Source organism: Hyperoodon ampullatus, assembly GCF_949752795.1.
Source record: "Hyperoodon ampullatus genome assembly, chromosome: 12".
Taxonomy (NCBI): domain Eukaryota; kingdom Metazoa; phylum Chordata; class Mammalia; order Artiodactyla; family Ziphiidae; genus Hyperoodon; species Hyperoodon ampullatus.
Window position 1 is genome coordinate 20933816 of NC_136925.1, and position 288358 is coordinate 21222173.

Here is a 288358-nt window from a genome sequence, read left to right on the forward strand (position 1 = left end):
TTTTTTAAAATCTGGAAATTTTACATGGAATCTGGATTCTGGCCCCTTGAAAAGATCGGAATATCTAGCAGCACTCGGCCAGCATTCCTGTAACTAGTAGCTTTGCCCTTTATTAGGGCAGGTACTTCTGGTTTTAATTCTTGCTGCCTTACGGGTCTCCTACTTCACTCCTTTGACCTATTTGCCTGACTCCATAGGTTGTGTTTAGGGCCCCTGTCAATTACTGATAGCCAAATTTTAGAAATGTTGTTTTGTTGCTGCCTTACACACTCCCAATACCTAAGCATGGATAATGAAGTCTCTCAAGCGGAGGGCCTGTTAAAACTTGCCTTGGCAGCCTGGGGGCAGGGGGTGTCATTTATATTTAGCACATATTTTTGGCTTAGGTGACTCTTACTAAGGTGTTTGTATAATTTATTTTCTATGTAGGTTAAATGTTACTTATAATTTGATATGCCTCAAAATCCATTTTTCTCAGATACTATAAAGGTAAACTTCAAACAGATCTACTTCTAAGTTGTCATGATTTTCATACCTGTAGTTTAATTTTTTTATTGGAGTACAGTTGATTTACAATGTGTTAATTTCTGCTGTACAGCAAAGTGGTTCAGTTATCCATATATCTACATCCTTTTTTATATTCTTTTCCATTATGGTTTATCACAGGATATTGAATATTGTTCCCTGTGCTCTACAGTAGGACCTTGTTGTTTATCATACCTGTAGTTTAAAAATGAAGTTAAAGATGGGCTGGCTGGCTGTTGAGGCAAGGCCTGGGGGTGGGGGTGGAGTGGACGTGGGGTGGGGAGGGCTCTGTGCCTGAAGAGGGTGGTTACAGCTAATATTAAACTTTGCAAATTCAGGAATTTGATTTTACCTGTTCTAATCAACCCTCCTTTGATTCTGCAAGATTCCTAAACACAGAAAAGGATGGCTGATAAGCCGCAAGTTGGGGTTACCAAGTTAGGGCTGAAAGTAGAATTGCCAAGTGCTTAAAAATACCAAATACTATTTGAAAAGCTAAATATCAGAAAGTCCTCTGGTAAGTACAACAGGATGAGAATACAGGGAGCTATAGATCAAACTGCAAACTCTTCTCCTCCCAAGACCTCCACTGTCTACCCAGGCCCCATCACTCTCTAAAGATTTCCAACCATATGTTGGGCCCAGTGTCAGTTGGTTACCCCCATTCCAGCAGGTCACAGCCCGAACTCATTTCCTCTACCGAACTTGTTTCTCTCTCTCTATTTCCTTCTGTGGTCAAAGGCATCACTACCTACTCAGTAGCATAAATTAAAAACTTCTGGATTGTCTTTCTCACACAGCCCCCGCATTTAACTAGTCACCAAGCCCTGTTGATTTGGCTTCATCTGCCTTTGGGAACTGTGTCTTCCTATTCTCACTGCTATGGCCGTAGTTTAGGACTTAGTCCTATTGCCTGATTTATCGGCGTAATTTTTCTAACACACAAATTTGATCAGGTCACCTGGCTTCCTCCCCTATAACCTTCACTTCCCTTGTTTGAAAAGACACTTTTCCATTGTCTGGGGGATACAAACCCCTTGCCGTATTATATAAGACTTTTCATATATATCCATGTATCTTCCAGTTTCATTGTCTGCCCCCTCGTGTTCTCTGCACACACTACACATACAGGCACATGGAGCCCAAGCTCTTCGAGTATGTTACGGTCTTTGACACCATCCCTCTCCGTGCTTGCTTGTCACTCTGTCCCCTGGAATGTACTCCACAGACACCCTCAGGAAATCTGTTTGTCCCCATGAAATCTGTTGATCAGATTTTACTTTTTCAGTGAAGGTTTTCGCCGTCACCTTTGACAGAATTAATTGCTCTTCCTTTGGGTTTTCACTGGATTTTATTCATATTCTTATTATAACACTTGAAGTAAAAAGGTCTATATGTGTCCATCTGTATTCTCCCTGTTAGACTGTGCATTTCTTGAGATTTGAACTGAGTTTTAGTCATTCTTATATCCCTGGTATTGTTATAGTACCTTGTTGGATGAATGAATTTTAAAAGAAAAGGAATGAAAGAAAGGACAAACTGGAAGCAGAGTAATGGTTGAGTGATTATTCTAATAGTCAAGGTGGTAGTTCAGTCGCAAGGTAGTTTTTGGAAAAGAGGGAGAAAAACTGAGAGGAAAAGGAAGATCATCTATGGGGAAGGTGGTGGGAAATAAAGTTGGATAAGCAGGGTTGGTATAGATTTTGGAGCACTCTGAAAGCCTGGCAGAGGAATGTGTTGCCTTCCTGTAGTAGGATATTAGAAAACGGTGGCAGATTCTTGAACAGAAGACCCATTGTGGGAGAGAGATACTGGAATTGGGGAGACGGTGAGGAAGCTGTTACAAGAGTTAGGGCATTGGGCTTCCCTGGTGGCGCAGTGGTTGAGAGTCCACCTGCCGATGCAGGGGACACGGGTTCGTGCCCCGGTCCGGGAAGATCCCGCATGCCGCGGAGCGGCTGGGCCCGTGAGCCATGGCCGCTGAGCCTGCGCGTCCAGAGCCTGTGCTCCGCAGCGGGAGAGGCCACAGCAGTGAGAGGCCCGCGTACCGCAAAAAAAAAAAAAAAAAATAATAATAATAATAAAAAAAGAGTTAGGGCATTGCGGTAATGGAAGACATGAAGGCGCAAATGTGAGATTTAATGAAGGGAATCTAACATTCCAGGGAAGGGAAGGGAAAATCAAAGTCTCTACCCTAGGGTTTCTAGGAAACAAAGGATAATTGAGAAGAGGAACTGGTTGGTCAAAAAAGATAATGTGGGGCTTCCCTGGTGGCGCAGTGGTTGAGAGTCTGCCTGCCAGTGCAGGGGACACGGGTTCGTGCCCCGGTCCGGGAAGATCCCACATGCCGCGGGGCGGCTGGGCCCGTGAGCCATGGCCACTGAGCCTGCGCGTCCGGAGCCTGTGCTCCGCAATGGGAGAGACCACAACAGTGAGAGGCCCGCGTACCGCAAAAAAAAAAAAAAAAAAAAAAAAAGATAATGTGTTCATTACTGGAAATTTTGAGTTTAAGAAATGACAAAGATAGTAAAGCAGAGGTGACTGGAATTTGATCTGGAGAAAGATAATTTGGGGGATCATCCCCAACGAATGGGGATGCAATGAGGAGGAAGGGATGAGACAGAGGAACAGTCAGAAGAGTAGAAAAAGATGCAAAGAAATCTCTGTGATTATGGAAGTAAAGTCTAGGCCTACTACTTGTTAGCTGTGTTATTTAATCTCTCTCTGCTGCAGTTTCTTCATCATAAAAACTGGGGTAATAACATTTCCCAACTCGCTGGGTTGTTGAGAGGATTAAATGAGTTAGTTAACACGTGTAAACGTGTCATTGTTAACGTTAACACGTGTCATTGTTAGCCAGGAGAGAAGCCCCAGTGTTTCATTTCTGCTGCATTCCCACCTCATTTTCCCCGATTTCCATTTTCTAGCTCTTAGCGCCTAGACTAATGCTAGGCACATTAGGACTTTGAGTAAATGTCTGATGAACAAACACAAGAGAATGAGGAATGGAGTTGGCAGCTGCTAAGCTGTTTTAATAGAGTTGGCTTGAGTAGAAATAAGGTTGCAGCCAGCGAAGCAGAAAATTGTAGAACTAAGTACAGAATACTTACTAGTGACTGGCAGGAAAAGAGAAACGGGATTATGGGAACTAAAAATGGAAGCAGAGGCAAGGGAGAGTTAAGCTCAAATGAGAAATGTTTACTGATGATTTTTACTCATATTTAACTCTTCTAGTTCATACACTGAATTGTATGTTGTCTCTTTGTATTTTTAAACAAATTTTCTCAATTCTAAAACGCAACAATTCTTCTGGCTTATCTTTAGTAATTTTATACCATAGGAAAGAGTTGTTTTAAAATAATAACCTAGCAAATTGGTTTTGGATGTTTTCTTAATAGCAGCATGAGAGTAATATGCTTAATCTCATTCTGTCTACAGTTTGAGATTTGTCTACACAGTTCTTTATGGTTAATGGTTTACTATACTTTAAACCTTACCACTTTTAGTAATCTATTATACAGCGACCATAGTTGAACTACAGCCTCCTTAAGCCTTTTGGTATTTGCTTCCTGCACAGTCTTCTTGTTTAATGAATGAAGTTCACACTTTTATATGCTTTGTTACTAATGGAGACACAGTGGGCTTCCTTTCGCACAGTTCACTGGGACTAGGGTAGCTCTGATACCAGAGCAGGGATAGAAGTGAGCAGGGTATCGAGACAAATGCTGCAGTTTGATAGTGGCAATCAGGAATATCACTGGGGTCTCAAATGGAAATAGCAATAGCTGCTGTAAGGTTATTCCATCACCAGGCAAATGAGCTTATGGCTCACAGGTTGGAGATGGCTGCTCCTTGCCCTAACCAAGGTTTGTACAGAAAACTAGGCATACATAAAAGAAACACATTCAACTGACATTTGCCCTCGAAGACTTGGGATAATTAGAAATGAGAAAGTAAAAATTAGCTTCAACTAAGAATATAAATACCTGCTTGGCCATTCATTGGGTTGGGATAATGAACACAGAAATCCCAGCTGCAGAGTTAACAGGAAATAACATACCTCTCAAGGATATGCTACAGTTGTAAAATATAATAACAACCCCGTTTTGAGTGTCTGCTTTCTAATTCACTGAAGAATTTTGTTCTCTAAGATCGTACGCTACTAGGAACCTTGTTGTTGAAATTGTATCAGTAAGAATGAAACACTCCTTCCTTGCTTGAAGGATTTAAGTCACTTTGACACAAAGAAGCAGCCTCAGTTTCCAACCTAGGTGCAAAGCCTTCATTTAAGGGGCTCCTGAATACGGCAGTCCACATCTAGAGTAACCTCAGAGTTTCCAAGAAACAGGATCCTGAGACTATTCTGCAGTCCAGATCAGATGTTGAGTTTTTCACACACAGCCCTGCTTTGAAGCTATCAAAATATTGCTTCTTTTTATTTATTTATTATTTTTTTAAACATCTTTATTGGAGGATAATTGCTTTACAGTGTTGTGTTAGTTTCTGCTGTATAACAAAGTGAATCAGTTATACATATACATATATCCCTATATCTCCTCCCTCTTGCGTCTCCCTCCCACCCTCCCTATCCCACCCCTCTAGGTGGACACAAAGCACCGAGCTGATCTCCCTGTGCTATGCGGCTGCTTCCCACTAGCTATGTATTTTACATTTCATAGTGTATATTTGTCCATGCCACTCTCTCGCTTCGTTCCAGCTTACCCTTCCCCCTCCCCATATCCTCAAGTCCATTCTCTATGTCTGTGTCTTTATTCCTGTCCTGCCCCTAGGTTCTTCAGAACCATTTTTTTTTAAGATTCCATATATATGTGTTAGCATACGGTATTTGTTTTGCTCTTTCTGACTTACTTCACTCTGTATGACAGACTCTAGGTCCATCCACCTCACTACAAACAACTCAATTTTGTTTCTTTTTATGGCTGAGTAATATTCCATTGTGTATATGTGCCACATCTTCTTTATCCATTCATCCCTCGATGGACACTTAGGTTGTTTCCATGTCCTGGCTATTGTAAATAGAGCTGCAATGAACATTGTGGTACATGACTTTTTGAATTATGGTTTTCTCAGTGTATATGCCCTGTAGTGGGATTGCTGGGTCGTATGGTAGTTCTATTTTTAGTTTTTTAAGGAACCTCCACACTGTTCTCCATAGTGGCTGTATCAATTTACATTCCCACCAACAGTGCAAGAGGGTTCCCTTTTCTCCACACCCTCTCCAGCATTTATTGTTTGTAGATTTTTTGATGGATGGCCATTCTGACTGGTGTGAGGTGATACCTCAATGCAGTTTTTTTTTTTTTTTGCGGTACGCGGGCCTCTCACTGCTGTGGCCTCTCCCGTTGCGGAGCACAGGCTCTGGACACGCAGGCTCAGTGGCCATGGCTCACAGGCCCAGCCGCTCCGCGGCATGTGGGATCCTCCCGGACCGGGACATGAATCCGTGTCCCCTGCACTGGCAGGCGGACTCTCAACCACTGCGCCACCAGGGAAGCCCCTTCAATGTAGTTTTGATTTGCATTTCTCTAATGATTAGTGATATTGGGTATCCTTTCATGTGTTTGTTGGCAATCTATATATCTTCTTTTGAGAAATGTCTGTTTAGGTCTTCTGCCCATTTTTGGATTGGGTTGTTTTTTTGATATTGAGCTGCATGAGCTGCTTGTAAATTTTGGGATTAATCTTTTGTCAATTGCTTCATTTGCAAATATTTTCTCCCATTCTGAGGGTTGTCTTTTTGGCTTGTTTATGGTTTCCTTTGCTGTGCAAAAGCTTTGAAGTTTCATTAGGTCCCATTTGTTTATTTTTGTTTTTATTTCCATTTCTCTAGATGTAGGTCAAAAAGGGTCTTGCTCTGATTTATGTCATAGAGTGTTCTGCCTATGTTTTCCTCTAAGAGTTTTATAGTGTCTGACCTTACATTTAGGTCTTTAATCCATTTGGAGTTTATTTTTGTGTATGGTGTTAGGGAGTGTTCTAATTTCATTCTTTTACATGTAGCTGTCCAGTTTTCCCAGCACCACTTATTGAAGAGGCTGTCTTTTCTCCATTGTATATTCTTGACTCCTTTATCAAAAATAAGGTGACCATATGTATGTGGGTTTATCTCTGGGCTTTCTATCCTGTTCCATTGATCTATATTTCTGTTTTTGTGCCAGTACCATACTGTCTTGATTACTGTAGCATTGTGGTTTAGTCTGAAGTCCAGGAGCCTGATTCCTTCAGCTCCGTTTTTCTTTGTCAAGATTGCTTTGGCTATTCGGGGTCTTTTGTGTTTCCATACAAATTGTACAATTTTTTGTTCTAGTTCTGTGAAAAATGCCATTGGTAGTTTGATAGGGATTACATTGAATCTGTAGATTGCTTTGGGTAGTATAATCATTTTCACAATGTTGATTCTTCCAATCCAAGAACATGGTGTATCTCTCCATCTGTTTGTATCATCTTTAATTTCTTTCATCAGTGTCTTATAGTTTTCTGCATACAGGTCTTTTGTCTCCTTAGGTAGGGTTTATTCCTAGGTATTTTATTCTTTTTGTTGCAAAATATCACTTCTTTTTAAATTTCACCTAACTCCATTCTCCCCCCACATTCTATAACTCTGTCTTTTCCTTTGTTTCCTGAGACCTCCCACAGTTATTCTGGTGTGCAGTCTCTCTCACTGGAATGAGCCAAGAATCCTGACTCTGTCTGACTATAGGTTTGTCCCTGGTGGCTTTGGGCTGATCACGTTAGGACAAAGGGCATCAAAATCTAGTCAAGGCTTATGGCAATGGAGTAGAAAGTCTTCACAGGCAATGAAAATTTACAGGAAAGCTGGGATTCAGCAGCATGATATGTATGTGAACGAGAAATGCCACAAAACTGGCCCCAAAGCATTTTACCCACCACTCTCATTATGATCAGTGTGTGTGTGTGTGTGTGTGTGTGTGTGTGTGTGTGTAATACTGTTCTCCCCCAGAAGGAACCATAGTTTCTTGAAGTGTAGTTGATTCCATGGCCTAGGACAGGGAAGAATGAAGATTGGCCTGGAACCTGGAACCTGGAAATCAAAAATGCTTCAAAAAGCTTATGCAGATTTAAAGGAGTAGGCTTACAGGGACCATACTGGGACAATTTGAGTGTCTAGAGGAGAATAATTAGAGTTAATTGAAGTAAGTTGAGACTATAATGACACTCCAAAATGGGAAGAGATAAATAAACTGTACAGAGCAGTAGGTATAAAACAAAAGAAGAAATGTCTGATAGAATATTTTTAATTTTCACAATTAATTTCAAGTACACATGAATTTTTGTTTAAGTGTACGTATAAGAAGTACACAGCATGGAACTGAATAATTCCATAAGTGAGAACTGTACCAATTACAGGAAGAGGTGATCAGCACCAGTGAGCACACATACACCAGGCAGAGGGATGATCCAATACTGTTCCAAAGTGAGATTAATCAAATGTCTGACTATATAAACTGTGATCTCCTTCTGTGAGCCCCTTCTGATATTAATGTGATGCTAATAAGGAATGCAAAATATTCCAATAATGTTAATAGACTCTCTCTCTCTCTCTCTCTCTCTCTCTCTCTCTCTCTCTATATATATATATATATATATATAATGATAAGACAATGGTATATAACATTGTCCACCCAAACCTTTAAAAAATCATTTTGGAGAAAGATCATGCCACAGAAGGTGTAGGCTGCTGGGCGTCTCAGAATCTTGTACTCACGTTCCTGTAAGAACTGAGGTACTTACATAGTATTTTTAATCAATCCACATACCTTGAAGACCATTCATTTTGCCAGTGAATTATTTCTAACTTCGCTTATGCTAATTAATATGCTTCAGTGAACGTGGAGATCATAGCAGTTGAAGTAAATGCCTGTTGATATGTCTAATGTTTTCGAAGCCCTTTTGTTGTGCGAAGATCGTGCAGTTAGCATGTCTGGCTAGGTAAATATAATCAGTGATAATGCTGACGATGAGGACACAGGCACAAGACTTCTGAACAATATGTAATATAAACTATACAGTAAGTCCCCTACATACAAACGAGGTCTGTTCCGAGAACATGTTTGTAAGTCCAATTTGTTCGTAAGTCCAACAAAGTTAGCCCAGGTACCCAACTAACATAATCGGCTATAGAGTGCTGTAATAGGTTTATAATACTTTCACACAAATAATACATAAAAAACAAACAAAAACTAAAACATTTGAAACCTTATAGTACAGTATCTTGAAAAGTACAGTAGTACAGTACAACAGCTGGCATACAGGGGCTGGCATCGAGTGAACAGGCAAGAAGAGTTACTGACTGGAGGAGAGAGAGGAGGTGGGAGATGGTAGAGCTGAAGGATCGTCAGCAATAGGCGATGGAGGGCAAGCTGCAGTTTCACTCACGCCTGACGTTGATGGAATGCACGTTCGCATCTTTGAAAGTTCGCCACATGAAGGTTGGTATATAGGGGACTTACTGTAAGTTTAAATAAGAGGTAACAAAGGAGTTTAATGAAGGAGGAAGTTAAAGGAAGTTACAGAAGTTGCCAACGCTGTCGAAAGAAGTTTTTGTTACTTCACGAGTTCTTGGAGTTCTTGCTACAACAGCTTTGCCAGGCACGAATCCCTGTCTAAGCCCAATTCCTATTTGCCGCCCAGTCACCTGGTGAGGACTACAGCTCCCAGAAGGCAACGCTCCGCTCCCTTGACTCCGGCTTCCTTAGCCGGCCGGGAGTTGTAGTTTACAAGAGAGCGCCTTGGAACCGAGTTTTACGCACTCGTCAACATAGACTGGGCGGAACAGGCCTCTCCTCCATCCGGATCCTCCTGTTTTCCGCAGCCTTCCGATTCATTAGCCTAATCTTTGTGCTTGGCTGGCCGGGAATCCGTGGCTGGTCGGCCGGCGAGGCGCTCTAGGCCGAGCGGCTTTCGTCTCTATGACCCCAGGAGGCGGTCCCTGGTGTCCTGCGCAGCGCGCGCGAAGGGGGCGCGCGTCAGTTCCGCGCGGTGCTGTCGGGGAACCATGGCTCCCGTGAGAGGTGAGGCCGGGGGCTGCTGGGACTGGGGACTGGGGACCCCGCGGGGGGCAGTAGCGAGCGAGCGTCAGCGCTGGTCTGCACCTGTCGGCGGCCGGCCGTCCTCCGCGCCCGCGGGGCTCTGGGGCCCAGGGGCCAGGCCGGGGCGTCGGCAGCAGGAGTTTGTGTTGAGCCTCTCCCGGGCTTGAGCGTGCGCCGCCGCCGCTCGGGGCAGTCAGCCTCCCACTGCGGCTGCCTTCCCCGCGGCGTACTCCGCGCTGGACAGTTCGGCAGCCCGAAACTGCGCCTGCCTCGACGAGTTGGCAGTGGGTGGGAACCGAATTCAGACAGGCCCGGGCTGCGGCGGACCCGGAGAGGGGCCGGGGCGCAGGTGCGGGGCTGGAGACGCATCACCCAGCGGGAGGCAGGACCGGTCTCTGTCCCGGCCGGGATCACCGCGGCTGCAGTCTCCGCTAAGCCTCCTGCCCTAGGATGCTCAGAGGCATAAGGGCATGCTCCTAGTGCAGAGCCTAAGCAGCGGCTGGCCCACGTAACAGCCACTAAAAACATCATTGGGGCATTAAAATAGCATTGCAGCCGTAACGAGGTGGAGAAAGCAGTCGTTAACAGAGTTACTTCCAAGGAGAAGGTTGTATGTAGTTAGAAAGAATACTTGGATATTTTGCCGGAGGGGTGGGGCGAGATCCACTCCCCCCCCACCCCGCTTCCCCAGGGATAGCACATTAGAGTAATTCTGTTTGATGACTAATTGCCATTTCGTGAGGGTGAGTCTGATTAACTCCGTAGCACTTCTGCTTTGCTGAGTCCGGTAAGTAAGTAAGGACCAGAGCTGAATTTCTGGATGGTAGAGCAGTAGCTAGGAGAGGTTGGGCAACACCCGGATTCTTTCTCCACCCTTCTTTCATAGAGCTCTTGGCTTTACCTCTGAATAAACGTTGAGCAAGTATTTAAAGAATAGCTTTTTGCATGGGTGCCAAATTATTTTCCTGGTTGAAAATATTTCCTGGTTTATCATTCAGGCCCTGCCCAGGGGGTACTGTCTGTAGTTGCATATGCTTCTCTTATTTGCTTCTCAAATAAGCCCAACCTTAAGTCTTTTCGTAGCAACACAGGAAGTAAAGGGAAAAAAGTAGAATTGTTTTGATAACTGACATAAAATAGGAATAGCGAGATTAATGGTGAAGGCAAGTTCAGAGTTACATTAGTCGAATCATTATCTGAAATAGTTGCCACAATTTACAGATTTAGGCTTATTGCCAATACAGAGTTGCTGTGCCTGGGTCATGTTATAAATCTTATATGCTCACTAGAAATGTGTAATACAAAACTGCAGTTTCCTGAGCTTCCTTATATTCACAAAGGATTTATTTATCTGGGACTTACTGAATTTCCAAGTTCTCAGGTGTTACAAATAATGTCTCCTCTAAAATATAGTAAAATATAACTGAGGAAAAAATTTAAGTCCACACTGTAAATTTTGTTTGGGGGGCATTTTCCACACAAAAACAGATACTGCGTGGGAGCTAATGGGAACTTTGTGGGAAGGAGAAAACAGTGCTGATGTGCCAGTGTGCCCACTCAACAATGCAGTTGAGTTGTGGACTTTTTTTTTTTCTCGTGGCGGAGCCTCTGGGCACGCGGGGTGGAACCCACGCCCCCCTGCAGTGGAAACGTGAAGTCTTAACCACTGGCCCACCTGGGAAGTCCCTGTATGGACTTTTGATAGTACCCTGAAAAAAACCTGAAATTGCTAATAATTGAACTTTCATATTGGAGAATTAATGACTGGAGTGAAGAAGATATTTTGATCTAATGGTAAGCTGAAATTAGAGAAAATAATGCTTAAAAAAGCATTAAGTATTTTTTAAAAGTTTATTATATGTTTTAAAAGTGGTATTCTATACCAAAGCCCTATATGTTATACAAATATCTAAACTTATTTGCTTACTCTTCTATTTCCATCAGTAGTTATTTTCAAGAATATCATCTATATTCCCATTAATCACGATGCTAAGAGGTGTACTTTCAAAGTGTTAAACATTCACTATGTTGTTTTGGAATCAGGAACCTATATACGCTAAAATAAAGTAGTTTTTAGTTTGGCAATCCTAACAACTCTTATTTATGAAAGTATTGATAATCTGGGACATGGGCTGGTAAACTTTTTCTGTTAACAGCTGATGGTCTCAGTCATAACTACTCAGCCTGCTGTTGCCGGGCAAAAAAAGTAACCATAGATAGTTCAGAAACAAATGAGCATATCTGTGTTCCAGTAAAACTTTTTTTATGGACACTGAATCTGAATGGCATATAATTTTCATGCATACCAAAAGATTAACGAAAAACTTTTTTCCAACCGTTTAAAAATGTAAAACTATTCTCAACTTGCAGGTCATATAAAAATGAGAGGAAATGTAGGTTGCTCACCCCCGATCAAGAAGATGGGAAATGCTTTCTCTTGTACTGCTGTTTATTTTTTAAGTTTTACATTTTCTCCTGTGTACGAAAGTTTTAGAGCAAGCAAAGTATTATAGTAATCTCCTTCAATCCCTTTTACATTAACATTGCTTTTTGGGTCCTCAGATCTATTGGAAAGAAAGTTTAGGCAGAGAAGCTCTATTTCTTCTATTCTACCATATTACTTTTTAGTTAAGACCTAATGTAATTTAAAAAATCTGCCTGAAATTTACAAATAATTCTTTAATTCACCCAGGGAAAAATATTTATATTGAATAATCTGTTTCCTAGTGAGTTTCTACCTTACCGTATAATTTATTTGAAATTCCTATTTTTTTTCCTGTGCAAGTCACCTTTGCATTGTGGTTAGGCTCCCAAAGTGGTGAACAAAAGTGTACTTAGGTGTAATGTAGTTACAGTAGCAGCCCAGAGTTACCCCCCTGTCCCTCTGGTTCTTAACCCAGGTTGTCAAAGTATGGCCCATTGGTCAAACCCAGCCTATCACTTGTTTTTGTATGGCCTATCAGCTAAGAATGGTTTTTACAGGTGAATGTTTGCAATTAATCTGATGGAACCCTAATTTTGAAGACCAATGAAGCAAAATATTACCCACCCACCCCATAGAATTCCCTTCTTCTCAATACTGTAAAGCATTGCACTCAATTATTATTATATGTTGAATTTGTCCAATTAAATATAAATTAAATGTGAAAGTATATTTTCTCTCTTGTCACCTAAGTACCTACATGATATCCTTGATTTTGCCTTGTGGCCTAAAAAACCTAAAATATTTACTCTTGGCCCTTTACAGAAAAAAATTTGCTGATCCCTGTTTAACATGTGCCTGAAGATTTGAAAGAAGGTTACAGGTAGCTGGGGATGAGAGAGGTGTGAAGTGGGTAAAGAAAGTAGACATAGTTTGAGCATTAGGTGATGGTAGTCTCAGAGCAGGACTGGGAGTATGGAAGGAGCCCTGGTACCCCGGTGCTTGTGGTTTTATTGAAGGTGTTGGACCGGCCCTGGCACCTGAGTGTTGGCTGCTGCTCAGATAACTTGCAAGAAGTTCTTAAGTTGAGTGTTCATAAGTTGTGTATATTTCCTGGATTTCCAGTTTTATAGAACTTCATTCTTAATACTCTTTTTTATGGTGTTATGAATTATCTTTCTTATAATGCTATGAAATGAGAGGCTGGACATAATTTGTTTTTCATTATGATGAAGTTCTATATTATTTTATCACTCCGTTATTCCTTTTGTTTTTCTGCTGTCTCTCTATTTAGAACATACATTGCAGTAATCGTTTTCATCTTGCTTTTGTGTTTTCCTTTCACAAGTATGAATTATAAAGATATATAAAGTATGTGATTTATAACATCCTAAACTAGAGTTAGTTATGCCACATAACCTTGCACTTAAGCCCTCCCCAGGAACAAAATCTATGCCTAACCTGTTGATACTTAAAGTCAGCTGTGTTTTGTGTGTGTATGTTTGTTTCTGTTCATGTAGTTGGAAAATATTGTTTTGAAATAAATTTTTAAACGTATTTTTTGCTTGAAATTGGAAAGCATTTTGAGGTATAACACTGCTTAACTTTTATATACATAATATTGTCTACTAAATAATATCTTTGTTGCACGTATTTTCCAGAAAATGTCCATTTATTATTCAAGTTATACTGCTTGGCAGTGATGACCCTGGTGGCTGCAACTTACACCATAGCTTTAAGATACACAAGGACATCAGACAAAGAACTCTACTTTTCAACCACAGCCGTGTGTATCACAGAAGTTATAAAGTTATTGTTAAGTGTGGGAATTTTAGCTAAGTGAGTATAAATACTTTTTAGTGTGTTATTAATTTTTTACTCAGTTATGTTCTTTATCAGAAGATTCAAGCTACATCTTCGTATGTTTGATTGATTTCGAGCAGTCTTCCTCAACTCAGGACAGTTTTGCTCCCTCGGAGGTATTATTTTGGTTGACCCAACGTGGGGGATGCTACTGGCATCAAGTAGGTGGAGGCCAAGGGTGCTGATAAACATCCTACAATGTCCTGTCCTCCAGGACAGCACTCCATAACAAAGAATTACCCAGCCCCACATATTAGTAGTGCCGAAGTTGAAGAATTCCACCCTAAAGCAGGGGTTAGCAAACTGTGACCCACTGGCCAAATCCAGTTTGCTGCTTATTTTTGTTGTAACAGAGACAGTATGGCTCACACAGCCTAGACTATTTACGATTTGGTTCTTACAGGAAACGTTTGCTGACTTCTGTTGTAGAGGAATATTATGATAATAGTAGTTAACATTTTTTTAAAGGAATTCAAATGCTTGGCTTATTTATTTATTTACATTTATTTATTTATTTATTTATTATTTATTTATTTTTTACATCCTTATTGGAGTATAATTGCTTTACAACGGTGTGTTAGTTTCTGCTTTATAACACAGTGAATCAGCTGTACATATACATATGTTCCCATATCTCTTCCCTCTTGCGTCTCCCTCCCACCCACCCTCCCTATCCCACCCCTCTAGGTGGTCACAAAGCACTGAGCTGATCTCCCTGTGCTGTGCGGCTGCTTCCACTATCTATCTACCTTACGTTTGGTAGTGTATATATGTCCATGCCTCTCTCGCTTTGTCACAGCTTACCCTTTCCCCTCTCCATATCCTCAAGTCCATTCTCTAGTAGGTCTGTGTCTTTATTCCTGCCTTACTCCTAGGTTCTTCATGACATTTTTTTTCTTAAATTCCATATATATGTTAGCATACATTATTTGTCTTTCTCCTTCTGACTTAACTTCACTCTGTATGACAGACTCTAGGTCTATCCACCTCATTACACATAGCTCAATTTTGTGTCTTTATGGCTGAGTAATATTCCATTGTATATATGTGCCACATCTTCTTTATCCATTCATCCGATGATGGACACTTAGGTTGCTTCCATCTCCGGGCTATTGTAAATAGAGCTGCAATGAACATTTTGGTACGTGACTCTTTTTGAATTATGGTTTTCTCAGGGTATATGCCCAGTAGTGGGATTGCTGGGTCATATGGTAGTTCTATTTGTAGTTTTTTAAGGAACCTCCATACTATTCTCCATAGTGGCTGTACCAATTCACATTCCCACCAGCAATGCAAGAGTGTTCCCTTTTCTCCACACCCTCTCCAGCATTTATTGTTTCTAGATTTTTTGATGATGGCCATTCTGACTGGTGTGAGATGATATCTCATTGTAGTTTTGATTTGCATTTCTCTAATGATGAGTGATATTGAGCATTCTTTCATGTGTTTGTTGGCAGTCTGTATATCTTCTTTGGAGAAATGTCTATTTAGGTCTTCTGCCCATTTTTGGATTGGGTTGTTTGTTTTTTTGTTATTGAGCTGCATGAGCTGCTTATAAATTTTGGAGATTAATCCTTTGTCAGTTGCTTCATTTGCAAATATTTTCTCCCATTCTGAGGGTTGTATTTGGTCTTGTTTATGGTTTCCTTTGCTGTGCAAAAGCTTTGAAGTTTCATTAGGTCCCATTTGTTTATTTTTGTGTTTATTTCCATTTCTCTAGGAGGTGAGTCAAAAAGGATCTTGCTGTGATTTATGTCATAGAGTGTTCTGCCTATGTTTTCCTCTAACAGTTTGATAGTTTCTGGCCTTACATTTAGGTCTTTAATCCATTTTGAGCTTATTTTTGTGTATGGTGTTAGGGAGTGATCTAATCTCATACTTTTACATGTCCCTGTCCAGTTTTCCCAGCACCACTTATTGAAGAGGCTGTCCTTTCTCCACTGTACATTCCTGCCTCCTTTATCAAAGATAAGGTGACCATATCTTGGGTGCGTGGGTTTATCTCTGGGCTTTCTGTCCTGTTCCATTGATCTATCTTTCTGTTTTGTGCCAGTACCACACTGTCTTGATTACTGTAGCTTTGTAGTATAGTCTGAAGTCAGGGAGCCTGATTCCTCCAGCTCCGTTTTTCATTCTCAAGATTGCTTTGGCTATTCGGGGTCTTTTGTGTTTCCGTACAAGTTGTGAAATTTTTTGTTCTAGTGCTGTGAAAAATGCCAGTGGTAGTTTGATAGGAATTGCATTGAATCTGTAGATTGCTTTGGGTAGTAGAGTCATTTTCACAATGTTGATTCTCCAATCCAAGAACATGGTATATCTCTCCATCTATTTGTATCATCTTTAATTTCTTTCATCAGTGTCATAATTTTCTGCATACAAGTCTTTTGTGTCATTAGGTAGGTTTATTCCTAGATATTTTATTCTTTTTGTTGCAATGGTAAATGGGAGTGTTTCCTTGATTTCACTTTCAGATTTTTCATCATTAGTGTATAGGAATGCCAGAGATTTCTGTGCATTAATTTTGTATCCTGCTACTTTACCAAATTCATTGATTTGTTCTAGTAGTTTTCTGGTAGCATCTTTAGGATTCTCGCTGTATGGTATCATGTCATCTGCAAACAGTGACAGCTTTACTTCTTCTTTTCCAATTTGGATTCCTTTTATTTCCTTTTCTTCTCTGATTGCTGTGGCTAAAACTTCCAAAACTATGTTGAATAAGAGTGGTGAGAGTGGGCAACCTTGTCTTGCTCCTGATCTTAGTGGAAATGGTTTCAGTTTTTCACCATTGAGGACAATGTTGGCTGTGGGTTTGTCATATATGGCTTCTATTATGTTGAGGAAAGTTCCCTCTATGCATACCTTCTGGAGGGTTTTTATCATAAATGAATGTTGAATTTTGTCGAAAGCATTCTCTGCATCTACTGAGGTGATCATATGGTTTTTTTCCTTCAATTTGTTAATATGGTGTATCATGTTGATTGATTTGCATATATTGAAGAATCCTTGCATTCCTGGAATAAACCCCACTTGATCATGGTGTATGATCCTTTTAATGTGCTGTTGGATTCTGTTTGATAGTATTTTGTTGAGGATTTTTGCATCTATGTTCATCAGTGATACTGGCCTGTAGTTTTCTTTCTGTGTGACATCTTTGTCTGGTTTTGGTATCAAGGTGATGGTGGCCTTGTAGAATGAGTTTGGGAGTGTTCCTCCCTCTGCTATATTTTGGAAGAGTTTGAGAAGGATAGGTGTTAGCTCTTCTCTAAATGCTTGATAGAATTAGCCTGTGAAGCCATCTGGTCCTGGGCTTTTGTTTGTTGGAAGATTTTTAATCACAGTTTCAATTTCAGTGCTTGTGATTGGTCTATTCATATTTTCTATTTCTTCCTGATTCAGTCTTGACAGGTTGTGCATTTCTAAGAATTTGTCCATTTCTTCCAGGTTTTCCATTTTATTGGCATAGAGTTGCTTGTAGTAATCTCTCATGATCTTTTGTATTTCTGCAGTGTCAGTTGTTACTTCTTCTTTTTCATTTCTAATTCTGTTGATTTGAGCTTTCTCCCTTTTTTCCTTGATGAGTCTGGCTAATGGTTTATCAATTTTGTTTATCTTCTCAAAGAATCAGCTTTTAGTTTTATTGATCTTTGCTATCGCTTCCTTCATTTCTTTTTCATTTATTTCTGATCTGATTTTTATGATCTCTTTCCTTCTCCTAACTTTGTGGTTTTTTTATTCTTCTTTCTCTAATTGCTTTAGGTGCAAGGTCAGGTTGTTTATTCGAGATGTTTCCTGTTTCTTAAGGTAGGATTGTATTGCTATAAACTTCCTTCGGAGAACTGCTTTTGCTGCATCCCATAGGTTTTGGTTCGTCGTGTCTCCATTGTCTCATTTGTTTCTAGGTATTTTTTGATTTCGTCTTTGATTTCTTCAGTGATCACTTCTTTATTAAGTAATGTATTGTTTAGCCTCCATGTGTTTGTATTTTTTAAAGATATTTTCCTGTAATTGATACCTAGTCTCATAGCATTGTGGTCGGAAAAGATACTTGATACAATTTCAATTTTCTTAAATTTACCAGGGCTTGATTTGTGACCCAAGATATGATCTATCCTGGAGAATGTTCCATGAGCACTTGAGAAAAATGTGTATTCTGTTGTTTTTGGATGGAATGTCCTATAAATATCAATTAAGTGCATCTTGTTTAATGTATCATTTAAAGCTTGTGTTTCCTTATTTATTTTCATTTTGGATGATCTGTCCATTGGTGAAAGTGGGGTGTTAAAGTCCCCTACTATGATTGTGTTACTGTCGATTTCCCCTTTTATGGCTGTTAGTATTTGCCTTATGTATTGAGGTGCTCCTATGTTGGGTGCATAAATATTTACAATTGTTATATCTTCTTCTTGGATCGATCCCTTTATCGTTATGTAGTGTCCTTCTTTGTCTCTTGTAATAGTCTTTATTTTAAAGTCTATTTTGTCTGATATGAGAATTGCTACTCCAGCATTCTTTTGTTTTCCATTAGCATGGAATATCTTTTTCCATCCTCTCACTTTCAGTCTGTATGTGTCTCTAGGTCTGAAGTGGGTCTCTTGTAGACAGCATATATATGGGTCTTGTTTTTGTATCCATTCAGCCAATCTGTGTCTTTTGGTGGGAGCATTTAGTCCATTTACATTTAAGGTAATTATCGATATGTATATTCCTATTCCCATTTTCTTAATTGTTTTGGGTTTGTTATTGTAGGTCTTTAACTTCTGCTGTGTTTCTTGCCTAGAAAAGTTCCTTTAGCATTTGTTGTAAAGCTGGTTTGGTGGTGCTGAACTCTCTCAGCTTTTGCTTGTCTGTAAAGGTTTTAATTTCTCCATCCAATCTGAATGAGATCCTTGCTGGGTAGAGTAATCTTGGCTGCAGGTTTTTCTCCTTCATCACTTTAAATATGTCCTGCCAGTCCCTTCTGGCTTGCAGAGTTTCTGCTGTAAGTTCAGCTGTTAACCTTATGGGGATTCCCTTGTGTGTTATTTGTTGTTTTTCCCTTGCTGCTTTTAATATGTTTCCTTTGTATTTAATATTTGACAGTTTGATTAATATGTGTCTTGGTGTGTTTCTCCTTGGATTTATCCTGTACGGACTCTCTGTGCCTCCTGGACTTGATTAACTATTTCCTTTCCCATATTAGGGAAGTTTTCAACCATAATCTCTTCAAATATTTTCTCAGTCCCTTTCTTTTTCTCTTCTTCTTCTGGAACCCCTATAATTCGAATGTTGGTGCGTTTAATGTTGTCCCAGAGGTCTGTGAGGCTGTCCTCAGTTCTTTTCGTTCTTCTTTCTTTATTCTGCTCTGCGGTAGTTATTTCCACTATTTTATCTTCCAGGTCACTTACCCGTTCTTCTGCCTCAGTTATTCTGCTCTTGATCCCTCCTAGAGTATTTTTAATTTCATTTATTGTGTTGTTCATCATTGCTTGTTTCATCTTTAGTTCTTCTAGGTCCTTGTTAAATGTTTCTTGCATTTTGTCTATTCTATTTCCAAGATTTTGGATCATCTTTACTATTATTATTCTGAATTCTTTTGCAGGTAGACTGCCTATTTCCTCTTCATTTGTTAGGTCTGGTGGGTTTTTATCTTGCTCCTTCACCTGCTGTGTGTTTTTCTGTCTTCTCATTTTGCTTATGTTACTGTGTTTGGGGTCTCCTTTTTGCAGGCTGCAGGTTCGTAGTTCCCGTTGTTTTTGGTGTCTGTCCCCAGTGGCTAAGGTTGTTTCAGTGGGTTGTGTAGGCTTCCTGGTGGAGGGGACTAGTGCCTGTTTTCTGGTGGGTGAGGCTGGATCTTTTCTTTCTGGTGGACAGGTCCACGTCTGGTGGTGTGTTTTGGGGTGTCTGTGGCCTTATTATGTTTTTAGGCAGCCTCTCTGCTAATGGGTGGGGTTGTGTTCCTGTCTTGCTAGTTGCTTGGCATAGGGTGTCCAGCACTGTAGCTTGCTGGTCGTTGAGTGAAGCTGGGTGCTGGTGTTGAGATGGAGATCTCTGGGAGATTTTCGCCGCTTGATATTATGTTGAGCTGGGAGGTCTCTTGTGGACCGGTTTTCTGAAGTTGGCTCTCCCACCTCAGAGGCACAGCACTGACTCCTGGCTGCAGCACCAAGAGCCTTTCATCCACACGGCTCAGAATAAAAGGGAGAAAAAGTAGAAAGAAAGAATTAGTAGTAGTAGTAGAAGAAGAAGGAGAAGAAGAGGAGGAGGGGGGGTGAGGAGGAGACAAAGAAAGAAAGAAAGGGGAGGGAGGGAGGGAGGAAAGAGGGAAGGAAGGAAAAAAAGAAAGAAAGATAAAGTAAAAGTAAGATAAAATACAGCTATTAAATTAAAAAAACAAACAAAAAAACCCAGGAAACGGACCTATAGAACCCTAGGACCAATGTTGGAAGCAAAGCTGTACAGACAAAATCTCACACAGAAGCATACACATACACACAAAAAGAGGAAAAGGGGAAAATATCATAAATCTTGCTCTCAAAGTCCACCTCCTCAATTTGGGATGATTCGTTGTCTATTCATGTATTCCACAGATGCCGGGTCCATCAAGTTGATTGTGGAGCTTTAATCCGCTGCTTCTGAGGCTTCTGGGAGAGGTTTCCCTTTCTCTTCTTTGTTCTCACAGCTCCTGGGTCTCAGCTTTGGATTTGGCCCCGCCTCTGCGTGTAGGTCGCCGGAGGGCGTCTGTTCTTCGCTCAGACAGGACGGGGTTAAAGGAGCAGCTGATTCGGGGGCTCTGGCTCACTCAGGCCTGGAGGAGGGAGGGGTGCGGATGCGGGGCGAGCCCACGGCGGCAGAGGCCGGCGTGACGTTGCACCAGCCTGAGGCGCGCCGTGCGTTCTCCCAGGGAAGTTGTCCCTGGATCCCGGGACCCTGGCAGTGGTGGCTGCACAGGCTCCCACAGCCTTAGTGTCTCGCGCCCGTCTCTGGAGCTCCTTTAAGCAGCGCTCTGAATCCCCTCTCCTCACGCACCAGGAAACAATGAGGGAAGGAAAAGTCTTTTGCCTCTTCGGCAGGTCCAGACTTTTTCCCCAGACTCCCTCCCCGCCAGCCGTGGTGCACTAACCCCCTGCAGGCTGTATTCACGCCGCCAACCTATTTATTTATTTTTAATTTATTATTTATTTATTATTTATTATTGATTGATTGATAGATTGGTGGCTGGGTTGGGTCTTCATTTCTGTGCAAGGGCTTTCTCTAGTTGTGGCAAGCGGGGGCCACTCTTCATCGCGGTGCGCGGGCCTCTCACTGTCGCGGCCTTTCTTGTTGCAGAGCACAGGCTCCAGACGCGCAGGCTCAGTAGTTGTGGCTCACGGACCCAGTTGCTCAGTGGCATGTGGGATCTTCCCAGACCGGGGCTCGAACCCGTGTCCCGTGCATTAGCAGGCAGATTCTCAACCACTGCGCCACCAGGGAAGCCCTAGTTAACATTTCTTGAGTGTTTCCTGTATTAAGTGTTAGACACTGTGCTAAGTGCTTTTCATTAGTTATCTCATTTAATCTTTATATATTTTTTAGGTTAAGTCCTATAATTACCCCTATTTTATCTATACAGCATCTGAGGTTCCTCCCTTGTGATACTTTTACTATGTGGCAGCACTGGGTTTTGTATCAGTAACATCCTATGAAAATCGTTTTAGCCAAGGATGCAGTATAAGAGAGGGTTAAGAATAGGGGCTTTGGAGTGAGACAGACCTAATTTTAGTCCTAGACTCATTGGGATTATGACTTTCCACATATTCCTTAACTTCTCTGAGCTTTAGCTTCTTCATTTCTTCTTTTTTTTTTTTAAAGTTTATGTTATAAGTCTTCAGTCCTCCCCATAAGCCCAATAGTTTTATGCTTGTCTGTTTTTATTTCCCACATTATATTATTCATAGACTGGAATACTTTAAGTCTGATAAAAATCAGATGACTTTCTCACCACCAATAAAGAAATATATGCAGTGAGTTTATGGGGCTGAAAAGGGAAATTCTAGACACTGAGTCTATAAAACTAGGGGTCAGAGTCCATTCAAGACAGAGGAAAACAGCCATAGTCTGTGGATGAGAGAAAAACAGCAACAAGAGACAACAGAAAATGAAACAAGAGGAGGTGAGCTTTGGGTTATGTTGTATAGTTTCTTCATTTCTTAATTGGAGAAAATAGGGTTGTGAGAATTAAATAAAATCTGGTAGGAAATTACTTGGGGAACGATTTATGAGATGGGGACCCATCTGGGTTATGTGGGTGGGTGAATTCATCTAGGTTTCAAGATGTGGGCTGGTGAGAGTGGGAAGTAGTGAGGAATAGCATGTATGTAGGTTTAAATTACATTTAAACACTTTAAAATTTCATTTAACAAATATTTTTTAAGTGATTTCTGTGTGACAGTTTTATAATAGGTGCTGGATATACAGGTATGAATGAAATAGATATGGTTTCTGCTTGCTTGGAACTTTGTTTCAGTGGAAGAGACAGAAAATGAACTAGTAAACACACACGTTATTACAAATAACCATCTGAAAAAAAATACTCTAAAAATCGCTTGGGGAAGGAGGAAAGAACAGAAAAATAACTTGAGACTTGATGGTGGAAAGCTTTAATAGAACATTTGTGTTTAAAATTTATCTTGTAGGCAGAGATACTGTGGCAGCCTAACTTGTTAGGTTGCAAGTAGGGTAAAGCCTCAGACCTTTCACAGCTTTTTACTTAACAAGATCCATTTTTAAGGAAATTTGGCTTCCACTATTCTGCATAATGTCAGGTAAAGGAGAGGCCTTATTGTACCTTTAAAACTTTAAAAGGCAGTGTTCCAAAGGAAAAAATCTCTGTTTGAAGCTCTAGAACAACATCCGTATAACAATTTAAGCATTAATAAATTAATAAAATCATAGGGCTTAACGTCTTTTAAAACAAAAATAGCAGTATTGGAAAAAGGGGAATAGAGGAACACATTTCTTCTCCTTATTCCCCAGCTTCCTTGGGGAGAAAAAATTATGACCCAGGAATGAAATAGGGCTGTCAAGCATGAAATTAGCTATTTTAAACTGTAAGATCAAATCTTGGTTTTGTTGTTTTGTAACTGTTAAGACTTTTTAAAAACCAGTGTGCAGAAAAGCAATGAGGCCTTTGGTTTAACTCAGCAGTTGGGCTAGTGTCCTGCCAACCCGCCTGCATGACTTTTTTTTTTTTTTTTTTTGTTGGGGGTAGGAGTTTATTAATTTATTTATTTATGGCTGTGTTGGGTCTTCGTTTCTGTGCGAGGGCTTTCTCTAGCTGTGGCAAGCGGGGGCCACTCTTCATCGCAGTGCACAGGCCTTTCACTATCGCGGCCTCTCGTTGCGGAGCACAGGCTCCAGACGCGCAGGCTCAGTAGTTGTGGCTCACGGGCCTAGTTGCTCCGCGGCATGTGGGATCCTCCCAGCCCAGGGCTCGAACCCGTGTCCCCTGCATTAGCAGGCAGATTCTCAACCACTGCGCCACCAGGGAAGCCCTGCATGACTTTTTGTTTTATTTTGATGCTTTTTCAGCTTTGCATTGCTTGCTATTCTTAAGTTATTCAGTGTTATGGATATGGTCAGTTGTAGTTTGTTTTGTGGAAACGTTTTTGGAAATTATATCAAAATATTAATAAAAGAAAAGTTTCCAAGAGTTCACCAGACAAGTCCCAATAATGGTGTCGAAGTAGCAACAGTGTGGAAAACTAAATACTGTACTTCATCATCATGATCATCACCAGTAACCACTTACTGTGTATGTCACCAGCATAGTGTATAGGCTCTTTTATGAACGTTTACCTGCAGGGTACACAAGACCAGGGACAATCAGGACAAAGTAAAGTATTATGACACAGAGTTCTGGTGGCTGGCATTTGACACTACATGGCTAACAAGAATTTGGCTGTGAAGAAGAATCATTTAAAACACATTGAGTTTCCAAGTGGAAAAAGCACTGGAAAATCATAAAGCATGAAAGAAGTGAAATGCATTTGAAATTACTGGATTTTAAAGCAAATGTAATTTTTATGGAGAAACATGTTGGCAAATTATCATATTCTTATTCAAAACACATTGGTAGAACGGAATACCTGCTATTCATAACAAGAAAATATTTTATTTCTTGGAGCAAAGGGATTACTTTTAAGAGGGCATCTGTGAAAAATGTTAATCTCTTGGAATGATAAAAGAGTGATAGAGAAAGGAGAATTATTTTACCCATGAGGTCACAGGTTGATAGCTACAGAATGAAATGAAAGGATATCGTGATTGCATCTTCAGCTTCTTCAGCAATATGTCATGAGACAATCGTTAATGAAACTAAAGCATAGCTGTGTGGGAAACATACCCAGTGAAAATGTTGAGGGCTTCCTCTCTGAGGAAGTTACATTTAAACCCAGACCTGAAGATTGAGTGGAGGTTGGGCAAGAGAAGAGCAGAGAGAAGGTAAAGACCACAGTGTGTTTGAAGAACAACAAATCAGTGTGTCTGGAGTGCCGTGAGAGGGGAGTGGTGCTAAGATGAAGCAGGAGAGGTCGGCAGGGTATCGAGTAATCCTATGGGCCTGTAAAGGATTTTGGATTTTATCTCAAGTGCATTGAAAATCACTGGAAATCACTGAATGATTTAAATCAGGGACTAACATCGTGACCCATATTACTTTGAGTTACTTTGTTGATTCCTTTGAGGAGAATGGATTGGAAGGGTATAAAAGTTGGAAGTAAGGGAGCTTATAAGAGCCCAGGGATTGTGGCCATGATGACAGAGCAGGTGATGAAGGTAGTGGATTTGAGTTACGTTCTAGAAGTAGAATCTATAGGACTTGGTGATGGGTTTGGTGACTGTTGATTCTTACTATCTCAGTAGTTACCACAGACACTGAATTACTGAATACTGAACTTTTGCTCCTAGAGGAAATACAGGGATAGGTTCCTGTGAGCCTCTGGTCACAACATTTTCATCAACTGATCACTATATAACCATGTTTCTGTTTAAAGACACCTTATTTAGTATGTATTGTTGACTCATTAGCATTGAACTCAGGGCCAACAGCACTATTAATCATGCCTGGACAAAGCTTATCTAACATGTATTTTCTCCATAAGGCACATCACAGCTTTCTTGCACTAAGGGACACTAGCCAGCACTTTAGCACTATTGCTATAATATATAATGTTATAAGTTGAAATTGCCTTAGAAAAATCAAAGAATAATGCTTCTTTGGGGGACAGTTGTGAAAAATGAATTTTTGAAAACCTAATGAGCAGATATCTAACTTCTTTTCTTTAGAAAGCAAGTAACTACACTCTGGAATACCAACTGTTAATCACTGTCAAAATGTGTTATGTAAACTGCCAAACATCCTCTTTTAAGATTGCAGCAACTAAATTTGCTGCCTTCAGACATTCAGGATTGTTGCTGTTGAGAATGGCAGGCTGCCAGAGAGTGAAGGTGTTAAGGAAACATTCTTCCTCATCTCCCCTTAAAAACAGGTGAGGGAAACATGCAGGTAAACACGGCTAATTTTCATTTCATTCTCATACCACTGCTTTAGCCTTAGCTATTATTTCATCTTCTATGATGAGAAATCTTAGGTTGAGGGAAGTTTTCATTTGCCAAAGGTACCTAGAAAGTGATTGGCAGTGATAGGATTAGAAGGCAAGTTCCCTGATTTCTAATTTTCAAATTAGAAGTATTCTAGAACAAAATAATTGAGCTGTTTTGTGATTAGCTAGGGCAAAGATAAGCATTTAGTAGCATGGTTAGACAGTTCAGTACTTGCAATAATTTTATTTTTTGTTTTTTTCTTAAGTTTTTATTTCCAAATGTTAAATTTTACCATATTCTTTTTTTTTTTTTTTTTTTTTTTTTTTTTGCGGTACACAGGCCTCTCAATGTTGTGGCCTCTCCTGTTGCGGAGCACAGGCTCTGGACGCGCAGGCTCAGCAGCCATGGCTCACGGGCCTAGCCACTCCGCGGCATGTCGGATCTTCCCGGACCCGGGCACGAACCCGTGTCCCCTGCATCGGCAGGCGGACTCTTAACCACTGCGCCACCAGGGAAGCCCTAAATTTTACCATATTCTTGATTGCTATGTATTTGTGTGGGTGTATATTGTTTTTATGTTTTGAGAGCAAGTTTTACACAAGATGCCCCTTTGTCTCTAAATTCTTCAGTGCATATTTTCTAAAAACAAGGACATTCTCTTACATAATAACAGAATATCAAAATTGAGACATTAGTATTGATACAATACTGTTATCTAATTCAGAGACCTTAGATAATTTTGTTGCCCACTGATGTCCTTTAACAGTAAAATAATCACACTTTACAGTAGTGTTATATCTCTAGCTGCCTTTAATCTGAGACAGTTCCTCCATATTTTTTTCTTGTCTTTGACATTGTTGAAGAGCATAGTCCATTTAATTTGTAGAATGTCCCACAGTTTATGTTTATTGATTGCTTTCTTATGATTAAATTTAGGGTTTTGGTCAGGAATATCACAGAAATGATGTGTCCTTCTCAGTGCAGTGTATCACGAAGCACATAATATCCATTTGCCCCATTACTGGTGATGTAACTTTGATTCCTTGATTAAGGTAGTGCCTGCCAGGTCTCTCCAGATAACGTTACCAATTTTCTCTTTGTATTAAGTATCTTGTGGAGAGAATCTTTGAAACTAGGTATATATCCTCTTTCTCATCATTTTTATTGTCCTCTGATGTTGCCAAATGGTAATTTCCCAGTTCCGTCATTCCCGTGCATTTCCTGGTTGGCACTCTACTCTAAGAGACTTCCCCTTCTCTCCCTCTTCCTCTCTCTCCCCCTCACCTGTCCTTCTCCCTCTCAGTGTAGATTCATGGATTATTTTATTATATTGGCTGGAATCCATTATTATCATTTATTTCGATGCTCAAATTGTCCCAGATTTAGACAGTGGGATCATCTTCAAGCTTCCTCCTGTTTCCTTTCTTTTCTTTTTCACTTACATGTTTTCATCAATCTTTGAGCAGTTTCTTTTTAGCATAGCAAGATGTTCAAAGCCTATCTTATACTTGCCCTGCCCCAATCCCAGAATCATACATTTCTTTAAGAAGACTTGTTCCTTTTTTCCCAAAATGGTATTTAGAAACCAGAATCTAGACATGAGGTGTGCACATTGCTACTGGGGGTATCATAACTTCTGGGCCCTTTCAGTAGACAGAGCTAGGTAACATGTATGTGTATACATACATACCTGTCTGTTTCTCTGTTTCTGTATATATATGTGTTTGTGTATACAACTATGAGTTATATAGTTATATATTGTTTGATACCTGCAATTCTGATCCAGGACCACAGAGTTCATTACAACTTTTCCCTTTTCCGTATTCCCTTTTCCAATGGTGGTGAGTTTGACTTCCATTATCCTCAAGATATTTACTTATTTGCTCAGTCCTAGAATACATAATAAGTAGATTCAGAACTTCTAAGATACAGCTGTGAAAAAGCAAACCTACTAACTAAAGTTTAGTATTTGTATGTAGTTTTTTTTGCCTTTAGTTTTACAGCATATAGTAAAAAGACTGTGTTTTAGAATACTTGGGTTAGTTCTCTTTTTCTCTTTCCGTGTAATTTTGGTATTCATTAAAAAAACTGATGGGGTTGTTTTTTCTTTTTTTGGTTTCTGTTTGTAATTAATTTGGAGTTTTCCGCCATCCTTGTTGATTTTACTTACCATTTCTAGTACTGTTTGGAATATGAAATTATACTTGTTTCAATCAAAAGTTAAAATAGAAGTGCAAGGAAAAAAGGGGAGTGTGGGGAAGAATTAATGAATGGCTACTTTACTTTGATAAATAAGGTTTAAGGTTTATACGGTCTGATTGGGGAGTTCTGATTACATGCATTGTGTGTGCATTCAGTTTACACTGCTTTGCTTTTTAAATTTTTTTTCACTTAAATGTTTTATCTTAGAGATGGTTCCATGTCTGTACATAGAAATCTGTCTCATTCTTTTTAAGAGCTGTGTGGTATTCCACTATATGGATGTATCACATACACCAGTTTCTATTGATGGGCATTTGGGTGTGTCCAGTCTTCTGCTACTACAAAATGAAGACGTAATAATTATCTTTTTATATACACTGTTGTGTCCATGTATAATTACATCAGACCACTTTTATATTGAAGAGGAAATTAATAAATCCTATTTTTGGGGAGGGGAGCAGCTTAGCAGTTGGATGTTGCAAAAGCTTTGTATGTAAGTTATTTTTTAAGTATTTGACTAAGTTACCAATTTCTAAGTTATAATTCCAGTTGAAACATCAAACAGTACAACATTTAAAAATATTTTAGTTTTTCATAAAATAATTACTATAACAATTCACAGGAAAATTGCTAGTTAGCTGTATGCTTTACTAAACCCTGTCATAGCTATTAAAAGTGACACTTTTGATTTAAGTTTGTCATTTGTGATGTGAAAAGGAAATGAAAACACTGCATGTTGTCTTAGAACAAAGTCAACTTTTTATTGTTTGCTATCCGCCACAGCCTGTAAAGACTAAAGAAACCTAGAAGGAGGTGTAAATGTACATACACTTCGGGTGTGTTTCATAATAAACCAAATGCATCTTAAATCTTTGTACTACTTATCCAGATAAGACTGGAGAAAATTATTTTACTATTTCATAGTATTATCTAGAATAATGAATGAAGCTGTCAGATACTTATGTCATAGATTATCCAGCCCTATTCTGTTTTTCTTGCTGAGTTCACATTTTGACTGCCTCTTTGTACTCAATGCTATAAGGGGTTTACGGTCATGGGGAGGAAGTAAAAGTCATGTACCTCATATGATGGGTATTTTTGTCCTCAAATGACCTCATTATTGGTTTTTATACCTAGCTCCCCAAAATCTTTTATGCGAGTTAATTTTAATTAACTTTGCAGATGATAAGAAATTTGTAAGGGAGGGCTTCCCTGGTGGTGCAGTGGTTGAGAGCCCGCCTGCCGATGCAGGGGACACGAGTTCATGTCCCGGTCCGGGAAGATCCCACATGCTGCGGAGCGGCTGGGCCCGTGAGCCATGGCCGCTGAGCCTGCGCGTCCAGAGCCTGTGCTCCGCAGCGGGAGAGGCCACAACAGTGACAGGCTCGCGTACTGCAAAAAAAAAAAAAAAAAAAAAAGAAAGAAATTTGTAAGGGAAATTTAGATTTCGTAAACTCATGAGTAACTTCTGCTGTATTATTCCATTTTGCACAGTGCCTTGGTAACCTAGCCAAGGATTTCAGGCCTCTTAGTAGTTCTCGTTAGATCAGGAGCTGGAAGAATGAGGCCTACTTCTGACCAAACATAGATCAGAAAGAATTGGTTTCAGATGGTTGATTGGAAATTTAGGGGGGGTGGCGGCAGTGGAATCACTCTGCAATCAACATGGAGCTTCAGCATTCCTTGAGGTAACAACAGGTTGCACATGGATTCTATTCCAGTGATAAAAATCAAACAGTAAATTTATAATGGGACAGACTATATCTAAAAAAATTAGTGTATGCTTTTGATTATACACATGCTTTCTCTTATCTCACAATGTCATTTATATAATTAAATTGAATAAATGTTTTTAACAAAAGGTACTCATTAAAGTGCTTGGGATGTCATTTCCAGAAAATATCAGAGCAGGAAAATGGAAGAAAAATTGGTCTTTGGTTTTTATGTTTTTTTAGTATCCAGAGAGCACTATTCAAGGCTGTAGTATATTTAGAATTGATCATTTATCTTTGTCTACTTAACAGTAAAACAAAAGGATAGATGATTACTAGGGTTTTCTGGAAGATATATTGCTATTATTTTTTTTTAATTTAGTGAGTAAAACTGTAAGTTTTAGAGCTGTATTCTTTTTTTTTACATATTTATTGGAGTATAATTGCTTTAAAATGGTGTGTTAGTTTCTGTTTTATAACAAAGTGAATCAGTTATACATATACACATACATATACATATGTTCCCATATCTCTTCCCTCTTGTGTCTCCCTCCCTCCCACCATCCCTATCCCACCCCTCTAGGTGGTCACAAAGCACCGAGCTGATCTCCCTGTGCTATGCGGCTGCTTCCGACTAGCTATCTGTTTTACGTTTGGTAGTGTATATATGTCCATGCCACTCTCTCGCTTTATCACAGCTTACCCTTCCCCCTCCCCATATCCTCAAGTCCATTCTCAAGTAGGTCTGTGTCTTTATTCCCGTTTTACCCCTAGGTTCTTCATGACATTTTTTTTTTAATTCCATATATATGTGTTAGCATACGGTATTTGTCTTTCTCTTTCTGACTTACTCCACTCTGTATGACAGACTCTAGGTCTATCCAACTCACTACAGTAGCTCAATTTCGTTTCTTTTTATGGCTAAGTAATATTCCATTGTATATATGTGCCACATCTTCTTTATCCATTCATCCGATGATGGACACTTAGGTTGCTTCCATCTCCAGGCTATTGTAAATAGAGCTGCAATGAAAATTTTGGAACGTGACTCTTTCGGAATTATGGTTTTCTCAGGGTATATGCCCAGTAGTGGGATTGCTGGGTTATATGGTAGTTCTATTTGTAGTTTTTTAAGGAACCTCCATACTGTTCTCCATAGTGGCTATACCAATTCACATTCTCACCAGCAGTGCAAGGAGTGTTCCCTTTTCTCCACACCCTCTCCAGCATTTATTGTTTCTAGATTTTTTGATGATGGCTATTCTGACTGGTGTGAGATGATATCTCATTGTAGTTTTGATTTGCATTTCTCTAATGATTAATGATATTGAGCATTCTTTCATGTGTTTGTTGGCAGTCTGTATATCTTCTTTGGAGAAATGTCTATTTAAGTCTTCTGCCCATTTTTGGATTGGGTTGTTTGTTTTTTTGTTATTGAGCTGCATGAGCTGCTTGTAAATTTTGGAGATTAATCCTTTGTCAGTTGCTTCATTTGCAAATATTTTCTCCCATTCTGAGGGTTGTCTTTTGGTCTTGTTTATGGTTTCCTTTGCTGTGCAAAAGCTTTGAAGTTTCATTAGGTCCCATGTGTTTATCTTTGTTTTTATTTCCATTTCTCTAGGAGGTGAGTCAAAAAGGATCTTGCTGTGATTTATGTCATAGAGTGTTCTGCCTATGTTTTCCTCTAACAGTTTGATAGTTTCTGGCCTTACATTTAGGTCTTTAATCCATTTTGAGCTTATTTTTGTGTATGGTGTTAGGGAGTGATCTAATCTCATACTTTTACATATACCACCTGTCCAGTTTTCCCGGCATCACTTATTGAAGAGTCTGTCCTTTCTCCACTGTACATTCCTGCCTCCTTTATCAAAGATAAGTTGACCATATGTGCGTGGGTTTATCTCTGGGCTTTCTGTCCTGTTCCATTGATCTGTCTTTCTGTTTTTGTGCCAGTACCATACTGTCTTGATTACTGTAGCTTTGTAGTATAGTCTGAAGTCAGGGAGCCTGATTCCTCCAGCTCCGTTTTTCATTCTCAAGATTGCTTTGGCTATTCGGGGTCTTTTGTGTTTCCGTACAAATTGTGAAATTTTTTGTTCTAGTGCTGTGAAAAATGCCAGTGGTAGTTTGATAGGAATTGCATTGAATCTGTAGATTGCTTCGGGTAGTACAGTCATTTTTACAATGTTGATTCTTCCAATCCAAGAACATGGTATATCTCTCCATCTATTTGTATCATCTTTAATTTCTTTCATCAGTGTCTTATAATTTTCTGCATACAGGTCTTTTGTCTCCTTAGGTAGGTTTATTCCTAGATATTTTATTCTTTTTGTTGCAATGGTAAATGGGAGTGTTTTCTTGATTTCACTTTCAGATTTTTCATCATTAGTGTACAGGAATGCCAGAGATTTCTGTGCATTAATTTTGTATCCTGCTACTTTACCAAATTCATTGATTAGCTCTAGTAGTTTTCTGGTAACATCTTTAGGATTCTCTATGTATAGTATCATGTCATCTGCAAACAGTGAGAGCTTTACTTCTTCTCTTCCGATTTGGATTCCTTTTATTTCCTTTTCTTCTCTGATTGCTGTGGCTAAAACTTCCAAAACTATGTTGAATAAGAGTGGTGAGAGTGGGCAACCTTGTCTTGTTCTTGATCTTAGTGGAAATGCTTTCAGTTTTTCACCATTAAGGATGATGTTGGCTGTGGGTTTGTCATAAATGGCCTTTATTATGTTGAGGCAAGTTCCCTCTATGCCTACCTTCTGGAAGGTTTTTATCATAAATGGGTGTTGAATTTTGTTGAAAGCTTTCTCTGCATCTATTGAGATGACCATATGGTTTTTTTCCTTCAATTTGTTAATATGGTGTATCACATTGATTGATTTGCGTATATTGAAGAATCCTTGCATTCCTGGAATAAACCCCACTTGATCATGGTGTATGATCCTTTTAATGTGCTGTTGGATTCTGTTTGCTAGTATTTTCTTGAGGAGTTTTGCATCTATGTTCATCAGTGATATTGGCCTGTAGTTTTCTTTCTTTGTGACATCCTTGTCTGGTTTTGGTATCAAGGTGATGGTGGCCTTGTAGAATGAGTTTGGGAGTGTTCCTCCCTCTGCTATATTTTGGAAGAGTTTGAGAAAGATAGGTGTTAGCTCTTCTCTAAATGTTTGATAGAATTAGCCTGTGAAGCCATCTAGTCCTGGGCTTTTGTTTGTTGGAAGATTTTTAATCACAGTGTCAACTTCAGTGCTTATGATTGGTCTGTTCTATTTTCTATTTCTTCCTGATTCAGTCTTGGCAGGTTGTGTATTTCTAAGAATTTGTCCACTTCTTCCAGGTTGTCCATTTTATTGGCAGAGTTGCTTGTAGTAACCTCTCATGATCTTTTGTATTTCTGCAGTGTCAGTTGTTACTTCTTTTTCATTTCTTATTCTATTGATTTGTATTGATTTGAGTCTTCTCCCTTTTTTTCTTTTTTGTTTTTTTTTGTTTTTGCGGTACGCGGACCTCTCACTGCTGTGGCCTCGCCCGTTGTGGAGCACAGGCTCCGGACGCTCAGGCTCAGCGGCCATGACTTACGGGCCCAGCCGCTCCACAGCATGTGGGATTCTCCCGGACCGGGGCACGAAACCGCGTCCCCTGCATCGGCAGACGGACTCCCAACCACTGCGCCACCAGGGAAGCCCTCCCTTTTTTTCTTGATGAGTCTGGCTAATGGTTTATCAATTTTGTTTATCTTCTCAAAGAACCAGCTTTTAGTTTTATTGATCTTTGCTATTGTTTCCTTCATTTCTTTTTCATTTATTTCTGATCTGATCTTTATGATTTCTTTCCTTCTGCTAACTTTGGGGTTTTTTTGGTTCTTCTTTCTCTAATTGTTTTAGGTGGAAGTTTAGGTTGTGTATTCGAGATGTTTCCTGTTTCTTAAGGTAGGATTGTATTGCTATAAACTTCCCTCTTAGAACTGCTTTTGCTGCATCCCATAGGTTTTGGGTCGTCGTGTCTCCGTTGTCTCATTTGTTTCTAGGTAGTTTTTGATTTCCTCTGATTTCTTCAGTGATCACTTCGTTATTAAGTAGTGTATTGCTTAGCCTCCATGTGCTTGTATTTTTTACAGATCTTTTCTTGTAATTGATATCTAGTCTCATAGCGTTGTGGTCGGAAAAGATACTTGATACAATTTCAATTTTCTTAAATTTACCAAAGATTGATTTGTGACCCACGATATGATCTATCCTGGAGAATGTTCCATGTGCACTTGAGAAAAATGTGTATTCTGTTGTTTTTGGATAGAATGTCCTATAAATATCAATTAAGTCCATCTTGTTTAATGTATCATTTAAAGCTTGTGTTTCCTTATTTATTTTCATTTTGGATGATCTGTCCATTGGTGAAAGTGGGATGTTAAAGTCCCCTACTATGAATGTGTTACTGTCGATTTCCCCTTTTATGGCTGTTAGTATTTGCCTTATGTATTGAGGTGCTCCTATGTTGGGTGCATAAATATTTACAATTGTTATATCTTCTTCTTGGATCGATCCCTTGATCATTATGTATTGTCCTTCTTTGTCTCTTCTAATAGTCTTTATTTTAAAGTCTATTTTGTCTGATATGAGAATTGCTACTCCAGCTTTATTTTGGTTTCCATTTGCATGGAATATCTTTTTCCATCCCCTCACTTTCAGTCTGTATGTGTCTCTAGGTCTGAAGTGGGTCTCTTGTAGACAGCATATATATGGGTCTTGTTTTTGTATCCATTCAGCCAATCTGTGTCTTTTGGTGGGAGCATTTAGTCCATTTACATTTAAGGTAATTATTGATATGTATGTTTCTATTCCCATTTTCTTAATTGTTTTGGGTTTGTTATTGTAGGTCTTTACCTTCTCCTGTGTTTCTTGCCTAGAGAAGTTCCTTTAGCATTTGTTGTAAAGCTGTTTTGGTGGTGCTGAACTCTCTCAGATTTTTACTTGTCTGTAAAGGTTTTAATTTCTCCATCCAATCTGAATGAGATCCTTGCTGGGTAGAGTAATCTTGGCTGCAGGTTTTTCTCCTTCATCACTTTAAATATGTCCTGCCAGTCCCTTCTGGCTTGCAGAGTTTCTGCTGAAAGATCAGCTGTTAACCTTATGGGGATTCCCTTGTGTGTTATTTGTTGTTTTTCCCTTGCTGCTTTTAATATGTTTTCTGTGTGTTTAATTTTTGACAGTTTGATTAATATGTGTCTTGGCGTGTTTCTCCTTGGATTTATCCTGTATGGGACTCTCTGTGCCTCCTGGACTTGATTAACTATTTCCTTTCCCATATTAGGGAAGTTTTCAACTATAATCTCTTCAAATATTTTCTCAGTCCCTTTCTTTTTCTCTTCTTCTTCTGGAACCCCTATAATTCGAATGTTGGTGTGTTTAATGTTGTCCCAGAGGTCAGTGAGACTGTCCTCAGTTCTTTTTGTTCTTTTTTCTTTATTCTGCTCTATAGTAGTTATTTCCACTATTTTATCTTCCAGGTCACTTATCGTTTCTCCTGCCTCAGTTATTCTGCTATTGATCCCTTCTAGAGTATTTTTAATTTCATTTATTGTGTTGTTCATCATTGCTTGTTTCATCTTTAGTTCTTCTAGGTCCTTGTGAAATGTTTCTTGCATTTTCGCTATTCTGTTTCGAAGATTTTGGATCATCTTTACTATCATTATCCTGAATTCTTTTTCAGGTAGACTGCCTATTTCCTCTTCATTTTTTAGTTGTGGTAGGTTTTTACCTTGCTCATTCATGTGCTGTGTGTTTTTCTGTCTTCTCATTTTGCTTATCTTCGTGTGTTTGGGGTCTCCTTTTTGCAGGCTGCAGGTTCGTAGTTCCCGTTGTTTTTGCTGTCTGTCCCCAGTGGCTAAAGTTGGTTCGGTGGGTTTTGTAGGGTTCCTGGTGGAGGGGACTAGTGCCTGTTTTCTGGTGGATGAGGCTGGATCTTGTCTTTCTGGTGGGTAGTTCCACGTCTGGTGGTGTGTTTTGGGGTGTCTGTGGACTTATTATGATTTTAGGCAGCCTCTCTGCTAATGGGTGGGTTTGTATTCCTGTCTTGCTAGTTGTTTGGCATAGGGTGTCCAGCACTGTAGCTTGCTGGTCCTTGAGTGAAGCTGGGTGTTGCTGTTGAGATGGAAATCTCTGGGAGATTTTGCCGTTTGGTATTACATGGAGCTGGGAGGTCTCTTGTGGACCAGTGTCCTGAAGTTGGCTCTCCCACCTCAGAGGAACAGCACTGACTCCTGGCTGCAGCACCAAGAGCCTTTCACCCACACGCTCAGATTAAAAGGGAGAAAAAGAAAGAAAGAAAGGGGGGGGGAGAGGGAGAGAGGGAGGGAGGGGATAAAAGAAAAGAAAATAAGGTAAGGTAAAATAAAGTTATTAAGATAAAAAAATAATTATTAAAAAAAATTTTTTAAAGTTAAAAAAAACCGGACGGATAGAATCCTAGGATAAATGGTGAAAGCAAAGCTATACAGAGAAAATCTCACACAGAAGCATACACATACACACTCACAAAAAGAGGAAAAAGGGAAAAATAATAAATCTTGCTCTCAAAGACCACCTCCTCAGTTTGGGATTATTCGTTGTCTATTCAGGTATTCCACAGATGCCGGGTACATCAAGTTGATTGTGGAGATTTAATCCACTGCTCCTGAGGCTACTGGGAGAGATTTCCCTTTCTCTTCTTTGTTGGCACAGCTCCCAGGTTTCAGCTTTGGATTTGGCCCCGCCTCTGCATGTAGGTCGCCGGAGGGCATCTCTTCTTCACTCAGACAGGACGGGGTTAAAGGAGCCGCTGATTCAGGGCCTCTGGTTCACTCAGGCCAGGGGGAGGGAGGGGTACGGAGTGTGGGGCGAGCCTGCGGCGGCAGAGGCCGGCGTGACGTTGCACCAGCCTGAGGCGCGCCGTGCGTTCTCCCGGGGAAGTTGTCCCTGGATCCCGGGGATCCTGGCCGTGGCGGGCTGCACGCCCGGAAGGGGGTTGTGGATAGTGACCTGTGCTTGCTCACAGGCTTCTTGGCGGTGGCAGCAGCAGCCTTAGCGTCTCATGCCCGTCTCTGGGGTCCACGCTGTTAGCCGCGGCTCCCGCCCATCTCTGGAGCTCCTTTAATCCCCTCTCCTTGCGCACCAGGAAACAAAGAGGGAAGAAAAAGTCTCTTGCCTCTTCGGCAGGTCCAGACCTTTTTCCCGGACTCCCTCCCGGCTAGCTGTGGTGCACTAACCCCTTTAGGCTGTGTTCACTCCGCCAACCCCAGTCCTCTCCTTGTGCTCCGACCGAAGTCCGAGCCTCAGCTCCCAGCCCCGTCCGCCCCAGCGGGTGAGCAGACAAGCCTCTCGGGCTGGTGAGTGCAGGTCGGCACCGATCCTCTGTGCAGGAATCTCTCCGCTTCGTCCTCCGCACCCCTTTTGCTGCGCTCTCCTCCGTGGCTCCGAATCTTTCCCCCTCCGCCACCCACAGTCTCCGCCCACGAAGGGGCTTCTAGTGTGTGGAAACCTTTCCTCCTTCACGGCTCCCTCCCACTGGTGCAGGTCCCGTCCCTATTCTTTTGTCTCTGTTTATTCTGTTTTCTTTTGCCCTACCCAGGGACGTGGGGAGCTTCTTGCCTTTTGGGAGGTCTGAGGTCTTCTGTCAGCGTTCAGTAGGTGTTCTGTAGGAGTTGTTCCACGTGTAGATGTATTTCTGATGTATCTGTGGGGAGGAAGGTGATATCCACGTCTTACTCTTCCGCCATCTTCCCCCCTTAGAGCTGTATTCTTATTAAATATATTAAATGAAGCAAGATATAATCTAATACCGAAATAATTTATCTCCTCTTTTAAAACATTGTGTGGTAACATTCCCCTATATTCTTTCTTATACCTCCTAAATCTCTTTATTCTACTTTCTAAAATCATTAATTATTTTGAGGTTTTGTTTTCTTTTAAATTTTTTTTTGGCATTCTCTGCTATTTTTTGTAACTTATTTCAAAATATCTTGTTATAATTATATAATATTGGTATAATTCTAAGGTACCATAGTGAAGCTTGAGCTTCCCAGTAGTTAGCATTCTGGTATACCTTGGCTTCTCTAATATCTGCATTAAGGAAGCAGAAAAAGATAGTAAAGTCTTCCTGGCAGTGGAGAAGTAATAGTTCCTAAGTATCCAATAAAAAGGATATAGCCAGAAGAGCCAAAGACCTGAAGGTTAATCTGGACACACTGTACTCTACTGGATTTTCATGTTGAAGGAAAGGAGTACTCATATTGGCTGGTGATGTCTCACAGGTCCTTCATTTGATGTGAAAGCTGAAAAGTGTGGGAGAAGAGATAAGAGAAGAGTGACAGGGAGAAAAGGGACCACAGCAGCCTTGATTATTGGTACAGCCATGGTGGTTAATAGAAGCTGTTAGATCTTTAAGCAGCCTGTATTCTAGCAGAGCAAAGAGAGCCAGTGATAAAGAGATCAGCTCTGTTCTCTGGATAGGCAGAAATTCATTTGATACCATTGAGGGTTTAGAATATCTCTAAGGAGTGGAGGTAAGATGGCATTGCCCATAACTAGGGATTAGGGAAGGGATAAGTGGCTACTAAACTAGAGCTTGAGGAATCGTATGTGGGAGATAAATGGACATGGAAGGAGGTGGACTGTGAAAGATGGGTACAAACAGGTACCTCTCAGTAGTTCTTTTTTTTTTTTTTTAATTTATTTATTTATTTATTTATTTATTTTTTTATTAGTTTCTGCTTTATAACAAAGTGAATCAGTCATACATATACATCTGTTCCCACATCCCCTCCCTCATGCATCTCCCTCCCTCCCACCCTCCCCATCCCACCCCTCCAGGCGGTCACAAAGCACCGAGCTGATCTCCCTGTGCTCTGCGGCTGCTTCCCACTATCTATCTACCTTACGTTTGGTAGTGTATATATGTCCATGCCTCTCTTTCCCTTTGTCACAGCTTACCCTTCCCCTTCCCCATATCCTCAAGTCCATTCTCAAGTAGGTCTGTGTCTTTATTCCCGTTTTACCCCTAGGTTCTTCATGACATTTTTTTTTTTTTTAAATTCCATATATATGTGTTAGCATACGGTATTTGTCTTTCTCTTTCTGACTTACTTCACTCTGTATGACAGACTCTAGGTCTATCCACCTCATTACAAATAGCTCAGTTTCGTTTCTTTTTATGGCTGAGTAATATTCCATTGTATATATGTGCCACATCTTCTTCATCCATTCATCCGATGATGGACACTTAGGTTGTTTCCAGCTCCGGGCTATTGTGAATAGAGCTGCAATGAACATTTTGGTACATGTCTCTTTTTGAATTATGGTTTTCTCAGGGTATATGCCTAGTAGTGGGATTGCTGGGTCATATGGTAGTTCTATTTTTAGTTTTTTAAGGAACCTCCATACTGTTCTCCATAGTGGCTGTACCAATTCACATTCCCACCAGCAGTGCAAGAGTGTTCCCTTTTCTCCACACCCTCTCCAGCATTTATTGTTTCTAGATTTCTTGATGATGGCCATTCTGACTGGTGTGAGATGATATCTCATTGTAGTTTTGATTTGCATTTCTCTAATGATTAATGATGTTGAGCATTCTTTCATGTGTTTGTTGGCAGTCTGTATATCTTCTTTGGAGAAATGCCTATTTAAGTCTTCTGCCCATTTTTGGATTGGGTTGTTTGTTTTTTTGCTATTGAGCTGCATGAGCTGTTTATAAATTTTGGAGATTAATCCTTTGTCAGTTGCTTCATTTGCAAATATTTTCTCCCATTCTGAGGGTTGTCTTTTGGTCTTGTTTATGGTTTCCTTTGCTGTGCAAAAGCTTTGAAGTTTCATTAGGTCCCATTTGTTTATCTTTGTTTTTATTTCCATTTCTCTAGGAGGTGGGTCCAAAAGGATCTTGCTGTGATTTATGTCATAGAGTGTTCTACCTATGTTTTCCTCTAAGAGTTTGATAGTTTCTGGCCTTACATTTAGGTCTTTAATCCATTTTGAGCTTATTTTTGTGTATGGTGTTAGGGAATGATCTAATCTCATACTTTTACATGTCCCTGTCCAGTTTTCCCAGCACCACTTATTGAAGAGGCTGTCCTTTCTCCACTGTACATTCCTGCCTCCTTTATCAAAGATAAGTTGGCCATATGTGCGTGGGTTTATCTCTGGGCTTTCTATCCTGATCCACTGATCTATCTTTCTGTTTTTATGCCAGTACCACACTGTCTTAATTACTGTAGCTTTGTAGTATAGTCTGAAGTCAGGCAGCCTGATTCCTCCAGCTCCGTTTTTCGTTCTCAAGATTGCTTTGGCTATTCGGGGTCTTTTGTTTTTCCAAACAAATTTTGAAATTTTTTGTTCTACTTCTGTGAAAAATGCCAGTGGTAGTTTGATAGGGATTGCATTGAATCTGTAGATTGCTTTGGGTAGTAGAGTCATTTTCACAATATTGATTCTTCCAATCCAGGAGCATGGTATATCTCTCCATCTGTTTGTATCATCTTTAATTTCTTTCATCAGTGTCTTATAATTTTCTGCATACAGGTCTTTTGTCTCCTTAGGTAGGTTTATTCCTAGATATTTTATTCTTTTTGTTGCAATGGTAAATGGGAGTGTTTTCTTGATTTCATTTTCAGATTTTTCATCATTAGTGTACAGGAATGCCAGAGATTTCTGTGCATTAATTTTGTATCCTGCTACTTTACCAAATTCATTGATTAGCTCTAGTAGTTTTTCGGTAGCATCTTTAGGATTCTCTATGTATAGTATCATGTCATCTGCAAACAGTGACAGCTTTACTTCTTCTTTTCCAATTTGGATTCCTTTTATTTCTTTTTCTTCTCTGATTGCTGTGGCTAAAACTTCCAAAACTATGTTGAATAAGAGTGGTGAGAGTGGGCAGCCTTGTCTTGTTCCTGATCTTAGTGGAAATGGTTTCAGTTTTTCACCATTGAGGACAATGTTGGCTGTGGGTTTGTCATATATGGCCTTTATTATGTTGAGGAATGTTCCCTCTATGCCTACTTTCTGCAGGGTTTTTATCATAAATGGGTGTTGAATTTTGTCGAAAGCTTTCTCTGCATCTATTGAGATGATCATATGGTTTTTCTCCTTCAACTTGTTAATATGGTGTATCACATTGATTGATTTGCGTATATTGAAGAATCCTTGCATTCCTGGAATAAACCCCACTTGATCATGGTGTATGATCCTTTTAATGTGCTGTTGGATTCTGTTTGCTAGTATTTTGTTGAGGATTTTTGCATCTATGTTCATCAGTGATATTGGCCTGTAGTTTTCTTTCTTTGTGACATCCTTGCCTGGTTTTGGTATCAAGGTGATGGTGGCCTCGTAGAATGAGTTTGGGAGTGTTCCTTCCTCTGAAATTGTTTGGAAGAGTTTGAGAAGGATGGGTGTTAGCTCTTCTCTAAATGTTTGATAGAATTCGCCTGTGAAGCCATCTGGTCCTGGGCTTTTGTTTGATGGAAGATTTTTAATCATAGTTTCAATTTCAGTGCTTGTGATTGGTCTATTCATATTTTCTATTTCTTCCTGAGTCAGTCTTGGTAGGTTGTGCATTTCTAAGAATTTGTCCATTTCTTCCAGGTTGTCCATTTTATTGGAATAGAGTTGCTTATAGTAATCTCTCATGATCTTTTGTATTTCTGCAGTGTCAGTTGTTACTTCTCCTTTTTCATTTCTAATTCTACTGATTTGAGTCTTCTCCCTTCTTTTCTTGATGAGTCTGGCTAATGGTTTGTCAATTTTGTTTATCTTCTCAAAGAACCAGCTTTTAGTTTGGTTGATCTTTGCTATCGTTTCCTTCATTTCTTTTTCATTTATTTCTGATCTGATCTTTATGATTTCTATCCTTCTGCTAACTTTGGGGGTTTTTTGTTCTTCTTTCTCTAATTGCTTTAGGTGCAGGGTCAGGTTGTTTACTCGAAATGTTTCCTGTTTCTTAAGGTGGGATTGTATTGCTATAAACTTCCCCCTTAGAACTGCTTTTGCTGCGTCCCATAGGTTTTGGGTCGTCGTGTCTCCATTGTCATTTGTTTCTAAGTATTTCTTAATTTCCTCTTTGATTTCTTCAGTGATCACTTCATTATTGAGTAGTGTATTGTTTAGCCTCCATGTGTTTGTATTTTTTACAGATCTTTTCCTGTAATTGATGTCTAGTCTCATAGCATTGTGGTCGGAAAAGATACTTGATACAATTTCAATTTTCTTAAATTTACCAAGGCTTGATTTGTGACCCAAGATATGATCTATCCTGGAGAATGTTCCATGAGCACTTGAGAAAAATGTGTATTCTGTTGTTTTTGGGTGGAATGTCCTATAAATATCAATTAAGTCCATCTTGTTTAATGTATCATTTAAAGCTTGTGTTTCCTTATTTATTTTCATTTTGGATGATCTGTCCATTGGTGAAAGTGGGGTGTTAAAGTCCCCTACTATAATTGTGTTACTGTCGATTTCCCCTTTTATGGCTGTTAGTATTTGCCTTATGTATTGAGGTGCTCCTATGTTGGGTGCATAAATATTTACAATTGTTATATCTTCTTCTTGGATCGATCCCTTTATCGTTATGTAGCGTCCTTCTTTGTCTCTTCTAATAGTCTTTATTTTAAAGTCTATTTTGTCTGATATAAGAATTGCTACTCCAGCTTTCTTTTGATTTCCATTTGCATGGAATATCTTTTTCCATCCCCTTACTTTCAATCTGTATGTGTCTCTAGGTCTGAAGTGGGTCTCTTGTAGACAGCATATATATGGGTCTTGTTTTTGTATCCATTCAGCCACTCTGTGTCTTTTGGTGGGAGCATTTAGTCCATTTACATTTAAGGTAATTATTGATATGTATGTTCCTATTCCCATTTCCTTAATGGCTTTGGGTTCGTTATTGTAGGTATAGTCCTTCTGTTGTGTTTCTTGCCTAGAGAAGTTCCTTTAGCATTTGTTGTAAAGCTGGTTTGGTGGTGCTGAACTCTCTCAGCTTTTGCTTGTCTGTAAAGGTTTTAATTTCTCCATCAAATCTGAATGAGATCCTTGCTGGGTAGAGTAATCTTGGTTGCAGGTTTCTCTCCTTCATCACTTTAATTATGTCCTGCCACTGCCTTCTGGCTTGTAGAGTTTCTGCTGAGAGATCAGCTGTTAACCTGATGGGGATTCCCTTGTGTGTTATTTGTTGTTTTTCCCTTGCTGCTTTTAATATGATTTCTTTGTGTTTAATTTTTGACAGTTTGATTAATATGTGTCTTGGCGTATTTCTTCTTGGATTTATTCTGTATGGGACTCTCTGTGCCTCCTGGACTTGATTAACTATTTCCTTTCCCATATTAGGGAAGTTTTCAACTATAATCTCTTCAAATATTTTCTCAGTCCGTTTCTTTTTCTCTTCTTCTTCTGGAACCCCTATAATTCGAATGTTGGTGCGTTTAATGTTGTCCCAGAGGTCTCTGAGACTGTCCTCTGTTCTTTTCATTCTTTTTTCTTTATTTTTCTCTGCATCAGTTATTTCCACTATTTTATCTTCCACCTCACTTATCCGTTCTTCTGCCTCAGTTATTCTGCTATTGATCCCATCTAGAGTATTTTTCATTTCATTTATTGTGTTTTTAATCGATGCTTGATTCATCTTTAGTTCTTCTAGGTCCTTGTTAACTGTTTCTTGCATATTGTCTATTCTATTTCCAAGATTTTGGATCTGGGAAATAGAATCTTGGATCAGCTTTACTATCATTATTCTGAATTCTTTTTCAGGTAGACTGCCTATTACCTCTTCATTTGTTAGGTCTGGTAGGTTTTTATCTTGCTCCTTCACCTGCTGTGTGTTTTTCTGCTTTCTCATTTTGCTTATGTTACTGTGTTTGGGGTCTCCTTTTTGCAGGCTGCAGATTCGTAGTTCCCGTTGTTTTTGGTGTCTGTCCCCCGTGGCTAAGGTTGTTTCAGTAGGTTGTGTAGGCTTCCTGGTGGGGGGGACTAATGCCTGTGTTCTGGTGGTTGAAGCTCGATCTTGTCTTTCTGGTGGACAGGTCCACGTCTGGTGGTGTGTTTTGGGGTGCCTGTGGCCTTATTATGTTTTTAGGTATCCTCTCTGCTAATGGGTGGGGTTGTGTTCCTGCCTTGCTAGTTGCTTGGCATAGGGTGACCAGCACTGTAGCTTGCTGGTCGTTGACTGAAGCTGGGTGCTGGTGTTGAGATGGAGATCCCTGGGAGATTTTCGCTGCTTGATATTATGTGGAGCTGGGAGGTCTCTTGTGGACCCGTGTCCTGAAGTTGGCTCTCCCACTTCAGAGGCACAGCACTAACTCCTGGCTGCAGCACCAAGAGCCTTTCATCCACCCAGCTCAGAATAACAGTGAGAAAAAGTAGAAAGAAATAATTAGTAGAAGAAAGAAAGAGAGATTGAAAGAAAGGAAGAAGGGAAGTAAGGAAGGAAGGAAGGAAGAAAGAAAGAAAGGAGGGAGGGAGGAAGGATGGAAAGAAAGGAAAGAAAGGAGGGAGGGAGGGAGGAATGAAAGCAAAAGGAAGAGTGAATGGAAGAAGAGAGGGAGGGAGGGAGGAAGGAAAGAAAGAAAGAAAGACAGGAGGGAGGGAGGGAGGGAGGAAGGAAAGAAAAAGAAAGTGGAAAGAAGAAGGGTGGGAGGGAGGGAGGGATGGAGGAAAGAAAAAGAAAGAAGGAAAGGAGGAGCGGAGGGAGGGAGGGAGGAAGGGAAGGGAGGAAAAAAAGAAAGAGCAGGTAAAGTAAAATAGAATAAAGTATGAAATATAGTAGCGTTATTAAAATTAAAAAGTAATTATTGAAAAAAAACACGGACCGAAAGAACCCTGGGACATATGGTGGAAGCAAAGCTATACAGAGAGAATCTTACACAGAAGATTACACATACACATTCACAAAAAGAGAGCAGGGGGAAAAATCAAAAATCTTGCTCTCCAAGTCCACCTCCTCGATTTGGGATAATTCGTTGTAAAAAGAGGAAAAGGGCGAAAAGTCTGAAATCTTGCTAAGTCCACCTCCTTAATTTGAGATAATTCGTTGTAAAAAGAGGAAAAAAAAAGGGGGGGAAAGTCTTAAATCTTGTCCTCAAGGTCCACTTCCTCAATTTGGGATGATTCGCTGTCCATTCATGCACTCCACAGACGCAGGGCACATCAAATGGACCGTGGAGCTTTAATCCGCTGCCTCGGAGGCTGCACAGAGAGATTTCCCTGTCTCTGCTCTCACAGCTCCCGGGTCTCAGCCTTGGACCTGGCCCCGCCTCTGCGCGTAGGTCGCCGGAGGGCGTCCGTTCTTCGCTCAGACAGGACGGGTTTAAAGGGGCCGCTGATTCGGGGGCTCTGGCTCACTCAGGCAGAGGGGAGGGAGGGGAATGCCCTCTCCTCGCGCACCAGGCAACAAAAGGGAAAAAAGTCTCTTGCCTCTCCGGTAGCTCAAGACCCTTTCCCCGGACTCCCTCCGGGCTAGCACTAACCCCTTCAGGGTCTCTTCCTGCCGCCAGCCCCAGACCTCTCCCTGCGCTCCGACTGAAAGCCGATACCCGAGCCTCAGCTCCCAGCCCCGCCCGCCCTGGCGGCCGAGCAGACAAGTCTCTCGGGCTGGTGTGTGCCTAAGGGCACCGATCCTCTGTGCCAAAATCTCTCTGCTTTGCCCTCCACACCCCTGTTGCTGTGCTCTCCTCCGCTACTCCGAAGCTTTCCCCCTCCGCCACCTGCAGTCTCCGCCCTCGAAGGGGCTTGTAGTGTGTAGAAACCTTCCCTCCTTCACGGCTCCCTCCCACTGGTGCAGGTCCCGTCCATATCCTATTGTCTCTGTTTATTCTTTTTTTCTTTTGACCTACCCAGGTATGTGGGGAGTTTCTTGCCTTTTGGGGGGTCTGAGGTCTTCTGTCAGCGTTCAGTAGGTGTTCTGTTGGAGTTGTTCCACGTGTAGATGAATTTCTGATGTATCTGTGGGGCGGAAGGTGATCTCCGCGTCTTACTCTTCCGCCATCTTCCTCCGGCTCCCTCTCAGTAGTTCTTTAGGGAGCCACTCTGAAGATACATTAGTATGGAAGTCAGCATTTTGGAAGGGCATTAAGTAATGATACAGTAAAAGCAGTGTCCTGTACTTCACGCAGCCTGTTAAGATTTATGTCTCTGCCATCATGTGTTTCCTAGTGAGAATTATGACAATAAAGAAAATGTTCAATTATATCACCTTGTTAAGATGGTTGAGTTGGACCTCTGTGATTCTTCTTTTTAATCTTTTTCTCTTCAATTTTATAATTGAGGGAAAACTTTGAGAAATTATTCTTTATACTCTTTTAAGAGGTGGAGAGTTATATAGAACATCTTAGATTTGTGTTAAAAAAAAGAATCGTAAATGTTTAAAGGGCCAACCTTCAGCTCTTTGGAAAACTCTACAATGCAGACTTTCCCAGTAATCTTCTGGTATTCTCTCCCTCCTCTGCATGGAGTGTATAGTCGCCCTCCAGGCTGTGTGCATGTAGCTTTGGCAGCAAAGTAAGCTCTGTAACTAAGAAGGGCATCTTCTGTTTCTGTGGCCTGGGCCAAATTTCCTGTCTTAATAATCTTCTTGGGGGCTGGAGTGTTCTACGGTGGATAAGGCATAGGTAGTTAATTAGACATTATGGACTTTTTGCTCCTCCTCAGAACTTGGGTAATTATTTTTGCACTATTTAAATATGAAAATATCCAATTAGTGACTGTTGATTCTAATGTTAACCCAAAATATAGAGGCTCATTGTGAGTTGAAATAGCTCGATCTTCCCAACAAAGTATTGTGGTCCTTTTAAGGACCTTGTGAGGGGCAGTTGGGAGCCTTTTGATGTAGCACTTTTTTTTGGTGTTAATGCTTATAAAAGTGTTCTTTGATTTGTATTTTCAGGAAATAAATGAGCTCATTTACAACAGGGGGAAATATGAGCCAGATTAGCTAGTTCCTCCTGAGGAAGAATAAGAATGCTTAAGAGCATGCATCAATCAATATGTACTCAAGTAGTAAGCTTTATGTATGTTACAGGTACAGTTTACCTTACTGATATTAGTAAATTATTCAGATTTCCTGCAAAATTATACAGATACATACTTGAATTTTATGAGAATATGCTTATTTAAAGATTTATTGTCTACCATATTGCACAAACACGGAACTAATTTACAAATAATACTGACCTGCATCACTCAATTCCTATGCCAAGTAACTTCTATAACTACTAACGCTTTTTTCTTTTGTTTGCAATTAAAATCTATTGTAATTTTAAAAATTAAAAAAATGTATATGCAACCCGATTAATGTAAAAAATAATCTGGGTGAACTTGATGCAATGACAGTTAAAGTGGCAGGGATTAAATTAATTTTTTATAGGTAATATCGGCAATTCTGGTTTCCTGGTACTCTCATTGTTTAATATACTCAAAAGCCCCTGAAACTTTGACCAGAGGATGAGGATGGTAAACCTGATTGTCATATTTTCCCAAATGAAGATTGTAGTTGTTTTTCTTTTATGGGGATGCATTGCTGGTTTGCTTCTTTTAATAAATCTAAAATTAGTTAAAAATTCTAGAAATAAGTTTGCTAAATTATATCAATGAACTTAACACAATGTAGCTATCCTATGTGTGACAGTATGTAATAGAAAGGATGATCTTTCATTTTCTTCCTCATCCCTTCTCATTTCCCCTTTTTGTTTTCAAAGAGAAACTGGTAATCTGGGTAGATTCAAGGCATCTTTAAGAGAAAATGTCTTGGGGAGCCCCAAGGAACTGATGAAGTTGAGCGTGCCTTCCTTAGTGTATGCTGTGCAGAACAACATGGCTTTCCTGGCTCTCAGCAATCTGGATGCAGCAGTATACCAGGTAGGTGAAGTAGCTGATAATGGCAGGCGCAAAATCTTAAAAAGTGTTTTCACGGTGAAAAGATGTTTTACTAACCCTTTATCAAACTATCGAATATTTTTCTCTACAGCTCTGTTCATGATATCAGAAATAATACATTTGTGTCAGTCTAACGTTAACCGAGCTGATGAGTTCATTGTCTGTTGTTAGGTGACGTACCAGTTGAAGATTCCTTGTACTGCTCTATGTACCGTTTTAATGTTAAACAGGACGCTCAGCAGGTTACAGTGGATTTCAGTTTTTATGCTGTGTGGAGGAGTCGTCCTCGTACAGTGGAGGCCAGCCCAGGCCACGGGCGTCGTGGTAAGAAGCTAAGTGCTCACTGTAGCTAAACGGGAACTTTCCAGAGTCCAGAGCCCTCCACACAGTCACACGGAAAAGAATGGAGCATGATTCATAGCCTCTGCCATATAGATACGCCTTTTTCCCCTTAGGGTGATGTTATTGTCAAGGAGAGTAATACCTCCGGGCTTCCTTTTTGAGAAGGAAGAATATGCATAAACTACGTTAGAGATGGATGGTGTCTCAAACTCCATGTAATGCACCTCCTTAGTTTTATGGATAACAGAATTGAAGTCCAAAGAGGTGAAGTCACGTACCCAAAGTTGCACAGTTAACAGCTAACCTGTAACTCAGTTGTGCCAACTTCCACACGGTGTCTGTGTTCACAACTTCTAGGCCTCTTTTAGACATTTTCTCAGAAATACTGGGCAGAGTTTTCTCCATCTAATTTTCATGTTCTCCCGCAACTCAAAATTTTTTATCATTTTGCACATACATCCACTGTCAGCAGCGGGGCTTACAGAATAGTGTTTTCCCCAATAACTAGTAACTACAGTAGGGCAAAAAGTGCCTTTACTTGTAACTTTTAGTTGAAGAGTTAAATGTTAAGGTACATACCTGATTTTTTTTTAATATATTGTATGCTTTAATTGGTTATTTTCCCAAAGAGAAGTAGGAAGTGGAACTACAGTGAAGGACCTGAAGGTCGGGAGCTTCCCTCTGCAACCGCACACTCTTCTTTAACTCTCAGCAGATGAGAGACCTGGTGCTCTGAGGAGTATAAGGCAGCTGGGGATGTACGCAGAGCTTGTGAAAGGAGAAAGCTCCTTTTTAGGTAGTTACTTTCTGACGTGGTGGAAGAGTATTTTTCCCCAGAAAGTGAGTTTTGAATTAATATGTATTGTCTTTACATGATGTTTAAATGTGCTCATATTGTCGGTGACATTTCAAAACACTGATCAACTATGCACTGCACGTATAATCAGATGTAGAACTGTAAAGAATTTGTTTGGAAAGCAAGGCAGACACTTAAAAGTTAAATATGAACTTCCAGTAACACCCTACACCTTTAGAAAAGGGTCACCTCACCTAGGTAATATGTGTGAAAAGCTGAGTAAGCTAAAGCAGAGTATTTTACTTTTGGAGCTCTAGAAAGTTCTTTCATATTTTAAACAGAATGTAGCTTCCTGTAACTGCCTCTCATTGTTCCTTGTTCTTGTCAGAATAACTCAAATCCTTGCTAACTCCATACGATGAGCCTTTGAATGTTTGAGAACAATGCTGCATCTCCACCCTCCGTGTCTTTTCTTCTCCCCCACTGAGACAACCTTGTTTCTTTCTATAATATGGCTTCTGGAGACTTTATGATCCCTGGCTCGTGCCCCAGTATTGCCTCCTATTGCTTTTCTAGGTGCATTTATCCGTTCTTTTTCCTCAGTGTGTCCTAAAAGTTCAGGCTGTCTCCAGATAATGACTGCGTGGTGTGAGGTGTAGTTCGCTAATTACCTCCTTTATTCCGAATACCCGAGACTTGTTAAATCAGCATAAGGTTATATTAGGTTTTTTTTGGGCTGGAGGAGGCTATCCATTATGTAACTGATTATACAACCACATGTAGCTGTTTCACACGAATACAGTTTGTCTCAGATGTGTTTTGTGCCACGGGCTTCTTCTAAACCAAAATGCAAAATGCGTTTATGTTTATTAAGCCCATCTTGTTAGCTTTGGGTTATTGTTCAAGCCTTTGAGGACTTTCCAGTCCTTATCCATTAGTAGCTTTTTCTTTGAATGTTATGCTTTCTACAGATTTGATACCTATGTCTTCTGGGTCTTCACTGAAAATTTTAGACAGGACAGGACCAGAGTTCTGTGGCCATACATCTAGACTCTCTTTAGCTTGACTTTTTTTTTTTTTTTTTCCCTTGCTTAAGAAACATTCTCTCTCACAGTTTTTATGGGTCAGGAATTAGAGGGTGCCTGAGCTGGCCTCTTTTAGACATTCTGGCTTGAGGTCTCTCATAAGGTTGCAGTCAAGATATCAGCTAGGGCTGCAGTCAACTGAAGACTTGCCTAGGCCTGGAGGATCTGTTTCTAGGACGGCTTATTCATATGCCTGGCTAGTTGATATTGGTTGCTGGTCTAGCTTGGTTTTATTCTGTTAATTAGCACTTTGCTATATGAGCACTCACTCAGCTGCGAATAGAACTACTGTTATCCTCACTACATTCCTCTGTCTTGTTCACAAAAATATTATGCAAATCTGTCAGATTTCTTGCCAAACATTATCTCTATGGAATTCCCCTCAGCACTAAGAATTCTTTCAGTAAGAAAATTTGGTAAGTCATATTCTTATGGAAGCCACACCATTTTCTTGTGATGACCATTACACTTTTGATGGTTTCTTCAAAAGTTCTCCAAGTCACCTGTTGTAGCATTTCGCTGGTATTCAGTAATAACAGCAGCTGCAGTCACGTGTCATACTGGATACTAGCAGTGTTCTAAGTGCTTTACAAAAATACATTAATTCACTTATGCTCACAGCCACCATACGAGGCATGTATTTTTATTTCCATTTTCTTATGAGGAAACTGATAGGCAAAGAAGGCTAGCAATGGCTCAACCTTGCTTGGACCCAGGCAGCATGGCTCCAGAGTCTATGCTCTTGGTGAGTGTACTGGGCCGCCTTACAGGTCTCAGGCTGCTGTTTATAATTTCTGCAGCTTTCTCTCCCTCTGCCTTTTTGAAAATCAGGACGGTATTTGCCCAATTCAAATTTTCTGGCATAGCTTCTATGCCCCATTATTCTTCAGAGGTACAGTGATCAGTACCTTGATTTGCTACTATTCTTGGTCAAGATACTTCTGAATTTATTTAGGTAGGTGCTCTCACAACAGCAAACCACGTCTTGGACTTCGGTTCCCATTCATTCATTTAAAGTCATTATTCACAGAGAAAGTGGAAACTAGGTTTGGGTAACTCTTATTTTCTTGCTATCTAACAGTATGTCATCTAGCCGAAGAAGCATACGCTTTTCTTCCGAAGCTAAACATACTTTTAAAGGCCTTTAAATTTTGCAAGCCTCCACTTACACTGAGTTTTCAGTCTTTTGCTACTAAAACTCTTGGTTGGTTCCTCTTGGTTTTGTGTACTGTATTTTTTTTTTAAATGTTCCTATAAAATGAGAATTCATTGAAGATGCCCTTAATTAGTAACACTGATTTCTTTCTTTACTGTTCATTAGAATCTCATTCTTAAGAAACTCTTACCCTCATAACCCATCTTCCCACTAGCTATGGAATTGTAAGTTTTATTTTTTTGAATTTGATTTATTCAAGACCGGAGCTCAAGTCTCTTAACTATGCTGTTTGGTTATTGCTCATGCTAAAACGACATGGTTGCCATTTTCCTAGGTTTCCATCACTTCCACTTCATCACCCAGCAGTTTCTTTCTTCTTTTGGCTGCACTGGGGCTATGCATGGGCTTTCTCTAAGTTGCGGCAAGTGGGGGCTACTCTTCCTTGAGATGTGTGGGCTTCTCATTGTGGTGGCTTCTCTTGTTGTGGAGCACGGGCCCTAGGCGTGCGGGCTTCAGTAGTTGTGGTGCACGGGCTTAGTTGCTCCGCGGCATGTGGGATCTTCCTGGACCAGGGCTCGAATCCATGTCCCGTGCATTGGCAGGCGGGTTCTTAACCACTGCGCCACCAGGGAAGTCCCACCCAGCAGTTTCTTATCAGTCAGCATTAAGTCCAGAGAAGCAGTGTCTATCACCATTTTTCCTAACTGTAGAGATTCAACTGGCAGAAAAGCAACCAAGAATTTGTCAGACACTATCTTTAGTAGCTTGAGCTTTCAAGCAGTTGTTGGGATAGATGAAATCTCACACCGTTATTTTTTCTCCTCTCTATGCTGGCCTTATAGTTTGTATTAGGAAAGCATCCATGTTTATCAGTTGTAGTCTATAGTAGTGGTTCTCAAACTTTAGTGTACATCAGACTCAACGGGAAGGTTAAACAGATTTCTGGGCCCCATCCCCATAGTTTATGATTCAGTAGGTCCGGGGAGGGGCCTGTCAATTTTCATTTCTAACAAGTTCCCAGGTGATGCTGCTGCTCCAGGGACCATACTTTGAGAACCGTTAGTCCATAATTATCTTCTATTTCTCCTTTTATCTTCATGAAGACATTTTAGAGCAAGCTTTCTCTCTCAAGTACTTAACATCAAGCAATACTGTCCTCTCAGGCTTATTTATTTTGAACAAGGTATGTGCTTGTCATATTACAGACACGTGTCTCAACCCTTTAGTTTCAGTGTTGCCACTGAGATAACATTTATCTCTGAGGAAAGACTGATGAAAGCTCCTGATGGTTAGTTTAGGGAAGAGGAAATACAGTTGAAACAATAGGTCGGAGGCCCATAAACCTGCATCTGTTAGCAAAGTATTATGATTATATATATGTGTCAATCTCTCCCATCCATGAACTATTTAAGAATCAAAGCTGTGTATCATCTTCATGTTTATTCATTTAGAATATAAAACAGTATATCTGGTACATAGATGGCATGCTATTAATATCTGATAAAAATTCAGTGAAGTAGGAAATCTTACATGTCATTACTCCATCCTGTAGGTGACAGGGAATAAATTAAACAAGTCAAACTGCTACCATTTCCATGCTTGATCTTATAAGAGCTTGAGTTGTGGTGGCAGAAGTTAAAATGAAGAGGTGGGCTGACTGCACAGTTCTGTGCTTGGGTGCCCATTGTTATTAGGAAGTAGGCACACATTATATCAAGCGTTTACTCTGGCTATAATTTGAAGGATAGGTTTTAACTTAAGTACTTTGGTTTATCTCTGGGATGGCCTTTTGTTTGGTCCTGTCTTATTCTATAGAATAGCCATGTCTGATATGGCACATACTTTCAGCAGAATTATAAACAGATTTTTGTATTCATTTGTTTGTTCTCGGATGAATTCTATTTACTAGTCACTAAAAATAACTTCTAAAACATTACTATTGCAGGTGGAACAGAATCCATTATTAGGGTTTGGTGCTATAGCTGTTGCTGTATTGTGCTCAGGATTTGCAGGTAAGTCATAAAAGCATTTATTCTGTTGTCAAATTTTTAAAAAAACATAAGACTTTAAAGAGGGATTGACTTTATCTTGCTTTATCAAACTAACAACTTTATTCCTGTTAAAGCTTATCTTCTTACTTAATACTATATAGTTTTATGTCAGCTGTTTTTCCAATAAGCGTGTAGTAGTGTTTAACTCAGCTTAGACCTCAGTCCTTATTCATCTTTGCAGTTATCTAAGAATGTATTTCTGTTATCCTTGACTATCCCCGGTCCAGCCAAGATCCCCCAAATAAATTAAAAGATGGAGGAAGTTAGCCATCAGAAAGATCAAGTACCTCTTTCTATTTTCCTGGCACTGGCACTATCCTCAGGTTCGATTCTGCTGCTTTAGGTTGTTAGTTACTAACTCAGTATCTGTATTTCCCTGGTGACCTCAAGTTCTTCCTCTGCTTCAACAGATTAGGAATTATGGAGTAGGGAGGAAAGGGGGGTGATACCTAAGAAAACCTAATACCCAGAAGTAACAGCCAAAAGGGGAGGGAAGAATCGAAATCACTAACATCAAATAAATGTGGAAGTCTGGACTCATATATGTAGGGACAGGCTATCCTTCACTGAATCAAGAAGAGACAAAGTATGAATGTTAAGTGCAATGTAAGGAATGTTTTAGAAATGGTTCCAACAGAGAAGAAACTGAAAGTAAAGAGCATATTAGTTATAGCCATACATCTTTATTATTTATCTTTATTTTGCTGTATCAAGAGTTAGTACTCTTTGTTTTTGAGTAAGAAAGTATTTTGCACTTCTGTATCTAGTCATTTGATAAGAGGGGAAAATCTAAATTTAGGAATATACTTAATGATAGCATCATGCTAAACTTTTATTCTTAGGAAACAACAAATTAGAAACAAAAATTGGGTTACTCCCCAAAATAATACACTACTTGATTTTTAGCACTGTTTTGAACAGTAAAATGTTTGTGTCCAACAGTCTATTTACCATAAGGTGTGTATTCTCAATACACAGTTGAGGAAATGGTACGTGGTTTAATATCCCTCTGTGCTTGGAGTAACTGAGAACTGAATAGTTAAGTGGTTTTCCAATAGTTAAATGGTTTTCCCAGATAGGAAAATCAAAAATAGAAATAGGAATAGCTATTATATGTTTGTTCCCATTCTCTGGCTCTTTCCAACATAGGTTCATCAAAAACAATCTTGGTTTTCATTTGAATTTTTAGTTGATTAGTATTTTAGTGGCAATTCCTAAGTCTCTGATTAACAGTGTTTATAACAAAAATCTTTAATGTCTTTGCTTAACATGCGTTCATTTTAAGTATAAAACTTACAGCTGTGCTATGTGATTTTGGGGTTGGGGTGGGGACACACGTGCGCTTTTGGAGCACCTAAAAAGGTGTCGGATCCTCACCCCCAGAAAAATGCACATAGACACAAAACATATTATCTAGTTAGGGAGTTCATGGTCCTTCTGACATTGTGGGTGAACCTGGTCTGTAGACCCCTGCTCTAAAGGAAAATGGCGTCACTCAGCAAGTTCTATTTAAATTTTATTTTGGTTGTGTCACTCTCAGAAAAAATCCTAAGTGGTGATTATATAGGTTATTTTGCCAAGTTGGGAATATTCATACTAGGCAGATATTATAGGGGTATGTTTAAGATAACTGACTCTAATAGTATATAGTGTTCCAGCTGACCAAAGCAAGTCTTTTAGTGGCATTAATAAAGAGCTTTTGTGATCTCACTGCTATAATAAAGGCGGAAACTATTAATAGTAATATAAGAGTCTCCTGTTAAATGTAGGTTAGAAAGCTCCCTCTTGGTTAATTCTATATGCTCTGTAAAAATACAAATTGGTAATGTTCGGTATGCCATGCATCACAACTGGCGTAATAAATCTGCATGTAATTAATGTAAAATGTGCCTGTTCTGCAAATCATATATTTTATAGTATCATATTTTTGGGTTATTATTCTAAATAAAGACATTTTAGATTAATTTCTAATAATATCTATTTCATATTTGCATGCTTAATTTTCTTTCAGGAGTGTATTTTGAAAAAGTTTTAAAGAGTTCAGACACTTCCCTTTGGGTGAGAAACATTCAAATGTATCTATCAGGGATTGTTGTGACATTAGTTGGCGTCTACTTGTCAGATGGAGCTGAAATTAAAGAAAAAGGATTTTTCTATGGTTACACATATTATGTCTGGCTTGTCATCTGTAAGTATCCAGGAATTAAAGGTTCTGGGTAGATTCCCCCCTCCTTTTTTCCCTCAAGTTAGATGTCCATTTTAAGCCTTTATAGCATTTTGAAATTGTTCACTGTGAATACCAGCTTGAAAATGTAATTTTGGTTTTATTGACTTACTTTTGTGGCAGAGCTATCCCAAAGCAATTTTGCCTTCACAGTCAAAAGTATCTAATGTATTAGCAATAAATGTGTACAGTTTAGCAGTAGACTACATAGCCCTTTGGGCATCTGAAAAACAATGTTGTTTTGTAGGAACTATGACTCCTAGTACAAAATCTCTCAGATGGCTGCTTCTAAGGAAAATAGTATTTTCCTAGGTAAATTAGTATGGCATCTCTAGGGGTGAAAACTGCCTCACCATCATAGAACGTTTCATTTATTTGAGTGTTAAGATTTTCTTTCTTTCTGTATGCGAGTTCTTGCTAGTGTTGGAGGCCTCTACACTTCTGTTGTGGTCAAGTACACAGACAACATCATGAAAGGCTTTTCTGCAGCAGCAGCCATTGTCCTTTCCACCATTGCTTCAGTGATGCTGTTTGGATTACAGATAAGTATGTCTTAGTTTGTACTGTAAGTTTTTAACATGGAAGAGCTTCTCACTTCCTTGGTTCATTTCATCTTTCATTAAATATGGCAGTTACTTGTAGAGTTTACAGAAATTCCTAGTTTTGTTACAATTTATCCTACAGGCGCAGCAGTTCATAGTTGTGTGGAATGTGGGTCCCCAGTACTTAGGTTGTTTAAATGGTTCTAGAGCTGAAAGTGAGCGGGCTACTCAGTAGAAAGAGTGTTTCTGCAGACAAGGCCTCCCTGATTAATTTCCGCAGTGGAATTAGAGTAAACTTGGCTTTTTATTCTGAGGTAAGAACAGAAAACTTCTTTCATTTCCCCCTTAGTTTGTACCTTCCTGTTTTAGACTTGGGTATAAACTCGTTTTGAAACTACAATCCAAATCTAAATTTTCTCTTTAATAAAGCTATTTGTTTCATTTAATATGTAATTAATACAAAATTCATTACTATAGCTGGCATTCTAGGACCTCCTTTATGGTGGTCCTTCTGATATAATTTTCCCTAGCCATATCCACCATTAGTTGGCTTCTGAATTATTTAAGCAGTGATACTGACTTAACATTTCCCAGTGCTTTTATACCGTGATAATTTTCTTTACTGATCAATTATACCATAAACTAATACGTGAGAAAAATCTGTCAAATATCAACATTAAGTAAAAGAAACAGATCTGGCCTATATTTACATTTCATTTTAAAACTGACTTGTTATAAATGCAAATAGAAGAACACCAACCTTGTAGAAATCTTAGAAAAAAATTTGATAGTCTGGTTCAAATCTTGCTTGTACCATTTATTAGCTGTAAAACCTTGGGGAAGTTACTTAACCCATGTCTCAGTTTCTTTGTTTATAAAATGGGAATGATAATAACACCTATCTCGTAGGGTTGTTTTAGGCAAAGTGCTTAGAACAGTGCCTGGCACATAGTAGGTAGGTATTCTGTATAAAGCCAACTACTTACCATTTCAGTAACATATTTCTAGGCCCTCCTTCTGATGTTTTTCTTACCTGATTTGTGTGAACTTTCACTTGTAGTTCTGATCCATCCTTTTATGCTCAACAAATCCTATGCCTGTGCTCCTAAAGAATATTTGGAAACAGTATAAATGCTTTTTGGTCAGTGTTCTGTCTTACTGATGGTCAAGAAAATTAATTAGAATATCTTAGCAATCTTAGTTTCCTATTTAGATTTAACTTGCCCTCTTCCCCTTTCTGGAAGGCAAAGCTAGTCTCTTCTAGTTAGGGATGAACTAAAAGTCATCGCTCGATGTTGTTTCTCTGCATGACATTTTTAAAGCTATTAAGGCTGTGCCATTGTACTCCACATAGAATACGGTTTAGTTTTGACATAAGGATTTATTTATATGATGCCTACTTGTCAAGTTTGGGCAAGTTGTAATTCAGTTGTGTCCAGATTTTCAGGATTAAGATAAAAAAAAAAAGATGTTAGCAGAAAATGGAATTTCACTCATTAAATCACCACCTCATCTCCTATTCAAAAATCTTCAATGGTTTGAATCATTGGTCACCTAACTCTCTGAATTTTGCTCAACTGCCTTTTACTCTACTAACCCTAACTTTCACAGGTTTCTAGTATCATGGAAAATCCATATTCCACTGCGTTTTCTTTCAATCAGCACATAGGGATGTTAGTATGTTCTTTGTCAGCGGTCCAGGACAGTCATACTTGCATTCTTGAAAAGTACGTAGTGATTGTCACTCCCTTGATTTCACTACTTTTTTTGGTGAGTGGGGTGGGGGTGGAGCTAGAATTGACGACCTTTCTAAACCTTACCATCATCATATAGAACACTTAAATTTATTTTCCATGCAGTCTGATAGTGTAAACCCACAACTGAAAGTCTTCAAAATTTTAAACTAATCATTGTTACATAGTTTTAAGAACACAAATACAGATTCTTTTTTTTTTCTTTTCAGCACTCACCTTTGCTCTCGGTACTCTTCTCGTATGTGTTTCTATATATCTCTATGGATTACCCAGACAAGACACTACATCCATCCAACAAGGAGAACCAGCTTCAAAAGAGAGAGTCAGTGGTGTGTGATTTTAGCCTCAAAAGATTCCTACTAAGACTAAACCATCTGCATTAAACTAGAGCCTTAAGTCAATCCCAGAAGGTAGCTTAAAAAAACAAACAAAAACTGTGTTGCATAAGCATTAAGAAGAAAGCTATGTGAGTGTATTGCTACAAAGATTTAATGTGGCCTGTTTGGAATCAACCTGTTTTGTTTTAGAATGAAGGATTTTTATTACTGTGTATATAATGTACATATAAAATATGGAGATGATGTGGTATTAAAAAAAATCATGCAAGGCTACAATATTTAATTAACAAGGTTTGGGATTATGTTAAGGGTTAAAGTGCCAAAGCCATTTCTGTACTAACTGTTCTCTTGTGCAGGTACCAGGGGAGAAGGGTGACCTGTATTCTCCAGTGCATGTACAGTATTTGGTCCCAGCAGCAGTAAAGACCTAGCTCTTTTCTTACAAAAGAGAGGCAAAAACAAGACAGGCTAGTTCAGAAACAAATTGAATATATAACTTCTCAAACTGAATCTATTTCATAACGCAGACAATGATTTCTGGGTGGTGACTGAGTACTCCTTTAAAGTGCTGTAGTTGTGCCATTCATTGTCTGGATTCACATTTCTTTGCTCTTAGATGATATACTTTTCTTCAAAAAATATTTCTAATGTCACTTTTGTACTTTTTTTTATGAAGTATGTTTAACTGTTGAGCTCAATAATTTGTGAAATTTCAGTGTTTTTTAAAAAAATTTCTATAATGTTATGGGAAAATTCAGCAATAAACTTAATTTATTTATATGAAACCTGTTTGATCACTATTTATATTGTAGATATGACCACTAAGATAACGCAAAAACGTGCTTCCCTGGTGGCTCAGTGGTTAAGAATCTGCCTGCCAATGCAGGGGACACGGGTTCGAGCCCTGGTCTGGGAAGATCCCACATGCCATGGAGCAACTAAGCCCATGCGCCACAACTACTGAGGCTGCGTGCCACAACTACTGAAGCCTGTGTCCCTAGAGCCTGTGCTCCGCAATAAGAGAAGCCACCACAATGAGAAGCCTGTGCACTGCAACCAGAGAAAGCCCACGTGCAGCAACGAAGACCCAACGCAGCCAAAAATAAAATAAAATAAATTAAAAAAAAGAGATAATGCAGAAACACAAACACAAGCCCAAAACATTAATTTTTTTACTTTCTGTATGTTGGAATTTTATCAAGGCTCTTTGGTTGCAAAAAATGGCTATAAACCTCCTCCAGCTAGCCTTAAAAAAAAAAAAGGGAATTTATAAGGACTGCAGTCAAGGCTGTATGGCTCTAGGTTGTAGGAATTATTGAACAGCCTTTTCAGAGAGCTGCTTTCAGAAAGACTTGGCTTTAACCATCACTGTCCCTTGTGTCTTTTTACTCAAAGATTCAAACATAAGGAAGGGACTTACCTGGTGGTCCAGTGGGTAAGACTGCATGCTCGCAATGTAAGGGGCCCAGGTTCGATCCCTGGTTGGGGAACTAGATCATGCATGCTGCAATTACGAGTTCGCATGTCTCAACTAAAGATCCCACACGCAGCAACTAAGACCCGGCGCAGCCAAAATAAATAAATAGATATTAAAAACAAACCCCCCCCCAAAAGAAACCTAAAACAAATACTAAGCAAGCTACCACAGATCTGGGAAGGGGAATGTTTGTTCAAGGAAGGGGAGGGAGATATTGGACATGTAAAAAATGTCCCAACTTTTTATTCCATGGCTGATTTGTGTTAAGAAAATAACTGATGATACTTTAAGTAGAAAATAAACAATCTGGAAGATAACTCACTTAAAATTGGAGTCTTTTCTAGGATTAAGGTATACCATACTTGCCAATATAAAACTATGGTCATTCAACTAAAGAAGCTTTAGTTCATGCTAACTTGCTTCTCTATGCATAAAATTAGATTGTCATTGGTATTCAGAAGATTTCTAGTAGCAATAGTTAGAATAAATTATAACAGATCTGAATGGAAATTCTCAGATGAGGACAGCTGTAACCATCAAACAGATCACATCCTACTCATGTTTCCTAAGCAGGTCACACAAAATACACTTACCAATATGCAGATACATGAAACTGTTTGAGAAACTCCATTTCAAATGTGGTTTAATGGAGTAATTTTTACAAAGATCCTAATTCAATATCTGTAAAGTAATTCCTTGTTATTCAAATGTGTTCAATGCCCCAGTTCACACAGTCTGGTAAGAGTTACCTGTATACAGCCATGAAAAGTATGAGACCTGTTCTCTGGGAGTAGTTGTCAGCTGTATTGACAAAAAAGCTCAATTTTGTTCTCCGGAAGTTTAAGAACAGTCATAATTCTAAGAAAATTGAGATTTTTCTTCCTCATCAATTTTAAAACATGGAAACAGGTAATCTCAGTTACAAGAAGAGTTTCTGGATGAATGGCACTGTAAGATGTCAAGGCAGAGGAGATCGGATGGCAGAGTAGGAGGAAGTGGAACTCACCTCCCCCCATGAACACATCAAAATATATCTACATGTGGTGAAAAGATGCTCATCATTGCTAATTATTGGAGAAATGCAAATCAAAACTACAATGAGGTACCACCTCACACCAGAACGGCCATCATCAAAAAGTCTACAAATAACAAATGCTGGAGAGGGTGTGGAGAAAAGGGAACCCTCTTACACTGTTGGTGGGAATGTAAATTGGTGCAGCCACTATGGAGAACAGTATGGAGGTTCCTCAAAAAACTAAAAATAGAATTGCCATATGATCCAACAATCCCACTACTGGGCATATAACCAGACAAAACTATAATTCAAAAAGATATGTTCACCCCTATGTTCACAGCAGCACTATTCACAATAGCCAAGACATGGAAACAGCCTAAATGTCCATCAACAGATGAATGGATTAAGATGTGGAATATATAAACAATGGACTATTACTCAGCCATAAAAAAAGCATGAAATAATGCCATTTGCAGCAACATGGATGGACCTAGACATTATCATTCTAAGCAAAGTAAGTCAGAAAGAGAAAGACAAATACCTTATGATACCTGTTATATGTGGAATCTCAAATATGACACAGATGAACATATCTACGAAACAGAAACAGACTCAGACATAGAGAACAGACTTGTGGTTGCCAAGGTAGGGAAGGAATGGGAGTCTGGGATTAGTAGACGCAAACTATTATACATAGGATGGATAAACAACAAGGTCCTACTGTACAGCACAGGGAACTATATTCAATATCCTGTGATAAACCATAAGTGGAAAATAATATGAAAATGAGTATGTATAACCAAATCACTTCACTGTACAGCAGAAATTAACACATTGTAAATCAACTACAATAAAAAAATTTTTTTAAAGTAAAAAAAAAAAATCCTATCTATCTATCTATCTATCTACATGTGGAACAGTCTCACTGAGAACTAACGAAACTGGCAGAAAGTCTCCTGTATAGCCAAGGCTGTAAGAAAGATCCACACAGAATCTGGTAGGAAGGGAAGAGAAGTGAGCAGGTTGGGACCTGTGCCCCAGGGAGAGGACTCAGAAAAAGGGAGATCACATAGGTGGAGATCCTCCCTGGAAGTGAGCAGTTCAAGCCACATATTGGGCACCCCAGCCCTGGGTCCGGCACAGGGAAGGCAGCCCCCTGGCTGGTCAGAGGGCTGGTGGGACAGGAGGGCTGTGGGAAGCCTGGACACTGCTCACGAGGAGTGTGCATGTTTGCGCACAGACACAGTAGGGGGCTTTTACTCCCACTGTTGGTGGGAATGTAAATGGGTGCAGCCACTTTGGAAAACAGTGTGGAGGCTCCTCAAAAAACTAAAAATAGAGCTACCATATGATCCAGCAATTCCACTCCTGGGTATATATCTGAAGAAAACAAAAACACTAATTCAAAAAGATACATGCACCCCAATGTTCACAGCAGCACTGTTTACAATAGCAAAAATAAGGAAGTAACCTAGTGTCCATTAACAGAAGACGTGGTGTATAAACATGAATATTAGCCATAAAAAGAATGAAATTTTGCCATTCCCAACAACGTGGATGGGCCTAGAGATTATGCTTAGTGAAATAAGTCAGAGAAAGACAAATACTCCGTTATCCCTTATATGTGGAATCTAAGAAATAAAACAAACAAAGGAATATAACAAAACAGAAAGACTGACCGCTGTAGAGAACAAACTAGTGGTTACTAGTGGGGAGAGGGAAGGGGGGAGGGGCAAGGTAGGGGGAGGGGCTTAAGAGACACAAGCTACTATGTATAAAATAAGGAAGAAAGATACATTGCACAGCACAGGAAAATATAGCCATTGTTTTGTAATAACTTTGAATGGAGTTTAATTTATAAAAATGTTGAATCACTGTGTTGTACACCTGAAACTAACTAAATAAACTAACTAACTAAATAATATTGTAAATCAACTATACTTCAATTAAAAAAGAAAAACAAAAAACCCTCAAGCCAGAGTTTAAACTCTAATCCTTTGTCTCCGGTATACCACAGTGACTTTAAAAAGATTTAACTTAGTTTAACAAAAGTCTGTTTAGTACTTACTGACCATGAGGAAACTCAGATGATTTTTTTAAAAGATAAAGATTTAATAAGTTGATAAATCACTTAATAAAATATGGACAATAAAATATAGATTCTGACATAGAATAATAGTTTCAGTTCTATTCTAAATAGCAAGGCATGTAAGAATAGATAACTAGAATTCATTTAGTATTTTAAAAGCAATTTTAATTAGAAATTACATCCTACATACAGGTGTTATTCCAAGAAGTTTCATTCCGTTGGCTAGGACTGAGCGGACAGCTCTGAAAAGATGAAGTCTGGCCTACAAAATAAATTCAAGAATGATTCAAGGTCAATTCAGCAACAGGCTAACTGGGAGTGAACAGATAAAACTGCTGTTAGAAGTAATTCTAACTTTCTTCTAATTTAAAGTAGAATAGTGTCTCCAAGTGCCCTCGGGTTTCCTGTAGGCAAAAGGAAGACAAATTCCTAGGATTTGTTATAGTAAGACTGGTACCCAAGGGCTGTGGAGTGGGAGTTAACAGTAACTCTATAAAGTACAGCTTCAGATAAGGGGAGCTAATCACCCTGTCACTTGATGTAGGAAAAGGTGTTTCATGGTCGAGTATGTTGGAAAGTAACATTGATTGTTACAGCCCAATTCTAATTTTTACCTTGAGTGTATAAGTACACTGCTGTAGGTGAACAACAGGATGCTATTTTAGAAACATTGACAAGACTGACTCAGTAATAAGTCTGAGGATGCTAGAGATTACACAGCAAAACTCAACATAACATACCCCGGCCACTTCAGGAGGACTGCTTTTTATGTGTAGTGTTTTGTGTGCCACCGCTGCAAGATGACTGAAACAGGAAGAGAATAATCATGATTAGGACCAGCTAATTTCCTGTGTAACATATAAGCTTGATATCTTATTCCCTCAACTTAGAGAAATCAAAGCCGAGAGCCACTAAAGGATATTTCCAAAGTTGGAAAGTTGAGGCGGAATTCACTGCTTTTCAATAACTGGCAAAGTGAAACACACTAAACTCCGGTTTTAGATTTTTGGTCCTGGTTCTACTAATACCAGGTGGTATTATGATTACAGTTTCATTGTTCTTAAGATTATGATTTCATTGTTAGTTTTACAAGTATAGGGGATTCTTTTCTAATAATTAGTTTTCGCTTATTTAGGCATCCCTCAAGATGAAATGTGTAACACGGTCTGGCCTGTCTGCTTCTGTACTGGGAGGAGGTAAGACTAGTTACCAATCCACTCTGCATACACGGGCCACTCTTCTTTAAGATATTTTTTCTGTTTAGGTTATGGCAGCAAGAAGAACAGTGCCAGAGAAATGATGCTTATGACATTAGTTTCAATGATTAAGTGACATTTAATAAGACCTTCTGGCTTCTTCATCTCTACATGTCTAAGTGGAAATTAAAGGAAAAAAAATCTATAAATCTGGGGAAGAAAGGTAAAAAGCATATTCAAGAAAAAAGTCCCAGGGCTTCCCTGGTGGCGCAGTGGTTGAGAGTCCGCCTGCCGATGCAGGGGACACGGGTTCGTGACCCGGTCCGGGAAGATCCCACATGCCGCGGAGCGGCTGGGCCCCGTGAGCCACGGCCACTGAGCCTGCGTGTCCGGAGCCTGTGCTCTGCAATGGGGCCACAACAGTGAGAGGCCCGCGTACCGCAAAAAAAAAAAAAAAAAAAAAGTCCAAATAAATCTCTGATTACAGTAAATCTTGAGTAAAAGCAAATACTTCTTTTTTTTTTTTTTTTTGCAGTACGCAGGCCTCTCACTGCTGTGGCCTCTCCCGTTGCCGAGCACAGGCTCCAGACGCGCAGGCTCAGCGGCCGTGGCTCACGGGCCCAGCTGCTCCACGGCATGTGGGATCTTCCCGGACCGGGGCACGAACCCGTGTCCCCTGCATCGGCAGGCGGACTCTCAACCACTGTGCCACCAGGGAAGCCAAACACTTCCTTTCTTAAATAGCTTTATGAGAAGATACAACTGTTGCTATAAAACTCAACCTCTATTCAAACTTTCTAAAACAGCCACCATGAAATTTCTATCCAAGTGTCATCTACTCGCTTTCCAATTCATTCTCTACCCTCTATCAGACTGACTTTTCTGTGCCTCTGCTTAAAACTTTTTATGGACCCCACTGCCCTGAAAATAAGTCAGAATGCCTTAGTACACAATATAGTCATTCTCCCACAAGTTCTTTTAATGTATCATGTTCTTGCTCAACTCTGGGCTTTTCCCTCCTTCTCTGCCACCTTGCTTCTCCTGACTGACATCTACTCCTCTCCTCTGAGAAGCCCTCTCTGAACCCTCAAGGCTGGGCTAAGTGCCCTCACATTGCCCCTCATGTCCAATGTATCCTAACATGTGCTGTACTGTGATCACCCATGATGTACCTATCGGTTCCCGTTCACTAGACTCCAGTGACCAGACCTTCAATCACTGGATGAATGAATGAATGAACATTAACTGCTAATTTGCAAAGATGAAGCAAGAATTCCTGTAACTTAAAGCATATAATTTTTTAGGCCAATGGATTTGTCTATAGGAGACCTTTAGATGAAAGAAAGGTCCTTTGTCATATCAAATGTCTTTTAAGACCCCAAAATAGCAAGTTTATAACATACCTTAGAGTTAGAAGGTAACTGACAATGTGCCTGGGTTGAAGGTCTTCGGCTGACCTATAAAGCACCTCATCGAACCTAAAAGAAAGATGACCGGAGTGGTTGGCAGGGGAAGGCTGGGCGCATATTACACTAAGCTAAGATCTACGATATAAGGTTGACTTGATATCATTAATGGTAGAAGATATATGAAAAAAGACCTTGCGTAAATTTGAAGGTAAAGGCACATCTTTCTTTCTTACAAGTTCCTTGATGGCAGGTACTTTCTAAATCACCTTGAGATCCCATAGGCCTAGCCCAAAGCAAGGACTCAAATCATGGCTGTTAAATGTACGAAGCCTCTAGCCATGCTTAGGAACATAATCTAGCAAACAAGAGTCCACTCACTGCCAAGAAAACCAGGTTGGCTTATTTTTCCTCACAAATTAGCCAAATGTTAGTAAACTAACCCCTCATCCCAAGAAAGAACCACTGACCACTCTGTAGCAATCAGAGAATAGGCCTTGTTGTTAACCCTCCATATCCCTTCCAGATATTCGTCAGTCTCTCCTGACAAGTCTGGCTTCATCAATAATGCTCATGAGAGCTCAGAAGTATGGTCTCTTGCCCAGTGTATTTGAAGCTGAACTGAAACCAAGAGGCAAACGGAGGGCTTATGGTCTCAGGGATGGTGCACAAAGGCAGGGATTTTCCTTCACTTATCACAGAGGGTGAGAAGATGACCGTTTCTACACTGAAAGGTTATGCTTTTACCAGGCTTTACGTTCTCACACCATGACCTAAAGGATGTTAGACACCTGGCCTAATTCAATGGTGATAACATTTTTTAAGCCCAAGGATTAGCCGTGAGCATGCCCTCTGTCTGCTCCCAAAGGGCAGGCAATCACTTTTTGGTCACACCTTTGGAAAAGTGCTGTCTAGAGTCACTGGCCTCTTGATTCCAGTGGTCAGCAAACTACAACAGTCATTTCACAGAGCAGAAGCAGACTTGATAATGTTAGGAAACTGTACCTGAGAAGATGCTGGAGAATGGAAACAGACTGTGGCTCTTGTAAGCAAGTAGTGTTGAAGTCATTTAGATAACCACATCCAAAAGTCTCTTCCAAACTGTTATCACAAGTTTAAACACAACAAAGGATTAAACAAGTCATCCTATGACTCAGTTGCAAGGGATGAACATCCCCTCATAACGCACAGTCTTGCTTTCCTTAATATAGTCCTAGACTCGGAAGCTACCATCATTTGACCTGATGCCTCAGTTTTTCCTACATCTGTTTCTTCATCTGAAAACAGAGTATACTCTTTGGCAGGGTTATTCTGAGTACTAAATAAGGTAATATATATAAAAGCATTTTGTTTCATAGGTGTGCAATACATAAATGTTTAAAAAACCCCACAAGACCCAAACATAATAAGAGGTCCACTGTACTTCAACTAGTTTTGAATGTGAGATGTCGGAGAAGCCCAGAAAACAGGGCCTTTGGTCTCGGAATCACTCCATCCAGACCCCACCCTGGGAAGGACAGAGCGGCCCAGTGTTTCCCTGCAGGCCCTTCTCACCTGTGGAGGCGGGCGTGTGTGTACTGCAGGAAGACCCCCGTGTCCCCGCGACTCTGGAAAACACGATCCCAGCTGAACTGATAGTCAGATAACAGGAAACCTCTGAAGTCCTAAAATGACAGAGGAAATCTTCAGCGCTGGGATTTGTCCCAGTACCAAATAAAAGGCTCTCCCGGGAAGCAGTCTTCACAGACCTGAATGATAAGGGCTGCGAGCCCCACCCTCTCTGCTGTCTCCTGGGGGTTCTCCAGCTCTCTGGTGGCTGAAATAGACAAAGGCAGCTACTTTAACCTTGCATGAAACTGTACAGAATCCGGGACTAAAGTGGAGATAAAACCTGACAAAACCATATGCTGACAGCATCAAGAATAAACAGGTGTACAGCAGGCAATTAACTGTCCTAATGTGGGCTGATTTAACTTTGATAATGGTGTTTTCAAACCTTTGTTAAAAGGGAAGAAACACGAATTTATTTTTCTTACAAATATCCCTTGTAAGACATTAGATAGAGCTGGTACTTGTTTTTCCAAAGGTGAAGGTTAAACAAAGCCATAAGGACTTGGGACCTGCTTCTGATTATGGAACACAGGAACTTTGCAAAAGCACTCCAACCGTGGAGTGACAATGCTGAAGCTGCCCAGGAAAAGAGGCTCAGGGTGTATCAATTCCCATTACTAAACTGAATAACAGCCCAGCAGCAAGTCTAGAAATTCTGGCACCTCGAATTAGCAAAGCTATTTGTGCCAAGGTTTATGAAAGTTCAATGGAGGGAGGGTCATAACCAATCACACTGCAGAGAAGTCCAGCAGAACATAGAAGTGCACGTAAGTTACGTCTGTAACAACAAAAAAATGAATTCACTCTTAATAGAAGCCATGTTCTGTAGCATCCTCAATCGGATCTCATTTAGAACATCTTCCAGAAAAGTAACGTCTCCTCTTCGAGTCTTCATTCCCTGCACTACCCCAAAGGGCACGTGCTGGCACCTAAAATGGAGCAAGCACTCAGTTCACTGAAAACTGAAAAGGAGCTGGTGATCAAAGAAATAACAATACCCTTATAGAGAATAGTCTTAACTTTAACTCTCATAGAGAGGCTTTAAAAAATTAATAAATTGAAATATGCTGTGACGTATGCCACAGAAGATGTTAAACACACAGCTTCATTTCATAATCACTAGCATATGATTAAATTACTAGTTGCCTTTATCAAAAAAAGGAGATGGGAATTAAGAATTTTGAAAATCAAGCCACTGAGAGATGTCTAATAAAACCATTTATTAAATGTTTATAAGCTAGAAATGAATATAACCAGGACAAAAATTAGCACAAAGAACAAATCTGTTTTTTCACACTAACATCTTGAAACAAAGAAGTGAAGTTTGAATGAAAATCTTTAACAATTTGCTACATTTTTGGACTTGGCTGACCTAGCAAAACTTTAATCTTGAGCAGGCAATTAAGAACCATGCAGACAGTACGGTACCTTTCTGCCCAGTCATATCCCATGATCTGCAGCATTTGGAACACTTGCTGAAAATGCTTTTTTTGCCCTTTATCTGTCTTGAGAAAAAAATGTATTGAAAATAAAAGAACACTGATAAGTTAATCTACAATAGGTTGGACATAAATCAAATTAAAATATTTGAGTTTTGACAGACTAGAGTCACTGTCAGTGGATATGTTTTAAATAAGCACACAAAGCGGATGCCACCAGAAGAAGGTCTAAGGTGAGTCCTCTGAAAGGAAGTAAGAGCTGCAGCACTCCACTGAGTCAGGAGGGAATATGAAATTTAACCTTCTGAGTATTCTATCTAAATTCCTCCTCTCTCAGCTGTTATGACCTTTATCTCCAAGAAGGCCAAAGCTAAGCTCTAAAAAGGTATTTAATAGCAACTTTTTTTTTTCCTTTGGGGAAACGGAGGTTGCACACAGAAAGAAAGGAAGGGGAGACTAGAATATTACTCAGCATAAAAGGAACAAACTACTGACACATGCACTAGTTTGGGTGGATCTCAAGGGCATTCATTATGCTGAGTGAAAACAGCCGACCTCAAAATGTTACCTAATGTGGGACTTCCCTGGTGGCACAGTGGTTAAGAATCCGCCTGCCAATGCAGGAGACACGGTTTCGAGCCCTGATCTGGGAAGATCCCACATGCTGCAGAGCAACTAAGCCCGTGCACCATAACTACTGAGCCTGTGCTCTAGAGCCCGCAAGCCACAACTACTGAGCCCATGCACTACAACTACTGAAGCCCGCGCACCTAGAGCCCATGCTCTGCAATGAGAGAAGCCACCGCAATGAGAAGCCTGTGCATTGCAACGAAGAGTAGCCCCCACTCGCCGTAACTAGAGAAAGCCTGCGCGCAGCAACGAAAACCCAACACTGTCCAAAAAAAAAAAAAAAAAAAAAAAAAAAAAGTTACCTAATGTGGTTCCATTTATATAACATTCTCTAAGTGACAAAATGGTATGATGGAGAACAGAGCAGTGGTTACCAGTGGTTAGGGCTGGAGGAACGCATGATTATTAAGTGGTTGCCCTAAGAGAGGTTGTTTTGTGATGGAACAGTTTTGTATTCTGAATGTGGTGATGGTTACATGAATCTACACGTGTTAAATTTCACACCCCCCTCCACCATGCCCATACACCAGCATGTGTAAAAATTGGTGAAATTTAATTAAGGTCTCTACCAGTATTAGTTTCCTGGTATAGACAAAGTATTATGGTTATGTAAGATATTATCTTTGGAGAAGACTGAAGGCTACATGGAAACTACCATTTTGAAACTTCTGTGAGTCCTAAAATATTTAAAATAGTTATTTTAAAGAAATGCATTATAGTGACATGTACATATTTGTTACACATAACCATTCATCTGGGTAATTTTTGTTTTTTTTTTTACTATGAAGCAATGTGAACTTTTTAATTTTTAAGTTCTTTTTTTTTAAACATAGTGTTTGCCACCATACATACACTTAACATTGAATCCTTTCTATAGTTGGAGAAAATTATTTTTGCCTAGTTTTTCAACAAGGCATTCAATTTCTGTCTTTGCAGTTTTCATGAAGTAGGGATCATAACCTTTTGTTCTTTATTGTGATTACTTACCACATAAATCATTTTATCAAAATTAAACTTGTCCATTCGATCTATAGCAGCTGCAAGATCTCTGAAAAAAACGGCCATAGATTAAGAGTTACTAAGCAGATCTCGGTAATAATTTGTTTTACCTATTTAATAGTAATGAGGCTTTTCTCATTAAGAACTACTGTCATTCCAAGCGTCGGGTATAGTACCCATACTTATATAATCCCAGTACCATACTTTGATACAAGGTAGTAATTAAAAAAACAGCTTTGGGAAAAGAATTATGAAAGTGCTGTGAAAAGATCAAAAATGATAAAAGCTCTGGGACAAGTAGTAATAATAACTAAATAGCTCTAGGCAAGGTGTTTGTAGGTAAATGTTTTATGATTTGTTAATTATGCCTCTACTGGAAAGAATTACCTTCCTGTCACTTTTCTGCAATATACTTTCTTAAAGAACATATTTAAAACACAGGTGATACAGTATCTTCTAGCCACTCTTCCAACGTCTTGGATCATTCGAAAGCAATGCTTTCTAAAGCATTTAAAAAGACCATAAATTCCTTTGACAAAAATTCCACTTACCTCTTATCTCTGGCTAAGGACAAAATACCCAGTTTGCACACACTACAAAATATTTAAAAACAAACCATAAACTACAAAATTTTAAGTGAAAATTTTTAGGTGAAAATTATTTAAATATTGAATTTTAAAATTAGAGCTAATTAACTTGTGGGGAATATGTTAATAACTATGTAATATCTTTGTGTGGTGACATATCATAACTAGACTCACCATGGTGATCATTTTGAATATACAGAAATACCAAATCACTATGTTGTGTAACAGGAACTAACGTAGTGTTGTAGGTCAATTATAATTCAAAACCAAATAAACTCATAGAAAAAGAGATAGGATTTGTAGAATTTCAGAGGCAAAGGATAGAGAGAGGGGGAATTGGATGAAGGTGGTCAAAAGGTACAAACTCCCAGTTATAAGATAAATAAGTACTAGGGATGTAAAGTACAAAATGATAAATAGAATTAACACTGCCGTATGTTATATATGAAAGTTAATGTTAAGAGAGTAAACCCTAAGAGTTCTCATCACAAGAAAATTTTTTTCTATTTCTTTAGTTGTGTTATCTAAATGAAACGATGCATGTTCACTAAACTTATTGTGATAATCATTTCGTGACGAAGTCGAATCATTATACACCTTACACAGTGCTGCATGCCAATTATATCTCAATAAAACTGAAAGAAAAAAAATTAAAGCTATTTTTGCTTAACAATACATGACACTGGGAGGATTTTGAGGATTTTTAAAGTTCCTAGATCTTTTGAAATGTTGGGGATCATCAAAATGTCATTGGTACCTACTTCAGGATCCAGATATAACAGAGCAAGCGCCCCCTGCATTGTAAGCATGGAGTCTTAACCCCTGGACCGCCAGGGAAGTCCCCAGAGCATGCGTTCTGAATGGAGGCAAAAACTGCCTCGTGAGGGACAAAAAAATCTTACTCTATTTATGTATAAAGCACATATATGCATACAATACATACAGACACATCTGTGGTGTTAAAATTTCATGAGGATGGGCAAGTATAAAAAATATGGCTAAAAAGGCTCCTGAGAAGGGTTACAATTAAAAAAAAGGTTGTAAAACACTGACACAGATTATCCCAAAAACGAAGTCACAAATATACACCCCATTATATTTTTTGATTTGAGCCAAGCACAAAACAAAGAAAAACTTTTTGATCCAAAGAAAAAGAGATGAATATAAGAAAAAGTCCTAGGTTGAGTTTGTAGAACCTGAATTTAAAAGCTGGAGAGGGCTTCCCTGGTGGTACAGTGGTTAAGAATCCACCTGCCAATGCAGGGGATACGGATTAGAGCCCTGGCCCAGGAAGATCCCACATGCCTCGGAGCAACTAAGCCCATGCCCCACAACTACTGAGCCTGGCTCTAGAGCCTGTGAGCCACAACTACTGAAGCCTGCGTGCCTCGAGCCCATGCTCCGCAACAAGAGAAGCCCACACACCACAACGAAGAGTAGTGCCTGCTCGCTGCAACTAGAGAAAGCCCGCGTGCAGCAATGAAGACCCAACACAGCCAAAAATAAACATAAATAAAATAAATACATTAAAAAATAAAAAGCCAGAAGAAATGCCAAGTCATTTAGTTCAGGTCTCTTTTCACAAAGTAGGGAACCATGGCCCAGAGAGGTTAAGTGATGGTCATGGTTTCAGAACAAAAATTCAGGTCTCCAGCTTCACCCTGTGCTCTTGTCAGTATCCTCCTGCATTTTTCTTTGTCTGTTATAACAACTCCCTTAATTTACAACCACACACATAGCTGTATTCTATAAGGAACCTACTGAAAGGACAGAAACAACTACAGTTAGAGCAAGGTGAAAAATCAAACATTTCAACAAGTGGCACAAAGATGATTCTCCCAAAGAAAAAAGGGAAAGTATAGGTATTAAGGTAAATAAACAGAAAAATCTGGACCCAATGATAGCCCCCCAAAAGATACCAGATAAGGATAGTTATAGAGTCTTTATGACATAGAGCCTCTATTCTGAGCAGACACATTTCTTTCTTTTTTTTTTGAGTATAGTTGACTTACAATATTATGTTAGTTTCAGTGATTCAGTATTTTTGCAGATTATATTCCACTACAGTTTATTACAAGATAATGAGTTTAATTCCCTGTTGCTTACATGAGTAAACACATTTCTTGTAACCACTACTCAAAGGTTTATTTAATCTGTCCAGCAATAATTAGCTGGCACAAAAAAAATTTTCTACTGTATATTTCTTTGTATCTAGAAAAAGAAATGTACCTCTTGGATATACAGGGTCTTATTATTTCCTAACTCCAATTGTATGGAATTGATAAAGAGAAATGCCAAAAAGTAACAGAAAATAAGAATGATTTTTCTAAGGGACAATAAGAGAGGCAGATGGTTGTTTAAAGTTGTCTGGAAAAAAATGATGGTAGTTAACAACAACAACAAAATATCATTAACTATGCTACAAAAGTGGTTTGTGATCCAACATAAAATTCTAGCCCGGGAGACACTAGAACCTTTTGCTAGCAGTGCTTGAGTACGGCCGTGTTTGCCTGTGTGGCTTTTTTATGGTCCTGTCTTCTCCTTCCTATTAGCTTTGTCCCAGAAATAAGTGTGCTTGATAAACCCAGTTCTTACTGATTAACAGAGACTGCTCCTTTCCACAGGCGTTGGTCATGGAGACAAATGAAAAAATATAAGCGGCATGGCCTACTTCTCCCTCGGTCTATTTTACCACAGTCTGAATGAGGACTGGTACTTATATGCACATAAGATGATCTTGACAGAGGATACCACTGAGCTGACATGAGCACCTTTTAGTATACATTTCCTGTCAATATGCAATTATAAAATATTTATAGTTGGCTATGAGGTACTTCAATTTTATAGTTTGTAGAACAATGTATTCACCTGTGGAAATCCTATGATGTTTAACTGTAATCAGTTTTTCAGTTACTTTTCTGATGATATTAAACCTTTCCAGAAACTATAAATGGCCATAAACAGAAATCCAATAAAAATATTTTGAGTGATGAGAGCAAAAGATTTTAGAAATCAGGATTTGGTAACAGTTTTGCTAATAAAATGATTGTCTTAGCATTAATCCTAGAACAAAGAATGTGAAGTCATGCATTCTAATGATGAGGTTCACACAAGACACAAACCTGGTTGCATAGAGAGACGTCCCGTCGCTTCGCATTACAGTACAAACTGAGGAGGGGTCACCATTCCCTGACAGATCCACTACAGCTGTGCCTTTTCTAGAAATGCAAAAAGGTAACTCTGAAACAACATAATGAATTAAAACCGTTAATAGTATAATATCTATAACATTATCTTTGGCAAACCAGAAGCTATTTTTATTACTTAAGTAGCAATAAGTGGTGTAACCAGCAATGAAGAAAAATAAGAAGGAATCTGACCTTGAATGAATCTATTAAGAGTAGGTATTTTGTAATTAATATTTACTTATCAATTTAAATTCTGTACTCTGGATGAACTACTTAAAGTCTTTAACATAACTAGTTGAAAAATGAGATTTCAACTTCAGTTTAACCATGAAACATCAAGTTCTTCTTCTAATCCAAGTTACTGTAACACTCAATATTGGGCTAATTTTTAACATTCAAGAAAGTACTCTTGAGTAATAAAACCATAGAATTTTGTAACTGTCTTTCCTGCCCGATCAAAAATTAGAATCTGTATATGGCGATCTAAAGATTGTCCTTAGGGACATTACTGAGGATGTCGTGAGCCACATTCTCCATGTCTTTCTTATAAGGATGACGAGCTCTTCGTTACTATGAAAAATGGCACTTTTTAAAAAATTAATTTTTATTGGAGTATGGCTGCTTCACAATGTTGTGTTAGCCTCCACTGCACAACAGAATGAATCAGCCATACACGTGCAGATATCCCCTAGCTTTTAGGTTACCACAGTGCATTAGGTAGGAGTTCCCTGTGCTATATAGTACGTTCCCATCGGTTGTCTACTTTATACATAGCGTCAATAATGTATATGTGTCAATCTCAGTCCCCCAATTCCTCCCTCCCCACCCCTTCCCGCCTTGGTATCCATACATTTGTTCTCTATGTCTCTATTTATACTTTGCAAATAAGATCATCTATACCATTTTTCTAGATTCCACATAAATACATTAATATACGATATTTGCTTTTCTCTTACTTCACTCTGTATGACACTCCCTAGGTCTGTCCACATCTCTACAAATGACCCCATTTCATTCCTTTTTATGGCTGAGTAACATTCCATTGTATATATATACCATGTCTTCTTTATCCATTCCTCTATGGACATTTAGGTTGCTTCCATGTCCTGGCTATTGTAAATAGTGCTGCTATGAACATTGGGGTGCATGTGTTTTTTCTGAATTATAGTTTGTCTGGGTATATGCCCAGTAGTGGGATTGCTGGATCATATGGTAGTTCTATTTTTAGTTTTTTAAGGAACCTCCATACTGTTTTCCATAGTGGCTGTATCGATTTACATTCCCATCAACAGTTTATGAGGGTTCCCCTTTCTCCACACCCTCTCCAGCAATTATTGTTTGTAGATTTTTTGATGATGGTCATTCTGACCGGTGTCAGGTGATACGTCATTGTACTTTTGATTTGCATTTCTCTAATAATTAGTGATGTTGAGAATCTTTTCATGTGTTTGCTGGCCATCTGGAAAAATGGCACATCAAGCAACTGGTTTGCTTCTGTGTTACACATGGCTGGGCTCCTATGAATGGTGCCATTTCTGTTTGGCTGACAGGAAGCTCAAAGCTAAATTAGAAATCTACCTTAAGCAAAGAAGCAGGATCCCAGTGTGTGTTACATGATGTACTAATATCATCCCTGACGTCCTATTATTTTTTCTGCCCTGCTTCTTGATTTCCTCAGTTTACTCTTTCAAAAGCTTGGGGTTGTAGTATACCTTTAAAAAAAATTATTTAAGACCTTTATTAATAGGTGCTTGCAGTTTGTTGACTTTTTGAAAAAAATCAAGCTGTAAACTTTTATTATAAATTAAAAATGAGGTTCTTAAAAATCTCAACTAGACCAGATATGAAACAATTTAAAATCCTTTAAAGGTGTACTGAGAAAGCCCAGGCTTTTTTTTTTTTTTTTAAACACATTTGTCATTACCAAAGAGAGACGTCTTTAGGTAAAAATAATAAAAACCCCATGCTGCATAGATAATGCAGATAGTTCTAGTTATCTGGTCAAAAGGCAAAAAGCAAGCACTTAAGGTCTTCATCTCCAATCTTTTGTTCATTTCTTATTGCTGGAATTTCATATTCATTTCTTCTTGTGGCACGACTAAACCAGATGATGGTAGAGATGGTAAGCCGGCATTTACTCAACCCCGCCCTGCTCAGCCTCGGGAGCGGACGCATTCTCAGCTGGTGGATCGGCTGCTTGTGTCTCTTCGCCACCTTGTGGTTTAGGGCTTTCTGGGCGTCTGCGTCTGTAACTTCAGTTACGGCGGTACCGACATTGAGGGGGCTGCCGACCTTGGGTCTCATCTCCTTGATTTTCCCTACCTTCTTCACTGCCGTCCTCTCTGCGCCGTCTTTGGCGAGGAGGGCCCCTGCGGAACGGTGGTCTATAACCCCGATACATATTCTGTCTCACTGGTGTACCTTGTTCTCCTGCACCCTGGTTGTCAGCACGCTCCATCACCTCTCCCCGCACAGGAAGGTGGAACGCTGTGGTCGACGCCCACAGGCTCTCCGCACTTAATAAGGTGGGCGCCGGTGCCTGCGGTAGGGCCGCCGCTGTCGGGCCCGGCCTGGCCTTCGGGGGCACTCTCGGATCCCTCCGTCTTTTCCCCTCTCTCGCTGTCCCGGTAATTCTGCTGGAGGTTGCGTGGAGGCCCCCCGCGACGCGGAGAGCGGCTGTGATGGGGCTGGTGCACGTGTACCGCCTTGCGCTGGACCCCCAGGGCCTGCAACGTCTGCTGCCCGCACCCTCTTCTCCTTCAGCGACATGGAGCCCCGCAGTCTCTCCGTCTCCTACGCCGCGAAGGCACTTCCCGGGTTCTTCTTCTTTATGGCAGTCTGGTGTACACATACATCTTCCTTGGTGTCGTTCCTGTTGCTGAAGCCATATCCGCTTCTTACACTGAACCATTTTATGTTCCCAGCACCTTCGCTGCGATGACCTTCTTGTCCCCGGCGGCAGGCGCCGCCGATGCGAGGCCGCCGGGCCGCCGCCTCCTGCGCCGCTGCCCGTCGTGCCGGGCTCGGTGTCGGCAGCGCTGCGGGCGGCTTCTGGGTCTCGGCCTCGATGCTCACGGCTGCGGCTCCTCCCGGGCTGTGATGGCAACCAGGCCGGCAGCGGCGGTGAGGCTGCTCGGGGCTCTCTGGGGGCCGCTCTCCGCTCCCGCTACCCATCGAACTCAGTATACCTGTTTTTACAAACTGCTTTAAATCCTTTTGGAACAGGATGGAATCTTTTTAAAAAGGCAGGGTTGAGTACAAAGCGTTCTATTTCCCTTTTCCAGTTATACCATTATCAGCTGGTGTGACCTTAGGCAGATCGCTTATACTTTCTGTGCTGTTTCCTCATATGTAACAACAAGATAATATTCTTTCTCCCAAGCTTACCAGGATTTTGCTATGGCAGCAAGAGACAACATGTGGGAAAGTACTCTGAAGAGCAAAAAGCACTGTAAGAAATGCCAGGAGGGCTGTACACGACATTCTGCTCTCCTTACTGAGAGAAAACGTCAATACCAACTTCAAAGCAGAATGAATAACTTTCTAAAGAATAGTAACCTGATCATACATTGTTTTCTGTAGGAGTCCTTTACTGTCCAGCAACTTTAAGACTTCTTGAGATTTTTCACGATAAAATGATTCTCCTGAATATTCATCAAAGTGTACTCCTAGACGCTAAAAGGATTTGGAAACAAAAGAAAAAAAAGTTACGCATATGTCCTATTATCTTACCCTAAGACAAAATAGGATGTTCTACAGTCTGTCAGACAGATGGGGAAAATAAGAATGAAGTCAAGTCACTCTGTGACTCAAACCTTCCTAACGGCTCCCCGGCACGGTCAAGCCCTCACAGTGGTACTGTGCTGTCCAACGTGGGAGTTGCTGGACACATATGGCTATTCAAATTCAAATTAAGGAAAATTGAAGATTTACTTTCTCAGTTACGCTACTCACACTTCAAGTGCTCAATGGCCACATGTGGCTAGAGGCTACCATATTGGACAGCAGAGATCCAGAACGTTTCCACTGCAGCAGGAAGCTAGACTGGACAGTCCTGGAAAATGTCCTACATCTCACCCCACTCTACAACCTCTTCAAACTCCTCTCTCACTTTTCTTCATCTTGCTTCCTTACTCCAGCCATGTGGGATCTTTGCTGAAACCCTCTTCAGACAGCAGCCCTGATCCCGCCCCCCCGCTTCACTTTTCTCCATACATCATCACCACCTAACAGACTGTATATGTTCTTGTTGAATTTGCACTGCCTTAAATTTGTTTAATTTGCTGTGTCCATGTTGGAGTGTAAAGTCCATGAGAAAAGAACGTATATCTCTTTTATTCACTGTTGTATTTCTCCCACCCTCAACATGTTTTTAGACAAACAAATTTATAGCCATCACATATACGCCTAAGGAAGCAAAAGAAGAAAAAATGATTAAGAAAAAGTGAAGGAATGATAGGAGAGAGAAGAGAAAAGCCAAACTGAAATGAAGTATCAGGATGTCACTTCACATTCAGCCTGTGAAGTTCACAGGCTTTATTTTGGAGCTCTAACTTCCAGCCCAAAGAACAGTATCTGAGTCCCAGTTATCAACTCAGTGACAAATGACAAATCTGTTCTTAAAATATGAGCTTCAGAAGCAACCCTCCTACCCAGGAGTACCCGTCAAGAGCTGCACCACATGACAGGAAAGTGGGCAGGCACCTTGTAAATCCGAATGTACTCTTCTATGCTCAAGTCCCGAAATCTCTGCCAGAGTGCAAGTGCTTGCGTGTCACCCAGTTCCAATCGCTGGAAGAACTCATGTGCTGATTTTGCTACATTTTTATCGTCTGATGCTTCTTTATTAACTTGTACATAAACCTAAAGGCACAATAGTACATTAAATGAGGTACGTTACTAGTCACTGTTATCTCCAAAAAGGAAAAGAAGAGAACAAAACAATCTGGAGAATTCTCATTTAAAGGTTATACAAGTGTGCTCGTCACAGAGTGTAACCTTTTTTTCTTTTCTTTTTTTTTTGCCATGGACCCTTACCTTAGTGAGCCCTAATAACCCCTTCTCAAAATGCATAAAGTAAAATACATAGGATTATAAAGGAAATAATTACATTGAAATACAATTATTCAAATTCTAAAAAGTATTTGTGATATAGTAACAGAGGAAAGTGCTAAATTTCTGACTGAGGTTACTGAAAATAATATGTAATTTTTTCTTCTCATCCAAGTTCACAGATCCTTAGGTTAAGAATGCCTGGTTAGGGACTTCCCTGGTGGCACAGTGGTTAAGAATCTGCCTGCCGATGCAGGGGACACGGGTTCGAGCCCTGGTCTGGGAAGACCCCACATGCCATGGAGCAACTAAGCCCATGCACCACAACTACTAAGCCTGTCCTCTAGAGCCCACGAGCCACAACTAGTGAGCCCGCATGCCTACAGCCCGTGCTCCGCAACAAGAGAAGCCACCGCGATGAGAAGCCCGCGCATCCCATGAAGTAGCCCCCGCTCGCTGCAACTAGAGAAAGCCTGTGCACAGCAACAACGACCCAACACAGCCAAAAATAAGTAAATAAATAAATTTAAAAAAAAATAGGGACTTCCCTGGTGGTCCAGTGGTTAAGACTCTGCACTTCCACTGTAGGGAGTGCAGGTTCGATCCCTGGTCCGGGAACTAAGATCTGACATGCCGCACACTGCAGCCAAAAAAAATAATGCCCGGTTTAGACGAAGCTAGCATTACTTCTTTAAAAAAAAAAAAGTGAAATTATTGCTCAACTTCTCTGAGAAAAGATTGAAGCTAGTAGAATGGTTCAATCTGGAAAAGAAAAGTCCATAGGGTGATTCAGCCGTTGTTTTAATGAAAAAAAATTTAAACTGTTCTCTAAATCTGCAAAGACCAGAAAAACCAGGTGATTTAGGAAGAGCTCTGGGATAGTTAGCTTAATCATACTCCAGCTTGGGCTCTTGAGAACTGTGTGGGGCGCTCACTTCCGGAGTGCTTTTGCACCATCTGTCCTGGCTCGCTTAGTTCTGCCCCAAACCAATGAGAGGAGTGCAGTGGGATGGCTTGTCAAGGGCTCTTCCAGCTCTAGGATTGTGTGTTCATAGAATCATTTTCCAGTCTCTAAAATGCAAGGTTAATAAAGGACATAAAAATATCAACACTACAGCTCAAGTAATATTGAAGTTATGCATTAGAGACTATAAAGATTTTACTTACAAGTTGTAACTCACTTCCAGGGTGAAACACGAACAATAAATTTACTATCCTCATATTTTTTTCCAGAAAGCTATTAAAGTAGCATGAAAGTAATAAAAATGGGCAAATAAACTACCAAAAAATATGAGGCCTCTAAACTCTTACAGTAATATCATCAAAATATCATGGCAGCAGCATTTGGGTAGAAAAAGTGATTTTATTGCTGGAGAACACTTTAGGACAACCATAACGTGGCTTATACCCACTAGATACTACCAACAAAAGGAACAGGGCATTAAACATCTATCTCAAGTTAAAAATGTCTCACCCTTCATAGATGGCTCATGTTAATTATTGGAATGGCAGAAGTAAATAAATCAGTACTCCTAAATAAAGGTTAAAACTACCCAATCTTTTTTTTTTTTTCCCCCTTTAAAGCATATTGTGCAGAAAAGAGTTAACGTAGCAGGCCTGGAAACTGTTATCCTTAAAATGTGTTGTTTGCAAGGTTAGCCCTTGGCTGGCATCTGGGAACTTAAATTTTGAGAATGTTCCCACCAACCTAACTGATAAGAGTGGCTCAGGTGCCTAAACTGTTTATGCAAACAATATGGCTTATGCCAAACACCTGCTTTCCTTCTGGGAGTTTGGAATTTTACTACATGCTACACAGGGGGTGCCTACATATCAACCCAATCGAGGTTGATATGTAGGCATAGGTCACACTTCTTGACCTTTGAATGACCTATCCATTGACAACTGTGTAATAGTCCAGCCTACAGGAGTAAAGATATGTGTCTATAAATGGCTTGTGATTCAAAGTTAATCTCTCCCCCCTTCCCCATCTCTCTCTTCCCGTCTCTCTCCATTCCTCTCTCTCTCACATATATGTGTGTGTACATGTGTGTATTCAATTTCTAATCAAATATACAAAGAATATCCTTATTTTCAGAAGAGGAAAGGTATTAGGTTTTTTTTTTTTTTTTGCGGTATGCGGGTCTTTCACTGTTGTGGCTCCTCCCGTTGCGGAGCACAGGCTCCTCCCGTTGCGGAGCACAGGCTCCTCCCGTTGCGGAGCACAGGCTCCGGACGCACGGGCTCAGCGGCCATGGCTCACGGGCCCAGCCGCTCCACGGCATGTGGGATCTTCCCGGACTGGGGCACGAACCCATGTCCCCTGCATTGGCAGGCGGACTCTCAACCACTGCGCCACCAGGGAAGCCCATTAGTTTTTTTAAAAAATCTATGACCCTAAACTCAAATAGCCAAACATTTAGAAATCTAATAAGCGTTCAAAATATTGATAAGAATATTTTTAGAAAAAAACATCACCAGAATCTTTTCCCTTTCTTAAAATTTAAAATAGAAATAATTAAAACAAAACAAAAAGCCCTTCCTAATTCTTGAAGAACCCTGGCATTTCAGCAATTTGTAGTGATAAACCAAACATTACTGAAAATCAACTGATACTATCAAACAATAGAAGAGCTTGAATTAGCAGTTAAGAATCTGCTTGTAAATGCACTATATAAAACTAATTGTTAACATTCATCAACATTTCAGAAAAGAAATGCATTTTCCTTCACAAAGTAAATTTTATACTCTGCATTTCTGACATTATAGACAGTTTTTAATCTACAGTTACCATGAACCCTCTACCCTTAGAAAGTATGCATTCTGAAGACAGCTCCCGTTTGGGGTTAGATCCAGACTCAAAGGGAATAAAAAGGAAATTTTAAATTTGGATATGGTAAATAAGAGAGTGTGGCTGAAGAAAAGTGTTTTTGAGGATGGAAACACAATTTTTCTTTTTAGTTACTAGAATGCAACAGCCAGTTGTATTTCTGTTAGAGAGTAAACTAAATGTCTGAGACTTCCTGAAATGAATATTAATCCTTCCTTTTCACTATTTCTAGATGTTGGGATTGCCAAAAAACATATGACATTTTATTTCTAATTTAATTAATTATAATCAGCTCTCTGGATGATCTGCCCAAATGTAAAGAAATAAGTGTGAAAAATTAAAGTAGCAGAAAATGCTCTCACTCCTTCTTAGTCTTATTAAATTTGATTCTAGAATACCATTAGCCACATAGGCACAGCTGAATTCCTTGGTGCAGGGCTCTAACCCCATCCCTGGTTATTTTTGTCTTTAAAACTGAGAGTAACTGCTAAGGATGGTTAGCATAACTTGGACACTAAAGACCCTTTTATCTGAATATTTATTTGTCCTCTGAGAATGCATTTAATTTTGATCTCATTTTTAAGAAAATAACATGTATCAAATTCATGATTGTAATTCAAACAAGCTCATTTTTAGTTTCATGTTTCATGTACTGATCGGAAATTTCTCTGGTTGAGACTGATTCCTGATGTTAAATATTAAATTCAAATTAATATAATTATAATTTAATACATCAATACATCAAACAGCTAATAAAGTCAAAACTTCCTAGGTAAAAAAATAAATCATTTGAAGTAATTAATTTATTAAGTACCAAATTTCTCATTAGTACATCATTAGCAGCATATAAACAGCATTTTACCATCCCTTCATCTTCTTTTAATGTTTGGACTCTCCTATTTTTCTCCTCTGTACATACACAATAACATCCATGATATCTAAAGGGTGATAATTACTAACTTGTATATCACCATGCACTCGTGCCTAATAAATACTTTCCGCATGCTGAAAAAAGTGTTTTTCATACATTTCAGTAGGGTGAGATAATGACTGAGCTCTTAACATGTATCCTGGCCTAGCTCGGTATTTCCATCCTTGCTCTAAGAACACTCAGAGGAAAATGGGACACTGTAGTGCTGTCCCAGGGGAGTAGGGGTGAGGGAGAAAGGCACGTGGCTTTGCGGAAGATGGTCAAGATCAATGGTGAAGTGGAGAAGCTGCAGGGAGAGGGGAAAGGAGAGCTGCCTAGACAGAGGAGGAGCTGAGGGAAACACTCCCGGGAACAACAGAAGCTGAGCAGCCCCTCAGGTGGCAGCAGGCCCTCAGAGGGCAATGGTTCAGTGTCCCTACACAGGGAGGCTGGTCTCTGGGCCTGTGGAACTGGGCCACAGAAAGACCTCCAGGTGAAGTCTGTCAAACAAGCAGAGGCTTGGGTACCAGGCCTGTGAGTCAAGACCAATGTGGACTGAAGCCAAGAAAAGGCCTCCATGGCCACCCTGGGATGCACATAAGAGCCTCTGTGTGACCTGGGAGGTGGGAAATCCCTAACACTGACTTAAGCTGAGTCCCACCGCTCTCAAAAGTGATGGCTGGGGCTTCCCTGGTGGCACAGTGGTTGAGAGTCCGCCTGCCGATGCAGGGGACGCGGGTTCGTGCCCTGGTCCAGGAAGATCCCACATGCCACGGAGCGGCTGGGCCCGTGAGCCATGGCCGCTGAGCCTACGCGTCCGGAGCCTGTGCTCCGCAACGGGAGAGGCCACAACAGTGAGAGGCCTGTGTACCGCAAAAAAAAAAAAAAAAAACCACCTCACGATTATTCAAAGTTTAAAAAAAATAATACAGGGCTTCCCTGGTGGCGCAGTGGTTGAGAGTCCGCCTGCCGATGCAGGGGACACGGGTTCGTGCCCCGGTCCGGGAAGATCCCACATGCCGCGGAGCGGCTGGGCCCGTGAGCCATGGCCGCTGAGTCTGCGCGTCCAGAGCCTGTGCTCCGCAACGGGAGAGGCCACAGCAGTGAGAGGCCCGCGTACCGCAAAAAAAAAAAAAAAAAAAAAAAAATACAGTAAAAATTCCAGGCACTAAGGTGGCAGGCTTTATAGACGACCATAAAGAATTATTAATTTTTAAACTCTTGACTATCAATAAAACTCTTAATGGGAAAGACAGAAAAAAAATCTTTTGGTTAATAGTATAAATCAAAATGTAGGCATTTACAGTGGGAGTGAAGGCAAAGACTCAGGAGGAAATCACAAACCTTTAAAGGTCTTTAAGAATCAGAACGTGTTTTGTTAATTTAGCTACTGATACAAAGCCAGCTGCAGGAGAAAAATAATTTAACAAAAAGGAAAATGATGAAGTGCTCTCTGTGGCTCTGGCTAGAGAAGTAAAACATTGTTTGGCAAGTGCTCTTCCTCATACACATCCTTAGGCTGATCCCCGGTATGTCACCAGCGTGGCTGACATAGTATCTGTGTTCCTTCTTGTCAGGCCCAGGAACAGCAGAGATAACAACTGGGACAATGAAAAGGAAACACATCCCTTGAGATTAATTGGACAGGAAGGGCTTTATTAATGAACTCCAGGAAGGACTGAGGACAGAAAAGCAGAGTATCCAACGGACTGAATGAGGTAGAACAGAAAGAAGTTCACATTGGGCAAAAGGCAGGAAAAGGAGCTTAAAGAAAAATGAAAATAGTGCACACAAATTCAGAGAAACACATGTGCCTTACCCCACATCAGAGCAAGAGCAAAAAAGTAGACACTCATGTTTTCTCAAGGCTAAATGAATTATACTTATTACCATGAAGAAAACTACAGTACATAACCAATAAAAACTGAAAGAGTTCTATGCTGAATATGTTATTCTGTGTGTTTATGCTAAGAAGCTTCTATACCTGGAGAAATACTGTCCCAAATCAACTGAAATACTAATAAAAGAAACACCCGGATTCGAAAATGAAAGGAACTCCCTAGTAAAATATAAGCAACATTTTCAATTGTTTTGGGTCCCTGTTTTAAGGAACAGGTTTTTTTTTTTTTTTGACCTCTGGGATTAAAAATATGTTATGAAGCTGCACTGTACTCTGAAACAAAGAAGCTGAAGCATTTTCGAACATTGTTTCTTGCCAACTTACTTCAAAGAGATGCTGTAAAGGATTGGACTGGAGTTTTTCTTCATAGCCAAACAGCTGGAAGCCAGTTCCCAAAAGACCTAGCACAGTAATCCGTAAATGAAAAGATTATACAATTGAACAGTAGAGAACAGTCATGGCAGGGAACAGGTATAGTTCTATAAAAAGATTAACCTCTCATAATTATGCATCCTGAAAATATTGCAAAACACACACTATCACGTTCTGCTACCTCATAAACTGATGCAAGTCAAATTCAATATATTGAATCATAAATTCAATATATTGAAGAGCTCACTGAAATTAATTCCACAGAAACCAAAAGACTGAGCTCATCCAAGGCAGAGCCTGGGACTAAGTTATCTTTATGCTAACGGTGCCCAACACCTCCCTACAAGACATTAATAAAACAAGCATTTATTGAGCAGCTACTCTGTGGAAGGACATCGTGATGCCAGGCACTAGACTCAAAATTTGTGAAAAGAAACTGATGGGAAGTGTTTTCAAAACTTACTTTTTAAAGGTAGGTGTGAAAATAAAACAAGGTAGGATTAGCTTAGTGTTACAATATTAGTTCTTAAATAACTGAAGATAAAACTTGAAACAGCCCTGATTACTTCTCCCATTCAAGGTGACCAAGTGACATAATGCTTTGATCTGGCTGATCTGCTTTGATTTGTCTTTTATTTGCCAATTTTTTTTTCTTTTAGTCTTTGATGATAAGTTCAGAGTTCAGGGAAGGTATTAATTTCAACCTTTTAAAAAAAATAATAATTGAGGTTTGTAAACTACAATGAAAATTCTTAGTATGGACTGTGAATATTTATACTCTTAAGATATTTTGCTAAAAGATGACCACAATTTTGGATCGAAAGGATAGATGCAGCCTGGGCCAAGAGTAATTACAGGTAGTGCAATTACTTTAAAAACTAATCTGTTTCTACAACTGTATCAGTTACCTAGCTTCGGATCTAAAGGAGCAATTGCCACTGGGCCTTGTTGATGTACATTTTTCTATGTAGGCTCAGCAGAAAGTGGGATGTTACTAAACATGGGGTAGACAATCTTTGGGGCTTAGACAGGAACTAGAAGGATGACTAAAACATATACCAGCACTATTCACTTTCAAGCAAAAGCAAATGTGATTATGATTCAGAGTCTTGGGAGTAGGGTGTGGAAAGAGTGTTCTAAAAAACAGAAATAGGAAAAGTAAAGGCCAATTCCATTTAACATCCAACCTAACACATTTTCAGAAACTAATTCTGTACTTAGGAACTGTCTGCTGACTTTTAATAGGGGATAGCTGAACAGCCAAAATTAAAACTCTTCAACAATGATGGTTATAATGGAAATGTCGACAGATCATTAACCATAGTAGTCCTTTAGGAAAAAACCACTACAATAAAATCCTGCAGCTAAAATGTAATGAGTATCATAATCACATATTTGCTAATGGCTGTGAAATGCCTGAATAGGCCAAACTGATATAAAGTGGATGCCATCTATTAAATCTGACTGTTCAGCCTAGAGCCCAAACCTCTCAGTACCCACTGTGAACTGCAGGTGGGTTTATAAAATGCACGGCATGTTTTCTGTTCCTCCACAGTGAATAGTAAGGGCACTGTTAGGTTCAAGTTGTACCCTTTTTAGGGTCTAAAAAGGATTCTGATCAACTGAAAGGATAATATTCCTAAGAGAAGGTCATGATAAATCTGTCTTCCAGGAACTGATTTCATTTCACTAGATATGGAACATAATAGTATCAGTGAACTTCAGAACTGGCAGTGCACACTGCACTTTACAGAAGCTTTACAATGTTACGCAGCCTTTCTTTTGGAGTAGTATTGTGAAATACTTCCCAAGACAGATCCATTCAGCATTCTGAGTGCCTCTTAAGTGCCAAGCACTACGGATACAAAAATAAGTAAGACACAGCCCATGCTTTCATGGAGCATTTCACCTAGCAGAGGAGAGAAGCACACAAAAGAATTCAGTAAGAGAGAAGCCTATCTGAGTAGAGCTGGGTACTAGGAACTTGGTGATGTGAGAAAGTGGGCAAGGGTGTGTCTGGCTGTCAGAGAATGCTTTTCAGAGGTGACGCTAGGGCTGAATCTTAAAACGCACCCGGTAGCTGCCAGAGATTTTAATAAAAAGTTCGCATTTCACATGCTACCAGCCCTTCACTACCACAGCAACTTCATTTATCCCGTCCTTCCACACCTTGATTACTGCAGTATATGAGCTACGAATGGTTCTGAGTAAACTCATGACATTAGAGATAATCTGTGGCACTGAACTGTCTGGGTCTCACTCTTCTCTTTCTCTCTTTTCTTTTTGACCCTCACTCTCACCGCCCCCCTCTGCCACTTGTACAATTTAAGGGGAAGCCAGAGTACCCCAGCTTGTTCTTCCTTTACGCCACTGGCCCAGGGTACGACATTTCATGTAGGATGGACCAGGGAGGCTGGACTCCACTAGTTTTAAAAATGGCAGGGCTGTGGTCGAGAAGGGTGTATACCTAGGCTTACTTTTTCCCTAATACTTACTTCTACATTTAACTAACCAATGTAAGCTACTTTTCTTTAATAAAACCAAAAAAGTCTGTATTTATCAGGTCTCGTTCTGATTGTATGAAGCTTCCTTCCCCAAAACTTACTTGTATGGTGAGAATTACTCTAATAAGTAATATACAAGATTTATGCAAAAGAGCCATTAGGGGAAAAAACCAGGTAGGAGGCACTACTTCATCCAATGGAATTCTGCCTGTATTCTGTCCAGGTGATTAAGTAATGAGATATTAAAAGAAATTAAACTTAACGATATGAAAAATAAAGCCTCAGATTTACTTACCAAACTGCATGCCCCAATCCCCAAGATAATTTATTCTTGTTACTTGATGTCCTAAAGCTTCTTTGAGATTTGCTATAAAATTTCCTAGTAAATCAATAAAATACACAGTTTCTCATTATCCATTTTGGTATAAGAACCATGTGCTTCTCTAATATCAAAGCATAACACAGAAAATTCATTTGGCAAAATTTACTAACAATTTCTTTTTACTAAAACATTCATTATTGTGTTTTCATCTACATTATGGAAAGGGAGTATGGAATTATTTTGGAGGAGGTAGTTATTCTAAAGAATCTCACAATTTTCAACAACATTAATGGGGGTTAGGAACACATGTTCAAGTAATTGCGATTCCAAGTCAATTCCAAGGCAGAAAATAACAGAATCTCAGTAGTTAAAAAAGAAATATATAATTTGGCTATGTCCTAAAGAACCTAGCCATACTGATTTTTCTTTTTCTAAGCAGCCCATTCCAACTTCTTTCAATCATGAAGGCCATCCTCTTATGTTGCTCCCCAACTAACAGCACATAGCAGTCCAAGGCCTCCACCTTCCTGTACTGCTGATGCTGGTTTGACATTTGACCTCTATTCCACTCTCCTTCTAGTGTGCCCCCACATACTGCAGAGGCTGGAAAGCTAAAAATAACACTCCCCAGAATCTCTGGCAGTTAGGGTTCCAGAAGTCATTTAGGTTTGGGCAATTTGATACACTTTGTACATGATCTAGAAGATAGAAACGAGGTGGAAAGGGAGCTACCTTTACTTTTTCTGACAAGCACAGTAGCGAAGGCTTTGTTTTTTAGTGGCATCACTACTAGAGGTCCTAGTGTCCTGTGATCTGACCTCCAAGGGAAGTGAAAGATAGGGTATGGGTGGCCTCTTTTGCTAGTCTGAACTCTAGAAGGCATGGCAGGAGTAGTGGCAGTTTCCTGACTGTGGCAGTGGCAGTGATCGCAGAAAAGGCAGAAGCTCCCTTGATGATCAAGTTCTATGGTATAGTTTTGTGAGTCATCTATGTCAGCTTAATCCAAAGCTTCTTCAGCACTCCCAACAACTTGCAAACTATTCAATATCCCATAGTAAATTCCTTCCTGCTTTTACTAGAGTGGATCTAGTTTTCTGCAAATAACCCCTTGCCAATATGCATAGCTGACGAAGTACTGCAGCTACTTCTCCAGTTTCCCTACTTCTAGATTTTCCCAAGGTATATGGTCCCAGCAAGAGGACTCACCTTTTGCAGCTGGTACTCAGACTATATTCCTATTTTTCTTAGCACCTTAGTATCTTATAAGTCCAACTAAATGCCTGAACCTAGGCTTTTGGAATTAGACTGCCTAATTTCAAATCCTGGCTGCAATACTTACTAGCTGTGTGATTTCGGGAAAGTTACTTTTGGTATCTGAGTTTCCTCATCTATAATCAGCAGTACTTAATAAACCGGGCTATTGTGAAACTAGCTGAGCTAATACATGAAAACACTTAACATGGTAAGTTTCAATAATTATCTCTTCCTGGTTCAAATATTTCCCTTAACAACTGTCAAACAACTATCATGTTCAACCCTATGCTTTTGACTTACTCATGTAAGACAACAGCTTTTCTTATACATTATATTTCTTATATTCTTTTTCATCAAGTCCTGTCATTTCCTCTCTTAAAATGCTGCTTGAGAACTTTGTAACAATGAGAGCTGACTAGTGCGGTAACAATTTATGCCACAAATACTGATTTCTCCAAGTCTTTAAAGTATTCCAGTACAGAATAAATGACTTTCTTGTAAGCATGCAAAAGACAGATTTCTATACTGGAAGACAGATTACATGAGATAAACTCCAAAATCCCTTCCAATTCTAATATTATACAATTTTAACTGCCGCTTTAAGATTGGGCTGCTACACAATGTCATGCTTTAAGTAAATGGAAACCATAAGCCTATTATACACTGAAGCATTACAGCCAAGAATCTATAGTAATCTCTCTTTATTAGGATAGTCTTGTTTCAATTTTCAGTCTTGAAAACTCCAGTTGGTACTCACATGACTGAGACTGAGTTTCTTTTATAAAACAAATATGAACAAAAAAATTGGGAGGATGACTATCAATCCCATATAACTATTTTCATTTTGGCATCTTTCAGTTCTTCTTCATATGCATACATATTTTTAACAAGTTAAAATCAAAACATACATACCAGTTAAACCTGGTTTCTGAGTTAATCTTTTGGTTTTGAAACAAATTCTTTTTGCCATTTCTAAACCAATTTTTTCCATTTTTTTGGTCATATTTAATTAGCATTAAGCTCATATAAATTTCAACTTTGTTTTTTGTCCTTTTGTTACTTAAGCCTTAAACCATTAGACTGTATCACCAAATACAGACCCGAAAGGCATGCTCAGTATTTTCTGTGAAACGAATGACACTTACCTATGATGGTAGAACGCAAATGTCCAACATGAAATTTTTTGGCAACATTAGGTGAGCTGCAAGATAATTGCAAAAGTTTATTTTTTCTGTTCTAAGAACAAGAGTTCTAAAATGAACTAGGTCATAGCTCCATAGTTTAATACAATTGTGGACTAAAGTCTTTGGTAATTTAGGGCAAAGATAGTTAAAGATTAGACATTTGGAACAAAGATAAATTAGATCTCAGAAAGAACCATCCTTAGTGAAATTGATCCTGTGACTCGTGAGGTAGTCACATAACATACACAGAAGTGGCACATTTAGGAAGCAGATACATTTGAGGACTAATAAAAAGATGAGGAAATTCAGAGATATGTTGTGATACAAACAATGTACATTACTAGAAATTAAGTTTAGTGCACTACTTCTCAATTCTTTAACTTCTTAAAAATTATTGGGGACCCCAAAGAAATTTTGTTTATATGAGTAATATCTATCAATATTTATTGTATCAGAAATTAAAACAAAAATATAGAACTATTTATATATAAAGCTTCCCAGGATAACCAGAAATAGGATTTACCACTCCAAATTCTCAAGCAACACATTTATTACTCTTGGTGGTTGAGAAGTTGTAACCAATAATTTAACAATAGCAAATGCTTCTAGAGCACACTCACTATCTGACAGGCACAGTTTGACATACTTTACATGCATTAATTCACTTAATGCTCAGAAGAGCTGTGATGTAAGGTACTCTCATGTCTTATTTGTGATGAGGGACTTGAGATACAAAAAGGAAAAAAGATAATGAAGCGAATTTGGCAATATCTTGAGGACTCTTGAACCTGGGTGATGAGCCTATGGGACTTAACATACCTTTCCCCTATTTTGTGTATGTTTGAAAATTTTGTAAGTTTTTCAATATTAAAAAAAGATATATTAACTAGAACACAGCTGGATAAAATTGGTAAAGGGACTTCCCTGGTGGCACAGTGGTTAAGAAACCACCTGCCAATTCAGGGGACACGGGTTAGATCCCTGGTCCAGGAAGACCCCACATGCCATGGAGCAACTAAGCCCGTGCGCCACAGCTACTGAGCCTGAGCTCTAGAGGCCGCACGCCACAACTACTGAAGCCGAGGTGCCTAGAGCCCGTGCTCTGCAACAAGAGAAGCCACCGCAGTGAGAAGCCCGCGCACCACAACCAAAAGTAGCTCCCACTCACCGCAACTAGAGAAAGCCCGTGTGCAGTGAAGAAGACCCAATGCACCAGAAATAAAAATAAATAAATAAATTTATATTAAAAAAGAAAAGTGGTAAAAACAGAGCTTAATCTTGGTCTGTCTCAAAAGCTTTGTTATCAATATTATCCTTTTAAGGGTATTACAATTTAAAAACTTGATCCTATAGATACCTGTGCACAATTGTGAAGTCATGAAACTATAAGGATACTCATTTAATCATTATTTAGAAAGAAAGCAAATGTTCTTCAATAGGGTTAAAACAACCCGGAAACAAGAAAGATATATAAAACACTGGTTTTATGAAACTAAACAACAGGACAGTGAAGGACTGTGCTCCCTATGAGAACGTCAGCCAACAGGGTGACCCTTAGGACTTCCTTACTAGCAAATTCAGGAGATGTAGCTAAAGCAGAACAATCTATACCATGAAATGTTTATGTTAGAAAAGAAAGGTTTCAAATCAATGACCTAAGGCTCTCCTATAAGAAACTAGAAAGGGAGGCTCAAAACAAATCCAAAGTAAGCAGAATAAAAGAGAGTAATACAGATGAAGGTTAAAAAAAAAAAAAAAGACAGAGAAACTGTTAGATATCCTAATCGTAGTGGTGGTGATGAGACCTGGACATCTTTGACAAAACTCATCAAATTACATGTTGAAATATGGTGAACTGTATTGTACTGTATGTAATTATACCTCAATAGAGCTAATTAAAAAAAAATCTCCAGACAACAGAATACTATGAAACAATAAAAATAAGCCACCCCTGGATGTACTGATATTAAAGGAATGTAAGCTACATTGTTTAAAGGAAAAAGCAAGGAGAAGAACAGCATATAATGTGTGTGATCTGTTTACAAATGCAAAGAATATCTCTAGGTAGGTAAGCAAGAAACTGGTATTGGTGAATGCCCGTATGGAGAGAACTGGGAAACTAGGTTAGGGAGTACACATCCTTCTTACTGAATACCCTTTTGTAATCTTTGAATTTTTTAAAACTAGGTATTTATATTATCTGTCTAATAATAATAAAAAAGCTTTCTCATAGCTTTTGCATTGTTTTAAAAAACTGAGTATAGTTGATTTACATTATGGAAGTTCCAGGCATACAACAGTGAATCACAACTTTTAAAGATTATACTCCATTTACAGTTATTATAAAATGTTGGCTATAGTCCCTGTGCTGTACAATATATCCTTGTAGCTTATTTTAGACATAGTAGTTTGTATGTCTTACTCCCCTACCTCTACCTTGCCCCTCCCCACTTCCCTCTCCCCACTGGTAACCACAAGTTTGTGCTCTATATCTGTGAGTCTGTTTCTTTTTTGTTATATTCATTAGTCTATATTTTAGGTTCCACATATAAATAATAACATACAGTATTTGTCTTTTTCTGTCTGACTTATTTCACTTAGCACAATGCCCTCCAAGTCCATCCATGTTGCTGTAAATGGCAAAATTTCATTCTTTTTTATGGCTGAGCAGTATTCCACTGTGTGCCTGCACGCGTCTTCTTTATCCAGTCATCTGTTGATAAAACTTAGGCTGCTTCCATATCTTGCCTACTTCCATATCTTGCCTAGTTCAATAATGCTGCTATGAACATTGGGGTGCATGTATCTTTTTGAATTAGTGTTTTCATTTTCTTCAGATGTATACCCAGGAGTGATATTGCTGGATCATATGGTAGCTCCATTTTTAGTTTTTTGAGGAACCTCCATACTGTTTTCCACAGTGGCTACATCAATTTACATTCTCACCAACAGTGCACGAGGTTTCCCTTTTCTCACATTTTTGCCAACATTTGTTATTTGTGGTCTTTTTGATGATACCCATGCTGAGGTGTGAGGTGATATCTCACTGTGTTATTTTTATTTTTATTTTTTTTGTGTGGTACGTGGGCCTCTCACCGTTGTGGCCTCTCCCATTGCGGAGCACAGGCTCTGGACGCTCAGGCTCAGCGGCCATGGCTCACGGGCCCAGCCACTCTGCGGCATGTGGGATCTTCCCAGACCAGGGCACGAACCCGTGTCCCCTGCATCGGCAGGAGGACTCTCAACCACTGTGCCACCAGGGAAGCCCCTCACTGTGGTTTTGATTTGCATTTCTCTGATGATTAGCCATGTTGAACATCTTTTTTTTTTTTTTTTTTTAAAGTAAATTAATTTATTTATTTATGGCTGCATTGGGTCTTTGTTGCTGTGCACAGGCTTTCTCTAGTTGTGGCGAGCAGGGGCTACTCTTCATTGCTGTGCGCGGGCTTCTCACTGTGGTGGCTTCTCTTGTTGCAGAGCACGGGCTCTAGGCATGTGGGCTTCAGTAGTTGTGGCTCTCAGGCTCAGTAGTTGTGGCTTGTGGGCTCTAGAGCGCAGGCTCAGTAGTTGTGGTGCACGGGCTTAGTTGCTCTGTGGCACGTGGGATCTTCCAGGACCAAGGCTCGAACCCACGTCCCCTGCATTGGCAGGCGGATTCTTAACTGCTGTGCCATCAGGGAAGTCCCCCATGCTGAGCATCTTTTCATGTGCCTGTTGGCCATAGCTTTTGTACTTTTTCTTTAGAATTAGAAGAACTGAGTCTATCTAGGGCTTCACAAAACCTCCCTTGAAATCATCAATTTGCCATTCTCTAGCACCACATTCCTGCTCAGAAGGGAATACAATAATATGGAAAATACAAATTCAATTCCTTTGGCACTCAAAGTAACTACTATGAATACAATTTGGACACTTTACTGGAAATTAAAAAAAAATCTTTCATGTAATTTCCTCAATCTTGTAAGAAAAGAGATAATATTACTCTTATTTTCCATACAAGAAAAGAGACTAGAGAAATAAACTGTCCCATCTAAGATGACTGAATCAGTTACTAAGTGAAAATTGGTACCCTGATCTCCTGGACTTCCATATTACCAGAGGTCCGTAATTTGTTTTGTGAGAACACTTCACACTGGGGAACAGCAGGGAGTGGGGAAGATTGTGTTGATGAAAGAAGAGGAAAGGCTACCACTGCTGACTGTGCTCCTGCAGATTTGATTTGAACAAAATAGGAAAGGCTGACTGCAGAGAGGAGAGAGGCAACAGTAGTTAGCTTCAATTCTTACTCTACCTACCAGGTAGAGCCCAAGCCCAGGGGGAACAGTCATCTACGCTGGCACTTTATCACACTGCTCCTGGATCAGACAAAATATAGGGAAACCAACCATATATCAATATATCAGGGAGGCAGGAAAGGTTAAGGATACAGGATTCAGAGGTAGCTCTGGGACTATGAGCAAGTTCCTTGACCTATCATCACCATCATTATCTCAATGTAAGGGGCAAGTTTCTTGAACACAGTGATTCTATCTCTTGGTTTGAGGGGAAAGTCGCCTGGTCTATTAAGGAAACTATGTAGTTAAAGAAATTCTCTCCTCCCACCTCTCTCATTTTCAGGACAAATTCAAGAACAATGTTTTCTATCAGTTTTTACCCTCTCCTCTACCCGTTGGTCTCTACTTTGAAACCACAATGATAAGTGCCACAGCAACTGGAAAACTTCTAAGGGAGAAAGCAGCTATGGTCCCACAGCAATGCCAGATGGAAAATAACAGAGGGCAAAGATGGCTGCTGGGAAATGGACTCTGCTTTCATCAGCATTCAGATACTAATTTAAGTTCCAGCCTTCCTTAACTGCTTTAGAAAAAAGTTGAGAGGCAAATCCATAAGCAAATAAACTGCCATTCAAAAAGCCTATAGACTACAACTCAAATAGAACATGTTATTTTTAGACATAAGCATAAACAAAAAAGCATTATATGGGAGACACAAACTTTGGAGAAAAGCCAAAGTAAGAAAGACTAAGGTCTTGGTATTTTGAGCTTGGCTGGGGAGAAGGGATGGTGAAGGGGAAGTGAACATTGAGAAGAAGGCATTAAAAGTGAGCACTGGTGGCAACTTTTCACGTTTTCATGTTTCAAGAAACTTGTGATGGCACTATTTCAAGGGTGAATGTGTGGTAACAGATATTATTCTACTTTGGTACTGATTTTCCTTTGCTGTTGGTTAGGTAAGAGCAAGGAGTCTACAAGTACTGAAGTACCTCCCCAGAGAAGGGTATGTGTCCTGCATCACTGTAAAGACCTTTGCCACTCTCTGTTATGAGATGTAATCTACTCCCTTGCTCTGAATCAGGGATGATCTTGTGACTTGCTCTGACCAGCTGACAGTGACAGAAGTGATGATGTGCCTGTTACAAAACCAGATATTTTACTATCTTGGAGCCCTGAGCACCTTTGTAAAGAGCTCTGGCTATTCTGCTGGAGAATGCAGAGAGAGAGATGCCTGGCCAGCCCTGAGGTGAGATGCCAGACAAGTAAATAAGCCACACGGATTTCTAGCCCTAGTATAATGTCTAGATGACCAGAGTTGCATAAGTGACCGCAGGCAAGTAAAAGAATCATTAGGCATGTCCTCCCTGATTTCCTGGTCTACAGAGTCATGAACATTAAAGTGGTGGTTGGGGCTTCCCTGGTGGCGCAGTGGTTGAGAGTTCGCCTGCCGATGCAGGGGACACGGGTTTGTGCCCCGGTCTGGGAAGATCCCACATGCCGCAGAACGGCTGCACCCGTGCACCATGGCCGCTGGGCCTGCGCGTCCAAAGCCTGTGCTCCACAACGGGAGAGGCCACAACAGTGAGAGGCCCACGTACCACAGAAAAAAAAAAAAAAAAAAGAAAAAAAAAAAAAAGTGGTGGTTGTTTTAAGACACTAATCAGGAGTGTGGCAAACTTTTTCTTAAAGAGCCAGATGGTAAATATTTTAGGCCATCTGGTCTCTATCTCAATTATTCAACTCTACTGTACTCAACTGCCATTACAGTATGAAAGTAGTCACAGTGACAATATGTAAATGAATGTGCAAGCCTGTATTCCAATAAAATTTTATTTACAAAAACATGGCAGGCTGGATTTTGCCCATGGGCTGAAGTTTGCCAATCCCTGTATCAAGTTTTGTAGTGGCTTGCTGTGCAAGAGATGACTGAAATGACGGCAACTTTCCTTGGGGGATGGCCTTAGTGTAGTTCCTCTCTGGGGCGAGGATGACTGCAGAAGTCCCTCTCTGTTCTTTTGATGCAACAACGTTTACACTAAACTTTAAATATCTTGATTGGAGCGCACCGGTAGCGTAAGATTTATTCATAATATATATCTGCTCCATAAAAAGGTTAGCTTACTCAAAAATCAGTCCTTATCATAAACAGATGAGTTTACCCAGTCTTAGAGGGTCTGCTTTTTCTAAGAACGTGACTGAGTGGCAGAGACAGTACAAATGTGGAATCCATAAAACCCATTCACCTCTGATTACTCCAGGTACTAATCATAACTAAGTTTAACTAAGTTATCATCATAAATTATAATAATGAGTTAGAAAACTTGAAATAATATCCGCCATGTCAATTTTTAAAAATCTTCCACAAAAACATATACTTAAGACAAAGGCTCTAGCAAGTTCTATCTTTCTAAGTGGGAAAACAGCTCATCGAAGCTCTTGGCTGTTAGGAAGGCAAATACAATATCTCTAACAATGTTCAAGAGCTGTCATCCTGTCAGCTGTACCCTGAAAGTGACCCCTTTTCTTTTTTGGTTACCTAAAAGCAAGTCATAGAGTAGATGGTTTTGTTGATGGCATATAGGAAAGTTATCATGAAGACTATTTAGAGGCACATTAAAACGTCAGGCTATTTCTCTGGTAATTTTAAATAATACACATTATGTAATGGACCTTGTGATGTTGGATTTGAATTGGTAACATCAGTAAAAATTGAGTTCCAGTAGTAATAAGCACTCCTACAGCCCAGAACTTGGCTTCTAAATACCTCCCTCACAAAAAGGAACCAGGACTTCTTGGGGGAAATGGACAATTCCAGGTCTGAGTAAGATTGGAACATCTTATGCCAAAAAGAAAAGTACAGCAAGGCTTAAGGGGACATTCAAAGAGAATAAAGGAGCCTAATTTGGGATAATTTGAGTATAAAAACCAATAATTTAAAAACAATCTTTTCCATGATCCAGCAATCCCACTTCTGGGTATATATCCAAAGGAAACAAATTATCTTGAAGAGAAATCTGTACTCCCATGTTCACTGCAGCATTATTCACAATAGCCAAGGTATGGAAACAACCTAGGTGTCCATCAGTAGATGAATGGATAAAGAAAATGTGGTATCTATACATAATGGAATATTATTCAGCCTTAAAAATGAAGGAAATTCTGTCATTTGCAACAACATGGATGAAACTGTAGGGCATTATGCTAAGTAAAATGAGCCAGACAAAGAAAGACAAATACTGCATGGTATCACTTATATGTGGGATCTAAAGACTAAAAAGTCAAACTCCCAGAAACAGAGACTGGAGAAGTGCTTGTCTGGGGCTGGAGGCTGGGGGCTGGGGGAAATAGGGAGAGGTTGGTAAAAGGGTACAAACTTTCAGCTATAAGACGAATAAGTTCTGAGGACCTAATGTATAACATAGTGACTATGGTTGATAACACTGTATTGTATAATTGAAATTTGCTAAGCAAGTAGAACAAATGTTCTCACACACATACACAAAAAAAGTAAATATGTGAGGTGATAGATGTATTTACTAACTCAAAGGGGGAAATCCTCTCACAATGTATACATATATCAAATCATCATGTTGTACACTTTATCTTACAATTTTATTTGTCAATTATACCTCAATAAAGCTAAAAATATATATACGTACATTACAAACACAACAAAGCTTGTTCTCTGATAATCACGTTACTCTGAAATTCTTAATATGATAGTAACCATTATCTGTGCTTTAGGAGTCTACTAAAAGGAAGAACTAGATCTTCCAAACAAAAAAAATCACAAAACTGTTAATACATAATTAAAAAAGAAAGAAACATAATAATCACTAGGTACTTTGATTAAAGTCCAAAATTTTTATTCATGGTTTAATGATCAACTCACTGTGATTTTAAGGAAATAATATAATCTAACTGATTCTTAATTTTTCCATGTGTAATTCTGTGAGATCCCAGATGATAACAGTAAAACACTCACCTGCCCAGCCAGTTGATTAACCAACACGTATGATGGGTAGGCACTCACCTGAACTCAACCACGATCTTCTTCTGGGGAAGGTCAGAAAAAAGTTCACTTTTTAATCCATATTTTGAGCCATCTTCAATCACTTCTTGTAGTACTGTCTGAAAAGTAAAAGGTATGGGATTTAATGAAGAAAAAATTTGCAATTTTCTTAATTACTTTGTTACTGAGAACTAACTATTGCTAATTTGCACATTCTAATTTATGGAACTGAGAATTTTATAGTATTGTTAGCAGTACCACCTTCTTCTATCGCTAATGCTAGTCAGAGCAGTCATAACACAAGTTAACATCTACGGGGCCTCTGTGTCCTTTTTTTTTTTTTTTTTTTGTGGTATGCGGGCCTCTCACTGCTGTGGCCTCTCCCGTTGCGGAGCACAGGCTCCGGACGTGCAGGCTCAGCGGCCATGGCTCACAGGCCCAGCCGCTCTGCAGCATGTGGGATCTTCCCGGACCGGGGCACGAACCCGTGTCCCCTGCATCAGCAGGCGGACTCTCAACCACTGCACCACCAGGGAAGACCCTCTGTGCCCTTTTATACATCATGTCTATTCATCCTTATAGTAGCGAATGATGTAGATACTTTACAGATGAAGAAACTGAAGTTTAGAGAGGTAATTGCCAAAAGTCTCACAGCAAATAGAAACAACAAAACCAGAAGCAGCATCTAATATTTATCAAATGTATATGATGTGCCAGGCACTGTACTAAACATTTTATATGTATTATATGTATTAGTTCTCACAACAACCCTAAGAGATGAGTATATTTTTACAAATGAGGAAACAGAAGCTCAGACTGGTTAAGTAACTTTCCCAAGGTCATACTGCAAAACCTTTGTTCACTCCACAGCTTATGTGTTAACTCTGCATGGTGCTGCTACTTTTCTGATACTAATGATCACAGTAATGGTAGAAAATAAATAAAAAATTATAATTTAAGTTCCTCTTGGCTACATAAGTAAAAAGCAAGGAGATATCACAGAAACTGCCAAAACATATTCCAGGTTAATTTTTAGTTATTAACATAGAATTACTGTATGGTTCACAAGATTCATACTTTATTTTTTGCTAACAGTGATGATACACTCATTTATGTATTTACTTTTTACTGTAGGATTTTGAAATTACTGATAGATTTTTATTTACTCATACTGATTTTTGCTTCACACACGGTATTTGAAGTCCTAAAAACGTAGTTTATGACATGAAGAATTCTACTATCATAAGAGCTGGTTAAGACAGTCACTTTGGGACTTCCCTGGTAGCGCAGTGGTTAAGAATCCACCTGCCAGTTCAGGGGACATCAGTTTGATCCCTGGTCCAGGAAGATCCCACATACTGCGGAGCAACTAAGCCCGTGCGCCACAACTACTGATCCCGTGCGCGTGGAGCCCGTGCTCCACAACAAGAGAAGCCACTACAATGAGAAGCTCACGCACTGCAACAACGCAACTAGAGAAAGCCTGCATATAGCAATGAAGACCCAACGCAACCAAAGACATAAATAAATAATTTAAAAAAAAAAGACAGTCACTTAATGGAAAAGGCAGAGAAGGTAGTAGGAGGCAACAAAGCAACACTTAAGAAGCATCTATAGAGTGCCAGGCTCAAGTCTAGATTCTTCTTTGTTATTTTTAAGCCTCACAATCTTAAAATGGGCAACGCTTTCCATTTAATAGATGCAAGAACTAAGTGTGTATTTGCCCAAGGACAAAGAGAAAATAATATTCTCTTCACTGACACTGTGCATTAGGACACACAGAGAAAGGACTAATATACAGACATTAAGTACAATAGTGCCTGTCCTACATGAGGGACCCATTAAATGTTTGTTACTCCAAGAACATGGGTCACAAGAAGATTGCAAGTGGGAAGGTAAATGTAAATGAGAGGTAATTCATACTCAGATTATTCAAAGGTTAAGGCCTACCCATCCTTTTGACTTTCTATCCCTTTTTATGTAACAGATGGTAGACTCCACAAAAGGTAATAGCGGTAAGTTAGAATTCTCTTTAACAAATGACCCTTGGTTCACTGATTTCGCTGGCATAAACAAAAAAAAGCAACTTTAATAAAAGACTATCTTACATGCTCCACTTCCAAACCATTCACTGACAATTCAACCTACCAGCTAACTAGCTAGCTTTTTTCTCTACCATTTCACTGAAAGTGTTCTCAAAATCAGTACTCTAAATGCCAAACCCAATTGAACACTTAAATTGTATTTAATACATTACTTTTATGAATACATTCTTTTCGTAAAATTAAAAAATTAAACAAATTAAGATAAGGCTGAAGTCTAGAGTCCCTTTTGTTCATCTGCCCTAATCCTGGTCCCTTCCTGCCTTCCCCCAGGGTAACTACCTTTCAAGCATCATTTTAGCTGATTACACCTCCCTTCTCCTTGCAACTACCCTGCTTCCTTGGTTGTAGTAACATCATTCTACTGAATTGTGCTTTCCTTTATTTCCTTTGCAGACCTGTCTTCCACTGCCTGCCCCCACTCCCTACCCTGTGCTCCTTTCTTGCTTCTAGCTCCTTACTTTACGCTTCTCCTAGGTGTAAAGTCCTAAGACTTTACTACTTACCTACCAGAATCTTGTGCTACAGATTGATACAGTCAACTTGGGATTGAACATCTCTCTCAGGCAATTCAAACAGAATATACTCCTCTTCCTTCAACGTTCTTCATTTCCACGAATTTCACTCTGAAGCCCCCAGCTAACCAAGTCAGAAACCTAGGAGGAGTTCCTAAGATCTACCCTTTTCCCTCAACCTACAGAACCAATCACCTGTTAACCACCGAGCCCTGCACATGCTGTCTCCTAAATATTATAATTTTCCCCTCTGCCCTGGTTTAGACCGTCATCATCTGTCAGCTACACCGCTACAAAAACAACTACAACAAAACAATAGCATCTATCTTCTTATACAATATACATATTTAATCAGGTCTATGTTCTGTTTAAAGCCTTCAATGATTCCCTACCACTTAAGAGATTTTACCAGTTTCTCGATTTTTACTTTACATGCATATCATTTTTAGTTTTAATTTTGAGGAAACTGATTTGTTGAAAGGCACATTGTAATATCCATAAAAATCACAAGTTAGCAGTGTTCGTTTTTTTTGATGACATATAACTATTAAAATGAAATTTCTTAAGTGTAAGAAATACCAAAAAATCATGTGTGCCACCTGTGGTACACATAACACACCATGGAAAATAATGACAGAGGAAAAAGCTGAAACTCTTATGTAGAGCATGTAAGGTCCTTCATACTGTGTAATTTCATATCCTCCCCCATGCCATCCTATGTGGAAATCATACTCAATCACCTCCTGATTTCCAGACAATGCCATGTTTTTGACTGTACTCTGTCCCAAACTGTCCCCTCTGGCCTGGAATGTCTGCCCTTGTATCTCCCAAGTATATTCTTTATCTTCATCCCAATTCAAGGTTACCTCCTGTCTCCTTGAGACAGATTTACTTTGAGGGAGTGGGGAAAAAAAAAATTTACATGTACCTTTCTTTACACCAGGATTGTATATTACACATGCCCTCATTATATGATTCATCCCACTGTCTACCCATCACACATTACACTGTGATATTTTTTATGCTTTGCTTTTTTAGATCATAAGCTCCTTGAGGGCAAGATACATGCCATTTTGTCTTCAGATTTCAGTAATGCAGTCCCTGGCAAATAATAAGCAGGAAGTTTATTGAATTAGTGGGCACAAAGAAGAATGTCAGTGAGCTAGTAAAGTTCTCTGATACTTTAATAGAGTAAGTTAGAGGCCCATCTATTCACCAATATGTAGGTTTAAAGGTAAGAGGTACTCAGTAATGTAAATGCAGGTACATAAAGAATCTATAACCAGAAATTAAATCTTTCAAAGGTTTCACTTTTTGGAATGCTTTAGCAAATTAACGAATATTCCAATTGGCAGGTGCTTTCTGTTTATCCACCACCATTATATTTTCTGTGGATGATTCTGTCATTTTATCTAATTCTTTATTGGTCAATATATATTTTTAATTTATTTTATATATTTATCTTTGGCTGCATTGGGTCTTCAGTGCTGTGCACAGGCTTTCTCTAGTTGCAGCGAGCTGGGGCTACTCTTCGTTGTGGTGCACGGGTTTCTCATTGCGGTAGCTTCTCTTATTGCGGAGTACAGGCTCTAGGTCATGTGGGCTTCAGTAGTTGTGGGACAGAGGCTCAGTAGTTGTGGCTCACAGGCTCTAGAGCACAGGCTCAGTAGTTGTGGTGCATGGGCTTAGCTGCTCTGCGGCATGTGGGATCTTCCGGGACCAGGGCTCGATCCCATGTCCCCTGCATTGGCAGGCGGATTCTTAACCACTGCGCCACCAGGGAAGTCCCTGGTCAGCATTTCTTGACAGCTCTCAAAAGAGCTTCTAAGGAAGCTACAACTATTTGATTGGTCAGTTCCTTAGTCAATAGCTGAAAAGTGCGTAATCATTCATTCTTTCCATGTGTTCAGCTAATTGACACTACCCATGACTTGATTGCATCCACTACCTATTTACATAAACTCAATTAGTGAAATACTGAGCAGAGTTAGAGCCACTTAAATCAGTATCTCTCTTTTTTTTCCCCTTAAGTTTTGGTAGAGCATGCACAGTTGAATTTGGCAAATAAAAATGCATGTGTGCATGCAAAATAAAAAATTGTATTATCCACTGTGTATTTCTAAGGCACACCTAAAAAACAGGATTTTGTTTGCCTTTTTCCTATTTGGTTAAACTCATATTTTCTCTTTTTTCTCCCCATAAACTGAATTAACTATTATTCACAGTTAGTTTCTCCTGAAAGTCATCTATAGACTACTGCCAGGTAGAAGTTTGGTACCAAAGTGATAGTTCTTCACAACGATAAGTTCTTCTAGCTTTGAAAAATGTATTATCTACTCTCAGAGATTTGGCAGTTCCTACTACATTTAATTTCACATTTTAGCCTGCTACCTTTGATGATGATTTATATGAAGACATTATAAGCCATTATTAGTGATCCAAACCTAAGCTAACATTTAATCATCTCTGGTGCTGCCAGTGCTAGTAATTCAATTACAATGCATGAACAGATTCATTTTATGCAAGGCTAAGTTTGTACATGTGGAAACAATGATAAATTCATAATTCTCTGCTTGAGGAGTAAGTTTTGGACATAGATCATTGGCTACATGTGAATCTCAATAACTTTAACGTGGAAAAAAGTTTTATAATGGTCCTAAAGAAGGGTTGGATTTTCTTGATATGATCTGAAAACTTCAGACATGCAAATGAACATTGTTTAAGGCCTGAAAATAATGGATCCAGGTGTAGAAGAAATTAGGCTTTGAGCAGATAAGAATTATTATTAAAAAATTATAACACAGGTACATTCAATACTCCCTTTTTCAGACTATGGGTGTTCACCGCTCTAGGATGTATCTTTACTGTGACACTGAGCAGGCTACTGTAAGCAATCTGCTTGTTCCTTTAAAGAAAGTCACACTAATATTCAGATCATCAAAGCTACAAGGAAGGGAGGGTTTCCATGTGAGAAACAGTAGCTGGACCTCAAAGCCCTAACTCTTTCCCTCCATTGTCAATTGAGAAGGATTTGGGAATATATTTAATAAGTGAGCTAGTGGGCATCCTTAAACAGATAAAATCTCCTAGTTAATTAATTGGAATAAAGCATGAAAATTCATGGCCATTGAAATTTTAAATTATTAACTATGCCTTGCCTCGAAATATAAACTATATTTCTTTCAGCTAAGCTGGCTATAAAGGCAAACTCCATCTACTATAGCACATTTCCCCATAAAAATTGCCTATCAAATGACCTAAAGTTTGGAAGGCATGTTGGCAAGTTCCATTTCTCCTTCCATAAGCACTGAGACAGCAACTGGAAGAAAGAGTCACTTATTTAAAAATGGTACATTAGGGGCTTCCCTGGTGGTGCAGTGGTTGAGAATCTGCCTGCCAATGTAGGGGACACGGGTTCGAGCCCCTGTCTGGGAAGATCCCACATGCCGCGGAGCAACTAGGCCCGTGAGCCACAACTACTGAGCCTGTGTGTCTGGAGCTTGTGCTCCGCAACGAGAGGCCGCGACAGTGAGAGGCCCGCGCACTGTGATGAAGAATGGACCCCGCTTGTCACAACTAGAGAAAGCCCTCACATAGAAACGAAGACCCAACACAGCCCCCCCCAAAAAAAAGGTACCTTAGATTCACTGGTTTGCTAAGTTGACATGAAGTGTTATCAAGAGCCCAACAAGTTGTAGACACTTTTTAAAAAGCTCAAAACAAATTTTTCTTGTCCCTGTGATGGATTTTGGTTTAACAAGTTTGTCTTGAATTAACAGTGAAAAAAAGATAAAAGAAGAGAGTTCAAAGATCTAGAGACAAGCAGGAAACACTAACTCTCCTTCAGAAGAATTATAGGGCTGATGGGTAAATGTCTGTAAACTATGTAACCTTGGGAAGAAACTATATTATTAGAAATTTTGGTTTTACAGTTATTTTCAATTCAAGACCATAGCATATACTAAGTCTGACCAACCCAACACTGGTGTGTATTTCTTTTTTTAAATTAATAGGCCGAACCATGCATTATGATAAATTTTAAAGTTCAATTGAGATAAAACTCAACAAATGGTCTCATATCCAGGATTACCTGTCTTCCATGGGCTCACTCAAGGGAGACCCAATTCCTCTATGAGGTTTCCCCAACTCCTTCAGGTCATCCAGATTTTACCATCTCTGATGTTTCTTATGCTTATTGTATCAATCACATTAAAAAAATTTATTGTTTTATTAAAAGAACTGTCTTATGGTTTCTCTTATATAAATCTTATGCTTCCAACAGATTATAGGCTACCAGAGAGTGAAACCAGCAGTACCTTTCTTATATTCAATATGGAGTCCATTAATTCATTTAACAATAGTTATCTTGCACCTACTGCATGCCTGGCACTGCGCTAGGAACCGGGGATGTGAGAAAAACAGATGCTATAAGCCCTAATGGAAATTAGAGTTTAAAGAGCAACAGGCATTAATCAAATTGGGAATTCCCTGGCGGTCCAGTGGTTAGAGTTCTGCACTTCCACTGCAGGGGACACAGGTTTGATCCTTGGTGAGGGAATTAAGATCCTGCTTGCTGCACGGCACAGACAGAAAAAAAAAAAAAAAAAAAAAAGAACAAATAAATAAATAATTAATTAAAAAATAAAGTTATAGAAAAAAGATGTAAAATAGCAACTACAAATAAGTTTTGCAAAGGAGACATATACAGTGTTACGTATATGAATGAAGGGGTCAGAAAGGCACTGCTAGGGAACATCAAGATCTGTAGAATAAGCAGATTTAACTTGGGGTGGCCCTCCAGGCAGAGGGATCAGAATGTGCAAAGACTCTGAGGCAAGAGGAGGCACAATAAGTTTTAAGAACTGGAGGGAAACCACTGTAGCTGAAGCAGAGGGATGAGTGAAGGTGCAACAGCTGCAACATAACCCATTCTTACCTTTGTTAATAGTTCTCTGTTTATTTTGAAATTTACAGTCCCTGGACCAGTGCTGATTTCACTCACCACTGTGTCACATTTTAGCTGAAAAGATAACAAATCAAGTAAAACAGGCATGTTATGAAACAGGCTTAATGAGCTTTGGAGTTCTAATCCTATCAGATTGGCTCCCAAGGGCAGCAGGTGGGTCCTCTCTCACAGTCATTGTGTCTGGACCTCGGCCTTAGCCCGTCTCCCCAGTTCCGTCATTCTATTTGCATTTACACGTTTTCTTCTTTTCCAGGCTAGAATACTACTCTGTATTCGAAGCCTCTGTCTTCCACTTTCCCATTCTCTCACTTCAAATTCTCTTTCTAACGTGGAAAAAAGGGAGCATCACTTTACCCCCACCCTATGTACCTTGACATGCAATGAATTCTTTTTATTTCATCCGCCTTGCATGAGAGTGACAGAACATGACATTCTGTCAAGGGCATCCGCTAGAACAACTCACACCCACACATAAAATGTAAATAATTTACATGGATACGCTTTACATTTTTAACCAACTAGATGTTCAAAGCACCCGAGATACCTATGAAGCGTGAAGAAATATCTGCTGTCACTGAGGAGCCACTAGCCTTTATTTTTGAGAACTCACAGGAGAAGGAGGAAATAAATCTTGTAATTAGGATAATTTTATTCCTGGTATACTTCCTGATAAAAATCTGGGGTAATTTTTGTGGTCAAATAAACATTTACTTAGCTACCAAAGCTCCTCTATCATATTCATTCTTTAAGCGTTTTTTTCTATGAAAGTGACTTTCATTGTTTGGGCTCTTCAGTGTGCCCATGCCCTCTTCTGTGTCACATGTAATAACCTTATTTAAAAAAAAACTTCCCCTCAAACCTGCTTTTCTGAAGGTATTACACTAACAATTTAGATGTGGTCATTCACCACAATCCTTTCAATTCCTCTTTTAGATACGGAACCCATCAGAGAAATTAGAAATGGAAGAGGTTTGTTAAATCATCTAACCACTTCTTCTCTGCAATCTTGATTCTATTTACATCTAATTATTTCTTCTCATATTTTAACGTTCATCTTCCCAGAAACTTATTTTAAAATTTGCAACCCACTGCTCTAATTTATCAAGCTTGTTCTCCTAAATTCAGAAGTCCATCCAGCTTCAATCTGTAAATTTAATTAACACTTCAGTCTTCTTGTAAGTAGTTAATCAAAAACTTGAATAATGTCAGCTCAAGAGGAATGTTTTATACCTGATTTCAAAAACCATCCTAACCTTATAGTATGCAGCTAAAATAAATTTAAATTATACTTTTCAAGGTGCCTTGAAAAAAACCACTATTAAATTCATTATTATGGCTGAGATAGCCTGCAGAGATAGCTTGCAGAGTAGTTTTTCCTTTGAAATACTACATTTATTATAATGTCAAAAAGAGATAATAGTGCTAAAGTACCTACCTTCTCTGCCAGTCTCATGGTTTGAAGTTGAATATCAGGTCTTGAATGGTCATTGTTGTTTTCCAATAGAGAATCCACAGAAAGCTGAAAGTCAGCTACTTCTCTAAAGACAGACATTGAAACAGGAAAAGGCTGTTACCTTAAAAACATTACTAGTGTAACAAACAAACAAATGAAAAAGACTAATTACTCTGTGTTCTCTACATGGACACAATTTTATCAGAAGGAATTACACTTTCAAAATATAAAGCAATCAGAAATATCATCACCTGGTACCGATTTAGAACTTTATCTTGCATCACCTTACAAAACTCTTCCACTTCCATTACCTAGTTGTAGCTTTATGATATCTCTGTGGGAGAGGCATAGCAACCACCTTATTTGATAGATGTGAAAAATGATGTCTGGCAAGTTCAATGTCTCCCCTAAAAATCCTCCTGCAACTAATAAGGAGACTCAGTAAAAAGCTCAAGTCTCGACTGCTTCTATCAGTACAAATCTTCTTCCACTCTTCCACATGCTTCCTTCATTCAAGTCCCTTTACTGACCTTCAAATGACCAAAGCACATTTTTTTTTTTGCGGTACACGGGCCTCTCACTGCTGTGGCCTCTCCTGTTGTGGAGCACAGGCTCCGGACGCGCAGGCTCAGCGGCCATGGCTCACGGGCCCAGCCGCTCCGCAGCATGTGGGATCTTCCCGGACCGGGGCACGAACCCGGGTCCCCTGCATTGGCAGGCGGACTCTCAACCACTGCGCCACCAGGGAAGCCCCAAAGCACAATTTTTAAAAAATGTTATAATCTGAGTTTCAACATGAGAGGAAGAATATTCTTCTTAACACTGAGTAGTTCCTTAAGGAGACAGTGCTGTTCTTCTCATTGGGCCGGTGATGAAACAATGCAAAAACAAAGAAACCAAGAAAGAAACACAAAGCAACCATTAGTGAAAACAATCATTTGCTTAAGAAGAGCAGTTATCTCTAGGAAAGGATGGTAGGGAGTGGAATCAAAGAAGTATATACAGGTGGCTTCAATGGTATCTATAATGTTTGATTTCTGAAAACAAAAATTCGGAAAAAAATTCAGACCTGACATATTCGAAAGTGAGCATGAGTGTTCATTACATTATTCGCTATAAATTTTCTGTAGTTTGAAATCTTCTAGGTATAAAAATAATTTTAATTAATATACAAACATCCACATAATTTCCAACACTGAACATCCTCTGATGTTTAATAATGAACTAGAGAATGAGACTTTATGGGCAGGATAAGTGGGTTGAACCATTATCTGTCTAGCCCATCTGTAATGCAAAATAGAGGAGCACAAATCACTTCCTTCTTACCACTCTTGAAATTCAGGCTCATGTCTAAAAAATTCTGTGTGGCTTTTGATCACATTAAAGAATCTAGTCAACAATGACCATTAAGGGCTTCTCTGGTGGCACAGTGGTTGAGAATCTGCCTGCTAATGCAGGGGACACGGGTTCAAGCCCTGGTCTGGGAGGATCCCACATGCCACAGAGCAACTAGGCCCGTGAGCCACAACTACTGAGCCTGAGCGTCTGGAGCCTGTGCTCCACAACGAGAGGCCGCGACAGTGAGAGGCCCGCAATGAAGAGTGGCCCCCGCTTGCCACAACTAGAGAAAGCCCTCACACAGAAACGAAGACTCAACACATTAAAAAAAATAATAATAATGACCATTAAGAATTTTCCTGAGCCTTGAGAAGTGACCAGGGCAGCAGAGTAGGAAGACCCTGAGCTTCCTTCCTTCCACATGCACACCAAAATTGCAGCGATTTACAGAGCAGCTATCCATGAAATCCACCTGAAGACAAGGAGAAACGATCTCCTACCGCTAAGGAAGGAACCACAGTGAGACTAGTAAGAGGGGCAGAGATGTGGTAGAGTCAAGACCCACAAACGGGAGGATAATTACAATTACAGAGGTTTTCTCCAAGGAGCAAAGCCCCACACTGGGCTCCCCAGCCTGGGGGTCTACACTGGGAAGATGAGCCTGCAGCATTTTGGTTTTGAAAGCCGGTGGGGCTTACTTTCAGGAGAGCCAGAGGACTGTAGGAAATATAGAGTCCACTCTTAAAGGGTGCACACAAAATTTCACAAGCTCTAAGACCAGGGCAAAAGCATAACTCGAAAGGAGCATGTATCAGACCCACCTGCAGATCTTGGAGAGCCTCCCAAAGAGCAGGAGGCACATGGAGCTCTCCCTGGGGACAGAGACGCTGACAGCAGCCAATTTAGGGAGCTCATCTCATCAGGACACTGGTGCTGGTACGTGCCATTTTGAAACCCTCCCTCTAGCTTATTAGTGCTGGGACCCAGCTTCATGCACCAGCCAGTCCTCACCACCTCTGGGATACCCCAGGCCAGGGACCTGGCCCCACCTACCAGTGGGCTGACACTAGCCCAGGGATCCCCAAGCTGCCAGAGGTGGTCATAGGACCCTCTTTACCCATTGGGGTGGACACCAGCCCTGGGACTCCCTAGGCCCTGCAGCAAGAGACACAGCTTCGCCCACTAGTGGGCCAGCATTGGACTCTGGACCCACTGGGACACATCCCCACCCAAAAGAACGCTGACATCACCTCCAGAATAGCTTGGGCACCTCAGCCAGCCATGTCAGGATATGACCACACTCACCAGTGGGCCATCACCAGCCCTGTCAAGAATCGACCCTGCCCACCAGGAGGCCACCACCAGCCCCAGGACCACCCAACACCATGGCCCTATCCATCAGCAAGCTAACACTAGCTCTGGGACTCTGAGCCCTGCAGCCAGCCACCCCAGGACTTAGCTCCCCACCAGAGGGCCAGCACTAGCCCCAGGACCCCCTGCAGCTCTGTAGCCAGTCGCCTTCTGACCCAGCCCTGCCCACCTGCTGGCCTGCACCAGGCCCTGGACTCCCTGGGCAACACAGCCAGCCACACCAGGACCCAGCCCTCCTGACCAGCCTGTCAGCACCAATAATTGGACGCATCAGGCCAAGCAGCTAGCTGGGCAGGGACACAGCCCCACCAGCTGAAGGTCAGACGTTTCAGGATCTCCGGAGCCACCAGCTGCCCTAGGACTTGGCCCTGCCCACCAGTGAGCAGGCACTAGCTCTGGAACCTACTGGGCCTTGGCCCAGCCCCAGTGGGCTGACACCGACACTGGGACCACTAGGGCCTTGCAGCTACAGATGCCAGGACCTGGCTCTGCCCACCAATGGGCCAGCACTAGCCCTAGGACCCACTGGGGCTCTGTAGCCAGTTGCCTGGCGACCGGGCCCCAGCCATTTATTGGCTGGCACCAGGACCTGGACTCCCCTGGCCATGAACTCCACTGCACCAGGATCTGGCCCCACCTACCAGTGACTGGCAGCCTTCACACAAGGCAGGGCCTGGCAACCCACTGTCCTACCCACAAAAGAGCCAGGCCTACTTGCATGCCCACAGTAGTCAGCCTGCCACAACAGAAAGACCCAAAAAGCCCACACAGGGGACACCTCTAAAGCATATGACTCTAGTGACCAGAGGGGAGCATGCTGCTAGGACCCATATGAAGTTTTCTACGTAGGGTCACTTGTCTAGAATAGGAAATGTAACCAACCTACCAAATACATAGAAATAAAAACAGAATTAGACAAAATGAGGTCTCAGAGAAATACATTCCAAATGAAGGAACAAGATAAAACCCCAGAAGAAGAACTGAGTTAAGTGGAGATAAGCAATCTACCCAATAAAGAGTTTAAGGTAATGATCACAAAGATGCTTGGGAGAATGGATGAACAGAGGGAGGAGTTTTAAACAAACAGAAGATATAAAGTAGAATCAAACAGAGCTAAAGCATACAACTGAAATAAAAATACACTACAAGAAATTAATAGTAGATTAGATGATACAGAGGACAGATCAGTGAATTGGAAGAGCAGTGGAAACTACTCCTCTATGGGCTGAAAAGAAGGGAGTGGATGATATATTTACAGCAACAAAAGGGAAAAAAAAACCCCTACAACCAAGAACACTGTATCTAACAAGGCTTTCATTCAGATTTGAAGGAGAGATCAAAAGTTTTACAGACAAGCAAAAGCTAAGAGTTCAGCACCATGAAACCAGCTTTAAAAGAAATGTTAATGGGATGGAAGAATATTGTTAAAATGACCATACTACCCAAGACAATCTACAGATACAATGCAATCCTTATCAAAATATCAATGGCATTTTCCATAGAAAAAGAATAATTCCAAAACCTGTACGGAAACACAAAAGACCCAGAATAGCCAAAATAATCTTAAGAACAACAAGCTGAAGTATAACACTCCCTGATTTCAAACTATGCTACAAATCTACAGTAATCAAAACAGTATAGTACTGGCACAAAAACAGACATATAGGGACTCCCTTGGAGGCACAGTAGTTAAGAATCTGCCTGCCAATGCAGGGGACACAGGTTCGAGCCCTGGTCCGGGAAGATCCCACATGCTGCAGAGCAACCAAGCCCGTGTGCCACAACTACTGAGCCTGTGCTCTAGAGCCCGCGAGCCACAACTACCGAAGCCCATGTGCCTAGAGCCCATGCTCTGCAACAAGAGAAGCCACCGCAATGAGAAGCCCACACACTGAAACAAAGAGTAGCCCCTGCTCACCACAACCAGAGAAAGCCTGTGCACAGCAACAAAGACCCAACACGGCCAAAAATAAATAAATAAAAAACAAACAAAAAACCAGACATATAGATCAATGGAACAGAACAGAGAGCCCAGAAATAAACCAACATTTATATGGGCAACTCATCTACAACAAAGGAGGAATAATATACAATCGAGAAAAGACAGCCTCTTCAATAAATGGTGCTGGGAAACTGGACATTTACATGCAAAAGAATCAAACTGGACTACTCTCTCACACCATGCACAAAAAAGAAATTCAAAATGGATTAAAGACTTAAATGTAAGACCTGAAACAATAAAACTTGTAGAGGAAAACATAGGCAGTACATTCTTTGACACTGGTCTTAATAATATTTTTTTTGCATATGTCTCCTCAGGCAAGGGAAGCAAAGCAAAAATAAACCAATGGGACCTAATCAATCTAAAAAGCTACTGCACAGCAAAGGAAACTATCACCAAAATGCAAATCACCTACTAAATGGGAGAAGATATTTGCAAACAATATATCCAACAAGGGGTCAATATCCAAAATATACAAAGAACTCATACAACTCAACATCAAATAAACAAACAACCCAATTAAAAAACGGGCAGGGTTCCAGGATTGACATTTTTCCAAAGAAGACATACAGATGGCCAACAGGCACATGAAAAGTTGCTCTACATCACTAACTCTCAGGCAAATGCAGATCCAAATCACAATGAGGTATCATTCCTACCTGTCAGAATTGCTATTATCAAAAAGACAACAAATAATAAGTGTTGGCAAGGATGTGGAGAAAACGGAACCCTCATGCACTGTTGTTGGGAATGTAAATTGGTGCTGCTACTACGTTAAATAGTATGGAGATTCCTCAAAAAATTAAAACTAAGCTACAATATAGTCTATGAATTCCAAGTCTGGGTATTTATCCAAAGAAAATGAAAGCACTAATTTGAAAAGATATGTATACCCCTATGTCCACTGCAGCATTATTTACTATAGCCAAGATACGGAAGGAACCTCAGTGCCCATCAATACATGCGAATAAAGAAGCGAATAAAGAAGATGTGGTGTGTGTGTGCGCACACACACACACACACCACTGGAATATTATTCAGCCATAAAAAGAATGCAGTCTTGCCATTTGCAGCAACATGGATGGACCTAGATGGTATTCTAAGTGAAATAAGTCAGACAGAGAAAGACAAATACTATATGATTTCACTTAATTGCAGACTCTAAAAAACAAAACAGATGAACAAACATAACCAAACAGAAATGGAATCATAGACACAGAGAACAAACAGGTGGTTGCCAGAGGGGAAGGGTGTAAGAGGAAGAGAGAAATGGGTGAGGAAGATTAAAAGGGACAAACTTTCAGTTACAAAATAAATGAGTCACAGGTATGAAATGTACAGTGTGGGGAATATAGTCAATAATTATGCACTGCCCTTGCATGGTGACCAATGACAACTAGACTTAACGTGATCATTCTGAAATGTACAGGAATCACTATGTTGTAGAAGATGAACAGTGTTGTAGGTCAATTATACTTCAAAAACAAACAAACAAGCAAACAAACTAACAGACTCCTAGAAAAAGATCAGATTTGTGGCTACCACAGGTGGGGGTTAGGGGGAGGGGGAATTAGATGAAGGTAGTCAAAAGGTACAAACTTCCAGTTATACGATAAATAAGTACTAGGGATATAATGTACAACATGACAAAGATAATTAACACTTGTATGTTAAGAGAGTAAATCCTGAGAGTTTTTATCACAAGGAAAAAATTTTTTTTCTCTATTTCTTTAATGTTGTCTATAGGAGATGATGGATGTTCACTAAACTTACTGTGGTCATCATTTCATGACAATATGTATGCCCAATCACCATGCTATACACCTTAAACTCATACAGTGCTGTATGTCAATTATGTCTCAATAAAACTGGGGCGGGGGGAGGATTCTCCTGCACCTTAGTCCGTTATCCAGCAGCCTAGTGTGGATTACACTTATCAACCCAAACTCATCTACTGACATTTGAGGTGTAACCAAAGACCCAAATTCAACTATTAATCAGTGTCTGGGTGCTCTTGGGCATGCTGCTTAATTTCTTTTGTAGCACAGTAAAATGGTGATGATAATGGCGCCTACTTAAGTTCTGGTAAAATAATCCTAGTTCTGATGTTAAATAAAAATGTTAATACAGTACCAAGCCATGGGGAATTATTCTGTCTGTAGTACTTCACTTACTGGATTGGTTGGCAAACCATTCTGTTTCTTTTCTAAGACTATTCTCTAATGATTACATAACAATTCAACTTTCTAAAGATTAACTGTAATTGTGGAAACTCATATAAGGTTTGAATATATTTATTCTTACCAAAGAACTGATAATTTAGTCAAGTATTTGTGCCAATAATGTGGGAAAATGAAGAAATTAGTTTAACTAAATAGGAATAACACAAAGATTAAAAAAAATAAAAACCATATAAAGTTAAAATAAGAGCTATAACAGCAATATTAATTGAAAATAAAGATTTGAATGTACCAAAGATTAAATAATGATTTGACATATAGCTAAGATGCTTTCTTTTTTTTTTTTAAATTGAAGTATAGTTGATTTACAATGTGGTGTTAATTTTTGCTGTACAGCAAAGTGATTTAGTTACACATACATACATATATACATACATTCTTTCTGATATTCTTTTCCACTATGGTTTATCTCAGGATATTCAATATACTTCCCTGTGTGGGATACTTTATAAAAGGTTTAATATGACCATACACCTACAGGATGGCTCTCAAACATCCAGGAAAACCCAAACAGGTCACATGATTTTCTATAGATGGTTTAAAAAGTTAATAATACGAAGTATCCAAAATTTTATTTGAGACATAAATAATAAACTAATTCAATTAAAAAATTATCAATAAAATATTTTCAAGTAGTTCAATGGTATAAGGACAAATTTAAAAAATCATCCTTTGGGCTTCCCTGGTGGCGCAGTGGTTGAGAGTCCGCCTGCCAATGCAGGGGACATGGGTTCGTGCCCTGGTCCGGAAAGATCCCACATGCCGCAGAGCGGCTGGGCCCGTGAGCCATGGCCGCTGGGCCTGCGTGTCCGGAGCCTGTGCTCCGCAACGGGAGAGGACACAACGGTGAGAGGCCCGCGTACCACGCAAAAAAAAAAAAAAAAAATCATCCTTTTAGGCCAATAATAATGATTAACACCAATTTATTAAACTAAGGATATTTAAAACACAAATTCTGAAGTCGGTGCTGGGTTATTTGCTAATATGAAAGGACCCATAGAGAAGTAAATGCTTTAGGGAGGTGAGGGTAATCAACCAGACTTGATCCCAGTTTTCCCTTTTGGGAGATTTTAATTATACACCCACAAGAAACTTTTGCTTTATCTATTTAGTGAAGTAATTTTTTTTTAATTGAAGTACTGTAGAGTTGATTTACAATATTGTGTTAGTTGCAGGTGTGCAGCAGCGATTCAGTTACACACAGACACACACACACACACACGTGTGTGTGTATATGTATATTCTTTTTCAGATTCTTTTGCACTATAGGTTATTACAAGATTTTGAATATAGTTCCCTGTGCTATACAGTAAGTCCTTGTTGTTATCTATTTTATATATAGTAGTGTGTATCTGTTGATCCCAAACCCCTAATTTATCCCTCCCTCCCCCACTTCCCCTTTGGTAATCATAAGCTTGTTTGCTGTGACTGTGAGTCTGTCTGTTTTGTAAATAAGTTCATTTGTATTTTTAGATTCCACATATAAGTGATATCATTTGATATTTGCCTTTCTCTGTCTGACTTACTTCACTTACTGTGGTTATCTCTAGGTCCATCCACGTTGCTGCAAATGGCAATATTTCATTTCTTTTTTATGGCTGAGTAATATTCTATTACGCACGCGTGCGTGCGCGCACACACACACACCCCATCTTCTTTATCCATTCCTCTGCTGATGGACACTTAGGTTGCCTCCATGTCTTGGCTATTGCAAACAGTGCTGCTATGAACATTGGGGGGCATGTATCTTTTTGAATCACAGTTTTTGTCTTTTCCGGATATATGCCCAGGAGTGGAATTGAGGGGTTTTTTGGTTTGTTTTTAAACAAACCTCCATACTGTTTTCCATAGTGGCTTTACCAATTTACATTCCCACCAATAGTGTAGGAGGGTTCCCTTTTCTCCACATCCTGGAGAGGCAATTCTTTTTTTTTTTTTTTTTTTTTTTTTTGAGGTATGTGGGCCTCTCACTGTTGTGGCCTCTCCCATTGCGGAGCACAGGCTCCGGACGCGCAGGCTCAACGGCCATGGCTCACGGGCCCAGCCGCTCCGCGGCATGTGGGATCTTCCCGGACCGGAGCACGAACCCGTGTCCCCTGCATCGGCAGGCGGACTCTCAACCACTGCGCCACCAGGGAAGCCCAAGGCAATTCTTGAATGTGAACTATGTGAAAAGTCAGAACTGAAACAATCTAAATGTCCATCAACAGGGCCGAGTTAAGAGTAAGCCGTTGTTAAAAAGTGGTATTTTCAAAGAAATGATGCCAAGAGAAAGGATTCAAAATCATACATACAGTTGTTTTATAGCTATGACTTTTTTAAGGCTGAAAGACATATTCAAAGAGAAAAGACAAAAGATATACCAAATTGCTAACATCAGTTGTCTTACTGTATGTAGTAAGAGTATTGGGGATTTTTTCTTCTTATTCTTCTGTATTTTCCTGAATTTCCTGAAGGTTATGTTTTGCTTTCATGACAGAAAAACTAATTTTAAAAAATCCCTTTAAAATGACATAACATCTAGACTATGAAAAGCAGCTGTCAAAATAGTCCACTGTGAAGAAGGAGAGTGGGTAGGGGTGTAGACAACACAAAACTGGCCATGTGCTAATGATCGTGAGTGATGGGCACACAGGGGCTCACTAAACTATTCCCTCTACTTTCATATCGTTTATAATTAAAAAAATAAGTTTAAAAAGCAATAGCTACTTCCCCACTACTTCTGAGAAGTTGCTGTGGTTTCAGACTGAAATCCATAGAACTGAGAAGTACTGGCTGGTAACAAAGTTACGAATTCTGTCTACTACAAGCAGTATTAAACAGGAATTTCACCGCAGTTGAAAATACAGCTGGGACTTCCCTGGCAGTCCAGTGGCTAAGACTCTGCACGTCCACTGCAAGGGGGTGTGGGTTCAATTCCTGGTCAGGGAACTAAGATTCTGCATGTCGTGGCCAAAAAAAAAAAAAAAAAAAATTCAGCTGACCCTTTAACAACTGGGGGGAGTTAGGGGCACTGACCATCCGAGCAGTTGAAAATCCCAGTGTAATTTTACAGTCAGCCTTCCAAATCCACGGTTCTGTATCCACGGTTCAACCAACCATGGATCATGTAGTACCATAGTTCAGGCTAGCTGAAAAAATCCACGTATAACTGGACCCATGCAGTTTAAACCCATGTTGTTCAAGGGACAACTGTATAACTGAATTAGGAGACCTGAGCAAATGGATTCATATCACATTAAATAAACCAAATTAACAAAAATAAAATTTCTTAATTCTCCTGGCATGTTATAGCATTTTAGAATCAAGTTAGGCTTTTGACTTCCCTGGTGGTGCAGTTGGTTAAGAATCCACCTGCCAGGGCCTCCCTGGTGGCGCAGTGGTTGAGAGTCCGCCTGCCGATGCAGGGGATACGGGTTCGTGCCCCGGTCTGGGAGGATCCCATATGCCGCGGAGCGGCTGGGCCCGTGAGCCATGGCTGCTGGGCCTGCGCGTCCGGAGCCTGTGCTCCGCAACGGGAGAGGCCACAACAGTGAGAGGCCCGCGTACCACAAAAAAAAAAAAAAAAAAAAAAAAAAAAAAGAATCCACCTGCCAATGCAGGGAACACGGGTTCAATCCCTGGTCTGGGAAGATCCCACATGCCGTGGAACAACTAAGCCCTTGCGCCACAACTACTGAAGCTCACATGCCTAGAGCCTGTGCTCTGGAACGAGAGAAGCCACTGCAATGAGAAGCCCGCGCACCACAACGAAGAGTAGCCCCCGCTCACCACAAGTAGAGAAAGCCTGTGTACAGCAATGAAGACCCAACACAGCCAAAAAAAAAAAAACAACCCCAAAAACAAGAACACTTAGGCTTTGTTTTAGTACTCTAAAGAATAACTGGGTTTATGAAGGCAAAGCTAGGGTTTTCCTTTGTTGTAAACAAATTTAATATGGAGAACTTTAGACTGGTAGCCTAGAAAAATTAAGGTCCTCCCCAATATTTATTTTCTATAAACCAAAGTCCTGGTATTTCAGATTGTTAAAGTGGAGCTACCCAAAGGAACTGCAAGCAGGTAAAGAAAATCTTATTCAAAAGAGGTGCCAAGACAACAGGCACATGGAAATATGCTCAGCATCACTAGTTATTAGGAAAATGCAAATCAAACCAATTATGAGATATGCCCTCACATCAGAATAGGTACTGTCAAAAAGGTGAGAAATAAGTGTTGGCAAGGATGTGGAGAAAAGGGAACCCTCATACACTGTTGGTGGGAATGTAAATTGGTGCAGCCACTATGGAGATTCCGCAAAAAGTTAATAGAACCACCATATGATCCAGCTATCCTACTTCTGGGTATTTATCAGAAGAACATGAAAGCACTAATTTGAAAAGATATAAGCACTCCTATGTTTACTGCAGTATTATTTACAATAGCCAACGCATGGAAACAACCTAAGTGTCCATAAATGAATAGATAAAGATGTGGTACATATATACAATGGAATACTACTTAGCCATAAAAAAGAAATAATGCCATTTGCAGCAACATGGACGGACCTAGAGATTATCATACTAAGTGAAAGTAAGTCAGACAGAGAAAGACAGCTATTGTATGATAGTGCTTATATGTGGAATCTAAAAAAAAGGGAACAAATGAACTTATCTACAAAACAGAAATGGAGTTACAGATGTAGAGAACAAACTTACGGTTACCAGGGGGAAGGTGGGGGAGGGATAAGATTGGGACTGACATACACACACGACTATATATAAAAGAGACAACTAATAAGAACCTGCTGTATAGCACAGGGAACTCTACCCAATACTCTGTAATGGCCTATATGGGAAAACAATCTAAAAAAAGAGGGGATATATGTTTATGTATAACAGATTCACTTTGCTGTACATCTGAAACTAACACAACACTGTAAATCAACTGTACTCCAATAAAAAATTGTAAAAAAGGAGATGTGGTATATATGTAAACAATGGAATACTACTCAGCCATAGAAAAAGATGACATCTTGCCATCTGGGACAATGCGGATGGACCTCGAGGGTATTACGCTAAATGAAACAAATCAGACAAAGAAAGACAAATACTGTATGATTTCACTCATATGTGGCGTATAAGAAATAAAAACAAAGTAAGTGAACAAACCAAACATGCAGCTACGGAGACAGAGTGGTGGTTACCAGAGGGGAAGGGGGGTGGGGCGGGGGGGAGGGTGAAATGGGTGAAGGGGATCAACCGCATGATGACACATGGAAGCTGCAGTTTTGGTGGCGAGCACGCTACACTGTTTAGAGGATGCTGTGCGCATGAAATTTATATCATGTTATAAGCCAATGTTACTTCAATTAAGAAAAAAAAAAGACAAACAAAACAATGGGCCAACACGGTTCAGCTTATTAAAGGTCTCTGAAACAAAATAAAAACGGAGACATTCCCATTATTATGCAAAATGTCCTTTACAGATTTTATGAAATAGGTAACTGGTTTGCAACACTACATCAATTTACATATAATTATATGGCCCATCTTTTGGTCAGTGGTTGCCTCTGTTCTTGGAACTCAGTAGAGATGAAGTTGTAGCAGGCCATTTTAAAGATGCTTTCTTTTACAAGGCCATATGTAGCCTTTCTCTTTCTTTTCCACTTATCTCTCTGTCCTATTCTTGGAAAAAGAACATTCATTCTACTCAATCTTAAAATCCTGACAAAGTTTACAGGACAAAATACAAGGACATAATGGTATAATGATAATGGTATAATTATATCATAATGGTACAGTTATAATTTAAGCTTAGGGCTTAAATGCCTACTATGTAGCTAATTTCTTGTCATTATTAATTAACTGAGAGAGTATTTTATCCAAGTATTGAAGTTTTCTAGCCAACTTGTAAACAGGTATCAATGAGAATGACCAAACAAAAGAGATATCTCTCTGAATCCAAGAAGCAACTATAGGTTGTATGTAGTCCTAACCAGTAATTCTCTATCACTGGGGGGGGGCCTCGAATGGAAACAAGCAAAAAAACCAAAACCTGCAAAAAAAAAAATCTAGCAGGTAAATATGGCACAACAGTATTCAAGTGTTAGATAGGTGCAAAACCTCTAAGATCCCTTCAAAACCTGATTTTCTAACTACAATCTAACTACAATCTTAGTTCTTTTATTTGCTGTTACAGACTTAAATTCGAACCTCATTCCAAATTTTTCTTAAAGACTGCCATAATTATAGTTATTAGAATAAACATCAAAACAACATGAGAATACTAATATAATCTGCCATGTCAGTATGTAAAATACAGATTTTAATTTTATTATTTAAATCCATGGGAATAATAGGTTAAATGATATATTAAGGTTAATTTCAAGGACTATTCTGTAAATTGAAGAGTAACTTTTTTTGTATATTGACAAAGCCAGCAACATTCTAGATCATTACAAATATATTATACTTAACTCTTTTCTGGAAATTGGAACTGCAGATATTGACTTGATCAAGTATTCTGGAGGAAGATCCAACACTCTTGAAAGCTAAAAATCAAAAAGAACAAACAGCACAAGATTGTTAATATAGTTGTTCCAGATTCAATAGAATGCTACTCAACAATTGAAAAAAAATATTGAGACACAACACAAATGAGCTACAAATGCACTATGCAATGTGACAAAAGCCAGACTCAAAAGGCTACATAATGTATGATTCAGTTTATTTGACATTCCAGAAAACCCAAAACTGTAAGGATAAAGATTAGAGCAGTGGTTGCCAGGGGTTGAAGATGAGAAAAGGGTTTGACCATAAATTGGCAAATAGAACTGTTTACCAAAAAGGATGCATTTTATATTTATAAATTTTAAAAACTTTTTATTTATTTATTTATTTTTACAAAAAGAGAAGGGATGAACTGCTGGGACCAAAGATAATTTGCTTTTTAATTCATTCATAAAATCTTTTTGTGTTCGGCACTGTTTTAGGAGTTGGGGATACAGCAGTGAATAAAAGAAACAAAAATCTCATGCCATTTAAATAAACAAGCAAACAGGGACTTCCCTGGCGGTCCAGTGGTTAAGACTTCGCCTCCCAATGCAGGGGATGCGGGTTCAATCCCTCGTCAGGTAGCTAAGATCCCACACGCCTCAGGGCCACAAAACCAAAACATAAAACAGAAGCAATATTGTAACAAATTCAATAAAGACTTTAAAAATGGTCCACATCAAAAAATCTTTAAAAAAAAATAAATAAACAAGCAAACAAATACATAATGGGGGGGAAATCTGACCCCCAGGCTCTATCAAAAGTTTACTCACTTGTTTGTTTGTTTATTTATTTATTTACGGCTGCATTGGGTCTTCGTTGCTGTGCGCAGGCTTTCTCTAGTTGCAGTGAGCAGGGGCTACTCCATGTTGCGGTGCGGGGGCTTCTCACTGAGGTGACTTCTCTTTGTTGCGGAGCACGGGCTCTAGGTGTGTGGGCTTCAGTAGTTGTGGCATGCAGGCTCAGCAGTTGTGCCTCACGGACTCTAGAGCCCAGGCTCAGTAGTTGTGGCACAAGGGCTTAGTTGCTCCTCGGCATGTGGGATCTTCCTGGACCAGGGCTCGAACCCATGTCCCCTGCATTGGCAGGCGAATTCTTAACCACTGCGCAACCAGGGAAGTCCCTACTCACTTGTATTTTTGAAAAGCTCACTGAATGACTGTAATGCACAGTCATAGCTGTGAACTATTGCCTTCATCAGGAACTCAAATTATGCCTAATTTTTCTTTGAAACAATCCTATGACTTTCATACTATTATAGCCTTCATTTCATGAATGATGAAACTGAAGTACAGAGAATTCATGTAACTTGCTTAGGTGGAAAAGGTGGGATGTAAACACAAACTATCTATAACCAGAACCTACCTTCAACCCCTATGTTATATCGATACCCTTTCAACAAGAAATGCATGAAAACGAAACAGTGAAAATAGCAGTACAGTCATGATGAATTTAAAACTGTCTTCATCTTTCTTGCCCACTTCCTCAATCCTTATGCAGCCTCTGCAATGGACAAGTCATGGCTGGTGAGAGAGAAGGGAAAGGGAGTAATGGGGTAAATAGGAAAAGTAAAGAATGTAAGAAGAAGCAATCTTAATCTTCCTCAGAGGGTTCTGTAAGTGTTCAGAAGGAAAGGAATAAAACTAAAGTCACTATCTCCATTATTAGTAATAATATTTACCCTATTATCAAAAGAAATCGTTTGCTGAATTTCATTAACGTAAAAAAAGGTCAAAACTTGCAGACCAGGGGCTGTCATTTACCTTTAAGATACTCTGTATATTTCTGCTCATCAAGTATATGTTGATTTTTTAAATTTAAATCTCAGAGTACAGTCTTTATTTTTTTTATTTTTTTTTTTTTTGCGGTACGCGGGCTTCTCACTGTTGTGGCCTCTCCCATTGCAGAGCACAGGCTCCGGACGCGCGGGCTCAGCGGCCATGGCTCACGGGCCCAGCCGCTCCGCGGAATGTGGGATCTTCCCGGACCGGGGCACGAACCCGTGTCCCCTGCATCGGCAGGCGGACTCTCAACCACTGCGCCACCAGGGAAGCCCCAGTCTTTATTTTTAAATTCTAGCCTTTAGGAACTGAATTACTGTATCCTTTACAAAAAAAGTTTTTTCCTTAAGATACTTTCCCAGAAGTGGATAAATACTTCCAAAGCACTTACAGAATAAAGGCTGTAACTGTTCATGTTTATATTACAAAATGTTCCTGCCAAAACAGATACATCAGTAATAAAGATTCTATTATAATTTATCTTAAAAAAATTCAAATTCCAGTTCCACTTTTACTGTCTATGAGCCCTTGGGAAAGTCATTTTACATCAACAAGCTTAAGTTTTCACATCTGAAAAATGGGGATAATAAATCTATTAATAATAAACTAGGGCTCTTGTGAGGACTAACAAAATTGTGTCACATAATAAGCACGTAATAAATATTATTTCCTTCTTCCTTTAAAAGGTTTTATTTTGGGAGACTTCCCTGGCGGTCCAGTGGTTAAGACTCTGCATTTCCATTGCAGGGGGCATGGGTTCAATCCCTGGTCAGGGAAATAAGATCCTGCATTTTGGACATAGTGTCTTTCAAACTTACCCATAACCCTCTCCTAAAAGACCTTCTGCCTATCTTAGATATAACTAAATTCTGCTGGAAAAAAAAAAAAGAACGTCGTTTACCATCCAGTTACACATGGATTAAGTCATTAGCCACTGCAGTTTGACCGATAATGAACCCTGAGAGGAGTTCAGGACAAAAAACAGGATGAGGCACACTGCACTGTGGAAAAACAGGCCCCTCAGATAGTTCTATGTACATCTCAGGAAGAATTTTAATAACCAGATTCTTGCATCTTCCCATATCTAGAAAAGCACCAAAATCATTAACAGAGATATCTGTTCCTTGTGACTAGCTGTCATCTTTTACTGAGATGTAAGCCTGACTGCACATATTCCCCAGCCAACAATCATGATTAAACTGGCTCCTCCCCCTATCTCTTCGGAGTTTACTCAGAGCTACTGAGTGGCTGTCTCTCAGGATATAGTCATCAGTAAGGTCCCTGAATAAAGCTGAAACTGACAACTCACACCTCTTACATTGTGCATTTTCCATTCAACATAGGCCAATTTTTTAATCTTTTTTTTTGTGTGTGCGGTACCCAGGCCTCTCACTGCTGCGGCCTCTCCCATTGCGGAGCACAGGCTCCGGACACGCAGGCTCAGTGGTCATGGCTCACGGGCCCAGCTGCTCTGTGGCATGTGGGATCTTCCCGGACCGGGGCACGAACCTGTGTCCCCTGCATCGGCAGGCAGACTCTCAACCACTGCACCACCAGGAAAGCCCCAATTTTTTAATCTTTATCTCACAAATAAGTTGTGGACTTTGGAGTGTAAACATATTACCTAGGACCAACACAAAAAATTCTCTGATACAAACTAAAAACTACTTAAAGCTTATTTCTTCTACCATACCTCATTTGCTCCAAAAGAGCAAACCGCCCCCAACGAGGGGGCTTAAACCATAAAAATAAAATGGAGGTATAAAATTGTGCCAGCAAACTCAAGCTAAAGATAATCAGGCTTCTTAGCAACCAAGGTGCAAAGGGAATCTACACAGCACTTTTTACCTCGTAAGAGATCCAGCAAGTCAGTAGGAACAAAGTTTTCCTAAAAGTAAATTCTTTTTTTTTTTTTTTTTTTTGTGGTACGCGGGCCTCTCACCGCTGTGGCCTCTCCTGTTGCGGAGCACAGGCTCCGGACGCGCAGGCCCAGCGGCCATGGCTCACGGGCCCAGCCACTCCGCGGCATGTGGGATCCTCCCGGACCGGGGCACGAACCCGTGTCCCCTGCATTGGCAGGCGGACTCTCAACCACTGCGCCACCAGGGAAGCCCCTAAAAGTAAATTCTAAGACCAAGTTATATACACATGAAGATGCGAAGACCAAAATAGAAAATACCTTCAATAGTAATTTTACAAAGGCAAAGAAACATCCTTATATGACGTAAAATTAAAAAACCAAAAAGAAAGGGACTGGGGAGAAAGGAGGAATGGGGAGTAACTGTTTAATAAGGACAGTTTCAGTTTGGCAAGATGAAAATATTCTGGAGATGGTTGGTGGTGATGGTTGCATAACAATGTGAATGTACTTAATGCCACTGAACTGTACATTTAAAAATGGTTAAGATGGTAAACTTTATATTAGAGAAATGCGAATCAAAAATAAAATGCAGGGGCTTCCCTGGTGGCGCAGTGGTTGAGAGTCTGCCTGCCGATGCAGGGGACACGGGTTCATGCCCCAGTCTGGGAAGATCCCACATGCCGCGGAGCGGCTGGGCCCGTGAGCCATGGCCGCTGAGCATGCGCGTCCGGAGCCTGTGCTCCGCAACAGGAGAGGCCACAACAGTGAGAGGCCCACGTACCGCAAAAAAAAATAAATAAATAAATAAAAAGAGGTATCATCTCACACTGGTCAGAATGGCTATCATTAAAAACTCTACAAATAACAAATCCTGGAGAGGATGTGAAGAAAAGGGAGACTTCCTACACTGTTGGTGGGAATGTAAGTTGGTACAGCCATTATGAAGAACAGTGTGGAGGTTCCTCAGAAAACTAAAAATAGAACTACCATATGATCCAGCAATCCCCCTCCTGGGCATATATCCAGAAAAGATGAAAACTCTAAGTTGAAAAGATACATGCATCCCAATGTTCACTGCAGCACTAATCACAGTAGCCAAGATATGGAAGCAACCTATATGTCCATCGACAGATCAATGGATAAAGAAGATGTTACATATATTCAAGGGAATACTATTCAGGCATAAAAAAGAACAAAATAATGCCATGTGCAGCAACATGGATGCAACTAGAGATTATCATATTAAGTGAGTAAGTCAGACAGAGAAAGACAAATACCATATGATATCACTTATATGTAGAATATAAAAACATGACACAAATGAACCTATCTACAAAACAGAAACAGACTCACGGACATAGAGAATAGAGTTGTGGTTGCCAAAGGGGAGAGGTTTGGGGAGGGATGGAGTGGGAGGCTGGGGTTAGCAGATGTAAACTATTATATATGGAATGGATAAACAACAAGGTCCTACTGTACAGGGAACTATATTCAGTATCCTGTGATAAACCACAATGGAAAAGAATATAGAAAAAGTATATATATGTATAACTGAATCACTTTGCTGTATAGCAGAAATTAACAGATCATAAATCAACTATACTTCAATAAGACAACAAACCATAAAAAAAGATGTTAAATTTTATGTTATGTGTATTTTCCCACAATTAAAAACAAAACCCAAAAAGACTTTGGGATTAAGTAGTAGAAAGAAGTCTTCTTTACATAATCTCCCATTTCCTACCCATTATCAAATTAAAATGAAAAGGAAGGAAGAAAGGAGAGGAGAAAGAAAGGAAGGTAGGTCACCGGCTGGTTGGTTCTCCAGCAAAAAATACACATGATAGGCATAGCCCAAAGTTATAAACTTCAAAAGTGGTAACCAAGCAAAGATACACCAGATTATGGGGCAGCCCTGTTTGGCAAGGCTCCTAAGCTGAATTAACAATTCTCATTAATACCCAAATCTGGAGAGAAAACACTGAATGAATTCCATTATTTTTTTCATCTGTGACTGAGAGATGCTACAGAACTGCGGGAAAGAATGAGGAAAAGAGAGAAGTGATTTCCAGCACAAGTGAAGCTTCTAGGGCAGAATCTGAGGGCCTCCCCAATGGAAACACAATACATTCCCCAATTACAGGGAGTAAATCCTGATGTTGTGCTGCATGGGCAGGAAGAATCAGAGGAGGAACTTTTATAGGAAGATGGAAAAATATCAGAACTAGCTAGCAAAAATATGCCAAGTCAGAATTCAGGAGTAACATGTACAGGTCACCACGACCTCCTGGAGAGACAAAAGAGGAGTGGAAAGCTGCAGAGTTTATATTTTTGTAATCACAAAAGTGAGGTGAGCCAAGAACAATTCTGAAGTGGAGAGTGAAGAAGTCACCCACACAGTGCGGAAGCAAATATAAAGTCTGGGCAGAGCTGTCAAGCACTGGTAAATGAAAAAGAATCGGCATCAAAAACAGACAAACAAACTGAAAGAGATAGAGATACGGAGAGGGAGGGGCAGGGACTGAAAGAAAAAGAATGAAAGGAATGTGGCATACAGGACATCAAAGAACTCTACAAGAAAACTATAACAATACATTCTTCATAAGGGCTTCCAGATTTGTGAATAAGCAAGAACTGAAAGATGGAAAAACAACAGAGTGAGATAAAAAAGGAGTCTAAAGATTAAATAAATTGATGATCAAACATTTATTATAGAACTATTAATTAGGAAACACAAAGGAAGAGTGTACTCAGAATTGAAAATAGAAGTATAACATATAAGGGCTAAGATAATCAGATAATACAGATTTTAAAAAACATAAAGAGATCAAAGATAAATAAAATTGGGTACAAGATAATCCAACCTTAGGATAACTGGTGTCCCTAAAATACAAAAGAGCAGCAGCAAAGAAGCAAGCTGCTTCTTTGACAAGACAGGTACATTGGTTCTCCAGCAGCATTAAGGACAGAGAGACAAAGCACAAAGCCACACTCTTCACAGTGATAGTCAAGAAAGATACAAAAGATTCTCAAGCAGAATGGAGCACCCTTATTTAGCAGGGCTCCTACCTTAGTCTTATTTCCCAGAAGCCATCAAGATGAATGAATAAAACCCCCCAAAAATAAAAGTATTCATAGATATATATCTTGGATCCCCCAAAAAGCAGGGCCTGGGGAAAGGACTGTGTGCACGTAGTTTATCTGGGAAGTGATTGCTGAGGGCAGAAGTGATATACTGGGGAGAGTGAGAGAGGAGAAAAAGTAAATACAAGATTGTGCTATCAAGTTCACTGCTATAGGCAATAGGACCTTAATTTCTATCATACTTTTTTTTTGTTTGCGGTACGCGGGCCTCTCACCGCTGTGGTCTCTCCCGTTGTGGAGCACAGGCTCCGGACGCGCAGGCTCAGCAGCCATGGCTCAGGGGCCCAGCCGCTCCGCGGCATGTGGGATCCTCCCGGACCAGGGCACGAAGCCGTGTCCCCTGCATCGGCAGGCGGACTCTCAACCACTGCGCCACCAGGGAAGCCCTCTATCGTACTTTTCAAGAGGTATACACAATGTATATCAAAGTGTCTATCAAAAAATAGGGAGCAGGCGCTTCTATCCCCCAGTGACTGGGGGGTGTCCTTGAGGGTGTTCACTCCACCACGCTTGAGCCAAGTATGGGTTGGTAGCAGGCTTTTTGACGGCGGGAAGTGCTGTTAACAGTAAGTGCATGGAAGCACATGTGAAACTGTTCACTTAAGTGGCAGCTAGAACCAGGTGTGACCAAGGTGATAGGAGATTGGGCATAATAGCCAATAAAAGGGAAATCATCCCTGAAATTAAGAACGAAATCTAAATTGTTGTATATGACTGCAATGTTACACCACTCAGCAGTAAAATGAAAGAACTGGACCTCTGTGCACCATTATGGATAAATCTCTTTTAAAATTTGAAGGAAACAAACAAAAAAGACCCCAAGGATATTTGAAGGATAATTACAGTTTGATTCCCACATATAAAATTTAGTAACTTGCAAAAGAATACTATTTAGGGATACATTCCTAGGTAGTAAGTCACATGCACAGGCATGATAAACAAAACCTCATATGTGAGGAAAGAGGGTTTGCATCAAGGGATGGGTACCCAGGAGATTTTAATAGTGTTTGTAATAGTTTATTGCTCAAGCAGGGTGAAGGGTACATGGATACTAACAGTATTCTTCTCCATGATTAAATATTCCCCCCCCAAAAGGAAACAAATGGAATCTATAGATCAAAATAAATGACTATGTCAGGAAAACATAATACAGAAAATTCAACACTGAGACACATCCTGGTCAAGTCACTAAATTTCAAAAATAAAGCACCCAATCAAGAAAACTCCAGAGATGAAATAAATGTACTTTACTTTGTAGCCACATTACCTAATCACAAAGATCATGATCTGGTTAAAGTAAATAATTTAGCAATGATATTGTATAGGGCAAAATTCATCTACTGGAGAAGCTGCAAACTGATTTGCTTATTTCACTTGCTCAGTTCTTTTCTTAATTTGAATTAGTTGCCAACATATGAAAATTGGAAAAAAATTAAAATAACATTAGATTGTTATATGACATTTGCATCTGTAGCATCAGACTTTGGAAAATCAAAAATCAGAACTAAACAATCTGGTGTTATTGCTTTATTTCTAAAGGGAAGATTTTAATATTATTTCTAAATTTATTATTTTCATATTTCTAAACATGCTAATTTTCTAGTTATTAACCCTCCTTTTGATATGTCTAGGATTATTTTATCTGAGAAATCATAATTTCTTAAAAAAGTTAAAAAAAATAAACCCCTTCTTGAAAAATTTACTTATAAAGAAATCCAGACAATTAAGCCATGTATCAGGAAAAGGATTGGTGGTAAGCAATGTATCCAATTCAAAATAAAGTGAGTAAGAGACAAGTCATACAAATACCATTAATAAACAGACTAAGTGTTACAAACTTTGAGAAAGTTACTGAAACAAATTAGGAAAGGTAGAGGAAGTTATACCAACTATAAGAGTGCTAATGTTCTCTTCTTTCATGGCAAGGGTTGATACTGCCTAAATCTGAAACACCAAGATTTTTTTTTTTTTTTTTTTTGCGGTACGCGGGCCTCTCACTGTTGTGGCCTCTCCCGTTGCGGAGCACAGGCTCCGGACGTGCAGGCTCAGCGGCCATGGCTCACGGAACCAGCCACTCCGCGGCATGTGGGATCCTCCCGGACCGGGGCATGAACCCGTGTCCCCTGCATCGGCAGGCAGACTTTCAACCACTGCGCCACCAGGGAAGCCCGAAACACCAAGATTTTTTTAAATTTATAATTAACATACAGTATTATATTAGTTTCAGGTGTACAACACAATGATGCATGAAATGATCACCAAAATAAGTGCAAAAAGTGCAGTTACCATCTGTCACCATACAAAGTTACAGTATTATTGACTATATTCCTTATGTGTATGTTACATCCTGTAACTTAACATATTTTACAGCTGTAAGTTTGTACCTCTTAATTTCCTTTACCTATTTTGTCCAACCCCCTACCCGCTCCCCTCTGGTAAAAAAAATCAATCTGTTCTCTGTATCTAGGAGTCTCTGAAAAATCAAGATTTAAAAAAATAAGCTCCAAATTGTGATGTGCTTCATAATCTCTTAACTGTAGAGGACTCGTTTAGGAAATTGATCAATAATTCTTTGAATTGCACTTTGGATTCTTTTTTTCGTTATATTCAAGCTAAACTGTGTTTAATACTTTTTACTTAAAACTGAATTTAGGTTATGAGTACGTGGGGAATCATAATAGTATTATACTTTTAGCAGTTGGACATTTTCCATTGTAAAACTTAAGAAAATAAAAGCTTGTTACAATACAGTCCAATTTTATAAAAAGCATATCTATTCTGTCTTCCCATCTTCCTTCTTTTTTTCTGCCTGTATATCTGCAAAGAAATGTATCTAAAATAGAGGCCAATCAATGTTAGTGATGATAACTTTATTTTTTAAATTCTTTGTATTGTAATTCTTTACAATAAGCAGGTAGTATTTCTGCAAAAATGAGAAAGATTTTTTTCTTTACCAAAGCACTTTATAAAAGTATCTACTGTTAAGGAATTCCTACTAAAAATTAAGCAGTATAGTTCAGATATATAGCTTTCTGTTTATTTAACTTCATGTGGGGCTATTGGGCTGCACCCTGCAGGACTTGCTGGATGCCCAGCCTGGAGACCAAAGAAAGAGCCCAGAGACAGCTACAGAGACACTACTGATTTATCGGAGAGAGGATCTTACACGTCTGAAGCAAGAGGTCCGGAGCAACACCCCGCTGTGTATGGCTGACAGCGGACAGGACATGGCAGCCATCTTCGCTACTTGGGAGAGAAGGAGGCTACCATTTATAGGGGGAATTGACGTCAGGTTGGCTCAACAATTACCAGAAAAACCAGCAGCTGAGGCAGGGGGCAAGCAAGTAGGCAGTTACTGATTAAGCCCTATAATTAAGAGGATTGGGTAGTTATGTGAGTGAAGCAGTGACTGGTCAGCAGGGAATATACAGAGAGCAAGGGAACAGCCATCTTGAATGGCCTGATCATACAGGTGCTAAAGCTTTCACCTAGGGTAATGGATAGTAATTAGGTCCCCAACACCAGAAAGCCTCTGGGGTGGTGGTGGTGTGGAGAGGGCCTTCAAAATACCCCATCCTCAGAACTCTAACAGATAATATAATGACTAATGAATACTGCATGCATACAATACAAACACAATTCTAAGTACCCTATTTATATGAATTCATTGACCCTTAATGACAAGCCTGCAAGGTAGCTAAATAATTTTCCACATTTTACAGATGAAGCGCAGTGAACTTACACACCTATCAGAGAAGCTGGATTTAAACCTACGTGTCTTCTGTTCTTAGTCACTATACCAGGGGTTCTCACATTTTGCTGCACATGGGAATGACCCAGGCATCTTTAGAAAACACCGATGTCTGGCTTCCACATACAAATATTCTGTCTAATTAATACAGGGTATGACCTGGGCAACACAGATGTTAGAAAGTTCTGGGGGTTGATTCTAACGTGAGGTAGAGTGTGGGGACCACTGAACTACACCTTTCTGCTTCTTGGCCATCCTTGGCTAGTGGTTATAACAAGCCCGGATGAACACCAAAATCCCCTGATAAGGTTGAGAACTTCAAGGCCCCCATCCCACCCCAGCTCAAGGGGCCCGGGCTTAGGTATTTTTTCCAACGCTTCTCAGGTGATTCCAGTCTCAAGTAGACAAAGCTTGAGAAGCACGGCAGAGGGAGACACCAGCTGCCTTCCACTTTAACTGATCAGTGCCCAAACTACTGAGGGATCTTAATTCGAGGAGTATCTTTCAAATGGGGTGGGCGCACACAGACAAAGAAACCAAGAAAAAGGAACAACTGTCAAATGTCAGAGGGCGTGGTTTTTAATTCACCTACAGTCTCACAGGTTCAGAACTATTCTGGAAATAATAGGACTTGTCTCTGAGATTGAACTTAGTGTTTTCTCTGATGACAATGTGACCTATGAGTTTCCTTAGCTAGATTTCTTTTTTCCCCTTTAGGTAAAGGTGTTTCTCCTGGTGTTGGGCTTCATCTAGGGTGCTACCACAGGTGAAACAAGAGCCTATCGATAACTATCTACTTGAGGCCTCAGATTAGTGAAAGAAAAATTTTTTACAGAATATGCCAAAAGTTTACTCAGTTGAAAATAAAATAATAAAAGACTAAGGCTCAAAACTTTAGAGCTAAAAACAGAGGAATAAAATCCACAAAACAGGGCTTCCCTGGTGGCGCAGTAGTTGAGTCCGCCTGCCGATGCAGGGGACATGGGTTCGTGCCCCCGTCCGGGAAGATCCCACATGCTGCAGAGCGGCTGGGCCCGTGAGCCATGGCCGCTGAGCCTGCGCGTCCGGAGCCTGTGCTCCGCAACGGGAGAGGCCACAACAGTGAGAGGCCCGAGTACTGCCAAAAAAAAAAAAAAAAAAAAAAAAAAATCCACAAAACAGGGGACTTCCCTGGTGGTACAGTGGTTAAGACTCTGCCTGCTAATGCAGGGGACACAGTTCAATCCCTGGTCCGGGGAGATCCCACATACCGCGGAGCAACTAAGCCCCGTCCGTGCTCCACAACTACTGAGCCTGCGCTCTAGGGCCCACAAGCCACAACTACCGAGCCTGCATGCTACAATTAACGAAGCCCACGTGCCTAGAGCCCGTGGCTCCGCAACAAGAGAAGCCACCGCAATGAGAAGCCCAGGCACCGCAAGGAAGAGTCGCCCCCGCTCGCCGCAACTAGAGAAAGCCCGCATGCAGCAACGCAAAAATAAATAAATAAAATTTATATTTAAAAAAAAACCCCAAAATATTAGTCACAGTCCTTGAGAAATAAACTAAATAACTTCCACCTGAATGAAGAGGAAATCTGAGGTTGAAAGCAGAAGCACTTCTTAAAGGGAGTGTCAAAAGTGAAAAGATACATATGCCAGATCTGGTTTGGGAACCTAAGACCAGAGATTCTCATGTATACTTTAATAAGGGCTAATATGTACTGAGTGCTCACAATGTACCAGGTACAATTCTAAGCCTTGGATTTGGCAACCTGAAGTCAAAGATTCAAATGTAATAGAATCTTTGGCTTCTAGGGTACCCAGCATGAGAGAGAGCCATTAATTAATCAGCTTGTGGGCAGGTCTCAACCATTTCTTTCCCTGGCACACAGGCACACATAAGTCTTACGCTTAGTACTCAGGTACTGAACACAAAGCCAAAAAATATCCTATCAGTCTGGCTCTAGATAGGCTCTAAATTCATTTAGGAGCTAAGCTTTCCAGGTTCAAGATCAAAATCTCCAATAACCACATAAAAACCCTAATTTTGCAGATGAAAAAGAGATCCTTATGCTTTAGTAACCAAACATGTCGGTGGCAGAACTGATATCTTATGAAAATTAGTTCTGTATTTTATAAGTCTACAAGGCAATGAGTTTTAAAATTCTTGAAAGATTATCAATCACTCCTCCAGATCTTAAATTACTTAAACTGCCAATTACCCCCGGTCATTCCTCAGTTCTGACTCTCTAATATAACCAGGTCAGCTGTGGATGTTTGCCACCAAGCGCCAATGCACGAGTACTCCCACATCTGCAGAGATATTCTTCAGGTCTGAATTAGCTCAAAGGCTCAAGCAGTCAGCAAACGAGGTATCAACGGAAACTCCAGGGTTCAGAAAAGAACTTCCAAATGATTTGATGGGCAAGTCATTTGCAATTATTTATAATGAAAGAAATTTAGCATGGCTCTTACAGAACTTGTGGTTTGAAGCAGAACTGAATGCTAGTGGGCCTGTGAGAATAGGTGAGAAGCAAAGCACACACCTAGATAATTCAGTCAGTTACTGTAGCTCATCTGAATGTGGATGAGTAATCTTCCCAACGTAACCAGTTTTAAGCTGAAATACTTATGTTGGGAAGATATTTCAGCTTAGGACTGGATGACAACAACTTTACAAGTTTAACTGCTCCTTGAGGTCACACCTGAGATCTGACAACAAAACTCCTCAGCAGTCAAGGAGGCCTCTCCTCTACTCACAGTTAGCAGTGTATCTCCTCTATCAAGTTACATAGATATAAATTAATAAGGAGGGGAGCTTAAGGCCCTTAAAATGTAACAATTACATAACAATGAAATGCAGTTTGTGAGCTTATACTGGAAAAAAAGGCTGTTGAAAAACATCAACAAAACTAGAATGGATTGTAAATTAGATAAAAGTGAATCAGTGTGACTACCCAAAGCAATCTACAGTTTCAGGGCAATCCCTATCAAACCACCAATAGCATTTTTCACAGAACTAGAACAAAAAATTGCACAATTTGTATGGAAACACAAAAGACCCAGAATGGCCAAAACAATCCTGAGAAAGAAAAACAGAGCAGGAGGAATCAGACTCCTGGACTTCAGACTACACTACAAAGCTACAGTAATCAAGTCAGTATGGTACTGGCACAAAAACAGACATAGAGATCAATGGAACAGGATAGAAAGCCCAGAGATAAACCTACACACATATGGTCACCTTATTTTTGATAAAGGAGGCAAGACTATACAATGGAGAAAAGACAGCTTCTTCAATAAGTGGTGCTGGGAAAACTGGACAGCTACATGTAAAAGAATGAAATTAGAACACTCCCTAACACGATACACAAAAATAAACTTCAAATGGATTAAAGACCTAAATGTAAGGCCAGACACTATAAAATTCTTAGAGGAAAACATAGGAAGAACACTCTATGACATAAATCACAGCAAGATCCTTTTTGATCCATCTCTTAGAGAAATGGAAATAAAAACAAAAATCAACAAATGGGACCTAATGAAACTTAAAAACTTTTGCACAGCAAAGGAAACCATAAACAAGACAGAAAGACAACCCTCAGAATGGGAGAAAATATTTGCAAATGAAGCAACTGACAAAGGATTAACCTCCAAAATTTACAAGCAGCTCATGCAGCTCAATATCAAAAAAACAAACAACTCAATACAAAAATGGGCAGAAGACCTAAAGACATTTCTCCAAAGAAGATATACAGACAGCCAACAAACACATGAAAAGATGCTCAACATCACTAATCATTAGAGAAATGCAAATCAAAACTACAATGAGGTATCACCTCACACCAGTCAGAATGGCCATCATCAAAAAATCTACAAATAATAAATGCTGGAGAGGGTGTGGAGAAAAGGGAACCCTCTTGCACTGTTGGTGGGAATGTAAATTGATACAGCCACTATGGAGAACAGTATGGAGGTTCCTTAAAAAACTAAAAATAGAACTACCATACGACCCAGCAATCCCCCTACTGACCATATACCCTGAGAAAACCATAATTCAAAGAGTCATGTACCACAGTGTTCACTGCAGCTCTATTTACAACAGCCAGGACATGGAAACAACCTAAATGTCCATCGACAGATGAATGGATAAAGAAGATGGGGCACATATATACAATGGAATGTTACTCAGCCATAAAAAGAAACGAAATTGAGTTATTTGTAGTGAGATGGATGGACCTAGAGTCTGTCATACAGAGTGAAGTAAGTCAGAAAGAGAAAAACAAATACCGTATGCTAACACATATATATGGAATCTAAAAAAAAAAAAAAAAAGTACTGATGAACCTAGGGGCAGGACAGGAATAAAGACACAGACGTAGAGAATGGAACTTGAGGATGGGGGAGGGGGAAGGGTAGGCTAGGAAGAAGTGAGAGAGTAGCACTGACATATATACACTACCAAATGTAAAAACAGATAGCTAGTGGGAAGAAGCCACATAGCACAGGGAGATCAGCTCGGTGCTCTGCGACCACCTAGAGGGGTGGGATAAGGAGGGTGGGAGGGAGAGGGGATATGGGGATATACATATGCATACAGCTGATTCACTTTGTTATACAGCAGCAACTAACACAACACTATAAAGCAATTATACTCCAATAAAGATGTTAAAAAAAAGACAAAAAAAGTGTATCAGTGTGATATGAATCTAGTAGCTGTATTATATAAGGTAAGCCTTGTTCTTAGGAAGTAAACAATTAGGCATTAGGAGGTTACGGAGCATGATTTATGAAACCCACCCTCGAATGATACAGGAAACCAGATTATACAGATATAGAGAGAAAGATGAAGCAAATGTGGTAACATGTGAATTGGTGAATCTGGATAAGGGTATGTGGAGTTCCTTTGTGCTACTCTCATGACTTTTCTCTAAGTTTGAAAATACTTCAAAATGAAAAGGAATTAAAATCAACCAGCTGAATTTATTCTAAACTTAACATCAAAACCTAAATGAAAAGGAAGTGAGAAAGGGAAACAAATCTACCCTCTGTCATTCTGTTTCTGAGGCAGAGACAGTGCTGAACATTGTACAAAAGTCATTCTACAGAATCCAAAGAATTTCGATTTTGAGTCACTGAACTCCACAATTTTGTAGCTCTGTGACTTTAGATTATTCTTTTCATTTTCTTGAGTCTCAGGGTCCTCCTCTATAAAATGGAGATAATGCTACCAAGAGCACAAGATGATTGAGATGATTAAGTGAGATGATAATATCGAGTACCGCACACCTTATCTGCATAGCACTGTGCTAAGGGTCGGGAGAGAAATCTCTATGGGACTCTTAAGTTTCTGCGTGTCTTGTAAGCAAAGCCCAAACTGCTCTTTGTTCTGGACGATCTTTCCAAAGAGGTTTATATAACAAACAGCTTTGTGAGACAGAAATAGTGTCCCACATCAGAACAAAGCGGAACATGCCTGCTGCCATTATAAAGGTCTCAGGGTCCTCTCCTATATAACACACACACTGCCTGGGCAGGTATCATCTGACCCTCTTCACCGTGCCCTTTGGGAAGAAGAGCAGCTTGGGGAACCCATACAAGAAGATGTTGATACTCTGGCTACTACTTTTGCTGGGAATAATAAAATAATAAAAGCCTTTTATTTCGCCCAGGGCTCTCATATTTTCTGCCACCATCCATGAACTATGGCTGACTAACTTGTAGGGTAAAATCACAAACCCCTCACAGTCCTCCACACTAAGCACTTTCTGTTAATATTACCTCATTAAACCTGATCAATAGCCCTGTAAAGTTCAGCAAAACACTGCATGGTACCAGTAAGGTATTCCACAAATAGTTACTATTATCTTCTTCATTATCATCATCATCATTAATCCTTGCAATAATCCTGTAAACGAGAAATCAATACCATCATCTGATAGCTGATGGGTTAATTAAAAGCTGCCAAGAGTAAGTCAGTCACATTCGTGAAGGGGCTGGAATTTGAATTCTTTCCACCATGTCATCTCACAGCTTTAAGATTATGAACTCATTTGGTGAAGCTGCAAGCTTTATATTATATCCCAACAGCTATGTTTCAGGCACTTCGCTGATCTGGGAAAATAACAGTGAATTAAATATACTCTCTGTCTTCGTGAAGCTTATAGAGGAAATATACATCAAAACAAGTAACACAAGACCAAATAATCATTAACTCTTATAAGTGTTATGACAGAAGCAAACAAGGGACTGAGATAGAGGATAACTGGAGGACATAGTTTCCAAACTATAGGTTGTCAGTTGGGAAGAAATTCAGTGAGTCCCAACCAGCATTTTTTGGAAAAATGAAGCAGCACAGAATAGAGAAGAATGCACACACATTATAAAGTATTGCTCTGTGAAACTTCCATCTGGCATAGGAAGTCATGGTATAAAATCATTTCCTTTAGGCACAGGGAATAATCTATGCAATGGGAATGTAATGGCAATGGAAAGAACCTGCTACGTTGGAAAACCCGAAACTTAAGTGTGGCTACCATCCTACAGACAGAAGGGAGAGAGGCATGAATTGAGGTTGGAAAGAAAGATGTTAAGGCTCTGGCAGTGAGTTTGTGTAGTTTTAAACAGATAAGTGATATGATTTGATTTACATTCTAGAAGTCACTTTTGTTGCTATAAGGAGAATGGATTGGAGAGAGGGCAAGAAAGGAAACAGAAAGACCCATCAGAATGCTGGTGTAAGCAGCTGATGTAGGTGATAATGGCAGCTTGGCTTGGGGTGTGGGACTGAAGGGACAGCAGCGATGGAAAAGAGTGGATGAATTCAAGGTGTTCCTCTGAAGACAGAATCAGTAGAACTTGCTGAAGTGAGCATCAGAGGTGTACTCTAAACAGTCAGTCACACCCAAATATTGTGGTTCCATGCACATGCCATGCTCTACCATGTCAGTGTCTATGCACATGCTCTTCTTGAAACACCCTATCCCCACCAGGCTCTCACTCTACTCACTCAGTACACTTCTACACATCCTCTCCTCAGGATTGAGCCCCAACACAGCCTTCTCTGACACTAAGAAGCTGTCTTCTCCATATTCCCTTAGGACTTCACAAACGCTTCTAACATAGTGGTTACAGACTGCACTGAAATTACCTGTTTATACAGCTGTTTCTCAAGTTACTCTGGAGCCATGCCAGGGCAGAAAGCGTATTCCATTCACTTCCAACCTGGGGACTGATAGTGCTTAGAAAACTTTAGACTCAAAGAACCAGAGAAATGCCAACATAAAAAAATCCCAGCTCTGTCACTGGTTTTGAAGATGGAAAAATAAGGCCGTGCGCCAGTGTAGGAGTGGCCAAGATGACTGAGTAGGAAGACCCTGAACTCACCTCCTCCCAGGGCACACCAAAATTACAACTATTCACAGAGCAGCTACTGATGACAAAGACCCAAAGACCAGCAGAAAATGTCTTCTTACAATTAAAGACATTAAGAAGGAACCACAACTAGATGGGTAGGAGGGGTGGAGAACAGTATAGTCAAGACCCATACCCCGAGATGGGTAACCCACAAAAGGGAGGCAAATTACAACAGCAGAGGTTCTCCCAAAGGAGCCAGGGGTCTGAGCCCCACATCAGGATCCCCAGCCTGGAGGTCCTACACAAGGAAGACAAGTCTCAGAACATTTGGCTTTGAAGGGTAGTGGGGCTTACTTTCAGGAGAGCCAGAGGGCTATAGCAAACAGACCCCGCTTTTAAAGGGCACACACAAAGTCTCAAACACTCTGAGACCTGGCAGAAGCAGTAATTAGAAAGGAGCAAAAATAAATAAATAAGCCTATGTCAAACTAAAAAACTTTTGCAAAGCAAAGGAAACTACCAACAAAATGAAAAAGCCCACCTACTGAATGGGAGAAGGTACTTGCAAATGATACATCTGACAAGGGGTTAACATCCAAAATATACAAAGAACTAATAAAACTCAACATCAGAAAAAAAACAAACAAACCCCCAAACCCCAAAAAACAAAAAAACCCAACAACTCAATTAAAAAATGAGTAGGGGACCTGAACAGACATTTTCCCAAGATATACAGATGGCCAACTGGCACATGAAAAGATGCTCAACATCACTAACCATCAGGCACATGCAGATCAAGACAACGAGGTATCAATTCACATCTGTCAGAATGGCTATTATCAAAAGACAACAAATAAAAAGTGTTGGTGAGGATGTGGATAAAAGGGAACACTTGTGCACTAATGTTGGGAATGTAAATTGGTGGAGCCACTATGTAAAATAGTTTGGAGATTTCTCAAAAAGTTAAAAATGGAACTACTATACAATCTATGAATTCCACTTCTAGATATATATCCAAAGAAAATAAAAACACTAATTCAAAAAGATATATACACCCCTGTGTTCATTATAGCATTATTTACTATAGTCAAGGTATGGAAGCAATGTCAGTGCCCATCAACAGTCGTATGGATAAAGAAGATGTGGTGTAGGTATACCATGGACTATTATTCAGCTATAAAAGAAAAAAAGAGTCTTACCATTCGCGATAACATGGATGGATCTAGAGGATATTATGCTATGTAATATAAGTCACACAGAGAAAGGGAAATACAAATGAACAAACATAACCAAACAGGAACAGAGTTATAGCTACAGAGAACAATTGGTTGCTGGTGGGGAAATGCTGGGGGGAGGAGAGAAACAGGTGAAGGAGATTAAAAAAAAGAAAACTGTAGATTCATTAATCAAAATTTGCTGAATGAATGTACCCTTTCGTGTAATACATTCCCCTTCACTCCTAAACTAGGTAAGGACCCTCATTCACAGAGGTGTATATTGCACATATTTTTATTTTATTTATGTTTATCCTTGTTTCAGATCATCTCTTTTTTTAATTAATTAATTTTGGGGGCTGAGTTGGATCTTCGTTGTGCACGGGCTTTCTCTAGTTGCGGTGAGCGGGGGCTACTCTTTGTTGCTGTGCGCAGGCTTCTCATTGCGGTGGCTTCTCTTGTGGAGCACGGGCTCTAGGCACGTGGGCTTCAGTAGTTGTGGCATGCGGGCTCAGCAGTTGTGGCTCGCAGGCTCTAGAGTGCAAGCTCAGCAGTTGTGGTGCACATGTCTAGTTGCTCTGTGGCATGTGGGATCTTCCCAGACCAGGGCTCGAACCCATGCATTGGTAGGCAGATTCTTTTTTTTTTTTTTTTAAAGAAGGATATTAATTTATTTATTTTTGCTGCGTTGGGTCTTCGTTTCTGTGTGAGGGCTTTCTCTAGTTGTGGCAAGCGGGGGCCACTCTTCATCGCGGTGCACGGGCCTCTCACTGTCGCGGCCTTTCTCGTCGCGGAGCACAGGCTCCAGACGCACAGGCTCAGTAGTTGTGGCTCACGGGCCTAGTTGCTCCGCGGCATGTGGGATCCTCCCGGACCAGGGCTCAAACCGGTGTCCCCTGCATTAGCAGGCAGATTCTCAACCACAGCGCCAACAGGGAAGCCCGGCAGGCGGATTCTTAACCACTGTACCACCAGGGAAGTCCCAGATCATCTCTTGATGACCTTTTGTTTGGGGAAATATACATTTACTTGGTTTATGTTGTCAGACAACTCTATTACATTCTGTTTAATGATCAGATCGTGTTCCTTGCCTTCACAAACTAAACAGCATAGTGTATAAGAAGGAGCCGATTTTGAAGTTAGACAGATCTCTGTTCATAAACCAACTCTTCAATTTATTGACCAGGAGATGTGGGTAGCTTATTTAATCTCTCTAGATCTCAATTTGCTCAACTGTATCATAAAGTTAATATTTCTGTTTTAGGGTTGTCCCAGGGCTTAAATGTGAACGTGAAGTAATTAGCACAAATATACTCAATACATATGAATTCCTGTTTCTCCGACGTGCTTTCTTTACAAGGAAGAATATAGCCTTTGCAAAACTAAACACAAATTGCTTCTGGTCATGGCACCATCTTGACCCAAGGGCTTCGAATGGAAGCCATCTCACACACACAAAGCTTGGACACTGAGGTCTAAACTACCTATGCTGGACATAGTTAGTTCTGTCCACATTAACATGACTTTATTATTCCTTTGTTTTAATTAGCATAATTTTACTCTTCTGGGAGACTCCTGCCCAGACAAATAGCTAGATTGTTCACTACAGGAACTTCCTGAAAAATCTATCAATTCTGCAATATAAAGAAAGCATCAACAGTTCATGTCCTAAGAGTCCTTGCTCTTTCCATCAATCTTTTTTTTTTTTGGCACCGTGAGGCATGTGGGATCTCAGTTCCCCGACCAGGGATCGAACCTGTGCCTCCTGCAGTGGAAGTGGTGAGCCCTAACCACTGGACCGCCAGGGAAGTCCCCCATCAATCTTAAAACTGTTAAGATCAGTATCCAATCCTCATCAAGCCATCTCCTCCACTTTCCTGTCCTCTCACCCTCTGCCACTGAAAGACCAGCCTTAAACCATACTTCAAATGACTTCCCAGCGAGAGACACTACCAAAGCTCTGTTGCGTTAGTCCAGTAAGCCATGAATCTAGCTTTTTCTTATCAAATGGTCCATTGTTGATACTTGGGAAGCTGGCACTGGACAGGGCAGTACTGTTGCAGCAAAAATAGAAGTGAAGTTTTCCCTCTCCTGAGAACAAGGAAAATAAAGGGAACAGTGAACAGGCTAGGGAAGAAACATAACCTGGCCTGAAAGAGTTAATCACTCCTAGTTTTTTTTTTTTTTTTTTTGACTGTTACTAATCTGTAGTGTCTGTTAACTAGATTTGTACTTCACAAAGCTAACCTATCACTTTTTTTTTTTTTTTTAACCTATTACTCTTTAACAACACTATGTGAATTACATCCCGGACTCCCTTGTAGCAGATCATCCTTGTAGCATTTGCATTTCAGAAAAGAGGTCACAGGCCGATAACCCAGAGACAAACGGACCCAATTACGCGGCTGCCTGACGCCAGCTGTGACGATTTTGAAATAATGCAGGAAGAAGAAGGCAGGACCTTGACTACTTTGATCCTTATCTAATACCCCGGACTGCTGCGAGCCCCACATATAAAAATCTTCTCCGATTCCCGAAGGAGAGGTGGACAAAGTTCTTGAGGCGCTAGCCTGCTGTGTTTTCCCTTCTGCCTGGCAGAAAAATAAAGCCATCTCTCTCTTCCTCCAAAATCTCTGTCTCCGTATTTCTGTTCGGTGTCGGTGCACAGGGAAGCCGATATTTCGGCAACAGTACATCTCCAAGCATAAAGTCAAGACAAAGGAATTTCCAGAAATACTGTAAAAATGAACTAAATGAAATACATATTATATGCCAGACAAAGTATGTCCACTCATGTGTCCATTAAAAGGAAATGGGTTTGTCAAAACTACAAAAGTTTTGTTGAAAAACTGCACAGTTGGTCGACGCGTTTTAAAAATTACTTCTGATGAAATCTAATGCTCCAGTGTCTTATTCCCATCCTCATTACAGAGTTGTTCAAATACTGAAACCGAGTCCCCCTAAAACCGAGTCCCTCTGCCAAGTTTAGGATTAACCTCTCTATCCAAAACGTTATTCCCTTTCTTGTCTAACACCTGTTCCCCTCGAGACTGAGGAGGAGTATCAAAGAAAAGGGGGGATTGAAACCGAGCAGGACCCTGCGGGGCCCTCCCAGGTACAAAAGACTTTCTGTTTCCTTGTTTCTCATTTGTAGGAAAAAGGCTTAGCCCCCTAGACCTTCCCCGAGTTCCAAAGGGCAGATTCAAACAGTTACTCATCAGAAAAGTGAGGGCATACAGAAACAAAGGAAAAGCAGTAAAACAACAGAGCAGCGAAAAAGCGGAATCCTAGTTCCCCCTCAGGGGATACACATAACAATATACTGTAGCTTAGAGTTCTTCTACTGGAACTAAGGCCCCAACCCAGGTGGAGGATGGTAACTACTAGCTAAGAACCCAGACTGGTCAGAACCTAGGGAATGAGATGGTGATCTTTTCTGACCCAGGTGACTTCTACTAAAGCCTGTACTCTCAACCTTTGCCCCAATTCTCTATTGAATTCACCTCTGCTCAAGCCCCTTCATGAATATGCACATACCCTGAGCTTAAAACTTCCCCAATTTTGCCAACTGGGGAGATACTGCTTCGGGAAATATCCTCCCTCGCCCGTCCCCCTCCCCTTCTCCTTACTTGCTGCAAGTAATAAATCCTTCCTTCTCCAGATCTTTGGTTTGGTTATGTCTTTTGCCCCCATGCTCACCAAGAGGCAAACCCAGTTTTCCGGTAACAATATGCCTCAGAATCAAGAAAAACAGGGTCTAATGTTATCTTTGGAGTTACCAAAAATAATGCTAGGACAGGCAGCGAAAATGACTGGAAGAGAAATGACCAGTTTTTAAACTAGATCCTTTCAAATGAAAATTCAGATCCATCATCAACTTCGCTAAGCATATGGAGCACTAATTTCTAAAGGGTCTAATCATGGCCCACTGACTTGCCACCCAGGCAAAGCACACTGAGCTGTCTGTCAGGCGGTAAGCCGTGAGGGAAGCAACATGTGCCTCTCAAGGTTTACTTTTCACCCTGAGAAACTGATCTGGGCCGCAAGCTCGACTCTCAACTGGGTTTGCCTCGGCGGCTCAAGCAGCTCCAAAAAGCGGGAAGGAGGCAGCAGAAACAAAAACAGAGTATCCGTGGAACCTGCCCTCCCGATGACTGGGGACTGGCCCGTAGCGGAGTTCGGGGCGCGGGGGCCCCCTTTATGCCAGTTTCTGGGCCCGTACCTGACAGGCGATAGACCTGCGGAAGCCGCACGCCATGTCTGTCTCCACGAAGCGGGTCCCAGCTGGACGGTGTTGAGCTTCGCCCCGCCCTCCTCTGCGCGCCCCGCCTCCCGCGCGCCGGAAAGCCCGCCCCGGAAGGTGCTGTCAGCCAATCAAGGAGCCGCGTGGCCCACCACTAACCTCTGCCCCGCCGCCGCGAGGGAGCGCGGGAAATCCAGGGTGCGTCTGGGATTTCGCAGGTGGCGAGGACCATGGCCACCTCTTCGGTGTCCAAGGTATGTGGGGGCGGGCGCCCACTGGGACTTCACAGCTGCTTCATTCCCTTATGAAGAAGGGATGAAGCGGAGGTTACGTAGACCTCGTTGTACCGGCTGGAGGGGAGGGGATGGCGGGCCGAGCTGAGGCGTCTTTGCTCCACGTCCAGTGGAGGCCAGCTTTGCTTGGGGAGCGAAAACGCCGATCTGCCGTAGTATTCTTTCTGCCTCGGAGGAATTTTAAGTTCTGGTTTGTGGAGGTCGGATGCCCCGAGGATGTGTCCCAGTCTCCCCTCCTTTTTCCTTCTCATGTGTATTTATGGTGAGCCAAAGGCTCTGTTAGGTACCGAGATACAAGTGGTAAACAAAATAAACACAGGTATTTCCATCATTACCGAAAATTCTATTAGACAGTGCTGTTACAGACCAAGAAAAGTAAGACCTTTAGTAATATTAGGAGTACGGCCGGAAGCCCCTGAAAGTTAAGCTATCTGATAAAGCTGAGAATGCAGATAAGTTGCAAAGACATTTGTTCCTGTGTTGAAACAGTAAATTAATGAAGAAGGCTCTACCATGGATTTAATTTTTAATTTTGATTAAAATAAAATGATGAGACTCAGTGCCTTCCAAGACTACATATCCAGGAGGAAACACGAGCCATAGGATTTAAGCGTACTGAAGACTGACCGACTGTGATGTTAGGTGCAAATGCCAGAAGAGCTTAACTGCTAGTATTTTTTTTTTTTTTTTTTTTTTCAGTACGCGGGCCTCTCACTGCTGTGGCCTCTCCCGGTTGCGGAGCGCAGGCTCCGGACGCGCAGGCTCAGCGGCCATGGCTCACGGGCCCAGCCGCTCCGCATAACTGCTAGTATTTTTTATGAGGGATGGTACTGTTTTTGTTTTGTCCTGGTTATAAAGTTCCATAGGTTTTCAGTGGTCTGTCCCCTAATCCTTTTTGTTGCATAAGCCTTTCTTATTTTTGTGTATCTTGCAGAATTGTGAGAGGTTTGTTTTTTTGTTTTTGTTTTTTTTTCAGGAAAACATTTATGACAAGAGAAATGCTTGTATTGAGATGATGATGAAGGAGACCTTACATAAATAAGAATCTTTAAGGATTATTTCATTGGTTCATGGAACTGTCAGCTTTCTTTTTTCTCCCCTGTCTAAACTTTCCTTGTCATATTTTTTGGCTATTGGTTCTCCTAATTTCTTCCATCTCCAACACCATCACTTGATCAGTAGTGAAAAATGGATAACTATATCACTCCCGTTGCCATACATCGGGATCCATTCCCAGCACTCTTCATGTCTCACTCCTTCATAGCTCCTTTTCCTGCTCCTGAATTACAGGTGGCTATAGAAAGGAGGCAGTGACAAGCTTGTCATGGCACCAAATGATTTTTCTAAAAAAATTTGTGTGTTTTAAATAGTTCCATTAGTTGCAGGTATAAGAATGTAAGGCACAATTCTTATTTTGGACCCTGTAATCCAAATGGCCAGTTTATATTTGTACAGCAGTCTTTAGGTCTATCCTGAGATGACTTTTCCTAGCTATATTTCTTTGATTCTTTCATTTTCCATAGAAATGGGATTCTAAGAAGCTGTTCATGATGTACGGCTTTAGAATTGGTAGAACAAATGTGGGACCAGCAGCTTACGGCCTGTGTATCACTAGTCAGATAATAACATGAGACTAAATGTAGCTAGGAAATTACCAGAAAAATTATTTGGCAAGCATTGTTCCATTATATATACTGATCGCCTAATGTATGTGTTAACACTATCCTAAGCATTGGGGAAACAATTATGAATTAAATGCAGTCTGTACTCTGAAGGTGCTCACAAGCTACTTGGGGGAGGGACTTCCCTGGCGGTCCAGTGGTTAAGACTCCATGCTTCCACTGCAGGGGGCACGAGTTCGATCCCCGGTCGGTCATCTAAGATCCCACATGTACCACACACACAAAAAAAAGATTAAAAAAAAAATATATATATATATTATATATATAGAACTACTTCGGGAGACAGCTCCATAAATAACTATCATACATAGTAAGAGTGACTTAAAGCAAAATAAAGATATTCAAGTACTGTGAGATATTAGGGGAAAGAATAATTCTGACTAGAGAATTGGAGAAGGTTTCCCAAAGCAGGTGAGTTTGAGTTGAACTTTAATGGACAAATGAATAAGAATTTATCTGATGAAGAAAGGTATGTAAGGTGAATCAATAGCCAAAACTGTCTGTGTCCTGTCAAGGTTCTAATTCAGTAATAAATACTTCTTTTGAGATGAGAGGGCATCAGTATTTTTAATCATCTTGATTTTCATTTAATGTATAGTACTAATGTTCTTTCTTCACTAGGTTTTATAAAAATGGAACCTTTCTGGGTTTAAATTTCATCAGCTTTTATTTTCTTTGTCTGTCTCTTAGATTAGGTCCCAAAGAGCAAAATCAAAGATGAGCTTCCCATGGGAAGGAGGAGAAAGGAGTGGTTAGTCCCCTTGTTGTTTAAGAATTTTCCTTCTGTAATTCAGATTGAAGAAAGATGATTCCTTAGCACTTTAAAGAAACGCCTTAAAAAGAAAAAAATCTGCTTATCCATAAAATACTAGGTTAATCAGATTTGTCTGCTTCCTGGCTGCTTTGACTTTATGCTTTTTTTCTCTCTTTCTTTTTTATAGGGTTGCTTTGTGTTTAAGCCAAACTGCAAGAAGAGAAAGATCTCTGTGCCAATAGGTAAGACGTCTTAATATCAGATTTGTTAGTTTTCCTCCCCCAAGTCTTGAACTAACCTAACTCTTATTGAATTAGTAATTCTCCTGTCTAAGCTTGCTTTACTCACCATGTTGATATAGCAGTTATGTTCCAAGGCATAGGACAAAGCGATAAGGGGCACTCCCCAGGGCTCTAATCTAAAAGGGAATCCAAATGTACCATCAAAAGGCAATTCGAAATTTCCTTCAAAGGGTATGTCACCATTCTTTAAAAGAGATTGTCTTAAAAATCTCAGTGATTTCTTCGGATGAGGTAGGGAGTATTGACTGCAGAAGGGCAGAGGGACCTTTTGTTTTTTTGGCTGCGTTGGGTCTTAGTTGAGGCATGCAGGATCTTTTGTTGTGGTGCGAGAGCTTCGTTGTGGCACATGGACTTCTCTCTAGTTGTGGCGTGTGGGTTTACTCTCTGGTTGTGGCGTGTGGGTTTTCTCTCTCTAGTTGCGGCGTGTGGGCTCCAGAGTGCGTGGGCTCTGTAGTTTGTGGCATGTGGGCTCTCTCATTGAGGCGTGCAGGCTCAGTAGTTGTGGCGCGCAGGCTTAGTTGCTCCGTGGCATGTGAGAATCTTAGTTCCCCGACCAGGGATTGAACCCGTGTCCCCTGCATTGGAAGGCAGATTCTTTACCACTGGACCACTAAGGAAGTCCAAAGAGGGACTTTTGGAGTGATGGGAATGTTCTCTAGACAGAGGATGGTTATGTGAGTGTATACCTTTGTTAGGACATATCAAACTGTTAAAATGGGCATATTTTATTATTTGTAAGTCATACCGCAATAAAATTAAATTATTTTAAAAAATATTGTCCAGAGTGTGGGCACTCTGGAGCCCACACGCCGCAACTAGAGAGAGAAAACCCACACGCCACAACCAGAGAGAGTTCTTTACTTATCTCCAGATATCTGTTAAGTGATCAAGTTAAGAAGACTTGACTACTTCAAACAAATCAAGATGTTATTATCAGTCAGAAAATGTTTATTGTACTGGTTCTCAATGGGGCCTGCAGATTAGAATCACTTGGGGAACTTTTAAAAAAAAAACTGATTTTTTTTTGGGTGGGTAATTGTAGATTCACATGCAGTTGTAAGAAAGAGTGTAGAAAGTAGAGAGTTCCCTTGAACCCTCACCCGGTTATCCCCAGTGGTAATGTATTGCGTGACTATAGTACAGTATCACAACCAGCAAACTGACAGCGGGACAATCCATCGACCTTATTCTGATTTCAACTTGGAGAGTTTCTTAAAAACACCAATGCCCAGACCGCAGCCCAGACCAACTGAATCAGTAGCTTTGGGAATGGGACCCAGGTGTTGGTATTTTTTAAAAGCCCTCTCAGGCATGTTGAGTATTTACACTCACTATTCAGCACTGTGAAGATTAATTCGGATGGAAAAATTATGATGTACAATTAAGCATATTCATTCACACTCATTTTTTAATTTTTAATTAAAAAAGAAAAACTGGACTATACTATTGTTTGACTAAGGAGATAAACAGCTCCAATATATAGAATTGGATTTTTCTAAATCATCTCATGATGTAGACCTTTAAGGTGATAATCCTTCAGTTTGAGACCAGCTAGGTAAAGTACCTGTGCTCAGGGAACAAATAATAAAATAATGGTCTATACTGAGGGCAATGGAGGGTAGAAAGTATGACTTAAAATAAGAATGCAGTTTCTCATTAACAGGAGAATAAACAGTGGTGTTAACTTTACACTCATGGATTTAGTCTCAAAAAAACCTGAAGCTTTCTATATTCCTTGCCCTCCTCACCTCCCCAAGTAAAAAGTGACAGTGATGGACTTGGAAATAGTGAACGAAGAAGAGCTACATTATAAATTATTTTGTTTTTAAGTGATTGACTTATCAACATATTTCTTTAATGTTGGAGACTGCTAAACTTAACTAGAAATCGTTCATTTTCAGAGAAAAATTCAAGACTTGTTCCCCTGTTATCCAATATCCAGATAGCATGAAATGACATCTGATATCATGAGCAATGTCATTATAACTAATAAAAGCACTAACATTTATTGTTTTTAATGTGCCAGAATATTTTAACCACTTTATATGTGTTAAACTATGAAGAAAGTATTATTATTATCTCCATTAAACTATATCAGGATATTTAGATGTAGAAAGAACTTTCTCAGCGATAGTGCTAGCAAGTGGCAGAGCTGGGAGTTGAAACCAAGCTGTCTGATCCCAGAGCCTAAGGTCTAACCACTACCTAATAGTGTTTCTCATAATACAAGGCAAGTTTTTGCTTAGAACTTTCTGTATTGAATTTCAGCTATAACTTATTAAGATTTGTGAGTCAATGACAATTAGAAGGAAAGTTCCTTAACATGGAAGAGAATTTCTGTTCCAAACTATCAGTTAACATTAAAACTTGTTGGGAGGATATTAGCAGCATCTCAGTGAAATCAGGAAAAAATTGTTCACTTTAGAAAAAAAAAATTGTTAATTTTTAACTTTTTGTTAAAAAAATTCTGTATTTTCACAATTATTATTTAATACCGTGAAAGTTCTAGCTGTTGCAATAAAATACCTAGCAGTAAACAACAAGAAATATGAAGGAAAGTAGAAAACTATAAGGCATGTAAACTATTTGATTAAAAAAGGAGACCTGGCACTTCCCTGGCGGCGCAGTGGTTGAGAGTCCGCCTGCCGATGCAGGGGACACGGGTTCGTGCCCCGGTCCGGGAAGATCCCACATGCCGTGGAGCAGCTGGGCCCGTGAGCCATGGCCACTGAGCCTGCGCGTCTGGAGCCTGTGCTCCGCAACAGGAGAGGTCACAACAGTGAGAGACCTGTAGTGTTTTGGGATGTGAATTTTTTGAAATGTATTTAAAAATGTCATTTCTCCCCAAATCAATCTACAGATTTTATTTTATCCAGTCAAACACCAGGGTAATTAATTTTGAGAAATGACAAAATTAATTTGGGAGAATGTCTTAAATTTTTATTTATTTATTTGTTTGTTTGTTTATTTGTTTGTTTATTTAGGGCTGTGTTGGGTCTTCGCTGTTGCGCATGGGCTTTCTCTAGTTGCAGTGAGCAGGGGCTACTCTTTGTTGTGGTGTGCGGTCTTCTCATTGTGGTGGCTTCTCTTGTTGCAGAGCACGGGCTCTAGGCGCGCGGGCTTCAGTAGTTGTGGCACATGGGCTCAGCAGTTGTGGTGCACAGGCTCAGCTGTGGTGCATGGGCTTAGTTGCTCCGCAGCATGTGGGATCTTCCTGGACCAGGGCTCGAACCTGTGTCCCCTGCATTGGCAGGTGGATTCTTAACCACTGGGCCATCAGGGAAGCCCTTACATTTTTTGGAAAGAGAATAATGTTTGGTGGCACTGGGAAGAAGCTCTGGATCTGTTTGATGTTAGAATGCACTACAAAGCTCTAACAGTTACAGGAGTTCAGGACTGCCATGGGAGTAGAACTGGATTCAGTAGAACAAAAGAAGTTCAAAAGCAGTTTCAAGTGCATATGTAAGTATTCAGACAATAAGGGCATCTGACATGGGTGGGAGAAAGGACGGATTATCCAATAAGCGCATCTCTTTCAAACTGAAAGTTATAACCCAAGTGTGTGTCATGAAATCAGTTTAGTGGATCTTGATAGTTTTAAAAAATAGAAGAGAAAACATTTGCTGTCACATGATAATGAGAAGTATTGTTTTATGGGACTTCTGTTTTTGTTTTTCCTAGATTCACGTGTGTTGGATTATGACGTAAAATGTGTTCCTTAATATGGATCATGGCTTAAAAAGTTTGAAAACCATTGCAATAAATAGTGTGTTGATAAATGGCTAATCATTTAGAGGAAGCCATTCAAGAAGGATATAAAATACAGACTAAATAAAAGGCAGCACTAAACTATTTCAGCTAAGCAAAGAATTAGAATAGTAGTAATAAGAATCATTTAATAAAGGAGAGTTCAAAGCAAATATGTGAAGCAAAGTATACAGAGCCTTAGCATAAGAGCAGATAATGAAAATACGTTAATATTAAATGTATGTACCTCAAACCAAAACCATTAAGTAAAAACTGTTAGAAATTCAAAAGTAAATGATAGAAATACAATGGAAAAATTAAAAAGATTTTTAAACTTACAAATACCATTAATATAGTAAAAATATAAGATATATAAATAAAATTAAATATAAAGGATATTGAATGTTACCTATCCCCAAATATATATATTTTTGATACTTGTAAAAAAAAAAATCAACCCCATCACTTACTTTGCACAGAGATTTTCTATTATGTAAAAAAGAAACTGACTTATTTCCTTCTGTGTTTTTAGAGGACTATTTTAATAAAGGGAAAAATGAGTCTGAGGACAGTAAGCTTCGCTTTGAAACTTACCAGTTGATATGGCAGCAGATGAAATCTGAAACTGAGGTGAATACTTTTTTTTAATAGCTTAACATTTCCTTAATATCATAAATCTCATATTTGTTCCTTCCCATTTTCCTTTCTACCAATTTATAAGAGTGTTGATGAGATATATGTAATCTTGGTTAAGCGTAACCTGTATATCCTAAAAAAAATAAAAAACCCTTATGTTTCAAGTATTAAGCATAGTTTCAGGTATTGGAACGTATGTTTATAATTATCGCTGCTAATGCACAGGCCCTTTACATATTCTCACAGCTTTCAAATGGTGGCACTCCTGTAATTATCCACTCAGTTACACAAGTAAGAAATCAAGCTATTTGTAAACCACTTCATTCCCTCATCCTCATAATCAGTTACCATGTTCTTTATATTTCAGCCCTGAAAAGTTTCTCCACTGTAGCAGATCTGTAGATGTAGGGCCAACATTTTGAGGGAACCTGTTTTGTTCGACCAACACAGGATTGTGTTTCCTGTTTTTAATGCCTTTGGAGGGTTACGCACTTTCCAGTTTGTTACTGCTTCCCACCACTCTACTGCTTCACACCTGGCGGCTTTGCCCCTTCATGTATTCCTTGGAACCCTTGAAGCCATTTGGGTTTGTGATTTCTAGTTTAGGAAACCTAAATGGTCATAATAGATTGTCAGAGTCTCCTCTTAACTGATGTCCCTGCCTCTGATGTCACACCCTTCTGGTCTGTCCTTAGTCCCTTTGCCACCATTGGCCAAATCCCATCAGGCAGATCCAGGCTACAGGGGTTTTCCAGCCCCACTACCAGTACAGCCCCTCCAGTCCCCTCTAATCTGGCCTTCACAGTACTGCCAGATGAACCCTTCTTAACCTTGATTTAATCATGCCTCCGCTCCAAATCCCTTTAATGGTTCTCCCCACAGTACAAAATCTAAATCCTTTAACATCAAATATATATTTCCTTGGTATAGTCCCTTGAGTATTTGTCCAGCCTCATTCCTGGCCACTTCTCATGTTTTTATTCTTAGCTGTATCTGTGGTTCCCCAGATGTTTTGTGCTTTCTTCCTTGATTGCCTCCTCCACTCCCCATTCCTTCTTAACTTTCTTTCATCCACCATCACCTCCTGCATCACTTGCAGGAGCATCTAATTCTTCGGCTCAAATGTATCACCCGCTCAGCTTAAGGTGGATGATCCTACTCTTTGTTCCTGTATTATCATAGCACTCTATGCAATGTATTTCAATTTAATTGTAACTGTTCTAGCTCAATTTTTTCATTTTTTTAGGGAAGAGACTCTTTCATTTGTAAGGTGGTTAGTAAATGTTTGTTGAATGAATAAATGAGGTTCTTTAAGGAGGGAATTCAAAGCACTGCTCACTGGAGATTTAAGGAAAAACAGTTTTTAATTTCATCTGTCTTATAATTATTTTACATGTGATCTTTGGAATTGAAATCATGACAGTTTTCTTTCCCAAACTTGGAAAGATGTATCAGATTACTGCTAAAAATAATTCATAAAGTTTTGTGGTTTTTTTTGTAGCGACTACAAGAGGAATTAAATAAAAGCCTGTTTGACAGTCTAATTGAATTTCTGCAGAAGTCTCATTCTGGGTTCCAGAAGAATTCAAGAGACTGGGGCTGTCAAATAAAACTCAGAGAAATTCCAACCGCTGCTCTTGTTCTAGGTACATATGTGTGTGTTTGTTTTTTGTGATAGTGGTTTTTTTCTTGAGAATAGTGGGAATCACCTGTTATGATAAACTTGTTTTGTCTTTTTCATTTACAGAATTAAACCAATTAAAGTTTGCATACTTCCAAAACCAATAAAAGTTCCTTATACTAACCATACATCTGTAAATTAAAAGAAATTGATCTAGGGTTAGTTAGAACCCTCCTCGCTTTTTTGTCAGAAAAATGAAGGGGAAATATATTTGTGTTACTCTTTCTTCCTTAGTTATTTGAATCTGAGATTTGAATTCAGTAATAAAGAAACTACCAGTATGTTGATAGATACAATTTTTATACTTTATCATATCTTCAATGAAATTACTCTATAACCTTAATTTTATTTCCCTGTGCTTATTTTTTCAATCTTGGATTGTTTTGTAATGTTGTATTAATATTAATGGTGTGAAGGGGGTTTGGATGAACTACATATAAGTTGCTTTCAGATTGCAGATTGTAAACGTTTTAGGTACTTAAGTATCCATCATTAATATCGCATTTTAACCAGACATCTGGATTGCATGATAATGGAAAAAATTTCTTTGGAATATTAGCACATTTTCTTCATTCCTTCTGAAAGGAAAGTTGGATTTATTTGGATTCCAAACATACTCTTCATTGTATTTCCAATTTGTTGTTTATTCAAGGTTTTTATACTAGTGAGCTCTGAGATAAGAAATTAATTCTTTTGTTTAATACTGCCTCTAATACTGTTCATTACCTAAATCTTATTCCTGATATTCAAGGCAATACTTCTCAAACCTTAGTGATACCTACAGATAACCTCCAGGGGATCTTAGTAAATAGAGATTTTTGCTAATAGGTCTAGGGTGGGGCTGGAAACTGCATTTCTGACAGGCTTCCAGGTAATGCCCATATTGCCAATCCCAGGATCCCTCTGAGTAACAAGACTCCAGGGAATGATTTTTATAATGCTGTGGACCAGCTTTTCAGTGCAGCCGGCCACTTAATTTCAAACCCCTTCCACTTATGGATGAGAAACTGAGGCCCAGTGATGGCTGGCTTGTACTGTTGGGTGCTGTGTTTCTCTCCCCCCCAGGTTACAGCAATTGGAAGTAGAGTGGGGGAAACACAGTCAAGAGGGAGGGCCTGATAGATTGTTGTGAGATAACTGTTTAAATCCCTTCTCTGCCTGCTGTCATAAGGAGAAAAGAAGCTAATGGAAATCATAAGTTTCAAAGTCAGTGGTCTGAGGAGAACATTTTTCCAGTTGAAGACATTGTTGATTATTTTGTTTTCAATAGGCAAATCCATTGTTTTAAGGAACATAGTGTTAAATAACTAATAAAGTCTGTCAGTGAAAGACAAGAGAAGCCAATGTCTTATTAAACTCCCAAATTTGTTCAGTGATGCAGTATCACATTCCTAGACCACAATGCATGCTAAATACCATTTTGATATCTGTACTCAAAGAATACTTATACAGTTACACAGTTATACATTTTCTGTTTTCAAAAAGGTATATATGTCCATTTTAAAATAGCCGGCCTACATTTTTATTTGTCTCCTCGAAAAAAAAATTTGCTTACTGGTGGTCTGGATGATTCTGAACCTTTTCTTTTCCTTCCAAGCACCTGAAGTTTTTGTTGTTGTTGTTGAATTTTTGAATTTTATTTCATTTTTTTATACAGCAGGTTCTTATTAGTTATCCATTTTATACATATTAGTGTATACATGTCAATCCCAATCTCCCAGTTCATCCCACCACCACCCCCTCCCCGCCACTTTCCCCGCTTTGTGCCATACGTTTGTTCTCTGCATCTGTGTCTCTTATTTCTGCCCTGCAAACCGGTTCATCTGTACCATTTTTCTAGGTTCCACATATATGCGTTAAAATACGATATTACAAGCAGTTGAAGTTTTATAGTAGCAAGTCTCAAGCAGTTTCAAGATGTCTGCTGCTGGTACCAAAGCACTTTCTAAGCACCAAAGCACTTTCTAGAAGTCACAGATTGTGACATTAGGGAAGGTATCAGTGAATAGAATTTTTTCCAAAGTAGTGGGGAAATTTCCGCTCAACTCTGATACCTGCATGCAGAGCATTAAAACTGATTTGTGGAAATGAGAACCAGGATTCAGTAAATACTTAAAGGACTTAAAGTTTTAATTTGTTTTTAGACTCTTCCCCTAGTATACACTTACCTTTTGTATTTACTACTAAGATCATTAATAGAATTGATATTAATGATTGGATTCTTCTCAGTTGTTAAGTCAGGGTCACAGTAAAGCCCTTGGTTTTTTTTTGTTTTTGTTTTTGTTTTTTGTGGTACACGGGCCTCTCACTGTTGTGGCCTCTCCCGTCGTGGAGCACAGGCTCCGGACGCGCAGGCTCAGCGACCATGGCTCACGGGCCCAGCCGCTCCACGGCATGTGAGATCTTGCCGGACCGGTGCATGAACCTGTGTCCCCTGCATCGGCAGGCGGACCCCCAACCACTGCGCTACCAGGGAAGCCCAAGGCCCTTGTTTTTGAATAATTATTTTAAAGAGCTCTTTATGAATTTGAAATTGCTTTTAAAATGTTTTCAAGGGTCAACTACACATCCCCAGTAGATTTTTTAAAGAAAAGTCGTGCTAAATACCTTTCCTGATAAGTATAGTGTGTGCCTCTATATGTATCTTTTTAATGGAGAGCTCTTCATTTATGCAGTATGTTTTCTTAGTTTCTATTATTAATCATGTTTTTAAAATATTTTAACTTATGAATTCACTTGACATGTTAAATGGTTTTTCTTGTTGTTAAATTATTAATGATAAAAATGATGGTGTAATACTGATTTATTATCCCGTAGGTGTGAATGTAACAGATCATGATTTAACGTTCAGAAGTCTAACAGAAGTCCTTCAGAATAATGTTACTCCATATGTAGTTTCATTGCAAGCTAAAGATTGTCCAGGTGAAGTATAACTGCTATAACAACCTTGATGAGATGTTACATATCTCTTCCGTCCGTCTGTCTCTCTAGCTTTCTTTATCCTTTTTTATTTGCGGGAGGAGCATGGTACTACATTTTTGGCAGGATGAGGTTTAGTGCCTCCGGCGTAATCTTGACTGTTGTAGGACTCTCTGCCGCTTTAGTTTATTCTGGCCCCTCCCCCCACCAATCAGCTTCACCTCCAGTAATAGTCCAGGCACTCACAAGATGTGTTCCTGAACCCAGTAAAATTTTAATAAGTTGGAAGGTTTGGGACAGGGAGTTGAGAATTGAGGACTGCGGAGCTCTTATTTAGCCCAACAGAGAAGAGACTACATACATAGGCTCATACACAGCCTCAAATCATCTTATTATCCCACTTTGAAAGGCCACCCTGGTAAAAAGCAGTCCATTGCCAGAGCTAATCTTGGGTATCTGGAGCCATTAAATCATAAAGGATGTGGACACTAATAGAGTAAAATGTGCTTAGATTTGGGCGGATACAAGGGCTTTAAGTGCTTATATTTATGTTCATATTCATAAACTGTTTGGAATTAAGTAAAAGCCCTTAGGGCATCTTTAAAAATGACTATGAGGAAGAGTTGTAATCAGTAAAATAACTTACGTAAATAACACTGTTGATGTCTTCTTAGGGGTCTTAAAAACCTTTTGCTGTCCAGTGTAATTTAAATACATATTATTCCTAATATAATTGATAGTTTTCATGTTTGCACATTTGCTTAGGTAACACTTTTATTACAGACAATAAACATAAGCTTTGACCTAGTGTTAGTCTGAATGAATGAAATTAAAATATTAGGGAGAGGATACTAATGAACCTCAATAGTTAATATGTTAAATGTTACATTAGGTTAAGTGTAGAAAAACACATTCTACCCAAATAGTGTAATATACTGATCAAGAAGTTTCAGGTGTTTTAGATGTGTTTTAAGGGGATATGCTTTCTTATGTTTTATGTTCTGCAGATGTGAAACATTTTTTGCAAAAGCTGGCCTCACAGTTGATGGACTGCAATGTAGACGTGCAATCCAAAGAGAAAGAAAGTGTTCAGGTCACCCAGAAAAAGATACATTATTCAATGGATTCTCTTTCCACTTGGTATATGAATGTCACACAGGTAAATGTAAACTGACAATTTTTAGCCAGGAAATTGGCATATGATTGAAGAGGTCTGGAATTATAGTAAACATAGTACTGTTTTGTTCTAATAAGCATACATTTATGCGGCACTAGCTGTTAATTTAATAGAAGCTACTTATTTTTCCTAAGGCTACTAGAATTTAGAAATTTTCTTTTATCAGTATGTAGCCTAATTCCTGGGAGGTGTTTAGGTTCTTACGAGGCCATTTTATTTGTGGGAGAATGTCATCTAATGACAAAACAGCATCAGGAATTTGTTCTGCTGCAGATTCTATCTCTGTCTTTATCTTTAATATATTATCTCTTAGGTTCAGTATTTACTTTTGTGCAGTAGAACCATGCTTTCAGTACCCACTGTCGACTTAGTTTGATGAGGAATGGTCATACACACACACACACACACGCACGCACACATATATAATATATATGTAAATCTCCTTTGTTCCATGTTTAGAATTCTTGAGGAATAAATGCTCTGTAAGTAAAGTATGTTTAACAAGCAGATACATAAATAGAAGTCTCATTCTACCATGACAGTCTCTGGCGAATCTAAATAACCTAGATGATTCATGGATAACTGCACCATAAAACCACAGCCTTAGTTTATGATGCTGTGTAGTCAGATAGTATGGGAAAAGTTACTGTGGTGACATTTTCTGCAGAACATATTTGCTGAAGTCACCATAAGTGAAGTTTATTTTGCTTTATATAGGGATTAAACTGGGTTTAATGCTTACCATAATATCTTAATTTGATCCACAGTTTTAGATTTTTCTAGAAATCAAATACTGCCTGCAATTTAGGTCAGAAATCTTTAAAAGATTGGGATTGGACCAGATGACATTTAAGATGCTTTTCAACTTGAAATTTCATAATAGTAGAGCAGCATGTAGTGTTATTCATTACAATTTTTAATGAAAAATACTGGTTCTAACTCTAAAGCGAAGCAAAATATAACATTGTACTAACAGAAAATCAATTTTGTAGAAAATACTCTCTTCTCCCCATGCTTTTCCTGTCATTTTCTCAGATAGCAGAAAATATAAATATTTCATATGAGTTATAGATTTTACTGAACTTTTTTCTTCTTGGTTATTATTCCCATGTCAGACATAGAAAGATTCTGCTAATAACTGTTGAAATGAATTTCTCTTTATTATGTGGGAGAAATAAAAGAAACAATGTTACTGTGAAATATGATGGAAGATATATCAACTTGTGGCATTATAACATTGTTTGGGTAGTAAAGTTTACTTTTAACTCCTTCTTTCCACAATGGCTTAAAAGAAGACTGACCCAAAAATGCCAAGAAAAAAGAGGACTCCTAGCCAATGGCAGTCTCCTCCTGTTGTGCTTATCTTAAAGGATATGGAAGGCTTCACCACAAAAGTACTCCAAGACTTTATAATTATCAGCAGGTAGATGGCATATCTTCTGGCTTTTTTCGCAAAATTCTTCTTATTAAGAAAACATACAACTTTAATCAAAAAGCAACCTTTTGCAGAGAAAATGAGTAGCAGTTTAACCCTCATTTTATTTATTTATTTATTTGTTTATTTATTTATTTTTGCGGTACGCAGGCCTCTCACTGTTGTGGCCTCTCCCGTTGCGGAGCACAGGCTCCGGACGTGCAGGCTGAGCGGCCATGGCTTACGGGCCCAGCAGCTCCGCGGCATGTGTGATCTTCCCGGCCCGGGGCACGAACCCGTGTCCCCTGCATCGGCAGGCGGACTCTCAACCACTGCGCCACCAGGGAAGCCCTAACCCTCATTTTAATATTAATGGATTGAAACTAGGATGATTTCAAATTCCTTATAAAATTGAATGTTTGAACACCTCCTATACGATTTTCATTTGCTTTTTGATCCAAAAATGGAATCAAAAGTTAACCAGTTTTTAATTAGAATGATAAGGCAGTATAAAGTGTAGTTTCTCTCACCAGAGTTGTCTGTTTCTTACTTGCCCACTAGATGGATAAACTACTCCAGGTTGAGATATTTTTGTCATGTCTTATTTTCTGATACCTGTCTACCCTTAGAAGCTCTGAGTTACATATGGCTCTACTGAGCAAGAATTTTTTTTAAATAACATTATTTTATATGGTATTTCTAATGAGAAACTACTTTTATGATCTTATTGGATCTTCAAGGCAATCCTGTGAGACTTGGAATTGAAGTAAAAACCCTATTTTTTATAAATTTTATTTATTTATTTATTTATTTATTTTTGGCTGTGTTGGGTCTCCGTTGCAGTGCGCGGGCTTCTTATTGCGGTGGCTTCTCTTGTTGCTGAGCACGGGCTCTAGGCGCACAGGCTTCAGTAGTTGCAGCACACGGGCTCAGTAGTTGTGGCTCATGGGCTCTAGAGCACAGGCTCGGTAGTTGTGGCTCACGGACTTAGTTGCTCCGCGGCATGTGGGATCTTCCCAGACCAGGGATCGAACCCGTGTCCTCTGCATTGGCAGGCGGATTCTCAACCAGTGTGCGACCAGGGAAGCCCTAAATAGCCCTATTAAAAAACCCAGTGACATGCTTTTCCCATGGCACATTTTTTACAATATAAATTAATTTGGTTTCTTCTGAATGTTAACTTGTTTAATAGTTACGGCTACATTTGCCTAAAGCTGTATTGTGCGATAATCTACTACTAATAATTCCTACTTTGATAGTCTTTTTTTTCCCCATTTGAAACTAAGATTTCCAGATCCTAAGACTTTTTTTAATGCTAACACTGAACTGATTAACATGCTAAAAAAATGCACAATACAGGATAGTGACAGAAAAGCTGTGCTTTTTTGGAACTCAGACTTGTGACTACTTTTACCATCAAAAGTAAGAAAGAAGAACTTGAACAGTAAGGTAGTTCAAATACTTCAGTACTATGAAAGTAGAACTGCATACAGCTAGAATACTGAAAAGCAATAGCTAATAAGAGGGAACAAGCAAAATTATCAGCTACGATACAGAGGGCTCTGACCTACAATAGCCCTCAGGGATATTGATGTTTTACTCTGTGGAAGTCATTTATGTTCATATTGGTAATGCTAAGAATAAATCATGTTCAATAAGTTTGAGTTAAGACTATGGGGAAAGAATGTAATATTTTTTTAATGATGTCCATTAAAAATGTCTTACCTATTTGTAAGAGAAGTTTTCTAAAGCTTAGAATTATGTTATGCTGGGGTGACATAGTGTCTGTTAGAAACGTCCATAAATAGAATAAGTTACCTTGAAAATTAGTGAGCTTCATGTTACTGAACTCTTAAAGCGTGGTCTAGATGTCTTAACTGAGGAAGACTGTAGGTAGGGCTCAAACTTTGGGCGAGAGGATGAATAGCATCTAACGCCTCTTCTAACATTTGATTTTGTATAACCTTAGGGGGAAGCACTTGATCTCTCTGGACCACTATGTTCTTTTGCTAAAATGAGAGGATCTATTAATAGATTGATTTCAGAGCTAGAATGTCTGGGAAATAACTATTTCTATGTTACTGTAACAGGAAAAGAAGTGACCTAAAAATTTTTATTATTTAGAATGATCTTCCTTAGCAATGTCTTATAAAGTAGGCCTGAAAATAAAGGTGGTCTTATTTTAAACCATGGTGTATTGAAATATATTTGCTGAAGACATTCCACTTTTGCATCTTCCTTTGAAAAACTAGTCAGCATCTACATGAATTTCCACTAATACTCATTTTTGGAATCGCCACGTCTCCTGTTGTCGTCCATCGGTTGCTTCCTCATGCAGTATCATCTCTATTGTGTATAGAACTATTCCAGTCTTTGTCTTGCAAGGAGCACCTGACTACAGTACTTGATAAGGTAAAAAGAAAAAATTTTACCAGTGAAATAGGATGAAAAGAAAACTGCCATGGACAGTTTATGAATGTTAGTGATAAATTTCTCAGTATGATATTGTATATATTCCTTCACATATTTTACTATTTTCATTTAATGATTTTCTCATGTATAGTATTGCCTCTTCACTTAAAATATAAGCTTTATGAAAAGAATGATCATATCTTTCTATATCTACCTACCTATTTATCTATCAACCAGTCATTACTCAATAGAAACTTAAAGGTTTTTAAAATAAATTTTTACAGAATTTAATGACTTCCTAGTAACAATAACAATGTTTTCACCCTTACATTTTTTTTTTTTTTTTTTTTGCGGTACACGGGCCTCTCACTGTTGTGGCCTCTCCCGTTGCGGAGCACAGGCTCCGGACGCGCAGGCTCAGCGGCCATGGCTCACAGGCCCAGCCGCTCCGCAGCATGTGGGATCTTCCCGGACTGGGGCATGAACCCGTGTCCCCTGCATCGGCAGGCGGACTCTCAACCACTGCGCCACTAGTGAAGCCCCACCCTTACATTTTATATTAAATGATTTGAAGTTTTTCATGGACTCTTTCCTGTCATACTGCTCGTGACAAAAAGTAAATACCAACGCCTTCCCAGACCTTACCTCTATGTTTCTACCTAAGTGGAAATACTGTTCTTTAGTATTGACCTTCCGTGAACTGTTGCTAAACTCACCTCCTTGAAGATGTCCTTTGTGCTGCTCTGTAAGGTAAACTAACGACCACCTTCCACTTATTTAGTAACCACTTCTGCATTTTTTTCCCTTAAAGGTGGTAGCCACTGACTTTAGGGAAATTTTTTCCAGCTACAGTACTTAAAGTTGCTAGGTTGTTTCCAAATTCAGTTGGCCTTTTATCACTCTGTTTCTGTTTGAAAAGCCTAGTATGACTTTTTGTTTTCAGATGTAAAATCTTCAGTGTAGGCCATTGAAAATTAGCTGAATAATGCAAATTCAGCTATTTAATATTTTTTAAATAGACACCTGTTAATTTGGGGTTTCTCATTCACCAGTACATAATGTGTTGTTGCTCTTCGTTAATGTGCATCAATATGGATAAAAAAGAAATCTAATAACAAGAATTGCCAAAGCCTACAGCTTCTTCAGTGGCTTCTGTTGGGAGAAAAGAGTTTGTATAGATGATATTTTTTAATAGATTTTTTAAAAATTAGGAATTGAATGAAGGATGATGGATATCTGTGATTCTGAAGATACAGTATGAATAGCTTCTTTTGTTGTTGTTACTGTTGTATAAGTTTATTTAAAATTTTGGTTGATATCTGACCTAAAAAAATCTAGCTACTAGTATAGCTTTCATAGGTACTGTGTTTTGGTATCATTCGTTGCCTCATTATTTATACTTGATGTTTATGAAGAGGGAAGACTAACCAGGAATATGTCCTGCCTCCCTTTTCTCTTTCAGCTACTTCTTACAACTCAATTTCCGTTTAAACTAAGTGAAAAAGTGTTGCAGGTTCTGACCAACATCTTTTTGTATCATGATTTCTCAATCCAAAACTTTATAAAAGGACTTCAGGTAAGAAGACTAATGGGTTTGAAAATTCGCAAGCTGATCCTTAATAATTTGTATGTTATTTCAGACTGACTTTTTAGTGTGATAATTGGGCATTTTAAATGGCAAAATCTGAATAAGTAAGGTCAAGTTATATTATTCTAGATTCTATGATTCCTTTGTTACCTTGCAGCAAAATGTAGACAATACGTTAATTAGAATATCAAAAATGGAAAAAGACCTCTCCATTCCAGTGGTTCTTAACCATTTGGGGGTGAGGAGGAAGGGACCTTTATTTTTGAGAATCTGATGAATGCTAATGGACTTTCTACCTAGGAAATGCTATATATAAGGGGTCAGCAAACTTTTTCTCTAAAGGGCTAGGTATTAAATATTTTTGGCTTTACATGCTACATGTGGTCTTTGTTGAATGTCTTGTTATTTTTTTAGAATAACCCTTTATAAAGGTATAAAAATAATTCGTAGTTCCTGGGACATACAAAAATAGGCTATGGGCTCTAGTTTGCTGTGCCCTGCACATATGTGTGTGTGTTCATTTATATTTATTCCTATATATTGTGAATGGATTTTCACTAAAGTTTCATAAATTTCAAGAAGAAAATTCATGAACTTAGCTTCATAACACCTAATCTAAAAGAGGACTCCATTCTCCAGTTGTTTCAAAGATGATAGTATTTCCTTCTTTCGGCAACTACCTAAAATACCTTAGCAAAGTATAGTCGTGAACACATGCCGGTTGTCAGGTTTATGAAAACCTATGTATTAGTAACCTTCAGTACAAAAGTGCCATATGGTAATACCTCATGTTTGTGTAGTGCCTTGAAGATTATAAATTATTTCTCATACGTGCTCTTCCTCTACATTAAACACTATAGTATTCTATTACATAAGAGTATTAGCTGTTATGGCTAATATGTGTCATTTTTTTCAACTTAGACTTTTTAAAAAGAGTATTTTAAAGCAAGAAAATATTATTTACCTTAGCAATATGTGAAATTAAATGAAATTGAGATGTAACTTTCTAATTTATTCCTCTCATTTATTTCATTTTACTCATTTGTTTATTTACTTATGAGTGTTTATCACGGGTCTACTGTAAGTCAAGCCCTAAGCTGAGCCCTGGAGATACAGAGGATAAAGAAATCTCTGTCTTCAAATTGCTTATTTAGTGAAGCAGGCAGACGAGTAGAATGGCAGTTACAGTTCTGAGTAGTCAGTGCTGTTAAAGAAACATGCCTGGGGGTCCATAGGAGAACAGAAGTGTATCCTAAGGAACAGGAGCTAGCTGGGTCAAAATTGGAAAGACCACAGTAGAGGGAGAGAGCTCTGTTAGAGGGCTACTGCAGTTACCTAGATAAGATACAACAGGGGCGAAACAGGTAGTGATAGTGGGACTAGGGAGAAGGAAACAGATTTGAAGATGAGATAGAATCTTGTTACTCAGTGGATGATAGGGTGTGTAAGAGAGGAGCATCTTACAGACACACAGGTTCTAGCTTGGCAGATAGTTTGGAGGTTGGTACCCTTTATTAAGTGTACGTGTTAAAGTAAACAGCCAGTTTGTCAGAAAAGGATGAGGTTTTTTTTTGTTTTTTTTTTTTTTGCGGTACGCGGGCCTCTCACGAGTTTCTTTTTATGTATGGTAAATTTAGGGCATGTGGGATATAAAGATTTGGTACCCAGGAGAAAGATCTGGACTAGAAATATTTAGGATTTATCATTAAAAGGTGGTGGTTGAAGCTGTGTAATGAGGATGAAGTCACCTAGAGTGAGGAAAGGACCAAGAGTAGAGCCCTAAGGCAAGCTGACTGTATGAGTGAGCAATAGAAAAGGAGACTGAAAACAGTAAGGAAAACCAATAGAAGGGAGAGATCACTGAAGTTAAGGGAAAAAAATATATACACTGTAGGCTCAAATACCATTGAGAAAGTGAGTGAAGAAAAGCGTATTAACCAGATGACTGAATCTTTCTGTTTCTCAGTTTTCTCATCTGTAAAATGAAGGGATCTGATTAGATGCTTTTATAGGTTCCTGATAATTTTTTTATGCTAGGCATTTTACTAAGTATTAACATTGCTTCATTAATATGTATTATTCTCAGTTTTGCACTTGGAGAAACAGAGGCTTAGGTTAAGTAGCTTGGCCAAGGTCACAGAGCTAGCTGATAAGTGGCAGAGTCTTTAGACCCCATTTGTCTAATTTTCCTGATCATCAGTGGGAAATATGTGTAAGTTTTTACTTCTGTAGAAGGTGCAGAAGGGCATATAATCATTCGGTATATGTTTGAGTCCTTCCCTTATTAGGTGGATATGTTAACCAACTTGTTAATTGACCCAAATATTGGGAACACACTTGTACCAAATAGTTAAGTATTACTGGGTTCTTGTCCTATCTATAACTCTACTGTAACTCATGTGACTTAGTCCCATTCCTCCTCCCCAGCAAGTCCGTTATCGTGTTTGGTTTTTACTTTTCTCATGTATAAAAAGTAGTGTTAACATTGGAATAAATATTATCACATTAATATAATTGGAAATATATAAGTCAGAAATAAGATCATGTTGATATGTGCAAAAATACTTCAGCACCTGGCATGAACAGTTGCTTTCTATTTTGTACTTGTTTCTAAGTTAGGCTGGCCCTTTGCCTTATAGCCTTATTTTGGAGGATGGACTATTTTGGACTATTTTGGAGGATATCCTCTTGCCTTGGATATCTGGTCTTCAGCTCTCCAGGCTCAGAAATTCATTATCAGTTTACCCAGGAAGGATCAAGCTCAAATACCTTAAGACTGATATATAAGCTAGCATGTTAATTTATTAATTTGTGTTGCAGAATGCTATTTTCCAGGGACCAGGATGTGTTTTGGCCAATATCTAGGGAACTGTCTCTGGTACAAGGTATCTGGAAAAACCAAATGGGTCATGAGAAGCTTGCTTAGATTCAGAGCTTTTAACATGTGGATAGTCTTGTAAAATATATCTTATAAGTTATGGTAGGATCTGGAAAATCAGTCACCCTTGTACTGCAGAGACAACAGCATTCTAGACTGGAATACATGTATCTACCAGATACTGTACCATCTTTTCCTCCATGAAATAAAACTGAATTTTAAAAGATACATTTTCTTTGGATGTCCCTCGTTTTTCATATTATTTTTTATCAGTAGGCAAAATTTCTGCTATTGTAGCATTTTTATTTATTTAGCAGACCGGTTTTTACACTGATTCTAGATTGGTATTTTCTTATGAGTATTTGAGCATCTGTTAGGCTATTAGGTCACACCGCAGTCACATCCCCACCACATTTACTGTTATTGTAAGTGAGTTGCTCCTGTAGATAGCTAAGTTATTTATATTAGTTTCTTTTAGTTTCTACTTCAGACATTACAATTTTCTGACCTTGTCGACAAAATTGGAGTCTTAAAATATTCAGAGTATATAGCCATTTGTGCATTATTTGCATTGCTATTGTGACATTATTAAATATATTAGTGCCATAAATATTTTTGCTGTTTAAAACCTTAAAATTGAGCAAACGTAGGGCAAAAGATTTACTGTCAATATACAGCAAATATATTTAATTTTCACATTTCTTTCAGCTTTCTCTATTAGAACATTTCTATTCCGAGCCCCTCAGTGTTCTGTGCTGTAATCTCCCAGAAGCCAAGAGAAGAATAAATTTTTTATCAGATAATCAATGTGAAAACATCCGACGTCTTCCATCGTTTAGGAGGTAAAAAGAGAAGTACATATTTAACACATCTTATAAAAGAGTTTGGGGCAAAATAAGGGATCTCAGACCCAGTTATTTTTGAAGTGGGTAGAGGGAAAAATAACTTCTTTGTTTAGAGCAAAATAAAACACTTTTGTTTTCAATTGAGACATTTCTTTGTTGGATTTGAACACTTGGCATAAAGAAAAATATTTTTACAAGGGGACATAATTTGCAGGTTCTCCAGAGTTGCTTTTTATAAATAACATTTCCTGTTTCTGGAGTTTATGGCTTTTGTTTATTATTAGACCCCTAGACTGTGAAATGCAGCTGATTTAAGGAGTTAAAAATTACCATAAACCATGACTGTCATCTTGAACTTATGTTTGAGAAGAAATAAAAGAATGTGGCCACCAATCTACGTAGTTCATTTTTTCCATATACTATTCAAATATTTAGAATTCTAATTTTCTCTTTTTGTGTATGGGATGGTAAAAATTTTAGGTACGTGGAAAAGCAAGCTTCAGAAAAGCAAGTTGCACTGTTGACCAATGAGAGATTTTTGAAGGTAGGAACATGGATATATTTGTTTCAGTGTTATTCTCTTTTTCTTCTTCATGGAAAAGAACACACACATAAAATTTATTGAGTTAATTTTATTTTAAAAAATTCGTACATCCTAATATGCTTTGCACAATGAAATATTGGATCTTGATAATTGTATAGGAATGTGACTATTAAAGGTGACACAAAGCTTCAATTTTAAAAGGAAGACTTTTTTTTTTAATCAAGTAATAAAACTGGAACATGAGGTTTCTCCTGTAGTCTGTTTTGAAAACACTTGCAGATCTCAGCTTTCTTTCCACACAGCAGTTTTGGAATCTGTATGTGGTCTCATTTTAGTGTTCTTGTAAAGGCTGTCATAAATAAAAACACATAGAAGCCATGCAGCTTAGAGACCCACTGCTAAGTGGGTATTGATTTGATTTGAAAAAAATGTCATTACATATTGATAATATAGTGCCGGGAAAGAAGTAATGAGCTTAGAAAATGATGAGTTAGCCATACAACATAGGGAATATCAAAAGAGGGAGTTTTTTTTTTTTCTTTCTAAAATAAGTAATACTTGGACATGGTATATAATTCAAAAGGCAAAGTTAATATACAGTGAAAAGACTCCCTTCCACCTTTGTTCTCCAACTACCCACTTACCCTCCCTGGATACAGCCAGTGTTACTAGTTTCTTATGTATTATTCTAGAGATATTCTCCACATATACAAGTAATTATATATATTTTGGGGATTTACTCCTCTGTCTTACAGAAGATAAGTATATATACTATTCTGTACCTTGTTTTGTTTTGCACTTAATCTTGGAAATCATTTTATATCAGTACTAAAGAGTGGCATTGTATTATTATTTTTTTAGATTACCTTTTTTTGTTGTGATATAGTTGATATACAATATTATATAAGTTTCAGGTATACACCATACAGTGATTCACAATTTTTAGAGGCTATACTCCATTTATAGTTATTATAAAATATTGGCCATATTCCCTGTGTTGTGCAAACATATCCTTGTAGCTTATTTATTTTATACATAGTAGTTTGCACCTCTTAATCCCCTACCCCTGTCCTGCCCCTACCCCCTACCCTTGCCCTACTGGTAACCGTATCTGTGAGTCTGTTTCTTTTTTGTTATATTCACGAGTTTGTTTTATTTTTTAGATCCTACATAGTGATATCATACAGTATTTGTCTTTGTCAGACATATTTCACTCAGCATAATACCCTCCAAGTCGATCCATGTTGTTGCAAATGGTAAAATTTCATTCTTTCTTACGGCTGAGTAGTATTCCCACTGTATATATATTCACCACATCTTCTTTATCCAGTCATCTGTTGATGGACACTTAGGTGCCAATATATTGGCAATTGTAAATAATGCTGCTATGAACATTGGGTGCATGTATCTTTTCAAATTAGTGTTTTTGGTTTTTTCCAATATATATCCAGGAGTGGTATTGCTGGGTCATATGGTAGTTCTATTTTTAGTTTTTTGAGAACCCTGCATACTGCTTTCCACAGTGGCTGAACCAATTTACATTCCCACCAACAGTGTACAAGAGGGTTAGCTTTTCTCCACATCCTTGCCAACATTTGTTATTTGTGTTCTTTTTGATGATAGACATTCTGATGGGTGTGAGGTGATATCTCATTGTGGTTTTGATTTTCATTTTCTGGATGATTAGCAATGTTGAGCGTCTTTGCATGTGCCTGTTGGCCACCTGCATTTCCTCTTTGGAAAAATGTGTATTCAGTTCTGCCCATTTTTTAATCAGGTTGTTTGTTTGTTGAAGTTGAGTTATGTGAGTTGTTTATATATGCTGGATATTAATCCCTTATCAATAATATAATTTGCAAATATTTACTCCCATTCAGTAAGTTGTCTTTTTATTTTGTTGATGGTTTCCTTTGCTGTGCAAAAGATTTTAAGTTTAATTAGGTCCCATTTGTTTATTTTTGCTTTTGTTTCCTTTGCCTTAGGAGACAGATCCAAACAAATATTGCTGCGAGTTGTCAGTGTTCTGCCTACGTTTTCTTCTAGGAGTTTTATGGGTTTCAGTCTTACATTTAGGTCTTTAATCCATTTTGAGTTTATTTTTGTATGTGGTGTTATAGAATGTTCTAATTTTATTCTTTTACATGTAGTTGTGAGAGTGGCATCATATTTTATTGAATGAATTTACCTTCATTTATTTAACAAGTCCCTTACAATTAGAATGCATAATGTCACACTTATTTTCATACTCTTTATAACTTTTTAAGGAAAAAGTTATTAGAAAATTGTAATAAAATTAAGATGAGATTGAAGTTAAGCCCTAGTGCTCTGTGGGTTTTACTGATACAAACTATTTTCAAATTTTAAATAAAAGAATATTAGTTCCTAGAGGGCATGTGTTCTATATAGGTAAATACTAATTTACCTCCTTTGTTTTTTTTAATAAATTGATTTATTTTTGGCTGCATTGGGTCTTCATTGCTGCACGCAACGAATTATGGCATACATAATTACAATGGAGAATGGCTTTTATTAAATGTTATTTCTGAGGCAGAGTCCACACTGAGCCATAATATATAATCACTTCTAGATTGGGTTTAATAATCATTTTAATAACCTCTGTAATCTTTTCAGAGCAGTATAGGAAGTCTTCAAACCCTAATGTAGGTTATTTCAGTAGAGAAGAAACTTGAGAACCAGTGGGAGAGGATGTGTGCATGTTTATTGAGTTTTTCAAGATTAGGTAGATTAGCTCTGTGCTGAGTCAGCTAGTTGCCAAGTGCATTTCCTGCTAGAACTTTCTGTCAAGAGTATTTTCAGAAGCCAGGAATAGATTTTTTTAAATTAATTTATTTTATTTATTTATTTTTGGCTGTGTTGGGTCTTCATTGCTGCGCAGGCTTTCTCTAGTTGCGGTGAGCAGGGGCCACTCTTTGTTGGGTGCACGGGCTCCTCATTGCGGTGGCTTCTCTTGTTACAGAACACGGGCTCTAGGCGCACGGGCTTCAGTAGTTGTGGTGCGCAGGCTCTAGAGCGCAGGCTCAGTAGTTGTGGCGCACGGGCTTAGTTGCTCCATGGCATGTGGGATCTTCTTGGAACAGGGCTCGAACCCACGTCCCCTGCATTGGCAGGCGGATTCTTAACCACTGTGCCACCAGGGAAGTCCCAAGGAATAGATTTTTAAAGAGTACCTTTAACCATTGAGATAACAAAGGGAGAGAATGTCTAGGCTGGTCTGTTACAGAAATAGCCTGACATTTAGCTTTGCTTTGCAGTAACTTTTTGTGTATTTTCTAAGCATTTATTTACACTGTGCTTGTATTTGTTGCACTTACCGGCCCTGTTTGTTATTATCCTTGCTGTATTCATTTTGGGATCGCATATTTAATCATTTAGAGGCATATTTTCCTGAGACTTACATAGTAAGAAATACGAAGGAGCACAAAGATTTGTACCCTTAACCTGACAAAGTCGTCTGCAGGCTACCTGGTAAATTCAAAAGACAGAAGATATCTCTGAAAAAAATTAATCAATATGTTGATTTTTCTGGTTTAGAGCAAAAGTATCTTTGACTATTTTATTCTTATAATGCTTTTCTTTTTCTCTTTTTATAGTTTTGTTTTAAAATACATGATAATTTATATTTTTCTACAATAAAAAAAATTAAAAGAAACTCCATATGATAATCAATAATATGGTACTGCATGATACAGGGGAAGATCCTGATCTTGACCTCAGAAATCTTGTGTTTGAACTCTAGCTGCTCATCAATGATATGTTCTTAAGGAAATCACTTACCCTATTTAAGCCTCAATTTCCTTATCTCTGAAATTGGATGATAATTTCTTAGTATGATTTCCTCATAGGATTAGTGATAATCAAAGCCTGTTCAGCAAGTGAGAGTGAGTTAAAAACAAATAGAACAATAAAACTTATAAATGTAAATCATATTGTTACTATTTATTTTTCACTATGATAAAAATTAAGACCAATATAAATATACTGTTTTATATATTCTATAACATACATACTATATATAATACTCTGTTATACAGTCATATAGATTATATAGTTATATAGACTTACCTACTGTTAGAATTGATCATTTTGTGCCCATTTTCTACATTCAGATTTCTAAGACATAGACCTCATAGCGTTATTGAGAGAAATTTATACTCTTTATATTAAGATTGTTTCTGCCCTAGAAGTCTAGTTTGCTTTCTACTCTGATAAACCAAATGAGTGATTCTCAGACCTTAGCATACATCAGAATCACTTTTGGAGGACTTGTTAAAACAGAGATATCTGGGCTCCATCCCCAGAGTTTCTGATTTTGTAGTCCTGTGCTGGGCCCCAGGAATTTGCATTTCTAGCAAGGTCCCAGATAATGCTGATGCTGCTGGTCTGGAGACCATCCTTTAAGAACCACTGAATTAGACTGACTCCCTAGAAGGAAACATTATTTATTGTTTCCCTTACCCTGTTTTCTTAAGTGTAGAACTAAGCTACTAAATTCCAACCTAAACAAATGATTCATCTCAATTATCTTCTGACTGGAATCAAGATGTTAAAAAAAACCCCAAAAGACAAAAAAAAATCAACTCCCTTAAAATTATGGACCCTTAGTTTCATAGATACTGCTTTAAAATTGTGTACCAGCTTTGTATTTCATAAACTTAAGGAATGAATTTTTTTAATGTACTTGTAAGTTTAAAAATTTAGCTAACCTAATCATGTACATTTGTAGAAGATTCACTAAGAAGTTCAAACTAAGGTGGGACCTTAGAATCTTTACTCTTTCATCATACAACTGATGAAAGAGTAAGATTCTGTGCCTTTTCTCATTTCTGAGTAGTCTGTCCTTGAACAGTTGTACAGTGCAGCTAGGTACAATGGCCAGAACGTGTACTCTGATAATCAACAATCAAGTTCTTGTAAGTTTAAGCAGAATAAGCTTGCTCAAGCTCCCATTAATTCAAACTTCTGATAACTCAGTAGCTTTCAAAGCCTTCGATAGAAGTTTAACCAAATAATCTTTAAAGTTCCTTTTGGCTCTAGAATGCTAAGATTGTATTTACTTGTTCATTAAACAGATGAATAATATTTTTTTCTGACTGCTTAAATCGTTTAGATTCCTCATTAAAATTTCATTTTAGTGCGTAAATTTAATTGAAATTAAATTTGGTAAAATATTAAGGTAAACAGCTGTAAGTTTTAAGTGAAATAGGAATAGTGACTAGATATATTTTTACCATGTTTTTGCCCCATAGTATTGCTTTAGTAATCAAGCTTTCTTTTTTTTTAACTTAAATCTTTAATTTATGAAACTACATTTCATGAGAAATAGAGTTGTCAAAAGTGCCTTAAACAGGACTTTCAAATTCACCATAATTACAGAGATACAATTTTTACTCTTGCTTGTGCCTGAAATTTTGTTTCAAGTCAGGTATTAAGGAGAGCTTTGAAGAAGATTTTGGCGTCATATCACATTTGCGTAACTGTTATCATTATCCTATAATAAAAAAACCCTAGTTCTTGAAATACTGGAAAGATTTTTTTTTTTTTGACTGTGCCAGGTCTTAGTTGCAGCATGCGGGATCTTTTAGTTGTGGCATGTGGGATCTTTTAGTTGTGGCATGTGGGATCTAGTTCCCTGACCAGGGGTGAACCTGGGCCCCCTGCATTGGGAGCGTGAAGTCTTTAACCACTGGACCACCAGGGAAGTCCCTGAAAAGATTTTTAATAGTGAAAAATTCTCTTCCTTTCCATGAGCAAATGTTTTGGGTGGGGGGGAGAATATTAACAGCTTTTCCCAATTAGTGGTTTTTATGCATTGTCCCAATACCATATCTAAGATTAGGCCCATTTTAATCTTGTGCTCTCTACACCGACCACATTCTATATTACTAGTAATGATTTGCTATTCATGTTGGTCCTGTCTTGCCAAGAAATTACATTATCCTCTGTATATTTAATGAGTGACTAATTCCAAGTACTTCATCTAAGAAAATCAACTTATGTATTTTTATTCAAATCTTACTTAAAACTATGTGGCATGTTCTCAGCCCTTAAAGGGTTAAACTTCATGGTATGTAGAAAACTTAGATTCAGTCTCTTGCAGGTGACAGTTGAAGTTTTATTATTCTGACTTTTAATGTTTCATGCCACTATGCCTATGTGCCCAACTAGATTTTAACTCCATTGAGAGTGGGAAGTAAGAGAATGTCTTAGAGTTGTAATATATTACTATTACAAAGATAATCTGATTCAGCATGCTGATTTTACAAGTGAGGAAGTGCAGCCAGGAGAAAGGAAGTGAAATATCTGAAATCACAGAGCAAGTTAGTGGTAGGGCAAGGACTTCTGGTCACCATTTAGTATGCTTATTGTGTGTTTGTTGCAGACCTGCCTTTCACCTTTGCCCATGCCTCTTCTGTTTCTTTTGGCAGAACCAAAGGGCAGAAGGAAGGGGGAAACCTATTAATAATAGATTTATTAATAATAAAAGGAAAAGAGAAGGAAAAAAGAAAACCACTGCAAACAAACTACCAAACGTGATCAAACAAGCTAGGCGCTAGCCTAGTCATGTGTGAGGACTTGACACTTCAAATCCAAGCCCTCCCTCACTGCTTCTAATGTAAACGCTGGGGTAGGAGTGTGCAGGACAAAAGCCTGAGACAGATGAGAGGACTGGCCCTCGCGCCACTCAAGAGCTGGGAGAAAACGGTGGTTTGCTGTTCTCTAGGTAGCTGCCATGTGATCTGGGAAACACTGTCAGCCAAAATTTCTCTCTGATGAGAAAAATAACACTTAGTTCTATCAAGATGATAAATAAGAAAATGCTGTGTTCTTGGACAGCTGATGTGTTTTCATCCAAAAGTTCAGTATGTTTGTTTTACCAGCTTTTAATGACCTGAAAGGAATAAATTGCAGAAATGTAGTCACTTTTACATACTTTCGTGTAATCTTCTTGAGATCACTCTTCACCCCATGCATACAATTCTAGACACGAAAGTGATAAACACTGTGGAAATAAGAGAAATAAATGCAGAAACTAAGCATCATGGCAAATGTAATTCAACTCAAGTTTTCTTTACCTATATGTATATTTAAGTTTTACATAGTCATTGGCTTCTCCAAAAAAAAGTAACTAGATCAGTAATGATAGAGGCCTTGTCATGTAAGTAAACAATAATACATGAATGACAGAATTGATGTGATTGGAGATGGCTGATTTAAAAGGGTGTATTACACATTGACTGGCAACTGACAGCCTGCTATAAATGTGATTTTTTAGGTCCATAGTGGTTTTTGTTTTTAATCTGAGGCAACATTTACAAATTGAGGTATTTTACATCACAAATTCAGACTTTTGAAAAATTAGTTAAGTCTGGCCCACACCCAGCAAGACAAAAGCGGTTGCTTTTATTTAGGAGAGAGACTGCGTGTTGGCCTCCATTCATTCATGCACTTCCTCATTCAACAAGTATTTTTTGAGTGACTGCTGTATGCCAGGTATTAATCTAGTACAGGACTGAACAAAACAGTCAAAACCCCCTGCCTTCGTGGAGCTTATCTGTTACCAAGTTGAGTAGGTAAAATATCTATGTTAGTGATAATTGCTAAGGTGAAAACAGTGAAAGAAAGGGAATATGGACGGTGTGCCTGGGGAGTGGGATTGAAATTTTAAATAAGAGCCTCACCAAGAAGGTGACTTTTTAATAAAGAGGAAGTTGTAGAGCTTGCCACGCAGGAATCTGTAGGAAGAGAGTCCCAAGCAGAGCAACAGTAAGTGGAAAAGACCTGAGGTTGGAGCATGTCTGGAACGTTTGAGGAAGAGCAAGGAGGTTGTTTCTGCTCTGTTTTTCTTACAGCACACTGTTCCTGTATCTGTTTCAAAGATCAGTAGAGACCAAGAGGTCTTCATGGTTCAAGAACAGAAGAAAACATATCTCTTTGGGAAATAATAAATATTTCTAGGCAGTGTATCTCTGTTGAAAAGGACCATCCTAAACACAATTATGAAATAAAACAGTGGCAGCTATGACTACGGTACAGAAAGGATGCCCGAGGAAAAGTTTAATGCATGGAAAACAGGAGTACTGTTTCAACAGGCTTTGCTTTTGCATGAGCATAGTGTGATGCTGCTGTAATGTGTTTATTAAGTGGGAAATTTTCTCATACATCAAAACCAGACTTAAGTTTATGAAAAAGTGTTCTTGAAGTGCATTAGGATTGTTGCCCTGCATAGATAAAGGCATTTGCAGATAGGTATCTCAGTAAGACAGAGGACTTAGAGAACAGGTTACGTGAGAAAGTTAGTCATTTGTGATGTTTTCTGCTGCAGCTGATAAGCACACAGATATAAATAACAGTGGAATCTTTCTTATATGGAGATTAGGTTCTAAAGTCAGCACATAAAGCAAAGATTTGGGATGGTCAGAATTACTCTTGAAAATCTCTTAGAAAGATATCACAGATCTTCTCTCAATTAAGTCCCATGTAGCCGGTTTTATTTCCAACGTTGCAACCAGAACTCCATTTCCTCACATGAAATAGTCTGCCATATTATAGGAACAAAACCAAACAAAATGTTTTTTAAATGCTAGCATTCCACTCAGCATGGGCATGTGATCCACAGTGGGAAGTGTGAAGAGACCAAGACCATCTGGGAGAAAACATGTTCGTATCCCTCCTCTCACACTTATTCCAGGGCATATAGTTCCTTGAGCGTGTAACATTGCCCATACTGTGTCAAGTTATTTCTTTTCTCTCCACATACAAGTAAATTCAGTGAAGATGGCATTCATTTCTACTGTATCACCTAGTTATTTGTATTTACAGTTACTCCACAAAGCAAAAGTAATAGGTAGTGCATGAAGCAGCAAGAAGTATGATTATTATTCAGTAATAGATTCCTTTTTCTCCAGAATATTGCCCCGGTTTAAAAGCTGTTTAGTCACACATCAAGGCAAACAGTTAGTGGCTTTATGCAGTCTCTGTCATAGCTTACAGTGAAAATAGAATTAAAGTATACCTTGCCAGTGGTGGTTAAAATACCCTTTGTTATGATAGGAGACCTAGATTTTTGAAATTCCAACTAACTCGGATACTGGTGGGAAAACATTTTGATACTAAAAGCTTTTCTTTCATTTGCCCTATGCTTTCAGGTAATGGTCCATAGATTGCTGACCAAGGAATTGATTTCTGAGTTAGAGTTTAGGGAAATATTTCAGATTTGTTGGTTTATATATGTTGGATTTGCTTGAATTTATTGATATCTGAGGTATTATTTTCTGCATTGTTGACCACTGAAAATAATGGGTATCTGCAAGATATTACTGAAAAAAAAGACAGGTCAGTAGTTAAAGTCCTTTATTTGACTTCTCATTGGAGAAAAAAATTTGAAGACTATGCCACAGATCATAATCCTCTTAAGAAAATGTTACAGAAATAAGCCGTGATAAAAGTATTTGAGGCCTGAAAAATGCTTGATAGGATGTAGTGTTTTAAAATCATTTCTAAACCATTTCAGAAGGTTCTAGAAAACATAATCACTTCCAACCACCCCCCGCCCTCAAGAAAAACCTTTTGAAATTGATTTGTGAGCTCAGTCATCCCATAGGTTTCTTAAGACACTATCTTCCATATCATACTTGTTGGATTCTAAATTATAACGCTTGTTGGCTTCACATTCCTCTTTTTCACTTTTTTTTCCCCTTAGTTGGTAAAGTGACTAAACCAGTATTGGAGATTCCCAGCTAAAAGCAGAGGTTTACACCTGCAGTCTTTCTTCTACAGTCTCTCCTTCTTCCCTTTCAAACACAACTTTACCAGGACTTTAAGAAAAGCATGCATACATCTTAAGCGGAACCTCAGCAACCGTTAATTACATTGGTAGTGGGCGCTCTGGTGATCTCCTCACCCTTCTGATGCCAGTGAGGTAGAGGGTGATGGGCATACCTTGCTGTGGTACACACCAGGTGACTAGCATGGGCAGGCATCCAGCGGGCGCTCTTTTGCACACTTGTATTTTGGGGGGCCAAGTTATTGTGGCAGTGCTGTAGATAGGAGGAAATTAAATTACAATATTAATTTTGGTGTGTGTGAAATATCTCCAGACTTGACACTAAATACAAAATATCCAGTCTTTATCCTAGATTTTGTGTGCATTAAAAATTCTCAGGATTAAGGTTAATTTGTAATTCTGAATCTTCTCTCATCAGTTTTCTAGAAATTATATATATATATATATACCCATGAATTAGATTTTAGTATTTTATTCTTTTAATTGCTGGCTTACATATTTGTGATGTATTCTATGATTTTTTTTTTTTTTTTTTTAGGAGGAAACACAGTCATTACTAGAAAACCTGCATGTTTACCATACAAATTACTTCCTGGTTTTGAGATGTCTTCATCAGTTCACCTCTTCTCTTCCCAAGTACCCACTGGGTCGACAGGTAACCAGAACTTACTCATTTGGAATCTACAAAGTAGGAGTACTAGTGGTTTTTTGCTTTGAGTTTGGTAGCATTCAGGCATCAGAATTTGAAATGGATCCAAATCTTGCAGTGAGTATGCAATCTAAATCCATTCCAGCTGTATACTTTACTCGTTATTGAAACAGTATTTTTTGTCTGATGGCCACAACTAGAAACAGCCACATGAATCCAAGTGGTGTTGCTTTCTCCCCAATGTACATGTGCTAAGGCATTTAAACTTTTTTTCTTTAACATTTCTTTGTCACTTATACTGAGAGAGCTGATCCTCCACTTTAGTGAAATGGAAAAAGGAATCTGTTTGAGACCCTTTAATGGTTAACCTTGCATTACACCCAGAGCTAAAGAGACGCAGTTTAAGAATTTGCTCCTTGCAAAATTATGCTCTGCTGGCCTTCGTGTCATAGCATAAACCTATGAACCACCTGTCAAGTGAATGCAATGGAAGAATTCTGTATTCCTAAATCTTTGCATCCTTAACTCAAAGGTTTAGAGAACAAATACAAATATTTAAGAATGACTTGTTTATAAGACATTTTCTGCCATTAAACCTTTTTAGTAATCACATCATCATTTTAATAATTTTCTTATTGCAAAGTGACCGGTGATATCAGCCAATCCCAATATGGTCTCAGTTTGCTTTCATGTGAATGGTGTTTTATGTAAATGCCTGATCCATGTGATATATGCCAAGTCTGTTGTCATCTACAGAAAGTGGCTGTTTTTAATGACATTATTTCTTTTGACTTGACCATTTATGATTTTTCCAAACGTAGTGTGCAAACTTAGGAGATCACTTTTGATTCCTCACAAGTGTGCTGTTCACTTCCAGATCAGAGAGCTGTACTGCACGTGTTTAGAAAAGAACATAGGGGATTCAGAGGAGTATGCATCGGCTTTGCAGCTGCTGAGGTAGTTTGTTTTTTTCCTTTTTTGTCTGCTCTAAGCCTGCCAATAAGTAACACCTGCCTCCAGAACTCTGCCTGCCAAGGAGTTTCATAAGTAACCATGTTGTAGCTAATATTTGTATATGTCTTGAATTTATGTTTGTAGCTTATAGTGTTTTTAGTGTAGCAACCATCCATTTCTTTGCTGGTTTTACCTTGTTTTTGAACTTTTGATTTTTTAAGTAAAATGAGTGTTTATTTAGTGAAATATTGACACTACACAGGGAGAACTTAGGTATGGATCATTTCCATCTAGCCAGCTTGCTGTCATGGTAGGGAAGGTGGTCATGGAAAGCAAGCTCACATGGCCCTGACCTGGTTGGGCAGAGGAGCAGCATCACTGGGCGAAATGCATCCTGTGAAGGAGGCCACGGCTGACCTTGATGAGGAGCAGCTACCGGTAGGCAGTGGCCTTGATGCCTTCTCCCACCTGAACTGGCTCTATCCACTGAGCTGGCTCTATCCACATTAATTTAATATTGGCTAAGTTATAAATTATTTGTCTAATATTATATGGATAAATAAGATATCTTGGTGTTATCAGATATCAAAGATCACTTATTATCCCTGACAAACTTACCTTTTAAAGTTAAAATTATTTGTTTTCCTTGGCTTTACTTCTTATATGTATGGTGACTTCTTAGTCTTTCATAAAAATAATGACCACTTGGATAGTGAGAAAAAGGAAATCAAGTGGAGTTAAGTTTCTGAACACAGTCTTATAATTTTCTTCAGTGGATATAAATGCTTATATGAAAATATCATAAAGAAGTCTGAGAACTGAATATTTATTAAGTCTTGGCTTCCCCTGGGCCCACAAGAAAAGAACAGATGGGCACAGTAGGAGGAAAATTCACATTAAAAGCACTTTAAGTCCGGAGACTTAATACAAATGTTAGTAATCTAGCAGGTGCAGCTTAAGATAGGAAACTAATTTTATGCTATCTGGAAAAATAACTCCTCATTGCCACTGAAAAGCTATGTTTTATTTCATTTTTTAAATGCCAATAACAGATTTCTATGTATTTATATACTTCAACTGGAATGTTTCTGAGACTTCTTTTGTTTTCTATTCAAGTCAACATACTTATCTCAAGCACCCAGTTGATTCTTGCTGGGTTTCCTCTTTAACCTTCGTGATTAGTAATTGCCTTCCTTTTCCAGTTGGGTATTTCCAAATTTGTAGATTTCTTTGTCAGGGAGGGACTTGTTCTTCTCCTTCTGCATCTCCCTGGCACTGGCAATCTTGGGGTTCAAGTCAGGGATCAAGAATGCCAGTTCCAAATTAGGGTAAGGAAATGTGAGCAATAATAGTAATGGTATGCACTATTGAACAGTAGTAACCAGGGTTTATGAAGGCTTACTGTGTGCCACGCTGTGTTGGGCACTTTCAGTACATTTTCCTGAGTAGTACTGAGTCTAATACTCAGTGCATATCTGTGGCAGACACTGTTAGCCACACTTTACAGCTGAGGAACCTGAAGCATAGAGAGGGTTTAAGTGATTTGCCTGAGATCTCATAGTTGTTGATGGAACCAGGATTCTAATCCAGGTCTGACTTCAAAGCTGTTATACTTTCCACTGTTCTCTGCTAAGCTCTAAAATAGGGATGTGGGGATCTGAGTAAAGCAGAAGCAATGAACAGAAAGCAAAGGTTCTGTCATTTTGCTAAGCTGAGGTCAGAAACATAGGAATATTAAAAACACTAAGGATCAAACATACAATAGCTGCTACAGCAAGGGCAGGCAAGAGTCTGGGAACTACAAGAGAGAAAGGAATCTGGCAACCTCCAAACTAGAATTCCTCTTTTCCCCTTTGTACAGATTAGATGTGGAGAAAAAGTCAGGGACACTCATCAGTTTAGGCATTCTAAGTAGGAAACATCTGAATTTAGGAAACCAGACATTCTTGTCATCTGTCGTCAAATAATTGAAGTCATAAGAGAAAATAAGGTTAAAATGATCACTGAATGTTAATTTGGAAAGAAAAACTAAGGAACTGTTAGAAACATAGTCTAGTAACATTTCCAATTTGAAATTTTTGTTAAGAAGTACTTTAATGGCAATATTTCTCTTGAAAAATCCATTTTATCTGGAAACTGACATGTTTAAATAACCATAGATCTACTTGTTGAAATATTTTTTGACTCTTAAAAAGTACTTAATTCCTGACATTTGTGTGGAACCACAAAAGACCCTGAAGAACCAAAACAGTTTTGAGGAAGAACACAGGTGGCGGGGCTTCCCTGGTGGCGCAGTGGTTGGGAGTCTGCCTGCCGATGCAGGGGACGCGGGTTCGTGCCCCGGTCTGGGAAGATCCCACATGCCGCGGGGCGGCTGGGCCCGTGAGCCATGGCCGCTGGGCCTGTGCGTCCGGAACCTGTGCTCCGCAACGGGAGAGGCCACAGCAGTGAGAGGCCCGTGTACCGCAAAAAAAAAAAAAAAAAAAAAAAAAAAAGAACACAGGTGGAGGCATCATGCTTCCTGATTTCGGACTACATTACAGAGCTATAGTAATCAAAACAGTATGATATTGGCATGAAAACAGACACATAGATGAATGGAGCAGAGTAGAGAACCCAGAAGTAAACCCATGTTTACATGGGCAATTAATTTATGACAGAGGAGCCAAGAATATACAATGGGGAAAGGACAGTCTTCAATAAATGATGTTGGGAAAACTGGACCACTATATTCCACCATACATAAAAATCAACTCAAAATGGATTAAAGACTTGAAATGATAAAAACTAGAAGAAAACATAAGTGGTAAGCTCCTTGACATTGGTCTTGGCAGTGTTTTTTTGGCTTTGACACCAAAAAAGGCAAAAAAGCAAAAGTAAACAAGTGGGACTACATCAAACTAAAAAGCTTCTGCACAGTTAAGGAAACCATCAACAAAATGAAAAGGCATCCTACAGAATGGGAGAAAATATTTGTAAATCATATATCTGATGAGGGGTTAATATCTAAATTGTATAGAGAACTCACACAGCACAATAGAAAAAAAAATCTGATGAAAAAATGAGCAGAGGATATGAATAGACATTTCTCCAAAGAGGACATACAGATGGCCAACAGGTACATGAAAAGGTGCTAAACATCATTAATCATCAAGGAAATGCAAATCAAAACCACAATAAGATATTGCCTGTCAGAATGGCTATCATCAAAAAGACAAGAAATAACAAGTGTTGGACTTCCCTGGTGGCACAGTAGTTAAGAATCTGCCTACCAATGCAGGGGACACGGGTTCAAGCCCTGATCTGGGAAGATCCCACATGCTGTGGAGCAACTAAGCCTGTGCGCCACAGCTACTGAGCCTGCGCTCTAGGGTGTGCGAGCCACAGCTACTGAGCCCACGTGCCGCAACTACCGAAGCCCGCACGCCTAGAGCCCAAGCTCCAAAATGAGAAGCTACTGCAGTGAGAAACCCGTGCACCACAATGAAGAGAAGACCCCGCTTGCCACAACTAGAGAAAGCCCGTGTGCAGCAACAAAGACCCAACAAAGAAGACCCAACACAGCCAAAAATAAATAAATAAATTTATTTCAAACAAACAAAAAAACAAGTGTTGATGAGGGTGTGGAGAAAAGGGAACACTTGTACCCAGTTGGTCGGAATGTAAATTGGTGCAGCCACTATGGAAGACAGTGTGGAAGTTCCTCAAAAAATTAAAAATAGAGCTACTTTATGACCCAGCAATCCCACTTCTGGGTATTTATCAGAAGGAAACAAAAGCACTAACTCAAAAGGATATCTGTACCCCTATGTTTATTACAACATTGTTTACAATAGCCAAGACATGGAAGCAACCTAAGTGTCCATCAGTGGATGAATGGTTAAGCAAGATATGTGTGTGTGTGTGTGTGTGTGTGTGTGTGTGTGTGTGTGTGTGTGTGTGTGTGTGTGTGTGTGTGTGTGTGTGTGTGTGTGTGTGTGTGTGTGTATTATTCAGAAATAAAAAGAAGGAAATCCTGCCATAACACTGAACTCAGAGATACAGAGGACAGATTGGTGGTTGCCAGAGGTGGGGGGGTGGGCAAAATTGGTGGTGGTCAAAAGGTACAGACTTCCAGTTGTAAAATAAATAAACCCTGGGAATGTAATGTACAGCAGGGTGACTATAGTCAATAATATTGTATCATGTATTTTGAGAGTTGCTAAGAGAGTAGATCTTAAAAGTTCTCATCAAAAGAAAAAAATTGTAACTACATGAGTTGACAGATGTTAACTAGACTTATTGTGGTGATCATTTCACAAAATATACATATATTGTATTGTATACCAGTAACGTGTTATATGTCAGTTATATCTCAATTAAGAAATATTTACAAGGAACTTGTAATAATGTTGAAAAATGTCAAGTATTCATGGGTGGAAAAAGACCTATAGAATTTTACATCACAGTTATTTTAAAATGTAGGCAGCAGACACTGATGTGTGGAGAGCATGCATTTTTTTTTTAACTTTTTTTTTTTTTTTGGCTGCATCAGGTCTTCATTGTGGCACATGGGGATCTTTGTTGCGGCACACGGGCTCTTTCTGTTACGGCGTGTGGGCTTCTCTCTAGCTGTGGTGTTCGGGTTTTCTCTCTCTAGTTGTGGCGCATGGGTTCCAGGGTACTTGGGCTCTGTAGTTGTGGCATGTGGGTTCCAGAGTGTGTGGGCTTTGTACTTTGCCTCACGCAGGCTCTCTAGTTGAGGCACGCGGGCTCAGTAGTAGTTGTGGCGCGTGGGCTCAGTTGCACCGTGGCATGAGAGCATGCATTTATAATATGTCATAATCTGACATGAGTACAATGGTTCTGCATGTCTTCCATGACCTTTGCTCTCTCAGTCAACTCTTGGAGCATGAAGACCACATTCTTTTACAGGATATGAGTTGGTTAATTTTCACTCAACTGCGTGTCATTATATAAGGGTATATTTAAGTTAAAACACAATTTGGGAACAGAATGTGGTAAAAATTACACTAACCGAGCATTGAGCTGGGTGAGTGGCTTTTCCTGGTCAAGCATGAAAGACATTAAGAGGAAACATTGACCTTTTTTCTAATGGAGAAAATTTCTAGACAGCCACCTAAAAATCCAACAGTAGACAGATAATTTTTAAAATTCGAAAAACCATGCTTCAGTAATAAGGTTTTATGGGTTGACATAAATCATAAAGTCCTCAACTTATAGGCCCATGAGAGCTCAGCTGGACTGAAGCACACTGCCCTCTGCCAGCAGTGCCAGTGGAGCACCACAGCAATGGTTCTTAGATTGGGGGGTAATGAAAAGTGTGCCCCTCTTCTTAGGAGAATTTACTGTGCCCCCCACCCCGTCAACTGAAAATCCCTCATCTAGAGTTATCCCATTGTTTTTCCCCAATAGAAAACCAAAGCCAGAACCATTGAGTGACTTTTCTGCAGTTGGCAGAGCTGGAATTTAAATCCGAATCTTCAAACGAAGTTCAGTCAGTTTTTCAGCCCTGGTATTCCAATTATTCGAGAATAAAAAGAAATTTATACAGGTTTGTGGCCAGTAGTCCATGATGAGAGCGTACCCAAAATTTTATTTATTGTATTGTATTTATTTATTTTAATTTTTTATTTATTTTATTTTTTTTGCGGTACGTGGGCCTCTCACTGTTGTGGCCTCTCCCGTTGCGGAGCACAGGCTCCGGACGCGCAGGCTCAGCGGCCATGGCTCACGGGCCCAGCCGCTCCGCGGCATGTGGGACCTTTCCGGACCAGGGCATGAACCCGTGTCCTCTGCTTCGGCAGGCAGACTCAACCACTGCGCCACCAGGGAAGCCCCCAAAATATTAAAATGAGCCAGCAGAGCAAGCTTCTGTGGCCTCAGACCCCCTCCCATCTTGACACTAGTCATCTTGGCACAGTGTGCAGGCATGTACATGAAAGGAGCCACAGTGTCTAGTCTGCTTATCCCAAGTGCAACCTTATGAGCTTGCCATAGAAACACATTTGTAAATTGAAGTTGAGTGATAGCTGAGGGAATTTACTTTAGGCTGAAAGAGATTATTCTAATTCCTGAATAAGGCTTTTGAGTTAAACAGTAATATATTAGCAGTTCAGCTCAGCTTTCATTGAGTTAAAAAAACATGACTCAAGTAATAATATTAACATTTGATCACTTTAGCTTAGTTCAAAGAGGTTAGAGATTTAAAGTCTAAATAATGCAGTTTCCTGACTTTGCAGATCAAATTTTGATATTTAAAGATCTTGTTATGAAAAATGACACAGCTCCACAGTATATGAGGTGCTTCCTAAATAGCAATAATCTAACTTTTGATGATCAAGATTTATCCATGCGGAAGCTATATGAGACTGCACCACTAAAATATGATTTCTTTTAGAACAGGGATTGCTAATCCTGAATTTGCATCATATCAGGCCCTCCACAATTTTCTGTGTGCTGCTGGTAAAATCAAACAGCTGAATTGTTGAAGTTCATTTTAAAGCAGAAGATGCTGAGTGGCACTGTTTTTGGAGTAATGGTTTTCAGACTTTAGTGTACATAAGAATCAGTCAAGGTATTAAATGTATAGATTTCTACCCTCCCCACAAAGATTCTGATCTGACTGCTGGGCACTTGGGTGTGGTGGTCAGCAGGAATCTGCATTTAAGAAGCACTTCACCACATTTGGACAGGTGGTCCAGGGACCACACTTTGAGAAACGCTGTTCTAGAAAATAAAGGGGAATAAAAAAGGGGTACAAAAAATTGAGGGAAAAAAATGAAGCCATCAAAGAAAAAGAAGCTGGATGGCTTTAGGCACTTGATCTCAAATTAGTTCCAAAACTAGACTAAGGCATTCCACTGCTAATAGTGAACAATGGTTTTTATCTCAATAAACAGAAACAAGATCTGCATTTGTATTTTGTTTTTCTTTATTAAAAATTTAGTGCGTACTGCCACTTTTCTGCTAGTAAAATGAACAGGTAGCTAAGAAATATGAATTTTAAAAAATCAGAAATTGCTGATCAACCTGAATTTGACAACTGTATTTCTTCTGAACTCAGGATTGTACTTTTGTAGTACATCAGTAAAATAGGTATATATTTTATGTTGCTGAAGTTGTCTCTGACCATATGGGAGCGTTAACTTGATGCATTTTGACATACTGAACAGAGCATGGGGTTCCACAAAGGGCCCCGTGCCTTTCAGGTGCTCCCCTGCATGAGCCAATTTGAAAATAGAGAAATTATTCTTCACATTAGGTCGTGAAATTCTTTTTCAGTGCATGGCCACTGCCTTGTTCATCCATTAAAAAAATGTTTTTTTAATACTTGATACGTGCAGTCGCTGACTGATGACAAAGATGACACAGTGTGGGTCCTTACCCACACTGAATTTTGGCCCAGTGGGAGATGAAAGTGGATAAGTAGACAGGCAGGTAGAATACAGAGTAATAAGTGCTGTGCTGGGTGAGGTCTAGGGCACTAAGGAACTAAAAGACTGGACAGTTAACCTCTGTTTGGGAGGTTGAGCAGTTTCTTGGAGGAAGTGGCGTCTAATATGAAATATCAATGTTAAAAGGAATTATGCATAGTTTTGGTTCCTATTTCACTTGTTAGGATCATATGTGATTACTTTGTTGTGTTGTCTTGGAAGAAGACAGTCTCTGTGAATGTTTTTTTGGTAAGCCTTTTTGTTTTGCTTTCTTCTAGCCTTTGTTGATCTATTTGCAGGTTTGAGTGTTTGAATATTTTTGGAAGCTGTTTTATACTGGTAGTATCTGTTTAGAACTTGAGAACTCATTATTCGGAAGACCTTTGCATTAGCCATGGGTTGGCCAGTTTCTCCTTCTAGCTTGTTCTCAATCAGACGTTTATATACTCAGTACTTAACCAGAAATTGTTGCCTTTCTGCATGGTGAAGCAGCACACTCTTTGCCCTGCAGGATGATTGCTTTTACATGGTTGCTAAATGAGTCTCTTTCTGTCTCAGTTAAGGAAACTTTTTTTTTTAAACAACAATCTAAAGCTTTCAACACATGAAGTTTCACAGTCTGTTTCGAACCATTTACGCAAAAGTGATATCACTTAATCAAGTTGGTTAAAGATAAATAGCTTTTTCAGCATCAATGAGACGTGTCTTAGATGCGTTTGTTTTTCCTTTTCTCTTTAAAGTAGTCCGGTGTGCTGGCTTTCAAACTTTTAGACTTTGGTACAGTTTGTTCTCTGTATCTGCAGGTTCCACATCCATGGACTCAACCAACCACAGATTGAAAATATTAAAAAAAAAAAAAAAATTCCAAGAAGTTCTAAAAAGTAGAAAAAAAAGTGTGTGAATTTGCTACACACTGACAACTATTTACATAGTATTTATATTGTATTTGCAATTATGTGCATAGCATTTACACTGTATTAGATATTATAAGTAATCTAGAGATGATTCAAAGTATCTGGGAGGATATGCGTAGGTTATGTGCAGATATTATGCCATTTAATATAAGGGACTTGAGCATCCTCGGATATTTATATCTTCAGGGGTCCTGGAACCGATCCCGCATGGATACCGAGGGACAACTGTATTTACTTTTCAATTTTATTCTATTTCTTTTAAAGTAAATGCTAGATGGAATCCACCAAAATTTGAAAGCATTGTCACACTATCTCCAGTTTCTCTCCCCTCTTCTCTCTTTAGCTGATTTGGTTTTTCTGCTCTAGCAATATACTTTGATTAAGGTCACCGGCAACCCTCATGTTGCTAAATGTTTCTAATGATCAATTCTGTCTTCATTTGCATTAACCTATTATCAGCATCTAGCACAGTTCATCACTGCTTCCTTAATGACTTCTAGGGCCTAGATTCTCTTGGTTTTCCTCTTACCTCAGTGCATGCTCCTCCCCCTCAGTCTTCTTTGGTAATTTCTCTGCTCCCTGACATCCTAACATTACGGTGCCCCAGGGCTTAATCAAGAGCCCACGCTTTTCTCCTCAGTGCCAGACTCTTATGTCCATCTGCCTGTTTACACCTGCACTTGGATGTCTGATATACAGCTCATAGCTAACATGTTCAAGATTGAATGCCTCATCTTCCCCTGAAACCTAGAATCTTCCTGCAGTCTCCCTATCCTTCCAGTTGTTCAAAGCCAGAAACTTGGGTTCTGCCTTCAAAATATTTCAAGAACCAAACCTCTTCTTGCCACCTTCCCTCACTGGTACCACCATTGTCCAAGGCACCGTCACCTCTCATCTGGATTATTGCCATCACCTCCTAACTGGCTTCCTTGCTTCCACGTATGCTCCCTTACAGGTTTTTCTCAAAATAGCAGTCAAAATAATCCTATTAAAATATGTCAGATAATGTCACTCCTTTGCTCAAAACTCCCGTTTTCACTCAGGGTAAAACCACCATCTATACAATGACCATACATGATCTAGCCCTTCATTCCCTCTCTCTGATTTCATTGCCTACCACTCGGTCTCGACTTCCACTTATGTAACCTCAGCCTCCTTGTTTTTTTGAACAGGCCAGACATATACCCACCGTAGGGCCTTTGCATGCATTGTTTTCTCTCAGGAAAAGTTCTTCTCCTACGTTCTTGTATGGCTCTCTTACCTCCTTCACATGTTTGATCAAATGTCATCTCAGTGAGGCCTAATAACTATTTTAAAATTGAAACCTACCTGCCCTCAAACCCTCCCCCCTAACTCTGCTCAATATTTTTCCATAATACCAATTTTTAACATATATATAGTAATATGAGATAGTGTTTGTTATCTCTGCACCACCCCCCAGCCCAGCTAGAATGTCAGTTTCATGAGGACAGGGTTTTTTGATTCACTGAGGTGTGTCTTTTTTTTTTTTTTTTTTTTTGCGGTACGCGGGCCTCTCACTGTTGTGGCCTCTCCCGCTGCGGAGCACAGGCTCCGGATGCGCAGGCTCAGCGGCCATGGCTCACGGGCCCAGCCGCTCCGCGGCACATGGGATCCTCCCAGACCGGGGCACGAACCCGCATCCCCTGCATCGGCAGGCGGACTCTCAACCACTGCGCCACCAGGGAGGCCCTGAGGTGTATCTTAAATGCCCAGAACCGTGCCTGGTATTAGTAAGTATTCGGTAAATGTTTATTGAATGACTGACTGAATGAATGAATGAATGGTTTCTTGACTAATAATGGTTGAAACCCATTTTGAAAACCCAGTTTGAAAAATGCTGGTCTGGTGGCTAGACTCAATCCTAATTTTCTTCTTTTTTTTTGGCTGCGTTCGGTCTTTGTTGCTGCGCATGGGCTTTCTCTAGTTGTGGCGAGCGGGGGCTACTCTTCCTTGCGGTGTGCGGGCTTCTCATTGCAGTGGCTTCTCTTGTTGGGGAACACGGGCTGTAGGCGTGCGGGCTCCACCAGTTGTGGCATATGGGCTCAGTAGTTGCGGCTCGCGGTCTCTAGAGCACAGGCTCAGTAGTTGTGGCGCATGGGCTTTTTTGCTCCGCGGCATGAGGGATCTTCCCGGACCAGGTCTCGAACCCGTGTCCCCTGCATTGGCAGGTGGATTCTTAACCACTGTGCCACCAGGAAAAGTCCCTCAATCCTTAATTTTCTATTTGGACCGCTATATGTAACAAACTTTGGGGGGATAAAATTAATTTTTATTTTTTAGTTATTTTTAGTTAATTTTGTTCAATTAGGTGTGGTTTGTCCAAAGTGCTTGCTGGAGTCACTCTAACAGTAATCTAAATGAAAACGTAACAGTACTTTTCTGACATTACCCCTTGTGTTATATAACTTTGAAAGCCAGTCATCCACTGTTGGCAGTTTGTACTTTCATATTTTTTTTTTCAGGCACAAACATATATTAAGTCATACTATACAGTGTTCCACAATTTGCATTTTTTTTGTTTTTTGGATTTGTTCTGATTGGTTTTTGTCATGGTAGTTATTTGTTTTGCTCCTAATATTCTACCATGGACATTGTGTCTTGAGATGCACTATAAGATCATTGGTAAGAGCACGGATGCCCAGCCAGACTGGGTTCAAATCCCAGCTTTGCCAACCAGACTCTGGGCAAGTTACTTGAGTCTTCTGTGCCTCTGTTTTCTCATCTCTTAACATGGGAATAATAATAGTATCTCATCATACGGTGTTGTGGAGATCAAATGACGCCTGGTATACATACCTGTGCATAGAAATATTAGCTGTCATCACTTGTATTACTTGATTATTTATCCCCACTATGTAGTATCCCTTGTTTTGAAAGTGTAACACTTTATTTAATTAGTCCCTTGTTTGATATACGTTTAGGTTGTTTCTAATTCTCTGTTGTTACAAACAGTAATCACTGAGGGTGAGTTTGTGTTTGCATGTTAATATATTTATTTCCACAAAATAAATACATAGACTTTCTGAGTCTAAAATAGAAACACTATTGTACACTTGCACCAAAAATGTATCAGTATTTATTTCCCTGTACTCTTGCTGATGCTGGATGTTACCAGACTTAAATAGTTTTCTTTTTTTCTTCCAGTAGTTCATGATTGATGGACTGGTTCTTTCCCCTCCCCAACATTTTTATTCTTTCTGAAATATATTGAGGTAATGATCTGTTTTTTTCAAACTAGTTATTTCCAGTACTCCCCATCTCTTCCCCACTGATTTGAAGTGGTACCGTTGTGTCATGTACCAAATTCTCATATATCCCTTGGTCTCTTTCTAGACTCTTATTTCCTTCTATCGTCCTGTCTATTCCTATACAAAGTACCATCTGATTTTAATCACTGCAGCTTATACCTTTTGATATATTAATAGCCCCACTCACTACATAACACTCAAGTATACACACTTTGTTCCTCTGTTTTAGGAACAATTATTTTTCCAGATAAATTTCAGAGTGATTTTTTTTTTTTTTTGGCTTTTAAAAAATGCCCACTGGAATTTTGTTTCAGAAAGTGTTAAATTTTGGATTAATTTGGAGTGAATTTATATCTTTATGGTATTGAGAGTTAGAACTTAAAATGTCTATTCAGGGCTTTCATTTTTTTGCTATGTCTTACACGTTTGTCATAATATTTTATAGTTTTTGTTGCCATTTTGAACATGCTCTTTTTTCCATAGTTTAATGTTAAGATATTGATTACATGTAAATGTAAGGTATTGACGTGTGTGTACATATACACACACATATGTATTTGCCTTATATGCACCCACCCTTTTTACACTCTTTAATTCTTCTGTAACTTTCTTAGACTTTCTAACCTTACCGTTGTATCCTGTGCAAATAATAAATTTCATCTTCCTTTCTGATATTTGTACCACTTGCTTCTTTTTTCTTGATGTAGAATAGATTCTAGAATGATGCTGATTAATAGTGATGATAGCAGGCATCTTTGTTAGTTCTTTGTGTAAATATATATAATTTAATTGAAAATTTTCAATTAATGACTTTATTGGGTTGTTCACATTATTTGCTCTAATCAGCCTTACTTCAAGTCTTGTTTTATATTAAACCTGAGAGTACTTGGGAACTTATAAGGTCTTTTGTTACTCTGGAAACAATAAGAACATAGTCTTTGGCTAAGAATAAAAAGAGTAATAACTGTCTGAATCCCTGGAAGTTTATACCTGAGATGAAAGAGCTACCCCTTCCAATCAAATGCCACATGAAAAAGTATGACTACTAAAGTTAGATTTCAAAATTATGTGACATAATGCCATTTTTTTCTTTTTCTTTTTTTTTTTTTTTGCGGTACGTGGGCCTCTCACTGTTGTGGCCTCTGCCGTTGCGGAGCACAGGCTCCGGACGCGCAGGCTCAGCGGCCATGGCTCACAGGCCCAGCCGCTCCGCAGCATGTGGGATTTTCCCGGACCGGGGCACGAACCCGTGTCCCCTGCCTCGGCAGGCGGACTCTCAACCACTGCACCACCAGGGAAGCCCCATAATGCCATTTTTTATTGCATCCTGAAAATGAATAATAGGCTGGGCTTTGCCCTCCTCAGTATTCAGTTCTGTAAGCTGCAAAGAGATGTGAGGTGTGGCTGCCTGTGGCCTGGGGAGCTAGGCCTCAGGGTGCTGCTCCTGCAGGTTAGACTTCCTCTAGCGTTTCCTCAGCCTCTGCCCTTATAGCAAGCCAGTGCCCGGGATTCCTTGGAGCCTGGAAATGCTGATCTAGTCTGAGTAGGGCTTAAGTTCGGGTATGACAGATTGTTCAACCGTATCTGACTTCGAGTTAACTCTCTTCTCTTAATAGTTTGACTCCATCTGGGCAATAGAAAGCCAGAAATTTAAAATAATCTCAAATGTAATCAAGAATTAAATGTGTTGGCTTTGTTGTCTTTGACCTGTTTGTTAGCTGCCTTTCATCCACAGATAAAGATTACACTTTGGATAATTATTTCATTGTTGTAGAAAGAGGAAGAGAAGATTTTATATTCTTAAAACTAGGGAAAAGTTTACGTTTTGTCCACCCCTGCCAGTTTCTGTATTTATTGGTTGTGTGACTGTTTTCTTTGTTTGCTCTGTTCTGGGTCTTTTTTTGTTTGTTTGTTTTTGTTTTTGGTTTGGGTTTAAATTTTAGTTGAAGTAACCAGCTTAATTTTGAGGTAATCATAGTCTACTTAGCTTCATTTTTTTCTCTAACTTAGTAATAATAGTATTTTCCCCAAATTTTTTACTATGAAAAATGTCAAACATAAGATAGTTTTCTTACACAATGACCCATATTCTGGGTTTGGCTGATTGTTTTCTTTCATGATTAATGTAAGAACTTTTAATCATTGTACTTTCATCTGTTACTGAATATGATCTTAGGGGAGAGATCCTATAAGTAATGACCCTGAAAACAGGATCTTAATTTTAGAATATCTGTGTTCTTTTTCCATGTCTAACAAAGATTTCCTCTATGGCCTTGAAGGAATTACAGAATCATTCTACCTATGCTATATAGAACAAGCAGAATTGCCTACTAGTTTTAAAGTTCAGTGGATTTACTGATTGGTGTTAACAAAGCCCATAGAAGATATAAAGCCTAGCTAAAATAATAAAGGAATCACTGATAATACTTTTTTGGTCATTTCAAACAAGGTTTCATTTAGCATGAGTGTTACATCCTCAGCAGACGGTTCTTGACTCTTATTTATGTTTAGATCTGAAGGAAAGGGAAACTAACCTTAAATGCCTGCTGTGTGGTAAGCACTGTGCTAGAGTCTTCATTCAAATGCATCTTCTTATTGAATTCTTAAGCTTCCATCTGCCTTGTGAAATAGGTGATTTCCTATTTCCATTTTACAGGCAAGGAAGCCAAAGATCAAAGACGTTTAGTAAAGTGTTCTATATTACAAACATAGTAAGTGCCAGAACCAGGCCATGAACCCAGATTGTAAACTTTCCAAGTTGAGCTTTATCACGAGAACTCTTCTGAATACTTCTGAATATCACATACATTGAGGAAAGTCTCCCGCCAAAAAGTTGGTAGCTACCAATGAAGCATTTTATACCATCTTCTTCTGACCAGAAACATTTAAAATGTAGACAGTATTTTTTAAGTACATGAATTTTCCAGTTATATTACATCTCCTGTCACTGATTCTGTTCTAGGATGTTGGCAAAGGATGAACTGATGGCCATGCTTCAGAAGTGTTTCAAGGTTTTTAAGTCCGCTTCTGAAAAGCAGCTTGGCAACACAGAAAAGAGAATAGAGGAGTTCCTGGCCCAGTTTCAGAGCCTCGATGGTGAGAATATAATATCTGGCCAATTCTACTGTCTATGACAGTCATTTAACTATAAAGTAACATGGAAAACCCCACGTTCTGATGTGTTGGGAGATGAAGAGGTCACGTAGTTTGTGATCAGTCAGTAAGTATACTAAGCCTCAGAATAGCACAACGTGACAACCACAACTAAGCCAAATGGTTCTCTTCCAGATTTGGTTTGAACAATGAAAACTATCAAATGGGCAGGAAAAAAATTTCTTTCTCCAGATGGACAGTTTTGAGGACTTAGCTTAGGGGAGAAAACCAAAAGGGCAGCAAAAGGAAATCAAAAAGATTGGAGAGAGTAGCAGGGCATCATCATTAAGGACTCCTTTTAGATGTTTTTCTTAAGCATTTCATCAAGTTCTTTATAGATTTCAAAAACACTGCATAAATTATTTGTAAGCCTGAAAATTAATAGCTGTGAACTGCTTTCACAGCAGTGAGGCTCACTGGCACGCTGATTACCAAAATATGCATGAGGTTTGCTTTCATCAGGTTTACAAAGCTTGAATCTTTCAGTCCTCAGGGACCTGCGGCAGCCTGGCATTCCTCAGTGTGGGAGGAGGGCGCAGTTTCCTTTACCTTGCATGACCTGCACAGGATTCGTTATGTTTGCCGAACGCTGGGATGCCTGCTTGTGCACAGGTAGCCTGTTCAGCACTCTGATGCTCCAGAACTTCTTTGTTCTGAGGGGGCTCGGTGGATTGATACTGATGTTTAACTTTTCATGGGCTCTTCCCTTGCTCTGTTTCCAGCACCAAAGTATAGTACTCTTTCAGTAAAACAAGCAAAATGACTGTGCGCTTCTTATTTTCCCCTATTTAGGGAAATTTTTAATGGGGTCTGGGGAAAAGAGGCAACTTGGTGTATAAGCACACGGATCGAACCAAGGCATGGTGAAAACATTGCACTTGGAATGTCCCTATCAATCCTTTCTGTGTTTGGCAAGTGTCCCTTTGTCTTTAAATCCTTTAGATTGAGGAAACTTCTTTTGCTGAATCCTTCCCTCTCTCTCCATAGCTGCAGTGCTAGGCCCCATGAGTGCTGAGCCAGTGCAAAATGAAAGAGCCAGCCTGCTTGACTGGAGGGGCGTGAGCGTGAGGAAGTGCCACCCCATGGTACCAGGGGCTCCCTCCAGATCACGCGCAGGCATTATTGCTCTGCAGTGCATTTGCAGGACAAGTGAGCCGAACCATTTTCAAATCATAAACATTTTAAAGGGCTGGAAATTGGTAGCATAGAGATTATTGAGTCCAGCTGCAACAGAAACTAAAGCCCAGGAAGAGGAAGGAGCTTGCTTGAGATCTCGTAGCTAGCTAGGGTAGTGCCCAGCCTGGAGCCCACCTCTTATTTAATCACCAGCTCATTGTTTTCTTCTCACCGATTCACAGTCGCCACCTAATTAGGGTCACTGGGACAGTGAGGGGCTGCCCTTAAGGATATAAACAGGGTAAAAGACTTAGAAGAATATAAGATAAATTAGGTAAATTTCAATCTTTTACAAAATCGGACTCAGGGATTTTTGTAAAATGATACTGCAGATATTATAATAATTAGAGTTCATGTAACATAAGCTAGTGAACAAATCCTGTGATGTGCTAATATTAAATAACGGAACGCAGCTTTTAGAAATGGGAAGGTTGGTAATTAAGATGACTAACAGTCTGAAGTATAAAGAATTTTGTAAGTTGAAGCAAAACCAGTGTCTTGAATAAATGTACTTTTCTATTTTCAAAAGTGGCACATTATTACTAATAAAGTGAAATTAACCCCACCCTCCCATATTGGACAAGCATACAGTTTGACTGTATTCTATCTCTAGTTCCTTGACAGTTATTACACATTACAGTTTAGGTTTAAAGTTACATTTGGAGGGTTCAGTAGGTCAGAGTGTCATATCAGATTGATTTTTAAGGCTCTGCTACATGTTAACGAAATGGGACAGAATTTATTAGATATTTTAACCTTAAATCGTATCTTTCTTGAACCAAGATTTATCAATAGCTAAAAAGAAATTTATTCTTCGAGAACAAGGCAGATTCTCCGGCTGCATCTTCCTGTCTTAGGTTTGGCCGAATAAGCCATGTGAGTGTGAGGTTCCTAAAACCTGCCCTGCACCAGGAAGAGGCTGTTAGAACCTCACGTTCTCTGGAAACACAACTACACCCTTTACCAGATACGGTTTTCTGTTTCCTTTGCTAAAGAACCATGATGCAGTTTGTATTTCAGTAGATTATTTCAAAACTTTTATGCACTCCCCACTTCAGACTTAAATAGCACGTCAAATACAGTGACTGGGAAGATCCAGGCCACGTTTGCCAGGGTGTAGGTTTGTATTGTTTACATCAATCATGGCATAATCAAAGGACCATAACTTAAATTTGTTTGTATAAAAGCCATTTATAACAGCACAAAGATTTGGAGATTTTTTTTTCCTGTTGGTTTGAGGGGATTTGTTTGTATTTTGTTTTGTTCTCACTGTTGGTCACATTTTTAAAATTCAGTAGCTGGTTTCTTTGAAGACCTCTCTGCAGCATAACTTATGTAATATTTATTGACCTTCAGCTTCTGGAAGAAATCATTTATGTGATGGAACCTTGATCCCCTGCCACATTCAAAAAAAAAAAAAGGATGAAATTTTATTTCCCTTGGAGTAGTAGAAGTGTTTGTTCTCTTAAATGGATTTACCCAAGCTGCTGTATGTTGGTTTTGTATTAAAAGCAGAAGCCAAAGAAGAAGAAGAAGATACCTCTGAGTCACAGTCAAAGGGACTTGAGAAGACAGACCTCTATCATCTTCAGAAGGTCAGATCACTTTCTTATCCTTCCAGCCACATCCCCTGACGCTCCCGTGTGCTCTAGATTAGCTCTGCCTGGATGTTTTTGTTTTCATTTTTAAACCACAACTAGGAACAAAGCAGACTTTGTAACTCACTTATAAATTGAACATCCTTTTTATCCCACTGCTATCCTCATTCTCCATGTAGAAGTCGGCGGAAACTGTTCTGATAGCCTCAGAGAGAAGAATTAACTAGTAATAAGGGAAAATGGGAACCTGGTTGCAAAAAGGAATCTGATTATTTATCTGATGTATTTGTTTTTCAGTTTGATCCAATTGAGAGGTTCAGAAGAGACTCTTTAGTTTTAGATACTTTTCTTGATTTTTTAAAGAAATGCATATTGAGCATAGAGCAGAAATGGAGCCACAGTGTGTCTAGTATAGCCTTTTTCAGATAGTTCTAACTTGAGGATCTTGGTTGTCAAAGTGAAGAACCTTCTGTAAACCATGATACCAAGTTATGATACACGTAGAATAAAATATCAATCTAAGCAAACCAAAGCATGTGGAATCTATTCTGTTAGCATGGCGAAGAGCAAGGGTTTTCTCTTCTTCTTGGGAGTCCTCTTCTCAGGTGAATTAACGGGTTATGGCTCGTGAGCACCTGCCCTATAACTTAGTCACGACGTCAGCTGGCCTTCTCCTCTTTCCCTGAAAAGTCACTTGATACTTTCTGAAGCAAAATACCTAGGAGGAGAGATTCTTCCCAGTCCTGAAAAATAAAAGATAAACACAACCCCTTTAGATCTGGTTCTTTTTCTGTACATTCTGTCGTATGGAAAGGGCCTCAGCTGCCTCTGCCTGAGCAACAGAGCTGCCCTCTGAGGGGCTTTCTGTCTCGGAATCACCGGAAAAGGTGTGTTCTTTCATCCATAGTCATTATTGGAAATGATGGAGTTAAGAAGCAGAAGTAAGAGGCAGACCAAGTTTGAAGTCCTCAGAGAACAGCTCGTGAGCTTCATCGACAGTCTGGCGCGGTGAGTCTGTTGTTGCTCTTCAGAGCTAAAAATCAGGCTGTTTGCCCAAATAACACTGGTGTGATAGCTGTCCGCAGCCAGTCCGGGACACTTCTGGATTAGGCTTTTTGCTCCTCGAGGCCCTCCGTCCAGCGCAGACTTGTAATTTTTATTCCTTTCCCATCCTTATTAAGGTGGCTCAGCAGATGGCTTAGTTCGTTCTTTTACTGCCCGTTCAAGAACACAGGTTTAAATTTGATCTAGTTCATTAGGCCTGGGTGGGGGTGGGGATGGAAACAGAACAGGAAACAGAAAAGTGAGTGTTTTCCCCCTAGTAGCAGAGTGTTTGCATTACACTTAATCCTTGCTCTGTCTTTGCTCAGAGTATGCTGGATCTGGGCCAAACCCAGAAAACAGCCCAGCCCAGCTGTAATACCCTATTTTATCCTGAGTAAAGGGTTTCTAATTCTGAGGGATACCAGTGTAACTCTGGGTCATGTCAGCACAGACGCATGGTGAGCAGGGTACTCAGAGTCAGTTTAGAAGTCCACCAGTCCTACCTGTATTTTAAGGTGATTCCTTTTTTGGGAAACCCAGATCATTCTGATATTTGGATTTCCCAAAAGCCAGCTCTGTGTAGCTCTTTAAAATCACACACCTCACCTGCAGGTGGGACATGCCATATAGGAAAAAAATGAGAGGTCTGAAAAATAAAATGATTTAATAGTTAAATAGGGAAAAAACTGTTCTTTGTCATTGCTTATTCTGTTTTTTAATGGCAGTTCAAACTCAGCAGCAGGCTAGGCACTGACTAGAATCAAGTACTAAAAAAAAAAAGCAGCTCAGTTATTGAAGACAAAGAGTGGTTTTCTGATAAATTGCCTGTCCTTGAAAGTGAAGAGTTCCATTTTCCAGGACACTTTTAGGGCAGAGTCATTGTTCCTGGTCACTGGGGAGAAATTACTAATGTCAGGACAGAGGTCGAAACAATCAGCCAAGTATGACAAAAGGAAGGTTAAAGTGAGAGAAATGGGTCACATAAAAGTGACACAGTGCAATTCTAAAGTGACCTACTGGCTAGAAATGACCTTGGAGAACTCATAGAATTAACCTTGCCGCACTGGGCCTTCCTGTTCTTGTAGTTTCTAGCCCCAAGTTCCTGGTTTTTCCCTTTTACCAAGTTGTGACCATTGTAGTTGCTAAAAATGATTTTACAGTATAATTTGGCATAATTTATAGGTCAAATGTCATGTTCCTTTCTGCATTCCCACAAATCCCAAATTGTAGGCTTGGAAACCAACCAACCATTCCCCTTTATGATCTTTGACCTAATATGCCTGACTTTTCACCTTCCTGAGCAGTTATTGAAACAAAGCTGGGCATGATTGAAATGTGTTGTATTGTGAAATCACAACAATTTCCATACCAGGATTTACTCTCTTTACCAGGCTTGAGTATCCCAGCAGGGAAGAGATGAGGACTGTAGTATGTTAGAGCTAAATGGGGCCTGAGGACTCGTGTGGCAGCTAAAGCCCAGGGAAAGTCGCATAGTTAGTCCCAGTCTGCTGACATCTTTCAGAAGGCCCGCTCTCTTTCCCCACACTGTCCCCAAAGACCACTGTCCTTGAAAGATCACTAGAAGCAACAGACTCCAGGAAGCAGAGTTCCCCGTACGCCATGAGCAGCTCTTGGTGAAACTACTGAGAAATGAGAATAAGTTGCCACTTTCTAAGTTACTGTTTTCACCAAAATACTAGCTTCAACCTTGTAGCCCTTGTGGATACTAAGTGGTCCTACCAGCTCCCCCCAGACCACCGCCTCTTTTGCTTGTGGACTCTGCTCTGAGTCTAAAATGAGCATCATGCAGAGCTCCAGTGCCAGACTCACTGCTGATGTCCGTGCCAGTCTCCAGATTTGGAGTTGGATAAAAATCCTAATATATGATGATGTTTTGTCAGTATTTTTCAACTTACATAGCCCAGTGGAAACAAAATACAGGCAAGTGTTTAGACTCTGGGGGTTCTTTGAGGATATCTCAAAAGGCCTTTTGCCTTGAGAATTATCTGAATCTCTAGAAATTAAATAAAGATGTTAAAAAGGGAGAGGAGGACAAATATGAGACAAAATTTTTTCTGAAATTGACTCTTATCTGGTTGCCTTGTAGATTTCCAGTCCTTATTACAGAGCAAGGACTCCAACGTGATCTTTTAATGACCATTATGTATAATGATTGGGGAGGAAACAGCCTGAGGTTGGGATAGGCAAAGTTTATGGTCAGAAATTACAAATGGGTAGCCAGCCATCCAGGGAGGCAGCTGGCATCACAGAAACCCTTCCTGAGACTACAGCTAAATAGCTTAATCTCGAGTCAGATGTTAGCAGTACTTGAGGTATAGAATGCTGGTTCTTAGGGCCAAGTCAGAATCCTAATGCTCTTTGCACATGGGTTTTATTCCAATGACTCTGAAGAAGGAGCAGCATCTGGAAGCTAAATGAGCAGGGGGCCAGGAGCTCTTGAGACGGGCAGGACGGAGATGGTGGGGAGGGAGGGACATGGTTCAGACCCTCTCTGCATCCTCTCTTCCTCAGAGCCAGACCACACGGGAGGAGCAGGTGTGGTGGGGTTTTTCTAGGCCCTGGTATCCTCTCCAGGAGGGAAAAAAGCCAGGACACCAGGAAGAAGAGTAATTTTCCCAGTGGCTGGGCTGAGGGAGCTGCTTGGTTCTGCCTGCACTGGTGGGAAAGGGAGCTGATACAAATCTGTCATGTGACCAAAATACTTCAGGCCCAGGACTAACTAAGCCCCAGAAATCTTTATGAAGGCATGTGAGTTAACTGCTTTAATCAAGTTAGTGACTTATTACTCTGTCTTTGGGTTGTGGGTGCCAAAGCTTCTCCCTTCCAGTTTGCTACCCTCTAGGCCACCCAGGAACCATGTACTGTCACAGCTCATACCAGCTGATAGGCTCATTATATATTCAGATGAAATTTTTAATGGTTTATTTTTTAAGTTCAGATTTCATTCAAATTGGTTTATTATCTAGCTCATAAATAAGACAGAAGAATCCCAAGTTAACAGTGGTATTTTTTTAATAATTGAAATTTTAATGATTTCCTTGCTTTTAATACTCTGAAGCTAAAATGTAGCCTTTTCTGCCTATAAAGTAAGGAGGAAGTCTAACACATAAAAAGCTTTACCTATATTACTTCTATGAGAGATATCTCTGTGATCAAAAGAGAATTTCCTAAACTCTTAATTCCAGGTCTGAGGCCTGTGTCTAACACTGACAGGAGTTAAATGTTTGCTATGAGAAGGAGTATGGATCTCTCTGTTTCCTAAATAATCTAAGAAAGTGTTCATTTATACTTTAAGAAATTCTACCTTAAAGATTTTGAGCCAAGTGGGAAGCAGCCATATAGCTCAGGGAGATCAGTTCGGTGCTTTGTGACCACCTAGAGGGGTGGGATAGGGAGGGCGAGAGGGAGATGCAAGAGGGAGGAGATATGGGGATATATGTATACATATAGCTGACTCACTTTGTTATACAGCAGAAACTAACACAACACTGTAAAGCAATTATACTCCAATAAAGATGTTTAAAAGAAAAAGATTTTGAGCAGAAATGTAATGTATATACATTTGTTCCTAGAAGTTTAAATCAGAACTAAAATATAGTTTCTTGTACACCAGAGAGTCCAAGTTTTAAACAATATTACACGGAGAGGTGGAATTCTGAGTGCAGCTGTACTGGATTTGATATTTGGTTGGTTTTGGCTACTGTTGATTTTGCTTTTTCGGTAAGTTGCTCAGCCCTCTACAGAGGACTGACAAAAGTGGCTTATTGAAAATAGACCTGTGCTTACCTAAAAGCTGATACCTGACTTTGGTGGTTTCAGAGAATACCTCCTGCTTCCAGAGACACAGCCTCTGCATGAGGTGCTGTACTTCAGTGCTGCTCACACCCTTCGCCAGCACCTGAACGCTGCCCCGCGGATCGCCCTCCACACCGCACTCAACAACCCATATTATTACCTCAAGGTAAGAAGCAGTCATTTTTCTGACACTTTAGTTCAGACTCCATGCTTTATGTATCACAAAAGTATTGTAAATTTGCAGTTCTAATGAGCAGGGAACTGGCAGCTCAGGGTTGCACCTCTTTCAGATATTTTTTTAAATTCTTTAGATTTTTAGTGGGCTTTTTCTAAGCCAATGAACTAACACTGCCAACTTTTGATCATGCGTAATTGTCTTCTCCTTCATGTGATAAAACCGGATTATAGGCACTAAGACTTGAGTGTAACGCTACCGCTTTTGAAAATAAAGGAAAGGTTTCTTACAGACATAACAGCAGATAATAGGTCAAACCATATGGCCCAGTGACATTACTTCAAAGAGCCAAATGATTGTTTCTGATGCAAAAAAAAAAAAAAAAAAAAGGTATTTCATCTTGGATTTTAAACCAAAGAAAGATCTGCTCTGAGAGTATCTCCAGAGCTGAGTATAGAGGACAGCCAGCAATATGCCAGGGATAAAACTGCTAAACTCCAGACACATTTGCCAGTTCCAAGTTGTTCTTTAAACGGAGAGTTCAAGACAGTTGAGCATTTTTAAAACTAACTTTCCTATGACCAGGTAATGTGATCATTTTAAACAGCTCAGTAAGCTATATTTCAGTTATATACACACACATAAAGTAATTTCTTGATAATTTGCTAAGTTAATATTAAATTGTTAATTTGTTAATACGTTATCAACTCAGTTAAACACCTAGAAATCTTGCAACAGAGGATACTTACGAAGTGACTTCATAAAACCTATGAAGAGAGTTCCGATTTGTGGTTTCCTGTCCACAATGGCACACAAACATGCTAAGCCTTACAAGAGAATACTGAGTAGGAAGATGTAGATCAGTGACTTTTCCATGACGGTGGTAGTGGGGCACTTGGATAATTTCATATTTAAGGCACAAAATGTCAATTATTTTTATTATATAAACCACAAATTAACACTCTTTACATAATCTGTCTTTTTGGCTAGTAGTAAGTCACAGAAGAGAACGGGTGCGATTTCAGCAGTTTTGGGAAGGATATAATTCCCATGTGTATGTTTGAGAGAGATTTTGTTTCTTAATAAGAACCATCATTTTCACATAGGTTGAAAAAACACTGATGGTTTTGTAGAGGTTAGGATCTGCAGTGTTGACAATAGTCTTCTTTGAGAGATAACTTATATCCCTGGTAGTGGTGTGTTGGTATTTATTAATACAGTATAGTAATTGCTAGAATTCATGTAATTACAAATGTTGGAAGTGGCATTTTATTGAAAATCCACAAAATTCCATGAACTTTTATGGAAACCAGAAATGCATTAGAGTCTCAATAATGAATAATGATTAAAATGAAAAAAACTAATAATTTATGATGAAAATGAAGAATATGCTTGTCTTCTGATCCTGGCTGTATTCACCTAGTGATTAGGAGCTAGAGGGATTTTGACCAAGACCTCATCCTAAACAACCAGCTAACTACTGGAGAGTATGTGCAACTCACAAAATAAAGGAAACCAAAGACTCCACTTATTGGCTTACTAAATTCAGGTTAGCAGGTTAATTAATGTCTGATTTTGTTCCTCATCATTTCTGAAAGGTAGTTATCTTAGTTTACTGTTATTTTTAGAATGAAGCACTGAGAAGTGAAGAAGGTTGTATTCCAAATGTCGCCCCAGACATCTGCATAGCATATAAACTGCACCTGGAGTGCAGCAGGCTAATCAACCTTGTGGACTGGTCGGAGGTAGGTCAGGGGGAAAGAGCAAGCTGTCTATGCGTCTAACCATCCATGACAACTTTCCTGGAATGTTTTTATACTTTTGGTACTTTGAAACTCATCTCTTATGTTTTCAATGCCGTGTCTTTGGTTTGGAAAGCATTACACATCACCTGGCAAGTTTCTCCAGAAAAGCAGCTAACTGCTCAACAGTCCCACACAAACCCCTGCACTCTGATCCCACACCCTCAACCGAGCCAATTCTGCATCCATGCCAGGTCAAAATAATTTTAGTATGTTTAGCAAAAGCTCAACAGTTTAGGTCAGTTCCGTTATTCCACAGAATAAAAAAGTACATTATTAACTACCATTTCCCTTATTGCATAAAAGAAAAGAAAATACTGGAATAACTACACACGTTAACTCTGTTAAAGGCCCTATTTGACAAATGTCACCATTTAAAAATATGCATAGGGCTTCCCTGGTGGCGCAGTGGTTGGGAGTCCGCCTGCCGATGCAGGGGGCGCGGGTTCGTGCCCCGGTCCGGGAGGATCCCGCGTGCCGCGGAGCGGCTGGGCCTGTGAGCCATGCATGGCCGCTGGGCCTGTGCGTCCGGAGCCTGTGCTCCGCGGCGGGAGAGGCCACAAAGGTGAGAGGCCCGCGTACTGCAAAAAAAAAAATAAATAAAAAAAATAAAAATATGCATAATTGGCTGCTTCCAAGAAAAACAAGCATTTTCCTGGGAGGTGGAGGTTGCAGTAGAGGATGCAGGGCACCCTTTGCTTCTCAGCTTTGAACAGTTTTGCCTCCTGCTTTCCTCTGCACGTTGCTGAATTCTCTGAAATCTAAGATGATTCAGAAACCATTCCATTATCTTTTAATTTTGTTTTCTTAGGCAGAGAGCTCAATACTTTAATAGATCTTTATTGCAGTGTAATTGCCTCCCAATACCGTGTTAGTTTCTGTTGTACAACAAAGTGAATCAGCCCTATGCATACATATATCCCCATATCCCCTCCCTTCTGCGTCTCCCTCCCACCCTCCCTGTCCCACCCCTCTAGGTGGTCACAGAGCACCGAGCTGATCTCCCTGTGCTATGCGGCTGCTTCCCACTAGCTATCTATTTTACATTTGGTATATATATGTCAGTGCTACTCTCTCACTTCATCCCGGCTTACCCTTCCCTCTCCCTGTGTCCTCAAGTCCATTCTCTATGTCTGCGACTTTATTCCTGTTCTGCCCCTAGGTTCTTCAGAACCTTTTTTTTTTTTTTTTTTTAGATTCCATATATATGCACTAGCATATGGTATTTGTTTTTCTCTTTCTGACTTACTTCACTCTGTATGACAGACTCTAGGTCCATCCACCTCACTACAAATAACTCAATTTCATTTCTTTTTATGGCTGAGTAATATTCCATTGTATATATGTGCCACATCTTCTTTATCCATTCATCTGTCAGTGGACACTTAGGTTGCTTCCATGTCCTGGCTATTGTAAATAGTGCTGCAATGAACATTGTGGTACGTGACTCTTTTTGAATCATGGTTTTCTCAAGGTATATGCCCAGTAGTGGGATTGCTGGGTCATATGGTAGTTCTATTTTTAGTTTTCTAAGGAACCTCCATACTGTTCTCCATAGTGGCTGTATCAATTTACATTCCCACCAACAGTGCAAGAGGGTTCCCTTTTCTCCACACCCTCTCCTGCATTTATTGTTTGTAGATTTTTTGATGATGGCCATTCTGACTGGTGTGAGGTGATACCTCATTGTAGCTTTGATTTGCATTTCTCTAATAATTAGTGATGTTGAGCATCTTTTCATGTGCCTCTTGGCCATCTGTATGTCTTCTTTGGTGAAATGTCTATTTAGGTCTTCCACCCATTTTTTAATTGGATTGTTTGTTTTTTTGATATTGAGCTCCATGAGCTGTTTGTATATTTTGGAGATTAATCCTTTGTCCGTTGTTTCATTTGCAAATATTTTCTCCCATTCTGAGGGTTGTCTTTTTGTCTTGTTTATGGTTTCCTTTGCTGTGCAAAAGCTTTTAAGTTTAATTAGGTCCCATTTGTTTATTTTTGTTTTTATTCCCGTTACTCTAGGAGGTGGGTCAAAAAAGACCTTGCTGTGATTTATGTCAAAGAGTGTTTTTCTTATATTTTCCTCTAAGAGTTTTATAGTGTCAGGTCTTACATTTAGGTCTTTAATCCATTTGGAGTTTATTTTTGTGTGTGGTGTTAGGGAGTGTTCTAATTTCATTCTTTTACATGTCCCTGTCCAGTTTCCCCAGCACCACTTATTGAAGAGGCTGTCTTCAGCCTCTTGTATGTTCTTGCCTCCTTTGTCGTAAATTAGGTGACCATATGTGTGTGGGTTTACCTCTGGGCTTTTTCTATACTGTATCACTGATCTATATTTCTGTTTTTGTGTACTTATTTATAGTGATCATCAATGTAGTTTTGAGACTCTGAAATTTGGTATAATTTTTTAAAATGTGTCAACTGCCAGCAGCAGCAGTGCTTGACCTGACTTAAATACAGAGCCATCAAGTGCAATAAAAGATGTTGGGCAGTGGCAGAGATTTTTATCTTCTTTTGTCCTCTCTCAAAAGGCCTTTGCAACAGTTGTGACAGCTGCTGAAAAAATGGATGCAAATTCTGTAACCTCAGAAGAAAGGAATGAAATTATCCAGTATCCTTTAAAATCAATTCTAGTGTCCAAGTAAGCATACAGAATAGTTTATAGTTTCTCCAGATCTACATTAGAGATTTAACCATACCATCCCAGAATAACTCGTTTCTAAATACTTATTCTGAATTAAAAATGGCCCAAATCTAAACTATTTGTTCTAAAACTTATATAAAGGTCATATTCCAAAATTCACCAATAATGGTCATTATTGAATTGTCTATTTTTCTAAGGTTATTAATATACTTTAAGAAGTTGGCAGGGAAGCAGTTTTCAAACTCTGTGAAAAATAAGAACCAGGCAAGTGTTACACACTTTTCCATTCATGTCTTATTGACAGTAGAGTCTAATTACATTTAATGTTTTCAAGTGTTACACACTTTTCCAATTCGTGTCTTATTGGCAGTAGAGTCTAATTACATTTAATGTTTTCCAGTAAAGGTTTTAGTTTAATTTAGTAGTATGTATTCAGTTTACTAAATAATGTTTTAACATTGAGATTTTAACCCCTTTTTGTCAGAAGTACATGGTGAATTTCCTTAGCTATAGCCTCCAGTGCTCGGTTTATTAGAGCTGTTTCTGAACTAGAACTTTTAGGATTTATAAAACCTACCAAACAGAAGACTGACCATGTGGCAAGGCTAACATGGGGAGGCTGCTAGAAAGCAAATGAGTGAAGCCAGAAAGACAGCATTCAGCTTAAGAGAAAAAGGAGACCAATCCTATTTACACACCGGTAGAGGAAGACTGCTTGGGAAGAAAAATAATGTGTAATCCCTGTGTGATGTTTAAACAGAAAAGTAGACTGTTAATCCCTATCAGGAATGTATCAAAGCACCTTTGGAGTACTTTAGAATCCAACAAGTAACATGCTAACATTGCAAGTAGAACCTCTCTCAGAGTATCGCTGCAATTTTCATTCATTAAGAAATTATGAATAAATTGTTCTTGAACATACATAATGTATAAATGTAATAAATTCCTTTGTCTAGGAGTATCTATTAATATGCATTTAATAGTACTATTCCTGCTCCCCCAGTTTCTTGCACTGGCATTCCTCACTTTAGTAAATTATGTAATAACATGAACATTCTAGAGGTTTCTCCTAGTGACTACAGAGGTTCTAAAACTGCCTCTGCTGCCCCATTTCCTTTCGTCGTACAACTTTAAAAGCCCCAGGTTGTTTGGCTTTACGCTTAAAGGCAGTAAATATTCTACTTCAGGAAGACCCATCATGGAGTCTTAGAGCCTCTAAGGCCTTTACAAATCACATCAACCTTTTAAGACTCAGATGAAATGACATCTGCATCTCTTCCATGACAAGAACTCATCAAGACAATGAAACAGAGACCTCAAGTTCATTATTTAATATTCTATTTCCAAGAGAATTCTGGGATGTGTCTTTAAGTATACTCACTAACATACCAAAATTACCATGCAAATACGACCAGCACTGCCTTTTACTGTAAAAGAATGACTGTTTCTTAGCACACTGAATTCTGAAGATACTTACTTACTAGAAGCAGTTTCAGGGCTCTTTGGGAACTCAAAGTGCGGCTGGTTATTTGCACTAATCACCACCTACTGGGTCCGTCCTAAATCTTGGATTAACTAAATCCAAGAAGTTGCCCACATTTTTTATTTTCTGAAATTACCTCACACACTACTTAAAATCAGTAAGCAGCCTATGAGCTAGGACTTTTTGCTAAGGTGGACAGCAGAAACTTCGCTGCAGAGGAGATTTTGTTCTTGATCAAAGCTGAATCTAGAATTAAAACAATTACTTGTGGCTCCATTCAGACTGCCAGCACTGATTTCCTTTTAGCATATCTTGCCCTCTAAATATAAAAACCAGCTCTTTTATAAATTTATATCTACATAAAAATTCACACATGCTTATTATATAAAAGAATGTTTGCCATTTTGGGGTGAGAAGGGATAAAGCATATTTACAGTCTCTCTGCCCACCTCCTCCACGTCTTAACTTACTGCTTGCATTCTAAAATGCTGTCCCACTGCACCAGCAGTTCTCGGCTGGGGACCGTTTTCTTCCCCCAGCCCGGACATCTGTCAGTATCTGGAGGCACATTTTTGGTTGTCACGACTCGGGGAGAGTGCTACTGGCATCTAGTGGTTGAGGCCAGAGATGCTGCTGAACCTCCTACAACGCACAAGATAGTCTCCCCACAGCAAAGAATGAATCTGGCCCAAACTGTCAACAATGCGGAGGTTGAGAATTAGTCCATTAAAACCAGGTAGAATGATCCACCCTACTTAAGGTCACCCTGCACTATATACCGATGTTTCTCAGGCACTTAAATGGGCATATGAATTACCTGCGGATCTTGTGAAAGCCCTACACCACTTTTTGGCCTTGTTTTAAAGAAAGAATTGGTGAAATATAATCACTAAAGTTAAAAAGGAGGGAAAAAATTCTTTTTGTGTCTTCCACTAATTAGGTCAATTATAAATATTTATGTCCCAGCATATTTATGACTTAATTAGTAGAAACATGCTAATAGAATTTAACAAAAGAATTCACTGAAGTATTTTTCCTCACTTCATTATAGGAAAGCTGTGTTTGGAAAGCATGTATGGAAAGGGAATTAGATGTGCTGAATCATGCTTTCATATAATGTCCTTTAAAAAAGGTAAAAATTCTACAGTTGTTAAAACTGACCTATTATTTAACCTGTCATGCAGTCAGTTAGAAGAGAAACAATTTGGAATCAGAACTCAGTTTGTGAAAATAGCACTCAAATCTTAGATTACTTGGTATGTGAAAAGACTGATTTTGAAATCTTATCAATTAACTTCACTGATCCCTGGACAATGCTTACGTTTAAAACACTGGCTTTATTCAAATACTACCCATCTGTACATTAAAAACAAGCAGATTAGAAGTAAATGTTTTATTCTTCCAACTAAATTCCAGTACTACAAGGGCAGTAAAACAATGATACACTGGGGAAAAAATGCAGCAATAAACATTTGTTAAAAAGACTGATAGAATAAATAAAAACTACCAAAAAAGGGTGGGGGGAAATCATATCAACCCATTCTGAAACCCCAAGAAGTCCTGGAGTACAGAAATGCCTTCCTCCTTCACTATTTCACAGGAAGCACTGAAGGCTATTTGCGTAATAATGTCCTGGGATTACACTCTACATTATTAATAACTGGTTACAGCTTGGTTGTAGTGCACAATTAAAATCACACTAACTTCATCTGAATTGTCATTCTACAGTTTTATTTACACAACCAGTGAAGGGCATGTTCTTAGAATACCAGCTTTAATCCTTTCCAAACATTAATATAAGAAGCCAAATTGTAATGATACAGCAAATGAGGCCACTGGCATTAATACAGGTAGCAAAGGTCCACATCCGGGTGGTACTGACATCAAGGAAATTTCCAAAACCGGTTGCTGCCTAGGAGTGGTTGCCACTGACGAAAGCTTGAAACAACCTGTATTCACAGGGGGTATTGGCATTGCTGGCATGTCGTAACTGGGACCTCTTGCAACAACTCAACAAGGAACAAGGCAGCCCACAAATGCAGAAAACATGATTCATGAAACATCTGAAGGGAGAGAAAAGGAAAATTAGGGCTAAGTTCAGGTCAAAATTTAAACACATGCCAAATCTTCATCCCTAATATATTTGCCCCTAGGTATTTAAGTAACCAAAAGTAAGCCTTAGTAAAGTTTTGCTGCCTATTTCCCTCCAAACTTTTTCTCCATGATTTTCTGTTAAATTCTCTTCTTGGGTATGAAGATAATTATAATAAACTATAATTATAACAGAAGTCTTCTCCGTAAAAGACTGTCTTGTTTTTGGTTTAAAGATGAAATACTTACAACTAGCAGGCTGTTCTCCATATCGTCGCATTATTTGATCATGTGTGAACTTCACAAATGCATCATATTGTTCTATAAATAAAGATAAACATCAATTACATGATTTGCAAAAATGCCCTCTTCTCTAATATATTAGAGCCACACAAACTGAAAAGTCCAATATATATAGTGAGACAATTCTAAGCTGGCACTTAATCAGACACAAAACCTCAGTAATCATAGCTTATCAAATGGAAAGAGCATGGAGCTTAGTCAGGAAACCTACATTTGTTCAAATCACACAACCTCATGTATAGGCTGGTGGGGCTTATTTCTTAACCTATTAAATTTAAAGGGCTTGAAATAAAAAGATATCTTTCTCCTCTGAAAGTTATCGTAAGTGGTCCTTGAATGGCAACTTACTGCAATGAGGGGAAACATGACAATAAAAGCGTAGCAAAATATATGATACATCCATACATCCAAAATATATGATACATCCACCTGTAACCTAATCAGGTGCCACAGAAAAAGATGTTATATAACTAAGCAAATTCTCACCTGTGTTAGCACCTTGATTGATTTAACTCCTTAATCAAGAAGTTTACAATATCAATATCCAGTAAAAATCTGTGGCTTAAAAATCCAGGGGGAAATTCTGATTAAGTTACCATACATAATATATTTACTACACTTAAATTACCAAATTATATGGGAAAAAATATTTTTTTGGATAATTTAAAGAAGACTGCAGCAGCTTGATACTCTAAAATTAGGTACACAGTGCCAGTTAGATTACTTCAAGTGTCCAGAACTGATGGCAGATTATCATGAAAGATACAAAGTCAAAAAACCCACAACCAAATTGAGCTAATTGAACAGCCAAAGCACAGGGTAGCCAAAGCACAGGGTTACCAAAGGAAAACTCTAGTTCTCTAATACTGCTGCTGGTCTACATGGCTAGCATACTATTTCTTAAGGTCACTAAGGAGGACCATGAGCTATAGGAAAGTTCATTTCCTTTCTTGAATTGAAATTCTCTGGTTCTTAGAAAATACCCTGTACCAGTGTATAGAAAGGGTAATTTAACTGATGTGAAGTGTATGTGGGAAAGAATGCATTTCTTAGGATGAGTTTCTGGGAGACTCTCAAACTCATCTCATACCTGCAAGTTTTGTGTTCAATATTTCTTCATACTCTTCTCGAACTTTCTCTTCACGCTCTTTCAATAAACGTTCACAGATCATTCCAACCTGCCGTAGAGTGAATAAGGGCTGCTCTTTTTTTAATGGTGAGGAGGCTGCTGATGGAGTCCCTATGTACAACATGAACAAAAACCGCACCAGATTTAGGGCCATCACAGAAAGCATCATCTAACTGAGGAGATTTCACTTGGATGTTTTCAATGCTCATATATCAATAAAAGCATTTTTCTATCAGTTTTTAGCACAGCATCTCCCTAGTCTTAAAATAGGTTTAATCCTATCAGCTTATGGCTTTGGAAGAACGCAGCAAGATGTATGCCATCAAATATAAGGGGGAAAAAGTGTGAAGGCGAGTGGAGACAGTGTGACAAGATACAAAACTTAATATTTTGTTTTTAAATTAATGATATTAGCAAGGAGAGACTTTATAAAAAGAAATACTGAGACTATATCCCTAATATTCAACATTAAATTTCGCTGTTCAGCATCCTTAAAGATTATTAATGTAGCAGCCACTTAGATAGTAGCAGTTTCTTCAGAATGCATTCCTCTTAGAAGTATTACTTAAGGCACTGATTTTCCAAAAACATTCCTCTTTTCTTGAACATCTGAAATTAATCTTTGCGAACTCAGGATTATGACAGTCATCCACAGTAACACTACTGCAAGTATTCTAGAAACACACAAATACACACATTTGCCATCAACTGTTTGTCCTGTTTATCTGCCCCAATTCCTCTTTTCACTTGCTCCTTGTAACTTGCATGGCTGGGACCACTATGTCCAAAAAAAAAAAAAAAAGTATGTTTGTTTGTGCTGTGTCTACCAACAAGCTGTAACAGAATACCAGAATCCTTGTATTCTGGTATACAAGAATAAACTATACCAGCTTCAGTCCGCAGCTACTAAAAAGTAAGGCTCTATATTTACTTTCAAATTCGCAGCTTTGTTAGTTGAGACCGCCAGTTCATTGATCTTCTAAGAAGTAAAGTGATGAATTATGAGCTTGGTTCCCGCTGAGGGTAGAGTCTTATCTCTACCCTCACCTCCCCTTACCAAGTTTCACCCACTTATACCTGGCCCCCCAAATTGGAAGGAATACTGCATAATTTAGTTCTGAACAATTTCATGTTTCCTCATCTAATTTTATTTGACTGTTTTATAGCCTGTGAATGTTTGTTTTGTTATTCTGCCTGGTTTTCCTATCCCTGCTGGGAGGGAAGGGAAGGCAAGGCAAGCAGGCAACTACTTCACACAAAAAACTATTTTCGCTGAGAACTTTACTAAAGTAAGAACCATTTTTGATGGCTCTTCTTTAATAAGAAGTTTAACTTTCCCTTCAAACAGCCCTGAGTTTTACACCTTAAATTTAAAAAAGTGTATTTGCAAACTATTCTCTCCAACAAGAGGCAGGGAAAAAAACAATATAGGATCAAAATTATCAACCTTTAGGGAATCTATCCTAAAACACAAGTATGTGAGGGTATACGTTCAGGGACATTTTTGTAAATACTGTAATAGCAGAAATTCTGAGTCTATCTATCATTATTAAATAGGTATGGGAAGTCCATAAAATGGCATCGTATTCAGCCATGGCAAGGTACATCTATACCTAATAGAGAAACATGTGGCTATATCTTTTTTTTTTTTTTAATGGAGGCTACAAATCATAGCATTTATGGTTAAGTCCACTTAGGAGATATTATATACAGGTGGTTGTCTTTGAGTCATGAAAATCCAGGTAACTATTATTTACTTTTGTACCATATTTTTAAGAGATCATGAATTATTCGTATGTTTTTTTTTTAATCAAGGGGAGAAACAGGAGCTTGATGACCAAAGGCAACTTGTATTACTTTTTCCCATAATAAGTGAAAGGAAATGTTACTTAGTAAGTCTGTTATTACCTGGTGAAGCTGGTCCGCTGAGGAGAAATGCCTGTGGCTGTGCATCAGAAGTGCAACATGGATCTGTCTGTTGGAAACTAGTTTCTAAATGTCTTCTCTTCTGCATGCGCTTATACTCTTGTTTTATGTTGTACAGAATTTGTTCTAAAAGAAAAAAGTCAAAATTTGGCAAGATATACACTTTCAAGTTAAAAAATAGGTTGGGTTCTACCAAAAATATTCTCTTCAAATAATATCTAGAAAACTTATGTTCTGGGAGGAATTAGTTTCAGCATAATGGGGCCACTCATTCAGAAATAGCACATACACACCACCTGGAATCCAGCTCTTCTACAATACCATTCTTTCTCAGCACTGACTAGTAAAAAATAAGTTTTTCATTCAACGTAAAGATAAGGGAGTCTGTGAACTGAAACACATATTTAACTCAGATTCTGAAGAGTACCAAACTCAAAGGTCATTTATTCACCACACACATAACTATTACACTAACAGGCTTATTTCTAAGACCATAAACAATTAGAAGCAGGGAGGACTATGTAAATACAGGCACACACCAGTGAGAAGTGACAGTAGCAGGTCAGCAAAATGACACAGTAGATGTGAACTAAAAAATCATCATACATTAAATGGCCATAGCCATTAATATTAAGCTCAACAGAATTGATGAATATTACAGCATTAGCAGCAAAGTACTGTTCTGAATCTTTGGGGTAAAAACCCATGTCAAGTGATTGGTACATAACAGATACTCAATTAAGAACCACTACACCACAGTGCCATTATCTTCAACCAAACCAGGAGTAAAAAAGTATAAGGAACATATCCGTTAGGCCAGTATGATACATTTTAGAAGATTTCTAATTCAAAATAGTTACCATTTAGCCTCTCCAGAAAATCCCTCCCTGAGGTTTCCACTCCCCTCCAAATAGACTTTCTCACCACCACCATAGTTCCTAAATTAATAGTTATCCACGTGAAAACTACATCCCAAGAAGTTTATAAATCCCAATCCAAAACAGAAATAACAGGCAATAAAGTGTTTCATAAATATAATGGAGTATAATTTTAACAATTCTACAATGATGCAGTTTCAAAATGAACTGAAACTCAATTGAAGGCTAAAGATTTATGTGAGATGAAAACAATCCTTTTTTAAAAATTTAATACTAGAGGTTTTTGGTTTTTTGTTTTTTTTTAAGGTATATACTTCTCATCTCTCTTTTCACTTCATTTTCCAGTAAGAACTTTTAGGGCTTTTGAGAGATAGACTGAGGGGACATCAATCAGTACCGTAAGCATTTAGATTCTGCCAGTTTCATTATTGTATTGATAATTAGAAATCAATTAAAAAATAAAAACAAGCTGCAAAAGATATATCCAGTGAAGATTCCATTTATGTAAATGTTGTGTGTAAACAAATCCGTTTTACATATACACGAATGCGAACTCACACATTGGAATAACTAACCTCAGGATGGTTGTGTGAATGTCTGTATTTAATATTTTTCAGAATGTTAACATTTGTTTATATTAAACATGGTCATGTTCACTCCTTTTCCATTTATGTGAAATTGTTTATAATTTAAAAACAAAGTTACCAGTGTGAAATAAAATGGCTGTCTAGTTAAGCACCTTGATAGAAAACAGCCTTCCTAAGATTCACAGAGGTGACCAATAAAACTAGTGCAACATCCTATACCAACCAGGTCAGGCACACATATCCTCATTTTTCTTAAATAACAACTCTTTCAGTAGTGATATTCTAAAAGGTTTCTAAAGTAATGATGTTTTCGATCTCATAGCAAGCTTCACTCATTTATCATTTTATGTTCAAAGCTACCATCATCCTGATCAAAAGTGTCATTCAAAGCATCCTAAAGTTTATTCACAACCAAACACTTCAAATATATTAGCACAAAGTAACTTAACCTTAACCTCTTTTGTGTGACTTATTCTTTGATCACCACACAGCTGTCCTCAGATTATTCTTCCTTTTGCTTCACAAAATCAACCAAAGTACAACTAAGATGTACCAAAAGAATAGTTGTAACAGACTGAATTTGTTCATCTGAAAGTCTCAAACAAGATCTAGCCTAGGATTAACATAATATAGCTTTATAAAATCGCCATACCATCTAATATTTAAGAGACATCATTACAAGCAAAGGAACTGTAAGGCATACCTTACAAATGAATTCACCAATTTAAATGTAGTTCGATGAGTTCTGACAAGTGCATACATAGTCCTGGAACCACCACAACCACAATAATGAACTTTATCACCCCTCAAAAGTTCTCTCATATTCCTATTCACCACCTTTACCAACACCACTGCTACTTATCTGCTGTCATTATAGTTCTGTCTTTTCTAAAAGAGTGTAGATTTTTGCCTTCTTTCACTCAGCAAAATGCTTTTGAGATTCATACATGATGTTGCATCAACCAGTAATTCCTTTTTATTAATTAGTATTCCATTGTGTATACATCACAATTTATCCATTCTCCTTTTAGCAGACATTTGGATTGTTTCCAATTGGGGGCTATTATGAATATTCAAGTACAAGTCTATAGGTGGACAAATTTTCATTTCTCTTGAGTAAATACCTAGGAGTGGAACTGGATGGCCTGATTATATGGTAAGTGCATAGCTTTACTTTGTAGGCGACTGCCCAACCATTTTCCAGAGTAACTGTACATTTTGCATTCCCACCAGCAATGTATGAGTTCCAGCTTCTCCACATCTTTGCCAACACTTGATATTGTCAGTTAGAGCTGAAGAATTTCAGATACTACTGCACTGCTTTTTATATCTATTATGATACAACTATGTCATCTAAGCCTCACTGTGCCCTCAGATGCTCTAATACTGGTAACGTGATCAACAACGTTATGAAGTGAATGGTCCAATTTAACTTGACCAAAACCCTCAATGCTCAAAGTAGCAAAAAGCTAACTACAAGCTTCAAGTTCACGTTATCTTGGTTCAGAGGTATATGCAGTTTTAAAGCTAATAACCAAGAAATCTCCCCAGATTCAATATTCCACAATTCACATTTTAAGCTCAACCTACATATCTGGCCAACTTTAGTTGCTTCCATGCCAGCTGGATAAAGGCCTTCCATACATCAATAAAGTACCTTTGTCTACTTAGTCTTAAACTACTTAAATCTAGCCATCTCTTATCAAACTAGAATGTGACATTTTATTCCAAGTACACGTAACTTCTGACATTGTGTTGCCAAAAAAAATTTACCGGTCCATTAAAGAGAGTCAAATAAAGCTTCACTAACATTATCAGTTTTAATCATGCAGACTTCATATTTGGCTTATGAAGCAAAGATTAAATTTGCAGCAAATCACTTAGAGCAAAATATGGAGTTATTTTCATGACAATCTACACTACAAATGGCTGTAGTATATCCCTTTTCAAAATCCTTAAAACTACATCACCCTTGTACTACACAGTCAATCCCTGAACAACATGGGGATTTGGGGTGCAGACTCTTCCGCAGTTGAAAATCCACATTAACTTGTAGTTGGCCCCTATATCCAAGAGTACGGTTCCTCCACATCGGCGGGGTTCCACATCCTTGGATTTAACCACCTTTGGATGGTGTAGTACTATAGTATTTACTATTGACCTGTCAGTTCAAGCCCACACTGTTCAAAGGTTAACTGTAAAATACTTGTAAGAGTTTCTTGCACTGTACTAGGTTAAGTGAAAGTCAGAATTAGCAAATTTATGACTAATGGCATTTGCATTCTCAAATCTAGTAAATACCATTGAGAATGCTAATAAAATTCTCCTCTGTAATAGGCAGATTGTCAGTGAGCCAGCACTTATTCCTTTGGAGTATTAAAAAATATATATAAACAAAAAAACCTAGGTAAACGTGAAAAGAAAAGAAAGGAAGGCCTGGCCTGAGGCAATAAAGCCTGTTTACTCATCTTTGTTGCCAATGATTACTTGAGAAACCCTGGTCACAATGAACAAGGTCAACAATATAAACAGGAGAAAGTTGATGGGATAAAAAAAATAACTGAGTTGATAATGGTAAGAGAAACAGCATCAAGATGGGACTGACAGCAAAGGGAAAATGGAATTAAAAGCAACCAGAAATGTGTTTAAAGGAGAACCACAAAATGGGGGGTGGTGGTGAGGGGTTGTCAAGTATCTCTCTAGAGTAGAATCCATAACCATAAGATGTCTAAAACTTGGTGATATGTGAAACTAAACTTTTGCTCCAGACTTGTATGGACTTCCTGTTTTCCTACTGACAAAATTACTAGATCAAACAGTAAGGCTTCATTAACAGTTTTAAGTTCAGGTGTGTAAAACCCCTTTATTATCACCTAATATGCTAATTTCTCTATGGAGTACCTTTGAAAACAAACAAGGTAAAAGTTCATCCAAACAGATTTAACTCAAACAATGGGATTAAAAATGAAATAAATCTTGAAAGCCTGTCAGTGCTAGGGAGGAACACAAATAAAATGAAAAATCTGTACACAATTAAGTACAGAAAACCTGCAGTAGCCATTAAGACCTAAAACGGAAACTGTTCCAAATAAAATAAAAGACCAAATCTAGAGCTCAGAACTACACAGACATTGCCAGGTCTACTTTATAAATTAAAACACACAGAATTCAGAGTTGCTATGGAGACCCATCTTTGTAATTCAGCTATTCTCCCAGATCATCTGATCAGAAACTTAACACAGTTCTTATGGACTCCTTGAGGGAACCTTAAGGACAATGTTCTTATCCAGCCAAGAGCTATCTAACTAAAAAGAATGAGCTGATGCCATTTTAAATTTACTTCAAAATTATTGCTATGTCAAAGGAACCTGGAACCAAATTTTTAACACAAGATTGTTAAGTTGTATCTACAGTACTTTAAAAGCAACTGGCTGAGATTCTAAATTTACATTACATAATATTTTACTGTATAAGAGGCATTCATTTATCTCCTACAAAAGGAGAAATAACTATAATTACTACAGGTCAAATTCTATTATTTCACTGGAACTATAGTAGCCAATGATTACTTACTTGAAATAAATGGCTCGATTTATTAAAATCCTTCTCGTCTAAGTATAAATTACAAATTAACTGCGCAATGGGAGTCACTAATGCAAGGAGTCCAACAATGCTCAACCAGCAGGTAGCTCCTCCCTGATATCCAAGAAGTTTCATACCTCTCTTTTATATTACACTAGATTCTAAAGGGATATACGTTAACCATGCTGCTTTTGTTGTTTACTTCTTTACTATCTGCAAATGTCTTCTCAAATAGCTTACAAGCTAGGAAAATACCAAGTAATAACAACAACAACAAAAAGAAGTAAATGGTGAAGAGAAAAGGGAAACTGAACCATCCCAAATCCAAAACCCAAAACCCAAATATGCAAGCTACAGAAAACACTCAGTGCCAAGGCAAGTTTCAGCTTCTATTCCAATTAACCATGGGCCATCAAAACAAGGTACGGTTTGGAAGGACAGAGAGCAGACTCCTTGAGGAGGGCTGTAGGGCAGCACAATCAAGCTAAAGAACAAAACACTAACATTAGGACACCCAAAACACACATATGCACATAAATATCGAGATACAGCATACCTGGAAACCAGTGGCTGCAAACTGATGATTTAGGAGCTAAATGGAACCCAAAGACATGTCTGGCCTGAATACTTTCTTTTTAAAACAATGTGGCCAACATTTAAAAGTTGGGTGATTTTACATTAAAAGTCAGATTTTTGGCTACTGCTGTTGGGGGGGGAGTGGTGAGGAGGTACTGGACTATGTGGCAAAATTCAGCTGAAGAGCGGCTGCAAACTTTTGGGCTTAAATTCTCAAGTGCTTCTAAATGCACACGCAAACCACCTGGGGATTTTGTTAAAATGAAGACTATGAGGGACGGAGCCTGAGTTAGGCATTTCTATTGAGTTTCCAGGTGATGCCGCAGGCCAGGAGCAAGACTGGAATTCACAAGTCCTCATCTCGTTCACTCATTTTTATTACTTGCCTGAACTATGGGCATTTAAATTTCTATCCCCTGCTTAAAATAATAACTCCTCTACTGTGGCAATTAAAGAGAAAAGTGGTTGGTTTATGTATTATTGGACATGCCAAGAAATGGAGGGGAAGAGAAGGAAAGCAGTAACAGCAGAGATTACTACAAGTACCAAAATATTAAGGATGATCTAATTCATTTTGCCACTCTCACCTGGATGGCTTTTGTCGTTCTGAGACAGACATACCACACCCCCCAAGCAAGAAAATATTCTGTAAATCAATTTAAACTTGGACCTATTTAAAGAGATTCATTACATGACAGTAACATACATATATTGATTCATTTATATGAATTTTATATTCATTATGTGACTGAAAGTAGACAAATGCATTTGCTATTCGATTCTGTCTGCTTTAAAAAGAGCAAGTAAGACTACCTCTCACGCCAGAAGACACTGATTGGAAACCTACAGACATCTTTTGTTTATCCCATGTATTTTGTAACTTAGTTGTGAATACTTAAAAGTCAATAGATTTTGAGAAAATTCTGACTTCTGGGCGAAGAAAGCCTTCTGGGAAGGTATGACAATAAAAAGTCTAAACTTCCCATGGCTGGACCTGAGAGCAACGGTCTGAACTAAAGATATAAATTAGAAAGTCACCTGTAGGAAGTCAGGAGCATGCATGTGGTCACTTAGGGAGCTATTAAGCTAGACAGGAATGGAGCTGAACCTAGAACTAAAGAATTCCTAAGTTTATGGCCAGATGAAGACAAAAAGCAGCTGGAGAAGTGGAAGAAAACAGTGCTATCGCAAAATGTTAATATACAAAAGGTATTTCAAAAAGAAGGGAGTGTCAGCAGTGTGAATGCTGTAGTAAGAAAGGTCAAACAAGATGAGGATTGACTGTGTGCCATGGAAGTCATCAGTGGCTTGACAAGAGCTGTCTGAGATACAAATATACGAGGAGTAAGTTGAGAGCAGCCAAAGAAATGGAAGCAAGTAGACTACCTGAAAGCTCTTTGAATTTGGTTTTGAAGTGGAGAATTCTGGATGACTGCTGGAGGAAAATGAGGATGCTTCATTTACTTTATAATGGGAAGCCTGACCATATTTAAAGCCAAAAGCAAAGATCTGGTTGAGAGATAAAAATCAGATAAGGTTCCTTTGGAGAGAAGTGGGATCCTTCCCTATCTCATTTAATCTTCCTCAATGATACAAAAAAAAAAAAAAAAAAAAAAAAAAAAGGCACAACCATTGGTAGTGTTGGTACTGGGAAAAATGAAGAAGCTACAATTTGATGCCCTCTATTTTTTCTGTGAAGTAAAAGGCATGGTTATTCACTGAAAAATGGCAGGAGTGCTGGACAATGTAAAAAGTCCCGTTTGAAGTTGCCCTACTGTAACTATCTCCAGCACTCAGGGACAGGAAATGCTCTTAATTCTCACAGCATCCCTAGGAGGCAGATACTACTATAATCATGTGTGTAATTATACAGATAAGGAAAAGGAGGCTTTGCTTCAATGTCTTCTGAAAGGTCATACAGCTGGAAGAAAGTAAACCCAAGCCTGATCTCAGGGCCTAACCTCTTAACACCTACGACCCCCTCCAGTATGAGTACACCTAGCCGATATTCCGCTGAGTACCTAAAGTTAAAATGTATCACAAGGAGGAGAGCGAATTCTTAAAAAGCAGGATGTCAGTTAGAATAGAGGGATCCACTGCCATGTATTTTTTTTTATGAACTTCTTTTTATTTTGCTGGTATTTACAAGTATGTTTCATGTTCTTGTTTTCCTAATGTTTTGTCAGTTTTAGCTAAATATTTTAGTTACCTGTGATATTTTACAAATATTAATTACAAAACTCCACTTCTTTAGATGAAAGAGGTTGACAAACATTATATAAAACCAATTGCAAAGTGTGAAAGTAGCACACAGACGGATACACATTTATTGCCACCAACAATTGTGAGATCATATGATCCACTGCCATGTATTAATACTTCATACACTGAAACGTCAAACTCTATGACTGTTAAGAAGGTAGTGACCAAAACGGAGCATAATTCTCATTTACCTAGAGCCCTGCAATTGCAATCACTGGCTGTAACAAAATAATTATAAGAAATTTTCATGTTGCATCCGGGTATTTATAAAAAGGATGCTTCAAGTGTCTCTAAACTGCCCCTGCTGAGGACAGACCTATATAACTAACCAGAATGTTTTACTGGTGTTTCCAAAGTTAGGAATTACTCTAAATTGGCAGGTCGGCATTACCGCACGTACAGGACTGATTACAAGACCAGCTTCTGATAATGTACTATTTCACCTTGGGCCATGGATCCGGTTCCCCTGTTCTGTCACAACCACTTGAAACCTCCTACACTTTTAACCAATTATACTGCTTAGACAAGTTTTTCTTCTGGAGAATTATATATCAGCACTAGGAACAAGGCAATCTTCTGTAACAAAAGGCAAAGTTCAAGGAAAGTAATGTTTGAAAAGTTGGCTTTCTGCAACCTTTCAAATTCTACTCCACATTCTATTCTTTAATTGCTACATCAGTTCAATGATACTATTTTTTTTAAAGAAACAAAAGAAAGAAAATCAACTCTTCCAGGTCCCTCCCTCCAAACTTCCTCCCTTTAGTTTGATCTTTAGATGGAGTTTTCTAAAAATTAACATTAACGGAAATGAAAATAAATGCTAATAAACCAAAGTCAGAATGCACACCACAGACTAAAACACTTTCAGAAACAGCCAATACATAAGCTTCATAGTAAAAGTGTGACTTAATTAAGTAAACCAATTTCAATGCTTAGGCTGCCAAAGGTGAAAATAAAGCTAATGTGGACAACTGTCCACAAAGAAGTAAAATAGGTAGTTTATGGTATTTTTATTCAAGTTTAGCTGGCTTTAAAAAGTATCAGCAGTGGCAGCTCTGTCAGTCCCTGGACAGACTTTGTCTTTCTTTGCCTAACCAGCATAGAATCTGGAACTCAAATGAGGTTCATAAAAGCTTGAACAAATGACTTCTAGAGGAAGCATTTAGATTTTTTAATAATGCTGAGAAAATCCAGATACATGAATAGATACAGAAATTAAGTCAAACTCAAAAGGCTGTATTACTGAAAAAAAATCACAGTAATAAAAGATCACATTTCAATAAAATAAAAATGTTGTAAAGCATTTATATTTCAGGATGATCTGCCTATGACATTTGTGACAGATAAAAATTAATGACTTATGATTTGTAAAGGGAGGAAGAAAGCTATACTCCAAGACAAACTACAAGCATATTCTGAGCTGTTTTTCTAGTGCTGGAAGGATAAAAACCACTACCACTACCCAAAAAAACCTATCATCACAAGAAAGATTACACAATCTGGCATAATGCAAAATTATGAGACTGAAAATAAATATCAAAGCTGACAACTTGACATACACTAGATTTTTAATTTACCTGCAAGCATTCTCTCCCTGCTCAATTATAACTGTGGTATCTTCTCATCATGCAAAAAAAACTTTGTTTTAACTTAAATCATTCAATCCCTTTAGAAATGAAAGCTCAGAACTTCATATTACAAAATATTTTCTCCCAAAAATCACGTAAAATCTTTAAAAATGTAATTCTTCGAACCAGCAAATCTCTGAAAATGGTAAAATCCTTGTAAATGGGCTATGTCAAATACTGAAACGCACAAAACCACGTTTATCATCACTGTCCAGAAAGATGAGGGAATACTGAGTAGACTTCAAGCACTCAAAAAAGTATTGTTCAAAGTCTTAAACTGAATAAGTGTTGTATTTCTTGCTACTACTCATTTGTTTGAGTCACAATTAAAAATATATATGTTGTCACATATTGTGGCTTTATTGTCACAAAACAGTCTAAAAAGAAAAAGTGGTACAGAAGGAGGAGCAGAAATGAAACTGTATTTTTTTCTTAAACTTCTGAGTCTCTAAGAACCTTGGGAAATGCCAAGGCTTGATTAATTCAACAAATACATTCAACAAATATTTTAAAACTTTATTTGTGGTAAGACATTAACTAAGAGGGAAAGGATGGCAGATAAGAATACCTCTGGGGTTATTTTCAAACTCTACAAGTCCCATCTATCCCCTCAAAATCCAGGGGACATTCCTTTTAACTAACAGTCTTTGCTACAAGACTGCCACTGATACATCACATTTCTCAGGTGTTTAGAAAGTTGTAAAACATTGGTAAGCTGAGTTCTAGAATCCTTATGCTCAGCAGTAAAATTGAAGATGAATCTCTTAAACTAGATTCATTTGTGAAGACCTCTTTACCATCTGCAGATGGTTCATATAGGCTTGAACAAGTATTCCACCCTTGTAGGTAGTCTTCTCAAAGGCAAGAAAGTCACTGTGGTTTCACACATGCATAGAGAACATTCTGTGAGTCAACAGTACTAGCACAGTGTTAATGCAAAGACTGCAAGGACCATAAATTGCTGGTTAATTCACTTACGAGTACTTGAAAAGACCCAACCTCAGTACCATTCATTATCTTGTTTCATGAACCAACTATCCAAGAGGTCCAAACTTAACCTATGCTATTATTATTGCATTCTTCTTTAAATGGAAAGAGAATCAAAGGTTTCTTTTCAAAGAGGCAAGATAACACAAAACTGGGCACTTCCAATGAATCTCTTATTCTCAACCTTTCAAAACAAAAGCATTTCTATCACTGTCTTCCTGGGTCTATCTGAACACATAGGAAAGACCTACCTGAATAATACCCAATATATTCTCTTTCCTATAAAGCCCTTCAAGAAAACTGAATAAATTTATTATTCTCCTTTACATCTTAGTGTATGTCTCTGTGGCAACCATGGTGGCTAGGAGCATTTTCACCTAAAGAAGAGCTAACAACCCTGTCCTCTGATCTAGCCATGTTTACCCGATGTGTTTCTGTGCTCAAGACAGGCTTTCATTTTCCTACTTTCAAAACAAAATAGCTCAATAATGAATACAACTGCATGCTGCTTTTAATGACTATAAACGTACATGATTATTAAATGCATAATTCATACTACTATTAAATAAATGCAGCTACATACACAGTCCTAAATAAAATATCAGGTTTAAAATCCAAAGTACAAAGACCATTAAAAACAGTTTATTTGCCAAATCCACTGAGAAACTAGAAGCAACTTAACAGCTGTCTAAATAACCACAAAATATTAAAAACACTTCTGGCTCAATATAAATGACATCTGAAATGAAATGTTGCCTCCTCCAACAGACATCTCATTTGTTTGTGTAGAACCATTTATACTTCATTTAAGCCAGCTGGTGTCTCCATTTGCAGGCATGTATCAATGTCTACAAAACAATCTAAGTTCCTGTAAACCCTTCCCCATTCACAAGCTGCAATTTCCATTCTTGATGGCAAGTTTCCAGCATATACAATGAGTTTTTACAAAGGAATTTAACTCCTCATCCAACTCAATTCCTAAAAGGCAGACTAGAGCAATGGTAACAAGTCAAACAATGTATATAAAGGTGCCTAGCAAACTCACAAATAGGTTGAGTCCACAGAGGGATCACTTCACTCAACCACTCATTCATTCACTACACAATTATGAATAACAATGTCTTGGATTTGACTGACAAGTATAATATTTTGGTTTTATTAAAATAATTTTGTTCTTGGGAATGTCACGATAATATTTTGGCTAAATGATAATATTCTGAGATGTTTCAAAAACCAGTCGACAAGGATAGAACACTCTGAATCTGTTTTCAACTAACTTGCCAGGATGAGTACTAATGAAGCTAGGAGAGGCATTCATTTTCCCAACCACAGCCAATGGTTCCCCTTCCACACACCTTCAGTTATCATTCACGTTTCCTTTTCCACATCCAGGGGTTATTACAGACCTCACTGCTGACACCCTTAACCAGGGTTGGGCAAACTTTTTCTGAAAAGGACCAGACAGTAAATATCTGAGCTTTGGGAAAATACAGTCTCTGTCACAATTACTCGACCCCGCTATTGTAGCCTTCAAGGGACATGGACAATACTTAAAAAAAAAAAAAAAAAAAAAAAAAAAAAGAATGAGCATGGCCGTGTCCAATAAAATTTATTTGCCAGCTCTTTCATTTTTCCTGGTATTAAGTTGCACTAGTTTGAAAAATACTGATTTAAATAATAGTCATCAAGTCAAACAAAGCTAGGGTTTAAAACAGATGTCCTAGTTCCTGAAACTACTAGTAAAGCCTCAAGATGACTTCAGCTACATATCAGAAAACACTATATACATATCCAGAGAACAATGATAAATTGTGCACATGCTCTGAAAAAAATTCACTTCAGTAGTCTAGTTGTATATTGTTTAAATTATATTTGAACTCACAGAAGTGAAAACAAAGAGCTTCCATAGAGCCCCCATCAATCTCAATTTGGTAAGTTGCTTTCTGTTCCCAAGCCCAGCCACTTATTCCTGCTAAGGACATATGGGTGTTCGCTCTTGTAAAGTTTAGGAATCACCACTTTTAAAATAGGAATCTAAAATTTAGGTATTTGGGAAAATTATTTCCAAGTTAGATGACATGAAAACTGGGAAGCTCTCTGATACCTGCACAACACTGCAGCTCCCATTATGACACCATGATTACAAAAACCATTACAGGAGCATGCCCAAAACTGGCCATGTAAACACAAGGCTAAATTAAATTACACGTAAAGTGTCATTCAAAATCATAGTTAAAAACATAAATTTTAGCAATTCAAAACTTATGCAATTTTAACTGCTTTTCTCTAGTTGAACTAGCTAAAAAAAACTTTTCACAGACTAAATAAATATCAGGGTGTGGTTTTCGAGTTCAGGATATGATCAAACTTCGAGTAGATGTCAAAAACACCTTGAAAAACAAAACACAGCAATATTTTGGAAAATGTGAATTTGAATCAGCAGGCTTAAGCGATTCCAATAATTCCAGTCATTTTACTATTACAGTCCACTTAACTGAAACGTAACATAATGTGCAGCCAACTGCATTAGCCAATGCTTCAAATATATCAATGAAATGACAGATTTGCAAAGGATCACAATTCTTTCTGAATTAATTCCCTTTAAAGTGAGAACAAATATAGCCCCTAGCTGACTTACCTTATATGCTCAAGACTATTTTAGCATTTAGATATACTTCAACTCCCAAACCTAACAATGCATTAATTCACACCACCCCCCACCATGAAATTTATTGCTGGTTAGCTAGAGCTATTTTTAAGTGGCCTTATGAGGTACAGACTCCACAGTATCATTTCAATTTTCAATGACAGCATTTCACTAAAAAGACAAACTCTAAAAATAATGTTAACCACCAGAAGCTCATTCTTGACATTGTTTCAATAGCAAAAAATGGTACCCTAGGCATTGAGGTCCTCCCTATATATTTGGGGAAGGATATTTTAAAAATCTGACCTGAAAAAAAACAAAACAAAACTAAGTCAATTCCAAATGGAAGTTACCAAATGCAGGTAAATACCGCCCACAAAATTTTTTTTAAGCTAACAGTAAGAAACATGTACATCAAATGATGAAAAGGCTTTGTCTACAGATCATGTTACTACCAAAGGCTCACACACAGGAAACCTCTGCTTGCTCCACACACAAAGGAAACATTTACACTACCAGTCCACAAAAACCTATCTTAAGACTGTGCCAGGAGCACACAAGGATTTTCAAAGTACAGAAAAGAGGACACACACATGCAGTACAAAGCAGCCAAAAGGTAGTTCCCCACAGTCACTTTCAGGAAATGTCTCAAAATGAAAAGCAGAAATAGTCTGAAGTCCCTTGGAATCTTGGTTTGATTTATTATTCCCAAGGCCTGGGCTTTTTCTCCCAACAGACTTTATCGGGCGTAAGTAAAGCACTTCCAACTAAAAGCAACTACTCAGCCCCGATTTTCAATACAATTTGCTTTTCATTAAAAGTTCGAGTTTCTCAAGGTCTAGACGGAGAGTGCGATCAGATTACGGCACTCGGGAAGAGCAGTTTCTTTGTTGTTGACCCTGCTAGGGAAACAGGTCTTGACTCAGCCCAAGTGGCGTTCTTGTGGGTGATTAATGACAGGCCTAGATCTCGCCCCGGTGACATCCCTCCCCACCCCCTCCGTACGAAAATCAGCCATGTCTGAAAGGGAGGAGGGGCTGCCGCTTCGCCTCCAACCACCCAGTCCCAGACTTGATAGGTGCAACCAATCGATGCCGGGGAGACAGCCACCGAGAGTCGGGTGAAACGCGTGACCCTTCGCTTGCCTAGATTTCCGTGTAGCACCCTCTCTGATCATTTCCGCTTGGGCTCTCCAGACTACGGAAACGCTCAATTCTGGTCCCTCGGCGCAAAGAAAAGGACCTTCCTCTTCCCCACAATACCCGGCGAGGCACGGCCCCTACCCACCCCACACCACCTCCCGACCCCCCCCCCCCAGGCTATTCCCATTGTGTCTCCGAGGCTAGAGGAGCACGTAAAAAGAACTGTGGTCGCCCGAGGGCTCCGCTAAGCACGGGGGCGGTCCGGCAGCCCAGTCCCGCGGCCGCGGCCCGGGCCCCCCCCCGTCCTCTCGCCCCCTCCCCCCACGGCGGCCGCGGGGCCGAGTCCCACCTGTGGTGAGGCGGGAGGAGACGTCGCCGAAGGGAGATGGCTCCATTCGGAGATACTTCTGCGGCGAGGCGGCGGCGGCCGAGAAGGAGGCGGCGGTGGCCGCGGCGGCCGACGACGGGGAGGCGGCGGCCGAGGTGGGCGCCGACAATGGCGCACATCGCCTCCGCTTCGGGGACGCCGGGCTCAGCAGCGGGTCGAAATCCAGAGTCCGTTTCAGAGTGGCTCCGCACGCCATGGCCGGGGTGCCGGGCTCGTGTGGGGTCGGGGAGGGGAGGACGAGGGAAGGGGGGGCAGAGCGGGGCCCCGAAAAGAGCCTAACCGACCGGCTCAAGAGCGGGTGGCGGAGCGCCGGCAAGGGGAGCAGAGCCGCCGCCGCCGCTGCTGCCTCCGCGGCAGGGGCAGTGGCCCGGGCCGGCCGGGGCGAGGGCGGGAGGGGCGGTGGCGGCGGCTCACGCCAGCCGCGTCAGGGGGGGCTCTTCCGCCTCCTCAGGCGCGGCTCCCACGGGAGAGGCTCCGGCCGCCCCCGCCGTCCGTTCGGGCTTTGAGCAGCGCGTGAGGCGCTCCTGCGCGGAGACCGGCTCCTTCAGAAGTCGAAACCAGCCCCGTGAGGTGTGAGGCTGCAACGCGGCTCCTAAGACTCCCGAGCAGCGTCAGAAGCTAGAGAGCGTCGGTCGATGCGGCGGGATTGAGAGGTGGCGGTGGCGGCGGCGGCGGCGGCAGGAGCGCCACCGAACACGTCCAGCCGCTTCCCCCTCCACTGTACGACTCTTCCACCCGCCGCCGGCCCCAATATGGCGTCAATAACAACGCCGCCGATTCAAATCCTGCGGCCTCAGGGCGCTTGCGCTTGGGCGGCTGGCCACCCCCTTGGTGCGTTCTTGGGAGTTGTAGTTTTTCACTGTCGGGAGGAATCGGCGTGAAAAGTCGTTAGGGAGGAGTGACGGAAACTACGACTCCCGTCTTTCAAGGCGCGCGATTCCGAGTTCCGAATTGGAATTTAAATCCCCCTACACAGCTTGAGTGTAAAAGGAACAGAGCGAAAGAGAAAAAAGAAAACGTTCAGAGAGGGGGGGAGAAAAGAAAGTCAACCAGTGCGGAAAGCAGGCTCAAAAAAAAAAAAAAAAAAAAACCTTTAAAATTCAGGACATAGTTGTCCTGGTACCGCTCCCACAGTGCTTTAACAACCGGGAAATAGAAAACTAAGCCAGCCTAGAAGTTCAAGACTGACTAATTTCGGTAATAAGAGTGCCAAAAACAAAACCTGTCACAACGACGGGCTAGGAAATGGTAAGATTTTGGAACCTATTTAGGACTGCAAGAGAGAACAACAGTAATAGTATCAGGTTACAGGAACCTTGATTCAACTCCATGCTTTGCCCTTCCCAGGTAGCTGCTTGCATTCGCCTACTAAATTCTGCAAAGCCAGGTTTACCCTGTAAATGAATAGGATTTGAACGACGTACAGAACCAAATAGTTTTGCTTTGGATAAAAAGTTGGTGATATCAGAAATTGCACTATCTCTGTTGAGTACTGGTGTATCTTGTGAACGGTAAAAATTAAATCCAAAGACACGATGAAACGTCTGGAGAGTAGATACTGGACCCATTTTGTAAGCAGAGAAAAAAAGTTTTTTTCTAAAAGTTATACTTCTAATCAGGTACCTAAAATAAAAATCAAATACAGGATTAATAAAGTTATTTATGTGAAAAACTGTCATTGGTCCTTTGCCTATGGAAACTATCACCAGTCCAATACAAAACTAGTTATCTATGTGAATGTCATATTATCAAATGATCATGAGTATCAAATACTGGCTTTCAATGCTTATTTATTCCTGTCATTTATTCAGTAACTAACAGATGTACTACTTTGTCTATTATTCTTTACACCATTTTTGGACAGTAGTTATATATATATATATATATATATATATATATATATTTTTTTTTTTTTTTTTTTTTTTTTTTTTTTTTGCGGTACGTGGGCCTCACACTGTTGTGGCCTCTCCCGCTGCAGAGCACAGGCTCCGGACGCGCAGGCTCAGCGGCCATGGCTCACGGGCTCAGCTGCTACGCGGCATGTGGGATCTTCCCGGACTGGGGCACGAACCTGCGTCCCCTGCATCTGCAGGCGGACTCTCAACCACTGCACCACCAGGGAAGCCCTAATGTATTCTTGTTTTATAGATCTGTTCAACTCTTCAAAGATCAGCAGTGCTGATCACACTGCCTGTGTCAACAACTAAGTTGTGCTAATTTTAACATATTATACTGTTCGGAAAGTATCTTTGGAAAAAGATCAGCATTTAATGAAACAGCAGCTGAACTATGACACCTAATAAGTAAATTTTTACTAAATTCTGAACACTCCATGAAATCTATGATATGGTGAAAATAACAGACTATACATATTTTATGTAAATGGGTAGGAAAAGCTATGTTGACCAATGGAAAACAAGCAACAAAGCATTTATGTTCCTGGTAAATATTTTCTGAAATTAAGATTTAACCTTAAATTATAGAGCTTACTTTGGAAAAGGAATGTTATGAGTCGAATTGTGTCTCCTCAAAATTTATATGTTGAAGTGCTAATCTCAGGTATCTCAGAATGTGACCATATTTGGAAATAGGATCATTTCAGATATAATTAGTTAAGATGAGGTCATACTGGAATAGGGTGGGCCCCTAATCCAATATGACTGGTGTCCTTACAAAAAGGGGATATTTGGACACAGATGGGTAGAACACCATGCGCACGTGAAGGCAGAAACCTAAGTGATGCATCTACAAACCAAAGAAAGCCAAAGATTGCCAGCAAGCCATCAGAAGCTAGGAGAGGGGCATGGAACAGACCCTTCCTCACAGTCCTCAGAAGGAACTAACCCTGCTGACATCTTGATCTCAGTGTTCTAGTCTCCAGACAGTGAGACAATAAAATTCTATTGTTTAAGCCACCCAGTTTGTGTTACTCTGATATTAGGAAATTAATAAAGGGGTGGTGGTTATTTGAGTTACACCCAGTTGCCTGGAAAATGAGGAAAGAGTTGTGTGTAAAGGTGGCAGGAGATATCTGATAAACTTGACATTTTAGTCATAATAACTACCCTTGCAGTCATTGCTGCACTGCATATCTGCAAAAGGCTCTCTGTTAATGATTAAACAGTGACAGGGCTGGGGCAGCCTTCCTTTCTACCAGTGGCTCAGGAGCCTGCTGAGAAGCTTACAGGAGCAAGAGGAAAACTCTCTGATTCACCTCTGTGTCTTCGCCCAGGTTCTCTTCCATACTTGTTGCCTGACTACTTGAAGACTCAACCTTCCCGGAACATGTCAAGGCTGAATTCGTTTTATAGATTCACAGAAAAAGAGACACCTATCTGCACATGATCATGACCCTTCTCACATTTTAATACTGTAATTCTCTGCTGGTGACTCTGCCTCTGCCACCACTGTATTAACTCCTTGCCAGTAGTCTAGTACTTTGCACACTTCAACAAATACCCATTGAATGTTTCTCAAACATTTTTTAATCACCCTATTCTCCCAGTAGTCCACATTATACTTGTCCCTTGAGATAGATACCTACTAAAATATAACAGCAACACTTTTACGGTAGAAGAAAACTGTTAAAGGAAAAAAAACCCTAAAAAAATTTCTTAGACTAAAATTAAAAATAATACTTGAAAGGCCATAAATCTTAACATTGCCTTAAGTCTTAACAAGTTTAGAAGTGAATTTTTATTCACTTCTAGAGGCAAGGAGAACTATATTTAACACATTAATAAGTTGAATCAGGCCACATGAATCTAAATATATAGTACAGCTAAAGGCTCCAGTGACCCACACAGACCAGAATTGCTCTTGTTGGGACCAAAAGGCCTATAACAAGTTTTAAAGGCTTGAAATATTTAGAATAGTTTTGTGACAATCCAGCAAGTATTTTGTGATTTGTACAATCTCTGAAGAAAAACTGCTTTACCAAGATGCTGGTCTTTGCTTGGTATTAGACTTTTCTAACACCTCCCAAAATATTCCCCAGGATCTGATTCTGATGAGTCATGCTTTGACTAAAGCCAGTAAAAGTATACATCACTGGATGACACAAAAATCTCATCATCTTGAGCCTGAAGATCGTCTTTGTACCATAAACCATTTTCAAACAATTTTTCTGATGTCAAGTAAAGGTAAATGCAAATATGTAAGGTGGGGAGAGGTGTTTGCTGACTTTGCATGTTGAGTTTGAGTAATCGGTAGGTTCAACATTAAGAATAGCCATTCTAATTCAGGAGTCACTTCAAATCTATATTCAGAGCAAGCATTGCTGAGGGCAAAAAAAAAGTTTAATCATTGTGTAAATGAGCTCAGTAGGGAAGAATAGACATTGTAATTCCTTCCACATAACATCTAGCAGGCTTGCTGGAGTCTCCAATAAGCATTGTATCTGGAATACTAGATACTTTTCATTGGCCCTTTTGAACTTTGGTTTCATTATTTTGCTTGTGGTCATTATTTTGAGTTGACTGGATAGACCATAGAGTCATCAAAACCATATATCTGTGCATGATTTCTAGAGGTCACCTAGTCTAGTCCCCATCCTCGAGGTATGGTTACCGGTGAACTACTCAAGCCAAATCAGTGTCTATCTGACTCTTTCTAAAGAATTTTCAGAAACAGCATCCAAAATCCTGTTGTGCGGGCAACTGCAAATTCTCTTATATTTAGCTTTAACCTCCTCTCCGTCAGAGGCTGATTTCGACTTGTATAGTACTCTATAAAGAACAGTGCACTCTAGGAAATAAGCATGATTCACTTATCCTGAGGGACTTCGAGAGAAACCACAGGATAGTCTCTGGACAGTCAAAATAATTTTTTATGAAGTCCTTTTCAAAAAAATTTGCATACTTTTCTCAAGTATGTGCCCTCAAGGACCTGTATCCTTACAGAAACTGTTTACTCTTTACAGAGAAGCCAACCATGTTTAGGGATCTTAGTTCTCAGCCCAAACCAATTAGAAGAATAAAGAAGAGGGAAAAGGGAATTGAAGATGCTATATATATGCTGACTACAACAAGCAATACAATCATTGGAGAGCAAAGAAAGAGACTGTAAAAAATAACTACAAAATTCAAAAAGCACAACAGCCTTGAACCACTGAAGTGTCAGGACAATCAGCCCAATGACACCTGAGGCACTACTGTATTATTACATCACCATATAATAAGGGTAGGGTTGCCAGATTAACAAATAAAAATATAAGATGCCCAGTTCAATTTGAATTTTATAAACAAGGAATAATTTGTTAGTACAAGTATGTCTCAAACATTGCCTGTGTTTATCTGAAATTCTAGTTTTACTGGGTATCCAGTATTTTTATCTGGCAACCCTAAATAAGACAGGGACCCTAAAGTCATAAGTAAACTGCGCTTAGTATACGGTTCAAAAACTGTGTAACTAATACAATATTAGAAAACTTTTCATCAATAGTATTTAAGATTAAGAAAATCAAAACTTTCAGGTGTCTGGAAAGTTAGTTAATGTGATATACTTTGAACCATGCATGTTCTATTCTTTGCCGAGTGCCAGGCATAAAATAAAGACTTAACATTGGATGAGGAGTGAAAAGCTTAACACACCATCTCCCCATTGGAGAGCCCTGAAGGTTGTCCCTAGCCCCACCTGATTGTATAGTTTTAGAGTTCCTTCACACCTTCTCCTGCAGGTGCCAGTTCTGTTGTCTTGCTTGAGTCCAAGCCTGACTCAGAGGTGGTGTCACTGTCCGTGTTGGGCTCCCATGCCCTCTTGTGCCTGTTTTCCTGGGCTTCCATGATGCCACCATGTACCTTCCCTGATGTGGCTTTTCAAGAGAATGAGATGATGCCTACACTTCCCTGATATTTTGGGCTTCCTCGGCAAGCCCGTTGATATACGGGGCAGTCAGGTGTGCAGTGTAAAGGAAATGAAGAAACAGACCCCACTCTTCCTCCCAGGAACAGCTTTTCCAACCCCACACACTGATAACAGGCATCAACCTGGGACCAATGATTGGTCAATTGCAGCCCTCCTGGCCTATATCAAGGGCTTCACTGGATGCCCAAGAAACTGCTAGATTTCATCTGAAAGTTGTGTCCCACAGTTAGTTATTTTTTGTGGTCTGATTAGTCCAAGAAATCATCCCCGTGTGAAAGGAGATAATCTGCACTCTTAACAGGATTTGCCTCTGAGCAGTGGAACACGGTCTGTGGGAACCAGATGAACAAGACATGGTTCCCACCCTTGAAGAAGCTTACTTCCTACTTTATATGATTGTCTGAAGATACTTTTACAAGAATCCCCTCTATCATAATTATTTGAAAAATAAAATATAATTTTATGGAAATAATGTCATCTCAGGGATCATCAATCTGAAAATTAACAGCCCATACATCCCAAAACAGGGTCTAGCACATAGTAAACGCTTAGTGAGTGACGGCTGTTATCATCACGCTAAGTCAAACGACAAAATTTCCCCAAGCTGGAGGTAGTGAAAGAATATAGAGTATTTTCTTGTCCGTTATTCTGCACAGAGGCCAATCACAGCTGCTGGGGTCTAGTTTCTGAGACAACCTCTCCCTTCTCCTCCATCCCCTGCCACTAGGAAGGAGCTAGACAAGACCTAGGTTCCAAATTGGTGTTGTTGAGTTACAGGCTGTACCTCACCTTCATCTCACTTAGAAACGTGAGTTAGAGCCTAGGTTGGCAATATTTGGGGGGATAAATGTATTGTTTACAGGGATCCCACCATTGGCCCAGGTGCTTTCTCAGTTCATCCTAAATAAAAATTCAAGGCAGTAGTGTTAATCCCATTTTACTCTTGAACCTGTGGCTCATGCCTAAGGTCACACTGTCTTAAATGGGTCAGAGTTGGGACTATCACCCAAGTGTGTGAGATCCCAAAGGTGTGTTCTTGTACGCCACACTGTTGACTTGGGCAGTGAAGAAACCTGGAGAGAAAGAGATGGATTAATTTAAATTTTACAAAGCATCATAGTGGAAATAAGTAGCAAGTGGTCAATCAAAAAAAAGTGTTCTTTTTAAGAACAGTGTGAGCATGTGTTCCAGAAGACACAGAAGAATGTATCCTATGACGGCTTCACTGTGTTTTGTTTCCCCATGGAATCTGATCCTTGAGTACCAAGCTTTGAGATGATTGATTGCTGTGGTATCACGTTTCTGTTCTAAGGCAATTGTGAGACCCCAGGGAGTATTATGGAATCACGTGTGGCCTACATGACTTATTTTCCTTTCCTAAGAAGATCTTTCATCTTGTCTCCAAAACAGCTAGCTACAGATCCCTAAAAATCATTCCTAAATAATATTAACCACATCTTCTACTTCATTTGCTAAGAAGCAGCTAAATAGAAGTTCAGGTTCCTTTCATTCCTCTTGGTTGCTTGCTGCTTAAAATGTGGTCCAAGGATGAGAAGTTTTGGCATCACCTGGGCACACACCTGGAGCTACTACTGCATGAAAATCTGCAATTTAACAAGCTCCCCCAGGTGCTTCATGGGCACATTAAATTTGAGAAGCTCTGCTCTAGTTCACTTAGCTTCTCCCTGGCAGGTGTGCTAAAAGCACTATGCCATGGTCCTCAGGTGTGTGCCGGACCCTCCATGAAGCCACAGTGAAACTAAGATAATTAAGACATGGCCCCTGTGATAGAAAACAGAATAAAAGAAGGGGGTCCAGGCAATCTAAAAATGCTCACCTGAATCAATGAAAATTCCTGGATCTAAGTGACTTTCTGCTCTGTGAAAGAATGGAGTTCAGAATGGCTTTCAATGGAGACAACACACTTGAAGGTTGTGTTTGCTTTTCAAGAGATCATAACCCAGGAAAGTAGTAAGAAGAAAAACAAAAGGTGCATACATCTCCCATGCTGCTAAACTGTTCCTTCTGTCCTCAGTAACCACCCCTCTACAGCACTCCAGCAGAGATGTAAGACTGCTAAGCTTCTTAGAATCTACTCACTTAAACGTTTATTGAGTGATTTCCATACGCCCATCTCAATGCCAGCTGCTCCAGTTACAGGTGAAAACTATGTGATCCCAGCACTCATGGAGCTCATAGGTGTGTGTAGACAATTATTACCCAAGCCTGTGACTGTGAACAAAGGCTGTGGCTTGCAGTTTGAGAGGAAAGGACTAATTCTGTCCCAGTGTTCTTTCCTCTGTAAATTTGATAACATTACTTTCATGGCCTGAGTGTTCCCCTCAAGAATTTTTTTAGCACCTGAGATGCAAGTGTATGAGTAGGAGACAGCTACTTTCTTCAGAAGGGGAAATGGTCTTGATAAAAAACTGAAGCATCATCTATCATCCAACAATATTTCTTCTAAAATTAGGTAACTCATCATTCTAGCGCTGTGTTTCCTATCACTGCTACTCAAAGTGTGGCCTGTGGGTTTGTTCCCAGCCACAACAAGATAAGTATAGAAATCAACAATGACAGCTTAGAAACTTTTAGAGCAATTCGACATTGTCACAACATACAAGGGCATCACCAGAGGACCAGTCTTGTTGAACAGGGTGCTGTAGATTGGATGTTTGTCCCCCCACTCCACACACACAAAATTCATATGTTAAAACCTAGTTCCCAGTGTGATGGTATTTGGAGGTGAGGCCTTTGGGATGTGCTTAGGTCATGAGGGTGGAGCCCTCATGAATGGGATTAGTGCCCTTATAAAAGAGACCCAGAGAGCTCCCTTGCCTCTCCTGCCATGTGAGGACCCAGAGAGAAGGCAGTGTCTGTGAAATAGAAGTGAACCCTCTACCGGTGCCTTGATCTTGGACTTGCCAGCCTCCAGAACTGTGAGAAATAAATGTTTGTTGTTTTTAATCCTCCCAGCTTATGGTATTTTGTTATAGCAGCCTGAACAATCTAAGATACAGGGTATAGTTCAGGCATTGAACTGGAATGTCTGAGTCACATGTGACACAACTTCCTACTAGCCATCCCAATACATCTGTGATATTTTAAGGTTAACTTGTCAACTGTAACCCCAAAGTGTATAAAATCCAGAATTCATCTTGTTCACTTGTTTAGCAAAGATAATTTAAATTTAACTATAACTTTAAGAGATCAGTTTTGGAACTGACTACTGATGAAGGATTGAAAATGAATGATGAATATACAACATCATGTGCTTCATTTTAGATAAAAGTAGAAGATGAATATCCAGAGCTAGCAGAAATGGCTTTAAATTCTCTTTTTCCTTTCTCATCTACCTACCTCTGTGAGACTGGTTTCTCTACTATGAATGTTATTAAAACAAACATAGAAACTGTTTAGATATACACCATCCCCTCTCTGTAGCACTTTCATCTATTTAGCCTAGATTAGATAAATTAACAAACAAAAAGCAAGCTCACCTATCGTACGAAAAAGTTTAAATAATAATATACAAAATGTTTGTTTCGAGTACGCATATCAGCATTTAACGTGGAGAATTGCTGTTTCCCTCCTAACTTTTTGTTTCATCACAAATGTGGAATGACAAGAAAGTACCGAAGCAAAACTATTAATTGCCTGTACTCAGGCTTTCAATGAACAGCAGACACATTTCTGCAATTTACTTTTTCCTATGCATTGTTCTCTGATTATTGAAATATATGTCTATTGAATCTAACAAAATATATGGGCTTGTATTTTATATCTTCTCTTTTTTATTTCCTTTTTCTAATAATCCTTTTTTTGTTCTATATCCAAATGTATTCGTCCACCTGGATTGGAGGGGAAAATCTGGTCCTTCATTTCAGAGAGTTTGAGAAAAACTTCTCTATAGTAACCTGCATGTTAATGACTACTGTCAAACCCAACTCATGAAAAAGAAAGAACACTATTAACCCGTAGGTATATAGTGTTGGCTACCTGCCAGGCATGTCCCGTGTGCTTTACAAGTATTAACTCATCTGCTCTTATGTTATGAATTAGGTACTATTGTATCATTGTATTACTGTTGAGAATACTGAGGCACAGAGAGGTTGAGTCCCTTGCTCAAGGTCACACAGCTCTAAAGCAGGGCCTAGTTCCAGAGTCTAAGCTCTAATCCACAGAGAGATGTAACACAGGTGTCGTAGTCATAGTCCTCCACCAAATAACTATGAGCTTACGTGAATCATTTAACTCATGAGGGAAAGGAAAAGGAAGAATTAGAAAAGATAACAAAAGCTGCAATGGAGAGTACTTCCCAGGTGCCAGGCATTGAGCTAAGTGCTTTCCATGCATGATCACAGGGTCTCCTGAGGGTGGGGTGCTGTAGGAAATGGTTTAGGTAGTAGGGGAGATGACTTAGTGGTGTATGGGCAAGGCAGAAATCAAACTGCCTCACGTAATGAGAAAGCCATTCTTTCTTCAAGGCTCTGACTCCTGCCCACATCTGGTCGAGTCTGTTTGGTGAAGGTCTTAAATGACTTTCTTACGTTGGCTTATTTCCTTTTGTTCCAAAAGGAGAGCAGGCCGGAGCTGAACAATTTCTCTGGCAACAAGATCACTTTTTATTTTCACTGCATCTTCGATTTAGGGCAGGTAGTTCTCTGTGTATGATAAGGACCTAAAATTTCCTTTCAAAATGTATTTAAGTTTCAAACAGGAGCTATGGAAAAATACAAAGAGGATAATAATATAGTTCTTACATGGACTTGGAAAAAAGTATGATGAATGAAGTTTGGAAAATACTTTGTTATCTTTCAACAACCTGGTAAGGTAGGTATGATTGTTCTCCATTCATAGGTAGGAGACCTGAGGTTTGGAAAAGTTCAGTAACCTTCCAAAGGCTACTCTGTAGGAAGGTGAGGAGTTGGGATTCAAACCTAGAAGTGTCTGCCTCCAAAACTGCCTCCTTTACGTGGCAATCATGCTGGTTTCCTCGAGGACTGTCACTCAGAGCCTTCTGATGGTACTCCGCGTCTAAATAAGCAGTTCTCGCTGCGTGCACCTTTCTGGTAATCCTCCAGAAAGGTCCTCCTCTGGGTACTTTCATCGTAATCCTATGATGTTGTTCATCTCTTTCACTCTTGTTTGCTCACGAGTGTATAGGGAAGTTTTCCAGAGGCTACATGACATGTGCTATCACGACACACTGAACGCAGAAGCAGATATGAGAATCCGGCTGCCTTCAGTTAAGCCAGAAATTTAAAAGATTGATGAAAAAGTAAATAATGCCATTCTTCTCATGGAATCTTTTTCATTTTTGGCTTGTTTTAGAAAATACGGTTATTTTTAAAAATGTGATTTATGTTAACATGTGATGGGGTTATTGTTATTTTTAAGTAAATAAATATTTTACACATTTATCCATCTTAATTTTGAGTACGTTAAACATCAACATGTATAGCCCATAGAAACAAGTTCTTTGGAGTCATCAAGAGTTGTATAAAGGAGTCTTAAGATGGAAAATATGTGATGGGATAGTATTTTTTAATATTAACAGAACTTTTTTCTCCCAATATTTCCACTCTTCCTTTCCTCCCCTTTTCCTTTAAGTAGGTAACCCCTGTGATTCACTGCTTCTGGGGAGGGACATTACCGAATGGAGAAAGCAGAAATAGGGTCTAGCTTTTGTGTTTCCCAAAAGCCTAACCCTAATAGGGAAGTTATGCTAGGTGCTTTGAAATAGGAATATCAAAATACAGCAAGCGGGGCTTCCCTGGTGGTGCAGTGGGTAAGAATCCGCCTGCCAATGCAGGGGACATGGGTTCGAGCCCTGGTCCGGGAAGATCCCACATGCTGCGGAGCAACTAAGCCCGTGTGCCACAACTACTGAGCCCACGTGCTGCATCTACTGAAGCCCGCGTGCCTAGAGCCCGTGCTCCGCAACAAGAGAAGCCACTGCAATGAGAAGCCCGTGCACCGCAACAAAGACCCAATGCAGCCAAAAATAAATAAAATAAAATAAAACAAATACAGCAAGTGACACCAAGAAAAAATATAGCAATGTTGAGAAAGGGCAGTTTTCCCAGGGCTAGAAAAATATTTCTCACCTCTTGAGGGTGGGTGTGGGGAAGAACAAAGACAGAAGAGAGATTAGGAGAACAGAAAGAAGACTGGGCTGAAGGGGCCAGGAAGACAGAAACTAGGCACTGCTCAGCCACAGTGGAGCCTCTTCCATTGTCCTGGAGCCACGTGGGACCTGGGAAGTGTCACTGCCTAAATCCAGTGTCTTTGAGAGCCAGCTGTCCCCCTCCACCCCTAGGACAGTCCGCAGGAGTGACACATTCTGATTCACCCAACCTGGTCACCCACACCCTGAAAACGTCCCTGGACCATCAGAAGCCCAAGGGGGGAGGCATGGTTGGGGCCCTGGATGCCTGGAGGGGTAGTGGTTGTGGGGATGAGAGGTAACAGCTCTGGACCCTGTAATTGGAAGTTCAGATTGGAATGGGCTGCAGATCGCCCTGAGCTGGGGGAGAAGTTTTTACAAATATTAGGAGCATCACACATACCTGTTGTCAGATAAGCAAATAAGGGACCGTGTGGTATTCTAGCAGAAGCTGCACACTGATTGCAGTGTCCTTGGGTTCAGCCCACAGGTAAGTATTCTTGGTCCAGTACAGGGCATCTCCTAGGTCCAGTACAGATGCTCTTGGGAGGAGTCCATGAACCATCCAGGGCCCACTGTCCTTTCTCCCAGCCAGCCCCTGTACCCATCCACATTCCCTGCCTGGCCCCTGAGGAAACCTGACTTTTCTGAGCCCTGCAATACAAAGTGGGTGATCTATAGTAGGACTCCTCAAGATGAAACCTTGAAACTACACAGAATCATGAGCCTCTGCATTTTTCTGAGGAGAGCGTCTTAGCTTTCACCAGCTCCACAGCAGATTCTCTGACACCTGTGTTGGAATTCTGGTCGCTGTTCACTGGCTGTGTGACCTTGAACATGTCACTTAACCTGTCTGTGCCTCCATTTCCTCTTCTGTGAAATGGGGGTGTTAATAGTATCTAACTCTTAGGGCTGATGTGAGGATAAATGAGCTAATACTACATATGAAGCGTTTGGAATGGCAAATCCTTCAGAGCTGTTGGCTGTCGTTATTACAGAGGAGGTAGACAATGGGGGCGGGAGGTAGGGGGTAGAAACCCTGTGTCAGAGGGGCCAGCCTAGAGCAGAGAGGTGACTGAGGACACCTTTGGTGACCCCGGCCCATCTTCAGGATGTAGCCTGTACAGCCCTCAGAACCCATTCATTCAGCAGACAGTCCAGCACACTGGAAACCAACAAGTCTTCTCTGCATGTGACCAAAAAGGCTGCCGGCAGCTGGAATATGTGTGCCTCTTGTCCTGGGAAAGATAAGTATCTGCAGGTGGCAGTCAGAGGGGCCTGAAGCCACGATCTCGGAGACCACGGTTCTGCCCTGGAGACCAATGCCGCTTTAGTTCTAGGCTCGAAACACCATGCTGGGCGGCCCAGGGAACAGAAGGCACAGCAGCGTCCGCCACCACCCGGAATCCTTTCCAGCACTTTCTAGCTGAGTGTTCTTGAGCAACTTACTGTAAACCTCCCTAAGCCATAGTTTCCTCTTTTGAGAAATTGAGCAATAATATATCCACTTTACCAATTCAATGACATAACATAAGCAAGACACTTAGCAAGTACATAGCCAGTGCTCAGAAAATGGAGCCATGGCTCTGACAAGGTGTACCATACTGAGGCAGGGCTCACGGGGGTCCAGGGGTCTAATCAGATGGGACTCCTTGAGGAACAAATCAAAAGACCACTAAAGCGAAGACATATTTGACCCATTTGAGGGTCATTTTTTGCTTCAGCTTCTCTTTAAGCTTGGGAATTTCTTAGGGCTCCTTTCGGCTTCTTAGGAACCATGAAAGGGGTAAATGAAGATGAGAATATTCTTTCAAAATTAACTCCTCCCCCCACCCAATATTCCCATGGTGAAGAATCTGTGGCACTGTTATATTCACAGAAGTCCATTCCAACCAGCTTAAGAAGACAGAGCTTTCTCACAGGCTTGGAGGACAGGAAGTACTCAAGGCCACAGGCCCTCACCTCTGCTTCCAGGGGATGCCTGCTTCTTTCCTTTCTCTCTGTAGGTCTGCTTTCTCTTCTTGATGATGTGACCAGAATGGCTGACCCAGCCCAGCTTTGCCTCATTTTGTAGTTTAAATGCAGCAGATTAGATGTTCCCTGTTCTCAAATCCAAGTTCCCAGGAGAGGAAATTTATTGGCCAGCTCCTGTAACATACTTGGACCTGCTGCTGTCAACCAGAAGTATGTATATATGGGGTGGGAGGGGGAGGAAACAGGAGTGGTACAGACACACAGGCTCAACCAGTTCATAAAAGAAGATCAAATGGCTAAGGAACACCACCCTGAAAAGATACTCATCTTCGCTAAAATTCAAAGAAATGCAGATTAGCCAATAATGTGAAGTGCTCATTTTTTTCTTTTTGGACATCACATTGGCAATAATGAAAAATAAAGATAATTGCAGGAAACTTGTTAAAAGTATAAAGTGATATGACGTTTCTGGTTTGCTATTGAGCATTAGGTTGTCATATTTTAAATGTACATAAGCTTTAACCCAGAACTTTTAGTTGTAGGAAATTATCCTAAAGAAATAATTAGAACATGCAAAGGCATATATGTATATAGATGTTTATTGCAATACTTTTAATATTTAAGAAAAACTTAGAGGATCATAGACACCCTTCAGTGGAGGGTAAAGATTATGGTACAAAGGAATACTACTGAGAGGCCATTATAAAAGATGAGATAGATTCATATGTAAGATGTACACGACAAGCTATTTAAAGTTAAAAAAAAAAAGCAAACCACAGAAAAGAGTAAATAATGTGATTCCATTTTTGTCAAACATGCAGTATATAGTACATACTGTACATACTATCTTAGAAATATGTATGCATACACTCTATATGTATTTGCCTGTGTATGTGTGTATACATAATATATAACACTTACACAGTATATGTTGTATAATAGTTATGTATTGTATATACACACATTTATAGATATCTGTAAGGATAGATATAAAACTAATAATTTTGGCCATCTCTGGGAATAAATAGAATTATGGAAAGTTTTCACTTCTTGCTTTCTCCATTTTTATATTATTGAACTTTTTAAAAACAAGCTTGACTTATTTTTATAACTGGATGAAAAAAAACTAGTAAGAGATTCCATTTCTGGGGGAAAAGAGAGTACAGATGTTATATATAAAAGAGAAACACTTGTTATTTTAAAATTAAAGAAGGACAACAAAAATCCATTTTCCCAGTGACAGATAGGCATAGGAGGTGGCAAAAGCTTTCTAGGGTGGAAAGGATAAAAGTCAGTTTCTCCTGGTACCACAGAGTACATTAGGGCTGTCCTACTGGAAGAAGCTGACTAACCCACAACCCAAAGGGCCTTCCCCCTTCTGCTGTAGATGAATGAATGAACTTAACTGAATTGAACACTTCAGCTCAAATCTAGAGATAATATGTTTATATATTTACATATGAAAAGAGGAGGCATGTAGTAAATGATGAGAGTTGAGGTATGCAGCCAAGTGAGGGGTCGGATATAGAAAGGACCAGAAGCCAACCTGGGAAAAGTGAAGGTAGCCTGGTTCAATTCCAGAGATGGGTTTGTGTGGGTGCTTGGGGCCTTTTTTTTTTTTTTTTTTGGCGGTACGCGGGCCTCTCACTGTTGTGGCCTCTCCCGTTGCGGAGCACAGGCTCTGGACGCGCAGGCCCAGAGGCCATGGCTCACGGGCCCAGCCGCTCCGCGGCATGTGGGATCCTCCCAGACCGGGGCACGAACCCATGTCCCCTGCATCAGCAGGTGGACTCTCAACCACTGTGCCACCAGGGAAGCCCACTTGGGGCCTTTTTAAAGGAAATTGAATAGGTGGGGGAATTGAAACTCTCACTGGGATTATTATTATTTTTTAAGTGTTTCCCTTCGTATCCTTCCTTTCTTGATGGAAACATGCTAAATATTTAAAAAATCCCCCCAAAAAGAAAAAAATCAATAAAAGGTCCCATTGTGCAGAGGGGGGAGGGATAAATTAGAAGTTTGGGATTAATATACATACACTACTATATTAAAGTAAATAACCAACAAGGACCTACTGTATAGCACAGGGAACTATACTCAATATCTTGTAATAACCTATTATGGAAGAGAATATAAAAAAAGAATATATATATATATATATATATATATACACACACATATATATATTTGAATCACTTTGCTGTACACCTGAAACTAATACAACATTGTAAGTCAACTATATTTCAATAAAAAAATTTTTAAAATCCAACAGAAAAAATAAATAAAAATAAAAGAGCCCATTGTAATTTCTTTTAATACCATAGTGGATTTCAATGGGGGAAAAAATTAATCTTGCTGTGTAGGCCACTTTACAAGAATGCCTCAAGTTCACACATAGCAGGAGAGTTGTGTTAGTTTGGCATAGATAGAAAGCAATTTCAATTAGCACAGTCTTTTGTCTTTGTAGTAGGCAGTTTACCAATAAGGCATTTTAGAGCATTGTTCACCAACAGCATTAGAAGTGAGTGAATTTCACCATATTACTTTTTCAGACCTCTAACACCTTGGCAGGCAGACTCTTGTAGAATAAGACCTGTTTCTCCTTTTCTTTTAGAATTCCACTTTAAGCAAGAAACATTTGCTTAATGCCTACCTTGGGACTTCAACATTGCTAGTGCATATAATGGCTTTCCAAAAATGTTTACGGTAATGGGAATTCGGGGGATAATATACCACTGGCCATACTGCCAAGACAGCTTTTTGAATGATTGTTAGTATAAAACCTGCCAGATTGCTGATATTAGCATTCGTCATTCCTTGCATTATGAGATTCTGAAGATGAAAATAATAACTGGAGACAGAAAGCAAGAGCTGGCAGGTCATCTTGCTCGGCTCCCTCAGGTTAGATAGGAGGAAATGAGTCTCTGAGAGAGCTGGGTGTTGTCTCGTTTCATGACTAAGAAGTGGCAGAGATTTTTTTTTGTTCCAAATCCTATGCTCTTTTTTATTATCACTCGGCATGCTGCTCTCAGACCCAAGTCTGTCTCAGAAATGCCAAACATTCTCTTCTCCCTACCCACATTGCACCTTGGAGACTCTGCCGCACTCATCACCCTGGGACAGTTACACTATCTACCATGTGACTGTGCCCCACCAGTCTCAGTGACTGACCCAGGGATAGATATCTGACCTCAGCTGGGCTGAGCAGATACCCTCCCAAGAATTTGGAATAGGGAGAAAGAGTCTGAGTCATTGAGCTGTGCGGAGCCAAGCTGCAAGGTCATGGCCAGCTGGTCTGTCACAGCAGCCACAAACCTCATACTAGTGAGTGAGGGGAAGCTGAGAAATCATGAGTCAGCAGAAAAAGTTCACCTGCAGAAGGATGGAGCAGATGTCCCAAGACAAACAGAGACACCGTGTACCTCCAAAGGTAGAGGAGAGACAGAGGGAGAGAAAAAATCTGCATAATCCCCTTTTGGTCCCATAACGCCCAGCTTTATCTCCTGCACTGCTTACTGTAACCCTGTAATAAACTCTGCCTTTCAATCCATCCTCTTTTGATTTGAGCTAAGTGGAATTCTGTTCTTTGCATCTAAAGTTTTCCTAAGACACTCCAATTCATAGTGAATAAATTTTTGGATGAAAAGACTGCTCTGTTTTTTATGAAGATTATGGAAATTGAAGTCTTATCTCAAAACCCACAACAGAATGATTGGTTTTCTGCATTCTCTTCCCTAATTATCCAGACCCTGGAGACCAAGCTTTCCAGGTGAATAATTTCCAGAATTTCTGATGGGAGTTAGCCCAACTTGGGGTCTTCTCTCAGAGTATGCTAGAGTTATTCTGTCCAGAGGTAGAGATCTTACTGGGGCCTGTAGCTGCCACTTTGGGAATATATGTCAGGACTTCCTAGAGTATTTCCATTTAAAGTTTCTAAGGCTTGAGCTTGCTTTCTCATAAAAGCTCTGTTCCTTTGGATGTACTTGTGGCTTAACATTGACCCAGCTGGGAATTGGCCATATCCATGAGAAGTTCAGGTACTATTCCTGTGTTCATTTCAAATAATGGAAAGAGCCTTTTGAAAAATTCTACTTACTCTTCTAAAATTCTTAGAATTAATCTAAGTATAAAATAATGGAGAAATGATTGAGCAAATTAGGGTTCATCGACTGATGGACTACTATACAGATATTTAAAACAAGATAACTACCAAGATTAAACACCATGGAAAGATATTTATGATTCAGCGAATAAGGGAAAAGAGCAGAATCCAAAGTTGTAAGTATTGACCATGCGAAAATAGGTTCACGAAAAAGACATGTTTCTTGACAGTTCTCAACAAGGTAATTGAGGTAGCCCCAAACAATCCCTAGATCTTGGTATGTAAGATAAAAATCTATTGGGCATCTGCCTTAGATGATTTTGCATGAGTCTTAGGAAAATGGAACAATTAGGGGATTTCTCAGCAGTACCACTGCCAGGTTTCCCTGTGCACTTATATCAGTGTGTATTTGAATGACTTCAATGAGGGTATTTTACTTACCCTAACTCAGAGGCTCACGATTTGAGAGATCGACAGAGGCTTCAACGTATTATAGTCTGGCTTTGCAGAAATTATTGGGTGGAATTTTTCTGTGAGTAAATGGGGCAGTAGAAATCCCTGCTTACCACTACTTTCCACCCCAACTTTGCCATTTGGCATCTGTCCACTTGTCTTTACGTTAACTATTCCAGCTTACGGTTCATAAAAGATCATAAAGCAATATTATGCCCACAGATGGAGCCCCACAAATAGCATTCACAAATCTCTCCTCTAGAAAATATTACCAAAAATGCCTCAGAATTCTATACATACAAAATTCCCTTTGCTTTTTTGGTCTGTGTTATGATTTGCGGGGGAAACGGTTTTGCTCCTGTATAGTGAATTCCTATAACTTTTTCCAGATTCATCAAAGGGTAAAGAAAGGAAAGACTGGTGCATGTGAGGAAAGACATCCTGCCATGTTCCAAGGGAAAGATTTCACCAGCTGCCCAAGTGGCCCAAAAGAATTTAAAGGGAAGAGACATTCCAAGAAAGGCATAAGCCCTCTAGTTGAATTCATGCTAAAGATGCACTCCAGTGAGATCTGACTGTTGAAAAAGTATCTTAGGGTCTCAGTATTCCTCTTACTTCTAGTTGAATCCTAGAGGAGAAAGGAGGCTTATTTTGAGGCTGTGGTAGGAAGGAAGGCAAGCTACATGCGAAGGGATAGCAGGAGATGTAGGGAGAAACGTGACTCAGGACGTACGTGGGGATAGTTTGACTTCCTGGGAGAAGTGATTCTTTCATCAGCGCCTCTTTCCATCACTGCAATGCAGTATCTACCCTCTCATATTTTCTGGCAGCCAATATTTCCAAACATCCGCAGGGATATATACAAATACTCATTTAAGATATTGAACCATGCATAAATTAAACATCATGTTTTAATGTATATGAAATATAGTAACATTTTAGCAGTGGTTATATTGAAAGTGTAGAGTGAAAAAGAGAGGTAATGAGGGAAGAAGATACTGAATATATCCAATTATTTTTGTAGGGTGTAAAACGTCTCATAGTACATGTAGGGTTAACCTGAAACCTTAAAGCATGTTCATTATAAAGCTCAAATCGTTCTGAGATAAGATATGATTTTGGTTTAGTCCATAAAATAAACTTTGAGTCTGGGGGCCAAGAAAGGATTTTCTCAGATTTTGTGTTTTCTTTTTCATTTTCCTTATTTTTATCAAAAAAGTGTAAGGATAAAGTACAAAATTATGAAAAATGAAAACTTTCTTGCGTCTTTCTGATGACAAAAAGGTGAGTCATTTGCTCAAACGCCAGCCCAGAAATTTTCTCTCATGCATCGACGAATGAGAAGCCTCAGTTGGGCACCCCTCCAGCTGGTAAGAGGATCTCTGAGTCCCATGATGCAAAGGGGAGGGGCTGAACCTGCAGCCCTCTGTCTCCCCTCCTTCTGGTTTCTGGCAGCCTTTCTGCACACAGATCATCCTCTACCACGATTCTGCACGCAGTGCTATTCCCCTCGGCCCACTCCCATTTGGGTCAGAACCCTGAGCCTCTGTAGAGATGGAAAAGCAGGCAGGTCTGGCTCAGCCTCACTACGACACAAAGGAATACGACCTTTAGGTTTCCCTGGGGATGGTTCGGGCGGTTGGCTGAGCCTCAAGATCAAGGTCATCAGTGTGATTCCTGGAAAGAGATGCAGAGTCGTTGTTTCTAGTCTGGGCCAGGTGCCTCAAATCCTAAAATTTTAGGATAGGCAGTGTACGCTGTGGTTCTTGAGAAGGACGAGGCAGGTGAGGAAGTTTGCAGTGACGCATGTCAACACTTCCACTAGGGAGACATGTGAAGGCGTGTGTCCTTAGCTGTGTCACCTAGCTTAGCTGGGTCACCTGCACAAAAGCAGATCAGCAGCATGAGTATTAGAAATCAGACAAGGCCCAGGGCAGGACAGTCCATGTTCCTCTCCAAGAGTCCAGTCCCAGTCACTTTTCCTTGCAGAGGGGCAGGGAAGCCCTTCTCTCTACTGTGAATTTCCATCGGGAAAACTACGCATTTGGAAAGGAATTCAGATGAAGGAAAATCTGTGGCTTCCTTGGTGAAGTAAACCAGTTTGGGCCAGAAAGAGGTGAGTAGCCAGTGTCAGAGTAGGAACCCTACTTCCTGTCTCCCCTCCTGAATCATCGTGTAATAAGCTTCTGATATGCGGAAAGCCCTGAAGAAATGCAGAGAAGGAAGTGAATAAGCCAACTGCATTGCCTCCAAGCCCAAGGAACACCCTGCTTTGGGGATAAAATTGCAACTCCCGTACCAACAGTTCAGGCAAGGGAACCTACACAAATAATGCTTGGAATTCAATGGAAGAACAGCCCACAGAGATCTTGTAGTCATTTTTTTTAGATTGCCCTCTAAGATTGCCCTTTTGCTTGGTTTGTTTGCTTGCTTGGTTTTGCTCAGGTGATGAGAGGAAGGAATAAATAACCCACCTTCTGGTTCTGAGCAGCATCTGTTTAGATGACACAGAGGGACATCATCCAGGTAAAAGAGGGTGTGGAAACCTGCTACCTCACACCTCCTTCCTGAGTAAATGAAAAGCCAAGGGCTACTATAAAAAGTAATTTTTGTCCAGCTCTTGGGGGGGAGGGAAGTATTTTCACACTCAGAATGTCACACTCCAAATTTTAACCTAGAGCTGTTTTCTGCTCTTACTCATAAAGTGATTCACAAGGCTTTGGTAGCTTTAGCGTCTTCAGAATGGAGGAACCAGCAGGTCAGTGGCCACCTGATGGAATTACACAACATGGCTTATTTTGGAGGAAAGGGAAGTCAGGGTGAGGATCATTTATTTCATCAGCCTCGTGATCACAAAAGTTATCCAGGCTAAAAAAAGTCTTTAACCACTCTGCCATTTATACTTCTCCCCCTAGCTTCCAAATTCTCATACTTAAATTCTCTTCTTGTGAAAACTACTTTTGACTTAAAAATTCTTCCGTCTGTCCTTACTTTTCTATCACTTTTTCTCCTCATTTAATCCTTTCCATTATCCAATAATAGAAACAGGAGAGCATAAGGAGTTGAGGAGGTTTCCTAACTCAACCTAAAACCAAAGAGTAAGAAGAAAAATGGAAGATGCTCTTACCCCAGTTTCTTGGCTGTAATTAAGAAACCAGCCTGTGGCCAAGTCCAATCAGTTAAATGAAGAAAGCTGTAGGTTGGCCATGTGCAGTTACATCAGACTGAGGTCATGATGACATGAGTATGGAGGTTTGACAAAGGAGACCCAAAGACCAAGAATTTCAGGATCAGGGGCTTCCCTGGTGGCGTAGTGGTTGAGAGTCCGCCTGCCAATGCAGGGGACACGGGTTCGTGCCCCGGTCCAGGAGGATCCCACATGCCGCAGAGCGGCTGGGCCCGTGAGCCATGGCCGCTGAGCCTGCGCATACGGAGCCTGTGCTCCGCAACGGGGAAGAGGCCACAACAGTGAGAGGCCCGTGTACCGCAAAAAAAAAAAAAAAAAAGGAATTTCAGGATCTGATTTAAAAAAATTCTTTTTAATTAAAAAAATTCAAAAAAATGTTTTCAGGATCTGACAGTAAGCAGTAGGAATACACTTGATCTGGTGAAATAGGTAATGCTTAGGAGGTTACGGTGTGCTGAGCACCGTTCCAATCACTTTACGCATGTTAACTTATTCCATCCTCACAATAAAGCTACCAGGTATTTACCATTATTATCCCCATTTTGCAGATGAAGGAAACGGAGGCACAAAATGGTGCCTGTGGTGGGTGTGGGGAGGCACTGTCCTTCAAAGGATTTTCTCCCCGGCTGCCTTCACCTGTCAGTGCCTTAAGGCTCTGCCTCAGCTATTTGGTCTGAGGTCATGACCTTCCCAGGGCAGCCTGCATTGGACAGAGGGACAAAGTATAAAGACCCAGCCATTGCCCCAAGAATTATCCCAAGATGGAACAATTCTGATGGGTAATAGTCACAACAGAGCTCCCTGCCTGGTTGGTAGAAGCTTTGATGAACCTGTATCACATTTCAACTTCTGCCTCAACAAGGGTGACTAACCATCCCAGTTTGCCCAGGACTGTCCTGGTTTTAGCACGGAAAGTTCTGTGTGCCAAGAAGCTCTCATACCAGGCAAACCAGATGGTTGGTTGCTTCGGACCAACCCTGCTTCCTTCCCCTTCCTTCTAAATATATTGATCCCTAATAATGATTTTTTTTTTTTTTTTTTTTTTTTGCGGTACGTGGGCCTCTCACTGTTGTGGCCTCTCCCGTTGCGGAGCACAGGCTCCGGATGCGCAGGCTCAGCGGCCATGGCTCACGGGCCCAGCCACTCCGCGGCATGTGGGATCCTCCTGGACCGGGGCACGAACCCGTGTCCCCTGCATCGGCAGGCGGACTCTCAACCACTGCGCCACCAGGGAAGCCCCCTAATAATGATTTTGCACCGCAAACTCCATCTCAGTGTCTGCTTCCTGAGAAACCCATATGGACAGTGCCCTGATCACATCACAGACAACGGACCTTCCGGCATCAGACTGTGTGTTCCTAATCTCCAAGCTTCTGGAGATTATAAAAGTGCTCTGGTAACTTGAATGGTGTACTCAACAGAGAACAGAGGAAGATTCTCCAGGCTCCATACAGCCCAGGTGAAATACTTCTCAACAAGAATGAAAGTAGTTCCTGTTCTTCAATATGCCTGGCAATGAGCTCAAAGTGCTTTGTCTGTGAAGGAGGTACCTATCAATATCCTTATTTCACAAATGAGAAAGCTGAGGCTTAGAGAATTTACTTGCCCTAGGATTTTAACCTAAGCACTCTGCTTCTAAATTAGAAGTTTAGATAAACCTGAGTAGCTTAGCATTCTAGAATGGAGAGAATTTTTTTGGAGTAGAGGTATAGAGTGGGTTCAGTGAAGATTCTATATTTAAAAAAAAAAAAGACCTAGAAACATGGCAAGAGGTTACAATCCAAGTTATTAAAAAAGCTGAAAGAGTTTAAGAACAGGGATGTTAAATATTCAGGTGTAAGTTGTATATGTTGCCGTGAAGTAAACCTCTGTCGCTCTCTTCATCTTCTTGAACTTTCCCAAATCTTCAGTGACGTTTAGCACAGAAGAGCCACACATTCAGTATGTGTGTAAACCACAAAGGGGCTGCCTGAGCGGAGAACAGGGACTAGTAGAGGCAAGAAATCAGAGATAGAGGGGCCATGAGGCAGCCCTCTCCAAATTCCTCTCATCCCCACCTGCCACCAGGCCTGGAGGAATTTGCAGAAGTATTCAGGAGGTTATTAGGTTTTCCACAGGCCTGGAAAGAGATTTGAGTCTAATTTGTTTATATCTTTAGGGCTAGGGAGATTCCAGATGACAGCTGAGATGCACATGCCTGACAAGAGGTTTATGAAGATAAATCAAAATGTTAAAGGCAGCTATCTGGGAGAGGCAAGTAAGAAACTTGGTAATTTGTATTTTCTTTTTGGTGCTTTTTCTGGATTTTCAAGATTCCTGCAATAAATTCATATTAATTCTGTAGTCTGAGAAAAGAGCAATAAACGATCAGTGTCTATTTCTCCTGTGTTCCTATATAGACTCTTCTGTCTCTTGGGTGTGCCTAGTCCCTAAAAAGAAACAGATGAAACAAACACACAAAAAAACCATGCCACTGATTCATGCAGAGGTATTTCATATAGTTACAGAAATAGAGTCTACATATTGTGTGAGGCCTTATTAGCTTAGTGTGAGAGCATCCAAAATGTTTTAGGTCAATATCATGGGTCTAGAAAGAGAGGGTCTTTAAGATTTTAAGTTAATCCTTGAAACTTTGATCAGGCAAAGTTGATATTGATCAGGCAAGGTTTAATCCTGACTTGATTCTTGACTCATGTAATTTTGAGTGTGCAAGTAATTTTCTCTTTTTAACTTTCCTCTTCTCAAAGTGACCAATATTTTTTTGCAAACAGATAATGCTTACAAAAAACTTTGAGGGCTCTGAATTAAAGCTTCTATATAAAAGGAGAGTTATGACACATGACTGTCCAATCCTCTTGATTATAGGGCTAAATTAGTACCTGGTAACTGATGAGCCCACCTGATGTCAATTTCCCCTTATAAATGGTGGCCTCCTTCTCCCCTGAGTGGTAAGGATGGCTGTCATGTCCTGCCTGCCGGCTGGCCACACAATGGAGTGTCACTCTGGGACCTTGCTTCGATATGTAAGATCCCCCTGTGCAATAGAGCATTAACGTCTCTGCCACTGTCTCCAGGGCTCTTTCTTCAGTGTCAAGGCTGGGCAACTACAGGGCTTGCAGGCCTGGCGGGGTGCAGCCCTACAGTCATTAAAAAAAAAAAGGAGAGGGCTTCCCTGGTGGCACAGTGGTTGAGAGTCTGCCTGCCGATGCAGCAGACACGGGTTTGTGCCCCGGTCCGGGAGGATCCCACATGCCGCGGAGCGGCTAGGCCTGTGAGCCATGGCCGACTGAGCATGCACGTCCGGAGTCTGTGCTCCGCAACGGGAGAGGCCACAACAGTCAGAGGCCCGCGAACCCCAACCCAAAAAATAAATAAATAAAGGAGAGTTATGATTGTGATGTATTTCAATGTCATTGCTCAAGCAAGTGACCAACATTCAGACCAAGAACAGAAACAAAATTAAAAACAAGTTTCCTTGCTTCTTTTGAATAACACAGGTGGTAGTAAAGAATGAAATGGATAATCTAAAACATAAGTGTTTTTTTCCCTATTCATCAGAAGGGTTTAATAGAAAAAACAAAGACACAGTTCAGTATTTTGAAATAGTTTAAATACTCTGGGGTGCAGAGGGAGGCAAGATCCATGACGTTATGTCTTGGACATATCATCTTTGACTTGCTAATTTCCACACTTGGGCAGAGAGTGGTTGAAAATGAATACTGTTTGTTTTTTAGAAAATGAAGAGATCCTGAGCAAACGCATGGGAATTTTAAAGTGTCATTATAAAGAGAGAGGAGATTCTGTAAGCCTTTAGATCCATGTCCTTTTTTTTTTCTTTTTTCTTTTTTTTTGGCTGTGACACATGGCTTGAGGGATCTTAGTTCCCCAAACAGGGATTGAACCTATGCCCTTGGCAGTGAGAGTGCAGAGTCCTAACCAGGGAATTCCCAAGATCCATGTCCTCTTGACTGACAAGTCAAAATGTATTTTCTCTCATCCATGACATCATAGCCTGAACCTGACCATCAAGCTTTGCTTTCTTCTGCTGAGATGGTACTTATTGCTCAGGAGCTGCTTCTGTTTCTGCTCCTGAGACACTGGGCAAGATTTACTTCTGGGGTCCAACTTATAAACAAACATATCTAAATTTCATATTGATTTTAAGATTTCGTTATTGCTAGTAAGACTTGAGAATTGTGAGGATATAAATGTTATCACTTATAGTCAACTCTAGAACTGATAAACTAACCAGATGCATGTGACATCCGTTTACAATAATGACAGCAATAAAATTTGTGGGTAAGATATGAAATTAAAAGGAAAAGTTTATAACTCGGTGATATACTGTTTTAAAGTTTTTGTATGATTGTTAAAAAACTTGTTTCTCTGGTTTAGATCCTGGTTTAGAAGCTAGCTGTAAAAGACATTAGGGGATAATCGGGGGAAAATTTGAACATGGACTGCATGTTAGGTGATATTAAGGAATTAATCTTTTTTTTTGGCTGTACGCGGGCCTCTCACTGCCGCGGCCTCTCCCGTTGCGGAGCACAGGCTCCGGACGTGCAGGCTCAGCAGCCATGGCTCACGGGCCCAGCTGCTCCGCGGCATGTGGGATCTTCCCGGACCGGGGCACAAACCCGTGTCCCCTGCATCGGCAGCCGGACTCTCAACCACTGCACCACCAGGGAAGCCCCAAGGAATTAATCTTAATTTTGTTCAGTGAGATAATCTTATATTCGCTCTGAAGGAAAATGTTCTAACTCTTTAGTGATGTATGCAGAAATATTTGTAGGTAGGATGTCACTATGTCTCTAATTTGCTTTAAAAACTTCAACATAAAAAGTAAAGTGAGTTAGAAAAATTTAAAATTTGTTTCCTGCTCTCTGTTTACATTTTTATTCATGATTTTTTCTTCTCAAGACATCTCTCCTTCTTGTATTCTTATTTGTTTATAGCTATTATTTTTATTATAAAAGTAAGATAACAATATTACAAAAATTGAAAAATTCATAATCCCACCTGCCCATCCCAAATATCATTAGGAAATGTATTTTCTTTCAATTCTTTCCCAAATTATATTGTGTTTTTTACTTTGATCAGAGCGTGTGTACGATTCAGTCTCCTATGTTTTTGCCCTTAACATTGTATCTTGGGTCTTGTTTCTTGGAAATTGTCTTAAATTTCCAAACATATATCTTTTCAGTGCTACTAAAGGACAAGGTATTTTTTAACTTCCTTACAACCCATGCCTGTCCCTACTGTCTGTCTCCTGGCCAGTCAAGCCCAGGTGGCCATTTGCTGAACACATGTGGGTTGCCTCATGTCCAGTGCGGCACAGCTGGAATGGACACAGACATGAGTCATTGCACGAGGAAGTCTGGGCCCCTCCCTCACACCCCACCCATAGCAGAGAGGTTGCCTTTAGGCCTCCTGCAAAATGGGGAAAAGTCTGTTGTATATTTGCATGGGGCCAAAGGATGACTCCACAGATGACGCCAGCTATAAGGGGGAAAACAGAACTTTACAATGGTGAAATCTGGGGTCACCACTCAAACCCTGTGACCAACTTCAGCATCACCAGTTGGGGCACACTAGACATTATGTACCTCTTGATATGGTGCAATAAGTAGTACAGGTCTTTATCTGTGAAGTAGTGCTGCCAAAAGGCTTACATCTCATGAAAACTTCTATATCTGCATTTCAGTTTACAGGAAGTCCAGGGGATTAAAAAAACACGTTAAGTGATACCACGAGGAAACAATCGCACAAATCTAGAAGTTTGCACATTGTACAAAACAACTGGCCCAGACTTCTCAACAAGCCAAAGTCATGTAAAGAAAGAAGGAGGGGGAAAGGGGTCTGTTTTATATTAAAAGAGACTTGAAATCCATAACAGCAAAATGCAATGTGTGTTCCTTGATTGGATCCTGATTTGAATAAACCAGATATAAAAGAAAGTTGGGGGAAAGCTGGGTATTAGACGATAATAGAAATTATTGAAAATTTGTTAGATTTGTTACATAGGAGAATGTTTTTATTTATTGGAGATTGTATGTTCATTGTACTATTCTTTTCACTTTTCAGTATATTTATTAAGTATAGTTGATTTATAATATTGTGTTAGTTTCAGGTGTACAGCATAGTGATTCATTTTTGTTTGTTGGTTTGCTTTTGGCAAATTATATTCTACTATAGGTTATTACAAAATATTGGGTGTAGTTCCCTGTGTTATAAAATAAATCCTTGTTGCTTATCTATTTCATACATAGTAGTTTGTATCTGTCAATCCCATACTCCTCATTTGTCCTCCTCCCCTCATCTTTGGTAGCCATAATTTTTTCTCTATATGAGTCTGTTTCTGTTTTGTCTATACATTCATTTGTATTATTTTTAGATTCTACACATAAATGATATCATATAGTATTTGTCTATCTTATTTCAGTAAGCATAATAGTCTCTATGTCCATCCATGTTGCTGCAAATGGCAATATTTCATTCTTTCTATGGCTGAGTAATAGTCCATTATAATATATATATACCACATATTCTTAAGCCAGTCATCTATTGATGTGCACTTGAGCTGCTTCCGTGTCCTGGCTATTGTAAATAATGCTACTATGAACACTGGGTACATGTATCTTTTCGAATTAGAGTTTTTACCCAGGAGTGGAATTACTGGATCATATGGTAGTTCTGTTTTTAGGTTTTTAAGGAAACTCCATACTGTTTTCCATAGTGGCTGTACCTTTTCCATGTATTTTAAATATTTCATCATTAAAAAGGTCTTCTGCGAATGGAGTGGAGGCAGGGGAAGGGTTATTCTTTCACTAGGAGCGGAATGGGGTGTTTCTATTATTTTCTGTTATAATAAATGAGTTACTGTTCAAGACATGAAGGGTGAGATAGTCAAATAATATAAAGTTACACAAAATTAAACAGACTATATTTTGTGTTGTAGAGTTTAATTTCATTTTCTTCTCTCTGAGATGGGGATAACACAGGCAAACAGTCTTAAAATAGGAATACCTAATATGAAGTTTCTACTGCACAGGAGGAGAGAGAAGATAACCGTAATACATATTTATTCTGGACCCACCACGTGCCGGGCACGATGCCGAGTGTTGGAGATACTACAAGAAAGGCCAGCGTGGGGCTTCCTTGGTGGCACAGTGGTTAAGAACCCGTCTGCCAATGCAGGTGACACGGGTTCGAACCCTGGTCTGGGAAGATCCCACATGCCACGGAGCAACTAAGCCCGTGCGTCACAACTACTGAGCCTGCGCTCTAGAGCCCGCAAGCCACAACTACTGAAGCCCGTGCACCTAGAGCCCGTGCTCCACAGCAAGAGAAGCCACCGCAATGAGAAGCCTGTGCACCGCAATGAAAAGTAGCCCCCGCTCGCCGCAACTAGAGAAAGCCCGCACGCAGCAACGAAGACCCAACGCGGCCAAAAATAAATTAATTAATTTAAAAAAAAAAAAGAAAGGCCAGTGTGGTCCCTGCCACAGTGGAATGTACTCTCTGGAGGGGAAGACAGACAAAAACATGCAAACAGACAAACAACATAACAGGAGCAATTCCTCTTGTGGGGGAAACAAACAAGGGCCGCGAAAGAGAACAACAGGGGTGATGGTCAGGAAAGGGGTCTCCTGGAGGCACACTCAGACTGAGTCCTATGAGAGGATGACTCAGTCAGAAAACGGGGAAGAGGAGCGTAATCTAGGTGGAGTGTCCTGTGTGTGCAAAGGTCCTCATGGAGGAAAGGAACGGAAGAAAACCAGTGTGACGTAGACGAAGTGAGCAAAGGGCACTGTGGTGAGCTGGAGAAATGGCTTTTAGGCCACGGCAAGGACTTTAGATTTTTTTCCTAAGTGTGATGGGAAGCCATATTCAATAGTATTCATTTACTTAAAAATAACTCATTTTGCAGAAGATTTAAGGAAATTGCTAACACACTAAAAGCTTAGGAATCACATGTTCCACACTCCAGCCACACTCAGTATAACCACTCACTATAACACTTCCAGTTCTTCTCATTGGATGCCTTCCACCTGCCAGTATGGCCAACTGATACTCATTTGGTGCATTAGGAATCTATTGCTGGATAACAACTTACCCCAAAATGTAGTAACTTCAACCAACAATGAATATGTATTATCTCACAGTTTCTGGGTCAGGAGTTCAAGAGTGGCTTAGCTGTCTGATCTGGTTTGGGGATCCCTCATTCAGTTTCAGTCAAGATGTTGGCTGAAGTCATTGGACATCTTGGTTGGGACTGGAGGAGCCACTGCCAAGATGGCACCCTCACACTGCTGTTGTCAGGAGGCCTGGCTTTCCTGCCATGTGGTCCTCTTCATAAGCCTGCATGAGCATCCTCACGACATGGCAGCTGACTCCTCTCAAGTGAGTGATCCAAGTAAGACAGTAAGGAGGAAATCACAGTGCTCTTGATATCCTAGTCTTGGAAGCAACACACACTGTCACTTCTGCCTCCTGAAGAGATAAGTCATTAGGTCCAGCCCACACTCAAGCGGATGGGAGTTAAGTCCCACCTCTTGAAAGGAGTTGTTTCCAAAAATCTGTGGACATATTTTAAAACCACCACATTCAGTGACAACTCAAGTGTCATCCTCTGTGTGAAGCCTGCCTTGATTTTCCTGAGCAGAGCTGGTCCCTCTCTTCTCTCAGTTTTCAGAGCATTTCATTTCTGTCTCTTAGAGCTCTAGCCTTGTGTATGGAAATCTGTTTCACAAATCTATCTTTCTCACTAGCCTGGAAGCTCCGTCAGGCCAAGGGAACATGTCTTCTTGACCATCTGCATCCTCGATCTTCTAATTAATGAAATTTCCAGATCATCACAGGACACTACCATCCACCACTACTGAGATAGGGTTTTTAAAAGACCCCTTCATTCTTGGTGTTTTTCTTGCCTCTCTTTTCTCTTGATTTACTCTTTGTATTATATTTAGACATATCCTCTCTACTAGATGATAAACTCCAAAAATAAGACTTAGTCATCTCTCTTTTTAAATTCCTCATGGCACCACAGGCATTGCTCTGTATTATAATAATAAATGTCTTTTTTAAAGAATTAAACAAGAGAAGGCCCTGTACAGTTAAAAACTCTTTCCAGCTTCTTTGGTAATTGGAATATCTCCTGACTAACCCAGGTCTATGTAAACTCTAGAAAAGAAAAATGCCTTCAGTTCATAATGCATGAAAACATTCTGTTGCAGAAGAACTCTGAAGCACAAGTGGTCTTCTATGCTGTTCTGTTCGCTTCCTTATCGTTTGGGAGAATCAAGATCTAACACTGTGAGGCTCTCCTTAGCATTCAGCGGAAAGAATGTGAGATCTTTTTATCTTCTCTCCAAACAGGAAAAGCCATATTCCCTCCCATAGTTACAAAGTATCATACTGTCCTTGGTCTAGTTTATAGAATGTTATCAATTCAGGTACACAGTTTTATCTAGATTAAGTTAGAAGCCCAGATGGCCTTGGTTCTGATGATTAGGAATCTTGTGACATCCCGAGAAGTCTTCTGGGGCAGATTTCTTTGTGTTTAGAAGAAATGGTTGGACCAGCTCTGAGCCTGTGACAGGCCCAGGCTGGGGGCAGCGGGAGAAGAGGTGAGCAGAGGATGGAACATGACCTGCCCCCCTGCCCTGCTTCTCCTTGACAGGGAGGTTCTTTCTCATGGTTCCTCATTAAAGAATCAAGAATACTGCACATTAAAACTAAAGGAAAGTTAATGGAAGAGCCTTCAGCAAAATAGTCAGTGCAGCATATTAAAGGGTCACTTTCTTCTCAAAAGGAAAAAGTAAATGCGTATCATTTCTTTTCTGTCTCTGACCTGTAAAGACAGAACGGCCTTGATAGGACATAAGTGCCTGCTTTTACGGGACTCTCCTATTTCTCAAAGATGATCTCGGATAAGAGGAAAGCCCAGAGCATGGTATCTGGCACACGATAGATTCTCAGACAATGGTGACCGCTCTGATGGTTATAATGCTGATGCTGGTTGGCTTCTCTGGTACTGTGACAACTAAGCTGTCATAAAATTTCTGGACAGTTTCTCTAGCAGGAGGGAAAATAGGTCCTGAAGGAAGAGTCAGAGAATCTGAACTTCACTGGGTGGTATTTATTTGGCCTTGACACATTCACATTTGGCATGTCTCAGTTAAACAGCACAGTAAACTTGAAAGAATGAACTAGGCTTTTAAAGATGTTTGAAAGAAGTGCATCCTGGGAAACCTCTTCTCCCCAGGGGAGCATGGCAGGAGGCCTCTTGAGGGAGAAACACCTCCACCCTTCTTAGGGAGGATAGAAGATAGAGGGTGTTTGTTTCACAGAGGAGTTGACAGCACAAATTACCGTTTTCTTTGTTAAACCGATTTCTGAAACGTGTTACTACCTTGCCTGACTGTTGCCTGAAAGGGTGGAGTGCAGAAAATAAAACTGCAAATTGCTGGTTAGTTAACCAATATATGAGTTTTGACAAATCCCGAATTCATGCTAAAGTTATATTTAATTTCAAATTTAATGTGAAATCTGGAAAATCTAAAATCTCAGTGACAAGGAATCAAAGATAAATGTGTTTAAAATTCAATGCAGAAAGATTAGGAGTTTAAAAAGAAAATCATTTCAGTTAATACACAGTCTCCCCTTTGGTTCTCTTTTCTAAGTCAACTGAAAATGTTTAATCACGTGCCTTTAATTAAAGCTCTGCACCCATGGAGAAGCACAAAGTGGAGTTTCTTTCACTTAGACAAGAGTATCTAATGGTTCCCTTGCTAGAAAATTGATATTTAATAACATACATTTCTAACAGAGACTCCCATTCTGTTTCAAGGTGTGGAAAAACTGAACCTTGCTGAGGGGAAAATAGCCTTAAACATCACTTCCTTTTTTTTTTTTTTGTCTTTTAGTTTTTATCTCATTCACAATAATTATTAACGGTGTATTAACTTAGCTTGAGCATATTAAACATAATTGGGTGGGATAAGCACCCTGAGACTTATTTGCGAAGAAGCACCGACTAATTTCACCAACCACCCCCAGACCAACCAGGAGAATTCACATACGCCATGTGTGACTTACCAGATGCTGCACTAGGAAGACAGAGGAGAGAAGAGGACTGTGTCCTGGGAGAAGGCAGGCTGGGTTGGCAGCCAGGACCCTCCGTTCTAGCCCAGCCCTGCTGGGAAAAATCAGTATAAACCAAGGCAGGCCATTACCCGCTATGGTCTCCATTTCTTCCTCTAGACCTTGAGTGGGTTGACTAGATGACTCATAAGATGAAGCTAATTTTTAATGTCTTGCACATCTGTACATGGCAAGGTTCCATGATGTCCAATTTGATGCAGAGCACAGGCGAGTCTGGGAGCAAGTCCAGGGCAAGACAATCTTGGTTCAGAGTGACTCTCAGGTGAGTGAGTCACTGCCCCATTCTTCATCGATTAAATGTGGATGATAATGAGCCCCATGACACAGGACTGTTGTGAGTCCTGAATGTGATAATGCACCTAAAGCCCTTAGAATAGAGTCTGGTGTAAACGTCAGCTGACATTTGGTTTAAAAAATACTTCCCTTTCCAGATGGGTTCAGTGTTTTTGCCTGGTCACCACCCCCAACTGTCTGGAGTGTCCATATGTCCTCTGTGAATATTTCGTGACTTTCATTATCCCGTGGAAGTGTTTGATGGATGTTCTGCATGGCTATTAGAGCTCTAATTTTCAAGCTGTGAAAAAAAAAAAGTGAAACTTATTAGGGAAAAATGTCTTAAGCTTTAAATACCACTAATGTTCTTTGGTTTTAATCTCATGTACAGTGACTGCTGTTTAATGCCTCTGCATGGCATTAAGTATCAGGATCTGAAGATTAAGTATCAGGATCTCAAGGGCAGTATTAGAAATGCTGCTCCCACGGTTTTCACAAGTCATTAGACCTTGACTAGACCCCAACTCAAAGGCATTTATTCATGCACTCATTCACTCACTCACAAGCTTTTATTGAGCACTTACTATGAGTCAGTCACTGGACCAGAGAAATAATACACAGTTTCTCCTTTAGAAGAGCTGAGAGCCTATGGGGAAGACAGATGAACACATTTATAAATTACCAAGTGGTAAGTACTGTTTCAAGGACATGAACAAAATGCTGTCAGAGCCCAGAGGACCAAGCAACTGATTGTGGCTGGAGGAGTCAGGAAATGACAACCGAGCAAGGAAAGCCTTTGTGCGTGATTGTGCGTATGTTTGTCTGTCTGACAGTTACGGGGGGGGCAGACCAAAGGCATTGTGAAAGGGGTTGAGGGCCTTTGGGAGGCACAATCTACATCTCTGGGAAATAATTAGCTTCTTTTTAAAGTGGTAGGCGAGAGATAGGGAACAAACTCATCTAAAATCCCAGATTTTCCAGGGCTGAGAGCATTTATATCAGGTATCCTGATGGCAAAGGGAATAGCACTATGGATACTTGAGTGTTAAGTCTGGAACTCAAAAGCAGGTGCATAATGATTTTGAGAGTCCCCCCCCACCCCGAAACAACCTGGTATAGCCACAAAGGAGCTAAATTTATCCTAAAATGTATGTAGTATGGGATTCATCCACAATTCCCCAAAAGCCTTTTTTTTTTGAGGCAGGCTTGTGAATGAGGAAAGAAGATAGATGTTAGAATACAAAAGATAAATGGAGGATTTTAGAATCTCACAAAATCAGTACAATGAACATTCATATACCTACCCCCTAGGTTAACAATTTTCCACTTCGCCATATTTGAGTCACATATAGATATGTCTGTGTGTGTGTGTATATACATATTTTGGAATCTCTTTAAAGAAAACTACCAACATCAAGATATTTTATACTGAAATACTCTGCACACATGCACACGTGCCCCCCAAATAAGGATATTTTCCTACTTACCCGAACACCAGCATCACATCTAACAGAATAAATTACCTAATTTCTAATACTGAACCAGTATTTATTTTCCCCTGGTTGTCCCCAGTGATCTTTTATAGCTCTTTTTCTTTTTAACAGGACAAATATTTGTTTTTAATGGGTGGCATAAGATTTTTGGACTCCTTGGAGAGACATGGACAAGTCTAATTTCTACTTTAAACTGTATTTTGCACTCTGCCAGATTTCTCTGAAGCCTGAAATATCACTTAGGCTTGTGTAAGTATACATAAATGCTCAAGTGAAATGGAATTAATCTGCCAAGGAAAGCTAAAGAAAAGAAGAGCTGGGATTTAGAAAACTGTGACATTCTAAGATTCTCGGCCCTTCAGGCTGAGTCTCTCCAAAAGATTGATCTGCTTTTTCCTAACAGAGAGCCCTCGAGAGATTAACTTGATGGTAGAGCAAAAATGCTGACAGATGATACTCAACTTTTCTTCTTGACACACCACGGTGAACTTGGGTATTTTAGTCAGATGTTAGGAAAATTTTAAAAAGTGAAGCAAGAACATTCTGGCTGCGTTTCAAAATCATCTTTTCACACCTCTCCTCATCATCTCACACCACCCAGGATTCAGTCAGTGCCGCCACAAGGCCTGCCAGGCTCCATGCCCCAGATGCAAGATATCTTCCAAGGTGTGCGGTCTGAAAATGCTCTGACTCCTGGCGCAATGAAAAATGTTCATTTCTACCAGGAGAACTGAAGCTACGGTTGGAGGGAGAAGACCTCATTACAGTATAAGAGAAGGATTTGGGACCAAAGTGTGGACACAGGGGTTGGGGAGAGGGTAGGGTGTGATGAACTGGGAGATTGGGATTGACATATGTGCACTGCCATGTGTAAAACAGATAGCTAGTGGGAACCTGCTGTGTAGCGCAGGGAGCTCAGCTCGGTGCTCTGTGGTGACCTAGATGGGCGGGATGAGGGGTGGGATGGGAGGGAGGCCCAAGAGGGAGGGGATATATGTATACATAGAGCTGATTCACTTCGGTGTGCAGCAGAAACTAACACAACATTATAAAGCAACTATACCCCAATTTAAAAAAAAAAAGAATTTGGGACCAAAGGATATACATTTAAAATGTTTTGAAATGATCTCCAATTTACAGAAATGTTATAAGTACAGTACAAAGAATTTTGTTCCAGAACCATATGAGAGTAATCCCCTAATACTTTATTCTCCAATGTAACCTCAATACAGCTACCAAAATTAGGGAATTAACCCTAATACGTTACTACCGTCTAACACTCAGATACCATACAAGTTTCAGCAAATTCCTTTATAACAGTAAAAGTTCGGTTTGGAATCCCATGTTGCCTTTAGTTGTCGTGTCCCTATAATCTCCAATCTGGAAGGATCCCTCAGTCTCAACTTGACTTTTGTGATCTTAAAAATTTTGAGAACTCTACACCAGTTGTTTTGTAGAATGCCCCTCAGTTTGGTTTTGTCAGATGTTTCCTCATGATTAGATTAAGATTATAGGAATATTACAGGAGTGATGATGCGGTCTTCTCATTGCATCCTATCGGGTGGCGCGATTTTGATTTGTCCCATTAGTGATAATAGTCACTCTGATATTTTGATTAGGGTGTTACCTGCCCAGCTGCTTTGATGTAAAGCTACTCTTTTCCCTTTTGTAACGATTTAGTATTTTGTGAGGAGGTATTTTGTAATGATGTAAAAGTCCTGATCCTGGGCTTCCCTGGTGGCGCAGTGGTTGAGAGTCTGTCTGCCGATACAGGGGACATGGGTTCGTGCCCCGGTCCAGGAAGATCCCACATGCCGCGGAGCGGCTGGGCCCATGAACCATGGCCGCTGAGCCTGCGCGTCCGGAGCCTGTGCTCCGCAACGGGAGAGGCCACAACAGTGAGAGGCCCGCGTACCGCAAAAAAAAAAAAAAAAAAAAGTCCTGATCCTAATCAAACTCTAAATTCATTCATTTATTAATTTATGTCCTTAAGGCTTGTGTTTCCATTTTAGTCATCTTATAATCTGTTAGTGTCATTATTTATTTTGATGCTCAGATTTTCCTGGATTTGTCCAACGGCAGTCCCTTCAAGCTGACTGCTGTATCCTTTTGATAAAGCCCCACCATTCGAGCACTTCCTTCTTTCTGATGCAAGTCATATTCCAAATTTACCTGTACTTTCCAGGCTCCAGCCCTGAATCAGCCATTTCTCCAAGGAGCCTTGGTTCCTTTAAGTGGAGAATGGTATTTATAAGCTAGGTGTGCTCCTTTTTACTGGGGATCTGTTCCCAGGCTCTCTCACTGGACAGAACTAACCAATATACATGTGAACTACTTTCCTATTGCCGCTATAACAAATTAGCACACACATAGGAGCTTAAGACAACACAAATTTATTACCTTACAGCTCTGGAGGTCAGAGTCCTAAAATCAAGGCGTCAGCAGAGCTATATTCCTTCTGGAAGTTCTAGAAGAGTATTCATTTCTTTGCCTTTCCAGCTTCTAGAAGAAGCTCCCTGCATTCCTTAGCTTGTGGCCTCTTTTTCACAAATGTCAAATGGCCAGCAGCACAGCATCTTCAAATCTCTCTCTCTTTCTCTCCTACTTTTGCTTCTGTCATCACATGTATGACTGACCCTCCTGCCTTCCAGTATAATCACAAGGACCATTGTGATTATACTGGGCCCACCCAGATAACCCAGGATAATCTTCCCGTCTCAGGATATTTAACTTAATAATATCTGCAAAGTCCCTTTTGCCCTGTAAGGTAACACATTCACAGGTTTGGGGCATTAAGATGTAGACATCTGGGGAGTCCATTTTTCTACCTTCCACAGTATGTAGGCGGGTATAAACACATTTATTTCTGTATCTATATAAATATATTGGAAACCATGGGTTCACCTGGATACCTTCGATTCCGATCTCACAACTACAGAGCTCATTCCTCTGTTTCAATATTTGCAGCTCTCTTCGGCAACAGTAAGAAACCTGGCTCCCCTTGTCCCTAATAAGTTACTCATTTGATTTATCGCCTCTGTGTAACCAGCCTCTTATTCCACTTCCGTCCGCTTACCCCCGGAGGAACGTCCTGCCGCTCTGCCTGGACTCTGATATGTTACATTTGGCTGCCTTTTCCTCGGGGACGCCCTCCTCACCCGACGTGGACTCTGCCACCCCAAGCCAGCCTGCCACCCCGCAGGAGCACCCTCAGCAGCCCCCCCATGGGGACCCCCCTTCTCTCCCTACTGGGGTTCCAACCGTCACCTCTGACCACCTCTTAGGTGCTGTGATCTGCCCCACCTAACGATTTTGGGAGCAAATCGTTGCGACGGGGAAGATGAAAAGTCCAAATGGCATACTTTCCGGAAGGAGAAAGGGCACTGAAAGCCTGATCCAAACAACGGTGGGAAATGTGGAATGCTGTTGAGGGGGAGGGGAGAAGGAATGCGGTGGAAGGAGACGAACAGTTGGGGCCCTGAGGCCTGAGAAATACGGGATGCAGGAACGCGCCTCTGTTCTTGGGCCTCTGCATCTTTGAGGAGTCGACTGTTTTCTGGGCCGAGAAGGCTGCCACCAGCCTGGAGCCGCATCAAACCACTTTTTATGAAAAAAAAAAAAAAAAAAAAACAACCCACCCTTTGGCTCCTGAAGTTTTTTATGCTGATTAAGAACACTTACTTGGCTATGCGAACAAGAGGGCTGATTGTTGCTCTCTCTCTTGAAGCAGAAGAGGCTTTTGATCCAGTTGAGTGGGAGTTGATGTTTGAGGTACTTTAAAAAATGAAATCGGGAGATAAGCTTATGAACTGAATTTGAACTTCATTCCAAGCTCATTGAACAGAAATGTTTCAGATCCTTTTCATCTGGAAAAAGCCCCTGGCAATCGCCCTTTTCATCCCTTGTTTTTCTTTAAGATGAAGTTCCGTCTCAAATGGCTTGTCATTTATCTATCTACTGAGAAGGGCACTTCCGTATGCTAATACATATATATGGAATTTAAGAAAAAAAATGTCATGAAGAACCTAGGGGAAAAACAGCAATAAAGACACAGACCTACTTGAGAATGGACTTGAGGATATGGGGAGGGGGAAGGGTAAGCTGTGACAAAGCGAGAGAGAGGCATGGACACATATACACTACCAAATGTAAGGTAGATAGCTAGTGGGAAGCAGCCGCATAGCACAGGGAGATCAGCTTGGTGCTTTGTGACCACCTGGAGGGGTGGGATAGGGAGGGTGGGAGGGAGGGAGACGCAAGAGGGAAGAGATATGGGAACAGATGTATATGTATAACTGATTCACTTTGTTATAAAGCAGAAACTAATTAAAAAAATAAATAAAAATAAATTCGGAAGCTTACAGATGTATGTGTTTCTTTCTTTCTGAGGGGATGGGCACCTTGACTCAGATGCCTTCTCTCTTCACCCCCCGCACCCAGAGCAAGGATGCTGTCTGCAGTGACTAGGGAGGACCAGTTTCTCGGAGACCATCTGGGGGTCACGCTTGGCTTCATGGGGCTCAGGGTTGGTTGCAGAGAAAGAAAAAGCTTGTGGGTACTACTCTCAGTTTCTCCCCTGGCTTCTCAGTGACTTCAGGCGAGTTGTTTCGTTTCCACGTACTTGGTCTGCTCCTTCCACCATATGAAACTAATGATACCCCCTCATCCACTTATCTCATAGGGATGTCGTCAGGGCTGATTAATGTACAGGATGGTCAAACATTGCATACATGCGATGAGCTAAGAAAGGTGAGGCCGTGAGCCCAGAGACCTCTTCCAGTTAGGGGTGATCTTTGCCGTCAGGAATGAGTAATGTTTATGGTGTTAGTAATTTTTGGCCATTTCTCTGTCTTATTAGTTCAACGCATACTCTCATTAATTATATACATAATAATACGCTTGGCTCGACACAGATGAAGTCATCCATTTCAGTATTTTTAGTGTACTTCCTATATATACCTGGCACTTTCTGTACTAGAATTAAAAACCTAAGGAAAAACCAAATCATGGGAAGGTCAAAAAATGTGAAATATTTATGAGCGAATTCATGTTTATGTTTCTACTGTTCCCTCTGAAGATTTATTTGTTTGAACAGAGGTTCTTTTTTTACCATAAAACTTATCTGAGGGAAGCTGAGCTTCAGTTTCCTGAGTATTTGTGAAACACACAGCTTAGTGTTTTAAAAGGAAAGACTCCCCATTAGCCAATTTCTCAGAGGACTGACAATCCCCCTAAAGACATGGTGTTCCACTTAATTTCCACATAGCTGTTCCCTGCTAAAAAGGGCATTAACCCAAATTAGGCCTGCACCTTTGCAGTGCCAAGCAGGTAGTAAAATTGAATACCATCAGTATATCCTCAACATAGGGAAGTTAAGCCAGACTGGACATGAACTGAAAACTAAGCGAAAAATGATTATCTCATCCTCCTGAAAAATCCTCACCATGCACATGTGGAAGAAACCGCTTCCCTCCCGCCTCCGCTTGCAGATGGCCGCTGCCTTCAATGACATGACCTTTGAACAGGCAGCAGCAGGAAAGCCTTGTGCTTTTCTATCCACCAGAGCTGACATCTAAGTTCCAAATGCCAAGGGAAAAATAAAAAAAAAACACACAAAATAATACAACACAGAGTGGAATAGAAGGGTTTGGCAACTTTGTTTCCAGTTGCTGTCTTTGGCTCTGAGTAGGGCTTCTGGCTGGCCACTGTTGGAAAACTTTTGGACTATTTTTGACAGAGCGAACAGGCCACATGAAATGTCTATTATTACTTCAATCTTGGCTGGCTGTAGCGCACAGCACCGGCTGCCGTCTGTCCCTCGCCCTGCAGCCTCTGATTACTGGGCTTAGCTCCCACACACGGAGACCTCCCCCAGAGCCTGGCTGAGCATCATTACCTCTTAGGGGTGAGACCACCCCCAGTTAAGGTCTTCTCGACACTGTAGCTGCTGATGTTTCTGGAGGAGAATGAAGCCCAGCCTGATTTTTCTTCTCTAAAACTGTCCTAACTAACCGTGTCAAAATCTAAGGTACCAACAAGCCCTTAAATCGGAAGCCAGATAAAATTCTCCAGGATTGCAACGTTTAAGATGCACGTGTATTTCTAATATGTATTTGAGAACCAGGGCTATTGTTATCAGTTCCCTAAGCAACTCCCACATGGAGAGCTTGGTTTTGCTCCCCAAATCCTATTTTCTCCTTCTTGTTTAAGGAGGAAGGATGAAGCAGTTTAAAGAACCTCCATGTGATTTAAAAAGAATCCATGAAACTTCAAGTGTTTTAAAGTAATAACTCTCCTATCTTTACATGTGTAACCTCAGCTCTGAAAAAAAGCCCAGAGGCCTGTGGTCTGACCTGTTGATGTTGACATTCCCTGGCCTCCTACACAAGAGGAAAGACATATCCATTTCTCTGGACTTTGGACCATTTGAAGACCATTCTGTGGTGTCAAAAGGCTGGGATTGACCGCTTTCTATTTTGATTAGGAATCCTGAGCTTTAGGAAAATGGAATTTTAGCCAGGGGGGGCAGCTTTGCTTTTGTAATGGAGTTTTGTTTCTTCGAGCTCAAGTCCCATTGCCTTGGGAACCATTAAAAATGGAAGAATGATGACGAGACAGGGAACATCTTTTTTTTTTTTTTTTTTTAAGATGTTGGGGGTAGGAGTTTTTTTTTTTTTTTTTTTTTTTTTTTTTAAGATGTTGTTGGTAGGAGTTTATTAATTAATTTATTTATTTTTGCTGTGTTGGGTCTTCGTTTCTGTGCGAGGGCTTTCTCTAGTTGTGGCAAGTGGGGGCCACTCTTCATCACGGTGCGCAGGCCTCTCACTATTGCGGCCTCTCTTGTTGCGGAGCACAGGCTCCAGACGCGCAGGCTCAGTAGTTGTGGCTCACAGGCCTAGTTGCTCCGCGGCATGTGGGATCCTCCCAGACCAGGGCTCGAACCCGTGTCCCCTGCATTAGCAGGCAGATTCTCAACCACTGCGCCACCAGGGAAGCCCGGGGGTAGGAGTTTTATTAAGTAATTAATTTATTTTTTCTGTGTTGGGTCTTCGTTTCTGTGCGAGGGCTTTCTCTAGTTGTGGCAAGCGGGGGCCACTCTTCATCGCGGTGAGCGGGCCTCTCACTATCACGACCTCTCTTGCTGCGGAGCACAGGCTCCAGACGCACAGGCTCAGTAGTTGTGGCTCACAGGCCTAGTTGCTCCGCGGCATGTGGAATCCTCCCAGACCAGGGCTCGAACCCGTGTCCCCTGCATTAGCAGGCAGATTCTCAACCACTGCGCCACCAGGGAAGCCCCAGGGAACATCTTTATACAGATTGGTTGGTAGAAAAATTGAGCCAAGAAAGAGCCAGGGTGGTAGTGGTCCGACTTTGCCACTGATCCCCTTGTTCAGTGAGCTGAGCCCACTCTTCATTGCTTCACAACTCAGTTTCTCTCCCTGTAAAGCCAGGATGCTGACCTTTGTGGTACCGGCAGAAAGGCAGGAGGGTTGAGACCACGGGCTCTGGAGGCAGATGCCCTGTCTGAGTTCTAACTCCATCACTTCTAAGTGTGTGACTTTGGACAAGTTACTTGACACACCTCTGTGCCTCAGTTTCCTCACCTATAAAATGGGGATAAATATAGTACTCACTTCTTAGGACCGTTGTGAGGAATACGTGTCACGATACAGGTAAAATGCCTGCCCAATCAGCAGGCATTTTTTATTTTTTTATTGAGGTGTAGTTGTTTTACAATATTGTGTTAGTTTCTACTGTATAGCGAAGTGGAGTTTCCTGTACTATACAGCAGGTTCTTATTAGTTATCTATTTTATATATATTAGTGTATATATGTCAATCCCAATCACCCAATTCATCCCCCCCACTTTCCCCCCCTTGGTGTCCATACATTTGTTCTCTACATCTGTGTCTCTGTTTCTGCCTTGCAAACCAGTTCATCTGTACCATTTTTCTAGATTCCACATATATGTGTTAAGATACGGTATTTGTTTTTCTCTTTCTGATTTACTTCACTCTGTATGACAGTCTCTAGGTCCATCCACATCTCTACAAATGACCCAATTTCGTTCCTTTTTATGGCTGAGTAATATTCCATTGTATATATGTACCACATCTTCTTTATCCATTCATCTGTTGATGGGCCTTTAGGTTGCTTCCATGACTTGACTATTGTAAATAGTGCTGTAATGAACACTGGGGTGCATGTGTCTTTTTGAATTCTGGTTTTCTCTGGGTATATGCCCAGTAGCAGGATTGCTGGGTCTTATGGTAATTCTTTTTTTAGTTTTTTAAGGAACCTCCATACTGTTCTCCATAGTGGCTGTATCAATTTACATTCCCACCAACAGTGCAAGAGGGTTCCCTTTTCTCCACACCCTCTCCAGCATTTGTTGTTTGTAGATTTTCTGATGATGCCCATTCTAACTGGTGTAAGGTGATACCTCATTGTAGTTTTGATTTGCATTTCTCTAATAATTAGTGATGTTGAGCAGCTTTTCATGTGCTTCTTGGCCATCTGTATGTCTTCTTTGGAGAAACGTCTATTTAGGTCTTCTGCCCATTTTTGGATTGGGTTGTTTGTTTTTATGATATTGAGCTACATGAGCTGTTTATATATTTTGGAGATTAATCTTTTGTCCATTGATTCGTTTGCAAATATTTTCTCCCATTCTGAGTGTTGTCTTTTCGTCTTGTTTATAGTTTCCTTTGCTGTGCAAAAGTTTTTAAGTTTCATTAGGTCCCATTCATTTATTTTTGTTTTTATTTCTATTACTCTAGGAGGTGGGTCAAAAAAGATCTTGCTGTGATTTATGTCAAAGAGTGTTTTCCTCTAAGAGTTTTATGGTGTCTGGCCTTACATTTAGGTCTTTAATCCATTTTGAGTTTATTTTCGTGTATGGTGTTAGGGAGTGTTCTAATTTCATTCTTTTACATGTAGCTGTCCAGTTTTCCCAGCACCACTTACTGAAGAGACTGTCTTTTCTCCATTGTATATCCTTGCCTCCTTTGTCATAGATTAGTTGACCATAGGTGCGTGGGTTTATCTCTGGGTTTTCTATCCTGTTCCATTGATCTCTATTTCTGTTTTTGTGCCAGCACCATATTGTCTTGATTACTGTAGCTTTGTAGTATAGTATGAAGTCAGGGAGTCTGATTCCTCCAGCTCCTTTTTCTTCCGTCAAGATTGCTTTGGCTATTCGGGGTCTTAGTGTGGTCTTACTTATCTGGAGCTAGTATTGGTACTACTATTATAACCTAACCAGAGATACCGAGGTCCAAAGAAATAGAGAAATAAGATCAAATATCAGGTTACCTTGAGTCTACTTTTTTTTTTATTTTATTTTAAACCCAGCCATTTTATAGACAAGCCAAGATGTCAAGAACTTTTGCAAATGTGGAGTCACTGGAACTCTTCCACAACTGCCTCCCCATGATGTCAGCAAACATTTAAGGAACAAACAGAGTGATGCAAGGTCAAGGAACAGAGTGGGAGGTCCCTGCTTTTGTCACCGCATCCAGGGTTAGGCCGAGGCATTTGAAGGATCTCCAGCAACATCTTCATAGCAATTAATTTAGGTGGCATTTGAATTTTACAAACATTAATTAGTTTCTTGGGTGAGATGTGTACTATGTCACTCCCTAAGCTGGGTTAATTGAGTTACAAATAAACGAATTCTTTGAGATGATGCAGCCTGAAGGGTCCACCTACAGAGAAGAGAAAACCCAGAGCCATGGAGTCAAGGGAAACCTGGGTCGCATTTGGGTCTTGTCTTTCCTGAGCTGGCCCTTCTCCTTCTATTCAGGCTTACTTTCTACTTTTCGCTTCACTCTCTTGAGCTCTGCTTCCCGTGGTCCCATGGCCATGATGCACTCAGGCTTTCATCATGTCGGCCCTCTCGGAAAGCTTCTCTTTCTTACCTTCTTACCCGTATTTTGCTTATTGTTTAAGACCCAAAGCGGAAGCTTTCCTTTCCATACATCTCTCCTTTACTCTGCTGCTCTCCTGATTTTTCTCAGCATCTAGGAGAATTATACAGGCAAAAACAAGGCTTCCATTTCTTTGCAATTGCCATAGCATCCCTCCTCGCACATTTATTGAATGCTTATAATGTGGCACATCCGTGCTAGCAGCCAAATGTTCTAAGTGGATATTATTCCAGTTTCACAGAATTCTTTTTAAACAATGAGACTTTAAGATATTAAGTTATTCCCTCACGGCCCCAAGCTAGTAAGTGACAAGGATGGAATTTAAATTTCAGTCTGTCTTTTTTCATCTTTCTGTAGAGAATCTTGTGTGCTGAATGTGAGCAAGTCACGGTGAGCAGGTGGGAGGGATGGGAAGGCTTTCTTAGAAGATCTGGAGACGAACTTGACTGAGGAATTGGAATTGGTTACAGATTTAGTGGATGGCTGGGCGGGGGTAGAGTGGGCAGAGTGTGCAGGGCTGAGGACACGAGTGAAGGAGAGGCCAAAGGGAATGTTTGTGGAAGACCAGAGGGAAACTGGACCTCAGAGTTGGGCAAGAGCCACCGCTCGCTGATCTCCTGTCTTTTGTTCTTTTTTTTTTTTTGGCCATGCTGGGTGGCGTGCAGGACCTTAGTTCCCCGACCAGAGATCAAACCCATGCCCCCTGCAGTGGAAGCGTGGAGTCTTAACCACTGGACCGCCAGGGAAATCCCATGATCTCCTGTCTTGTGGGGAGACTTGCCTAAGCTTGGCCTGAGCACAGGCCAGAGGCCTAGCGTCAGGTTGAAAGTATCTCCAAACAGCAAAGAGAGAGATTTTTAAGGCCGCATGTAAGCTTTGCCCTTAGGAGGGAAGAAAGCCAAATTGGGCTGCTCCTTCAGTCCCTGAGCCCAAGCACTGAGAGTGGAGCCAGGATTGGGAGACCAAGCTGAGTTTCAGAAATGAGGTGGACACTAGGATGGAGTGGAGGGTCAAGGAAAAGTGAGGGGCCAGAGCCTGGGTCCAAGCCCATCTGATGAATAGGGCTGGTGGGCTGGGGCTTGTTTGCAACAACTGCAAGAAGCAAGATTGTAAATCAACTATACTCCAGCATAAAATAAAAATTAAATTAAAAAAAAGAAAAATGAAAAATAAGAAAAGTTAAAAAAAAAAAGAAGAAGAAGCAAGAGTAGGCCTGTGTGGCTTACAGGAACAGGGTCTGGAAAGAGAAGACACTGAGGGTCTTAGATGACTGTATTAAGAGGCAGAGTCTTTAAAAAGATCTCTCCACCCTCTGACCTCAGAGTAAGTTGTCAGGGGTGGGGGTGGAGGTAAGGAGCAGTAGTGATGGAGGCAGAAGCAGTCAGGGCGTCTGTAGGGTTCGTTGGCTGGGAGCCGCAGAAGCAGGGTAGGATGTCCTATCCCCCACAAATCTGTTACTATGGCATGAAATGCATCTAGGACAAGGTACACTGGGTCATCTGGAAGTCTCGTGTTGTCTGTGGGAGGGCTTCTGCATGGAAGTTGACGGATGTTTGGGGGATTTATGATTCCCTTCCTTCCACAAATATTCATCTGTGCCTTCATTGACTACTTATCTGTTGAGCACATCACATTGTACGAGGTACCACTCTGGGCACTGGGAACAGTGGGACCCAAGGCATCAATGTCCCTGTCTCCATGGAGATTTATTATAGTGGAGGAGATAGACATGGGACCAATACATTTGGAAAGTGAGTGCTATGAGAGAAGTAATAAAAGGGTCTGATAGTCGGGATGAGGGGAGAGGCCTCTCAAGGAGCTGATATTTAAGCAGAGCTCTGATGCATGAGGGGGAGTTAATCAAGCAAAGCAGGAGGAAAGAGCATTTCAGGCTAACAGAATAATGTGTGCAAAAGCTTTGAGGTAGGAAAGAACTTGGAGTTTCAAGAGAAATCAAGGTCAAAATGTTGTTCAAATTCAGAGAGCAAAGTAGGGGCTGCAGAAGTAGGCAGGGGCTTCAGAGCCTAGGTTGGGGATCTCAGATTTGATCTTCGATTCAAAGGGAAGCCATTAGAGAGAGTTAAATAGGGGAACGACATCATCAATGGATGTTCTAGCTCTGTGGCTGTGTGGAGAGCTGTGTGGAGAATGGATTGGAGAGGTGAAAGTGGGAAGATCAATTCAGAGGCTCTTGCAGAAGTCCAAGCAAGATACGACCACATCCAGAAAGAGGAGGAGCAGGGAGAATGAAGAGATGACAGTAGATGTGGGGTATACACTATTTTCAAGGAAGAATCTGCAGAACTTCATGATATACTATACTCTCTGAAAGTGAAACAACTCTCCCAAATTACATGGAACGTGGAGGCTCTATAGCTGTAAATTTTGCTTTGATGCCAAAGTTTCAATGAAGATGCTCAAGATGCATTCTTTCCAAAGTTTACCAAGAAGGAAAGCAAATGATGTATCTTCTCTTGATGACCCCAGCAAGTTGGCCCATTAGGTTATGAGTAGTTAAATCTGGAGAGTTGTGTGCTCTACTAATGTTCTTTTAGTTTTGGTCATTAATCTCTTGTCTGCTCCAGTTATATTTGTTTGTATAAGACTGCAAGCTGGATGAATTTCACTAGATATATGTCTCCTTGGTGAGAGGGTCACAGAAGGATGGTGGGGATGTTATGTGATCTGATATTAAGACAAGACACACAACACGGGCCAGACAGGGGCTGTACTTCTCCAGGATTGCCTGATGTTGCATGAATCTGCTTGTGATTTCAGAAGAGCATCTCCTTAGAAAAAAACTCGTCCTATCTGGGCAAGTAGCTTGTTGGCAACTATTTGAAAATTTAACTAATAATAACTTAATAATACAAATAGAGAGGTGGTGTTAGATTTCAGAGGGTCTAAAAGTGAGGATATAAAAGAGAGATCTATAACGAATTTCAACTTGTTGAATCTCCACAGAAAAGTCTCATGGGTGAAGTTGTTGGTATAAATGTGTTGTGTTGAGGCTGTATTTTTGAGAACGTAGGAAAAGTACAAAGCAACAACAACAAAAATACCTTTTTTCCCCTTTCAAGTCATGTCTTCCCTACCTGCCTACAATCCTGGAAAGTATTTCAATGGGAAGAGCCAAGGGCAATCCTACCCTCTCTTTCTCCTTCCGATGTCTTCCTCTTTTACTTGCTCAAAGTATCAATGTCTTCAAAAGAAAGGCAGTGCTAGGGGAACAGTTCTGTGGGAGTCTCTCTGTACATGTGACATGTGATAACATTGTTCTTCATTCAGAGTGTTGGGATGACAGCAGAGGGCAAGTGAGAGGAATTCTTAAACACTAGGAAAGAGAAATATATTTGCCTTGTCCTTTTAAGACTGGAGTCAAGGATCTGGAACCAGGACACCAAAGTGAACACATCAGAATGAGGAACAGGGTTCCAGAGGATCTTAAATATCCCTACAGGACAGACAGGGCCTGGGTTTTGTGGTCTCTTTCCAGAGCGCTCCAAATAGATAAGGAGCTAGGAGAGATTGAAGAAGGAGAAAGGGAGGTGTAGCCAAGGAGAAGCAAGCAACTTCTGAGTGGGGATATGTCTATGTTTCTCAGTCCTCATGCGTCGATTGGTTCTAACTACCTGATAAAGGGGCTCAATCAGCCTCCCATTAGGTCACTTTCTTTGTTTTTTTTGAATTTTATTTTATTTTTTTATTCAGCAGGTTCTTATTAGTTATCTATTTTATACATATTAGTGTATACATGTCAATCCCAATCTCTTAATTCATCCCACCACCCACCACCCCTCTTTCTCCCCTTGGTGTCCATACATTTGTTCTCTACATCTGTGTCTCTCTTTCTGCATTGCAAACTGGTTCATCCAATTTTCTAGATTCCACATATATGTGATAATATATGATATTTATTTTTCTCTTTGTGACTTACTTTCATTCTTACTTTTCACTCTGTATGACAGTCTCTAGGTCCATCCACGTCTCTACAAATGACCCAATTTCGTTCCTTTTTATGGCTGAGTAATATTCCATTGTATATATGCACCATATCTTCTTTATCCATTTATCTGTCGATGGGCATTTAGGTTGCTTCCATGACCTGGCTATTGTAAATAGTGCTGTAATGAACACTGGGGTGCATGTGTCTTTTTGAATTATGGTTTTCTCTGGGTATATGGCCAGTAGTGGGATTGGTGGGTCATATAGTAATTCAGTTTTTAGTTTTTAAAGGAATCGTGATACTGTTCTCCATAGTGGCTGTATCAATTTACATTTCTACCAACAGTGCAAGAAGGTTCCCTTTTCTTCAATCCTCTCCAGCATTTGTTGTTTGTAGATTTTCTAATGATGCCCATTCTCACCAGTGTGAGGTGATACCTCATTGTAGTTTTGATTTGCATTTCTGTAATAATTAGTGACGTTGAGCAGCTTTTCATGTGCTTGTTGGCCATCTGTTGTCTTCATTGGAGAAATGTCTATTTAGGTCTTCTGCCCATTTTTGGACTGGGTTGTTTGTTTTTTTGATATTGAGCTACATGGGCTGTTTATATATTTTGGAGATCAATCCTTTGTCCATTGATTCGTTTGCAAATATTTTCTCCCATTCTGAGTGTTGTCTTTTCGTCTTGTTTATAGTTTCCTTTGCTGTGCAAAAGCTTTTGAGTTTCATTAGGTCCCATTCGTTTATTTTTGTTTTTATTTCTATTACTCTAGGAGGTGGATCAAAAAAGATCTTGCTGTGATTTATGTCAAAGAGTGTTCCTCCTATGTTTCCTCTAAGAGTTTTATTAGTGTTCAGTCTCACATTTAGGTCTTTAATCCATTTTGAGTTTATTTTTGTGTATGGTGTTAGGGAGTGTTCTCATTTCATTCTTTTACTTGTGGCTGTCCAGTTTTCCCATCACCACTTATTGAAAAGACTGTCTTTTCTCCATTGTATATCCTTGCCTCCTCTGTCATAGATTAGTTGACCATAGGTGCGTAGGTTTACCTCTGGGCTTTCTTTCCTGTTCCATTGATCTATATTTTTGTTTTTGTGCCAGTACCATATTGTCTTGATTACTGTAACTTTGTAGTATAGTGTGAAGTCAGGGAGTCTGATTCCTCCAGCTCCTTTTTTTCCCTCAAGACTGCTTTGGCTATTGGGGTCTTTTGTGTCTCCATACAAATTTTAAGAGATTTTGCTCTAGTTCTGTAAAAAATGCTGTTGGTAATGTGAGAGGGATTGCATTGAATCTGTAGATTGCTTTGGGTAGTACAGTCGTTTTCACAATATTGATTCTTCCAATCCAAGAACATGGTATATCTCTCCATCTGTTTGTGTCATTTTTGATTTCTTTCATCAGTGTCTTATAGTTTTCTGAGTACAGGTCTTTGACCTCCTTAGGTAGGTTTATTCCTAGGTATTTTATTCTTTTTGTTGCAATGGTGAATGGGATTGTTTCCTTAATTTCTCTTTCTGATTTTTCGTTGATAGTGTATAGGAATGCAAGAGATTTCTGTGCATTAATTTTGTATCCTGCAACTTTACCAAATTCATTGATTAGCTCTAGTAGTTTTCTGGTGGCATCTTTAGGATTATCTATGTATAGTGTCCTGTCATCTGCAACAGTGACAGTTTTACTTCTTCTTTTCCAATTTGTATTCCTTTTATTTCTTTTTCTTCTCTGATTGCCATGGCTAGGACTTCCAAAACTATGTTGAATAATAGCGGTGAGAGTGGACATCTTTGTCTTGTTCCTGATCTTAGAGGACATGCTTTCAGTTTTCAGCATTGAGAATGATGTTTGCTGTGGGTTTGTCGTATATGGCCTCTATTATGTTGACTTAGGTTCCCTCTATGCCCACTTTCTGAAGAGTTTTTTTTTTATCATAAATGGGTGTTGAATTTTGTCAAAAGCTTTTTCTGCATCTATTGAGATGATCATATGGTTTTTATTCTTCAGTTTGTTAATATGGTGTATCACATTGATTGATTTTTGTATATTGAAAAATCCTTGCATCCCTGGGATAAATCCCACTTGATCATGGTGTATGATCCTTTCGATATATTGTTGGATTCTGTTTGCTAGTATTTTGTTGAGGATTTTTGCATCTATATTCATCAGTGATATTGGTCTTTAATTTTATTTTTTTGTAGTATCTTTGTCTGGTTTTGGTATCAGTGTGATGGTGGCCTCGTAGAATGAGTTTGGGAGTGTTCCTTCCTCTGAATTGTTTTAGTAGAGTTTGAGAAGGATTGGTATTAGCTCTTCTCTAAATGTTTGATAGAATTCACCTGTGAAGCCATCTGGACCTGGACTTTTGTTTGTTGGAAGACTTTTAATCACAGTTTCTATTTCATTACTTATGATCAGTCTGTTCATATTTTCTATTTCTTCCTGGTTCAGTCTTGGAAGGTTATACCTTTCTAAGAATTTGTCCATTTCTTCCAGGTTGTCCATTTTACTGGCATAGAGTTGCTTGTAGTAGTCTCTTATGATGCTTTGTATTTCTGAAAATACATAAATATGATGCTTTGTATTTCTGTCCATTGTAATTTCTCCTTTTTCATTTCTAATTTTATTGATTTGAGTCCTCTCCCTCTTTTTCTTGATGCGTCTTGCTAAAGGTTTATCAATTTTGTTTATCTTCACAAAGAACCAGCTTTTAGTTTTATTGATCTTTGCTATTGTTTCTTTGTTTCTATTTCATTTATTTCTGCTCTGACTGTTATGATTTTTTTCCTTCTACTAACTTTGGATTTTGTTTGTCCTTCTTTCTCTAGTTCCTTTAGGTGTAAGGTTAGATTGCTTATTTGAGATTTTTCTTGTTTCTTGAGGTAGGCTTGTATTGCTATAAACTTCCCTCTTAGAACTGCTTTTGCTGCATCCCATAGGTTTTGGATTGTCGTGTTTTCATTGTCATTTGTCTTTAGGTACTTTTTGATTTCCTCTTTGATTTCTTCAGTGATCTCTTGGTTATTTAGTAACGTATTGTTTAGCCTCCATGTGTTTGTTTACGCTTTTTTCCCTGTAATTGATTTCTAATCTCATAGCGTTGTGGTCGGAAAAGATGCTTGTTATGATTTCAATTTTCTTATATTTACCAAGGCTAGATTTGTGACCCAAGATGTGATCTATCCTAGGGAATGTTCCATGTGCACTTGAGAAGAAAGTGTAATCTGCTGTATTTGGATGCAAAGTACTATAAATATCAATTAAATCTATCTGGTGTATTGAGTTATTTAAAGCTTGTGTTTCCTTACTAATTTTCTGTCTGCATGTTCTGCCCATTGGGGTAAGTGAGGTGTTAAAGTCCCCCACTAATATTGTGTTACCATCGATTCCCTCTTTTACAGCAGTTAGCATTTGCCTTATGTATTGAGGTGCTCCTATGTTGGGTGCATACATATTTATAATTGTTATATCTGCTTCTTGGATTGATCCCTTGATCATTATGTAGTGTCCTTCCTTGTCTCTTGTAACATTATTTATTTTAAAGTCTATTTTATCTGATATGAGTATTGCTAATCCAGCTTTCTTTTGATTTCCATTTGCATGGAATATCTTTTTCCATCTCCTCACTTTCAGTCTGTATGTATCCCTAGGTCTGAAATGGGTATCTTGTAGACAGCATGTAAATGGGTCTTGTTTTTATATCCATTCAGGGAGCCTGTGTCTTTTGGTTGGAGCATTTAATCCATTCACATTTAAGGTGATTATCAGTATGTATCTTCCTATTACCATTTTCTTAATTGTTTGGGGTTTGTTTTTGTAGGTCTTTTTCTTCTCTTGTGTTTCCCACTTAGAGAAGTTCCTTTAGCATTTGTTGGAGAGCTGGTTTGGTGGTGCTGAATTCTCTCAGCTTTTGCTTGTCAGTAAAGCTTTTGATTTCTCCATCGAATCTGAATGAGATCCTTGCCGGGTAGAGTAATCTTGGCTGTAGGTTCTTCCCTTTCATCACTTTAAATATACTGTGCCACTCCTTCTGGCTTATAGAGTTTCTGCTGAGAAATCAGCTGATAACCTTATGGGAGTTCCCTTGTATGTTATTTGTCATTTTTCCCTTGTTGCTTTTAATAATTTTTCTTTGTCTTTGATTTTTGTCAATTTGATTACTACTTGTCTTGGTGTGTTTCTCCTTGGGTTTATCCTGCCTGGGACTCTGCGCTTCCTGGAACTGGGTGGCTATTTCCTTTCCCATGTTAGGGAATTTTTGACTATAATCTCTTCAAATATTTTCTCGTGTCCTTTCTCTCTCTCTTCTCCTTCTGGGACCCCTATAATGCAAATGTTGGTGTGTTCAATGTTGTCCCAGAGGTCTCTTAGGCTGTCTTCATTTCTTTTCATTCTTTTTTCTTTATTCTGTTCTGTGGCAGTGAATTCCACCATTTTGTTTTCCAGGTCACTTATCTGTTCTTCTACCTCAGTTATTCTGCTATTGATTCCTTCTAGCGTATTTTCATTTCAGTTATTGTATTGTTCATCTCTGTTTGTTTGTTCTTTAATTCTTCTAGGTGTTTGTTCTTTAATTCTTTTAGGTGTTTGTTAAACATTTCTTGCATCTTCTTGATCTTTGCCTCCATTTTTTTTCCAAGGTCCTGGATCATCTTCGTTATCATTATTCTGAATTCTTTTTCTGGAAGGTTGCCTATCTCCACTTCATTTAGCTGCTTTTCTGGGGTTTTATCTTGTTCCTTCATCTGATACATAGTCTTCTGCCTTTTCATTTTGTCTATCTTTCTGTGAATGTGGTTTTCATTCCACAGGTTGCAGGATTGTCGTTCTTCTTGCTTCTGCTGTTTGCCCTCTGGTGGATGAAGTTATGTAAGAGGCTTGTGCAAGCTTCCTGATTGGAGGGACTGGTGGCAGATAGTGCTGTGTGTTGCTCTCTAGGTATCTTTTTCTACAGCTCGAAATCAAGGTACCTGTTGTAATTACCAAATAATGGAGAGCTTAGCTGAAATGACATCACAGTACAATTTATTGATAGTGAACCACTTAGGTGTCTTCTGGATCATTTTTAAGAAAAAAATAACCCTTTCTTGTTCAGTGTGGTGCAATAGAGGTGTGTAGTCTTTCTAGCTAAAGAAGTCTTAGTTGAGGTTTATCAGCTGTGTGAACTTGAATAAGTTCCTGCTAGAATATAAGTTCCATTAGCTTGGGTCCACTGATAAAGCAGCCTGTAGTAGGCACTCAGTAAGTACTTGCTAAGTGAATGAAGTCATTTATGTTTCTGAACCTTGATTTCCTCATATGAAAGAGGGAAATGTAATACTTCAAAACGTTGTCATGGAGATTGTGGATGATGTATTGTAAAATACCTGAGCAGAGAAGTCAGTCTGATTAGAGAGAAACTTGGAATAACTTCAGTGGTATTGTTGTCTCCAGGCATGATTTGTTTCTCTCTCTCTCTTTCAAGTTTTATATTTTGGCTTACTTTTACCAGTTTGCTCATGAACCTTTTACCCCTCTCTCCTAGTATCACCTTCAGGTAGGTTTTAGCTCTATTTCGGGCAATTCTTCATTTAAAACTATCAACCAGAAAGTAGAACCCTACCACATATGCTACCACTGAGCAACCTCTTAATGATGGGCTAAAAGAATATTTATGTATAAATATACTGTATTGCTCTTTGGGGGACTTTTAGCTCATCTGAACAAATGCTTTTGAACAAACAAGATCCTTCAGCCAAGTCCTTTTATTTCCATGACTGCCTCTCCCCCTAGTTTCTATTTTCTGCCCGTAATAAGTTGTTCTTAGTTCTTGAATAAACCATATTCTTTCTCAGTCTCTAGCCTTCAAGTGTCTTTTTCCTTTGCCAAGACTTCCCATGACCCCATCCTGTCCTTTAGGTCTCGCTTTATATGTCATATCCCCAAGGATGCCTTTTCTAGTCTCTCATCATATGATCCCATAATATCTGTGCTTCCTCTCATAATACTAATCACACCTGTCATTACTTCATGACTTTTCTAACTGTACTGTGAGCCTCAGGATGGCAGAATCTGCTTTGTTTACCATTACATCCCCAGTAACTGGCACAAAGTAAACACTCTGAAATTTTTGTTGAATTGAAATTGAACAAGCTAAACCAATGCCTCAAAAAGATTTCAGCACTGGGGTGGAGGGGTGGATCTCAAAATATAGTGATAATATTTTCTCAAACAAAAGACAAAAAAATTATGTCAGATAAAGAATTTTGTTTTTGATTTGTTAAATTGTTTATATGAAAATTCTCATAGACCTGAATATTAAAGACTTCAGTTATATATTTAATAATTTGCCTTTATCAAAAAGATTAAAATTACTTGACATTTTGATGATCAAGAAATATCTGGTATGAATGCTTCTTACACCTAAAGTAATCTGGAGTTCAATAAAAGAAAAGCCTATGTCATGGGTTAATATTTTTAAAACACTAACTGACATGTTGTTCATTCTGGTAATTCCTAGTTGTTCCATGATGCCTCACAGCCCTTGATTCTAGAGCCAAATAGCATGAGTTCAAATCCAGTTTCCACCACTTAGTTCTTATTGATCTTAGGCAAATTAATTAAACTCTGTATACTACATTTTCTTTGTCTGTAAACTGGGATAGTAATAGTACCTGTGTAAAAGGATTATTTTGAAGATTAACTGAGATAATACATGTGAATTATTAGACTGATGCTTGGCACATGGTTCTCAATAAATATTATATTATCATCAGCATCACAGCTGAAAACAAAATAGTCATTGCTTAACTTTGCATTTTAAAATACTTTAAAAATATGTAATAGAGTGACATAAGCAAAAATGGCAGAGCCCGGACCTCCAAAAATTACATGAAAGCAACAAGAAAACTAGCAAAAGACAGAATTAACTTTTTTTTGGAACTCTAGAAATTAATCAAAGGCTTGCAGCCCTCCAGGGAGCATTTATTAAAGAAAACAGCTGACTCTCAATAAAAATAGTGAGCTTTGTGGCATTTTAGCATGTCCCACTGTCCAGCTCCATGGTAGCCTGAAAACCAAGGGCCTGCAATCAAGAGGAAAACCAGCAGTGTGGTAGCCACTGAAGAAGGCAGAATGGGGTTGCAGTTCCTTTAAAGGCTCATTCCCAGAGAACTGTCATTATTTGACCTGTATGATGGCTCTCTGTAAGACTCATTTCAAGGCTATCTTTATTTAACTTGAACTTGGAACTTGTTCACTGCCTCTGCAAAATGTCCTTTCCCCTGGAGCGAGGTGGGTTTTTTTTTTTCCATTTTAAAAAAAACCTTTTTATTTTATATTGGAGTATAACTGATTAACAAGGTTGTGATAGTTTCAGGTGCACAGCAAAGTGACTCAGCCATACATATATAGGTATCCATTCTCCCCCAAACTCCCCTCCCATTCAGGCTGCCACATAACATTGAGCAGAGTTCCCTGTGCTATACAGTAGGTCATTGTTGGTTATCCATTTCAAATATAGCAGTGTGTTTACAATAGCCAGGACATGGAAGCAACCTAAGTGTTCATTGACAGATGAATGGATAAAGAAGATGTGGCACATATATACAATGGAATATTACTCAGCCAAAAAAGAAACGAAATTGAATTATTTGTAGTGAGGTGGATGGACCTAGAGTCTGTTGTACAGAGTGAAGTAAGTCAGAAAGAGAAAAACAAATACCATATGCTAACACATATATATGGAATCCCCCCCCAAAAAAATGGTTCTGAAGATCCTAGGGGGAGGACAGGAATAAAGATGCAGACGTAGAGAATGGACTTCAGGACACGGGGAAGCGGAAGGGTAAGCTGGGACAAAGTGAGAGAGTGGCATGGACATATATATACTACCAAATATAAAACCAATAGCTAGTGGGAAGCAGCCACATAGCACAGGGAGATCAGCTCAGTGCTTTGTGACCACCTAGAGGGGTGGGATAGGGAGGGTGGGAGGGAGATGCAACAGGGAGGAGATATGGGGATATATGTATATGTATAGCTGATTCACTTTGTTATACAGCAGAAGCTAATACACCATTGTAAAGCAATTATACTCCAATAAAGATGTTAAAATAAATAAATAAATAAATAAAAATTAAAAAGAACATATAGCAGTGTGTACCTGTCAATCCCAAACTCCCTAACTATCCCTTCCCCCCATCCATCCCCCTGGTAACCATAAGTTGGAATGAGGTGTTTGTTGAAAAAATTTAGAGGCAATTATTTAACTTTGTGCCTGCCTGAGGCAGTGGATAACTGAAAAGCTTTAAAGGAAAAACTGAGGAGTGAGATGGCTACAGGGGCTTTGAAAAACTCTGACATACTCCTGAGAATTTAGAAGACCATGTGCATGTGTAGGGCTCTGTGCATGCCAAGACCTGTGTGTATGTTCAGGAAAGACCTGAGAAAGTCTTAAACTCTCACCACTGACTGACCTTGAGGCTCTACAGAAAGTAAAGGCTAAGGCAAAATTGTCAACTTCCGGGCTAAATATGGAAGGCATGCCCCAACACACGCAGAACCCTTCACCAAAGCCTGGGAAACTTATTGGTTCTAGGTATTTAAGTTTTCAGATGTCTAATCACTAGCTGACCACTAAGGTAAATGAGCACAGACTTCAGTAACTACATATGAAAATAATATAGACTTTCGACATTCGTTCATAGAAGTCACTAAATAAACAACAGAGACCCTGAGCAGGGGGCAGCATTTGGTTTCTAGATTTGCCACATTATATTATTTTACATGTCTAGTTTTCAGCAAAAATTCTAGACTTTCAAAGAAAAAAACCCATATTATCCACATATTGTGCAAAAAATCAATAGAAACTATCTCTGAAAAAGCTCAGACATTGGACTTACTTGAGAAAAACTTTAAGTCAGCTATTTTAAATATGTTCAGAGAACTACTGAGAATCAAATCTAAAGAACTAAAGGAAAGTAGGAGAATGACATTTCACCAAGCAGAAAATATCAATACGGAGATAGAAATTATAAAGAATTAAATAGAAGTTCTGGATTTTAAAAGTATAATAACTGAAATGAAAAATTCGGTAGAGGGACTCAACAACAGATTTGAGCAGCTAGAAGAAAAGAATCCTCAAACTTGGAGATATATCAATTGAATTATCCAGTTTGAGGAACAGAAAGAAAAAAAAAGAATGAAGAAAAATGATCAGAGCCTCAGAACCCTGTGGGACATCATCAAGTATACATATTTATAATGGAAATCCCAGAAAGAGAGGAGAGAGAAAGGAGCAGAAAGAATACTTGATGAAATCTCTGAAAACTCCCCAAATTTAATGACAAATCTATAGCAGAGATGATAGTCTGAGAACTAAAGAGCTTTTGGTTTGCAAGGTCCAGGATTTTGGGGAAGAAAAGTCTATTTTTATTTAGGGCATACCATTTACACAGGATATAAGGAAGCATGCATAATGATATCAGATGCCGGACAGAGAGAAGATAAGACCCCTTTCTGGTCGAGGTGGAGGAGCTCAGAATATTTGAAGAGGAATATTAGAGCTGAGTTGTTAGTGTGGGGCTTTGACTTTACACCGTCTCTCTGAAGGTAAAAATTCTGGTTGAATGTGGATGGAAATCTCAGACAAGCCTAGGGATTCCTCAGTCCATCTAGAGCTCTGGGAAGTGTGCCCTAGACCAATCTTTGGGTCACAATAGGAAAGAAAAGGAAGTGCAGTATGTTTAGGAGGAGAGGATGTGAAAAGGTTGGTTTGCTTATCCTTTGCCTGTCTATATCCTTCAGCCCATGGGGCTGGAACAGATCTGTTGATAATTTTTCATGTCTTAGTGGGATCCTGAATGAGGTTCATAACTGAGGGTGGGTGTGTCTGTCAGAGAGTCACAATGGTGTGGAACAAGGGGACCCAGAGTAGAGGTCATGGGAGAACAGTCCAGCAAAGGGATGGGATGAAAGATGTGGCTAAGTGGCAGAGGATCTGCAGTGTCATTGACAGCTGGTGTGAGAGAGACCTCCATGTCCCCAGGCTGTCCTGGAGCATCAAAGTGCCAAAGATTACACCAGCCTGACTTTGGCCATGGTCACAGTGGAAACAGATGCTATGGCCCAAGACTTGATGAAACAAGCCACACTTCAGGAAGGCCAGTGAGGACAGACATGACACATGGACCAATGTCCTTCCTCTGATGCTAAAATGATATGTAATCCCCCCCAGAACTTAGACTATTCTGGGAAGAAGAGGAGAAAGGAAAAGGAAAGGAAGAGAATCTTAAGAGACTACATTTTAAGATGGAAATGACTCAAGTCTCTAGAATGGGCCCAACTAAGTGTTCTGCCGTCCAAGGAGATGGGATCATGAGAGCTAAATTTAATGTCAGCCGTAGACAAAGAAAATTGTATCCCTGCACATCTGGACTCTTGTACTGTGAAAATGTATTCTCACCGTACCTATTTAGATTACTCCTCATTTAATTCCAAATTACATGCATTTTGTGTTATATATGCATTTAATTGTGTAAATTACAGACTCTGCAAAGAAAGAGAAATATTTTTTGATCAGTGCGTGAGGGTCCACCCACCATTCCACTCAGTGAGCGTCTGTCCCTGACTGAATGTGAGCTGAGCTCTGATCAATACCCAAGGTCTGTGCATAGAGTGAAAACCTCACCAAATTGAACGTGATTCTATTGCTGAAGATACTTAACTTTTGAAATCCTAAATGCTAGTTCATAATTTCTTCTGGTGCTCAACTCAAAAGACAACCATCTGTTGTAGCAATGGAGTAAACACTGTCTCTGTGGAATTTACTGAGAGAGTGTAATGGTGTTCAACATGGAGCCTTCCTAAGGGATTGTCACGGGGAATCTGCCTACATGTGCTTTTCTCTGTATGTGTTAACATTTGAACCTATCCACAAGGTAAGGTAAGACTTCATTGTAGATTCAAGTTTTTGGCTGAATATTCAGAGAACAGCTCAAGACACACTCCCTTTAAAGAGCTTACAGTGGCTTTATGTTTGTAGGTTAATTTTTCTTTAATAACTTCCCAGATCAAGTTAAATTAATATTTACCTTTCTCAGAATGTTGGGATGATCACCCTAAATTAAGTTCAAATGTGGTATATTAATATCTTCTTGTAACAAAGTACTAATGTTTGAGGAAAAAGATTGCCTTGTGGATTTAGTTTCATATATACTGGGGTCTCTCAAAGATGAACAAACATTTGGAGGCAACTGGAATTTCATGCTGAGTTAAAGCATTCAGCTGGCTAAGCACAGTTGCCAAGGCCTTGGGCAATGATCCTGAAATGGGGGCCATTGCAAGTGGGGCCCTGTTTCTAAGTCTGAATAGACTCTAGAGTATACCTGGGCATTTTCCCCTCTTCTATTGGTCAAAAAGTCAAAAAGGGGAACTCAGCATTGACCTTTTGTGCGGAGGTATTTAGGAAGTCTTTATTTAAAACTGAATTTTTATTTTTTAAAAAAGTAAGTACATGTACATAGTTTTAAAAGTACAGTAATATCACTGAATTCCATCTCTCCTCATCTCCTAATTCCCTTTTCTAAGAAGTAAAAACTTTCAAACACCTTCAAAAATAGGTAAAGAAGCTACCCATTTTCTGGTATTTATTTATGTATTTCTGAATAATACTGTTATTACTTTTTCCAGCTTTAGATCTTATCTATAGACTTCCTACTATGAAAATGAAGACTTATTGATGGTTTCTTACCACCCATTCCACCCCAATATGCTCATGGGACCTATAGAGAGCCAAAGGTGTGGAGATGTCATGAGACCTTGGTCTCCTATGTTCCTTAGGCAAGGAACAGAGCTGCTGCCCAAAGGCCACAGCCTGGAGGTGAGGGTTGGGGTAAGGGTGGAATCAATATTTCAACCTCTCCTGCCCTCTTATTTCTTGTGTAAACACTGATAACAGTAGGAGACATCTCACTGGTTGAATCCAACCAGAAGCCAGAGGACAAATAATATCAATGAGGATGATGGCATTCCAGAACGGTAGAGGTCAGATGGTGGTACCTGACTGTGTGAGGAAAAAGGGCACTTAACCATCAAGGACCCAAGCCTGGGTCCTGCAGTCTACAGAGGCCAGCTACCTGAATCCAAGACAGAGAGAGAGCAGAAAAAAATCTAACACGTATGATTTTTTGTTTTCCCTGAAGTTAGTGATTGCCTCACCTTTTGTTGTTGTTTGTTTGCAAAGTTTTCTATTGTACTATTGAAACAAAAAATGATATTTTTGCCTTGATTGCAATAAGACTAAGAACTTTTCATCCAGAGACATTCCAAAAACAACAGGGTCTGTCTGGTTCTGGTCCCCCAAATAATATAACCTTGAATATTTCCTGTAAACCTGGACTCCCTAACAAAAACAATTTTGTCCCTGATTTTTACTATATGGATGTCTAAAGATAAGCCATGACCTTTGTGAATGCGATAATGATGTGAGAAAATTATTTTTTCCATCATGAACAGATTAATGTAAACTTCATAGCTTGATAATTTTGTGGGTTTTTTTCCCTTTAAAAACTTGTGTTCTCTACCAAATGTAAAATAGATGGCTAGTGGGAAGCAGCCACCTAGCACAGGGAGATCAGCTCGGTGCTTTGTGTCCACCTAGAGGGGTGGAATAGGGAGGGTGCAAGGGAGACGCAAGAGGGAGGGGATATGGAGATATATGTATATATATATATATGTATAGCTGATTCACTTTGTTATACAGCAGAAACTAACACACCATTGTAAAGCAATTATACTCCAATAAAGATGTTAAAAAAAATAAAATAGATAACCAACAAGGACCTACTGTATAGCACAGGGAACGCTGCTTAATATTCTGTAATAACCTAAATGGGAAAAGAATTTGAAAAAGAACAGATACATGTATATGTATAACTGAATCATTTTGCTGTATACCTGAAACCAACACAACATTGTTAATCAACTATGCTCCAATATAAAATAAAAATTTAAAAAATAGACAATAGGACCTACTGTATAGCACAGGGAAATCTACTCAGTATTCTGTAATAACCTAGATGGGAAAAAAATCTGAAAAAGAATTGATATATGTATATGTATAACTGAGCCACTTTACTGTATACCTGAAACTAACACAACATTGTAAATCAACTATACTCCAATAAAAATTAAAAAAAAATATTGACACAAAAACTTGTGTCTTAAACTTTGTGAGGCAGTCCTTATGGGTCTGACTTCCCTGTAATCTTTGCAGGTAAAG

General features: G+C 39.7%; 4 protein-coding genes and 1 pseudogene across 8 annotated transcripts; 2 read left to right on the forward strand and 3 right to left on the reverse strand.

Moving 5' to 3' along the window:
- Positions 1 to 13684: 13684 nt before the first annotated feature.
- On the forward strand, positions 13685 to 57529 carry SLC35A1 (solute carrier family 35 member A1; the record flags this gene model as incomplete). 2 transcript variants are annotated; one of them, XM_079716454.1, is made up of 7 exons in its annotated part: positions 13721 to 13857; positions 47065 to 47224; positions 47414 to 47566; positions 52567 to 52633; positions 54684 to 54860; positions 55308 to 55442; positions 57402 to 57529. In XM_079716454.1, 7 exons carry the CDS (start codon positions 13721 to 13723, stop codon positions 57527 to 57529), a joined length of 957 nt encoding a protein of 318 aa, XP_079572580.1. The 2 variants fall into 2 exon arrangements, with proteins under 2 accessions (XP_079572581.1, XP_079572580.1); XM_079716455.1 differs by lacking the exon at positions 54684 to 54860 and having other exon boundaries at positions 13685 to 13857.
- Positions 57530 to 62254: 4725 nt separating this feature from the next.
- RARS2 (arginyl-tRNA synthetase 2, mitochondrial) lies at positions 62255 to 143659 on the reverse strand (the record flags this gene model as incomplete). Of its 3 annotated transcripts, none has more annotated exons than XM_079716452.1 (20): positions 62255 to 62373; positions 62852 to 62915; positions 64711 to 64785; positions 65719 to 65814; positions 66268 to 66377; positions 66462 to 66529; positions 67129 to 67253; positions 67753 to 67829; positions 69381 to 69441; positions 73102 to 73197; positions 76736 to 76842; positions 77872 to 78030; positions 84184 to 84260; positions 87031 to 87114; positions 89457 to 89512; positions 97803 to 97900; positions 105335 to 105418; positions 106800 to 106902; positions 120224 to 120297; positions 143609 to 143659. In XM_079716452.1, the coding sequence occupies 20 exons, from the start codon at positions 143642 to 143644 to the stop codon at positions 62287 to 62289; spliced, it is 1737 nt and encodes a 578-aa protein (XP_079572578.1). In that variant the 3' UTR covers positions 62255 to 62286. The 3 variants fall into 3 exon arrangements, with proteins under 3 accessions (XP_079572578.1, XP_079572577.1, XP_079572576.1); XM_079716451.1 differs by having other exon boundaries at positions 67753 to 67825; positions 69377 to 69441; positions 143609 to 143644; XM_079716450.1 differs by having other exon boundaries at positions 89457 to 89542; positions 143609 to 143644.
- LOC307061154 (Y-box-binding protein 1-like) lies at positions 75302 to 76650 on the reverse strand (annotated as a pseudogene). The gene is made up of 2 exons: positions 76555 to 76650; positions 75302 to 76333 (listed from the first exon to the last, which is right to left on the reverse strand). The product of its transcript is annotated as a Y-box-binding protein 1-like (transcript).
- Positions 143660 to 143844: 185 nt separating the features above from the next.
- ORC3 (origin recognition complex subunit 3) lies at positions 143845 to 205817 on the forward strand. Its single transcript, XM_079716453.1, has 20 exons — positions 143845 to 143883; positions 146546 to 146600; positions 150940 to 151037; positions 152545 to 152689; positions 155542 to 155646; positions 156651 to 156802; positions 158113 to 158243; positions 160487 to 160646; positions 162109 to 162222; positions 165821 to 165954; positions 166438 to 166501; positions 176845 to 176961; positions 177833 to 177912; positions 192491 to 192624; positions 195373 to 195452; positions 196363 to 196463; positions 200340 to 200481; positions 202119 to 202235; positions 204821 to 204900; positions 205454 to 205817. Exons 1-20 carry the CDS (start codon positions 143860 to 143862, stop codon positions 205557 to 205559), a joined length of 2139 nt encoding a protein of 712 aa, XP_079572579.1. The 5' UTR covers positions 143845 to 143859; the 3' UTR covers positions 205560 to 205817.
- A 1983-nt stretch (positions 205818 to 207800) lies between these two features.
- AKIRIN2 (akirin 2) lies at positions 207801 to 226738 on the reverse strand (the record flags this gene model as incomplete). Its single annotated transcript, XM_079716449.1, has 5 exons — positions 207801 to 208479; positions 208757 to 208828; positions 209901 to 210050; positions 211848 to 211991; positions 226504 to 226738. 5 exons carry the CDS (start codon positions 226736 to 226738, stop codon positions 208469 to 208471), a joined length of 612 nt encoding a protein of 203 aa, XP_079572575.1. The 3' UTR covers positions 207801 to 208468.
- Positions 226739 to 288358: the final 61620 nt, after the last annotated feature.

Excerpts from the sequence above, each read along its gene's own strand:
- ORC3 (XM_079716453.1), top strand. The coding sequence starts at position 143,860 with ATGGCCACCTCTTCGGTGTCCAAG. Across the intron at positions 192,625-195,372 it reads CCAGTTTCAGAGCCTCGATG|AAGCCAAAGAAGAAGAAGAA; the intron begins GTGAGAATATAA and ends TATTAAAAGCAG. Across the intron at positions 202,236-204,820 it reads ACCTTGTGGACTGGTCGGAG|GCCTTTGCAACAGTTGTGAC; the intron begins GTAGGTCAGGGG and ends CTCTCTCAAAAG.